This window comes from Dasypus novemcinctus, chromosome 2 (genome assembly GCF_030445035.2).
Source record: "Dasypus novemcinctus isolate mDasNov1 chromosome 2, mDasNov1.1.hap2, whole genome shotgun sequence".
Lineage (NCBI taxonomy): Eukaryota > Metazoa > Chordata > Mammalia > Cingulata > Dasypodidae > Dasypus > Dasypus novemcinctus.
The window spans coordinates 189,861,991-190,104,344 of NC_080674.1; the positions used below are offsets into that span (position 1 = coordinate 189,861,991).

General features: G+C 46.9%; 2 protein-coding genes and 1 long non-coding RNA gene across 9 annotated transcripts; 2 read left to right on the plus strand and 1 right to left on the minus strand.

Annotated features, from left to right (window-relative positions):
• Positions 1-80,225: 80,225 nt before the first annotated feature.
• LOC131274862 (uncharacterized) lies at positions 80,226-96,564 on the minus strand. The gene is made up of 2 exons (XR_009182186.2): positions 96,429-96,564; positions 80,226-80,486 (listed from the first exon to the last, which is right to left on the minus strand). It is a non-coding gene; the product is annotated as an uncharacterized lncRNA (long non-coding RNA).
• GFPT2 (glutamine-fructose-6-phosphate transaminase 2) lies at positions 95,705-148,069 on the plus strand. The gene is made up of 19 exons (XM_004456630.4): positions 95,705-95,862; positions 109,036-109,143; positions 110,593-110,691; positions 111,704-111,829; positions 115,511-115,569; positions 116,239-116,373; positions 119,151-119,212; positions 123,348-123,427; positions 123,946-124,063; positions 130,703-130,866; positions 132,837-132,932; positions 133,024-133,121; positions 133,804-133,924; positions 138,197-138,354; positions 138,487-138,601; positions 141,770-141,897; positions 143,792-143,959; positions 145,846-146,007; positions 147,169-148,069. The coding sequence occupies exons 1-19, from the start codon at positions 95,856-95,858 to the stop codon at positions 147,211-147,213; spliced, it is 2,049 nt and encodes a 682-aa protein (XP_004456687.2). The 5' UTR covers positions 95,705-95,855; the 3' UTR covers positions 147,214-148,069.
• Positions 148,070-164,090: 16,021 nt separating this feature from the next.
• On the plus strand, positions 164,091-225,968 carry MAPK9 (mitogen-activated protein kinase 9). Of its 7 annotated transcripts, XM_071211205.1 has the most exons (13): positions 164,204-164,283; positions 176,019-176,189; positions 176,594-176,816; positions 185,509-185,638; positions 188,438-188,496; positions 191,064-191,202; positions 206,162-206,327; positions 207,388-207,459; positions 212,043-212,225; positions 213,258-213,382; positions 219,917-219,980; positions 221,154-221,225; positions 222,567-225,968. In XM_071211205.1, the coding sequence occupies exons 6-13, from the start codon at positions 191,074-191,076 to the stop codon at positions 222,707-222,709; spliced, it is 954 nt and encodes a 317-aa protein (XP_071067306.1). In that variant the 5' UTR covers positions 164,204-164,283; positions 176,019-176,189; positions 176,594-176,816; positions 185,509-185,638; positions 188,438-188,496; positions 191,064-191,073; the 3' UTR covers positions 222,710-225,968. The 7 variants fall into 7 exon arrangements, with proteins under 7 accessions (XP_058139215.1, XP_058139220.1, XP_058139213.1 ...); XM_058283232.1 differs by lacking the exons at positions 176,594-176,816; positions 207,388-207,459 and adding an exon at positions 207,826-207,897 and having other exon boundaries at positions 164,091-164,283; XM_058283237.2 differs by lacking the exon at positions 176,594-176,816 and having other exon boundaries at positions 164,142-164,283; positions 222,562-225,968.
• Positions 225,969-242,354: the final 16,386 nt, after the last annotated feature.

The window sequence follows — 242,354 nt, forward strand, 5'->3', positions numbered from 1 at the left end:
AGTCTCACCTGTAATCTCGCTGAGGATTTGAGTTTTCCTTCGCAATTATCCTTCTGGACCTAGAACTGTCCCTGTGTCTGTGGGAGTCCTGTTTTGGGTCTTTTCTTGGTCTTTCCCTTTCATGAAGCTAGTTTTCCTTCACTTCTTCCATCCACGTTTATACAGAAGAAGCTTAAAAAAAAAAGTCAGCTTTTTGTGGGTGGGGCAGTTAGCACAACAAGGCTGTTTCTGCCAGAAGACCCTAGCTGCAGAACGTGGACACCGTTCCCCTAGCCCCGGCCAGCCTGGCCTTGTCCAGCTGGGAAGGGCAGCCTAACAGCATGCCAGCACTCCTCCTTGGCTGGTGGCCTTGAGAACCCCAGGAGGTGGGGCCTCAGCCTGATCCACCTGCTCCCACACCTCATTACTCCGTGGAAAGCTTTAATGGTGGAAATCCCCCTTTCTTTGTGTTAGGAGCTCTACACCTTTATTCCTTTATTCCATTTCGACAGGGTCTTGGGCAAACACCAAACATTCAGCCAAGGCACCCTGATTAAGTCGGTTGTCATCGAGCATCTGCTTTCTAGCTTCCAAAGGTTTATTGCTGTTGCCCCCAATTCTGTCTTCTCCATGCTTGTGTTTTGTCTTTCAAAAATTTAAATGGTGCCAGTTATTACACCACTGGAATAGTTCCCATCTGATTGGTAAATAGGGGTTGCCTGAACCCCCAGGTGTTTCCCACAGCCTAACTCCTTCCCGGGACCCCAAGACGCCTCACCACCCAGCAACTGGCGGGGGAAGGCTGGCTTCCCCGGGGGCTCCAGAGCCCACCCCACTCCAGGACCAGCCTCCGCTCTGGGTGGCCAGAGTCTTGCCACCAGTGACTACTGTGAAGGCCACCCGTGTTTGTGAGAACGACGAGCCGCACCCTTGTGGTGGCCCTGGAGGCCTCATTTTCAGTTTGAAAAGGCTCGCTGAGTGGTTTGATCACCAGGCGGATTTACAAAGCCTTGGTGCAGATGACAGGGCTGGGGTTCGGACACACCTGGCGTCTAAGCCTGGCTCCTCCGCTTCCAAGACGTGTGGTTTTAGAGACATTACTTCTTCTTCCCGAGCCTCGGCTTCCCCATTGGTGAAATGCGAAGGTTGTTGTGAGAAGAGCTGCTCCGTGTAGCCCCCCCCATCCTTTGCACAAGAAGAGAAGTTTGTAGGAACTTCCGCTTTAGGAAGGCGGTGCGATTCGCCCAATGGCCACCAGGTGGGGCTATTGACACGAGCGGGGAGGAGAAACCCTGCTTGAACTTGGGTGGGCGTCTCTGCAGGTCCTGTATCTTTGTTTGTTTGTTTGTTGATGGCTATCCCCGACCCCCTCCCCCGAATCAGAATCTCTGAGGTTGGACCTAAGGCATCTGTATTTTAAGAAGTGATTTCAGTCCACTCTATGAAAATCTGAGAACGCCTGATTTGCTAACCAAGCAAGAGGGGTACCCGCCTCCCTCTCTCCTCCTCTCCGCAGTGTTAGGGCCTCAGCCGGGGCTCTTCCTTGCTTGGGCCCAGAACCTCCAAGGCCCTTGCTGGACGAGCCCCCAGGAGGGACGGCTTGGCTCCTTTTACGCTCTACTTCCCGGCTTTGATCTTGGCAGCTCCAGTATCTTTCGGACGCTGCTTCTGCAGCAGCCTCCAGCCCCCTGTACAGCATCTGTGGGTGAGGAGACGCGTGGACCCTGCAACCTGCCTTTGGCCGTAGGGTGGAGACCTGAACCCACCTTCCCTTGTTGGGAAGGCGCCTGGACAAGTAACGCCCATCATGGAACCAAATCATTTGGTTTCTCCTGGGAACACTCCGCAGCACCACGAGCAAAGGAAGACTATCAGGAGGTTGGTGCCAAATCCAGGTCAGAGATGATGGGACCGGAACCCAGGTGTGGTAGGAGGAGGGGAGGCGGGACAGACGCAGGGAGCTTTCAGGAGCTGGAGGTTGACTGGAGGGGGTGGTGGGGAGGACGGAAGGGGAGGGAAGGGCCTGGAGGATCCTCACTCTTCCAACCGAGCACCCAGCACCAGCTAGGTCAGCTCCCTATGAGAGCTTGTCAGAAATGCAGAAACTTGAGCTTCCAGGCCACTGATGTTTATCCTAAAGAGATGCAAGCGTAGGCTGACCTGGTCTAGAGCGAAACCTGTGTTTCCGGCTGTTAAAAGTGGCTGGTGGCGGCGGACTTGGCCCAGTGGTTAGGGCGTCCGTCTACCACACGGGAGGTCTGTGGTTCAAACCCCGGGCCTCCTTGACCCGTGTGCAGCTGGCCCATGCGCAGTGCTGATATGCGCACAAGGAGTGCCCTGCCACGCAGGGGTGTCCCCCACGTAGGGGAGCCCCACACACAAGGAGTGAGCCCTGTAAGGAGAGCCGCCCAGCGCGAAAGAAAGTGCAGCCTGCCCAGGAATGGTGCCACATACACGGAGAGCTGACGCAGCAAGATGACGCAACAACAAGAAACACAGATTCCGGTGCCGCTGACAGCAACAGAAGCAGACAAAAAAGAAGACACAGCAAAATAGATACAGAGAACAGACAACGGGGTGGGGTGTGTGGAAATAAATAAATAAATAAATCTTAAAAAAAAAAAGTGGACAGTGGGAAGCGGATATGGCTCAATGGACAGAGCTTCCGCCTACCATATAGGAGGTCCAGGGTTTGACACCCAGGGCCTCCTTGCCCATGGGGTGAGCTGGCCCACGTGGAGTGCTGCCGCGTGCAAGGAGCGTCACCGGGCACAGGGGTGCCGCCCGCGCAAGGAGGGGCCCCCGGGCAATGGAGTGCAGCTCTGCGCAGGAAAGCTGACCACCCAGGAGTGGTGCCGCCCACACGGAGAGCTGACACAGCAAGATGATGCAACAGGAAGGAGACACAGAGAAGAGACGCAGCGAACTAGGGAGATGAGGTGACACAAGAGAATGATCACTTCTCTCCCAGTCCGGAAGGTCCCAGGATGGGTTCCCAGAGCCATGTAATGAGAATACAACAGACTCAGAAGAACACACAGTGAAACAGACACAGAGAGCAGACAACGGAGTGGGGGGAAGAAATAAGAAAAAAAGTGGATGGCAACGAAACCGCCCAGGGCAGAGGAGGGGGGAGGAGCAGGCAAGGGGAGGGAGAGAATACGGCGAGTGCTTAGGTGCACTCGAGGGCACCTGGGGCAAGCAGGTGCAGGGTCTGGAGGAGCGAGGAATGCGCTGCCGTTCTGAGCACAGGTGCAGCCCTGTGTGAGAAGGTGGCCGCGCGCGTCCCGCGGTTACCTGGCTGATGGGTGGAAGAGGAGCAGTGGGACAGCTCTTCTGATTCCAACAGACGAGCTCCCTCCGCGCCCCGGCGACTCTCAGGCTTGTGTCTCTGCCCTGGCCCCCCCTCCGACCCCTGTGACAACCTGTCCACCCTGCACCTCCACCTACAGGACCGTCTCTCATCTCCCGTCCCCCTGGAGCGCACGGCCTTTTCTCTCCTGCGCCGTGAGTCTGCCGCTGCCCCCCGCCCCCCAGGGAGCAGCACCGCGCCCCGCTTGGCGCTTTTCCCACAACCCTGGGGATCACTGGGGCGCCTTCCCCCGGTCTTGTTGGTTCAGCTTCCCAAATCCGTTCACTGCTCGTCGCCCCCACTGCTGCCGTCCTGGGCCGGGAACACCGCCTAGAGCCCAGGTGACCGCCACAGCCACTAACCCGTGTCCTGGGACCCAGGCTTTTTTTTTTTAAGATATATTTTTTATTTATTTCTCTCCCCCCCACCTTGTCTGCTCTCTGTGTCTATTCGCTGTGTGTTCTTCTGTGAGCGCTTCCATCTTTATCAGCGGCACCGGGAATCTGTGTCTCTTTCTGTTGCGTCATCTTGCTGTGTCAGCTCTCCATGTATGTGGCGCCATTCCTGGGCAGGCTGCACTTTTTTTGGCGCTGGGCGGCTCTCCTTACGGGGCGCACTCCTTGCGTGTGAGGGTCCCCTGCGTGGCAGGGCACTCCTCGCATGCATCAGCACTGTGCATGGGCCAGCTCCACACGGGGCAAGGAGGCCTGGGGTTTGAACCCTGGACCTCCCATGTACTAGGCGGACGCCCGAACCGTTGGACCAAGTCTGCTCCCCTCTGCCTGGCTCTTGAGTTGCTCTGTATCCACACCGAGCCCCAGTTCCCTTGACTGTAACGTGGAGCAGTGGAGCAGACGCATGCCCTCTCTGACGAGTGTGAAATGCTCTCCCCCACCTTCCCCTTTGCAGGTGCTCCAGCCAGAAAACAGGCCCCACTGGCCTTGACCCTTGCCCCCAGAAGCAGGCCTGGCTCCTCGCAGTGGCTGGCGGAGGGCAGCCCCTTCCTCACTCGCCCCTTACCCCTGGCGATTCTTACCAGAGCTCAGGCAGGGCTGCTTGGTCTCAGGACCCCTCGCCTCCCTCCCAGGGATCCTCCCAGCCTGTCTTATTTCTCCCGCCAGGGGCAAAGCGTACAGAGGCCTGGGAGTACCTGCCCCGGGTTTCCCAGCCCTGGCCAGTGCTGCAAGGACAAGCCAAGAGGTACACCCCACTGCACCCTGGCTCTCTGGCTCCTGGGAAAGCCCTGGGGAATTCCAAGGTCGCCCACAGGCCCTGTCTGCCCAGCACCTCCACCGCCTCACCCACGAACCCCCTCTGCTACTACCCCATCCTTTCAGCCCCAAGCCGAGCCTTCCTCCTCCACCAGGGAGCCTTCCTGGTGACCCCATCTCTGAGGACCCGGCCATCTGTGCCACTCGAAAGATGCAGAGAGCACTTGGAGTGGAAAACACTGGCCGCCGGGCAGGGCTCCTTACACGCATCCGGTGCTTTGTGGAGGTGTCGGGTCCCCCCTTGTGTATGGCCCAAGGCTTCACGCTTTGGGGCAGCTGATTGCGTGGGGCTGCTGGGAGAGGACGCCCCACCTCCACCCCACTGTGGCCTGGTGAACCCAGCTGTGCTCTGAGCAGCCTTCTGGGGGTATCCCCCCCTAGTCCGGATGTCAGTGGGCGCACGTGGGAGCCATCCCAAATGGCCTGAGAGTTGCCGAGGAAAGGGTTTAGGAACTCTCGACCCTCCAGCTGGCCTCCCCGGGGAGTGGATTACGACTGGAACTCAGGATGCAGACGCTTGAGCGGGGCGTTGGTCAACCACAGGCCAGACAAATGCCGGCCACCCCCAGCGAGAGAAAGCGTCACGGCGGAGAGGACGCTGCAGAAGAGGTCCTAGGCAAGTCCTCTGCCACAGGTTCTTTCCTTCCCTCCCTTCTTTTTTTTTACTTGCAGAGGTTATCTAATTTGACACAGCCCTGAATGAAGGGAATGCAACAAATTGAGTAACAAATTTCTCCATCTTGTGCAATGAAATAGACTCTTAATCTGGCTTTTCTCTCTCTCTCTTTTAATTTTTATTTTAAAATTTCCAAAATTACCAAACACTCTGTACCCACCAAGCAACAACTCTCCCTTTCTCCTCCTCCCTTCTGGTCTGCTGTCTCTGTGACTTTGCCTATTCTAGGTAGCTCATATCGGTGGAACCACACAACCTCTGTCCTTCGGTGTCTGCCCTGTTCACCCAGCATACTGTTCTCAGGTTCATCCATGTTGCAGCACGTATCAGAACGCCGTTCCTTTTTATGGCTGAATAATATTCCATTGTGCATATGTTCCTTATTTTGTTTATCCATTGATGGACACCCGGGCTGCTTCCATCTTTTGACTACTGTGCATCATGCTGCTATGAACATTGGTGTACGAATATCTGTTTGAATCCTTGTTTTGACCGTAGGGTTTTTAATAGGAAGCTATTTGCAAACCCATATGCAGGTTTCTGGGGAGAGGGTCTACAACTCCCTGCATTCTTTGAGGTGTGAATCGTTCGCAGAGGGAGGAGCTTGCTGGGGCGAGGTCACCTGGCCATGGGGCTGAGCAACTTCTTAGGACCACTCTCTCCTCTGCCCCAGCTCCAGGCTCCAGAGCTCCACTGGCGGCCTTCCATGGACCAGTGTATCTCACTGAAAACAAACAGGTCAGCCTCTGGTTTGCAGGAACAAATCAAGCATGGAGCTGGTAACCTGGAACCCACCCCTTGGTCCACGGCCTCTTCTCTAGGTTCAGAGCCACTTTGCGGGAAAGACCCAGAGACCATTGGCCAGCCCACGCTTGAACCATGTCTTTAAGCTTGCAAAATCTCCTCTTCTGGCGATGCTTGCCCTAGTCCTGGGAATTACCATACCTATTTTACAAATGAGGAAACTGAGGTAGAGCAGTTGCTCCTTCCTTCTGCAGGGTGTTAATTGGCAGGCAGGTCTCACTGGCCTGCTCCCCTCACTGCCTCTTCCAGCTGGGGAAGGTGACAAGGGCCCCATGGCAGGACTTGGTTGGTTCACTCTGGTGCCTAGAAAGGCTGGGGCCGAGGCAGGCCCTGGCCAAGAGGCCTCCCATTCCCAGTGGCCCTCAGTGGCCAGGTTTGGCAGTCTTACCCAAGACCAAGCACCTGTTGGCATTGGGGGCTTGGGCGCCTAAGAGTGCCAGCAGGAGGGCAGGGCAGAGCTGGGCATTATTGGGCGAAGCATCTGCTTCGTGTACCCACCCAGCACCCACTCTCTGGTTGTTCCTCAGTAGATGGGTTTCCCAATCACCCTCACCACCACCACACCCATTCTGGGTGTGGGGCCAAGACCCAAAGGATGATCCCAGGAATGCCATTCTCTGCTGTGGCAGTCTGAGGCTTTAGGGACCCTAGAGAAGCATATCCTTAGGGCTAATCCATTCCTGTGCGTGTCAACCTATCGCAGGCAGGATCTATGAATTAAGTTACTGCAGTTGAGGGTCCTTTGATTAGATCACTTCAGTAAGGCATGACCCAGGGTAGGTCTTAATCTTTTTACTGAAGTCCTTTATAAACAGGATGGATACAGGAGGAGCGAGAGACAGAGAAAGCCACAGAAGAGAGACAAACCCACAGAAGCTGAGAGAAAGCCATAGAGTCAGAAGCTGTAAGCTACGAAGTGCAGGGAAGAAGGGTGAGACCAGACACTGCCATGTGCCTTGCTAGGTGATACGGGAGTCCAGGATTGCCAGCAGCCAGTCTTCAGGGAGAAAAGCACTGTAAGATGAAGCCTTGATGTGGACATTTTCACAGCCTCAGAACTGTAAGCTTGTACGTCAGTACATCCCCATTGTAAAAGCCAACCTGTTTCTGGGGTATTGCATTTTGGCAGCCTAGCAGACCTAAACATCTGCCAACATTGTTTTTGCTTCTGAGATGGGCAGGAGTTCAGCCCAGGTTAGGAGGACACCATTTGGGGGCTTTTTGGGGGGCTATTTCTTGTGAGGTTGGAAGTGTGAAATGCCAGGTCCTGCCCGAGAGGGAAGCAGGATTGAGAGAAGACGGGTGGCCTGACGTGCACAGGCTCAGTGAGGGGGTGAACTCCTGACACAGCCCACCCGGTGTCTACCCACAGGGTCTTTAGCCAGTTGAACCAATGCATTTCCTCTGAGTTGAATCCAGTTTGCGTGGGGTTTCTCTCACCACAAAGAAGAGTCTAGAGAGTCTCAGAGCCCATTGGTGCGAGGCCAGAGCCTGGATATCCCAGCGGGAGCAGGGAGCATGGTTGTGGGGTTCCAGAGGGAAGGTGATCCGTGGAGGCCAAGTGGCAGAAGGGTGGCCTTGGATGTGTATGGGGGGGGGTGGGTGTGTAGGAGTGGGAGAAGGAATGGGAGTCAGGGTGTCCTGGTTTGAGTCTGTTGTGGACTCCAGAAAATTATGTTCTTAAGCTAACCCATTCCTGTACGTGTACGCCTAATGTACACAGGATCTTTTGGTTAGTTTCCGTTAAGGGAGCTTTTGATCACTTTTGATTAGATTGCTTCAGTTAAGGGTCCTTGATTAGATTGGAGAACCCAGGGTGGGTCCTAATCCTTTTATTGCAATCTTATAGAAACTGAGGATTGAAAGCAGAGACGCACAAAGAGAGCTGCCATTTTACCCTGCCATGTGAGAGAGGACTCCAGGATTTCTTTCAACCGCAGAAAGACAGAGAAACCCCCAGAAGCTAGAGAAAGGAGGCTGGAATCAGTGGAGCAGCATGAAGCTGAAGCAGTAAGGCCTAGTGGACCAGCAGAGAGATGAGCCATATGCCTGTTAGCCCACAACGGAGCTTGGAGAGAAAGTGAGTCTGGAGGAGAAAGCATAGACTGGCTGCCATTTTGCCTCTCCACATGGCAGGAGTCCAGGATTTGCAGGCAGCCAACCTTTGGTGAGACAGTATCTCTGAAAATGCCTTGATTTGACATTTTTCACAGCCTTGGAACCATAAGCTTTTACCCTAATAGATTCCCATTATAAAAGTCAACCCACTTCTGGTATTTGCTTTGGCAGCCTTTAGCACACTAAAATGGGTTCCAACCCACGGGGAGTGGGATGGGAGGCTTATGGGTGGCCGGCTTTGGGTTTGACCCCAGGTTCTTCCTCCCCATGCCGTACTGGACCCTTCCACCAGCTGACACAGCATCCAGGACAACAGGTCACAGCCTCTGCCCATTCATGGAAGAGACCTCTTCCCACCCATGGCTCCCCCAATTATATTAATTTCCTGTGGCTGCTTTAACAAATGAACACAAACCCAGTGACTTCAAACACCATATATTTATTCTCTTACTTCTGGAGGTCAGAAGTCCAAAATCAGTTTCCCAGGGCTAAAATCAAGGAGAGGGAAGGGCTGGTTCCTTCCAGAGGTATCAGGGGAGATTCTGTTCCTTCCCTCTCCCACTGTCTGGGGGCTGCTGGCATTCCTTGGCTTGCAGCCATGTGGCTCCAATCTTTGCCTCCTCCTCTTATAAGGACACTTGTCATTAGAGGTTGGACTCACCTGCATAATCTAGGATGACCTCCCCATTTCAAGATCTCAGTCCCCTTTTGCCAGGTTGGGTAACATTGACAGGTTCCAGGGATTGTGCCCTGGTTATTTCTGTGGGTTATTCAGACTTCCACACCCACCCTCCCCATGGAGACCCCTGGCCCTCAGGCTAGAGCATCCCACAGCACAGCGGGTCATTCATGATTGGACTGCTGGGGAGATGATAGCTTCCTGGGACCAGCCTGCCCTCCGGAGTGGGGTGGCCAGGGCCTCCACACTCTGAAGAGCCCAGGAGAGTGAGGAACAAGGCTGTGCATGTTCCGAGCCATGACTCCAGTTGATGCCCGGCCTCACAGAACAGAACCCTCGCTCTCCCTGTGTCATGGACTGGTTGCTAGGGATGCAGATCCCCAGGCCCAGGGATCCAGGTCTAAAGCTCCCTGGTGGACTCAGATGCTGAGGTCTAGGGACCACTGGGTGTCCGTTCACCTCTATGGACAAGCTGTGGGTCCCTCTAAGAATCACCTGTGTTCAGAAAGATGTTTGACTCACCTCTGCAGATCTGGTGCATGGGAGGCCACAGAGCTCCAGGGATGGGTAAAGCCAACAGCCTCTAACCAGTGCTGGGGGAGCACAGCAACCACCAGTTAAACAAGCAAGTCCTCAAGGATCTCCACCTCAGAGCCCTTAGCGCTCCTGTAGGACAAACCCACCCAGGTGGGAGGTTTCCACATCACCCCCCAGAGGTGGGGTCTCATGACCAGCAAGGCAGTTCTTCCCTCTCCCAGGTGGCCCTGCTGCTTCAAAAGGGTTTCCCATAAAGACGGCACGTGGTCCACCCCAATGAGACTCAGCCATCCCTGCAGGTTGGTCGTTTAGAGTGTGGTAGATTCTCTTCCAAACCCATAAATATTGATGAAGTGTCCACAACATGCCAGGCTCTGAGGGGGTACTTGGGACACCTATGTGAATGAAAGAGACAAATCCTGCCCTTGCAAAGGTAACCGTCTAGAGAATGGGTCTATTTGGGACTGAACCCCTCTGTTTCCTCATCAGTAAAGCAGGGATGACATTGCACCTCACTCTCAGGGCAAAGTAGGATGGAGAGTGGCTCCTAAGGATAGAGTGAGGTCATTCACTACTCTCACCTCCACCTGCCCTCTTGGGCCCTCAATGGGTGTGGTGATTTGAGGCTTTGATGGACCCTAGAAAATCATGTCCTTAGGGTTAATCAGTCCTTAGGTGTGAACCTGTTGTAGGTGGGACCTTCTTTTGATGAGGTGACTTCCGTAGGGCATGACCCAGGGTGGGTCTTAATCCTCTTACTAGAGTCCTTGATAAATGGGATGAATACAGAGACAGACAGACAGAAACCCACAGAAGCACAGAGAGAGAGCCACAGGAGCGGAGAGAAGGTCAGAGGAAGCCAAAAGCTGAAAGCAATGAAATCCAGAAGAAAAGGGAGAGACTAGCAGATGCTGCCATGTGCCTTGTGCCTTGCCATATGAGAGAGGAGACTGGGGTCATCAGCAACTGGTCTTCAGGGAGAGAGCATTGCCTGATAATGCCTTGATTTGGACATTTCTCTCAGCCTCAAAACTGTAAGGTAACAACCTAATATATCCCCATTGCAAAAGCCAACCCATTTCTGATACATTGCATTTTGGCATCCTAGTAAACTGAACCAGCACTATTCAACTCACTACACATAGAAAGGGACCAGTCTCTGCTACATGGATGAGAAAATGGAAGGGGCCCTCCCAAAGGAGCCCCTACCAGGTCAGAGACCTGGCTCTCCTGGGCCCCAGCCATGAGAGGCACCACTTGGTGTGTCTGCTCACATCCATGATGCAATCAGCACCATCTCTGTGTTATTTCTCCTTCTTTTGAGGAAATTCTCCACCACCCACTGTTTCAGGTACATGCAATGTGTTCTTTGACCACAGTGGAACTAAATTAGAAATCAAAAACAAAAGATCCTGGAAAATTCTTAAATATTTGAAATTAATGAGTACACTTCCAAATAATGAATGGGTCATAGAAAACCACACAAAGGAAATTAGAAGATATTTTGAACCGAATGATAATAAAACCCAGATGCACCAGTATTTGTGCAATGTAGCTAAAGCAGAGCTTAGAGGGAAGTTTATATAATAGATTAAAATGCTTATATTGAAAAGAATAAAGGTTAAAATCAATTTTATAAGTTTCTACAGGCAAAAGTTAGTAAAAAAGAATAAATTAAACTAGAAGAAGTATACAATAATATTAAAAGTAAAAACATGTAAAATAGCAAGAGTAGAGTTAAACTGTACAGGAATCAACAGTCAAAAGATGGTTCTTGGGAAGAAGATGTGGCTCTAGCATTTGAGCACCTGCCCACCACATGGAAGGACCTGAGATTGGTTCTTGGTGCTTCCTAGAGAAAACAAGCAAGACAGTGACCTGGCGTGATGGGCTGGTGCAGTGAGCTGACAACAAGGAGACACAAAGAGGAAAATGCAATGAGAGACACAACAAAGCAGGGAGTGGAGGTGGTTCAAGTGATTGAGCACTTCTTTCCTACATGGGAGGTCCCAGGTTTGGTTCCCAGTACCTCCTAAAGAGTAGAGAAGCAGATACAGAGAGTGCACAACAAATGGACACAGAGAGCAGACAGAGCAAACAATGGTGGGGGGTGGGGAGAAATAAATCTTTAAAAAAAAATTTTTTAAAAGATGGTTCTTTGACGTAAGAGCCAACCTAAAGGGGCTCCCAGTGGCCAAATGTGGGAAAATTCAAGTAACAAAGTAATGATAGTAATGAATTACAACCCATATGGTAAAATAAATGTCCATGAGTCCACACTAATTTAGATAAATATTTAAATATATAATTGAATGGGAGACAAAGGAAAGCTCTTCCTTACAGCAGAATTCTAATTCACAAGTGCAGATGGAATAATGGAAATAGAAAATCACTATTTGACAAGCACCACTGTAATAATTGTTGAAGGTAAAAAGTCATCAGGAGATGCTGAAAATTAGTAGTCGCTAACTATCCCCCTCACCTGATGTCTATTAATGACAGAGGAGAAAATAGTAATTTTATAGTGGAGAAACCTGACAGACACTACCTTAGCCAAGTGATGAAGGTTAGGATTAGCAGAGACACAGCAACATCGAGTATCTCTGGACAGTTTGCACAGGGAAGGACACAGCACATTCACCTTGTCAGGCGGCCCAGCGACCTCTCCTGCATGCAGATTCTTGCCCCCGCTCTACCCACATCAAAGTATATAAATACGGCTGCTGAAGATAAGATCAAGGTGACCTTTGTATCAGTATTTGGTCAGAGGAGCAGAACGACCAGGAAATTATAGTAATTCATAAGAGGGATTGGACCTTACACAATAGCGGAAGCTAATTAAACTATCTGTGATGCTGCTGCTTCTGTATCTGGTCCTGGAGATTGAAGTCAGCAGAGCAGGCATACAGAAGAAAAATATGAATTTGAAGTGGAGGAACAAGAATAAACTAGAAACCGTAAGATAAACTGGAACCCATGTTGATCTCTCAGTGCCTTCAGGTTTTTCCAACTTAGATGATGGAAGTGACCTGCTGGACCTGGCCCTGGAGCTGGAGGAGCTAAAGGAGGTTCTGGCAGGAGCTGGAAGAGCTGCGCACTCAGGGGTGGCTGCCCCGTACCAGTCAGGGGAGCCAGCAGATACACAGTATGTGTGAGCAGCCCTGATGCCTCCTGCTCGATCCTGACCTTCCAACCATCAAAGCAAAATGGCTGCTGCCTTATTCCATCTGCACGATCTCATGCAAAATGTCTCTATGTGGCCCATGCTAACCTGGAACAATGCAAAGGCAGTGTAGGGGGAGCTAAAGCCCAATAGTAAAACAGCCAAAACGTCCTGGCTACATAACTGCACTCAGCTTCCGGGGGGATGGGCTTGGTCCAGACTGGCACATATGCCAGCCAATCAGCATGTGTAACATGAAAAGCACACCACTGCAGGAACCAATCTTTATCCTGATAATAATGGAACATAAGCTGCTCCCATGTAAACAAAAGGTGGAGAGAGAACAATGGAAAGGGAAAAGAGAGTGGAATAAACTCAATATGCATAAACTTCCCATGGCTCTGTGGACATTTTTCTTTGCCAACAGCCCTGACACCCCACTCTGGCTGAAGAGCTCGGACCTGACGGGATTCCCGCAAGCAGTTCTAGCTTAGCTAACGGGATACAACACAAAGCCTGCATACTTCAACACAGAGAAGTCACTGCTTTGCTTTCCCTTCAGACCCATGGACCCCTGGGGGAGCCAACTCAGCTTTTCAATCCAAGCACAGTCACACAGAAGAGGAAATTTAAAGTCAACCCCGGTTCCTGGTGCACGGCATTCTGTTCCACGGGCATCTTGACCCACGTGTTTCCAAGGAAAGTGTGCTATGAGGAAAGCAAAAGGGAGGTCCTTTTCCCAGGTGTTTCTACTTCTCAAAAGAACAGGTTGAGGCTGTTAACTTTTCTCATAAAGTGTTCCCTCTATTGTCATCTCTGGAAGAGGTAGTCAGAGGCTTACACCTTCCTCCTTAAATGTTTGGTGCAGTTCATCAGTGAAGCCGTCAAGGTCCAGAGTGTTTCATAGGAGGTTTTTTGTTTGCTTGTTCGGTCTTGTTTTATTGTTTTGAGGTTCCGGGGCTGGGGATTGAACCCTGGGCCTCATGTGGGAAGCCGGCGCTCAGCCACTTGAGCCACATCTGCTCCCTGTAGAAGGTTTTTAAACCGTGAACTAAATCAGTTCAGATTTTCTACTTCTTCCTCTATTTTGCTAAATTGAGTCTTTCTAGGAATTTATCTATTTCATCCACATTTTCCAATTTATTGACATAAAGTCTGACATAACATCTTGTGGTAGGAGAGGATTTGAATAACACTGTAAACCAACCAGACCTCATAAAAATATATAGAGCACTCCACCCAGCAACAGCAGAAGCCAAGGGCACATGCAACATTCTCCAGAACAGACCACATATTAGACCACAAGCAAGTCTCAATAAATTTAAAAATATTGAAATCATATGAGGGGTCTTATTGACTGCAACCACATAAAACCAGAAATCAATAACAGAAGTAAAACTGGAAGGTTCACAAATATACGGAAATTAAACAACACACTCATATGTTGGGTCAAAGAAGAAATGACAGGGAAATTAGAAAATAGCTTAAGGTGAATGAAAATGAAAATACAACATACCAAAACTTATGGGATACAGCAAAGGTACTGCTTAGAGGGAAATTTATAGCTGTAAGCCCTAAACTACAAAATAAGATCTCAAATCAATAACATAGTGTTCCACCTTAAGGAATTAGAAAAACAAGTAAAGTCAAAGGTAACAGAAAGAAGAAAATAATAAAGATTAGAGCAGATATCAATGAAATAAATAATAGAATCAATGAAACAAAAACTTGGTTCTTTGAAAAACTAATAAAATTGACAAATCTTTAGCAAAGCTGACTAAGAAAAAATTTGACTAAGGGAAAATTTGAATCAAATTACTAAAATCAGAAATGAAAGTGGGGGTCATTATTACCAACCTTACAGAAATAAAAGGGATTACAGGAGAATACATGAACAATTTATGCCAACAAATTAAATAAATTAGGGGAAATGGACAAATTCATAGAAACACACAAAACTGAATCAAGAAGAAATAGAAATTCTGAACAGACCCACAACATGTAAAGAGATTAAATCGGTAAAAAGAGAAGAACAAAGAAGCAGGTGTCTTCACTGGTGAAGTCTACCAAACATTTAAAGAAGAATTAACACCAATACTTCCCAAACTGCAAAAAGTTAAAGAGGAGGTAACATTTCCTAACAAAGCCAGCAGTGCCCTAATACTAAAGCCAGACAAAGACATCCCAAGAAAACTGTAGACCAATATTCCTTATAAGTATAGATGCAGAAATCCTTGAAAACATACTACAAAACTTAACCCAGCAGCATATTGAGAGGCTCATACACTATGACCAAGAGCATTTATCCCAGAAATGCAAGAGTGATTCAATATACAAAAATCAATCAATGTAATACACTACTAGATAGAACAAAGAACAAAAAAGCAATCATTGTAGTTGGTGCAGAAATAGTATTTGCCAAAATCCAACACTCTTTCATGTCAAAATTCTTAACAATTATTTCTAGCAGACAGAAGGCAACTTACTAAAAATGACAAGACGCATATATGAAGAACTGACAACTAACACTATACTCAGTAGTGATAGACTTAAAGCATTCCCCTTATGATAAGGAGCGAGGAAAGGATGCCTGCTTTTGCTGCCTCTACTCAACATTACACTGGAAGTTCCAGCCAGAGAAATTAGCCAAGAAAAAGAAATAAAGGCTTCCAAATAGGAAAGGGAGTCATAAAACTATCTCATTAGCTTATAACATGTTCTTATATGTCGAAAACCCTAAAGAATCCATTTAAAAACCTGTTAGAACTAATAATTGAATCAAAGGAAGTTGCAGCATATAAGATCAACATGAAAAAATCAGTTGTATTTTTACACACTATCAATGAATAATTCAAAATGGAAGTTAAGAGAACAATTCTATTAACAATAGCATCAAAAAGATTAAAATACATAGGCATAAAATTTTTTAAAAAGATTTATTTATTTCTCTCCCCTTCCCTCACCCTGTTGTCTGCTCTCTGTGTCCATTCGCTGTGTGTTCTTCTGTGTCCACTTATATTCTTGTCAGCAGCACTGGGAAATTGTATCTCTTTTTTGTTGTGTCATCTTGCTGCATCAGCTCTCCTTGTGTGCTGGTGCCGCTCCTGGGCAGGCAGCACTTTTTTCACACAAGGTGGCTCTCCTTACAGGGCACACTCCTTGCGTGTGGGGCTCCCCTACGTGGGGGACACCCGCGCGTGGCAGGGTACTCCTTGCACGCATCAGCACTGAGCATGGGCCAGCTCCACACAGGTCAGAAGGTCCTGGGTTTGAACCCTGGACCTCCCATGTAGTAGACGGGCACTCTATCTGTTGAGCCAAATCTACTTCCTGTGTAAGCATAAATTTAACCAACGAAGTACAAGACTGAAAACTACAAAACATTGCCAAAAGAAATTAAAGACCTAAATAAATGGAAAGACATTCCATGTTCATAAATTGGAAGACAAAATTGTTAAGACAACACTACCAAAATCAATGTACAGATTCAATGCAATCCCTATCAAATTCCCAAAGGTCTTTTTTTTTTTGTAAAAATAAAAAAACTGATCATAAAATTCATATGGATTTGCAAGTGATCCTGATTAGTCAAAACAATCTTGAGAAAGAACAAAGTTGGAGGATTCACACTTGCTGGTTTCAAAATTTTTTATACAGTTAATCAAGATAGTGTGGTACTGGCATAAGTATAGACATTTATACCAATATAATAGAACTTACAATCCGGAAATAAACCCTTATATCTATGGTAAATTAGGTTTAAACAAGGAAGACAAGAATATTCAAATGGGGAGAGAACAGTCTCTTCAACAAATGGTGCTGGGACAGTTGTAGGTAGCAACATGCAAAAGTACGACATTAGAATAGACCCTTACTTCAAACCATGTACAAAAATTAACTCTAATTTTTTAATGTAACATTTTTTGTGACCTATGTATCTTTTAAAAAATACAATTTAAAAAAATTAACTCAAATTGGATCAAAAACCTAAATGTAGTAGTAAATCTATAAAACTCTTTGAAGAAAACATAAAGGCAAGTCTTCATGACCTTGGATATAGCAATGGTTCCTTAGCTATGACACTAAAGGTACAAGCAACAAAGAAGTAAAATAAATGAGACATCATCAAAACTAAAAAGATTTTGTGCACCTAAGGATACCATTAAGAGTGTGAAAAGAGAACCCACAGATTAGGAGAAAATATTTGTAAATCGTATATCTGATAAGGGTCTAGTATCCAGACTATACATGGATTTCTTACAACTCAACAACAGCAACAAAAAACAAATATCCAATTACTAAAGGGCAAAGGACTTGAATACAAATGATCAATAAGCACATGAAAAGATGCTCGACATCATTCATTATTAGGGAAATGCAAATCAAAACAGGAGACACCACTTCATACCTACTAGGATGGCTATAAAAACAACACCAACAACTCAGGTGTGATCTTTGTTCATAAGCCTCTCCTGTCACTCTTACCGGGCCTGTGGTTGGTGCTGGGGTTGGTGTATACTCAGGAGACCTGAATCTCTGGACTGTCCATGTGACAGCCAGGCCCCGAGCCTCAGCAGACTTGCAACTTCTACCCTCTGGTTTATTGGACTTACCCCAGCCACCTAACAGGGAGGTGAAGAAGGTCAACCACCACACCAGGGAGTCAAGAGTGCCTACAACTGCAAACAGGAGAATTGCATCCATTGTCCAAGTAGAGTCGAGGCACCCTCTCGATAGAGGGATGGAGTGGACATAGCCATCCCAGGGTCCACAGAATGGAGGAATAGAGTATGGATTAGAGTGGACTTACTGATACTCTATTCTGGAACTCATGTGATTAGTAGTGGAAGTAAATGTAACACTGAGATGGAGAAAGTGGACATGGTAGCTGCTGAGGGTGGGAATGGGAAGAAGAGATGTGATGTGGGGGCATTTTAAGGACTTGGAGGTGTCCTGGGTGGTACTGCAGGGATGGTTACTGGACATTGTATGTCCTCCCATGGCCCACTGGATGGACTGGGGGAGAGTGTAAACTGTAATGTGGACCATTGACCATGTGGTACAGCAGTGCTCAGAGATGTATTCACCAAGTGCAATGACTGTTTCATGATGATGGAGGAGGTTGTGGTTATGGAAGGAGTGGGGTGAGGGGGTGGGGGGTATATGGGGACCTCATATATTTTTTATGTAACATTAAAAATTAATTAATTAAAAAATAAACACAAAGTTAAAATACAAAAAATAAATTAAATTAAAAAACAGTAATAGCATGAGTTGGGGAAAAATACAGGAAATGTAAGATATGCACTATAGTTAGTAGTAAGACTTGGATGATATTCTTTCATAATTTGTAACAAATGTCTCACAACAATGCAAGTTGTTAGTGGTGGGTTGCTATAGAGCCCTCTGAATGATGTTATGCATGTCTGCTTTGTAAGTTCACAATTTTTTCTATTCACTTATAGTTTATGTATGTTCTTGAATGAATGATATAATAATAATAATAATAGGACAGTTTGGGAGAAAATATACTAAATGTAAGATACTTTGGTTAGTAGTGATATTTTGAAGATACTCTTTGATGATTAGTTAAAAAGATTTCACAACAATGCAAGGTGTTTGTGGGGTGAGGTGTGGGAGTCCTGTGTGCTGTTTTGTTTCTTTTGTAAGTTTGCAACTACTACAATACACTTATTGTTTATGTACGTTTATGTATGAGTGGTATACTTCAATAAATTCTTTTAAAAATGAAAAAAAAAACAGCACCACCAACAGAAAAAAACAAGTGTTGACAAGTATGTAGAGAAATTGGAGCCATCCTACACTGTTGGTGAGAATGTAAAAAAGGTACACCCACGGTGGGAAACAGTTTGGCTATTTGTCAATAATTTAAACATAGAATTATCATATGCTTAAATTATCAATAATTGAAACATAACCAGCAATTGCATTCCTAAGTATATATCCAAAAGAATTGAAAACAGGTGTTCAAGTGAAAACTTGTACATGAATGCTCATCGAAGCACTATTCGCCCTAGTGCAAAGTTGGAAACTATCCAAAAGCCCACCAATATATGAATGGATAAACAAAATGTGGTATCTCCATATATCCATACAATGAAGTATTGTCTAGTCATAAAAGGGAATGAAGAACTGATACATGCTACAACATGGATAATCTTGGAAAACATTATGGTAACTGAAAGAAGCCAGATACAAAGGCCACATGTTCTGTAATTCCATTTATATGAAATATCCGGAACAGGAACTCCACAGATACAGAAAGCAGATTACTGATTGCCAGGGGGAGTGGGGAGGAAGGAATGGCGAATGACTGCTTGAGGGGGACAGGATTTTTGTTTGGGGCGATGAAAAAGTTCTGGAACTGGATCCTGGTGATGATTGCACAAACTGTCAATTTGCTTAGTGCCTTTGAATTGTTTACTTTAAAACGGTTAATAGGGTACATTTTATGTTACATGTATTTTACCCTAAAAAAAAGAGAAGTAAGATATGTACCTACCCTATGCTGCAGCTCTTCACTCTTCATGGTCTGGGGTCCGAGCCTGGTTCCTCCACATCCTGGCAAGAGACCCTGGGCAAGCTCCGTGAGTCTCCAGTTCTTTACCTGCAGGGATCTGGTAGGATTGCGCAGGCCTGCTGGGGAAGGGAAAGCGCTGGCAGCTTCTCTCGGGCCACCCTTCCGTGGGGTGTGAGGACCCAGCCCTCTGAGGGCAGGGTTTGATGTCAGAACTGGAGTCAAGGAGGCTGGCAGGGTGGTCATCCTTCCACGTCCGTAAGGGGAGGTCCCAGCTTCCTTCCTGAGAAGCCACAAGGGGCCCTGCAGGGAGAGAGAACCCAGTGAAGGGTTGGCTCCTTGCATCTCCGTCTTCAGTGCCTGCTCCTGAGAGCCTGGACCCACTGACGCACCTTTGAGTTAGTCTCTCAGCTCGATGCCTAAAAGCCGAGTAACCCCGGTGAAATGGCCAATCCCTTGGAGCCTCAGTTTTCTCAGCTGTGAAATAGGGATAATAACATCTACCGTGGACTATTGTGGAGAAACAGTGAAGAGAGACCATATACCATGCCACATTCCAAAAAGGTTTTGAGGCAGCATGATACTATGTGCAAAGGATCTTGCACAAATAAGTCTCCTTTACTCCATTGCTACTCCCTCCCTACCAAGCAGCCCTCCTTCAGGATCTCACCTCACCCCTGCCCAAGATTTCAGGAAAGGGTCTGACAATTCCACTCTAGTGGAAGAAGCCTGTCTGTGTGGGTGCTCGAGTCCCAAGGCTCACAGGGAGGGTCTCTTGGCAGGAATGGAGTAAGGACAGGGTCTTCTGGGGGTCCAGAAGCCCAGCTTTACCCCCGTGTAAGGACATATGGGTTCTCACCAGGTGAGTATCCATTCCCACTGAAGCCAAACACGCAGTCAAGACAGCGCGGTACCAGCTTGGAAACACACGTCCCTTCCCCCAGATGCGAGAGCCAGCTGCTCTCAGTTCTCCAGGCTCTCTCCTGGCCTTGACGCCAGGCAGACATTCTTTTGCGTGGTTTTAAAATCAGTGCACTTCCCAGCTCGTTGCTCATCCTTCCCGGTTGCGACATAATCCTTACAGCTTTGCTTTCTAATGCCATCCAGCCAAAGCACATAACTCACAGAGCCGCTCCCTTGCTGTCAGAGGTTTCCCCCTTCTTCTGGATTATTTCATCAGACTAAATTCCCAACAAATTGATTCTTGGGCTGGAGAATCTGAACAATTTTATGGTTCTTGTCTTATTGCCAAATTACTTTACCATGTTGCTGGTACCCTCACACCAGAATAAATGAGTATGCTAGTGTCACTATGCCATGACTGGTATGGATTCCTACCATTAACTTTTCCAGATTTTTGCAAGTAGCTTTCTTCTCCAGTTTATAGAAATAATAGATATTTGTCAAAATACTCTTACACTGCAGACAAGTAGAGAGGTCATGGGTCATCACACATCTTACACAAAATGACTGTGAAGTTTTGGTCAACCAATATAACCGTTTTGTTTTGTTTATTTGCTTGTTTTGGAATCAAACCCCATTTTACCCCTACATACCTCATAGGATATTTTTCTGCCCAACCATAATACCATTATGATACTAACTCAATTATCAGGAAGTCTTTGTTGGCCATAGTGACACATTTCCCCATTGCCTCAAAAAAAGTTCTCTTTCTATTTATTCTATTTGTATAAGTAGGATTCAAGCAAAAGCCACACATGATATTGGGTTGCTATGTTTCTTAATTCTCTTTTACGCTAGAATGCCAACCCCCATCCTTCTTGTAATTGACTTGCTACATAAGCCAAATCGTTGTCCTGTAGAATGTCTCTCCTTCCCAATTACTCTGGGCTACCTCTTGGTGTCATTTAACTGGACTCTTCATCTCTCCTTTCTCCTGTAAACTGGAGGTCAGTTCTAAAGCCATTATTGTATGGAAACTCAACATTTTTGGCAGAGAGATTCCTATCGCATCTTACTTGGCACTTCATGACATTTGGTTGCTCTCTCTTAGTGATGCCAACATTGATTTCTGCACGTCAAACCCTCCCTCCCCTCATCAACCTTTTAGGCATTGATTTATGTCTATTGCTCCAGCGGTCAATGAGGATCTGTAATTCAACTTGGTGCCACTGGGGACAGTGATTCAATCATCCATTCATTCTTTGCGTTAGTAGATAAATTTGGAAAGAAAGGAAGCCACCATTCATTGAGCATCTACTGATATGCTTGTTTGGTGCTTGGTGCCTTACTGTGCTGTGTTGTATTTAATCTACACAACAGAATGGTGAGAAAAAAAGCAGATAAGATTCTCACCAAAATAACTGTTGTAACATTTGGGTTGCCTCATCTTACTTAATCCTACCCTTGGGGTTGACTGTTATTATGTCCAACTTACCAATGAGGAAATCATGGCTCAGAAATGGTCCTGGCTGGCTCCAGGACACTGGGCCAGGAAGAAGCAGGGCAGGCTGTGAAGCCCAGTCTCTGGGCATCTGCAATGCTCTTCCTTTCCAGGATGGGTTTTGGATCACAGTAATTCCAAGTGTTGGCTGCCCTTGGGACAATGTAACTTGGCCATGGCGATTGGGGAATACAGCCAGTGTCTTAGCGTGCTCACCTAAGGTTGCCTTAGAAGTTTCTCCCAGTAGGGCACAAGCAAGACCAACAGTGTCTTTGGCTCATGAAATGTTTATTAGGCACAATTCCTGTTTTAGTGAACTATAGAGGCCAGTGTTGGTAGCTGTGCCAATGGGCCATCCACTGGAAGTGGCCGGGGGAGTTTCACAGTGGAGATGTCTGTCTCAGTTTGCCAAGGCTTCTACGACAAATACCACAGAATGGACAGCTTAAACAAGATCTGGATGGGCCATGCTTTCCCCGGAGTCTGTAGCATTCTGCTACGGGCTGGGTATAGCCCTTGGGTTGACAAATGGGTTCACCCCCATAGGAGCAGGGGTTAGGACTTGAGCATGTCTTTTTGGAGGGCATGATTCACTCCCCAGCAATGGAGATCTGGGGGTTGCTGGCACAGAAGTGAGAGCTGAGGCAATGGCCAGGGAGCATGTGAAGGGTGAGGGGCTGGTGGGGCAATTACGGAGGAGAAACCTGACTCCAAGGAAGGGAGCTGCAAAACCCTCCCCAGAACCCGTGTCTATCAGGAGGAGGAAGACTCATCAGCCCATCTGGTCATGCTAGGAACACAGCAGCCATAAAGTCCCATAATAACATAGGTTTCACTCGACATGACAGAGTGAGGGTGAAAAAAACAAGGTCCAGCACAATATGTACAGATGATGCTATTTATACCCATAAATACAGAATGGCCTACAAGGAGAGACAGAAAATCCAGTCAGTGGTTACCTGGGGCCTGGGATTTGGGGAGAAGGTCTTTGGCTTTTCTGAAATCATTTCATTTATATAAAATGGTCTTCACATATTACTAAAATTAATTTAAAAATACAAATGCAAAGCTCCCCAGAGACTATGTGGTGGCCATTTTTTCCTCAACCAGGAGGCTTGACTTGGGATGCTCCAGGCACAGGAAGCCAGCAAGGTGGACAGCTCCTTGGGGTCCAGGCCTGGGGCTTCCACCCCAAGCACCGTGTGCAACAGTCCTCGTGCGCAGTGGTTGGGGTGGCTGCTGTGGGAGCTCTCACTGACCTTCCTTTTGGGCAGGGGTAGGAGTTGAGCTGGGAAGCTGGGGCGTTCAGACTCCAGTGCAGCTGTCTGGCTGGGTGTGTACTGAGAAGGCACCCACCAAAGTGATGTCTGAGCTGGCAGGGCTTGTGCATCCAGCACCCAACCTGGAGTTACTTTCCCAGGTCCAGACCCCTCTGAGATCCAAGCTTCTAAGCTGGTAGCAGCTTCCATGTGAGGGGTGAGGGATGGGAGAGGTGCTACCATTCGCTAACCCAGCACAGCCTCGGTCAGAACAGACCCAGTTCTGGACAAGGGGACATAAGGTGCATTACTAGTGGGGGGCAGGAGGCTGCAGAGACACTCTCCTCCCTCACAAGGAGGAGATGCTCCCGGAGAGCCCTCTTCCTCCTTCTTGGTGGACTCCAGCTTGTGGCAGGTGCTCCCAGGACTCTGGAAGTCATGGTAGGGTATACCCACTTGACGAAGCTGCAAAGTAAAAGAGTAGAGAGCACCTCCAGCCAGCCCCACATCTGGAACTCTGCCTCAGTTTGCTACTGTTGTTCAAGTCACTTGGGGTGGGCATCCTGCAACCCGCCATCAGAACGTGTTATTGACAAGTTGCCCTGCAGAGAGGAGGTGCCAATTTAGACCACATCAGGAATGCACTGTGCATGCTGCATACAAAAGGCCTCTTGAACAGAGATGGTGGGCAAGCAGAGGGTGAGAAGGCCATGCTATTGGAAAAAGGACATTGGCCCTGGCTTGGGTTTCCCACCTGCCCCTTTCTAGCTGTAGAATTGTATGTAGCAGACACTGCCAGTGTGCGTGTAGGTGGGGCTCCCCATGGCTGATACCTGCCCTAAGGTCAAAATGACACTCCTGCATCTCTCCATTCAAGGTCATTCATTCTATTATTCCAGGTGTATCTCCACCTCTGAGGAATTAACAGGGCAGGACAGAGTGAACGCATAAACACTCCAGCTTCTCATTCCTCGGTAGGACCCCTCTGTGGTGTGTGCCACTAAGTCTGCCAGGAGGTCCCTGGGAGATGGAGCCCCAGTGGCCCCCAGCAGTCACCTGCTCATTTATATTCTCTCAATGGGCCTTCCTCCCCTCCCCCTCCCTCCCAATGAATCCTGGGGTCTTATACCCAAAGAACTTACTTGCAGTACCCAGCAAATGCCTTGTACACAAATCCTTTACTCGCCATGTTTCTGGGGAACCCCACTGTGATAGGTTGAAATATGCACCCTAGAAAAAGAAAGAAAAAAAGAAAACCACAGGTACTTAATCCTTTGAGTGTAAGCCTGTTGTATATAGGACGTTTTGAAGATGTTATTTTTAGTTGGGTGGGGCCCAATTTAGTGAGGGTGGCTGTTAATCCCATTACTGGAGGCTTTATGCAGAGAAAGCCAAGGGGTGGAGTGAGAAGCTGGAAGTGAATGGAACCTGGAACAGAAAGGAGAGGATGTGGCCGTGTGAGAGGAAACCAAGGAACTCAAGGATTGCCAGCCACTGGCCCAGGGAGGAAGCCAACCTTCCAGCCTCCTAAACCTCAAGACAATAAATCTGCATTGTTTAAGCCAATCCACAGTGTGGTATTTGTCATAGCAGCTGGGAAACTAAGACACTACCTAAGACAGCAACTTTGGGCAAGTGACTGCCTCATTCCATGCCTCGATACCCCATGGGAAATAATCAGATATACTGGTGCCCCAGTGTTCTCCTGCTTGAAGTCTCAGCACCCACATTTCTTTGGGGGAGAACCATTCCCCTTTATGGTCCATCTTAGTGATGCCCTTGATCTTGGGGCCCAGACCTTCCCTGGCTGGGAGAAGCAAGGGCCAGGCAAGGCCAATCCGAGCAGCCCTCCTGGGGTGTGAATCCTGTGGGTGGGAGGTGAGGATAGACAGCTCCATGTCCTGATGAGTCTGTCCTTGGTGCCTCTCCCCTGCCCACCACCCAGCTCCTGCTCTTGTCCAGTCCCTGTTCTCCCACCATCCTGCCCAAGCAAGCCAGGCTGTCATGACCACTGGACCCTCCATATGAAAACTCCAGACCTGGCCCCCTATGTCTTGTTTCCCTACCCTCTGCATTTCTGCAAGTCTCCAGGAATATCTTACCTGTGTTTGAGCTGGATCTTCTGCCCCTTAGTGCTGCTCTCCCAAGCTCTGGCCTATCATCCCCCGTGGGTGCTATGGCTCCACTATCTTCTGCCAGAGGCGGAGGGCATTGCCATGTTGGTGACTGTGACCCCATTTCACATTCCTGTCTTGCCTCACTGGGCATCTGAAACCTGGAAAGCATGTACTGTTACTCCCTTTAGCCCTCATGAAATGCCCCTTGAAGACAGCTCTTTCCACAGGGGCATAGCATCAGCCTCAAGAGTGGCACTGTACAGTAATGAATGTGACTTTTGTGCTGACCTCTGGGGGCTACTTCTGGAATTTCCCACCTCTGGAATTTCCCAAAGAGTGTCTTTGTTTTTCATGGTGGATTCCCTGATAGTTCATGCTAAGGAGATAACTCAGGGTGGGGCTGGCCCCACCATACTTTTAGGGTGGGAGCTGACCACCCCAGAAAGACCAACCATGTGATTAGAGGGTTGGGGCTTTGAGTCACCTCTTTTTTTAAAAAATATTTCTCTCCCTTTCCCCCCATCTGTTGTCTGCTCTCTCTGTCCATTTGCTGTGTGTTCTTCTACATCCACTTGCATTATCAGGCGGCAATGGGAATCTGAATCTCTTTTTTGTTGCATCATCTTGCTGTGTCAGCTCTCTGTGTGTGCAGTGCCACTCCTGAGCAGGCTGCGCTTTTTTCATGTGGGGTGGCTCTCCTTGCGGGGTGCACACCTTGGGCGTGGGGTGCCCCTGCATGGCAGGGCACTCCTTGCACGTAGCAGCACTGTGCATGGGCCAGCTTACCACACGGGTCAGGAGGCCCTGGGGATCAAACCCTGGACCCTCCATATTGTAGGCGAACACTCTATCAGTTGAGCCACATCTGCTTCCCTGAGCCACCTCCTATCAGCTTGACTTCTATGGTGGAGAGGGAGCTGGAGATTGAATTCAACCATGTGGACATTGATTTCATCAATCCTGCCAATACAATAAATGCCCAATAAAAGCTCTAGATACTGAAGCCTGCGTGAGCTTTCTTGATTGGTAATACACATCCATGTGATGGGAGGTGACACATCTTGATTTCATGGGGAGAGGACACTGGAAGCTCAATATCTGAGACCCTCCCAGACCTCACCCTATATATCTCTTCTTTTGGCTCCCTCTTATTTGTATCATTTTTGTGATATTAAAACTGCAATTGTAAGTATGGCACTGTCCTGAGTTCTATGAATCATACTAGATAATTATGGAACCTGAGAAGGTTGTGTGAATCCCTGAATTTTTTGCCAGTTGGTCAGAAGTGCTGGTGACCTGGGAACCCCAGAATTCGTGGTTGCTGTCTAAAGTGAGTTCTGTTAACCTGTGGAATTGCATTACAGGCACCATGTATCACCCTGCATCCTCTACTCTCTTCCTTTCTAGTCCAAGTCTCTACCTCTGCAGGAACCAGGAAAAAAGGATGCACATAAACATAAATCCATGAAAGTAGGTGCACAAGGTCAAAGCCCAACAACCTCACTAACAACCATGTTCAGTCAGGTATTCTGATTTAGGTTCATCCTAGATGACTCAACAGACTTGCGACTGACCCAATATGGCACCCAGCACATGGAAATTACTGATAGATGGAAGATAACCTCCATCAACAGCCTTATCTCTATCACTCTATACTCTTTCCTCCACCGTCTTCCACCATCACCAGGGGGCCTATCCATCATCCACCAACTAATGCAGCATGAGCAGTGATGAAAAAGTGAACAAAAGAGATAGCTCCTTACTAGGGAAGAAACTTAAAAACAATCAAATGTGCTGGCATCAACAAAAGATCATAAGCCATTCAAAGAAACAGAAGAGATGGTCCACTCAAAGGGACAAATTAACGCATCAGAGTAAACACAGACATTGAAACAACTAATCACGGATGTTCTGTCAAACTTCTAAATCAGTTCAAGGAGTTAAAGGAAAATATACACAGAAATAAACTATGGATATAAAATGAAAGGATATAAAGAGATGTTGCAATGAAAAAAAGAAGAATTAGAAGCTTAAAAAGGAACATAAAAGACACTTTGGCAGATGAAAACCCTGATACTGGAGATTTAAAATGTACTAGAGGCATTTAATAGCAGATTCAAACTGATAGAAGAAAAAAATCAATGAACTAGAAGACAACACAATCGAAATCATACAATCAGAAGAGCAGGTAGAGAAAAGAATGGAAAAAGTGAGCAGAGCCTAAGGGACCTGCAAGACAATGTGAGGTGTATAAGCATATACATTATGAAACCACAAGAAGGAGAGGAGGAGGAAAAAGGGGCAGAAAGAATATTTGAGAAAATAATGGCCCAAAATTTCCCAAATATTATGAAAGACATAAGTAAACATGTCCAAGAGATACAATAAACTCCAAACAGGATAAACCCTGATAGACCTACTCCAAGACACACATTAACCAAAATGTCAAATGCCAAAGATAAAGAGAATTCTCAAAGAAGCAAGAGAAAAGTGATTTATTGCATACAAGGGATTGCATACAAGGGATCCTCAATCAGACTAAGTGCTGATTTCTCATCAGAAGCCATGGAAATGAGAAGGCAGGGATATGACATAGTTAAGGTAGTAAAAGAGAAAAACTGCCACTCAAAAATTACATATATGGCAAAACTGTCTCTGAAAAATGAGGGAATGTTTGAGAGATTCACAGATAAACAAAATCTGAGTGAGGCCATCACCAAAAGACCTGCCCTACAAAAATACCTAAAGGGAATTCTTCAGGTTGAAAGAAAAGAATAGTAGTTTGAAACAGTGTGAAGAAGTCAAAATCTCCGGTAAAGATAATTACATGGGTAAAAGAAAAACCCAATAGTACGATATTCTCAATATGTAATTCTACTCTTTATTTAGAATACAATTGAATAAGAAATAATCATATTTCCATGTTATAGACATGCAAAATATAAAGAGGTAGTATGTGACAAAAATAACATGAAGAGGAGAAACAGGAATATGAGAGCAGAGACTGTTGTGCCATTGAACTTAAGTTGTACCTTTTTGAACTAGTATATTATAGACTTAGATTGTTTAATAAAAACTCCAGGAGAATAAAAAAGAAAGTATTTAAAATACTTACAGAAATGGAAATGATAAAAGGATCAGCCAGTTACATCACAAAAGAGCGACTATACACAAAAGAAAACTGCAATAAAGGAAAAGATGCATAAAAAAGATATGAGGTATAAGAAAAAAGGAATGCTTTTCTGATAAAAAACACTGAGAACACTAGTAATAGAAGGAAACATCCATAACATGATAACATATATAGAAAAGCCCATAGCTAACACCATACTCAATGATGAAAGACTGAACGTTTTCCCCCTAAGATTAGAAGTAAGTCAAGGATGCTCACTATCACCACTGCTATTCAATATTATACTGGAAGTTCTAGGCCAGAAAAATAAATTTTTAAAAATCCATATAGGAAAGGAGGAGTTAAAATTCTCCCTCTTTGCAGATGACATGATCCTATACATAGAAAATACTCAAAAAGCCACAAGAAAACAGCTAAAGCTAATAAATATTCAGCAAAATGGTGGGGTACAAGAACAACACTCAAAAATCAGTTGTACTTCTCTACACTAGAGTGACAGTTTGAAGTTGAATGGAGCCCAGAAATCTGTGCTGAAAGCTAGTGCGTTCCTGGGCATGTAAACCTATTGTACCTTTTTGGGACCTTTCGATTAGATTCAGTTAAGGGACCTTCCTTTTGATTAGATCCCTTCAGTAGGATATGACACAGGGTGGGTCTTAATTCTCTTACTGGAGTCCTATATAAACAGAGGAATAAAAAGCCACACACAGAAAAAAAAAAAAAAAAAGTGGCAGACAGAGAGAAGCCCCCAGAAGTTGAAATCAACAAACCCAGGAGAGAGAAAAGCCACAGATGGAGCAGCCCAAAGCTGAAGCAATGAGGTCCAGGGGAGAGAGGAGAGACAAGTGGACACAGCTCTGTGCCTGCTAATCCACAGCTGAGCCGGGGGAGAAGGTGAGCCTGGGGGAGAAGGCAGAGACCAGCAGAGTCACCATTGTGCCTTGCCACGTGGCAGGAGTCCAGGATTGCTAGCAGGAGACCTTCAGGGAGAGGGCTTTGCTTGATGCCTTGATTTGTACATTTTTCCTAGCCTTGGTACTGTAAGCTTTTAACCTAATACATTCCCATTATAAAACTCAACACATTTCTGATATATTGCATTGGTAGCTTTTAGCAAACTAAAACAACTAGTAACTAAGTATTTGAAAAGGAAGTCAAGAAAAAATTCCATTTATAATTTCAACTAAAAGAATCAAATATCTAGGAATAAAGTTAACCAAGGAGATAAAGTACCTACATACAGAAAACTACAAAACATTGCTAAAAGAAATTAAAGAAGACCTAAATAAATGGAAGGACATTCCGTGTTCATAAATTGGAAGACAAAATATTAAGATGTCAATTCTACCCAAAGTGATATACAAATGCAATGTAACTCCAATCAAAATTCCAGAAGTGGAAAAGCCAATCATCAAATTCCTATAGAAGGATAAGGGGTTTTAATTAGGCAAAATCATTTTGTAAACAAAGAACAAAGTCAGAGGATATGCACTTCCTGATTTTAAAACATGTTATAAAACAACAACAAAAACATATTACAAAGGTACAGCAATCAAAACAGCATGGTATTGGCCCATAGACAAGTGGTAGGCCAATGGTATCAAGGTGAGGGTTCAGAAATAAACCTTCACACCATTGGCCAACTGGTCTTTGACAAGGGTGCTAAGTTGGCTCAGTGTGGAAAGAAGTCTCTTCAACAAATAATGCTGAAAGAACCAGATAGTCATACACCAAGAATGAAGGTGAACCTCTAGCTCTCACCATATACAAAAGTTAAAAATAGATCAAAGACCTAAACGTAAGCAGCAAAACTATGAACTCGAAGAATACATAGGGGAACATCATCAGGAAATAATAGATAAATAGGACTTCATCAAAATTGAAAACTTCATCTTTGCACATGTGTGTGTTAGTGGTGGTGCATCCTGCATGTCCACACACAAGCTCTCTGGTCAGTGTGTGTCCTTATGTGTGTGACTGTCTTTGTGTGATCCCCCAGGACCTCAGTTGGACCCAATACCCATGGGCCCCCAGGAAGGGCTGGAATGTATTTCCATGCGCTCACTGCTAGACGCTCCCCTACTGAGAGGGATGGGAAGAGAGGGCCAGGCAGAGGCAGGAGTGTGACTCAGGGCCATGGAGCTTGGCCAAGGAGGACAACACAGGCGTGCCCAGGTCCAGGGGCCTCCAACAATAATCCTAAAGTTTTGTGTGTCTGTCATTGGGGATACCGGACACTGAAGGATATGATCTCTGTGAGCTGCCCTGCCCACCAGGAACAGCACCTCCTCACAACCATTATCATCATTTGCAAATAACATCCTCAGCAATAACCACCACCACCATCACCACCACCATCACCACCACCACCACCACCACCACTGTCATCACCACTATCACTACCACTGCTGTCACCACCACCATCATCACCATCACTATTACCAACACTACCACCATCACCACCACCACCACCTCCACTACCATTATCACTGCTGTCACCACCACCATCATCACCATCACTATTACCAACACTACCACCATCACCACCACCCCGACCCCCACTACCATTATCACTGCTGTCACCACCACCATCATCACCATCACTATTACCAACACTACCACCATCACCACCACCCCCACCCCCACTACCATTATCACTGCTGTCACCACCACCACCATCACCACCAACACCACCACCAACACCAACACCAACAACAACACTGCCACTGTCATCACCACTACCACTACCGTCACCACCACCATCACCACCATCACTATTACCAACACTAACACCATCACCACCACCACCACCCCCACGTTATCACTGCTGTCACCACCACCATCATCACCACACCATCACCATCACCACTAACACCAACAACAACAACACTGCCACTGTCATCACCACTACCACTACCGTCACCACCACCATCACTATTACCAACACTAACACCATCACCACCACCACCACCCCCACATTATCACTGCTGTCACCACCACCATCATCACCATCACCACCACCAACACCATTACCACCAACACCACCAGCAACAACAACACTGCCACTGTCATCACCACTACCACTACCACTGCTGTCACCACCACATCACTACAACCATCGCCACCAACACCAACACCCTTACCACCACCACTATCACTACTGTCACCACCACCACCATCATCACCACCACCACCACCATTACCAACAACACCATCACCACTACCATCACCTTTACCACCACCAACACTACCACCATCACCACCACCACACTATCATCACCACCACCCTCACCACTACCACCACTACCATCAACAACACTATCCCTATCACCATCACCATAAGAAAAAAAAAGGAACACTTCTGTGCATCAAAAGGGCTTTCTCAAGAAAGTAAAAACGCAACCTATGCAATAGAAGAAAATGTTTGGAAACCACATATTTGATAAGGGTTTAATATCCAGAATATGTAAAGAACTCTACGTCTCAATGACAAAAAGACAAACAACCCAATGTAAGAACTGGCAAAAGACTTGAAATACATTTCTCCAAAGTAGATACACAAATGACCAATACATACATAAAAAGATGTTGAACATCATTAGCCATTGGAGAAATGCAAGCCAAAACCACAATGAAATACCTTCTCACACCCACTAGAATGGCTATTAAAAAACAGAAAATAGCAAGAGTTGGAGAGGATAAGGAGAAATAGGAACACTCATTTTTGATGGAACTATAAAATGGTGCAACTGCTGTGGAAAACATTTTGGTGATTCTTCAAAAGTTTAATATAGAATAACCTTACGACATGGAAATCCCACTTCTAAGTGTAAGCCCTGAAGAATTTAAGGCAGGGACTTGAACAGATATTTGAACACAGATGTTCATAGCAGCATTATTCACAATTGCCCAAAGCTAGAAGCAATTCAAGTTCAATCAACAGATGAAATGATAAATGAAATGTGGTATATGCAAACAACAGAATATTGTTTGGCCATAAAAGAGAATGTGGTTCCGATGCATGCTATAAAATGGATGAACCTAGAAGACATCATGTTGAGAAAAATAAGCCAGACACAAAAGGACTAATATTTTATTATTTTACTTACATGAAATAAGGAGAATGTGAAAATTCATAAAGTCAGAAACTAGAATACAATTTACTAGGTGCTGGGTAGAGAAGGGGAATGGGGACTTAATGTTTAATTGGTACAGAGCATCTGTTTAGAGTGATGGAAATATTTTGCCAATGGTGATGCAGGCACACCTGAGTTGTATATTTGAAAAAAAGATAAAAGGAGAAATTTTAAATTGTGTGTAAGTTACCACAGGAAAAAAAATAGAATAGTACAACACAAAGAGTGAAACCTAATATGAACAGTTGGCTACAGTTAATAGCCTAAATATGGTAATATTGTTTCATCAATTGTAATAGTTACACACTAACACAAAATGCTAATAATAGGGAAAAGTGTGTGTGAAAGGGGGAATATATAGCAATTCTGTACTTTCAACATGTTTTTTTCTGAAAACCTCAACTACTCTAATTTAAAACAAACAACCAAACTGACCCAGAACTGAACAGATGTTAGGATTAGCAGACAAGAACATTGGAACAGTTATTACATGGTTGAGCGTCTGCTTCCCATGTACAAGGTCATGGGTTCAATCACCAGTACCTCCAAACAAACAAACTAACACAGTTATTATGCCTGCACTGCAATATTCAGTGAGTTAATTAGGGACATGGAGGATATTTTCAAAAGACCCAAATAGAACTTCTAGAGATGAAAACTACAATGTCAGATGTATAAAAGCACATTGGATGGAATTAATGGTAGATAGGAATTTTAAAAGAAAAGAGTAGTGAACTTGACATACAGAAAGAAAAAAGATATAAAATATAAAAAGAACACGAAAGACTTGTGAGAAAACGTGCAACAACCTAACATGTGTAATTGGAATTCCCAAAGAAGAGGAGAGAGATGAGGAATGAATGAAAAAATTTGGTGAAAATTTCCAGGCTTAATAAAAACTATAAACCTTCATATCCAAGAAGTTCAATGAACCCCAAGCACAAGAAGCATGAAGAAAACCACCCAAAGTCACATCATAATCACTTTGCTCAAAATCAGTAGTAAAGAGAAACTCTTAAAAGCAGCCAGAGGAAAAAAGACACAATATGTACCAAATAACAAAAATGTTAAAGCCAACCTGACGTAACTGATAGTTACAGAACACTCCACCCAACAGCACATGCTTTTCAAGAATACAGGGAACATTTGCCAACATAGACCATATTCTGGGCCATAAAACAAGTCTCAATAAATTAGAAAGGATTCAAATCCTACAAAGTACGTTCGCTGACCACGATAGAATTAAATCAAAAGTCAAGAACTTAAGACTATCTGGAAAATCCCCCAATACTTGGAAACTCAATATACACTTCTAAATAACCCATGGGTAAAATGGAAAAATCAAAAAGAAAATTAGACTATATTTTGAAATTAATAAAGAGAAAACACAACCTATCAGAACTTGTGGGATGCAGGTAAAGCAGTTCTTAGGGGGAAATCTGTGGTATTAAATGTTTATATTAGAAAAGAAGAAAGATCTTAAGTCAATGACTTCATATTATACCTTAACAAACTAGAAAAAGGAGAGCAAATCAAATGAAAAATGTAATCGGGAGAAAGGAAATAATACAGATCAAAGAGGAAATTAATAAATGGAAAACCAAAAAAGAATAAAAGAAATTCAATGAATAATAATTGATTTATTGAGAAGATCGATAAGATTGAAAAACCTCTAACCAGATTGGAAAAAAAGATTCTCAATAACAGGACTCTATAGATTACAGAGATATTAAAATGATAAAGGAATATTATTATGAAAGACTTCAAGTTCATAAATTCAAAAATTTAGTTGAAATGCACAAATTTCTTGAAAACCACAAACTACCAAAACCAGTTCAACAAGAAATAGATAATCTAAGATACACTACATTCATTAAAGAAATAATTTCTTCTTACCAATATTCATAAAAAGAAAACTCCAGGCCCAAATGGTTTCAGTAATGAATATTACCAAATATTTAAGGAAGAAATAATAACAATCTGACACAAACCCTTCCATAAAATTGAAGTATTTCTCAAGTACTTCTATGAGGCCAGCATTATAATGATATCAAAACCAAAGACATTATAAGAAAAGAAAACTACAGACCAAAATCCCTAATGAATGTAGAAAAAATGTTAAACAAAAGTTTAACAGGTCAAATCCAACAATATTTAAAAATATCAATATATCATGACCAACAGGGGTTTATCCCAAGAATGTAAGGTTGGTTTAACATTCAACAATCAAACAATATAACCCACCTCATTAAGATACTAAAAAAGAATACTATATGATTAGCTCAATAAAAGCATTTGATGAAATCCAATACACATTTCTGATGAGAAATGCCTTCACAAACTATAATTAGAAGGGAAATTTCTCAACCCCTTAAAGAGGTAGATGAAAAGCCTGCATCTAACATCATATTAATAGTGAAAGATTGAATGCTCTCTCCTGATCATCAGTTACGTGACAAGGATGTCCACTCTCACCACTTACATTCAAGGTTGTAGTGGAGGTTCTAGCCAATGACATCAAGCACGAAAAGGAAATAATCATCTAGATTGGAAAAAGAAAAGCTAGATTTATTCATTGATGACATGACCTACTGTGTAGAGAATCTGATGAAATTTACAAAAAGAAGGCCTATAGAACTAATAAGTGAGCTTAGCAAGGGTACGTTCTAAGTCAGGACCCCATCCAACATGTGTTTCTCTCAGAGCCAGGACTCACAGGTCCAGGAATCAAGGGGGTGGAAATGGGAGTGGCACCACTCACTATTACCCCTAGTGATACACTTGAAAAAATGTTGCTTCCTCTCCTAAGCTCTGCTGCTCTACAGGTCTTAGTTCCAAAAGGAGTGCTTCTTCCAGGGAATCCAACAATGATCCCATTGAACTAGAAGTTAAGAAGTCCACCTGTTACAATCCAACTCCTGAAGGGCACGAGTTGGCGCAGTGGTGATACCAAAGAACACACCTGGGACTGTAGGCACAAGCTTTATTGGGACTTGCAAACAGGAGAGTGTCTCGGATGGTGACTGATCTGCATAAGAAGAGTGCTCTGCAAAAAGATGGGAAAATGAGGGGTGATGTAATGGGTTTCAGAATAAGGACATTCCATAGGGTATGAGAACAGAATTTCTGCTAGGGTCATGTGAAGCGTACATATAGGGTCTGGGGATGGTTTCGCTACGCTCCTAGGAAGGATGTTTACTAAGGATGTTTACTGCTTTGGGAAGATTATAGTTTATGATGCCATCTGTATATTCTCTCCCCTCGGGGCTACGTGCTGAGGACTGCATGGGGGGGCAGTGGCTGGGTTCCCACGCTACCTCATTTTTGGCTCCTCATGCCTCTGAATCACAGGCAAAGAAGGGAGTTTCTGTACTCACTGGGGTGATTGATCCAGATTATCAACGGGAAATAAAGGACTGCAGCTACACAATGGAGACAAAGAAGAGTTCGCCTGAAATACAGGAGATCCCCCAGGGTGTCTGTTGGTAATACCATGCCATGTGATGAAAGTCAATGGAAAACTGCAACTACCCAATCCAGGCAGGACTACCAGTGGCCGAGAAACTTCAGGAATGAAGGTGTGTGTCACCTACCAGGCAAAGAACTACGACCAGCTGAGGTGCTTGCTAAGGGTCAAGGGAATAGAGAATGGGTAGTGGAAGAAGGTGGTTATACATATAAGCTACCATCATGTCACCAGTTTTCCAGAAGTGAGGACTACAGTGGTTATGAGTATTTCTTCCTTGTCTTGTTATGAACATGGGCGCATTTATATATAAAACAAATATCTTTCCTTTCTTCCCTCTCTTATTTATCATATAAGCTGTATTACCTTTATGCCATAGAATTTAAGATATGGGATATCAAGGGTAAAGTGACTATTACCCAAGGACTTGCATCCTTTTTGGGGAAAAGGTGATTGCACTTCCAGCTGTATGCAGGACAGTTGAATTATGTTAGGCTAAAGTGTGACTATGCTATTGTCTTTATTTGGAGATAAGTGCAGTTGCCAAGTTGACAAGGGATGGCCCGTGATGGCTAATTTCTCCTGTCAACTTGGTTAGGTTCTCGTGTCCAGTTGTTTGGTCAGGCAAGCACGGGCCTGATTATTACCTTGAGGGTATTTCATAGATAGATTTAAATCACTAATCAGGTGATCTTATCTTTGGCTGATTACATCCACAATGAACAAAGGAAACTGCCTTCAGCAATGAAAAAAGTCTCCTCCCCCAAAAGAGAGAAGTGAGGATTTCAGCAGTCAGGGAAGATTTCTATCTCTACTTCAGGCAGTTTACATCTCCAGGGGAATTCAATGTCACTTTTGCGGGAGTTTCCAATTTACCACCAGTGCTTTAACAGAATTCAGATTTGCCAATCCGCACAGTTGCATGAGCCAATTCCTGTAATAAATCCCATAGATAATCTTCCCGGTTCTGTTTCTCAGGAGAAACTTGACTAATACAGCAAGGTTGCAGAATGCAAGATCAATGTATAAAAATTAATTATATTTCCATATAGTAAAATTGAAAAATCAGATTTTGAAATTTAAAATAAATTTTATTTTATTTTAATTTTTTATTTAAATATTAAATAAATATCTAAAATACCATAAAATATTACAAACCTGACAAAAGATATGAAAGATCTGTATGTTGATACTGCAAAACATCACTGAGAGAAACTAAAGGACACCTAAATAAATGAAGGCATATACTTTGGTCATGGGTCAAAAGATTCTATATTGTTAACAGTGTTAGTTCTAGGAAGCAGATGTAGCTCAAGCAGTTGGGTGCCTGCCTATCACACGGGAGGTCCCAGCTTCCGTTCCTGGTGTCTCCTAAAGAAGACAAGCAAGCCAGCGAGCCGACGCAACAAGATAATGCAATGAAGAGACACAATGAGGAAACACAATGAGAGACACAACAAGCAGGGAGCAGAGGTGGCTCAGGTGATTGGGCACCTCCCTCCCACATGGGAGGTCCCAGATTTGGTTCCTGGTACCTCCTAAAAGAAGATGAAGAGACAACGAATGGATACAGAGAGGACAGTGAGTGCAAACAACAAAGGGAGGCGAGGAGGAGGAGATAAATAAATAAATAAAATATATCTTTTTCAAAAATTCCATTTTCTCCAAGTTGGTCTACAGATTCACCACAATTCAGGTAATAATTCCAGGAGGCTTGTGTGTGTGTATATGTGTGTGTGTGTGTGTGTGTGTGTAAATCAACAAGCTGATTCTAAAATTCTTATGGAAATGCAAAGGACCAAGAACAGCCCAAACAATTTTGAAAGAGAACAAAGTTGAAGGGCTACCCGTACCTGATTTCAGAAGTTATTATAAAGGTACAATAGAGGGGAACCTATTTATAAAGGCAGCAGAGTATTAGCCTAAAGATGCCATCTATTGGAATATTTAAACCTTTTTTTCAGAATTCCATTATCTATGTTTTGACTATATTGCTGTATCGCTTAATGGTCACTCTAAAGAATATAATATAACTTTTTACAGTCTACCTGGAATCAATATTTTAACTTTAATTAGAATGTAGAAATCTTCACCATACTCTTCCCTATACACTGTATTTGTCTTATGTATTATATTATATGAAATCCCATCAGACAATGCTATAATTTGGATTTTTGACATCAAACATGTCTTAAAGAACCCAAGTGGAGACTAGCCTAATATATTTACCCAGATACTTATCATTTCTGTTGCTTTTCTTTTATTCCCAATGTCCCAAGTTTCCCTCACATAGCATTTCCCTTCTGTCTGAAAAACTTCTTTAGGAATTCTTTTAGAGCCGTTGTGCTGGCAATGAATTCTTGGTTTCCCTCCTGTGAGAATGCCTTTACTTCAACTTTATTCCTGAAGAATATTTTTGCAGCATATGGAATTTTGTGTTGCTAGTTCCTTTCTTTTGATGGTTTAAAAATATTGCTCTGTTGCCTTCTGGATTACATCACAGTTTTTTGTTTGTTTGTTTGTTTAGGAGATACCAGGGAGTAAACCCAGAACCTTGGACATGGAAAGCAGGCACTCAAACACTGAGCTACATCTGCTTCCCAATGAGAGTTTTTTTTTTTTTTTCATCTGTTTATTTGTTTTTAGGAGGTATTGGGGATCAACCCCAGTACCTCGTACATGAGAAGCAGGGGCTCAATCACTTGAGCTACATCCACTCCCCTAGATTGTATCTTTTCTTTTTTTTTAAGATTTATTTTATTTATTTCTCTCCTCCCCGCCCCCCCATTGTTTGCTCTCTATGTCCATTCGCTGTGTGTTTTTCTGCATCCACTTTGCGTTATCCAGCAGCACTGGGAAACTGCATTTCTTTTTTGTTGCCTCATCTTGCTACATCATCTTGCTGAGTCAGCTCTCCGTCTGTGCAGCGCCACTCCTGGGCAGGCTGCGCTTTTTTTATGCAGGGCAGCTCTTCTTGCAGGGTGCACTCCTTGCACGTGGGGCACCCCTACGTGGGGGCGCCCCTGCATGGCATAGCACTCCTTGCACATCACAGCACTGCACATGGGCCAGCTCACCACACAGGTGGGGAGGCCCTGGGGATCGAACCCTGGACCCTCCATGTGGTAAACGGGCACTCTATCAGTTAAGCCACGTCTGCTACCCTGTATCATTTTTTATGTGAAATTTGCAGTCATTTGGATTGCTTGTTCCCTACAGTAGTGTTTTTTTGTTTTTTTTCTGACTGCTTTTAAGGCATAGGTCTTTATCTTGAGTTTTCATCAGTTCAGTGATGATGCATCTGGGCATGGATTTATTTGAGTTTATTCTGTTTGAAGTTTTCTTAACTTATTGAATCTGTAAGTTGACATTTTTGCCAATTTGGGGGAGTTTTCAGCCATTACTTATTAAACGTAAATTTTTTTCCTGCATTCTTTCCCACTTTCTCCTCTCTTTTTGGGTCTCCAATGACATGTTAGACCCTCTGGGACTGCCCTGATATTCTGTTCATTTATTCCCCCATATTTTTTTCTCTTTGTTGCTCATTTGGGAAATTTCCTATTCATCTATCTTCATGTTCAGGGACTCCTTTCCCAGCTAGTGAATTTCTTTATTTTGGTTATTGTGTGTTTCAGTTCTAAAATTTCCATTTGGTTCTTTTTTATATCTTCTATTCCTCTGCTGAGACTTTCTATCTTTCCACTCATTTCAAGAGTCATTTGCCCTTACTTCCTGGAGCATGACTGCAAGAGTCACTTTAAAGTTATCTATGCCATCTCTGGGTTGACATCCATTGATTACCTTCACTCTTGCAAAACGTCAAGACTTTCCTAGTTCAGCCTATATTGAGTAATTTTATATTGTGTCCTGGATATTTTGTGTGTTTTGTTTGTTTGTTTGTTTGTTAAGATTTATTTATTTATTTATTTCTCTCCCCTTTCACCCCCATCCCGGTTGTCTGTTCTCTGTGTCTATTTGCTGCATCTTCTTTGTCCGCTTCTGTTGTTGTCAGCAGCATGGGAATCTGTGTTTCTTTTTGTTGCATCATCTTGCTGTGTCAGCTCTCCGTGTGTGCAGCGCCATTCCTGGGCAGGCTGCACTTTCTTTCGCACTGGGCGGCTCTCCTTACGGGGCACTCCTTGCGCGTGGGACTCCCCTACGCGGGGGACACCCCTGTGTGGCAGGGCACTCCTTGCGCGCATCAGCACTGCACACAGGCCAGCTCCACACGGGTCAAGGAGGCCCGGGGTTTGAACCGCAGACCTCCCATGTGGTAGGCGGATGCCCTAACCACTGGGCCAAGTCCACCGCCCTCCCGTCTATTTTGGATACTATGTTATGGCCCTCTAGGCGTTCTCCCTGGAGAACGTTGATATTTTTGTTTGTTCGTTCTGGCGGGCAAATTCCTCCCACCTTCCGTGGGCTGGGGTCCCAATGTCGGTTCGGGTTTCAAAGCCTTCTGCAATAGTATCTGTGTCTGTCCTGGGTGTGCACCCCCCAGTGGGCTTCTCCGGGACCTGCAGGGTGCTCTTGGCTGCAGGTGAGATCTCAAAGCCTTTCACTGGCTGTTCAAGGTCAGCTCCAAGCATGCACAGCTCCAAGATGAGCCCAGGAGTTCATACACAGTTTTATGGGATCAGGTGGATTTCTTGAGCTCCCTCCTCTATGTGATCTCACCCATCTTCCTTCTTAATTAGAAAACCAAGGATTTAGTTTTTCTGCTTTGTCATGCGTTTCTTTTCCTGCAACTGTGTCTGTCTCTGGGGCCAAGCGACGAGAGGATAGAGAACAAAAGCAATGGGGAACCCCTCTATTCTCTCGGTCCTTAGTTCCTCTGGTCAGAAAGAAGGGTTTTCCTCCTTCAGAGTTTTAGGGACCTTCCCAGCTGCCACTGCTGGCTGGACTCCTATAGGATTGCCTGGAAGGGGGTGGGAGAGAAAAAAATCGATTTGCCCAACTCTGTTTCATGTGCGGGGGCCTCTTTCTCACTCCTTGAACTGGAAATGGAGGATTTCTCTTAGAGCACTCCGTTCACACCGAATGCATGCTTCTAGGTTTCAGCTGCCTTTGGGGCTAAGCTGAGCAATACCTAAGGGAAAAAAGGGGAAACGCACTGCTGGGTCAGTGGAACTTAGAGGTCTGTTTTCCTTCCCAACCCTCCTCCTATCATTCATTCATTCATTCATTCATTCATTCATTCATTCATTCATTCATTTTTAGAGTCCACAGCTTCTCTGGACATTTTGTCCAGGATTTTTAGCTGCATTTAGTGCAAGAGAGAGGATGGGATATGCTTATTCCATCTTAACCAGAACCTACGTCCCCCATTTGTTTCCATTTTTATTTGGTTTTGTTTTGTTTTGAAACAAATGCAATAAGTACTTAAGAAAAACACTGAGTGGGTATTAACAAAATGTTGTCCATTATCTGTGGGTGGTTGTAGCTCAATGAGCATTATTTTGTTGTTGTTCTTTTTTTTTTTTATTTTCATTTTATTCAATGAGCATTATTATCTTTATAATTACAAAAATATGAATATCATTAAACACTGATAAAATAACCCAGGCACGGTAAGCTCATATTCAGTGCTCAGGACAATTTCTAAGCTCTGAATTGAAGATTATGTGGGCAGACGGAGGAGTTCCCCTAAAGTGCTACTGGGGGAGAAAGGCAGTACCTGAACGATGCCTGCTCAGGTAGAAGGAAGAGAACCAGCACAGCTGCTGGGCTGTGCTTGTCAGAACAACAGGATAGTGGGGCCTTGTTTATTTTGCTTTTCATTGTGTATTTTATATTTCCAAAACATTGAATTAAAATGAAAAATTATGGAAATCAAAAAGGGAGTCATTGCCATGAGCTCTGACAAGGAGTCCGGTAACCCCACCCTGCTCCTTGGGCCTGGAGACAACCACAGTAGCAGATTGGTAACCCCCCAAAAGATGTATCCACAGCCTAATCTCCAGAATCTGTGAATGAGACTTTATTTGGAAAAAAGAGCCCTTAGAAGAGACACACAGTGGAGGAAACAGACACAAAGAAGAAGGCAATGTGCAGACGGGGCGACTGGAGCAGTGCAGCCAAAAGCCACGGAAGCCAGAAATCACCAGTAGTTAGAAAGTCAGCTCCATTCGGATGTCGGGAGAGCAGAAGTGTGCAGGTAGGGGCGCTAGCAGGAGACAAGCCCGGGGGGCCTCTGAGCAGGGGTCTTGGGAGACTGTGGAGCTATCCTATGGAAGTACTGCCATTGTGAATGTTACTTAATTTAATTTATACCCTTGAGCAAACTTTTTTTTAATTAGCTTTTTTTAAAGGTAATAGATCACACAAAATGTTACATTAAAAAACATAAGAGGTTCCCATATATCCACTCCCCACCCCATCATTTTTAATTGTATTTTTTAAGATACATAGATTGCAAAAAATGTCACAATAAAAAATATAAGAGGTTCCCGTATACCCCACACACCCCCATACACCCCACTCCTCCCACATCAACAACCTCTTTCATCATTGTGGTTCATTCATTGCATTTGGTGAATACATTTTGGAGCACTGCTGCACCACATGGATTATAGTTTATATTGTAGTCCACACCCTCCCCCAGTATATTCAGTGGGTTATGGCAGGATATATAATGTCCAGCATCTGTCCCTTCAGTATCATTTAGGACAACTCTAAGTCCTGAAAATGCCCTCACATCACATCCTTTCTTCCCTCTCCCTGCCCTCAGCAACTACTGTGGCCACTTTCTCCACATCAATGCTACAATTTCTTCCATTACTAGTCACAATGGAGTAAACTTTATGCATCAGTCAGATAAGTGATGTCATGTCACAGTAACAAAGATCCCTAAAATTTTAGTGTATTGTAACAATAAAGATTTCTTTCTTGCTCCCGTTATATGTTTATCTCAGGGTTTTGCTCCATGTTTCCTTTCTGCAGGACTCAGGCTGAAGAAAAAGGCACCATTTCCAACACTAAGAGTAGAGGGAAAGAGAGATTTGCCAGATCATGCATAAGCAATTAAATGCTCCAACTCATCGATGCATCTCATTAGTCATTTGACCCCACCGAAACAAGGGGGGCCAGGAAGTACGATCTTATCATATGTCCAGAAGGAGGTGAGCTAAAAATATTTACTGAAAAGCGTTAATGACTAACACGTTCTGTGGCTCCCCACGTATCCTGTTCATCTCTCTGCAATCACAGAGTCTGAATGAGGGTATATTCAGTTACCGTTGAATGACTTAATGGATGGATGAATGAATGGATCACTCTTCCTGCCTGTAGAACGTGCTCCTGACAGCACTGAAAATGGAACACAGTAAAAGTGCTACAAATACGTGCTGAATGCCATTGGGTTGGCTTTCATTTTTGTCCCTTCTAGTTTTCACTGGACGCTTGTCAAATCCAAGCCCACAAATATGCACAGCTCAGGAGAGGGCAGCCCGCAAGGCCTGTGGTGGACAGTGAGGTGGGACCTTGTGGAGCTGTCTTAGACAGTCAGAACACAAGGCTGGCATTGTGGTCACAGATAAGTCTGGTTGTCAGCAAAAACCTTGATGCTAGATTTAGTGCCCGGGAATGCTCTTCCCTACCAACCTCCCTCACTTACGGCTAGAGCGCAGGTACCCTTGCGGCTGTGTTTCGATGGCTCAAGGCGCGCCTAGTCCTGCGCGCATACTCATTTGTGCCTACTTGCTTTGCTCTGAGCTGGCAGCTGCGCCCTGCTGCTCATTAGCCCAGCTGGATGACACCTCAGAACTCTGACTTTGTTTGCAGTTCAGTCTTAGCCTTGAATTAGTTACAATATGCTGGGTGCGAGAGTCAGAAACCCCACTCACAACGGTTTACCCAAAAAGTGTGCAATTGGCTTCAGGTCTGGTTGGACCCAGGGGTCTAACCAATACTCCACTTTTGAATTCAGCTTTCCTCTACGTCAGCTTCATTCTCAGACCAGCTTTTCCTCAGTTTACAGCCTTGGCATCCGAGCCTTAGGAGAGAAGGAACTTTGTTTCGTTCACTACTATAACCCCATGCCTACCTAGACCAGTGCCAGGAGAGCAGTCGGGGTTCAATAAAAACTGGCAGGATGAACGAAAGGCAGGCTTTCGCACTCCGGGTTTACATCGTATCAGCTTAGTAACACCAGAGAATGAAGGATATCTCCTCCCAAACCGAAGTCCTTGAGACTGACTCTAATTAGTCTGGCTTGGGTTTGGGTCATATATTTGTCAGCGTAGGCTAGACTTTGCCATGGGAACACATGGATCCTGAAATCTCAGTGGCTTAACATAATAAAAAGTTACTGCTGACTCACATCGCAGTCGGCGGTTTTGGGGGATGGAGGGCTTCGCTCCAAGTCGTCACTAGAGTACTTGGGCTCCTTCCATCTGAGACCCTGCTATCTTCAACAGGAAGCCTCGGGGTTATCACAGAAAGGAAAGAGAGAAAGACCACCCATGAGAGACCTTTTGCAGTGCAGGCCTGGAAGTGACTTCGATCAATCTTCCCCGTGTTTCCTTGGCCAGAGCTAGGCCATGAATCCCAGCTGGAAACACAGGAGGAAAATAAAATGGTTGGATAAACACATAGTTTTATGTCTTGTTGCAGGCCTTTTGACCCTCCCTGAGCCAATCCTTGAGATCAGCAGTTTTCTTTGGTCTAATTGGCCAGGTCTGGGCTACAGCTCACTTCTGAAATTGGGGGGTCAGTCCCACCAAACATCGTGGGCTGACTGTGGAGGAGGGTTGCTTCCCGTGGGAAAATCAGGGGTCCTTCCCAGAGGGGGGAATGGGTGCTGGGCAAGCAGAAAGAACACTGACCACTGATTCCCAGGTCTTGCTCCCTGGCTCCTCAGCTCCACTCAGAGCCAGCAGTTTCTTTCTGAGCATCTTAACCAGGGGCAGGCTGGCAAAAGGGCTTAGAACTGACCTCGGTTTTGTTTAAATTAGTCCCAGACAACTTTCAGACTCTTGGGGTCCATCAAAGTCTAATGTAGTGAGACTATGCAAGGCTTCTTCTCCTAACACAGACTCTGACAGATAAAACAATTTAGAGCAATGTATTAAATAAATACCTTTAGAGATATACGTATTTTAATAACTCTTTTTTGAAGCAGTTTTATTGAGATATATCCACATACCATACAATCTATCCAAAGTGTACAATCAATGGAGTTTAGTATAATCACAGTGTTGTGCATTCATCACCACAAAAAAATTTAGAACAATTTCATTACTCCAAGAAGAAAGAGTCCACACCCTTTAGCAGTCACCTCTCTCCTTCCCCAGCCCTACATAACCACTAATCTAATTCCATCTTTATAAATTGATTTATATTTACCTTTTATATAAATGGAATCATACAATATGTAGTATTTTGTGTCTGGTTTCTTAGCATAATGTGATGTTTGTTCTTTTTTGTTTGTTTGTTTTTTGGTGTGATGCTAATAATAACATATATAACATTTGCTCAGTTTCAAAGAAAAATAGTCATATATGCAATAGTACCCATATTCATATTATATTTTAATAACTCAAAAACTGATTAGGAAAAGTAATATGTATTTCTTGTAGAAAGTTTGGAAAATAAAGAAAAATATTATGTTAGGGAGCATTCACTAAGATATGATACAGTGACAAATGACCCTCCAAATCTCAGTGGTGTTCAGGAACAAGGGTTTAGTTCTTGCCAGAGTTTTATCTCGGTAGTGGGTCAGCCAGTCTGTTCTATGTCCCCAACCCCAGGTCCAGGCCTGAAGAATGAGCACCATCAGGGACATGCTGTTCTCCTAAGGAGGAAAACAGAATTGGCTGAACCACCCAGTGGCTTTTAAAGCTTCTACTCCCACATCATACTCGTCACTTCTGCTCTCAGTGCATTGGCTAAAGCAAGTCACACAGCCACGTTCAGCCTCAGTGGGGAGGGGTAGTGTTCTCCTCCTGGAGGCAACAGGTGAGGATGTGGACCTCTCACAGGGAGGAGGAGAGAAAAAAGAACAGGAATAAAAGTGGTATCTGCCACAAGGATAAAAAATAAAACACCAATGACCAGAATCCTATCGCCTGCAGAAAGCACTGCAACCCTTTTGGTGGATTTTTATTAGCATGTGTTTTTAAGGCACATTTAAACAAAAACACCTATTTATCACAATTTGCATGAATCAAACAAAATACTCAGAGGAGGAATGAAATCCAGGTGATCTAACAATTGGCATAATAAAATTCTGATCAGAATATCCAATCAGGGAAGTGGATTTGGTTCAACTGATAGTGTCCGCCTACCATATGGGAGGTCCAGGGTTCAAACCCAGGGCTCCTGACCCGTGCGGTGAACTGGCCCCCTCACAGTGCTGATGTGAGCAAGGAGTGCCCTGTCACTCAGGGGTGTCCCCCATATAGGGGAGCCCCATGAACAAGGAGTACGCCCCGTAAGGTGAGCCGCCCAAGAGCGGCTCCGCACACATGGAGAGCTGACACAACAAGATGATGCCACAAAAAGAGACACAGATTCCCAGTGCCGCTGACAAGAATGCGAGCAGACACAGAAGAACACACAGCAAACGGACACAGCAGACAATAGGGGGGAGGGAGAAAAATAAATCTTTAAAAAAAGAATATCCAATCAGCCATCCCCAGGCAAACCCAGCCCCTGCAACACAGATCCATTAATTGATTAGGCTGGAGAAACAGATCTTGACTAGAGAGGCATTTATTTAGTATCTACTGTACACCAGGCATTGATATTTATTGGCTTAATTGTGTTGATTATGTAAATTGAGTCTAACACCTGATTCTTATACAAATGTATATTTTTTCCCAAATAACATCTCATTTTTATTTTAAACTTATTTTACAAAGATGATTTTTCTGTGTCCGTATAAACTTTAGGAGTAGAATTTTAATGGCCACATGGGTTAGATCTACATCTATATCATAATTACTTAACCCAAGTCCCTAGTCTTGGACATTTTAAATGCTCCTAATTTGTGATTTTTATAAATAATAAATGCAATGATCCCTGTAGGTGTTTATAAAATAATTTCTCTCGTTACAAAAATAATGCATTTTCACCATAAAAAATACAGGTAAGGGGAAAAAAAGACAACAACATTTGCTTTTCATTTTACTTCCCAGAGATAATCATGACTATATTTAAATATACACATTTATATATGAACACAAATGGGATCATTTAATATATATATTGCAGTGTGATTCTCTGAATTTTCCTCTTGCTTGACAAAGGAATCAGAGATTTTTGAAGCTCTTACTACATTTTGCTAGCATGCCCACCCAAAAGGTTGCAATACTGTAAACTTTCTCCAGCAGTGGATGAGAGAGCCCTCCCTTCCTTCACTGCCTGCACTGTGTTGCAATTGTCACTTGTTTGCCAGCACAGGCCTTGGCTTAAATTCTGGTGACATCCCAGGTGAGCATTGTGTCTAGGCTGCATGCCAGCCCAGCCTCTACGTCACCTGTGCCATGAACTACCCCACTCTGAGATGCAAGTCTGATCCAGCCTCCCCTCCCTGGACGTGCAACAGTTGTTGGTTGCTGCCACCTTTCACTCTTGTCTCTGCGTGGTGGGTGTGGGTGTGAGTCCACCCTTGTAGCTCCCCTCATGTGTGGGCTGAAATAGCAACTCACTTTTGTGGAAGTCTGAGGCTTTTATAGACCCCAGAAAATTCTTTTCTTAAAGTTAATCCATTCCTATAGGTATGAACCTATTGTAGGTGGGATCTTCCTTTTGAGGAGGTTACTTGGGTAGGGCATGACCCAGGATAGGTCTTAATCCTCTTATGGAGTCCTTTATAAGCAGGATGAATATGGAGAGAGGGAGCTGTGGACACAAAGAGAAAAGCCACAGGAGCTCATAGAGGAACCCACAGAAGCTGAGAGAGAAATTCACAGATGGAGCAGAAAGCAATGGAGCCCAGAGAAGAAGGCAGAGACTGGCAGATGCTGTCGTGTGCCTCACCATGTGCCACCAACAGCTGGTCCTTGGGGAGGAAAGCATCACCTGATGAAGCCTTGATTCCGGCATTTTCATGACCTCAGAACTGTAAGCTTAGAAGTTAATAACCCCTATTGTAAAAGCAATAACCCCCCATTGCAAAAGCCAACCCATTTCTGGTATATTACTTCTGGCAGCTTTTAGCAAACTATTAATAAAACAGCTTCTAACAAACAGAATATAGCGAAAGCAATGGGCTCTGATTTCCGAGAGTAGGCTGTAAGGCTGTAAGGCTCTGGGTCTGTCTTGCTGCCTCTCTCTCTTCCCAGCACTTTCCCACCCGCTCACTTTGATGAGGCCAGCCGCCGTGTTGCAAGCTGCCCTGTGGAGAGACCCAGGTGATCAGGTGTCCTCCGGCCAGCAGCCAGCGAGGATGAAGCCGCCGTGCGAACCACCACGTGAGTAAGCGTGGAAGGGGATCCTTCCCCAGCTGAGCCTTCCCCTTCGCAGCTTTGAAAGAGACTGAGTCAGGCAGCCCCGCTCAGATTACTGACCCACAGTAACTGTGAGAAAATAAATGTGTGTCGTCTGAAGCCACTGTTGCAAGTTTCCCAGGTGCTGAAACGTACACCATGAAATGGATCGGCTTAAACAACAGGAGTTTAGTGGCTCATGGTTTTGAGACTAGGAGCAGTCCAAGCTCAAAGCAGCATCAGGGCGATGCTTCTCCCTGAAGACTGGCGTTCTGCAGCTCCCTGCCCAGGATCCTTGGTGCTCGGCTTGTCTATCACCCGGCAGTGCAGAAAGCAGCATCTTCTCCTTTCTCATCCAGGTCCCATTGACTTCCATCTTCTGGCTGCTCCCTGGGCTTTTTTCTCTCTGTATCAAATTTCTTTTGTTTATAAGAACTTCAGCCATATTGGCTTAAGACCCTCCCTCACTCAATTTGGGCACCCCTTCAAAAGACCAGGGCCTGGGATCTTAGCACGCCTTTTGTGGGGGATATGGTTCACTCTCCCACAGTCCCTAAATTTTGGGCATTTGCTGTGCAGCAATAGATTACTAAGTAACACTCCTACTACCCAGGGAGTATGAACTACTTGGATTTATTTTTCTATGTTGAGAGGCATCGCTCTGTGTGAGAGGTCACAAAATGATAAACCACAAGGCAGAATCAGCCTACAGATGGATTTGCCTGTTTTCCCTCCCATTTTGCAGGGGGTGTGGTCTACGCAGTGTTGGCAAAAAAAATTTTGAGTTAACCTTTTAAACTTAGAAGATTTCACATACACACTAAGTTTACTAGCCTCTCTTGAAAAACTGGAAGCTGTGCAGCTGTGATCTCCATTTTCGAGTGGGAAATGACAGCTAAGGCTGAGTAGTGGCCGTGCTTAATTCAAGCATGTGCTCTCTTATTTGCCATAAGGTGCTGTCTCAGTTTGCCATGGCTGCTATGACAAATACAACATGCTTGTTGGCTTAACAACAGGAATGTATTGGCTCACGGTTTTGGAGGCTAGAGGTTCAACACCAAGGTACTGGCAGGGCTGGCTTTCTCCTGGAGTTTCCCACACCTTCCTCAAAGAAATATAAAGGAAGACTGAGATGGTAATAAATTTAGACAGAAACAAGTGGGGGTGGCTCATCTCTGTTCCAGGTAATGTCTGTTGAGCCTGGGATAGCCAACATGACTTCTTCATGCATCCACGTGCTGTTTTAGCTAGAAGGAGGTTCAAACTGCCAAGGACTGCATGGAAGGGTTCAGCTATAGGCATACTTTTGCATCCTCAGTTCTTCCTGTTGGCTGAGTTCTTTGTTTCTTGACCTTATAGTCTCAGGGCCTCTCACTCTTCAGTGGCCTTTCCAAGTAGGCGTTCCAGCAGGGGAGCCATACGTCTTATCAGGCAACTTCCAAGAGATTGCCAGGTCTTCTTAAGGCTTTGGACTATAACTGGCCCAGCATCACTTCTGACTCTTTCTATTGATTAAAACAAGTCACAGGTGCAGCCCAAATTCAAGGAAGGAGACTACACGGGTATGACATCTGGGAGACACAATTTGTTGGAGTTCTCCAGTGTTATCAAGGTGTGCTCACATTTCCCAAGGACACTCCAGAATATGCCTACAGGGTCCCTCCTGGGTTATTTCATTTGGAAATTAAAGGAGGATGGAAAAGATGACCCCAGAGAACTGGAAAATTGAGAGCCACTTGGATTACACATGGAGAAAGTGAAAAATCGCCTTGGCAGCTGGAAGCTGCCAGAGGCTATCGTGTTCCCAACTGAATGTAAACAACTTTCGCAGAATATAAACAATAATCCACTGAGGCCACTCCATGAGCATGGTGGAACTCGATGAAGACAAGCAACAAACACATGAATAGCAAACAGCAGCCTCTCCCAGCTCCTCCGACTGACTACTGCTTCTTTACCAATGACACCTCTACCTCTCCTTCTTCCTCCCCTCTCGTAGGTAAAATCGATCAAGATCCTGAATCACCAAATTGCTCCCACTTTCTGATCACACCCAGGCCAGAATGACCATCTCTCCCTAAAACCCTCTTTAGAATCACCCAGCCCAAGACCACATTCTAAGACAAGGCCATGCCAATGCCAATGGTCCTTCTGATATCTGTAATGTCCCGTGCTACAGCAAGTGAAATACACCTGTTTGAGTCTTGGTGTGTCCCTGGTGGTCCTTGGCTGGTCGTCTTTGACAACATCCATTCATTCAATTATTCATTCATTCGACGGCCTTGACTGGGCCCACCACGAGGCTGTTCCTGCCTATGACCCCACCCTTTTTCCTTTCCTCCCAAGGCTTCAGGCTGCTTCACCCACCCAGGGTCCGGTCAGTTGCCAGCATTCTAGCTCCTTAGGACTAATCCCAGATACTCTGATTTCTTCTGGCTAAGGAGGCACCACAGTAGCATCAGGTCCAGGGGGCAGCTCCTGAAGACACGGCCACAGCGTGTGCTAAGGGAGGAGTGTCGAGTCAAACCTGGTAGGTCTGCTTCCCTGCTTGAGGGAGACCTCTCCTCGCAGAGGGCGCTGGTCTGTGGGATTGGCTGATCTAACCCTTCAGGCTATGGCTTGGCCTCTTTCAGGTCCCCATCCCGGCAGGAGGGCCCAGCCAGGGAGGTTCTGCTGAAAGAAGGGATGATCAGCATAGAGAAGCCAGGGGGGAATGAACGCTATGTACAGTTTGGGCAGCAGAGTACAGAACCGAGGGTCAAGGTCAGCCCCATCAACAGGGAAAGCCAGGAACAGGCTGAGCCCTCAGAGATGGTCCTCCTGGCTGCCGTTCCTAAGGCGCGTGCTGTGTGCCAGGCACGTGTGAGCAGTAGGAGGCTGGAGCCAGCAGCAGCCACCCGGCAGACGACAGCTCCCGCCCTGCTTGGCCACTGTCCCCATCAGCTACTTGTTCCTCTAGCTGCCGACCTGACCCTCCTCAGGCCAGGGTTCTGAGCTCCATCCTAGCTCCCCGTCGTCCCAATTGGGGCATTCCTCCCACCCCCCCCACCCCCAACCAGCTGGGCCATGAGCCAGGTAATCCCGGGGCAGGGAGAGGGTGCTGGCGAGAGTTAGAGCCTCAATGCTCAGTCCTCACCCTTCTCCTTCAGACCCACGTGCACCAAGGGATGTCGGGGTGTCAGGATGTGGGATGTTGGGATGTTGGGATGTGGGATGTGGGATGTTTGGATGTGGGAAGTGGGATGTGGGATGTCGGGATGTCGGGATGTGGGATGTGGGATGTGAGATGATGGGATGTCGGGATGGGGGATATGGGATGTTGGGATGTCGGGATGTGGGATGTCGGGATGTGGGATGTGGGATGATGGGATGTCGGGATGGGGGATGTGGGATGTTGGGATGTGGGATGTTGGGATGTCAGATGTGGGATGGGGGATGTCCGGATTTGGGATGTGGGACGTTGGGATGTTGGGATGTCGGGATGGGGGCTGTCGGGATGGGGGAATGTCGGGATATCAGGATGTCAGGCTGTCGGGAGATGGGATATGGGGATGTCGGGATGTGGGATGTCGGGATGTAGAATGCCTGCCTGGGGAAAGGGGGTGGAGGTAGGGGAGGGGAGTAGCCAGGGTGGGGAGCATTTGGACATGGCAGACGGGGGACGGTTGGCAGGGAGAGCGCCCCAGGTCTGTGGGGGTGTGGGTGGTCCTAGGACAGAGCTCACACGGAGGGTGGGGAGGGAGGGGAGGCTGCAGAGACGGGCTTTTTCAGAGCATCAGCCTCAAGGACCTGCTGGCCAGGGGGGACCGTCATGGGCAGCCTGCAGTGGGGCTGCACACGTGATCTCCTGGTTGCACCGGGGCGCTGGGCTGCACTGAATCTGCAGGATTCCCGGGGTTCCTCGGCGGTGTGTGGGGGTTTGCAAAACACAGGAAAGCAGAGGCAGATACGGGGGGCTGGGTCCCAGCGGCCGGAGTCCAGTCTCCGGCCCTGCTTGGCCTTCTCTCCTGGCAGCTCTTCCTGGACCCTCTGCCCGGAGTCCTTTTTCCTGATCTTTCCTTGGTGAGCTCCTCCAAGCGGCCCTTGAAATATTTCCTCCTGCAAACTTTGACCCAGAGGTCGGAAGAACTCCGCCTCCGTGCCCTCAGCGCCTGGGACACCCCCTCCCCTCATCACCCTGCAGGCCACTCCGTGCTGCGATGGAACAGGCGCACCGCCGCCCCATTCCAGCCAGGCCCCGAGACCCTGGGGGCAAGGAACGCGCCGATCCCCTTCCCACCTGGCACAGACCGGTGGCGGGGCGGAGGCGTCCTCCCCGAGCTGTCCCCGCGCCTGCCGGCCTTGCGCAAGCCCCCCGCCCACCCCCAGGAACGCGCAGCCCCGTGGCGTCAGCGGCTGTGCGCGGCGGGCTCCGGGGACGGGGAGGGGTCCCATGACTTCAGAGGGGTGTGTGCGGGGACCCGGCGTGAAGTCATGTTTGTTTACCAGGCTCTGACACAGCGCCCGTCATCCTCGCCCCGCCCCTGCCGGGCCACCCAGCTCCCTCCTCGCCGCTCAGCCCGCCTGTGACTGATCCCCTGGCATCCCCCGCCGTCCCTCCTGCAGCCCTTTCCAGCGGGGACGGCGGCGGTCAGGGCTGTTTGTCTGCAGTGTGGGCTGAGGCGCGTCAGGAAACGCTTTGGCCTTGGGCGGAGAGGTCCTCCCAGCAGCTGTCTGCCAGGAGGCCGGCTGCAGCTCGGCGTCTGGGCAGGGGGGTGCCAGAGCCCTGGGGAGCCCGCGGGGTGCACGGGACAGGAAGCACTGGAGCTGGCCAGCCCTGGGGGCGGGAGTGGGGGGCTTATCCTGCTTCACTGCTCAGGGGGCTCACAGAGAAGGGGCTTTAGGGCCAAGAAAAGGGGGGTCCTAAGTAAGGAGTATCAGGGAGCAGTCAGGGGGCCTCAGAGAGAGAGAGAGAGAAGGCCCATAAACCTCAATGCAAGCCAGCAGGTGGGGCGTGGGTGCTGGAGAGACGGCTCCATAGCTCAGCTGGGGGCAAGAGCTAGCTGTCACCGGCAGCACCAGGGAGCAGGTGGAGAAAGCCCTGCAAAGGACAGGAGGGAGCCCCAATCCTATGCCACTGCCCAGGTACTGGTGTTTCCTGGGCCACAGTGCCCTCAGGGGCTGGACAAGGAGAGCGCAAAAGAATTCACAGACTGGAGAGTGCCTATCCTGGCGAAGGCATGCCCAGGCATGCCCATTCAAAATGGTGAAAACACTTCGTTGGCCAAAGAGGAAACACCTGTGCACACCCAGGCCCTCCCTCATGCTCGCACAAGCTGCCCCGTTTGGCACAGGCTCAGCCCCTTTGCGGTCCTTGGCATGGAGCCCTGCAGATCTTCACACCTCGGGAACAAGTTGTTTTGTTTGCAAGGGCCAGATGCAAAGTGAGGCCATGCTAGAAATTAAAGAACTTATTGTGAGGAAAGCATAGGGTTCCAGCTATTCTCTGGGCTCTGGCTTTTGTTTCTTTCATTTTTCCCCCCTTAATTGAGGTATAATTTGCACACAGCATGCACAAATCTCAAGTACATATAGCGTGTAAGCATTCTTGTACAATATCTAGTTTTCTTTCCCGTAGGTAAAGGACTAGCGTGGGATTGTTTGGTCATGCAGTAGTCAGATGTTTAACTTTGTAAGCAACTGCCAAAACGTTTTCTAAAGGAATTGTACCCTTTTACTGTCCCACCAATAGTGCATGCACAATTCAGTGACTCCATAGTGTCATCAACACTTGGTATTGTCGGTCTTCTAAATTTAGCCATGCTGGTGGGTGTGTAGTGGCATCTCATTGTGGTTTTAATTTGTAGTTTCCTGATGGCTACTTACCCTTATTGAGCATTTGGACATCATTTTTTGTAAAGTGCCTGTTCAAATCTTCCTCCCCATCCTATATTTTATTGGGTTTTGTCTTCCTTTTTATTATTATTATTACTATCTTTTTAAAAAAGATAAATAATCACACAAAACATTATGTTAAAAAACATAAGAGGTTCCCATATACCCCACTCCTCCCCCCACGCTCCTCCCACATCAACATCCCCTTTCATCGGTAAGGCACATTCAGAGCATTTGGTGAATACCAGCTGGAACACTGCCACACCGCATGAACCATAGTTTACATTGTAGTTCACACTCTTCCCCAGTCCATCCAGTGGCAGGATATACAACGTCCTGCATCTGCCCCTGCAATATCATTCAGGGCAATTCCAAGTCCCAAAAATGCCCCATATCACACCTCTTCCTCCCTCTTCCACCCTCAGCAACTCCTGTGGCCACCATCTCCATATCAATGATACAATTTCTTCCATTGCTAGGGTCACAACAGTTCTATAGTAGAATACCAGCAAGTCCACTCCAATCCATATTATATTCCTCCATCCTGTGGACCCTGGGATTGTGATGTCCATTCCACCTCTAGATCAAGAGTGGGCTTAGATCCCACATGATTGATGGATGCGATTCTCCTGCTTGGAATTGTAAGCACTCTTGGTTTCCTGCTGTGGTGGTTGACCATCCTGACCTCCCTGTTAGCTGACCTGGGTAAGTCCAACGAACCAGAGAGTAGGTGTTGCAACTCTGCTGAGGCTCAGGGCTCAGCTGACATATGGACAGTCCAGAGATTCAGGTCTCCTGAGCATTCACAAACCTCAGTGCCAACCACAGTTTCAGTAAAAGTGACAGAAGAGGCATGTGTAGAGAGGTGACATCTGAGTCCAACTCCATCATATTCAGGAGCACAAATTCCAAAGTAGGGCCCACTGGCAAGGTACTGAACTCCAGAGCCATCTGCCATGACTATAGAACCTGCTTGTCTCCATAACCCTCAGGAGCACCAGTACCTGGGGTTGTGTCTAGTTTGGCTGTCTCTGGGTTGTCCTCTTCTTTTTTTTTTAAGATTTATTTATTTATTTCTCTCCCCTCCCCCCCCCAACCCCGGATGTCTGTTCTCTGTGTCTATTTGCTGCATCTTCTTTGTCCACTTCTGTTGCTGTCAGCGGCACGGGAATCTGTGTTTTCTCATTGTTGCGTCATCTTGTTGTGTCAGCTCTCCGTGTGTGCGGCACCATTCCTGGGCAGGTTGCACTTTCTTTTGCACTGGGCAGCTCTCCTTACAGGGCGCACTCCTTGCACATGGGGCTCCCCTACATGGGGCACACCCCTGTGTGGCACGGCACTCCTTGTGCACATCAGCACTGTGCATGGGCCAGCTCCACACGGGTCAAGGAGGCCCGGGGTTTGAACCACGGACCTCCCATGTGGTAGACGGACACCCTAACCATTGGGCCAAGTCTGCCGCCCCCTCTTCTTTTTGATGCAGAGAAGTTCTTTATATATTCTAGATACTGGTCCTTTGAAAGATATGTTTATGATGAATATTTTCTCCCAATCTATGGCTTGCTTTTTCACTTTGCTAGTGGTATTTTTGATGCACAAAAATTTTCAATTTTACTTGTCAGATTTATTAATTTTTCTCTTATGCTTAGTGCTTTTTGTATCCTGTTTAAGAAATCTTTGTCTACCAGGAGATCATGAAGATTGTTTCCTATGTTTTCTTCTAGAAGCTTTATTGTTTTACCTTTTATATTTAGTAGTCTATAATGCATTTCAATATAATTTTTCTGTATGGTATAAGGCAAGGGTCAGTGCTCACTTTTTATATGGATTTCTAGTTCCTCCAACCCTGTTTATTGAAAAGTTCTTCCTATTCTCATTGAGTTGCACTAGAGCCTTTGGAAAAAATCAAGTGGCCACACAAGCGCCACGGAGTGCCACCCAGCCCACGAGCACCACAGAGTGCTGTCGGCTCACAAGCGCTGCAGAGAGCTGACTCAGCAAGGTGATGCAACAAAAAAGGGCAACAAGTAAAAACACAGAACAGCATGCAGCGAATGGACACAGAAAGCAGACAACAAGCAAGCCACAAGGGGTGGAGGAATAAATAAAAATATATAGACACACAGAAGAGCACAGTGAATGGACACAGAGAGCAGACAGCAAGCAAGCCACAAAGGTGGGGGGGGATAAAAAAATCCAGTGGCCATATATGTGTGGCTCTATATTTTGACTCTGTATTTCTGTTAACTTGTGTGTCTTTACACCAATACCACAAAGTCTTGATTACTAAAACTTTATAGTAATCTTAATATCACGTAGTGTAAATCCTCCAACTTTGTCCTTCTTCAAGGTTTTCACAATTTCACATAAATTTTAAAATCATCTTGTTGATTTCTACAAAAAGACCTGTGACGGTTAAATTCATGTGTCAAAATAACTAAGTTATGGTGTCCAGTTGTTGGGTCAAGCAAGCACTCACCTGATTGTTACTATGAGGGTGTTTCACGGACTTAAATCATTAGTCAGTTGATCGCATCTATGGTTGGTTGCATCTACAATCCACAAAGAGGATTACCTTCAGCAATGAGAGAAATCTTATCCAATCAGTTGAAGGCTTTAAAGGGAGAACTGATGGTTTCAGCAGTCAGAAAGAAGAATCTCTATCTCTACTTTAGCCAGCCAACTTCTCTGGGGAATTCATCAAAACCTTCATCAGAGTTCCCAGCATGTGGCCTGCCTTACAGAATTCAGACTTTCCAATTTCCATGGGTATGTGAGCCAATTCCTATAATAAATCTCATAATATTTACATACATAATTTACATATATATCTAGATATATATAGATATCTTGTTGGTTCTGTTTCCCTGGAGAACACTGACTAGTACAAGAGCCTACTAGTATTTTTTTATTTTGATAGCATCAAACCTATAGACTGATATAGGGAAATGGATATCTTAACAATATTGCATCTTACAATCCATGAATATGGTATGTTGTCCCATTATTTAGATCTTTATTAAATTCCTTCAGCAATGGTTTGTAGTGTCCCACGTCGAAGTCTTGTACATCTTTCACTAAAATTTTTAATGCTGTTATACATAGTATCTTTAATACCTTTTTGGGCTCTAGCTGTATTAGCCAGGGTTCTCTAGGGAAACAGAATCAACAGAAGATATCTGTTAATAGTATGAGATTTTATGAAATTGTCTCACATGACTGTGGGGATGCACGAGTCCAAATTTTGTAGAGTAGGCTGCAAGGCAAGAACTCAGATGAAGGTCTACATTGAATTCCCCAGGAGACACTGGCTATCTGAAATAGAGATGGGGATTCTCTCTCTGAATGCTGAAATCACTTCTCTTAAGGGATTCAACTGATTGGATGAGACCTCACTCATTGCTGAAGGTAATCTCCTCAGTTGATTATGGATGTAACCAGCCATCTATGCAGTCAACTTACTGATGATTAAAGTCCATGAAATGCCCTTGTATTACAGTTTGCCCAGTACTTGCTTGACCAAACAACTGGCACTATTACCTGGCTGAGCTGACACTTTAGCCTAACCATCACACTTACTAATGACACTTCCCATCTGTTCTCCTCTCTCTCAACAATCGTGTACATATTCTCAATCCAAGTTTTGAAATAGCCAGTCTGATTAGCCCAGTTCAATACCACAACCATGTTTTAGTCTACTAGTTTGCCAAAAGCAAATTATTAATACCAGAAATGGTTTTACCATGGAGATTTATTAGTTTACAAGTTCACGATTTTGAGGCTGAGAAAATTGCCTGAATCAAGGCATCATCAGGCAATGCTTTCTCTTTAAAGACTGGCTGCCTGTGATTCTGGACTCCTCTTTCACCTGACAAGGCATGTGGCATCTGCTAGTCTCTCCCTTCTCTTCCAGGATCATCAAATCTCACCTTCTTTCTTATGTGGCTTTCTCTTCTCTCTATATATATTCATACCATTTATAAAGGACTCCAGTAAGAGGATTCAGACCCACCCTGGGCTATGCCAAAACTGAAGTCACCTATTCGAAAGGCCCTACTTCAATAGGCTTATACCTACAGGAATAGATTAGCTTTAAGAACATGATTTTCTGGGATACAGAAGAGCTTCAAGCCATCAAAAGAACCCTTAGCAGATTCCATTATCCTGGTCAGTCACTGGTCTCTGCCAGCCTTCTGATGACCAGTCTAATCCATCACTGAGCACAACACACACATACTTCCCTGAGCTGGAGACTCAGGTACAATATTTTTCCATAGAATGGAAAGATTGAGTGTGGCAGCCACTGTGACCTACAAGCCTGCTAACCTTCTGCAGTGGGTTGAATGGTGTCCCAAAAAAAGATCATGTCCACCTGGAACCTCAGAATGTGGAATTAGGACCTTTGCAGCTGTAATTAAGATAAGGATTTCAAGGTGAGATCATCCTGGATTAGGGTGGGTGTTTTAGTTTGCCAAAGGGCTGCCAATGCAAAGTCCCAGAAATTGGTCAACTTTTATAATCGGGATTTTATTTAGGGTAAAAGTTAACAGTTCAAGACTGTGAAATGTCCAAATCAAGGCATCAGAGGTGCTTTCCCACCAAAGTCAGCTACTGTTGATCCTGTTGTCCGGCCAGGTGGCAAAACAAAATGGCCACCAATTTCTGCCAAGTTCCCTACCTTTCCCTCCAGAATCTACCATCTCCCAGAGTTCAACTGTGGGCAACGAAATAGGACTCATCTCCTTATGGACCTCTTGTATTGTCTCAGCTGCTCTGCTTTCTTCTGGAGTTCAGCTGTGAGTTATACCCAAGCATATGTCTCATCTCTCTATGGGCTTGGGCTCCTTGAGCACTCCTCTCTCTCATGTGGTGAGAACTATATAATATGGCCAAATGCTTTTCCTGTATGCCTCCGTTTATATCAGACCCGGCAAGAGGGTAGAGGCTCAACCTGAGCCATGCCTCACTGACACACGCCAGTCAAAAGAGTCTCACACCCACAGGAATGGATTAGTTAAAAAACATAATATTTTTCATTGAAGATTCATAAAAGCATTTCAAACTAACACAGTGGGCCCTAAACCCAATAAAGGTATCCTTATAAGAAAAAGAAAAGAAGACACAGAGGGGAAGGCCATGTGAAGATGGAGGTTAGAGATTGAAGGAATGCTGAGGATTTCCCACAGCTGTCTGAAGCTGGGAGACAGCCAGGGAATGGATTCTCCCGCAGAACCTCCAGAAGGAACCAACCTGCTGAAACCTTAATTTTTTTATTTCTGACTTCCAGAAATTGAGAAGGAATAAATTTTAATTCCCCCCGACCCCAGATGGCTCCCTCGTCTGTCTGCTCAATGTGTCTGCTCGTTGTATCAGCTCATTACACCAGCTCACTGCATCTGCTCATTGCCACTGCTCATTTAATCTGCCTGTCTTTTTTAGGAGGCACCTGGAACCAAGCCTGGGACCTCCCATGTGGGGGGTGGGCACCCAAATCCTTGAGCCACATCTGCCCCCAAATTTTTATTATTTTAAGGCACCCCAATTATGGTCATTGGTTATAACAGCCCTAGGAAATGCAGATATACCTAAACTAATAATGAATGTGGGAAGCAGATTTGTCTCAACGGATAGAGCATCTGTCTACCACATAGGAGGTCCAGGGTTCAAACCCAGGGCCTCCTGACCCATGTGTTGAGCTGGCCAACGTGCAGTGCTGATGTGCTCAAGGAGTGCTGTGCCATGCACGGGTGTTCCCCGTGTAGGGGAGCCCCACATGCAAGGAGTGCACCCCGTAAGGAGAGCCGCCCAGCATGAAAAAAGTGCAGCCTGCCCAGAAGTGGTGTTGCACAAACAGCAAGATGACGCAGCAAAAAGAGACACAGATTCCCAATGCTGCTGACGAGAATACAAGCAGATACAGAAGAACACATAGCGAATGGACACAGAGAGCAGACAACTGGGGAGAGGCGCAGGAAAGGGGAGAGAAGTAAAACAAAATAAATCTTAAAAAAATAAAAATAACTGATGTATTATAGACACCCTGAACTGATGGATGATTGCATCCAGAACACCAATCGAGTGAAAGAGCCAGACCCCAGAAGGTCCAAGTAGAAAGCACCACCTCCTCTCACACCACTTCAAAAGTTTCCTCCATGCAATTGTGACTACCCCTTTGCTGCTTCAACAATAACTGGCTGCATCCCTAAACTTCAATTTCTCATTGAATTCAATGCCTCTCTCCTCCCCCATTAGGAGGGCCCAGCGGAAAATGAGGGAAGGAACCGGCCAGTACCTCACTGGTCCTTGCATTATACTTCTGGGGTCATCCAGGGTTGGAAGGCAAGGGAGGGTGGAAGAAGAGATATCACTTTTACTTGGTGTTGATGCCATCTGGATGTGGCACCTGGTTGGGTGCTTCTGGGATTCCCATGGTGACCCCCAGGGGAAACCTCTGACTGTAGTTTCCTGACACCAGAAATGCCCCCTTGGCTGGCTGTGAAACACCCCCCTACTGCTCCTGACTTGTGGAAATTCACCCTGCAGACACCCTCTTGGGGCCTGACAACTGAAAACCACCTACCTTCCAGTGCTCCTGTGGCCCATGGCAAGCTTACTCATCTTGCCAAGCCAATCTGTAAATATAGCCCATTCCCAACAGGCAGTTTTGATTAAAGCAACTTTAAAATAATATTTAGCATCTGGGAGGTTATCCCCCCCCCCAACTACTTTATTTTAATAATTTCCTTGCATACTAACTGTCATGAATTTTTAAATCATTTTGTCTAGCTCCTGTCTGCCTCCCCATGCCCCTCATCCTCCCAAAAGCCAAAGCACATTCAATTTACACTCTCATCTGGGGAAAATGGCATTTTGATGGTATTAAATTTTCCTGTCCAAGGACTTAATTTTTCTATTTGCTCAACATTTATTTTTGACCTTTCCATTTGGTAGCATAGTTTATCTCCTTTAGAGGAAAATATCTTTAGAATATTTTAGAATATCTTTAGAAAGATATCTTTCTTTTAAATTTTGTTTCTAAGTATTTTCCAGTTGTTATGAATGTTTTTTTCCTTCTATTTTCATTTCTCTTTTCGATAAAAAGACATTATTTTTATGAGCATTTATTTTCTTTATTGTATTTTTTGAAGCTACATAGATCACAAAAATATTATATTAAAAAATGTAAGAGTTTCCTATATACCCTATACCCCCCACTCCTCCCACATCAACAACCTCTTTCATCATTGTGGCACACTCATCGCACTCAGTGAACACATTTTGGAGCACTGCTGCACCCATGGATAATAGTTTACCTTGTAGTTCACACTCTCCCTCAGTACATTCAGTGGGTTATGGCACGATATATAAAGTCCAGCATCTGACCCTGCAGTATCATTTAGGACAACTCCAAAGTCCCAAAAATGCCCCCATAGCACATCTCTTCTTCCTTCTCTCTGCCCTCAGCAACTGCTGTGGCCACTTTCTCCACCTCTGCTACAATTTCTTCTATTACTAGTCACAATAGTTTTATAGTAGAATACCAGTAAGTCCACTCTGATCCATATTTTATTCCTCCATCCTGTGGACCCTGGGATGGTGATGTCCATTCCACCTCTATATCAAGAGGGGGCATAGATCCCACATGGTTGATGGATGGCATTCTCCTGCTTGGAGTTGTAGGCACTGAGCCCTTGATACTTATGACTATGCTTATGAGCCTGTATGCCTGAAATTTCAACTAGGCCTAGAACTACAGGGTGCTTAAGAGTTACCTCCTGAGAGCCTCCATGTTGCTCAAATGTGGCCATTCTATTAAGTCAAACTCAACATGTAGATGCATTACCTTCCCTCTGGCATGGGACATGACTCCCAGGGATGAACCTCCCTGGCACCAAGGGATTACTACCAATCACTAACTGGTGATTCAACTAGAAAAAGACCTTGAATAAAAGGGGGAAATGGTAAAGACAAATGAGTTTATATGGCTAAGAGTCTTCAAAAAAGAGTCAGAGGTCATCAGAGGAATCACGTTTATGTATGCCTCAGCAGAATCCCAGAGACAGCCAAAGTAGATGTAACTTCAGGTACTGGTGCTCCTGAGGGTTACAGAGACACACGGGTTCTATGGTCTTAGCAGTTGACTCTGGAGTTCAGTGCCTTGTCAGTGGGACCCACTTTGGAATTTGTGTTCCTGAGTGTGATGGAGTTGAACTCAGAGGTGACTTTTCTATATATGCCTCTTCTGTCACTTTCGCTGAACCTGCGGTTGGCACTGGGGTTGGTGTATACCCAGGAAACTTGAATCTTTGGACTAGCCATGTACCAGCTGGGCCCTGAGCCTCAGCAGAGTTGCAAATCCTACTCTCTGGTTTGTTGGACATTATTTTTAATGTATCTTATTTTCGGCCACCTTCAATTCTTTTATCAATCACAGTTGTTTACAAAAATGCCTTGACTATTCTGGATATACAAAACTTATTTTCAAATAAGAATAAGTTTCTCAGTTTTCCCCCTAATTTTAACCAGTGAAGCACTTATTTTCTTTTTGTGGCTGTTTTTTTAGCTAGCACCTCTAAAATAGTCTTGAATTTGATGGTGATAGCAGGTATCCACTTTTTGCTGCTAATTTTTTTTAAAGATTTATTTATTTCCTCCTCTTTCCCTCCCCCTCCCCCTGCCCTGCTGTTTTTGCTGTCTGTATTCATTTGCTGTGAGATCTTCTGTATCTATTTCTCTTTTTTGGTCTTCTTTTCTCATTTTTTTCTCCTCTAGGATTCACCAGGATTCAATCCTGGGAACCTCTCATGTGGAGAGAGGTTTCCAGTTAGCTGCGCCACCTCAGATCCTGGTTTCTGCTGCACTTCACCTTGACTCTCCCCTTCATCTCTCTTTTGTTGCATCATCATCTTGCCGTGTGACTCACTTGCATGGGCACTGGCTCACCATGTGGGCACTGTCTTGCCATGCAGGCACACTTTCTCTTCTTCTTTTTCACCAGGAGGCCTCAGGGATTGAACCCTGGTTCTCCCATATAGTAAGCAGAAGCCCTATCATTTGAGCCACATCCACTTCCCTTACTGCTAATTTTAACAATAATGATATCAGCATTTCAGTAAATAGTATGATATTTACTGTTGGCTTTAGCTACATTGTTTCCTTCGATCCCATTTTATTTTAAATTTTTATTAGGAATGACTGCTAATTACGTTTAATGTCTTTGTGCATGTCTTGATAAAAACACATGAATTTTCTCCTTTGTGTAAATGTTTTCTGGTCTTGAATGATTTTTTATTCTTGGACTAAGCCCTATTTGGCCATGATGTCTATATTTTTTGGTACACTGATGGTTTCGGTTTTATAACAACTTGCCACAAAACCCAATGTAATCATAAAAATAAAGTAAAAACAAAACAAATGTATTAAATTCTAAAATAGATCCTGTTGCCTTTGGAAGGCAGTGCAGTATAGTGGTTAGAGTACAGACTCAGGAGCCACGCTGGCTGGGTTTAAATCCCAGATCTGCCGCTTAATTTACCCAGCTGAACGGCTACATTTTCCAGCCTCCCTTGCAGATGGAGATTGCCTTGGAGATGTAAGTAGAAGTCTGTGTGGGCCTTTTGAGAAAGCCTTTTTGTATTTATGTTCCTTGCCTTTCCTCCCACTTCTTTCTATCTAGACATTATACATGAAGGCTGGAGGCTCAGCAGCCATCTTGTGACCTTGTGGATGGATGCTACAAGCTGGGAATGGTGGAGCAGAATCATGGAGGGAACCTAGGTCCTGGAGACACCATGGAAACTAAAAACCATGGATATGTTCAACTCTCCTGTGCCCAGATTCTAGCCAGCCAGCCCTCCAGGCAAGGCCAGTCCCTCCGCCTTTCCAGTGGCCCTTTCCCATCCCCCAACTCTGCCCTCATTTTGACGAGGCTGGCATCTCCATCCAGAAGACTGGTCACCCATGGTTGGAGGCCGTGCCCCGAGTCCCCAGGAGACCATGCTTGGCTGTCTGCAGCCAGAGCTGCTGGACTCAGGAAGCCCAGCACAAGTCAGAACAGGGGATGCCCTGTTTGAGTTAATGCATAATGGGTGTAGGGTGTGTGTTTGGGGTGATGGGCAAGTTTTGATAATGGATGGCCGTGAAGGTAGCACAACGCTGTCAAGGTGATTAATTCCACTGAACAGAATCCTTGGGAGGGGCTGAGAAGAGAAAATGTATGTTGTACATATGTTTCCACATTAAAAAAAAAAAAAAAAAGAGTAACTTAAAAACAATGACGATTTATTGCAATACACAGTCCTGGACTGGATCTAATAATGAAAGAGAAAAGACCAACAGGGCATTATTGGGACATATGGAAAACTGGAATATAGACTGTAAGCTTTATATCAATGTTAGTCTTCTTGGATTTGATAAGTGAACTTAAGGTTACATAAGTGAATATCCTTATGCTTAGGAAATGTACAAAGAAGTATTATGTGTTCAGGAGCATGATGTATATAATGATGTGTATGATGTGTACTCTCAAATAATGTTTAAAAAGTAGGTAGACAAATAAAGCAACAGATAGATGATAGATTAGAGAGACGGATAGATTGAAAGATAGATATGGATAGATAGATGATGATAGACAGAAAGATAGATGATTATAGAAAGAAGGTAGACACAGAGACGACAGACAGACAGATAGATAGATAGATAGATAGATAGATAGATAGATAGATAGATAGATAGATAGATTGATAGAGAATGATACAGCAAATGTGGCAAAATGTTGAAATCGTTGGTTCTGGGCCTCTCTGGGGGTATGTTGGAGAACTCCATATGGGTTTTTTATTATATTTGCTACCACCCTAAAAGCTTGAAATTCGTTCAAAATAAAAAGTTCCTATGGTGAGAAAAAATTACTGGGCATACACCTTTTCCCCAAAGCCCTCAGGCATCTTCTTCAGGCCCAAATGGTGGCCTCAGGTCCTCTAGGTTCTTCTCTAATGTTTGTTGTTTTTCAAAAAGATTTATTTTTATTTATTTCTCTTCCCTTCCCCCCCACCCCATTTGTCTGCTCTCTGTGACCATTTGCTGTGTGTTCTTCTGTGTCCACTTGTATTCTTGTCAGTGGCACCTGGAATCTGTGTTTCTTTTTGTTGCGTCATCTTGTTGTGTCAGCTCTCCATGTGTGCGGGCCACTCCTGGGCAGGCTGCACTTTTTTACGCTGGGCGGCTCTCCTTATGGGGCGCACTCCTTGTGTGTGAGGCTCCCCTACACGGGGACACCCCTGTGTGGCAGGGCACTCCTTGCACACATCAGCACTGTGCATGGGCCAGCTTATCACACGGGTCAGGAGGCCTGAGGGTTGAACCCTGGACATCCCATGTGGCAGGCGGACACCCTATTCATTGGGCCATATCTGCTTCCCATCTTCTCTAATGTTAACAAAAGAGCACCCATGGTTTTATACTCATATCCTGTCTCTACAAAGTTCTCTTTTAGAGTTCCCACAATAAAGAGAGGAATGTTTGCTCTCCAAGAAATCTCAGTAAAGGTCTTTTCATGTTTCACTGACTCTGTTGACTCAAAGAAATTGTCTGAACAGAACCCTCCTTGTGCTAAAATTCATCTTGGCTTTCCTTTGGAGAACACCCCTTTCTTGTCTTTTCAAAAGGAGCCAACCCACCCCTCCACTACATAGACCTCAGGGTTGGCCAGTCAGAATCTTCCATCCCCTGGGCGAGGGATCCTGGACAGGCCAATTAGACTCAATTCTGGGACTATCATGGGAACTTTTACAAAAGAGGATCCTTCGGCAGGCTTGAAGTCCGAGGACTGGAAGACCAGCATTGCTGGAAGCTAGCAGTTGAGGGAGGGTCTGCAGGAGAGTGACAGCAGCACTGGGAAAGCAGAGATGAGAAATGGGGAGAGAAAATGCCAGTTACATTGACTCCTGGATCCAGCCATGCCTGAGCTCCCTCAGGGCTTTTCTCCATAACATGAACAAATACATTTCCTTTTGGGTAAAAGTGGATGAAGTTAGACTTGTGGGCACTTGCAATCAGAAAGGTACTGACTGATATGCTTGGGAACCTGCTCAGGGGGTGTTGAGACTCCTCAACGCCCCCACAGTTGCTTCTGCCCTCTGGCTGAAGCCATAAGCACCGTGTGCATGCGGCTTGTGGGTCTACTGCTACCAGAAAGCGGGGCACATGGGCATTCCCCACACCTGGGGAGGTGCTGGGGTTCAGCGAGGGGGTCTCAAGCCCAGCAGACGCTTGGGGATGGACTGAGGGACCTTGACTTGACTCTGTAAGATCCAGGCGCACAGTGGGTCCTCCGAGGGGGCTTGCTGCCCGAGTGAACGGACGTGAAAGGAGAAAGCGGGGCCCTGGCGCCCGGCCCCTCGTCCCTTCGCATCCAGGTCCAGGGCTTAGGCGCTGCGTGTGCCAGGGCTTCTTCCAGGAGCCCCTCCAATCGAGGCTTGAGGTCCCAGCCAGAACCTGGAAACCACCAGGCACCCCACGCTTCCCGGCAGGGGACCGCTACGCTCCCAGGTGGGGGCCAGAAAACCTAGGCAGCCAGGCCCTTGGGGTGGACCCGGGAGCGCAGGCTTCCCAGCCGCCAGCCTGGCAAGCGGAGATGAGGCCAGTGATGGGAAGCACCGAGCGCTGCTCAGCCACGGCGCTGTCTTCTTGACTCCAGATTCCCGGGCCGCTCGCACCTGCTTCCTGGCCTCACCCGGGCCAGGAGTCTGAAAGTGGTAGAGGCAAGAAGGCCCGTGGGAGGCGGAGTCCCAAGGCAGGGGCTGGGGGAGCAGCCCTGGAGGGCTGAGGGTTGCACTCGCTAGTCCCCCGGCCTGGGCCAGGAGATGAGGCCGTGGGAGGCGCGGTGGGCATGGGGGACCCTGGGCCCAGGGGACCCAGGCCCCGGAAGGCTCAGAGTCGGCCTCAGAAGGAGGCGGGTTTCCTACAGGGGGCACAGCCTGAGCCAAGGCAGGGCGGGTGGGCACGCAAGGGGGGCCGCCAGGAGGGGCAGGGCGGGTCCACCCTGAGGCCTGCCTGGAAGAACCGCGGGCCGGCAGGGGAGCGGGCGAGCCACGGCCCCCCCGCGTCTCGATCCTTCTGGCCGGAGGCTAGGTCCGCACCACGTGGCCCGTGCCTCGGCTTCTTCCTCCCCGGCGGCCTCGTGTCCCTGCGTCCCCCCCCCCCCCCGCCCCCACGCCCCTGCCCGGTCCAGCTGCTCCGCCGCGCGCCAGGCCGCGTCTGGAAGTCATTAGCGGACAGCAGGGCCCTCCCGCTGCCTGCGCCCGGCCCGGGAAGCCAAGCGAGCCGGGGTGGGGGTGCAGGCAGGAAAAGGTCCCCGCCTGGGAAGGAGAAGGGGGGCTGGGGAACGGGGAGGACGTGCAGCCCCGGGGGCCTGGCGTTGCTTTGCAAAGGAGAAAGACACTTAGCGGGGACAAGCGGTCGCAGGCAGCGGGGACGAGACGTCCTGTCTGTGAAGGGGCACGGGCACCCCACCTGAAGGCGGGGGGGACCCCGGGGCTCAGGGGTGAAGACATCCCCAGGGGCCTTCCTGGGACCCTCCTCCTGCCCTGAACGATGACACAGGTGTTGGGGAAAGTGACCCACCAAGGGGCGGGGGTCGCTCGGCGGCCGCAGGGGTCGTGCCCAGAGGGTCAGGCCGAGGAGGGGTACCCCCACTGTACGGGGTGGGAACGCTGAGGCTTAGCTCACAGTGGGTGGGAGCAGAGGCCCCTCAGAGCTCTGAGAAATGGCACAGCTTGGATCCTCCCATTGCCCGAGAAACCCGGGGTCCCGGCGCGCTCACGTGTTAAGGGAATAAGGTGCAGGGGAGAGAGCGCAGCCTCCCTGGAGGGGCAGCCTGGGGCAGGTGCCTTGGTAGCCGTCCTCCTGCTCGACTGTCCCCACTGACCTGCCGCACCCTTAGCCCATTTTCCAGAAGGCTCCGAAAGGAGGTCGCCGGTGCCAGGTCACACGGCGAGAAGGGCCGAGCCGGGCACTCGGGCTGCACGGCCCCGGGGGGACTGGGCAGCGGTCCAGGTGTGTTCCCGCAAAGCCTCTTCTGGGAGCCAGGAGGGCACGGCCAGCCCGCTGGGTTGCCTGGCGTAGGGAACCCCCTGCTGCCCGCCTGCCCCTCCCCACCCCGTCGCCCGATCCAGGGTGCTTGCCGATGGCTCCAGCACGTTCTTGGCAGTATCTTGCCCCCATCGGCCCCTCAGCCCCCACCCCCAAAGTAGACCTTTACCCTGTGCCTCCCTGGCCAAGTTCACCGGCACAGGATGCAGGCTGGCCATTGAGAGACCCAGGTGGGCGAACTTGGCTGAACAAAGTTTCTTTTCTTCCTCCGTGAGGCCAGCCACGGCCAGACCTCAGGCTCCTCACCAGGGAGAGGAGGCGTTTGGCCCAGCCACAGCCTCGACTGCGGGGAGAAAAAGAGCACAGATTTCTCAGACTCGGAGACTTCTCCCTTTCAGGGACTCCAAGGTCCAAGTTTTAAACTGGTCTCTTGTGCTCATCTTCAAATTTCTGGCAAGAACCGATTTGCCAGGACGGGAGACCTCACACATGTTATCGCGATGGGCCCAGATTTCTCCCAAGCTGTCCCCTTTGCTCCCAAAAGCCACCCGAAGGCCAGAAATACAGGAAAGCAGAAACGCACTATCCCATTCCCTCTGAAATAAGATCTACTTAAAGCACTTGGTGAATCTCTTCTTTATTGTTTTCTGTACTGCCTTAATTGGTTGTAACAAAACAAGCTTTCATGAAAGGAAAAAATACGTTTTTAAAAAGTTCAGTCCCTGATTGGGTTATCTGGCTAAAATGGAACACAGAAAAACCACTCAGAAGTTTCTCAGTATATAAGTAGACAAAAGCTCCCCTTTCTTTCATTCTAAGAAAAATAAAAGGAGCAAGACTTAGTCCCCAACAGAAGATGGATGGAGACCCCTTACAGGCAGACATGGGTGTTAGGGTTAAGCTAATGTGTCAAATTGGCCAGGTAACAGTACCCAGTTGTTTGGTCAAGCCAGCACTGGCCTGATTGTCCTGCAAGGACATTGCATGGTCTCAAATCATCAGTGAGTTGACTGCATCTATGACTGATTGCATCTACAATCAACTGAAGAGATTGCCAGCAGAGATGAGTGACGTCTCATCCAATCCGGGGAAGGCCTTAAAAGGAGAAGTGATTTCAGCATTCAGAGAGAGAATGCCCACCTCTACTTCAGACAGTCAGCTTCTCCTGGGGAATTCATCGAGGAACCTCATCAGAGTTCCTGGATTGTAGCCTGCCCTACAATATTTAAACTCATGCATCCCCACAGTTGCATGAGACAATTTTATAAAATTTCATACTATTTACAGATGTCTCCTGTTGGTTCTGTTTCCCTAGAGAACCTTGACTAATGCGCGGGGACAGGCGTAATCAGACTTGACAGCCAGCCTGACCCGGTGGGCCCCGGGTTCGAGTCTCTGCCCCTTCTCACCAGGTGTGGTTGGGTCCTAAGATTCACTGCCTTGCCCTAACCTCCATCCCCAACCCAGGCACGATTCAGCCAGTGGATTTACTGAGCACCTGCTGCATGTCAGCCACTGTTATAGAAACTCAGGCTACTGTGGAGTTCAAATTAGACAAAAATCCCCACCCTTGTGGAGCTGACCTTCTAGTGAGGGAGAAAACATGCAAATACAGTGTGTTGCATCCTGATGAGAGCTTGGGAGAGAGCCTGAGCAGGGAAGAAGGGAGGAAGATATTGGGATGGAGGCTGAATTATTAACATGTTCTGGGGGAAGGGGTGAGGCTCATTGAGAAGATGATGCTGAAGCAAAGACCTGGAGAGATGAAGGAGGGAGCCTGTAGGATTCTGGGGAGAAGAGCACCAGGCCGAGGGAAAGTGTATGCAGAAACAAGCCCGGAATGTTCCAGAAACATCCAGGGTCCGGCCATTCTGTGTGGCTGCAGTGAAGTGGCTGAGTGGGAGAGTGGCAAGAGTGGGTGGGTGGGAGGTTCCTAGGGCAAATTAAGGTCTTGGCCGAGATCTGTGGGAGGACGCTGGGCAGAGGATGGGCAGTGCCTGATATAGGCTGAATGTGGAGACACAAGAAGATGTGTCCAAGATCGGGAATCTGTGAATGTGATTTTATTTGGAGAAAGGGTCTTTAGAGATGTAATTAATTTAAGGATCTTGACATGAGGTCATCTTGGTTTGTCCACGTAGGTCCCAAATACAATGTCCTTGCAGGAAAGATGAACAGAGAGAAGAGATGATCATGTGAAGAGAGAGGCAGAGATTGGAGTGAGGCTGTCACAACCCAAGGAAGGCCTGGAGCCTCCAATATTTGCAAGAGGCAAAGAAGTCTCCCCTAGAGCCTTTGGAGGGAGTGTGGCCCTGCTGACACCTTGACTTCAGATTTCTGGCCTCCAGAACAGTGAGAATAAATTCTGTGGTTGCAAGCCACCCAGTTTGTGGTGATTTATATAGAGAGACATAATGGGGATTTATTGGGGGGTAAAAGCTTACAGTTCCAAGGCCAAATCAAGGCACCTGCAGAGATGCTTTCTCACCAAAGTCAGCCAATGTTGATCCCGGTGTGTTGCCACGTGGTGAAGCAAGATGGCCGCCGATCTCTGGGAGGTTTCAGCCTTCCCCTCTGGACTTCTTCTCTCAGGCTCAGTTGCCCTGCTTTCTTTCCTATTTCAGCTGCAAGCTGGCATAGAGCTTGTCTCTTAGGGCTTCCTCTCTCTCCTGGCATAGGGCTTGTTTCATTCTGGGCCTTCTATATCAGTCTTGGCCATTCTGCTCTCTTCCCAAGTCCAGCTGTAAGCTAACAGGCAAGGTGGCTCGTCTCTCCCAGGGGCCTCCACTGTTTGAGCCTTCTCCTTTCTGTTACATGGAAGGATCAAAATTGACAGAGCTCTCTCTTCTTATGTCTGTCTGTCCCTATCCGTTTATATCAGACCCACCAAGGGGGCGGGGACTCAACCCAAGTCACACCTTACTGATGCAGTCGAATCAAAAGGCCCTAAAAGCAATCGTAACAGGTAATGTCATCAAAGTTCCCTCAACTGAATTTAAAGATTTATTTTATTTATTTATTCCCCCCCTCCCACTTTCTTTGTGCTCACTGTCTGCTCTCTGTGTCCATTCACTATATACTCTCTGTATCTGCTCGTCTTCTCTTTAGGAGGCATCAGGAACCGAACCTGGGACTTCCCATGTGGGAGGGAGGCACCCAATCACTTGAGCCACCTCAGCTCTCTGCTTTGGTGTATCTCTCGTCTTTCGTCTTTGTGTCTTCTTGTTGCATCATCTTGTTGCATCAGCTTACCACACCTGCCTGTTGTGCCAGCTCTGTCTTGTTCATTTTTTCGAGGAGACACCAGGAACTGAACCCAGGACTTCCCATGTGGTAGGCGGGAGCTCAATTGTTTGAGCCACATTGCTTCCCTCTCAACTGAATTTATTATTTTAAAAAAAAATCTCTCCCCTTCCCTGCCCTCCCACCGCCCCCCCCCCCAGTTGTCTGCTCTCTGTGTCCATTTGCTGTGTGTTCTCAACTGAATTTAATACAGTCAAAGGGTATCACATCCATAGGAATAGATTAGTTTACAAACATAATCTTTCTCTTTTCAGGATTCATAATATAATCTCAAACTACCCACAGTGCCCAAGTGCTGGTTTCTGTGGAGAAAAAGATGGACTTTTCTAGAAGCTCTGTGGCCCTGGTGCAACAAGGATTGGGATGATGGTGGGGTCTGGGGCAGTTTTCCTGGGTTGCAGGAGCTGGCATTAGGGTGTTGTATCACAGGTGGGGGATCGCAGCAGCTGGGGACCTGGCCCCTTGGAGTATCCAGGCACTGGTGCCCTGGGGGAGGTGGGCAGTGGGAGTGGCCAGCCTGTCTGTCTTCATCTGCCAGGAGCTCATCTGGTTCTGCGCAGGTGGGTGGGGCTAGTGGGCCTCCAGGGGCGGGGCTTCTGCTGGTGGGTGTGGCCTGGGGGCCTTCAGCCATGGGCCCCTCCCCACCAAACCAGGAGGCAGGGCTCCCCCACCCCACGCTGGTGGTGATTTGTTAAGGCAGCCCTTGGGAAACTAAAGCAACCCTCAAGGGGCCAGGGTTAAAGTGGGGAGACCACTTGGGGTGTCACTCCAAGAAACACAGCCACCCAGGGCGGTGACTCCCAGGTCCACCGGGCCCACATCGTATGCAGCATTTGCCATATTTACTCTCCACCTGGATTTTTTAAAAAGGCCTCCCCTCTTTAATTTAAGTAGACTTCTTTCAGAATGAAATCTCACATCACTAGCTTAAATATAAAACTCGATTCATTTTCTGTAAATAGAAAGTAACCGTGCAAATAAATTCAGTGGAAACAGAACTGTTATTATGTTCTGATGGCGCTCCCCATTGCCTGCCAAGACCCCTGAGTCTGTGGCCTCTTCTTTTTTGCTAAATAAATAATAAATAGCGCTACTGTCTGAGAGGTGGCCAAATGAATTAGCTTCAGAGAGAGCTTCACTCCCTGTGTGCCTTCAAGTTCCCACACCTTCCAAGGTCAGCATTGCTCCACTTTGCACGGCCCATACCTTGGCAACCTGTGCCTGCATGGCTCGTATGCCCAAGCCCTGGGTAGCTCAGCCAGAGTAACCCCTCAAGCACCAGCTTAGGTTGGTGTTGGTACTCTAAAGCCAACAGAGAGTTCAGGTCCCATTTTGATACTCCTAGCATGATAGTGTAGTTTAGAACTGCATGTACCATGGAAAACATGTCTTAGAGTTAATCCATTCTGTAGATATGAACCCATTGTAAGTAGGACCTTTTTGATGAGGCTACTTCAGTTAAGATGTATCCCAGCCCAATCAGGATGGGTCTTAATCCTATTACTGGAGCTCTTTATAAGCAGAATGAAATTCAGACACACGGAGAGAAAATCACAGGAAGAAAGAAACTGAATGTCAATGGAACCCGGAAAAGAAAGTGAGAGGCCAGGAGAGGCCACCATGCGCAATGCCATGGAACAGAGGAGCCGAGGACCAAGGATCCTTGGCAGCCAGCACCAGAATGCCAGTCTTCAGGAAGAAAGCATTGCCTTGATGATGCCTCGATTTGGACTTTCTCCTAGCCTCAAAACTGTGAGCTAATAAATTCCCACTGTGGAAACCATCCCATTGTATGATATTTGCTTGAGCAGTTCAGGAAACTAAAACAGTGAGGAATAGGATTTCCATCAAGGGATGGGGAGGGGGCAGAGACTTGCTGCCCTAAAGAGGTTAGAAGAAGGGAAACGGACTTGGCCCAGTGGTTAGGGCGTCCGTCTACCACATGGGAGGTCCGCGGTTCAAACCCCAGGCCTCTTTGACCCGTGTGGAGCTGGCCTATGCGCAGTGCTGATGCGCGCAAGGAGTGCCCTGCCATGCAGCAGTGTCCCCCGCATAGGGGAGCCCCACGTGCAAGGAGTGCGCCCGTAAGGAGAGTCGCCCAGCGCGAAAGAAAGTGCAGCCTGCCCAGGAGTGGTGCCGCCCACACTTCCCGTGCTGCTGATGACAACAGAAGTGGACAAAGAAACAAGACGCAGCAGAGACACAGAGAACAGACAACCGGGGGAGGGGGAAGAATTAAATAAAAATAAATAAATCTTTAAAAAAAAAGAGGTTAAAAGAAGACCATCTTGTAGAACAGAACAGATGTGGGGGGCGGGCACAGAGACCCCTTGTGAATGGGTGGCTTAAATGTGGTATGAATTTCTCCCTTGGGTGTTGAAAATAATCCGGTGATGAACTCCATTTAATTGTTATTTTTAAAAACTGAGTTATAAGGTGCACAGATATTTAGTACACAGATCAATGAACTTTATCTATGTCTAAAAATATTTGCACTTCACCCATCAAGATCTAAAACATTCCCAGCCCCCTTGTGCACCTTCGTAATCGATACCCAACAGGAAGTGGCCACCATTCTGACCTTCTGCACCGTCCATTCATTTCTGTTTATTTTTGGAATTCATGTCAATGGAATGGCTTTTTTGTGTCTTTTATATCTGGCTTTTTTCACATGCCAGGCCATAAGCAAGATTCACCCATGTTGTTACTTGTATCCATGGTTCCTTCTTTTATATTGCCCAGTAGGAGACCGTTGTACAAACAAGCCCACCTGTTAGTAAGGTCTCTGGGGTGCTGGGAACATTCTGTTTCTTAATATAGTACTAGACACACAGGTATGTTCACTTCATGAAATTTCATTAAGATGTACACGTAGGAGTTTCTCTCATCCATATGCATGTCAATGGAATGGCTTTTTCATGTATCTTTTATATCTGGCTTCCTTCACACGCTATATGGTTTGAAGCTATATGGATACCAGATAGGTATGTTTTTAAAGCCAATCCATTCCTGTGGGTGTGGACCTATTGTAGATAGAACGTTTTGATGAGGTTACTCAGTTAGGGCGTGGTCCAGGGTGGGTCTTAATCCTTTTACTGGAGTACTTTGTAAATGGGATGGATAGAAAGAAAGAAAGAGAAAGAAAGCCACGGAAGCAAGAAGCTGAAAGCAACAAAACCCATAAGAGAAGGGAGAGCCCAGCAGATGCCGCCATGTGCCTTGCCATGTGACCATGTGGTCCAGGATCCCATGGGCAGCTAGTCTTTGGGAAAAAAGCATTACCTTGAGGATGCCTTGATTTGAACATTTTTCTCATCCTTGGAACTATAAGCTTATAAGCAAATAAATTCCCACCGTTAAAAGCAACCCCATTTTATAGTATCTGCATTTTTAGCAGCCTAGCAAACCAGAACGCTGGGTAAGGCAACCACAGGCATCTTTGGAAAGCTCTGTGATGGCTTGTTTCCATAGTGGGGTGGGGGGGGGGTGCTGCAAGGGGAAACGTGTCCTAATCTCAATGGGAGATGCAGAAGCCAGACGGCAACATGCAAACAGCAGAAACAAGGTGGGCACGGTTAGAACAGCCACAGAGGGTCACAGAACGTTTTGACCATAGAGACCTAAGGTGGTGGCCATGTGATCACAGAATCCCAGAAATTAAATAAACAGGCACCCTTCTGATGTGCAGCTGGAGATGATAGATGATAGATAGATAGATAGATAGATAGATAGATAGATAGATAGATAGATAGATAGATAGATAGGAAAATTACAGATTTGATGGACAGAAGCCATGCAAATTGGCCGGGTGGGAATTCCCAGCCTTTTACCCAGTTCCCAGACCAGGAGCACCTGGTTGTTGTGGAGGCCAGATCTCCTTGATGAAGTACCCTGAAACACCAACTTATATTGTAAATCTTCCCTTGAGTATGTGCCAACAGGACTTGCTGCCATTTACCAGAGTGAGTGTGCACTTAGAACTTAGGATACAGCACAGATCCTGGGGCTTTGGAGGAAATCCCTCTTTTGCCTTCAACTATTGTCCATGTAAAAGGAAGTTCATGACTTCTTACTGGGCCCTGGTAAAGAATGAACGCCCGACTTTGGGATAGGAAACTTAGTAGGTATATTAGTCAGGGTTCTCTAGGGAAACAGAATCAACAAGAGAGATCTTCGACGGTATGCAGTTTTATCAGAATGTCTCATGTGACCGGGGGGATGCACAAGTCCAGGTTCCGCAGGCACACTGCAACCAGGGGCTCCAATGAAAGTCCAGTGAAGGTTCTTGACGAGTTCTGGGAGACAATGACTGTCCAAAGACAAGCTGGGAAATTCTCACTCAATGCTGGAATCACTTCCCCTTTTAAGGCATTCAACTGAGTGGATAAAGCATCACTCATTGCTGATGGTAATCTCCCTGACTGATGTAAGTGTAATCGGCGATCTATGACTTACCACTGCAGTAAACTCAATGATGACTAAAGGCCATAAATGCCCTTGTATTACAGTTAGCCCAATGCTTGCTTGACCAAACAACTGGGCACAGTTACCTGGACAAGTTGACACAATAGCCTAACCATCACAATAGGTAACCCCAATATCCATCAGAAATTAGGGGTCATCTGAGTAAAAGAATCACAAAATGGCATGTGCAAAACTCCTTCCATTTCAAGATGGAAAGAGTAAACCCAAGCAGGGCTAGAAGGCAGAAGGCCGGGATTCCCATTCCACCCACTCCCCCTGTTGGCTGCCTCTCCCCGACTCTGTGCTCCACGAAAGCTCCCTATGGCTAGGTAAGAGCCTGGATCGTGGATAGGGTTTCCTGGTAAGCCAGTCCCAGAATGCAATGAGGGGTCGCTCCACCACAGCAGAGGAACAAGGCTGTCTGGGCAGGGCTGTGGGGGGGTCCTCTCAGAAAGAAGCCCCTTGATCATCTCTGTCCAGGTTCTGACGCTGGCTCTCCCACCAGCGCCACAGGAATCCCACTTAAAACCATGGTCATTCAGCTCTGGTCCCCCCAGAGGCAGCCAGGAAAGGAGGCAGAGCTTGGCTCAGGCCTGGTGACCAAAGCAAGGGTCTGGCCGACGAGGGCGGGTGGCGGTGGGTGCCAGGTAAGCACAGGGTGATGATTGGGGCGGGTCTGGCCGACGCTTTCTGGCTCGAGGGACAGCAAAGGCACAGATCTTGAAGAGGCAACAAGTTACTGCGTGTGCTGTCCCCTCCCCTTGTCACCGAGAGAATGGGGCTCACGCTTTTGAGCACACCCTTCTCCCCAGCCTCCAACTCACCCTGGGTTCCCACTCCCCCGCACACACACACACAACTGCCCCAAACAGGCGACGCCTTGGATGCGCACTCAAACGGTATCCTGAACCAAGGTGGCCTGTGGGTAAGTTTGGGAAGCAATGGGGAGTTTGCAAATGCGCAGTACCCAACCCCACCTGTGGGGGGCAGTGTCTCTGCACCAGCCCAAGGTTCCCTGGAGGGACCCCAGGCCTGGGTGTGAGCCTCCTAGCTAGGCCCGTGACCCACCAGATGGCTCAGGGTGATGCACCAAGCTTCTTGGGCAGCTCTCCCCGTCCACCCAATGGGCGGATTGGCCCCGAAGGCCTCAGAGGTCCCTGTAGCCCTGCCACGGCCTGACTCACTCGTGCTCTGCCAGCCTATCACAGTTATTATTCTGTCTGTGGATGACACAACCGTCTCCAAAATCCTTTAGAGCTAGGAGGGGTGACAGAAAGGCTATTTGGCCAACACCCTCCTCACGGCTGGGGATCATCTCTTACACAGCTGTGTTTTTAAAAGAAAATAATTAAGGCTCTGGCGGGCTCTGAGGTCGTCCTGGGCCCCATCCACTTCCCCGGTCTCCATTGACCACCTACCCTGTGCCGTGTGGTTTCCAGAGTCTGTCCTCAGTTGTCCCCAGGATTGCCTGGGAGCCACGCTTCCTCAGCCCCATTGGGCAGACGAGGAAAACTGAGGCTTGGGGAGATGGAGGCTCCGGACTCCTGAGTGGTTCTGAGGAGTTGTCAGGCCCCTGAGTCCTGAGCAGTTATGCCCTTGGCCTCTCCCGCTCCCCCACGCCCACCCCAGCAGCGCAGGTCTCCTGCCTCCACGCTCTCCCTTCTGCGTGGTGCTCTCTCAGAGCTGCACACCGAGCTCCAGCGGCCTCCAGACCCTTCTTCTGGGGGGCGGGTGTCCTCAGTCATCTCAGATTCAACAGGCCCCCGCTCTGAGCCTGCTCCCTTCCTGTATCCCGAAGGCCATCGAAGGGCTCTTCTGTCGCCCCCAGCCCCGGCACAGGGGCCATGTAGGTTTCTCTCCAGTCACTCCCCAGCCCTGTTGTGCCCACCACCAAGGCTCCCCCCCGCCCCTTGCCTCTCCTCCCAGCCCCAGCCTGCTTGCCCTAAAGCCCCAGCTGCCTGTCTGCCAAGCCTCCTCACTGCCCCAGAGAGATCTTTCTGAAATGCAGACCTGGCCAGGTCACCTCCGCTAAAGGACTTCCCTAGAACCTCCCTCCGTGGAGCAGATGGCGAGGCCCTGCCCCCCATTCTCCACCTATGGACGGGCTGGGTCCCCACAAGCCTCTCTTGTGCCCGCCCTGCCTGTCCAGATGTCTTTCTCCCCCATTGGCAGACTCCCAACCATTTGTGGTGGACAAAAGGTATTTATGACCCACTAGCCTTGCTCTTGGACTGTGGGAACAGAACTTCAGAGTGTACTTGAGGATAGAGAGCCCCGTGGTGGGCTGTAACCCAGACGGAGGATGAGACTGACAGCGATCAGTTCAGGGATCCCACGCGATCCCCCATGGACAATCTGAAGATGTCCCAGCACTTGTGCTGGGAACTTTGAGGAAGGATACTCCCTGCCCACTGAGGTTGCTAAATTAGTAGGACATAAGCCTGGAGCAACCAGGGGCCACCAGGTAATGGGAACTAACACGAGGCCAGCATAGAGAAAGGCAGAGCTGAAAGACTGGAAGAGATGGGTGCATTACCCAAGCCCTTGGATTCAGCTATATACCTGCACCTACCCCCTGAATCTTTCAGTGAGTGAAGCCAATAAAACCCCTTTCCATCTACACCAGTTGGAGTGTGGTCTTTCCCCAGCAGCACACCATCAAGATGAGCTCCACTGACCCTTGACTTCAGGCGGAGTCAGACACGCCCTCCTCTTGCTCCCTCTTATCTATTGTGCTGTGCGGCGCAATGAGGATTTCCACCCGCCTCCCACTTGACCACGGGCTGTCAAGGCAAAGGTGGAGCCCAGGTGGGGGCACACGGTCAGCCCTGGGGGTGCTTGGGAATGAAGATATTCTCTCCCTGGGTGGGTGAGGACGCCACAAAAGGAGGTTCCGGAGCAGACCCCCATCCCTGCCTTCTGTGTTGCTGCACCATCTCCCACACCCACCAACACAAGTGCCATTCCGTCAGGGGAAGAGGCAAGGCCATCCCTCTCCTGCTCAAGAAGAGAGACGCAAGAAGAACTGTTGTGCTTCCCCTGCAGCCTTTCCCAGTGTGGCCCCCCCAGACCCTCAGACGCTCCGCGAAGGTGGCGGACGGCTTGGGTGCTGGACAGCTCGGCAACGTGCCCCTTTCCCTTCTCCAGACCCTCCCCTTCACCTCTTTTTCCAGGTGGCATCCCTGGACTCCCAGGAGAGGCCGTGCCTGGGGGACCTGCCCTCACTCTTCACCTCTCACAGGGGTGGCTCCTTTTATCCGTGCCCCCCGCCACCAGGAGGGGGCGCCCCGCGCCCACCCGGGAGAGGCCGAGTGGGGAGACAGCGGGAACACCCCGCTGGAGCCCCGGGATCCACTTTTGGGACCAGGACATTTCTTTTCTGTCTGCGGAAGCCAGTTTGGGTGCGTTTCTGCGCCGTGAACGGAGAAGTGACACACGGCCGGCACTGCCCGGGGCTCCAGGCGGGCCTCGGGGTGGGGGTGAGGGTGGGGCAGGGAGCAGGCGGCCCAGAGAGCTCGGTGCTTCCACCCCCTCGGGCACGGGATTTCCCTTAGGCAATGAGAGATCACCGTGCCGCGCACACACACGCCCGGGTTACATTCAGCCCGCCAGGTGCAGAAGGCACCCGAGGTCAGAGCCCGCACCCCGGGAAGGCGCGGGGCTTGGCGCTGGCGGGAGACGCTGAGGCTGGGTGAGCCTGTCCGCTCAGGGAAAGGATGCTGGGGTCGCCTTGCAGCACCTCCGCTCTGACTGCATCCCTGCGAAAATCGCCTTGAGCACAAACACAAAGAAACATCGACGTGAGCCTCGGGGTGGGGTAGGAGCCTGAAGGTCAGCCTTTTTTCCCCCCCACCCAGTTATTATTGCTCACCAATGTGTGCAGGTTCAGAGCGTTTCATCTCACAGCCTGAGGTCGGTCTGCTGGTGAGACGGGGCGATGTGCATCTCTAGAGGACCCTGAGACTGGTTCTCCCTGCGTGGCTTCTCCAGGGAGCAGCCGGCCAGCGAGTGGGGCAGGTGCCCAGAGGCCAGCCCACCCTCTCAGCAGGAGGGAGTGGAGGGCAGGTGGGGAGCACACCCAGACCCCTGAGGGAAGCTGGTTGGTGGGAGGGAGAGCTGGCCCCATCCCACCTCCCATGGCCACTGTCCCTCCAACGAGCCTTTGAGTGGCTGGGACTCCGGGACCTGCCTCCACGCCCCGCTGCCTCCCCACAGCACCCCCTAGTGCCTGATTCATTCCTGCCCCATCCCTCGGACCCCCCACCACTTTGCAGGCAGGTCAGAAAGGTGGGCTGCCTCCTCCCGGCCCCGGGTGGGCCTCTCTCCTGTCCAAGAATCTCACGCCCTTTGGAGAAGGCGCCTTCCCCCTTCTAGTCTTGGAGGTTGAATTTCTTGAATCTTGCATTGCTATGCCCACGAAAATAGGAGATCAGTTTTCCAAACAAATCAGCCTTTAATACTTAAGAGTTTTTAAAGGTTCACTGAGGCCCCTGCCCTGCCACTAGAGAACAAGGACTGTTCCCCGCTCTGTGAGCAGCGGAGAAGTAGGTGAACAGGTTTTCAAAAGAGTAACTCATCGGCTGGTGTCGGAGGCTCTCGATGGGCGCTCGCCCGTGGTCACTCACTGCCAACCCCGCTCTCCGTTTTCCTTGAGTTCACAGTGTTGCCAGATTTTCTCTAGGTTCTTGGTTAAGCTACAAAAAAATGAGTTTTAAATGCAAGACAGTTTAGTTAGGTCAGTAATTTATTAAGGAATGGAGATAAGAGAAATGGGAGAAAATAACAGATTATGGGTTCCAGGTAGAGAGGAAGGGGCTGAAGAGAGATTAAAAGGGCTGATTTACAGACTACAGTTTCCCATTACAGATTACAAATCCCAAGGTTTACTTACATGCTGATCCAGGCAGGGGGGAAAAGGCAAAACAGGGCTAGAACAGGACAGGGAGAAAAGGGGCATTTTAACTTCCAGGCTTGCTTTTTGAACCATTCTTATTCTGCCCCTTTGCTAATGAAAGGGAGGAGTCCCACAGTTTACTGTTTCGATTGATTACCTACCCTTGATACACTGGGAAGGAGATGATAAGGCCCCATGAGAATAACCCGGGGCTCTCCTGGATTCTGGAGGAAACCCTGTTCCCGGATGGGGGTTTTCTCAAGGTTCCCCCAGCAGCCTTCTTGTGGGGTATCCATGCCCCGTGTTTAAGGGCGGTGGTTTTTCTGCCAGGTTGCAGATTCTTCTCTTTATCCCCTGACTAGCCTGCTTTAACTGGGAGTGGAACTCTGCTTGGCTCAGCTAATCTTCCTTTCTTTGGGCCGAGTTTTTGACATGACACCACTTCGAGGAGGACCCGCTCTGCGAAAGGGTCTTCCCACGGCCGGGTCACCAAAGGCAGCAGGTGGGATTTTAGCAAAATAGCATAATTCACTCAGACTCAATTTTCCAAATAAGTGTAGCATAAGATAAAAATGTGGGAGAGCCCAGGCTTCAATCTATTCTAAAAACTATTTATCCAGTGTCTTCCATATCCAAGGCACTGGTTTCATTGCCATAGAGCAAAAAAAGGAGAGAGATGAGAATCTTTGTGCCACTGCAGTATGGTTTAACACTTTGTGGGGCAGAGAGAACTCGGGGGAATTTACTGTTGTGATAAAAAGAAGACGGGCTTCCGGTTCAAATCCTAGCTCCGCTTACGGATGGCCATTGAGTTTTAGGCAGAGTGTATCCCTCTCAAAGTTTCTGTTTCTTCATGTGAAAAACAGGGCAATGATGCCAAACACAATGAAGCCCAGACATCACAAGAAAAGAAAACCCCAGATCATTATATCTTAGGAATACAGATGCAAAAATCTTCAGTGCAGAACTAGCAAACCAAATCCAGCAATGTATAGAAAGGATTACACATCCTGACCAAGGGAGACTGATTCCAAGAATGTGAGGTTAGTTTAAGTCTGAAAACCAATCAATATAATATATACTCTGACAAAAGAAAGGATAAAAATCACATGGTTACTTCAATGGCTACAGAAAAATCATTTGACAAAATCCAACACCCCCTCATGATGCAAATACCAGCAAAGTAGGAGTAAAAGGGAAAATCCTCATCCTGGTAAAGCTGAAAAGCCCACAGCTAATATCTTCCTTAATGGCGAGAGACTGAATAATTGCCCCTAAAATCAGGAACACAGCAAGGAACCCTCTCTTGCCACTTTCACTCAACATTGTACTCAAGGTTCTATCCAGGGAAATTAGGCAAGGAAATGAAATAGAAGTCGTCCATATTGGAAAGGAAGAAGGAAAACATTCTCTCTTTGCAGACGACATGATCTTGTATTAGAAAATCCTAAGAAAGCCACTTAAAAATCTGTTAGAACTAACAAGCGAGTTCAGCTAGGTTGCAGGGTACAAACCTACATACAAAAATCTATTGTATTTCTATACACTAGCAGTGAACAGTGAAGCAATGAAATCAAGAGAAAGTTTCATTTGCAAAGTATCGAAAAGAAGAAAATACGTAGGAATAGATTCAACAAGAGAAGCATATACTCAGAAAACTACAAAACATTGTTGAACAAAATTAAGATCTAAATAAATGGAAAGACAAACCTCATCTTCATTGATTAGAAGACTTAATATTGTTAAAATGCCATTATTCCACAAATTTATCTATGATTCAGCACCATCCTTATCAAAATCCCTGGAGGTTTCTTTGCAGAAATTCATGAGCTGATTCTAAAATTCATATGGAAATTCAAGGGAACCAGAAGAGCACCAACAAAGTTGGGAAGATTTACACTTTCCAATTTTAAAACTTACTACAAAGTTACCATAATCAAGACAGTGTGGTTCTGGCATAAGGATAGACATATAGATCAAAGGAAGAGAACTGAGAGTCTGAAAATAAGCCCATGTCTCTGTGGTGAACTGATTTTTGACAAGGCTGCCAAGTCCACTTGATGAGGGAAAGAACAATCTCTTCAACAAATGGTGCCGGGAAACCTGGCTATCCAGCAAAAGAATGGAAGTGGACCCCTACCTCACGCCATATACAAAAATTAACTCAAAATGGATCAATGAACATTAGCGCAAAATGTATCAATGACCTAAATATAAGAGCTAAAACTATAAAAATCTTAGAAGAAAACATAGCGCTAAATCCTTGTCACCTTGGGTTTAACAAAGCCTTCTTTAGATTTGATACCAGAAGCATAAACAACATAGGATAAAATAAATTGGAGTCTATCAAGACGGAAAATTTTGTGCTTTAAAGTATCCATCAAGAAAGTGAAAAGAGCCCACTGAATGGGAGAGAATATTTGAAAAGCATATATCTACTAAGGAACTCATATCAATAATATATAATAAATACTTTCCTATAAAAAGTGGGCAAAGAATCTGAATGGACATTTCACCAAAGAAGATGTGCAAATAGCCAATAAGCACATGACAAGATGTGCCCCGCATCATCAGCCATCAGAGAAGTGCAAATGAAAACCACAATGAGATACCACTTGTCAGGCACTAAGATGGCTCTAATCAAAAGAATGGTGGGAAGCAGATTTGGCTCAACTGATAGAGTGTCTGCCTATGGGACAGTCTCTCATGGGAGGTCCAGGGTTCAAACCCAGGGCCTCCTGACCTGTGTGGTGAGCTGGCCCTTATGTACAGTGCTGATGCGCGCAGGGAGTGCCGTGCCACGTAGGGGTGTCCTCCACACAGGGGAGCCCACACACAAGGAGCGCACCTTGTAAGGAGAGCTGCCCCACGTGAAAAAAGTGCAGCCTGCCCAGGAGTGGCACCGCACACAGACAAAAATGCAAGTGGACACAGAAGAACACATGGCGAATGGACACAGAGAGCAGACAACGGGGGGAGGGGATGATGGGAGAGAAATAAATAATAAGTCTTTTAAAAAAGAGGAACAGTAACAAATGTTGGCAAGTACGTGGAGAAATTGGAACCCTCATACACTGCTGATGGGAATGTGAAATGGTGCAGCTACTTTAGAAAACGGTCTATCAATTACTCAAAAAGTTAAATGAAGAGTTACCATATGGCCCGGCAATTCCACTCCAAGGTGTATACCCCAAAGAAAGGAAAACATATGCCTGCACAAACATATGAATGCTTAGAGCAGCATTATTCCTAATAGTCAAAATTGGTAACAGTCCAAATATACATCAATGAATGAATGAATAAGTGAAATGTGGTATATCCATGTAGGATATTATTTGGCAATAAAAAGGAACAAACACCTGGTACATGCTAAGATGTGGTGTCAACCTCTAAACGAATGAACCTTGAAAACATTATGCTATGTGAAAGAAACTGGTCAGTAAAATCCACATATCATATGATTCCATTGATATGAGATGTCCAGACAGAACAGTCAAACGTGCTGAGACAGAAAGTAGATTCGCGGTTGTCTAGGGCTGGGGCTAATGGAGGAGGGGCGGGGTTGGGGTGATAGCTAAAGGGTACATAGTTTCTTATAGGGATGATGAAAAAGTTCCAGAATTAGTGGTGATATATGCACAACTCCGCGAAACTACTAAAAACCATTGAATTGTACTCTTCAAATGGGTGAATTGTATGCCACGTGAATTATATCTCAATAAAGCTATTAGAAGTAAAATGAAAAACACAGTGAGAATCCTACAATAACATAACATCAAAAGCCCTCTTTTCCTCTTCACACTATAGTTTGTATATCCAGGCATCTGATCGTAAAGGGCTGCCTGGCATTTCATTGTTAAGTTCTAGTCTTTATTTAACCGGTTCTCTGTTGATGGACAATAGTTATTCCATTGTTGGCTAAGTATAAACAGCACTAGGGGATCATCATCTTGAATACTTGTGTGTGTGTGTGGTACTGGGGACGAGGGATTGAGCCTGGGACCCCCATGTAGAAAGAGGTGCTCAACCACTGAGCCACATTGGTTCTCCTTGATACTTCTTTTTTTTTTCATTATCTCGTTAGAAAAAGGCTGAGTCAAAAAACACACACTTTAAGACCTTTGATACGTATTGTCAAATTTCCCCCAAGAACGTTGCACCCATTTACATGTTCATGGGCATTGCAGAAGAGTGCCTCTCACTTCCGCCTATGGAAGAGGATGCCTCACTCACAGCCAAACCTGAAGCCAGAGAGAGCTGGGGCTTAAGCCCCGGCCAGGGCAGCTCCGCGGCCAGCGTGCTCTGCGCCCTGGCGGCTGCCTCTGGCTTGCACTTGACATCTCCACCCTCTCTCCCCTGCCCGGCCCCCACGCGCAGCCGGCGTCTCCGCATCTCATGCCCGCTGCTCTTCCAGCAGCATGTGGCCCGTGCACAGTCTCAGTGCCCTCTTCGTGAGTCACGCGAGACACGGATATCCATGAAGCACAGTTCTGTAGAGCCTTGCAGGGTATAAAACCCCTTGGGGGCCTGGAGGACACCATGCACGATTTTTATGGACTATATGAAGTCTTAACAGCCAAATGCGATGTGTGGTCCCTATTGGTAGTTACTCTGAACCAAGAAACCAAAAAGATGGACTTGGCCCAGTGGTTAGGGCGTCCGCCTACCACATGGGAGGTCCGTGGTTCAAACTCCGGGCCTCCTTGACCCGTGTGGAGCTGGCCCATGCGCAGTGCTGATGCGCGCAAGGAGTGCCCTGCCACACAGGGGTGTCCCCCGCATAGGGGAGCCCCACGCGCAAGGAGTGCACCCATAAGGAGAGCTGCCCAGCGCGAAAGAAAGTACAGCCTGCCCAGGAATGGCACCGCACACACGGAGAGCTGGCACAGCAAGATGACGCAACAAAAAGAAACACAGACCCCGTGCCACTGACAACAACAGAAGTGGACAAAGACACAGCAAGTAGACGCAGAGAACAGACAACTGAGGTGGGGGGGGGGAGGGGAGAGAAATAAATAAATAAAATAAATCTTAAAAAAAAAAAGATGGTTTTTAGATGATCGGGGAAAAGTGCATAGGGATTCGATCCTATTGAGGCATAACAGTGCCTTTTATTGAGCGTTATAATAGTCTTTACTTGTGACTGCACATTATGAAATACCAAAAAATCGAATTATGTCAGAATTTGTTCCAGCAAACCCAACAGAAGTGGGAGGGATAGATGAACCCCGATTGGTTAAACTTTGGTAATTGTTCACTCTGTGTCATGAGTACGTGGGAGCTGATTAGACTATTTTTGTGTGTGTTTGAAATTTTCCAAAGCAATATGCATATAAGTGTTCATGTATCTGCTAAGATGAAAAAGATTTTCTAAAGATAATATGGTGAGGAAAGGACATTAAAAACTGCACAGTCTAGTTTCTATTTACAAGAAAAAGAAGATAATTTTTTAGTTATTTTAGAACATGAGCAAAACAGGGCCATGTCAGCAGAATGTGGAAAGCTCTATTTTAATGTCCAACATGTCTTGTCCACAAAGGAGGTGTTTCCCATTCCCAGAGGCACCAAACCACACACATACCCGTCACGGCAGCTCTCAGGCTGGGTAGCAGGAGAGAAAAATCTCCACGCCTGGTAATTGTCTATTCAGTGATGCGGGGGGGGGCGGGGGGCGGGGGGCGGGGGGAGGGCCCAGCCTGGGCAGGGCGGACACCCAGACAAATGCTCAGGCATCGTTCAGTTTCTGGGAGCACCGTGAGATGTAACCCAAGCTCTCGGTGCTCTGCAGAATGTGGAAATGATGGTAACCAATCATCCCACACATTGTGCAGATAGTGGTGCCACCAGTATCCCGTGAGAAACCTCGAGGACCTTCCCAAAGATCCTTGGAGGATCACGTTGCAGCAAGGATCCCCCCTGCCAGGCAGAGCCCACGAGGAACGGGGCCAGAGAAGAGGGCAGATGGTCTTGAAGCCCCTGGGGTCGATGATCGACCTCGCACGCAAGTCAAGGCTCTTCAGGTAGCAGGCATCAGAGCCTCAGCCCCGCAAGTCCACATGGGTGCCTGCAGGCAAGGCTGGACCAGGCGCTCCAGGAATGACCTCCACGCTCTGCCTTGCTCCAGTTCTCACATCTGTTTTCCTCTGCTTTAGCCTCACTCTCAGATTCTTTCCAGTTGGGGTCAACTTGGCGGCAAGTGAAACCCCAGCCTTACATGCGTACAGCTTTGTAACTTCTCTGGAAAGACGGCCCCTGTTTTCTGGGAGGTGCAGCCAAGCTACTGTGGTTCTCATTGGCCTGATGGAGATCCCCTGAACTAATCCTGGCCAACCTCTGGGGGCCCCCTTGTCCAGGCCCGGGTCACATGCCCATCCCAGCAGCCAGGGGGCCAAGCCAAGCTCTGTGTGATCCAACAAGCCGAGAGTAGAGAAGGAGCGACTGCACAGAGGAACACCAGGAAGCTGTGTCCAGAGGAGAGGACCAGAGGCACAGGTGTCCCCCCTGCCGGTCCATCACTCCAGAAGTCACCTTTGCTGTACGAACAGAGAACACCCAGGAACGTCCCCCCCAAAGCCTCCGTCCTGCACCAGAGGAGCCTGGGAGGCTCTCACGTCCCAACAGGCTCAGCGAACACGGAAAGGAGGCAATGCCTGAGCACAGGTGGCTCCAGCCATGCTCAGGGGGGTGGTCTAGGTGGACCTTGGCTTGCAGGGATGCTGTCCTGTCTGCGTCCCTGGGTCACCACCCCAGCCTCCAAGCCCCAGGCCGAGCTCCTCAGCCAAGCCCAGCCGACAGCCTCGTCCTCCGGATTCCACGAAGGAAATGCCCCCAACAGGGGATGGGGATCCAATGCGGGGCAGAAGGACCAACGTGGGCTGCACCTTCCCTCCAGTTCCTCGGAGCTTACGAGATGCCCTGCCGTCAGTGGGGACATCCCGAGCCCTGCTTCTGGGAACACCTTGCTTCGGCCTTTCAGAGAAGCCCTGCTTCTAGAATGGACCAATAAATGAAACTTGAACCACTCGTCCTGGATTATTAAAAAAAAGGCTCTTACAAGCCTTCCACTCCCATCTCAGTCCAGTGGCCAGCCTTTTTTTTTTTTGTACCAGGAATATCCTTAAATGGGGCACGTGATTCCCAGTCCCCACTACCCCCTTTTGTCCCCTCCCCCCATACACACACTCACCTTCCTTATTTACATGGCCTGGACCTGTGGACATTTGGTCCTAAACCATGGGTGGAGGATTGACAACTATGTAATATGTACTCCCTATGCTGGGCAAGCTTGTTCCCACCTGCTGGGTGTTTGCATATGCTGTTCCTTCTGCCCTTCCCTATCTTGTCTGCCCTTTGAATGCCTTTGGAACTTTCAAAATTCAGTATCTTCCTCCCCTCCACCCATCTGAACCCCACCCCTTCTTTTCTCTGCGTATGCCCAACTAGAGCACAGCCTCCTCCAGGATGGAAAACCCGATAGGTTTGCTCTTGCACTTCTGGGCCTCGCGCAGGGCAGGCCCACAGAAGAGTGGAGAACGTCTGCAGGATTAGGATTAAAGAAACACCCCAGCTGTCCTTAAGCTACGATCTGGAAATGCAAGACCGGCCCCGGCTTCCGACAGGGGTCCCAACGACACGGCCCCTTTGTCCTGTGCCGGGTTAGCTGCCAGGTGTTAGGAAAGCTGAGGCAGCGCAGTGCAGCAGTGGGGAGACAGTTATCGCCGTCACTCCCCTCGCTCTTGGCCAAAGAGCCGTCAGGGATTCCTCGCGGTGGTGTGGACCCGGCCGTCTCCACGAACTTCTGTTTCACAGCCATTGCTGGACGTGCTATCAGATTCTGCTCGTCCCCCCACCTGGACCCTGACACTCGCCCCAGCCACACAGAGCAGGGGGGAGACCCAGGTTTTCCTGGGTGCAGGGGCATCAGGCACAGCCATTGGCCTTCCTGGGCCATGTCCAGGCTTTGCAGCACGATTTGACATTCTTTCTAACCAGAGGTCAAACTCCAGCAGCAAAGCGGTGCTTGCAGGAGGACCATGTGGCTGTTCAAACAACGCCTCTGCAAAAAGTTGACAGTGGCCAACCCTTAAAACTTAAGAAAAATAAAATCTGTATTTCTTAAAATGAACGTGTATTTCTTCCATAAGATAAGAAGTTAGGGAGCAGAGGTGGTTCAAGTCTTTGGGTGCCTCCCTCCCACATGGCAAGTCCTGGGTTCAGTTTCCAGTGCCTCCTAAAAAGAAGAAAAGTACACAATGCAAAGAAAGGGGTGGGGGGGAAATAAATAAATAACATAAATCTTTTAAAGATTAGAAGTAGAATACATAATACTTTAGAAAAACTAAAATGAAGTAAAAAATAAATTGGGGTATTAAAAAATGAAAAATATCATAAAAATTTGTTTTTGACGTTTTGCCCTTTCATCACAGTAATAGGTGTGCCCTGCATGTACAGTGGCAAGGCAATCTCCTTATTCCTTCCTCAGTGTCTACATCCTTTTTTTTTTTTTATTTTGTCTTCTAAAAAGTTTTATATCACAGTAAAGTCACATAAACAAAATAGGGGACTCCCATATACCCAACATCAAACCCTTTTGACACTTCCCTGGCAATCATCTTTTTATATGTGGATGTTGCATTTGCTATAGTTGATGTACAGATATTGAAACATAGCTACCAACCATGGTTCCATTATGGCTTACATTATGGTTTATATTTTAGACTGTACACTTTTCTAAATTTTTGGTGAAATTTAACATGGTTTATATCCAGCATTGCATAATCTTGTGGAACACTTCCATTGCCCCCCAGTTACTCCCTCTTCCATCTATTCTATTCCTCTCTCCCCCTCCCCTCAGGGCCCACAGTGGCAACAAAGCTTCACTGCTCGAAGGACAAGATTCATAGATACTTAACAACAATGCTGAGGGCTTAACACTCTAGTCTGTCCACTCCCATTGGGAGCCACCCGTGCTCTTGATAGACACCCTCTCCCTTCTTTGAGAACATCAGTTGGCCCCAGGATGGGGCTACAGCACTTTCCCACTCATTGTATATGTCTCCACCCACTGACATAACACAGTGTGACATGATGAGCACTCACACACTCCCTAGAAGCCTGCCCCAGGGGGGGACCCTGTGCCAGATGCCTCCTGTCAAACACCCTAAACAAGTAACCCTCCCTTATTATATGTTCTGAAGAGTTTTCTCAACACTATAGTTTCAACCACGTACCGCACAATCTCCCATGTTCACCTGCTCACCCCAAACCCTCCCCCCTATTCCATGGACCGTCTGACCCATCCTCCCAACCCCTGTCAATACTCTTGCATTTTCCTACCTAATTGAATTTGGCAATATTATTAGGCTTCACTTTTTAGGAAGTTTTGGATCAGAGAGGGGTTTAACTATGGCAGGGGGGGAGCACCAGTGTGGAGTGTCATTGATGGGGGATGCATGGGTGGGAGGGAGTTCTCCAGGGCATGCATATAGGGTATCTGATATGTTCGGATGTTCATTGGGTATTGTCATTGTGGATAGAGTTACACATGACAACTGAGGGAGTGCTGAGTTCCCATCCAGGGGAGCTCTGTCACATTCCCCAATGGAACAGCAACAGTCCCCCAAGTATAAAGACAAAGACTAGTGAAGAAGGATGGTCCAATGATGGGCCCTTGATACTGATGACTATGTTTATGAGCCTGTGTGCTTGTAATTTCAACTAGGCCTAGAGCTGCAGGGTGCCTAAGAGTTACCTCCTGAGAGGTTCCATATTGTTCAAATGTGGCCACTCTCTAAGCCAAACTCAGCATGTAAATGCATTACCTTCCCCCCAGCATGGGACATGGCTCCTTTGGATAAGCCTCCCTGGCACCAAGGGATTACTAGCATCACCAGCTGATGATGCAACTAGAAAAAGACCTTGAATAAAAGGGGGAAATGGTAAACACAAATGAGTTTACATGGCTAAGAGACTTCAAAATGAGTCGGGAGGTCATCAGAGGGGTCACATTTATATGCACATCTCAGCAGGACCCCAGAGACAGTCAAGTTAGATACAACCCCAGGTACTGGCACTCCTGAGGGCTACAGAGACACACAGGTTCTACGGTCATGACAGATGGCTCTGGAGTTCATTGCCTTGCCAGTGCACCCTACTTTGGAATTTGTGCTCCTGAATGTGATGGAGTTGGACTCAGATGTGACCTCTCTACACATGTCTCTTCTGTCACTTTTACTGAAACTGTGAATGGCACTGGGGTTGATGAATGTTCAGGAGACTTGAATCTCTGAACTACACATATGCTGGCTGGGCCCTGAGCCTCAGCAGAGTTGCAACACCTACTCTCTGGTTCGTTGGACTTACCCAGATCAGCTGATGGGGAAGTGAGAATGGTCAACCACCACACCAGGGAACCCAGAATGTCTACAACTGCAAGCAGGAGAATTGCATCCATCAGCCATGTGAGATTTAAGTCCCCTCTTGATTTAGAGGTAGAGTGGACATCGCCATTCCAGGATCCACAGGATAGAGGAATATAATATGGATTGGAGTGGACATGCTGGTATTTTACTATGGAACTATTGTGACTCTAGCAATGGAAGTAATTGTATCATTGATGTGGAGATGGTGGCCACGGGAGTTGCTGAGGGTAAGGAGAGGGAGGAAGAGGTGTGATATGTGGCATTGCGGGGACTTGGAGTTGTCCTGAATGATACTGGAGGGACAGATGCAGGACACTGTATATCCTGCCATAGCCCACTGGATGGACTGGGGGAGAGTGTGAACTACAATGTAAAGTATGTTTCATGCAGTGTGGCAGTGCTCCAGGGTATTCACCAAATGCAATGAAAATGCCTTACTGATGAAAGGGGATGCTGATGTGGGAGGAGCGGGGTTGGGAGGGTAGGGAGTGGGGTATATGGGAAACTCTTATGTTTTTTAATGTAACGTTTTGTGTGATCTATTTATCTTTTTTAAAAAAAGACAATAATTTAAACAATTTTAGAAAATAATAAAGCAACTTCAGAGAGATTCCGTCACCCATGATCGATGCTGGGTGAGTAGAAAAAAAAGGGTAGAGGGAAACGGACTTTGGCCCAGTGGTTAGGGCATCCGTCTACCACATGGGAGGTCCGCGGTTCAAACCCCGGGCCTCCTTGATCCGTGTGGAGCTGGCCCATGCGCAGTGTTGATGCGCGCAAGGAGTGCCCTGCCACGCAGGGGTGTCCCCCGCGTGGGGGAGCCCCACGCGCAAGGAGTGTGCCCGTGAGGAAAGCCGCCCAGCCTACCCAGGAATGGCGCCGCCCACACTTCCCGTGCCGCTGACGACAACAGAAGCGGACAAAGAAACAAGACGCAGCAAATAGACACCAAGAACAGACAACCAGGGGAGGGGGGGAAATTAAATAAATAAATAAATCTTTTTTAAAAAAAAAAGAAAAAAAAAGGTAGGTTGCTTTCATCCTCTGCCTATCAGATCTTTGAAGGGAAAGTGGGCTTTTAATTCTTTAAATATAGCCTGATCAATTGTTCATAAAGGTTTTTGAAAGAAATCTTATCCTACAATGCTTTTCTGGTATTTTATGTATGTGCATATGAAAGTGCACATATCAGCTACTTGTTTCTTTAAGTATTTGTGTTAATTTTCTCTCCTGAAATAAATGCTCATAATTTAAAAATAAATAAATCTTTTTTAAAAAGTTATAAAAATTACAGTTAGCCCTCTATTTAAAAATCCACCTAAAATGATAAAAGACATGTATGAATTCAGCTTTGTGGCAGACCCCGTCTAAGTCCTGGGGGATGGGAAGGGGGGGGATAGAACATAAAAGTAAAAGCCAGTGTCTCCAGGAATCTCTATTTCTGTCTGGAAGAGAAGGTTTGCACACGGGAGACTCACCACTGCTTGGCTCTGGCTATGCTGAAGAATGAGCGGGGGTCCTCTCTCTCCTCAGTGCCAGGGTGGGGGTGGGGTCAGGGGTGGACCCACCTAGCGGCAAAGCCCCTGCGAAGCTTCCAGGGCCCCCCACCCCTAGGCCCTGGCTCTGTGGAAGATACCTGCCTCAGTTTCCCACCCAGTTTTCCATTTCTGGCTAGACCCAAGCCAGTCCCTAGCCTTGGGGACTTTGTGTCCCGCCCTCTCCCCACCCCCACGCAAGGGTGGTGGAGGGGGGCTTTCGGCCCCTAGGTCCGGGGGGTGAACTCCTGCTGCGCTCCCTCCTCCCACCTCCAAGTCTGTGCTGAGGACGGGCCACCTGGAGGCGGAGCACTCCGCACGGGGTCCCGGCATGCCCCATGGTATGCCCCTGAACCCACCTCAAGGGCGCCACCCCCGGCTTCCTGCATCCTCAGAAAGCCAGTGCCCCGTGGCTCTGGGCAGGACCAGATCTTTGGCCTCACATGGGGCAGGCCACCAGGGCCACCTGTCATTTCAGGTCCCAGGCAGGTAAAGGGAGAGCCGGCTGCCCAGAGGCCATGGCCCCGTCGGATTCTAGCAGAGCAGGAACACTTGGAGACTCGGGGTCCCTGATGACAACCTGGGAGCTGCAGGAGTTAGAGGGCAGCCCCCTCCTGCTCTGTGGGCCTTGTACCTCTCCCCAGAGCCCAGCAGAAACGTCACAGAGAGAGCAGCTGAACAGGCCTGTGGCCAGGGAGTGGCAGCACATTCCAGGTCTACGGGACAGATTCGGGGGTGGGGGGGGGGGGTGGCCCGTGGACCTCTGGGTGGTTTGGGAAGAGCCAGAACACTGAGTGAATGTCCCAGCAATAAAGATTGGCTCCGGTGGGAAGATACTGTTCGAAGATACGTCTGTGGCTGCTATTTACAACCTCCAGGGTAAGGTCCCACCCTGCTGGCCAGTGAGGTCAAGGTCACTCCCAGAAAGTGGGGCCAGAGCCAGCCCAGGCCTGGACACCCCCGGACCCAGTGGAAAGGGTCTCTGGCCCTCTCCAGCCAGGCTCTGGGGTCCTAGCTCCAGCCACTCAGCCTTGCCTTCTTGGGGGTAGAAGCATGAGCAGAGGTGGGTGGGCCAGGCTGGGAGAGACATCCGTTCATGGCCCGTCCCCCTCCCTCCTCTAAGAGCGGCTGGAGCTGGGCTGCTGGATCCAGACCTGGTACCCCCACTCTCTTCCTGGCTGTGTGACATTGGACAGATGGCTTCATCTCAGGGGCCCCCGAGTTGGCAGTGGGACAGGCTCCTGCCAAGGCCGAGGGCGGCAAGAGGGGAGCTGCCTCCAGCCAGCAGGACTGGTGGGGTGGGTGGGCCACCATGCTGCCTCCCTAACAGCTCCCCTGGGCCGCAGACCCCACGGCTCCAGCCAGCAGGCTGAGGAGTCAGGGTGCTACTTGGCGGCAAATGGCAGAAGTCACTTCGGCCTGCCTCAAGCAACGAGGGGAATTTAAGAGGCCCTGGAACTGAGAAGTCTGGAGATCCAGCTCCAGACCCAGTTGGATCCAGGGCCTTCAAAACCGTGTTATCTTTTTCCTCCCTTTGGCTTTGATTTGTTCTGGGTTGCGTTCTGCCCACGGCCTCCCCCTTCCCAATGGAAGGTGTCTCTGTGCTAGCAGAAGGGCCTGGCGACGGCCCCCTGGTCCCCACCTCGGTTACAGAGAATGGAGGCCAGTCTGGGACAGAACGCCCTCATCTCCAGTTTCGAGTTCTAGGCTCCTGCCGCAGGACCTTTGCACATGTGCATTCCTCAGTCTGTTTTCCTTCCCCTCTCTCCTGTGTTCCTTTCCTCTGGCTCTAGGCTAACCAGCCCAAGTCCCCACCCCTCCCTGCCTCCTCTCCCTCCTTCCCTCTATCCCATCTGGAATGATCTGGCACTCTGTAGGAACTTTGGGCTTATGTCTGCTTCCCCCAGGGCCATAAGGGGCACTGACAGCATCTACTCTAATTTATCAAGTGCTCAGGCCCAGGTCGGGGCATTCATTCATGAGGAACGAGTGAATGGGTGAATGAAGGAGAGCCTGCCTAGGCCATGGTGAGAAGCAAAGGCTCCTGACCCAGCTCGCCACTTCCCAGCAGCCCGCCTTGGCCAAACTCCCAACTATCTCCCCGTTCCTTCGGGTCGCTGAGCCTCAGTTTCCTCAATGGGCTAATGGGTACAAGAAACACCTCCTCTTCCTGGGGCCACAGAGCCGTGGTAGAATATGTTTTAGACAAGACGTCAGAAACCTTCGTTTTGCTCTCTAACACGACTGGGGAAGATCTGTTTAGGATTTGGGGGATTTTTCTTTTTTTTTTTTTCAAAGGAAAATTTAAAAACACCAGATGGCTTCAAAGTACGCAAATGTGGGGCCAGTTCCCGTGACCTTCCTCGGGAGACTCGGGGCTCCGAGCACAGCGGGGAGGGGAGGGGGCCGCCGGGAACCCGGGCGGGGGAAGGCCGGCCTCGGGTGACTCACGGCGGCGCCCAATTAGGGCTCCAGGCAGGCCGGGGGCGGAGGAACCCGCCGCGCCGCGCAGAGGCTGCGCCCCCACCCCCGCGCGCCCTCTCGCCCGCAGGCTGCTCTGCCACCCGGTCAACCCGCGCCGCTCGGGGAACGCGTGTCCCCGCCAGCGTGAGCCCGCCTGGGAATTCCGGCTCTTGCATGAAGTGCGGGGTTCGAATCCTGCCCCCGTCGCGGCTGTTCAGTTTGGGCAAAGTCCCTTTCCAAAGGCAAGTATTAAAATTATGCCTGACATTGTGACCTGAGCCTTCCCCAGACGGCCTTGATCCTGACCACGACCCGCGGGTTAGGCCTCGTGGTGACTCCCATCTTAGAGATGGGGAAAGTGAGGCACAGGGCGAGTCAGTGCCCCGTCGGAGGCGGAATGCGGGTCTGAATTCGAGCGGTCCACTGTCCACGCCACCCCTGGGATCTCCCCCAGCCGACGCCCTCGGGTGACTGCCTCGACCTGCTCTTGGGAGCCGCCCCGCGCCCCCTTCGCGGACAGCTGGGGGCTCCCTCCCGGCCGTTGCCACGACAACCGGGGCCCAATGGGGAGCAGGCAGGAGGGAGGAGGCCCCGCCCCGCCCGCCCCTCGCCCAGGGCTCGGGCTATAAGGGCGGGAGGCGGACCGGCGGGAGCCGTGGAGAGCCCGCGGAGCGCCAGGCGCGCCGTACCTGCGGTGTCCGGAGCGCTCAGAGCCCCTGGAGCTGCCGAGGATCCCGAGCGGCCGTCGCCATGTGCGGTGAGTGCGGCGCCCGCCCGCGCCCCGCGCGCCGGCCCCCTCCTCCCGGCGGCTGCGGGATCCCGAGAGCAGAGCCGGGCGGCACCGGGATGCCGATCCGCCCCCGTCCCCAGCCTAGGGACACTCATCGGCCTGGACTGCCTCCTCGCCGGCCCTCGAGTGTGTGTCTCAGGGAAACGGGGGTGGAGGGTGCCCATCCGGGGTCCCCCTCGGGCCCACCCCTCCCCCCAGCATACACATAGAGGGGAGGGAATGGGTCCTGTCCCAGGCCTTGACCCCTGGCAACCCAGAGGTGTCACCCACCCCATGTCCAGGGAGGGCACTTCTCTCGCCTCGGTCCGAATCGCCCACAAAGGCGGCCACGCGCGATCTCGCGCTCCCGGGCTGGGGGTGCCCCACCCGGGGCTCTCAGTCTCCCGGGTGCCGGGACGCCCACCCCAGAGGGTCGACCCCCCACACCTGTCCCCTCCGGTCAGCGGCCGCCGGGCTCTCTCCGGCGGCGTGGCGCACAGCCCCCGGTGCGCCCAGGAAGGGCCTGCGCGTCCCGCTCTCGACCCACAACGTACCTCTTGTTCCCAGCAGGGTTGATTTAGTCTTGCCCGCCCCTTGGGTGAAAAGGGCCGTAGACGAGGCTAGGGGAAGAAGCGTCAGTGACCGCCGAGGCTCAGGACCGCGGGCTGGGAGCGGGAGCGCTGGGCCGGTGGCGCGCTGGGGAGGGCGGCCGCGGGCCCGGCGCGCACATCTGCAATTCCTTACTCCCCTGGCTGGGGCGCCTCCGCCGGCCCGAGAGAGCGCCGGCAACTTCAGCTGGGACAAAAGGTCACTGTGCCTTTTTTTTTTTTCTCGAGTAGGATTCAGTTACCCGTTCCAGCCTCCTGTGGCTGGAGGACCTGGTGGAACTTTTGAAGCCATGAAAGGGCTCTCTCTGCCTTCGCGGAGGGCTGCGGGTGGGGTGCGCCCGCGGGGGAGCCGGGCCACGGTCTGTGCAGGCCTTGTTTCCCAGGCCACTCCATCCCCCAAAGCAGGAAGGAGTTCCGGGAGGAACAGGAGTGACCTCGGGGGTGCAGCTTTACCCTCAGCACGCGCATCGGTTTAAATTCCCGAAACCGGCCCCCAAAATCTCAGGTCTCCCCACACTCTGGGCAAGGTATAGGATCTGCCTCCCCACATTTCTGGGGACAGAGATGAGGCAAAGGGGGCCGTTCTGTGGGATCGCCAAGCTCTTTCTGGGTTCCGGTCTTTCGGTGTGATATTCAGGGCCTTTGGCCAACGGGCGGCCTAGAGCCAGGCTGTGCCGGGGACCCCCCTATGGGAATGTCCCTCTGCTGCCAGCCCCAGCCTTCCCTCTTCTCCTTGTATCTTGCTTTCTCCTGGTGCCTTTCTGAGTCAGGTGGCTCTGCCTCCTCCAACGTTCAAAATCACAAGTTTTCTGCTTTCTTCGAAGGGCTGCATGTGTTTTGTCTCCAGTGGAAAGGTTGAGTTTGGGGTTGTAGCCAGCCTGTAACCTCACATCATCTGTCACATGTGAGAAGGGTTCTGAGGTCGCCAGAGGACAGTCCAAGGCTCAGAAACAGCCTTGGCCCCTGGGGGTGCCCTCCCCAAAGCACTCAGAGCTGGGATCCAAGAGCCTATGTTTGGGGACACCAAACAGACGGGATTTCCCTAAGGGTACGCTTTGCTGATGATGGGATATGGCCAGGCAGGCACTCAGGTTGAATCCCTGCATGGGAAAGTTGCTTCCTTTTCAAAATATGCCAGGAGAAAGTCTCAGCTGGGTGCAAATGTGTCTTTAACATCTCTCCGGCACTTCCCAAGCTCCCCTTTTCACAGCGGAAGCCGCCCAGGGCTCAGAGCAGGCAGTAGCAATTTAAACATTGGTGCTGTTTGTTTGTTTTTTTAATGGGAGAGATTATGGTTGGTGGATGTACAGCAAGTGAAACTGGGTTTCATTTTATGGTTGTTTTCTTTGGTAATGAACTCGTGTACGTTTTTGAAAATCCAGTCAATCTGACAGAAAAAAATGTTAAGGAAATCATTGTGCCACGGGTACAGGGATGTTGGCAAACGAAGATGCTCCTGGAATGAACCGCCTGCCGCCTTCATTTTCCGTTTGGGGAAACGGAGCCCAGCCAGGTCTGTGTACGCTGTGTCTGAGCAGGAACGTTTTTAGGTCTTCTCTAAGGGCCCAGCCTGTGGCTGCTGGTTGTGGCCCCTCTGCAGATCTGCCACCTCCCAAGCAGCCTCGGATCTCAGATCTCCCTGGGCTCCTCCTGCCAGAGCAGAGCCCCAAAGCCTTTCCCATACAGCTTGCCGATGACCGGCTGTATTTGGTTGTCCCGTGTCTTTGCTGTTTCTCCCACAGAAAGCCAGGACACATGCAGCCGGTTTGCTCATACTGCGGCCTAAAGGGTCCTTGCCGTTTATCTTATCGGTGGGAGTAGATGGGGGAAACAGCAATTCAGGAAGATTAAGTGACTCGCCCAATGGCTCAATCTTTTTTCCCCCAAACTTTTTCCAGCTCTCAGAAACCCATCCTACTTGACACTCCTTTCCTCCTGGAAAAATGTCAGGGCGTAGACGGTTTCCCACCAGGAAGCATCTTCTCTTGTGTGGACTAGAGTGGATGAGGGCTCAGGCTCTGGGGCTAAATTTCTTGGGCTTGTTTCCCTCTCTAAGTCCCAGTGCCCTCACTGGTAAAAGTGAGTGAAATAGAGACCCCTACTCAGGGATGTGCTGGCAAATGTTTAACAGCAAACTCTGATTTGCCCAGTTTCTTTGGTGTAAATATTCTCCAGTCATTTGCCTTGAGGTTGGGAAGAGATGCACACAGTTGGCTCTTGGGAGCCAGTACTCCGGGCTTTAGCAAACTACTTCTTCAACATTCAGGATTGTTATCAGCACTCTTGGGTGGAGGGCTTAGAAGAGGCCCCATGAAGCAGGGGCTCTCTTGGTGCTGACTTCTTCTGAACATTATGTGATCCCTCTGTTGGTCAGTCTTATCCTTTAGGAGTTTCCCACATTCAGAGAAACCTTCCAGAAAATCCGTGGTATTGCTCTCGTAAGCAATGTTTCTCACTGAGGGCTTCTTTGTATATTTAGCCAAATGAGCTTATCAAGGGAGATTCACTCGAGGCCACAGAAAATTTTGAGAGAAGAGTCTGAAGGCTAATTCAGTGCACAAAGAATGAAGCAATCTGCCTTTTAATTTTCAAAGGAAATGTTTCTCTCGATGAACAAAATTTTTTTTTTGCCATAGCCAAATTTGGACAACTAGGACTTTCTATTTTTTTTTCTTAAAATTTCATCTAATAAAATTTAGAGTATATGCTGCACTTCCTTTTTCTGCCCTTAGCAAAATTGCAGCTTGACCAGGACACTAGGAACTTTCCTCTTAAAAATAGAAACGCCTTGTCCCTGTTTACTGCAGGAAGCAGGGTCTCCTGTTATCTCCGGGACTCCCACGGGGGCAGGAACTTTAACCCTCGGAGGCCCAGGGAGGCGGGAGAAGCCAGGCACTCCCCCCCGCCGGGTGGGAGCCCCTCTGCCTCCGGGAGAGCTGGGGTGGGGCCTTCCAGGGCCCCTGCGCCTATGTTCTCGCTGAGGAGGCTGCAGGAGCTGTCTCCAGCCCCATGCCTTGGCTACGAGGGCACCCCATGTGGTACTCGAAGTGGGGTTCCCCGGGAGCGAGGGGAGCCGGGGAGGAGCGAGGGGAGCCGGGGAGGAGCGAGGGGAGCCGGGGAGGAGCGAGGGGAGCCGGGGAGGAGCGAGGGGAGCCGGGGAGGAGCGAGGGGAGCCGGGGAGGAGCGAGGCCTGGCCAGCCCCTGCTCTGCTTCTGCTCTGCTCTGCCACCCTCCCTCTCCGACCTGCCCCGCCCCCGCCACGCACCATCCTCAAGAATTTTACGAGCATTCCTGCAGGCCCGGGTCCAACCGTGTGCGCCCCTCTGTTTGCAATATGGGATTTACAACTACCCGAATCTAATCTCCATAAAACAAACGGTGAGAGAGTGGCCTCCACCTGCGGAGGGTCCCAGCTGTAGCTTCTGCGTAGCAAGCTCCTACTGTGTGTGGAGGCCCGTTCCTCTGCCCACGGGACTGTCCGCCCTATTCAGCGCTCTGCCACTTGGATCAAGGATGCTGGCACGGAGGGATGGACAGAATCGGCGTGTGTCGGCCGGCCTGCCCCACCGGGAACTCAGCCTTCTTGCCCCCTTCTCCTGGAAGTACATCCTCCAGGCCCCAAACTGCCCCTGCCTTCAGCCGCCACCCCGAGCTAGCCCTCCAGGAGTCGTAGAGAAGGTTCTAGAAGTTTAGTGACCCAGGCGGCTCCTCCTGGCCTTCCCGCTGCGGGTCAGGAGTCCCAGGGACCCAGTGCCGCCCGCTGCCGATCTGCCTGGTGTCACCCTCTGTCCCCTGGGCGTCGGAGCCCATCACGTGGACCTGTGTGATGACGGCTCTGTGTCCCCGAGTCCCAGGAGGAGCCTCAGGCCGTGAGGGGGGGGTGGCCGCCGGCAGCCTTGGCCCCCGGGCTGGGTGTTTCTCCTGCACACAGGAGGGGTGCCGGGCCAGGCAGCTCTGTGCATGGAGGTTGGAAAGGGCCTCCTGTGTTTAAAAAGACTTCGAGGATTCTCTGTCCGCCTCTCTTTAAATCCCCCACTTTCCAGCCCTCCTGCCTTGGGCCTTTCCTGGCCTCTCCAATGTGGCCCACCATTCCCGGATCCCGAGGAGCCCACAGGCATCCCCCTTGCCCAGCCCTTTGCTTCATCTCCTCCTACCCCACCTCTTTTCTCTCTTCGGGGATTTTGCTGAAATGCCTTCTCTGCAGCTGGCCTGCCCTGCTGACCGTGCCTCTCCCAGGCTCTGGATGCTGCGCTGCTTGTATCCTTTCACTAGCATTCCAGGGAGGCCCCAAGGGAAATAAAGGCCTGCTCCGTGGGCCTTCCTCTCTCTCCCCTGCTCCGTTACACCTCTCCTTTAGTTGGTTAATACCAAGTAGATTCCGGAGCCGGGGCCATCTCCGAGTGGCCCCCTGACACCCTGCCCGGCCCCTTGGCCATGCAGGTCAGCAGGGGCACCTGGGCCTGCCGGGGCCCTCACGGAGCCCACAGTAACCCCAGCAGCCCTGCCTGGCCTGCCCAGGTCCTGGGCCCCTCTCTCCGGGAGGGAACAAGGTGCCAAGGCTGCAGCTGTACTTGCACAAGGCACGGACAGAGAGTGTGGGTGGCGGTCGCGGCCATCCAGGCAGCCCCGGGTGCACCACGCCCCACCTCTCCACATCTGCTGGCTCCTGGGTACCCACATTGTCCTCATGCGTTCTGCAAACCTGGCAGAGTAAGAATCCGTGCAGACCCTCGAAGGCAGCTGAGATGGGGCTGCCGCTCTCTCACTAATGTCCTTTGCATACTGCCTTCATAACCTTTACCCTTCCACCTTATCTCTGTGCGTATCAGTTAGGGTTCTCTAGGGAAACAGAACCATCGGAAGATATCTGTACCTGTAATGAGATTTTATGAAATTGTCTCCCACGACTGTGGGGATGCAGGAGTCCAAATGCCATAGGGCAGGTTGCAAGCTGGGAACTCCAATGGAGGTCCTCGATGAGTCCCCACCGGGGAGCTGGCTGGTTGAAGTAGAGATGGGAATTCTCTCTCTCAATGCTGAAATCCTTTCTCCTTTTAATGCCTTCAGCTGATTGGATGAGACCGTTAGCTCATTGCTGGAGGCAATCTTCTCAGATTGGTTGTAGATGCAATCAGCAATAGATGAAATCAGCTCACAGATGATTTGAGTTCACCAAACGTCCTTGTGAGAACAATCAGGCCAGTGCTTGCCTCACCAAACGACTGGGCGCCATCACCTTGCCGAGTTGACACATGAACCTAACCTTCACACCATCTTAGCTTAATGTTTTTCAAACTGACTCAAATTTTCACCTTGGCCCTGGGAATGTAGAATTACTCTTTGCCCTGCATAGAAGGTAATTGAATATCACACTCTCTGGTGAAAGCAAAACATTATTTCATTTTTGATAGAGAAGGTTGCTCACAAAATTCTCTAGGTCTGATGCCCACACCCCCTTGGTTCTGAAGGGGATCTCCAAGTGTAAAGGAGGGGTTAAAGAAAGAGTTGCACCCCATGGAAACTTTCTTTTTGACTTAATCGGAAGGACTAAGAGTATCAGAAAGGAAAGAACTTCTACCCCACCTTACTTCTCCATTCTTGGCTCACTTAAAATCCTGACGTGTGCCAGGGACTCCTCTCCTACTTATTGGGCAACTCTGGGAGTAGACGACAGTACCCGGCAGCAAATCAAGGTAGAAAGTGGCAGGTGTCTTGAAAAATGGTTGGAAAGAATGGGGAAGAGTTCAGAGGTGGGAGAGATTATTTTCAGTGGTGTTAGGAGGATGGAGGAAGCTTCCTGGGAGAATCATCATGAGGGACTGTGTCAGGCTGAGGTCACGCCCCAGAAGTGGAACCCCAAGTTGATCTCTGTGGGGTACGTGGGGAGCAAGGGTGGGTCTGATGGGACAGAAAGAGGCAGACGCCACTCTGAGGACTGCGCTAAGGGGCGCTGGCTCCAGTTGCCGGTTGGACATCTCGCCGGCCAGGTCTGCTCTTTCTCGGCCCATGGGGTAGGATGCTAAGGCAGGTCTCATGCCAGGCTGCGGGACAGGGGATAAGCTCCAGCCTGGAATCCCATACACTTGGGTGTCGAGTATTAACGTCTTCCACCTAGGAGCCTCAGAAGCCCCATCTATACAGAGAAAGAGGCGAGGATGAGATGAGATGAGGTTTGGCACACGGGACGCCTCTGTAAATGGGGATGGTGGTTTACGCTGCAGAGTTCTGGGCCCCTTCCCTGGGACCTCGTTCATTCATCTAGAAGGTTCTCCTCCATGGAGGTCCTGGGATCATCACCATGCCCAAGGCTGTGGGGTTGGGGGGCGGTCCGTGCCAGGGGACGTGGACTTGGTGCTTGGGTGCTGTGGGGTTAATTCTGAGCATTGGCAAAGCCATGCTGCCTTGGGAAAGGGGCTGGCAATCAGGGGACCCCAGACTCAGTGTGAGCCCCCTCCCTGCCCTTCTTCTACCACGCTGCGGGGTTCCGGCAAACAGTTCTGTTGGGACAGGCTTGCCCCAGACTCTGCTCAAAAGCTACCTTCTCTGACCATCACCCGCCCCAGCATTCAGCAAATATTCACTGAGCACTAATAGGTGCCAGGCCTGGGGCAAAGTCCTGGGGAGACTGCAGTAAATAAGATGGGTGAACATGACAGCCATGCTCTCCATTCTCTTGAAAAGTACAATCTAATTGGGAGTCAGACAGAAGACAAAGAAGCAAGTGCCATAGAGGAAGTAAACAGGGCTGCTGGTGGCTAAAAGGCCCGCGTCAGACCACGTGGGTGACCTGAGACTGCAGCATGGGCTGGGGCCCTCTGCAAAGAGCCAACAGGGTGCCCTGTGTCCCCACCCCAGCAGGAGCCCTTTCCCCACCTCTCAGCTCCCAGCCCCTCTTCCAGCACATCCCAAGGAGCCGGGGGGTCCCTGTGCTCCCGGTGCCCTCTCGACCCACGCTGTGAAGGCCCCTAATGAATGAGCACTGGCTCATCAGTCCCAGCACCTCACAGCACCCAGCCCAGGCACACAGCCCTCACAGGCCCAAGAGATGCTTGCCAGATGAATGAAATTATTTTTTTTTTAATTAAAAAAAAATGGTGATAGCATGAATATGTCTAACATGAAGTCCGCCATCGTAGCCTTCCTGGAAGGAAGGCAGCCCCTCGCTTCATTCTGTTTTAACAAACCCTTGCTATGGGCTGGGCGCTGATGTATGTGATTTGCAAAGAAACCCATACAATTCTGATAACCACCCTGGGAAGGTGGCACTGTCCTCACCCTTGTTTGACCGACAGGGAAACCAAGGCACAGAGGAGTCAAGCCACCTTCTCGAGGCTGCACAGAAGGGGAAAGGCAGAGCTGGCATCTGAAAGCAGGCATCGGGTGTGGTCTCCAGGCTTTCGCCGTCACGCTCGGTGCTTGTTAAGCCACACAGCTAGCGGGTGACAGTGGCCAGGCGGTGGGGCTCTGATCCTGTCTTTTTTTCCCTGCTTGTGGCTGTAGCTCCTCCAGGTGAGCTGGGGTGGAGCCACAGTGACGTCGGATGGGCCGCCTCAGCTCAGGGGGTGAAGGGGCGGAAGGGATTGGCCAGGGCAGGGGCTGACATCCATGCCCCTTGCCAGGGGAAGGGCCGGCACGCTCGGTGGAGGTGGGAGAGGTCGGGAACCCCCAGGGGGCGCTGTTCCCTGGAAGAGCAGAGCCGGGCAGCGGTCTGGCCAGAGGTCCCAGGCTTGTGCAAACTTGGCATTCTTTCCCCAACCCTGGACTGCTTCATCCTTCTCCCCAAGGGCACCGGCCATGGCCCAAAAAGGCAGTGCACAAGAATCCTGCGCTCACAAGGAATCAGGGTGAACAAGGGCCGCACCGAATCCACCACGGTCCAAACAGTTCATCCACGGCAACCCTTGTCCTGTGGCCAGACCGTCCGTCCCCACCTCCGGTATTTTCTTACTGAGATTTTTATAGCTAGCAATCTAGCTAACTCTCATGAACCTGCCCCTCTCTAATTCATCCAGCCGCACATGGTCAAATATCCTAACTGTACAAAGAGCTCACAGGAAGTGGAAAGGCACATCTTCCTTACCCGCTGTTTTAGTCTGCTGGCTGCCAAAATGCAATATACCAGAAAGAGGCTGGCTTTTACAATGGGAGCATGCTCGGTTGTAAGCTTACGATGTCGAGGCTGAGAAGAGTGTCCAAATCAAGGCATCATCAGGCGATGCTTCCTCCCTAACGGCCCCCGGCGGCCAGGAATCCTGAACCCCTCTGTCACATGGCTAGGCACATGGTGGTATCTGTGGGTCTCTCCCTTCTCTTCCAGGTTTTGCTGCTCTCAGCTGCTGGCTTCCTCTGCCTTTCGCTCTACTCCTGGGGCTCTCTCTCTCTCCCGTGGGTTTCTCTCTGGCTCCACCCCTCTTATAAAGGACTCCAGTAAGAGGATCAAGACCCACCCTGGCTCACACGCTACTGAAGTAACCTAACCAAAAGAAGGTGTACCTACAGTAGGTTCACACCCACAGGAATGGATTAGCCTTAAGGTCATGATTTTCTGGAAGCTATAAAAGCCTCAAGCTACCACACACACAGTGGCTTCCTCGGAGGCATAATCTTTCTGGAGGGGGCCCCCTCCAGAAAATTTATACACCTCTTTGCTTCCATCCTGCATGATTTACCCGCTGTTCTATAAGCTGGGGTTTTTTTTCACTTGGAGATTTAGATTGTTTTCCAAGAGACCCTCACTCAGCTTCATTTCCTTCTCAGCAGAGGGCTGCTTGCCAGAGGTCCCACCGTGTAGCTACGCTGCCATTTGCCTGGTACACTGCTGCACAGCTATCCTTGCACATGTGCATAATGTATCTCTGGATAGATAGCTGTTGGATAAATTCCTAGAAGTACTGCAGCTCTGGTTTGCAGATTGTGTACCTTTTGAGTTCTGAGAGATTGCCAAATTGCCTTCCATGGAGGGCGCCTGGATTTAAACTCTCACTTATTGTCGAGTTGTTTGATCTTGACCTATCTCAGATGAAAACTGGATTCTCATCGTAGCTTTGATTTGTGGAAGGACCAAAGGGGATGCTGATGTGAATAGTGAGAGAAATTCCTGGGAAGGCAGGGCTTTATTATTATTATTATTATTATTATTATTATAAGTTCTCACAGCACGTATAAATGCTCATTTGCTCGCTTCATTTCGGCAACGTGTAGGGAGAATCCAGCCAAGAGAGTAAGCTGTGAAAGGAAGGGGACAGTTCTTAGCTAAAAGAAAGAAATCATTGAAGAGATGTTGATATGCAAGGGATTCTATGTTGAAAACTGGATGTATGCCTTCTTGCGCAAAATCCTTGAAAATCACTTCTTGGCAGGCCCCCTCATCACAGTAATCTCCCAGCTATGGCCCCCAAGGGGCCGCCAAGCCTTCTGGCTGGGTGTGCCCAAAGGACGTTGTCCTGAGGACAAGGAGCCTTTAGCCTTTCCTGTCCTCTGGTGGCATCCTCCCTCCCCGCCGCCCCTCCCCCTGCAGTTCTGGATCTTTGGAGTCAGAGACGCCACGTGGCAGAACATACGTGCTTGCCATGTGTTCAGATGTGCAGTCTGGCCCAGGGGAAGTGGGATTTGCAAAGCTGGGGAGTGCAGAACCACAGAGCACTGCAGTAAACACGTTACAGGTCGTAAAATTCTGGGCCTCTGTGTCAGCTGCGGTGGCTGTCAGCTCCCCTTTCTGAGGTGCAAGTGTAATTGTAGAACAATCCCCAGGATGTGGAGAAAGTGCAGCTGTTTAAAATATACTACAAGTGTCACACAGTCTTCCCATAGCTATCGGTTCTTCAAATTTACTGGTATTTGACCATTCCCCATCCCCTGGAAACTTTCTGATTTTTGAAGAGAAATGAACATTATGAATTTTTTTTTTACGTATGCACAGAGGGTGGCCATGGTTGCCCATCTTGGTGAATAATCTAAAAACCATAGAACTGTATGCTTTGGGTGAATTTTATGGCATGTGAATTGTAAAGCTGTTTTATTATATTTTAATGTTAACATTTAAAAGTTAACTACCTTTTTTTAAATGTTATAAGTAAGGTGTCAAAAATACACATACACACACCCAGATTTTTTTGGTTTGAAGGCTAGGGTGAAACGTGGACTTCTCAATGGCATAAACATTCAGCAGTGGCAGGCGCCTTTAGCTGGGAAAGCATAAATCCCACATTGCCAGGGAAGGGCCTTGGATGCACACACATTCAGCATCTCTCACCTGACCTAGAGTCAGCAAGAAAGGTGAAGGTAGCTTACCATCAAAATTTCCCTGGGTCACTGCTAAAAGAAAATGTCTTGGCTCAGAAAGTTAAGCTGCACCATAATATGTGGGCACAGATCTGTAATGTGACATGCAAATGGTAAGAATGCAAAATATCATTTATAACACTATTTAAATTATTTGCATCTCCTATTTTTTTTTTAGTTTTGTTTTTTATCTCCTATTTTTGACTGAGTGTGTACAGGTCAATTTTAGTAAACATTCCTATGACAGCATCCTACTAAGTGTTTGGGAAAATAACATTCATTTAAAGTTTAATCACTCATTCAGATAGCTTATTTTGAACTCAGATCTACTCTACTTAATCACCAGAGTTATTACAAGTGGTTGTGGCGAGAACTTGTGGTCAGCTCCCTTCTCTGCGGAGTGGCTTATCTCCATGAGGTTTATCTCTGGCAAAGTATCAGGAGAAAGGGCAGGTCTTTCATCCCAGCACAATGCATTTAGGAAAGTAAGCCTCGTCACAATTACCGTATTCACCCGGAAGGCAGCGCCACCCAGTGGTTGGGAGAGTAAGTTCTGCGGTCAGCTCTGGATGTGCCCCAGCCTCTCCAGGCTTCTGTTTCCCGTAGGGGGAGAGTTAGGGAAGGCCGGATGGAACCCGACTCTAAGGTGGGTGAGGGCTTTGAGTGGCATCTGGCTGGAAACTCTTGGCCCAGTGCTTGGCGCCCAGTTAGTTCTCCATAAGATTCATTACTGTAACTATACCTGGAGCCCAATAACTTTTCCATACTCTCTACTGTTCCGTTGCTCCGTGAAGACAGATTTATGCATGCTCTATCCCACAGACGTTTTTTGAACAAGGACTGGGTGTGAGGTAGTATGAGGCCAGACGCGCCTGCCCGTGATCTTGCCCGTAGAATTATGTCCCAAGTTTGCAAGAGCCACGCAGGTGCAGGGCAGGGCACTGGACAAGTTTTCTCTAGCAGCTGGAGTTGGATTTGCGCTTTGAGGCAGGGTGGGATTTCCCAAGTGGAGGCAGAGGGGAAGAAAGGGCAGAGGCCACCCTACGGCGGGCTCCTGGGTGACGAGGGTGGTGGTGACGAGGCCCTGACGGTGGGTGGAGGCAGGGGGGGATAAGAGGACATAGGAGAGTGCGCGGTCAGCCTCCAGTGGGACTGGAGGAGTTGGATACAGCAGCAGCAACGCGGCAACCCCGATGTCCTATCTGGGAAAACATTGTTTCGAAACACAAACAGGAAATAAAGCCAAACTAATTCTTCTTGGCTCGTGGGGCCTGCCCGGAAGCTGAGGATTCTCCGGGGTTCGTGGAAGCAGGAGGTGGTTGTATCGTGGCTGTTGGAAAAGTTAGTGTTTGTTCCTGGGAAAACCCCAAGAGGGACGGAAGAGAGTGGGAAGGGGGAGAAGGCAAAATCCCCTGTACCTGTCCCCACCTGCCCCAGGAGGCTGCGATGGGCTTCCTTGGGACCTTTTCCAGGTGCACTGGGTGTAAATCAGGGGTACGTACTGGCCAGGACTCTAGAGGTTTCTGGGTTGTTGGATTGTTCTGTTGTTCCTTGCTGGTATAAATGTTGACCCAGGGAAAGCTTCTTCCCCTTTTGTGTGATTCTTCACGTAGATCCATGGGACAAATTCTCAAATTCGCGAGGTCCAAGGGTCTGTGCTCACCACGCTCCCCCCACCCCCCGGTACCAATGCATGGTGCAGGAGTCTTCTTGTCAAGAGGGATAAGGGCTGAATAAATGAGGAAGACGTGCTTCCGGAAGCAAAGAGGAGGGGTGTGTAGCTTTTCAGTTATGTCCAGGGAGGCTGCCCCTTCCTCGGTAGGCAGGCCAGCCTTGGAAGCTGCCCCCCGTGACATCCCATTTGCCTGCACCCCCGGAGGTGTTTCTTCTAAATAGAAACCAAATGTTTTAGAAACGTATGATTGGGAAGCGGCTGTGGTTCAAGTGACTGAGCTCCCGCGTACTACGTGGGAGCTTTGGGTTTGGTTCCTGGTACCTCCTAAAGAAGACAAGCAAGACAGGGAGATGATGCAATGGGCTGGCACAACGAGCTGACGCAACAAGAGACCAATGGAGGAAAAACTTAATGAGAGACACAACAAAGCAAGGAGTGGAGGTGGCTCCAGCAATTAGGCACCTGGGAGTTCCCATGTTCAGTTCTCAGTGCCTCCTAAAAAGACCAGCACACAACAGACACAGCAAATGCAAACAGTGAGGGGGTGGGAGAAATAAATAAATAAACTAAATCTGATTATCCCCCCTCTTTTAACAGGGATTTTTGCCTACATGAACTACAGAGTCCCCCGGACAAGGAAGGAGATTTTCGAAACTCTCATCAAGGGTCTACAGAGGCTAGAGTACAGAGGCTATGACTCGGCAGGTGGGGTTCCCCCGACAGCCCCATGTTCTCAGGGGACCACTGGGCTCCCCTCCTCACATCCTCCTTTTACCACTGGGCATTCTTCTAACACTGTGTCTAGTCCTTCTTTTCAATATGAAAGAATATATCATCTTCCAGTATTAAAGAAATGAATTCGGAAATAATAGAAAAGTAGAGAGAAGAAACAAGGATAAAAAAAAAAAATCCCCACCATAAAGTATGCCCCACGATACCTTTGTGTGTCTCTTTCGGTCACTGTCGTGTGTCTGTGATTGTCTGGGGGGGGGGAGCGGGACATAGGTGGAGCTGTCGCTGCATAGATTTTTCTTTTTCACCTAGGTGTAAACTCAACTTACCCGGTTTTGTCGTTGTGTGCTCTTCTTTTTTCACTCCCTTACGCATTTTTCCGTGATTCTAAACTCTTCCTAATTCTCGTTCTAAATGGCTGCACAGGGCCGCCCTGGGTGGATATCCTAACAGGTGGATATGTAAGTCTGCTTCCCATTTTTAGTTAAGCGACATTTAGGGGAGAGAGAAAGACATGTCTATGGCCAGATAATTTTATCTCACTATTCATTTTTTCCTAACTTTATTTTGAGGTCATTTCAAACATACAAGACAGTTGCAAAAATAATACAAAACCCACACAGAGAACTCCAACATGCTCTCTTCACCCCCCTCTCTCCCACACATCCACTGCATCCCTTCCTGCCCCCCACACACACATCCAGATCCCCAGATGGATCAGTTTTAACATTTGGCCAAATTTGCCCTTTCATTCTCCCTATCTCTATTAATTCTTAAGAGAGAGAAAGTCAGATTAAAAAAAAAACACTGCAGGAACATGAGTGCCAAATCCCTTCAGTTAAATATCAAAATCGCAAAGAGCATTCTAAGATAAAGGGCCCTTACATAAGCCCATTGCCATCACCGATGGCCGAGGAGCATCTTTGCCCGGCCAGCTTCCCGCATCAGGGCAGCCGCCACCAGGGTTTCCAGGCCTCCTCTTTCTCTCCCTGCTGTTCTGGATCTGCACAGTCACGAGCTCCAAGATTCCTGAAAAACGTAAAGTTCTCTTCCAGTCGGCAAGCCGGGGGCCCGAGATCAGCTCACAGGCAGCAGCCAGTAAACCCTGCCGAACCCTGGGGATGGAAGGTGTGAGTCAAAACTCTAAAATGCCTATTGAAAACGTAATGATAGGGAGCAGATGTGGCTCAAGTGTTCAAGCACCTCCTTCCCACACGGGAGGTCCTGGGTTCGATCCCCAGTGCCACCTAACAAAACAAAACACAAAAACAACAAGCAAACAAAGGAACAAACCAGCTCAGGGGAGCCGATGTGGCTCAGTGGTTGAGCGCCGGCTTCCCACGTACAAGGTCCCGGGTTCAATCCTCAGCCCCAGGACTTAAAATAATAATAACGATAACAATAATACTGTTTCAATTACAGGCGTGGCAATCGACGGAAACAATAATGATGTCAAAGAAAGACATATCCAGCTCGTCAAGAAAAGGGGGAAAGTCAAAGCTCTCGATGAAGAACTTTATAGTAAGTAGAGGGAAACGGGCACAGCTAGAGTCATATATGCAGAAGAGCTTTTCTTGTGTTGGCCTACTAGTCTACAAGAATTTAACTGATCCAAGCTTGGATAAATGGAAGGATGGTTAAGCCCTGTGTTGTGAAACAGTGTTTCCCACTGAGATGATTTTTTTTCAAATGCTTTAACCATTTTTATTCATTTCTAAAGATTTACAAACAAGTATTTTAACAATTCTGCACAGATTAACCCTCAGCTTTCCATTCTCTACCCTCCTTCTATTTTCTGGTGACCTACATTCTAATTATTAACTCCATAAGTTTACACAGTATATTTCGTTCATAACAGCGCAATCACATAGTATTTGTCCTTTCGTGTCTGACTTGCTTCACTCAACATAAGACCGCATCTTTATTGTGCAGACATGCATTAAAAATATGCAAAAAAAAAAAAAACCCAAACCAAAACAAAACCCCAACCACAGTCAGAGAAAGATGTTTTTCTGCTTTGGAGACTTTCAAAACAGCATTTAATTCAATCTGGCATGCATGGCTAAACCTGAGATGATTTTCAGTGGTGGTACGTGGAGCCCTTTTTTTTTTTAATTTTAGTAATTAGGTATTTATTTTAATTTTAACGGTACATGAGGCAGCTTTTCCATTTATAATAGTGACATAAAATTTTCTCTTTAAAATAGATGTGTTTCTTTTTTTCTTTTTTCTTTTTTAGGAGGTACTGGGGATTGAACCCAGGATCTCATACTTGGGTGCTCAACCACTTGAACCACATCCCTAAAATAAGTGTATTTCAGTTTGTTTGTTTTAAAGTGAGTTGTTACTGATAAATATTAAATAACCATCTGGCTGGCCCGTGGGGTCTGGCAGAAACCCCCAGGCTGGGAGTGCAGGGCTGAGGGCTGGGGAGTGCCTTGGTGGTAGATCTGCTGCGCGACGCCTCCTCGCCTTCACAGAGCTGTCAATGCTTGCGTTTAAGGTGCGGCAACCCGGTTTTCCCTCCCTTTAGGACAGGACAGCATGGACCTCAAGGTGGAGTTCGAGACCCACTTTGGCATAGCCCACACGCGCTGGGCCACCCACGGAGTGCCCAATGCCGTCAACAGCCACCCCCAGCGCTCAGACAAAGGCAACGGTAGGTGGGCTGGCCGGCTCCCCCGCCCCCGGGCATCCTGCCGCGCCCTCCCTGATGCACCCCGTGCAGAGCGGGCCCCACGCCCACCGCTACCCCGCTTCTCAGCAGGCCCCGTCTTCCCAAGGGTGACCCCTCTCCCAGAGCCCTGCCTGGTGGCGCTGGCCCCTGGGCGGTGCTGGCTTCCTGGGCGTCCCTTTCCTGCCTGCAAGTGGGGCTCCTTGGACCCCAACCCACAATGGAGATGCGGCAGGAGGAGGGATGAGACCAAAGCTCCTCGAAACTTTAGGTTCCCTCCTCTCCCAGCCACCCCTCCCCAGACACCGCCCCAAAGTCGGGGGTCCTGAGTGAGGACGGATGACCCTGCCCGTCGTGGCTACCCTGTGAGGTGCCCGCTCCCACCCAGCACCCCAGCAAGGAGGTCTGAGCAGCCAAGGGCTCGGGATTTGGACAAGCAAGGGCTGCAGCTGGCAGCCTAACAGCTCACCCAGGCCAGCCGGGCCCGTGGCTTGGCTTCCTCCATGCTTTTAGATATTGAAGATCATCGGACCTAAAAGTCCAGGCTTCTGGCATCTCTTGGAAAAACTGGCCGATAGCTAAACGCCGGGCTTGCAGCATCTTGGGAGGACCACGGGTCCCGGTGGGCCGAGGCTGCAGAGCAGGGAGGTGCTGCCCCGGTTCCCGGGTCCCCCTCACCTGCCGGGGCCCCAGGACGGGTATCCGAGCCCTGGTTCTGAACGACAGCCCTTGGCCCCCTCTCATGGGGAAGAACGGGTGGGTCTGGAGCCCCCCGAGGACGGCTCTGTGTTCAGCCGTGCGGCTGGGGGTGAGCCTCCTGCAGTAGGACCCAAGCGGGCCTCCACGATGGGAGAGGCTAGAAACCCTAGCGCCTCCAGGGCTCCAGGCAGGACGGGCGGGGTTTAGCCGTGAGGCGTTTCTTCCAGGACGCCCTGCTCTGGGTGCTGCCTGCTCAGGAGGCTCCGAGGTTCACATCTAGACACGGGAGGGTGTCCCGCAGAGAGGATGATTTCTGGAGTCATTCAGCCGGGATCCCCCACTCCCAGAAATCCCCTTGGTAGAGAGCAAGTTCTTGCTAAGCCCCGCAGTCGAGCAGGGATCAAGTAAGTCAGGGTGCCCGATGGGTGCTTACTGCCAGCCAAACACTTGGCAAGCATCATTGCCATTAAAGCTCGTGGAAGTCAGGCCCCAGGGGAGAACCACCCTGCTTTGTCCCTTACCCACTGCGGACCGGCGGTACCCCGAAGCCGTGCGTGTGCAGCACTGGGCAGGAAGTCCGAGCACCCCATCCCCAGCAGGAAGTGTGGCGGTGGGGGGTGCAGCCTCTCTCCAGTGCGCTGTTCAGGTGTGCTCCAGGGAACCGAAAGGGAAGTCCTCACCTGGGGAGTGGAAGGCAAGCTCTGTCCCCACGCTCGGCAGAGCAGCTGGAGGTTGCACAGGGCCCACGTGGGCAGTCTTTGGGTAGTGAGGTTCACCAGAGACTGCTCCAGGGATCTGATCCCTGCCCTGTTGAACACGCTGACCCATAGGGAGTCCCCATTGCGCCCAGGAGGACAGCAGATCCCATGCTTCTGAGGACCTGGGACATTGCCCCAGGCAGAGCCCAAGACAGATGCAGATGCTGGCTGAGGAACCTCGGTCCTGAGACCATGTGTCCTGAGGCGTGGCCACCTGGTTCAGCGTAGATGATGATTCCCACCGAGCTCCCAAAGCGGGGAGACTCCGAGGAGAATCCACCCACACTCAAACTTGGAAACTCTTGCCCTGACTCAAGGATGAGTAATTGAAAAGAAAACAACAGAAAAAGGATTCTGTCATTCTTCTTTAACAACTCATCAGTGATAGCTGAGGAACGTAAGAAAATTTATACCTAGCAACTACTCTGCACAAGGAAAGGACACAAGGAAGTTTTCTCAAATAAAACATGGATTCTAGGAAACAAATGAGTGATGAGAAAATAAGGCAATAGACTGAGGTGAAAAAAAGGGATAGTTAAGAAAATAATGTAAAGGAACAATGTCACAATAGTTAGGAAAAAATATTTGGAGAAAGGGATGGATATGGAGACAGTTAATAAAGATGCAACAAATGAATAACTGGTGTTCCTAAGAAGCAATCAAAACAAACGGAACAGAAAAAAAATATATATGTAAAGCTTTAACAGAGTTTGGCTGTGGCTACCACACCTGCTAAAAGTGGGCTTGTCTTGTTCAGACCCTCCCAATTTTGGTGTGACTTCGCAAAAATAAACAATAGGCTTTAAAAAGTAGAGAGGAAATTATGGTAACATTACAGAAAGAGCATAAAGGATTTAAAAACACAAGGAGAAAGTGTTCCTGCACTGAAGAAACTGAGTTGGCAGATCCAAAGTTTCACGGAGTAATAATATTGATGAAGAGCACCCAACATCTGGACACATCCTTGTGTTGTTGAATAAAGAGTCTGTCATCTTGGCTGAGGGGTATGTGGAAAGGTGGTTACCAGCCCAGAAAAAAAAACAAACCCCAGGATGGCCTGAGATGTTTCTCTCAAGTTACTCATTCGTCAACCATTTGTTGAGAAAATGCAGTGGCGACGAGGCAGACATGTCCCTCGCTCTCCCAGGGTAGCCTTGGGTTCACACTCGTGCAGAGAGGACCCCGATGTGAGTGAGATGTGCCGCTGGTGTGTGGTTTGATGAGAGAACCTGCAGGGGGCAGGTCCTGCTAACAAGAAGTACTTGTGATTACCTGGAAATACCGGGAGCCCAGAGGTGCCAAAACTTCTTTTTTTAAATCCTTCGAGAGAAAACAAGAAATTTTAAGTGAAAACTCAAAATTTTTTTAACGCAATTAAAAAATACAATGTGGGTCAAAGAGAGCACATCTGTGGACCGCTGGTTTGGGACTTCTATGAGTCTGGAGTCTGTTAGGGGAGCTTGGAATCATTCTGGATAATTAAGGGTTAATCCTTCCCCCATTTGGCATAAATACCAAAGCCCACTGGATAACATTGTGAACCACAAATAAGAGGTCTGTGCACAGTCAGGTTGGTGGTTGCTTCCTTTTAAAAGCAATTTTATTGAGATATATTCACATACCATACAATCCATCCAAAGTGTACACTCACAGCCTTTAGTATAATCACAGTGTTGTGCACTCATCCCCACAAAAAATTTTAGGACAATTTCGTTACTAGAAAAACTCCACACCTCTCAATCCCACTCTCCTTCCACAACCCAATATAGCTACTGATTTCATTCCATCCTCATAAATTGATTTATATTTACATTTTATATAAATGGAACCATACAATATGTAGTACTTTGTGTCTGATTTCTTTCACTTAGCATAATGGGTTTTTTGTGTTGTGTTTTTTTGCCTGATATTGGCATATTGTAGTATTAGCATACATAGCATTTGTTCAGTTTCAAATAAAAACAGTCTTATCTATGCAGTATTACCCATGTGGGATGCTTTTTATTGGAAGGGAAATGTGTTTTTGCTCGGGTTAGAGCTGTAGTCATAGTCACATCGGTTTGAATCACGTGGAGAGGAAGTGTATTTAACAGAAGGTTTTTTTCTGCATGGTTTTAGGATGTTCAAGTTGTCAAATCATTTTCCATAGAATCTGGCTTGAACCTCCTTTCTTGATAGCATTTCTCTATTGACTCAGCTTTTCTTTCAGAATTCGTTGTCATCCATAATGGAATCATCACAAATTACAAAGATCTGAGGAAGTTTCTGGTAAGAGCCTTCCCCTCGAGTGTCATTTAAATGGAGTGGTTCTGTCTTCCCCAGAAACTTTACAACCAGCTCATTTCCCTCTGGCAACAGAGTCGGGAAATGAGGGAGAACTGGCTCTGGGCCCTATCCAACCTTGAACGTCAACTTCAGCCCCGCTGAGCCAGCCCTCCCCAAGCTTGATAGAGGATTGTGATAAAGGGCATTAGCCTTTATCGCAAGGGCTGGAGCAGATTCGCAGAATCAAAACAACGTGGGCTTTCTTTTCTTGAAGTATCTGCACGATATAACATTCGACTCACTCACCCGATGACATGCAGGGTGGGAAGTCAGACGATGAGTGTCGAAAATATGAAAAAGTTGTGGTGTTGGTTGAGATGTGGGTGGATTTGACTCAACCTATTTTATCATTTTGACTGCTGTTATTTTGCAACGTCCCGATTAAAAGCAAGGACAAGCCTCTGAGACGGGATGATCTCAGGCGATCCTGGCATGACTCAGCGGTGTTTGGCTGTGTAATTCTGGCAAATTCGTTCTCGTCCCTTCCCAGTTTTCCTGGTTATCACCTTAAGTCACTCCACAGGCAAATCCTCTGGGAGGAGAGGGAGCCAGCCGGGCTGGCATTGCGCAATGACCGTTATCTGTCACTCTGTGTCCAACCAAATATTCCAGGAAAGCAAAGGCTACGAGTTTGAGTCAGAAACGGATACGGAGACCATCGCGAAGCTGATTAAATATGTGTTCGACAACAGGGAAACCGAGGACATTAGATTTTCCACTCTGGTCGAAAGAGTCATTCAGCAGTTGGTAAGTCACAAGCCCCATCTGTCTGAATCAATCCTTCATGTGCACACTTTTCATAAAAAGCAAATGTGTGCAAAGTACTGAGGACGGACGATGGCTCGGCTACAGGGTCTGACCTTAAGACGTTATGTTCTGGAAGAACTGGGAGAAGTTCTGTGATTTTTGTAGGAAACAATGAAAAGGCAAGTGTCGTGTTCCTTCTCTGTGAGTGCACAGTATTTCTCACTTTTAAAAAACTTTTAATTTTGAAATACTTTCAAACCGACAGGACAGTTATAAAAATAACATAAATGCCCTGCAGAAAACCCCAACGTACTCCTGTCCCTCCACCCAGATACCCATATCCATCAGCAAAATATTTTGCTACATTTGCCTTTTCTTTCTTTCCTTCCTCCCTCCCTCCCTTCCTTCCTCTTTCTCTTCCTTTCTTTCATCTATGTCTGTCTGTCTGTCTATCTGTCTATCTATCTATCCATCCACATCAATCCACTGTCTGAACACTTGAGGATAGGTTGTATACATAATGCTCCTTGAACACTTACAACTTCCATATAGATTTCCTAAGAACAAGAATATTCACTCATCTGACCACCCAAAGCACAGTTACCAAGTTCAAGACCTTTAACACTGATACCAAGCTCACAAGCCTATCTTCCAGTTTTTTCATATGTCCCCAATAATGTCCTCTTGAACCTTTCTCCACTTATTCAATCCCATCCAGGATCATGTATTTCATTTAACTGCCATTGTCTCTTTAGTTGTGCTTTCTTTTTATTTTATTTTAAATGGTGGGAACATTATGCAGCATAAACGTTCCCATCTCGACCCCTCCAAGCAGGCCATTCAGTGGGATTGATCACATTCACGACGATGAGGAATTTTTCACATTTTAACACCTCTGCAGTTGTCACTGGCCTTCCAAACCATGACTTCTTACAATAATACGTGCGTGCGGCATGTGAGCTCGTTGTGGTGCTTTGTGTTGTTGATACCGCTTCAGCTGAGTTGTGTACACTGCATGAGATGAATTTGACTGCTGTTGGAAAGTTAGAATTGTAGTCTTTCATCCGATGGTAGAAGTAATGTGGCTCTTTGTCCCGGGGAAGACATACCCACGATTCCTTAGAGACAGCAGGTGTAGACTTCTGGGAAGTTTAATTGTAGAGGGGTGCAAAGCAGTGGCCTGGTGACCGAGAGGGGAGAGGTTCCAAAGGACCATCGCGTTTTTGTGAGGGCAGTGACCCGGGGCAGGGGGAGGCAGGTTGGTGATGGCCCAGAGGGCTGGACCCAAGGAGCAAAGCCCTGCAAAGAAGAGCACACTCCTGGAGGAACCGGCTGGGGCAGGAGGGCAGGGCTTGCTTGGAGGAGAAGGTGGAGCAGATCATTTGGAAGACAGGTTTATAAACAAGAGCCTGACCTTGTTTACAAAATTATGTGCACATAATTGTATTATTGTGTACACAAAATGTGCAGCCGACCAGTCTGATATTGGAGACCAGTATTTCTTCTTTTCTATTGATAATTCTAAATTGCTAAAATATCTCCCCAAGGCAGTTGAGTGCCTTTTCTTCCCTGAAGCCACATGGGACTTTTTCTGGTAGGAAACGGGAAGTGGTTTTCTGTTCAATTCTACTTCTCTGTCAGCAAAACCAGCACAGTGAATGTCACGTCCCTGGGGGTCTCCCTGAGCCCCCTGTCCTGGGCAGTTTGAATGGCCCCTTGAAGCCTGGGGGTGCTGGCTATGTGGCTGAGTTGGCAAACTGGTGGCAGCACACAGGCTGCGTGGAGCCTTGGCTCTGCTGAGGGTTCCAAAACGTGGGTGATTCCCAGGTGATTGCGTGTAACGGAGGTCTGCTGGGGGTCGTGGTAAATTATAGAGCATGGTCAGAATGGAGATCTTTGCGTCAAGAATTTAAATGGAAAGAGCCTTTGGAGTCCTGAGTTAGGACAACCAGATTCTAGCCCTGGCTTCACAGAAAACCAGCGAGTTGAGGGGGAGAGGACAAATAGTCACAGCTAGAGAAATAATGATCATAACTAAATCTGTTATTTTTCCTATGGCTACAACTGTCATTTGCCCTCTGTCCCTCAAGTAATAATAATAGACTACTATATCTGAGACCTAATGCACAACATACAATAATATATAATAAATAATATCTATTTTAATTATCAGTATTATACCACTTCCTGCTTCTCTTGGATTCTTTGTTGCCAGGCCCTGTTGTTAGCTCAGAAATGCATTCGATTGTAATATCTTATGTCCTCATAAGTAACTGCGCAAGGCAGGACTATTCTCATCTCAGTTCACAGTTGAGAAACACGAGGCACATGGATAGCTAAAAGTGACTTGTCCCCTAAGAGGTGAAGCAGGATTTGAACCCAGGCTCTGATGTGTGTTGGGCTGAGTGCGGTTCGTGGATTAGCCTCTTTAATCCGTGCGGTTTTTCCCCGAGGAAGGTGCTGCCCCTGAGGTCCAGTGCAAGACCTCCCTCTTCCCCCCTCCCCACGTTCTCATTGGCTGGGGCTCTAACTGCCCGTCCATCCAGGATATCGTAACACTGGGAATTCCTGACAGGGGCTCTGGGGGTCCCGGGGAGGGTGTGGTCACGTTGCTCACAATTCCATTCCCCAGTAGTCGCCATCCGTGCGGTACCACCACTTCCCACGGGACCCCAGGGATCCCCCGCAGCTCAGAGAGGTCCCCGGAGAGTGTCCTGGGCAGCCGGCTGGTTCAGCCGGACGTGAGTTATCCTCCCTCCTCTTCCGTGTGTTTCCAGGAAGGTGCATTCGCGTTGGTCTTCAAAAGCATCCACTACCCGGGAGAAGCCGTCGCCACGAGGTGAGGCCAAACACGCGACGTCGACGGTGAAACATCGATCGATCAAGTAAAATACTTCCGAGTGCCTGGCGGCTTGCCGTTCTGGGCCTCAGGTTGCAAACTGAGAATGTGTGGTACATTCTGCACGACCCTCTTATCCCTGCAGAGGGAGAGGGAGGTGGATGCACCCCTAAGCCCTGGGCAGCGAGGGTGTGCGTTTAAAGTAAATGGACGCCCACGGCGAGGGCTGGGCGTGTTTAAATTTAAAGTAGCGTCAGCCTTGAAGTCTAACCTCCACCCAGTCATCAGGAAGCCAGAGATTCCTGCACTAGGAAGAGGGCCATTTTACTTTCTTGTCCCTCTCGTCACCCCCACGCAGCTTCGAATGGCCTAACCCACCCATCCGAGACCAGTGGGCAGGTGTGGAAAGAAAACCATTTCTTCCCTGCCCCAAATAAGCAGCCCCAATGAGAAGAGCTGTCTGTCTGTCCAGGGCAGGGGCCACCAACTAAAAAATAAAATGAATAAACCTTGATGATCCCTCATTGATGCTTTCCACATACCTGGATGGAGACTTTATGTTGCATCCTCACCAACCCAATGAGGTAGAGGTCATTATTAAGTCCATTTTGCAGATGAGCAAACTGAGTTAGGTAAAGAAACGCGCTCAGGGTCTCAGAGGCTCTGAGTTGTGGAGCCAGGACTTGGTCCCCAGGAAGGCTGGCTTCGGAGCTCAGGGCCCTTGCCTCTTTATGGCCCTGCTTGCTCAGAAGCCTCTGGAGGCCGGGCTGGGCAAATAAACAAAACAACACAGCTAGCCATAAGAAACCCATGGCTCTCTTGGTCTGCTTTCATTTTCACATTTAGATGCAGATTCAAGTATAAAACATTTCACTTTTCCCTCTACAGCATAGAACGCGATAATGAATGAAAAATGTCAGGAGGCACTAGGGAGGGGTAGGTCCTGCGGCAAACTGAAGATACTCGCTCCACCTGAAGGGCAACTGTGGCTTAGCTGCAGAGACTCTGAGGCTGGCGGTGCTGGGGCTTCTGATTTTTATTTTTTAAAGAGAAGCCAGAGAGTTGGGTTTTTATTTGCAATCTCCTGATTTTTAAACATTGAAAACAAATTCAAATTCTTTTAAAAAATGTTGTAGAAGAGCAAGATCCAGGTTGGAAAGGGCCCGAAACATATGCAATTTGGGAGCCCCCCTTTAAGAAAAATCATGCCAAATTATGGACATGAATCTAGGGACAAAAGTCAACACGGATTTAGATCAGCAAAGTCAAGGCCTTGGGAAGCACAGAGCTGGAGCTTCGGTGGCTTTGCGGGGACACTGCCTCCGTCTGGGGCCAGAGCTGGGCCGACAGCCTTTATAAAGGGTGGAGCGGGTGCAGGGGCACCCCAGGGGAGTCAGTTGAGAGCACCTGGGCAGCCCACACTTCCTACGTCACAGCCCCTCGTCACAGCCCCTCGCGGCCCCCACGAGGCTTTGATTCGCACAACGGTGTCGGGTTGCATCATCCCGTTGTTTTTTCCCTTTGGGTGGGTTGATTATGCGCTTCATCCGTCCATCCATTTAGGTTGTACTGGCTAAGCACTTAGAGTGCACCGGGGCCCAGGGCCCAGCGCAAGTCCAGCCTGGTCCTGGCTGCGCAGGAGGAGCGAGGAGGTCACCTGAGGGGCAGGGGGCAGCCCCGGGCAGGGCAGGCAGCGGGGAGGGCGTTCCAGGCAGAGGGAATGGTACGAACACGGGCGAGAGCGCGCGAGGCCAGGGGGATCCACAGCGAGGCCAGGGTGGTGGGGGGCATGGGTGAGGTTGTCCCGTCACTCAGCGGGTGCTGATTGACACCTGCCGAATGCAGGACGTGGGCCCAGCAGGGAGCAAGTGTGTGTGGCCACCGCCCAGCAAACCTCACGGGCTGGAGTGCGTGGAGGAGCGGGCGGAGGGCCTGGGGCACCCTCTGGGCTGCGAGCCTCATTCTGCAGGCACGGGGAGCCATCGAGGTCCCCTGTCCGTGGCCCCGGGAAGGCGGGCCAGCGAGGCGGAGACGGTTCCCCCGCAGGCTGTCGCGGTATCTGGGCAGCAGATGAGTATGAATTGAGCAGAATTATGTTTTTAGTTTATTTTTATAATTTAGTTCCTGCCAATCAGAGAGCTGTAAAAGACCAGTCGGTTCCCATCAAATTTAGAAACGTCTTTTAAAATCTGATAGGATCATGGTATTAGTATTTAAAATGAAGGCAGCATGGGAGCAGATGTGGCTCAAGCGGCTGGGCACCTGCTTCCTGCATGGGAGGGCCTGGGTTTGCTTCCTGGTGCCTCCTAAAAACAAAAACAAACAAACAAACAAACAAGAAAACCAGCCAGCAAACAGATGGAAAAAAAACAACTCAGGGGAGCCAATGAGGCTCAGTGGTGGAGCTCCAGCTTCCCATGTAAGAGGTCCTGGTTTCAGCCCCTGGCCCTGGTAGCTCAAATAAATAAAATAAAATAAAATGCAGGCAGTATGAAGAAGCAGTTCAAGCTTTTATCATTATTCTTTTATAAATATTATTTTGTGTAACTAATGGCTCTATAATCTTTGGGATGCCTTAGAGAACTATATGTCGTGAAATCTAGAGACACCATGGAGCTCGATCCACAACAATAAAATTTGGGGGACACGTTTACCAAGAAAATTTGATAACCATAATACTTTCTCACGGTCCTTATTCTAAAGCCTTTTGTTAAGCTAGTTCTTCTCTGGACCCAGAACTATGTTTCTGGTTTGTTTTGGACCCACTAAGAGAGTGCCCAAATGTCGAAGCTGCTCACAGCCCCTCCTTCAACCTGCAGGCTTTGCCCCTCACTTTGGGAAGTCAAAAGTGGGGCCCCGACTGGTCCAGCCACGCAAGGTCTGTGCAAAGCCTGCTGTTTTTCTGATCTTAAATAACATCGCTATTACGTCACAGAAATATTTATGGCCTCTCCTGAGTCAGGTTAACAGACCAAACAGAGGTAGTTGGGTAATATTCCAGCTGATTATTAAGTAGTCCATTGGTATAAGGTGTTAGCAAGAAACTGATGGAGGCAAAATTTTACCCCATTGTATTCAAATTAGTGTACCAGAGACAGCTCTCTTAAATCTCCACTGGTTTCTCCTAAGTAATAAGTTAGCCTAGAGGGGCAAAAAGGCAGGCATCCGTTAGTAACTACTGGAATTCTACCTGTCAGAGTTCTGGCCAAGAATCTCAGGTGTACCGGTGAGTTGCAGGAGTGAACTCTGCTTGCCCCATCGTGGATTTGATTCGCGTGCTAATGGGCAAAGAATTAGATTTCAGAGGCAAGACACCATTAACATCATGAGTCCATACTTTAAGTGCATTCGCCGCTGGAGGTTGTGAACCGGACAGAAGTAACCATAAGCCCCATCACTGAAGAGGGGGCAACCCCCTGGGTAGCTCTGAGAGGGTCCTGGGAGAGGGTCCTGGGAGAGAAAGGTGAAGCGGGACTCTCTCCCAGGTCGGCCACGGGGCCCCCTCGAGGCTTCCCTTGTGAAAACTGCTGTCGCCTTGATGATGGGGTTGCACCTCGTGCCAGTCGTAGGTTCTCAACTTAGCCCACGAGGTGCCCAGCAGGCCGAGACAAGCCCACCCTTGAAAGTGCCCTGAGTAGCCCACCAAGGAGAGTACCCACAACTGCCAGTTAGTGCAATCGGAGGGCAGCAAAAGGTAGACCCAAAGGAGATTTGGGGGAGGCTGGTCTTGGACTTGGAAAGGATCCCGCTTTAAAGACGACACATGAGGCTGGGTGCTCCCTTTGCCCTCGTGATTTATGCTGCGTTTAGAGATGAAGGCTCTGTACTCCGTGTGAGTGCGTAGCATGTGACCATTCCATGAACCCAAGAAGTGGTAGGTGCCCTGAGGGTGGGGGGTGGTAGATCAGTTTATCGGGCTCACCAGGCAGGTGTGGCCCCATGAAAACAAGGTAGCCCATTGGTGACACTCTTTTTGTCCCCTGCTTTAAGCCTTGGAAGCACGGGACCCTCCTCCAAAACAGCGCCCTGTCCTGGAGAAAGGGCTGGATTTGGAGCTCCCATCTCAGAGGCCAGGGGACATCCCACCCCGGCTGACCAAGGCAATGGGTAACGCGATTCCCTCTTCTCCCTGCAGGAGAGGCAGCCCACTGCTGATTGGAGTGCGGAGTAAATACAAACTCTCCACCGAACAGATCCCGATCTTATACAGGACATGTAAGTTTCTGGCAAACGCCTTGAACAATGCCAGTCTCTGGACGTACCAGCTGCTCAGTGTACGTCAGCTCCCCTAGGAGGCAAGTATGCCTTCGACGAAGAGGCGGGGCTCAGCGGGGCCGTAACTCTGAGCCCTAAAGGTTCTCTTGAATCTGAGGCTTGAGTCCCCGGTTCCCCCCCCCCCCCCACCTTTTTATTTTAAAGCTTTATGTTATGGATATTTTCAAGCCTATAAACAAGTCAAAGGAACCGCAGGTGGCTCTGTTATCTAACGACAACTGCGCCCTGATTCAGGGCTTTTATTGGGGTTTGTTTTTCTTTCTGTGACTCTCAAAGCTGTAGCAGTTTAAAGGCTCTGGCAGTGGCCCTGTGCTATTTGGGGCTCTTTTACAGGATTTGGCTGATGCAGCCAAAGCTAAAAATTGCAGATTCCTCCCACACATATTCAAAGGGGAAAATGGGCTCCTGGCTGAGTGTGATTCAAACAGAATAGTTTAATGGGCTCTGCAATTTACTAGGCAACATCGAGAATGTGAAGAACATCTGTAAAACGAGGATGAAAAGGCTGGACAGCTCCACCTGCCTTCACGCCGTGGGCGACAAAGCAGTGGAATTCTTCTTTGCTTCTGACGCCAGGTAACTAAGCCTTTTTTTTATCCCCCCTTTCTTTTCTGGGATTACCGAAGAATGGCTAAATGTCACCATTTCTCACGTACCCCCCATACGGGCTGTTTTCTCGTGGCTCAGGCCTCCCTGCCCCTCCTCCAAGGACTCCCTGTGCCTGAGCATTTTGTGGGACTGTCCTTGACAGCCCACGAGCGGTGTAAGTCACCACCTGGAGGCCAGAGGCCAGAACTACCCATGGCCGGACCAGAACATTTTCTGCCTGCACAAAAGAATTGAATCAGGGGCACGGATGTAGCTCACGTGGTTCAATCCCCAGTACCTCGGAAAAAAAAAAAAACAACCAACTCTCATTGGGGAGCAGATGTAGCTCAGTGGTGGAGCACCTGTTTCCCATGTACAAGGTCCTGGGTTCCATCCCTGGTAAGGCCGAAAAAAGAAATTTTGTCAGTTGCCAACATTTTAGAATGAGGAGATTTCACATAAATACCTCAATTTCTAGCTTTTCCAGTGTCTCCGTTTCCTAGGGCTGCCACAACACAGTACAGCAAACTGCGTGGCTTAAGCCAGCCGAAATGTGTTGTCCGACCATTCTGGGGCTAGAAATCTGAAAGCAAGGTGTCGGCAGGGTCTTGCTCCTCCTGAAACTTGTAGGGGACAAATCCTTTCTGGCTTCTGATGTTTGCCAGCCTTCCTTGGCGTTCCTTGGTGTGTAGCTGCTTCACTCCACTTTTTGAAGCCTCCATCTTCTTTCTGGTGTGTGTCTCTTTGTCCAAATTTTCTCCTCTTATCAGTCTTGGGTTAGGGCCCACCTTAGTCCAGTTTGGCCTCATCTCAACTAATCACGTTTTCAAAGACTGTTTCCAAGTAAAGTCATGTTTTCAGGACCAGGGATTATGATTGAATGTGTATTTTTTTGGTGGGGGGGGGAATGCACTTCACTCCATAATATCTGGAAAAGCCAGTCGATCTGAGCACACTGGGCTGTCTCTCCTGGGGTCCCCAATTGTCAGGGGCTGCACAGTGACGTCCCCTGTAGACTGTCAAGTACTCTCCAGATCTCCAGAGTCTTTCCCCACCCCACCTGTCTTTGTCTGAGTTCGTACCATTCCTAAACAATAATGCCAAGATTTCTTTTTTATTTTTTGCAACTTGATTCTAAAGCTTGTGTCTCATCAGTGCCTAAAAGAATTAATAAAGAAACTTGAAAATTCTGCTTCATACCCATTTTAGCACACAAAAAAAATTATATACACACACGATCACTTAGAAAAGACTGAAATACTTTCCTAGAAGAGCACTGTAACCTACCTCCTTTGTCTTTCCTTTCCAGATGAGTTTTCTCTTTCCCTTCCAGCCTCAGTCAGGGCTTGCTAAGTCTCTTAGAGCCCAGACTTCAAGACCTTTTTCAGCCCACAGTGCTTCAGCATCATACTTAACATTGATAGGTGTATTAGTCAGCCAAAGGGGTGGTGAGGTAAAATACCAGCAATCGGTTGGTTTTTATAAAGGGTATTTATTTGGGTTAGGAGCTTACAGATATCAGGCCAGAAGCATAAGTTACTGCCCCATCCCACCTCCCCCAAAGTCTATTCAACGTGCTGGAGCAAGATGGCTGCGAGGGTTCAGGCTCCCTGAGTTCCTCTGGGCTCAGCTCCTCTGTTTTCTCCACAAGGTCAGCTGTAGACTATGAGGCTCTCTAGACTCTGCCTCTCTCTACAAGGTCAGCTGTAGACTATCAGGTGAACGGCTCTGTCTCTCTCCCTGGGGTTTCTGCCATGTCTAAGGAGCTGTCTCTACTCCTCTGTGTTCTTCTCCTGGCTCAGGTCCCCTCTTCCTGGGGTTTGCTTCTCTTTCATCTGCATGCTTCCTTCCTGGGCTCCAGCTTAAGACTTGAGCATCAAACTCCAACATCAAAACTCCAACATCAGAAAACCCTCAACTCTGTCCTTTGCCATGCCCTAATGATGTGGCCCAATCAAAGCCCTAATCATAACTTAATCACGTCCAGGCACAGACTAGATTACAAACATAATCAATATCTATTTTTGGAATTCATAACCGTATCAAACTGCTATCATAGGTAAGGGCAGCGTTTCCCAAACTGTGTTCCCTAGAGCACCATTTCAACAAGATGCTAATATTATTTCAGTGACGCTAGGACACACAAAGCTTTGTAGATTTTAGCATCCCTAAGTGGCATCTTGCAATTATAATCTTCAGCAGTTTTTATTTCTCACAGGTATAAAAATAATTGTGATCTTACAATCAAGGACACTTAAAATTCAATGAAACATGGGAGATATTTCACAAAAGAGAAAAGGTTCTGTGGTCAAATGATGAGAGCTCTTGGGGTTTTAACAGTGAAAATTTTAAACATTGCATGCTGTTCATTCCTCACCCACAGGTTTCAAGTCAAATTGAGAAGTAGATGAAGATCAAAATATTAACTTTTCAATAGAAAGACTGGACTGAAGGATGTGCTTTGGATCTGTGGCCACAGTTGGGCTCTTATTACTTCTTCAGAGCTCTGGGCCATTCTACCCCAGGGAGAATTTGGGTTTGAACAGCCGACCAGCTTACCCAGAATCTGGGTCTCTCACCATTTGTGTTAGGTAACTTTGCATTAGATAAGGGCAAACTGATCCAAAAAACATAAAAGGGGCCAAATTCTCCTCGAAACTCAATTTGGGAAACACTGAACTAAAGGCACTTCCATTATAGTGGTGGTGGAGGGGGAGAAGGGTACCTGCTGCCTCCCCAACCATTTAGCAGTGTTTTCTAAAAGTGGTAGCCATTGCAATAGAAGAAGATAAAGAAATGATAGGTAGGAATGCCTGGAAGGAGGTGAAATAATTATAAGCAATATGATTCTATACTTTAAAATCCAACTGAATCAACTGAAGGCTATTAGTACTAATACTAGTAACTGATCAGAGATTTAAAATGTGTACCAAAGTTGTACACTGAGCCCCAGCAATAGCCTAACCACTAAACTGTCAGCTGAACAGGAGTCGGAGCCCATGCCAACCTTGTTTCCTTTTGTTTGTCCTCCCATGGCTGAGACACAGCAGGCTCTTAGCAAACATTTGTTGAACAAAAACAGTGATCCTATTCACCACAGTTGAAAAAAGAATTTTTAATTAAATTCCTTAGAATAAATTTGACAAAAATAGTCCAGACTCTGCTGAAACAAAAGGAGATTTGAATAAAAGGAGAGCTTAACACATTCCTCAGTAAGAAGGCTTGTTTTTTGTTGTTGTTGTTGTTGTTTTTTAAGATATTGATTCTCCTAAAATCAATCTGTTAATTTTTTACTCTACTAATTAAAATCCTCAAGATTCTTTTGTGCTTTTTCTGGTTTGGGGGACTTAAAAAAAGTGATTCTACAATGTTATGGCACATAAACAGGAAAGCCAGTATATCCTGAAAAAGAATGATGATGAGGGATGATCCTCCCCAAATAGGAAACACTCTGCTGAGCTCTCCTGGCATAGCCGCGTGGGCTGTGCTTCTTTGGATGGGCGTTGTGCTAGGGCTTTACCAGGACTGTCCCGGTTAACATTCTCGGGGAACTTCTGGTGAAGCTGCAGTGATCATCTCCCAGTTTCACAGATGTGGAACCCGAGACCTAGGGCTGAGAGGGGTCATGTGCATTACTTAAGGCCACAGGGCTGGTGAGGGACAGGCTAGGATTCCACTTTGGGCTTCTCTTATGACCATATTCTACTGCCGTCCATTTTGTAAATAAACGTAAAAATTAGATTTAAACACACACATGAATGTGCACATGCTAAGATTTAAACACACACATGAATGTGCACATGCTAATATATGTATCCAGCTTTGTCTGGAGGGCAACACACTACAATATAAGCAATATTTATCCTCTTGGTGATGGGCTCAGGTCATTTTTACTTCTTCCTCTATGTTTTCTACTTTTTGTACGATTGGATATACGCTGTTTAAGATCTTTTTTCCAGTGCAATGACTTTCCAGCCTTCCTTGTCTTTTCCCCTAGGTTTTGGCCAGAAATACCTCTCTCAGAGCCAGAGACCTTGATAGGTTTCTGTCTTTAACTTTGCATCAGGAGTTTTAAATGTTCATTTCTCTGTGAAGGGCACGTGTGGGGGTGGCATGTGGTAGAACAAGGTTTTTTTCCTTCATTGATCCATCATGTACCACTTTCCCACCTTCATGTTTTTTTTTCTATATCTATGCACCATTTGTGCTATTGATTACCTAACTTCTTTTGAATTGACCAACTTTATTAACTTAAACTTCTTCTTATAAGAAAGTTTATCTCAATCCCAAGGGAAAAGCCATTATCATTTTCCATACATAAGAAGAAACACATATTATATATATTATATATATATAATATATTCCATATTATAAGAAACACAACTCCTTATTTCATAGGATAGACTTATTATATAAGTAATTTCTTTAAAAAAAATTTATTTTCTTTCTCTCCCCTCCCCACCCCCAGTTGTCTGCTCTCTGTGTCGACTCACTGTGTGCTCTTCTGTGTCCACTTGCATTCTTGTCAGTGGCACTGGGAAACTGCATCTCTTTTTTGTTGCGTCATCTTGCTGCATCAGCTCTCTGTGTGTGTAGCACCACTCCTAGGCAGCTTGCACTTTTTTCGTGCGGGGTGGCTCTCCTTACAGGGCACACTCCTTGCACATGGCGCTCGCCTACGCAGGGGACACCCCTGTGTGGCAGGGCACTCCTTGCGTGCATCAGCACTGCACGTGGGCCAGCTCCACACGGGTCAGGAGGTCCTGGGTTTGAACCCTGGACCTCCCATGTGGTAGGCGGATGCTCTATCAGGTGAGCCAAATCTGCTTCCTTAGGTAATTTCTAATCTCTAGCTCACTCCCATTTTTTCCTTGCAATGCATTTTTGTTGCCATTTCTGTTTTTTCAGAAACTGGGTCATTTATCCTGATCAGTTTCCCACCGTCTGGATTTTGCTGCTGGCATCATGTAACATGTTCCTCTGTCCATTATATTTTCTGTACACTGGAGTTTACAGGCAGCTAGAGGCCTGATCTTATTCAGGTTTGATTTCTTTGGCAAGACTATTTCATAGGTAGTGATAGGTACTTTCATCTGGAGGCACGTAATGTCTGATTGTATCTTTGTGCTCACTGTTGATTGGGGGGTCAAGTGTCACTGGCCTTATCCATCCATTATAAAATGCTCTCAACTCTTCAGCTCTTAGCTTCAGCAGCCGTTGTTGGTCACTATGACCCATTAACGAGTAGGCGTTTGTAAACTGATTATTCTAATTATGCCATCCCTTCTTTATTACCTGTATTACTTCCATAAAGAGAAACTTGCCCCCATAAATTATATGGCTCCTCTGAGAGATGATTGTGTGGAAAAGCAAGACAAATGCTTGATCCTTCATTTATTTACGATTCACAGTGATGTATTGGTTCCCTTGCCTTCTCCAAAGACGACCTTGTTTGGATCCAGATTTGAAAAATCCAGTTGTGAAAGGACATCTCTGGAATTATGGGGCAAAATGTGACATACTGGATGTATGATGATTTTAAGGAATAATTATTCATTTAGATGCGATCTTAGTGTTATAGTATGTTAAAAAAAAAAGAATCCTTATCTTTTAGAGATATATGTTAAAATATGTTAAAATATTTACAGAAAAATGATATGTGTGGGACCGGTTTCAAAATAATTCTGGAAGGAAGGGAAGAAGGTATGGGGGATATGGATAAAAGGAGCTTTCCCTTGAGTTGGTCATTTTTGAAGCTGGGTGATAGGTACATGGGAATTCATTACACCTTTGTCACACTTTTGAAATTTTCCATAGTGAAACATTTAAAACCTAAATATAATGGAATCAAGTTCTGCCATTAAATTCTAAGTACATTCTGTGGCCTATCAAAGACAGTGTAGGCACCATCCTCTTCTGTTGGAAACGGGGTTAGCAAGTATGTGAAGAGGTTTTCAAAACATATCAGCACCCAACATCAACTTTGTACTTGGACATAATTAATCAGAAGGATTTTAAGAGAATTGGAAAGTGAACTCTTTCTCATGTGCACATCTATGGTTTTTTAAAAAAGATTTATTTATGTATTTATTTCTCCCCGCCCCCCCCCCAGTTGTCTGTTCTCTGTGTCTATTTGCTGCGTCTTCTTTGTCCGCTTCTGTTGTTGTCAGCGGCATGGGAATCTGTATCTCTCTTTGTTGCGTCATCTTGTTGTGTCAGCTCTCGGTGTGTGTGGGGCCATTCCTGGGCAGGCTGCACTTTCTTTTGCGCTCAGCGGCTCTCCTTACAGGGCGCACTCCTTGTGCGTGGGGCTCCCCTACGCGGGGGACACCCCTGCATGGCAGGGCACTCCTTGCGCACATCAGCACTGCACATGGGCCAGCTCCACACGGGTCAAGGAGGCCCAGGGTTTGAACCGCAGACCTCCCATGTGGCAGACAGACACCCTAACCACTGGGCCAAGTCCGCTTTCCTACATCTATGTTTTTACTGTGGTGTCTCTGGCCCTCCTAAAAAGCCATCCAGTGCTGCTAATACGGGCCCAACACCTTAGGACAGAGTGCATGATGGCTACCTTGTAACTGCTGGGGAGACCTCATCTAGACACCTGTGCTTTCCTTGCTCCAGTGCCATCATAGAACACACCAACCGGGTCATCTTCCTTGAGGACGATGACATCGCAGCAGTGGCGGACGGGAAGCTCTCCATTCACCGGGTCAAGCGTGCGGCTAGCGATGACCCCTCTCGAGCCATCCAGACCTTGCAGATGGAACTGCAGCAGATCATGAAAGGCAGGTATCCTGAGATTCTGTGTGTAGCAGCCTCGGGGACAGGTGCTCGGTGGCGGAGCTCCTGGGGACACTTTCTGCCCTGCCCTGTATCAGCCGCACCCCTCCAGCCCACCACGGCACCCACGCTGGCCGTGCAGGTAGTCTGTGGTCCACACAGCTACGGGGACATCGGCATGCTGACCTGGCACCTTTAAGGGGGACATATATCTCTACCCAGTGCCAGGCGCCCCCTTCCTTGACCTGACGCCAGCCCATCAACTGCCTCCCTTTACCGACTCTCAGAAACACATTCCTATGCCTCTGGGTGTCATTTCTTCTCTGGGAGGGAGGTCTTCGGGAATCATGGGGGTCAGCGAGAAAGTCTATCTGAACCCACCACTCTTGAGCCCCGGCAACCTCTTCTCTGCAGCGCAGGATGAGTCAACTGTTCAGGGCACGAATCCACCCCGTTCTCCCTCTGCACTGAACCTGCCAATGGCTCCTGCTGTTCTTATAATAAAGCCCTGACTCCCGACCCTGGCTTGCCAATGCCTGGGAGCCTGGCCGCCACCTCGCTCCATGCTTTGCCCACCCAGCGCCGCCCCTCCCTGGCCACCGCACCGTCACGCAGGGTGGCCACTTGCTGCTCTTCTCTCAGGAACTGGCTGCCTTTGGTCATTGAGTCTCCCCTAGGACGTTACCCTCTCGGAGAACCCTTCTCTCATCCTGCATCTGCAGTGGCCCCACCCTAGCCCCCCACCCACAGCAGCCACCTCATCTCTTGTCTTATTTGCTTCAGGGTCCTCTCTGCGTAGGCAGCAGACAGCAAATGCCAGCAATGTTTGACACCACAAGTGCTTGTATATCCTAGCGCATGTTCCCCTCCATGTCCACGGAGACCACTGGAACAGCAGGGACAAAACCGCTGCTGGGAGAGGCTGTTTAATTTTTTTTAGGAGGCACTGAGGGTTGAACCTGGGACCTCATATATGGGAAGCAGGTGTTCAACCATTCGAGCTACATCTGCTCCCCCTGGGGGATCCTTTAACATCTCACAGGGCTGACTGTCCCTTTGACATCATCTGATGCCATTAAAATCAGAGCACTGGAGATGCACCTGTGGCTGGAAAGCTTTGTCGTTAGAAGCTAGGAGAGTATTTATGAAAAAGAAATTAGCCTTATTTCTTCGGGGTTGCTTAATGTATACTTCCCCTAAGTGGGTGGATTATTAGAAAGGAAAGTGTCTTACTTCCTTCCGACCTTGCTAAGGTGAGTGCAGGGCAGAATAAGTTTTATGACATACCTGGCCTCAGGCAAATCCCTCCCTTCCTCAGCCTGCAGGGACTAACACAGAAATTGGGAAAGTCAGGGCAGCTGCCCTGCTTTGCCTCTGACTTGTGCTCCTGAGCCAGGAGGTGGACACAATATCTGAAATGCAGTGGGGCTTCCATGGATCCTTTTTTTTTAAAGATTTATTTTTATTTATTTCTCTCCCCATCCCCCCCCCCCCCAGTTGTTTGTTTTCTGTATCCATTGTGCTGCGTGTTCTTCTTTATCCGCTTCTGTTGTTGTCAGCGGCACGGGAATCTGTGTCTCTTTTTGTTGTGTCATCTCGCTGTGTCAGCTCTCCATGTGTGCGGCGCCATTCCTGGGCAGGCTGCACTTTCTTTTGCGCTGGGCGGCTCTCCTTATGGGTGCACACTCCTTGCGTGTGGGCTCCCCTACGTGGGGGACACCCCTGCGTGGCAGGGCACTCCATGCGCACATCAGCACTGCACATGGGCCAGCTCCACACGGGTCAAGGAGGCCCGGGGTTTGAACCGCGGACCTCCCATGTGGTAGGCGGACGCCCTAACCACTGGGCCAAGTCCGCTTCCCTCTATGGGTCCTTAATATTAGGACCTAACAAGTCTTCGTCTTGACTCGAACGTGGGCAGTGGAAATGGAACCAGGTTAAAGCTGACCCGCCTTACTGATGTTCACGTGACCAGGTAACTTCAGCGCCTTTATGCAAAAGGAGATCTTCGAGCAGCCGGAGTCTGTTTTCAACACCATGAGGGGCCGGGTGAATTTTGAGACCAACACAGGTGAGTCCGACAGACCCCGGTGACCCCTGTTAAGATGAACGCGTGTCCCCTGTGTAAAACCAGCGTTAACGTCGCGCCCTGTGCCCCGCAGTGCTCCTGGGGGGCTTGAAGGACCACCTGAAGGAGATCCGACGGTGCCGGCGCCTCATCGTGATTGGCTGTGGGACCAGCTACCACGCGGCCGTGGCGGTCAGTGCCCGATCCCGGGCCCTGCCCAGCGCTGGGGAAAGGAGAGGCCTGGGGCGAGAGACTGCTCTTAAATTTTATCATGGGCTTGGTCCTCCAGCCTCGGCACGGCCCTTGCCCCCATGCCCGTGACCCAGCGTGAGAACTGGCCTCCAGCCCTTCCTTCCGCGGTGGAGTCCCTGGGTGCCCGAGGCCCCCCGGCCGCCCTGCAGAGGCACCCCGGGAAGCCCAGCTGCCCCCCCTCCTTAGCATCCACGGCTCCCCTTAGTCCGCGGTGGGGTCCCTGGGTGCCCGAGGCCCCCCAGCCGCCCTGCAGAGGCACCCCAGGAAGCCCAGCTGCCCCCTCCCTAGCATCCACGACTCCCCTTAGTCCGCGGTGGGGTCCCTGGGTGCCCGAGGACCCCCAGCCGCCCTGCAGAGGCACCCCAGGAAGCTGCCCCCCCTCCTTAGCATCCACGACTCCCCTTAGTCCGCGGTGGGGTCCCTGGGTGCCCGAGGCCCCCCGGCTGCCCTGCAGAGGCACCCCGGGAAGCTGCCCCCCTCCTTAGCATCCACGGCCCCCTTAGTCCGCGGTGGGGTCCCTGGGTGCCCGAGGCCCCCCGGCCGCCCTGCAGAGGCACCCCGGGAAGCTGCCCCCTCCCTAGCATCCATGGCCCCCCTTAGTCCTGATCCTTGCCGGCTTCAGACGCGGCAGGTGCTGGAGGAACTGACGGAGCTCCCGGTGATGGTGGAGCTTGCCAGCGACTTTCTGGACAGGAACACGCCCGTGTTCAGGGACGACGTGTGCTTCTTCATAAGCCAGTCAGGTGAGGGCTCTGCACGCGGAGCTGCCGCGCAGCCGGGCTGGGTGGCGCTGTCGTGGCTCTGCCCCGGCCCCACGGCCCCTCCCGCCTCCTGCCCTTACAAGGCAGAGTGTCAGCGCCGACGCCGAGGCGCGCGGGAAGGTGTGCTGGATTTTAACATGGCAGAGGAGAAACAAACCTCCCTCAAGGTTCTCCCAGATTGAGAGCCAAGCGTGGTGCAAGCGGACGTCCGGGTTGCCTTGGGAGACTGGGTGCTGTTGGCTGGGTGCTGGGTGCAGTGCCCACACTGCCCAGGAGGGGGGCAGAATAGGGACGTGCTGCTTGAGCGTGGGGCTCATGGCATGCTCCAGGGCTAAGCTGGACAGCCCGGTCGCTTCTCAGCCCTGGGCGTGGGCAGAATGGACAGGCTGGGAAGGGCAGCGGACCCCGGAGGTGATCCACGGCCAAATGTACGGAGTCCTCAACAGCTCTAGGAGGCTCCTGGAAATGTCTGAATTATGAAGAATTCCAAACCTTGAAAAAGATAGAGTCACACCAAGTACCCTCACCTACCTGTCACCTAGTATCAGCAGTTATCACCTGTGTCATCCAAAACCCCACCAGCCCCTCCTCTCCACTGGGTGTGTTTTTAAAATATAATAATAATAAACTTTATTTTTTTTTGGAAAAGTTATATCAAAAGTTTAGGGGATTCCCATACACCCCAACCCTTGCTCTCCTACGTTTTCCCCTATTAATAATATCTTACGTTAGTGTGGTACACTTGGTACAGTTGAGCTGATATGGACGCATTGCTATTACGCGTTTGCAGTATGGTTTACACTTTGCGCTGTAAAGTTTTATAGGCTTTGACAAAATGTACAATGGCCTGTATATGTCATTGCAATATGCAGAGCCCTTCCAATGTCCCCAAAATGCCCCATGGTACACCTATTCTTCCCTCCCCCTCTCCTCAAAACCTCTGCTGACCACTATCTTTATATCAATGTTACAAGTCCTTCTATTAGTACAGTAAGTCTACTTTGGTCTGTGTGGTTGCATCCCCCTTATGTGTTGTTCATTCCTTAATCTCGAGGAATTTGGGATGATGATGTCCACCTCTGCTTAAATCGAGAGGGGGCTTAGATCTTATGGGGAAGGTGGAAGGAACTGTTTTGCTTACACTTGTAGATAGTCTTTGTTTTTTGAGATGGGACTTGTCATTTGGTTAGTTGTCCTGGGCGAGTTTGAAGAACTGGAGAATAGGTGTTGGCTTCAACTCTGCTGAGATTCAGGGCTCAACCAGCACATGAACAGACATATATTACAAAATAAGGTCTGCTGATGGGGTGGTGTGCCTTGCCTATAGTGTCGGGATGGCTCCAGGATCTCAGCAGCACTCCTGTTTGAGGCTTTGTTTACAGTGGCAGTTAGTGAGATCTGCCTGAGACTTGCATAAGTGTGACCTCTGAAATGACCTGACTCACTTTGAAATCTCTTAGCTGTAAAAACCCTTTTGTACTTAATGTTTTCCCCCCTTTGCTCAAGGTCTTTTTCCAAATGTGCTTGGTAGTAATCCCTCGGTGCCAGGGAGGCTCATCCCCAGGAATCTCGTCCCACATTGGGGGGAAGGTTCCACTGGGTTATTTTAAAACCAATCCTAGATATCATGTAATCATACATACTTCAGATTGTATCTCTAACTGATTAGGCTCTTAAACAGGAAAAAACAGTGCTAGTGAGCACTAAAAAAAATGTAATGCCCTACTATCTACAGGGATTTTTAATCCTGCTTCCACTTTGAATTTTTAAAACCATTTCCATTTTGATGACAAACTAAAAACAAAACAGACAAGCCCAGCATCTGACCAACCCCCAGGCAGCCAGAGGCTGCCCCGTCACTCCAGTGGCCACGCTGGCATCTGTGCCTACCGCCCCTCAGAGCCTGAAGATAATTTGTGAATTGTGGGAAGCCACTAACAGGACAGAGGTGGATTTAAGGTGAAAACGATGCCTGGCAGCTCCTGAGTGTCTACAGAGAAGGAGTTTAAGATTTCATTTTGTTTAGCCCTTTACGTAAGGTTGAAAAAAATAAACACATTGGGGGCAGGTAGGGAATGAGCAGCCTCCAGCTGTCCTCCTCCCTGCCTCCCTGCCCACCCCACCGATGGGGCTGAGGGAATGCCCAGTGACACCCAGTGTGCTGGGCCCGGAAGCCCGAAGAGAAAAAGAAAATGGGGAAAAGGGCTAGGTCTGGCACAGCCAGGGGCCATGGACAGAACAGCCTCGCAAGCTGGGCGTGTTCACTCGAAAGATTTTTATTTCCCAGTTTGGCTTGTATTTAATTTGTTTGCTTATTTTAGCTTGAGTTCTTTAGTCTGCGTGAGTCGATGCGTCAATCTACTGAATCAGCTCTGTTAGAAAAAAGAAGGAGTCTACCCTGGGAAGCTGCCAGAAGTGTTTTTATTTAAAACAAGATCCACTTGAGGAAAAAGGAGTTGGGAGCACTCGTGCTTTTGAAATGTTAAGTCTTGACAGGTCTGAATAAGGCCGCTGGGTCGTGGAAAGCCGATTTGGAGCCAGGCACACCTGGGTTCACACTGATCTAAGCCCCCTCACGACTGTCCCCCGCCAGCTACGTGGTCTTGAGTGACGCAATGATTTCCCATCTCAGAGCTCCTCAGGGGAAATTATCGTAGGTGCACCTCCAGTATATTTACGAGACTTAAGTGAAACAGTGGGTGAGAAAGTGCTTACATAACCCATAACTAAATCTTGAATCAAAGAGAAAAAAAAATTGTTAAGGAGGTACTGAGGATTGAACCCGGGGCCTTGTAGATGCAAAGCAGGTGCTCAACCACTGAGCTACACCTACTCCCCAAGAAAAAAAATTTTAAGCATACATTTTCCTTTCTGAGTAAATTAGTAGAAGGGGAGTGTATTCATTTCCTATAACCTCCATTCCAAAATACCCCAAATTGCGTGGCTTAAAACAACAGACACGTATTCTCTCGCAGTTATGAAGGCTAGAGGTCTGAAATCGGGGTGTCGGCAGGGCTGTGTTCTCGCTGAACGCTCGGGGAAGACTCTGTTGCGTGCTCTTTGCTGGCTTCTGGTGGCCGCAGGCATTCCTTGGCTTGGGGCTCCATCCCTCTGGTCTCTCTCCATCTTCACCTTGGCTGTCTTCTGTCTGCCTGGCTCCAATTCACGTCTTCTTATCAGGACTGGGTCCTACTGGATTAGGGCCCACCCTCACCCAGTTTGGCCTTAGTTTAACTAATCCCATCTTCAGAGATGCTATTTGCAGGCACAAATAAGCTAGACATAAGAGGATGAGGACTGCATGGTCTCACTGGTATAAACTTAACACGTGAGTAGGCTTATGGGCGTGTTGTGTGAAGTGTAGGTTGGCGGGAGATGGGCTGTGGGATGAGAAGGGGTAGATGATGCTGGGTGGACGGAGGATGTGGAAGAAGGTCAACTGTAAATATGTGGTAACAGCTGGACTTGAGGGTAACACACGATAGTGACTGTAGCAAACACTGTTGATTTATGGACGTGATTGTGGCTGAACGAATAATCTAGGGAGGTTAATGTTAGTTGAAGGACAGCTGGAGGATAATATAGGGAATGTATTCAATGTTTTTGGCAGTAGATGAGGATTCTGGTTAATGGTATAAATATAGGAATATTCTACTGCAAGGGGTGTGGTGATACATGGGAAAAATATAACTAATTTGTAGAGTATAGTGAGCAACAACATTGTAATGTTTTTGTAGCAAGAACCAATGGTACTATATTAATGCTAAAGGCATAAAATTTTTTAAAAAAGAATATGGGGTTTGGTTTTTGTGAGATACCAAAGCATTTTTTGGTTTTGTGAGATACCAAAGATACTAAGCATTTTTTCTCTTCATTTTTTTCAATAATAAGGAGACCTCGACTATGTCCCTTAACTAATCTGGGTTCATCTGCGTATCTTCCTGAGTCTTAGGGGAACAACGGAGCTAGTAGTTGGAATTAGATGAGGCAAAGGTGCCTGGACAGAACTTGTTAGGAGTAATGCTTTCATAGCTGGTTGAGCTGCCTTCTTCTGTTTTGTCGTTGTTGTTTTAATTTGAAATAAACTTGCAGTTTTTTTTTAAAGATACTATTTCCAAACAGGGTCACTCTCAGCACTCGGGTTAGGCGTGGAACGTCTCTCTCTGGGGCGGGGCACAGCCCGTCCCCTGGCACGGGGCGGGGTGGCCGCCGCGGCGTCGGCGAGCAGGCCGCTGAAGGGTCCCTCTGTGGCAGGCGAGACCGCCGACACCCTCCTGGCGCTGCGCTACTGTAAGGACCGCCGGGCGCTGACTGTGGGTGTCACCAACACCGTGGGCAGCTCCATCTCCCGGGAGACCGACTGCGGCGTCCACATCAACGCCGGCCCGGAGATCGGCGTGGCCAGCACCAAGGTAGGGCCTGCCCAGCGCCCCCTTCCTGGGCGGAGGAGGGTCTCCGCGGAGCCAATGGCCAGGCAGGGGGTGAGGGCGCCCCGGAGCCCGCCCTCCGCAGGGGGCGCATTCCCTGCTCCTTTCTGTCCACAGGCTTACACCAGCCAGTTCATCTCCCTGGTAATGTTTGGTTTGATGATGTCCGAGGACAGAATTTCGTTACAAAACAGGAGGCAAGAGATCATCCGCGGCCTGCGGTCGCTGCCCGGTACGTTGGAGAGCCGTGCTTTCCTTCTTTCCAAATCCAGCAGACCGCTCTCGTTGTATCTGGCGGGAGGTGGTGCCGGTTGCAGGGCCTGGGTCTCCAAGCGTTCATCCATTAGCTCACGCATCCATTCACCGTGCCTGTGCCCAGGACCAGTCACTTGCCCCACTCTGCAGTATCCTGGGACTGCCAAGATTAGCAGCAGCTCCAGCCCTTCAGGCACTGGCATGCCAGGGAGGGAGAGAGACCGCATAGGTTTTCTTTGTGCAGCCCTGAGAGTCTGAAGTCAATCGGATCTTACCCCACAGCTGATATGGAGTGAGTCCTTGGGGCGGGATGGTCAAGGGGTGGCTCCTGCCAGAGATGGGGTGGACACTGGGTCCTCCCCAAGAGTAGCTCAAACCCCAAAGAAGATGGGGGGCAGGAAGGAGTTGATTAAAGATGGCCAATGCAAGGCCGAGGGGTCTGGGTCTGGCAAGACGTGCTGAAAAGCTGTTGAAGTAATAAGTGAACCTTACATTAAGCCAAGTAATAACCATGCAAAACCAGGACTCTCTTCTAATGTGTGAGTCAGCGTTCTCAAGAGGTAGTCTCTGGATCCTGGGGGTCATTCACTGAATGACTAATGATGGCATATCCAGATAGAATACAAGGCCCCTTTGGTCAAAATCGTCTTCATCGTTGTTTTAGTATCTGTTGGCTGCTCAGTGTGAAATGGGTTGGGTTAAGCAATGGAAATTTAATGGCTCATGGTTTTGAGGTCAGGAAAAAAGCCCAAATGGAAGCATCATCAAGGTGATGCTTTCTTCCTAAAGGCTGATCTTCTGGGGCTGGCTGCTGGCGATCCTTGGTCCTCAGTTTGTCACATGGCAAGGCCCATGGCAGTATCTCCTGGTCTCTACTTTCTCTTCTAGGTTCCATTGACGTTCAGTTTCTGGCTGCTCCTTCCGTGACTTTCTCTGCCTCTGTCTGAATTTCTTTCTCTTATAAAGGACTCCAGTAACAGGATTAAGACCCATCCTGGTTGAGGTGGGCCACTCCTTAAATGAAGTAGCCTCATCAAAAGGCCCTGCGTACAATGGGTTCACACCCGCAGGAACGGATTAGGTTTGAGAACATGTTTTTTCTGGTGTACAGACAGTGCCAAACCACCACAATCACAATATGTTATTTATCATAAATAAGATGTGGGCTCTTTTTGCCTTTTTCATTACGCTGACATTTGCAAAAGCAATGGTGGATGAAACTGGCTCCTGAGCCTAACTCAGAATCCTAGCCCCTGCTTCTCCGTAGCCGTTGTGCTCTTTCCCACCACACATTCAGTTTCACGTAGGAATATCCTGGATGACGTGGTAACAATTATTCATCTTATTAAATTGCAACACTTTCAATGCATAAAGCTTTGCTGCTGCATAAAAGGATAGTCATTTCAATGAAATGCTTGCTAGCGGATTGCTGGAGTACCAAGCTAATTTGGGTATTTGACCAGCATTCTTTCAAAAATGAACAAAGTTAGCACATCAATTTGAAAAAAACTGCCAGTACATGGTGACAATGATGACATTTGACCTTTCAAGCAAATTTTATTATTCTCAAAAACTTTCATCTGTCACCATGAGCTTGACTGCTTCCCAGCAATTAAAAACCTCCCTGAGGAGACTGTTGTGATTTCGACAAATTCCATTTTTTACAAAAACATATTTTTTATGAAATATGTGCATTTTCAGAAGATTTACAAAACCCAGTAAACTAATATTTTCCAAATGACCATTGCATAATGTTACAAAATCATGCGTGTGTAAAACATCCCTTTATAGTGCAAGATAGACTAATAAATTTTAATGGAACAAAGGAGGAAAAGTTCAGTGATGTGGTTTCAGATTCCACATTTGCAACTGCCCTTTAAGAAACTACCACTTCTTGAATTTGATGTAGTATCCAAGAAGAACTTTCACAATTATTTGAAAAGGTTATTTAAATATTCCTCACTTTTCCAACTACAAAGCTCTGTAAGGCCAGATTTTATTCATATACTTCAACCGAAGGAACCTATCACAACAGATGGAATGCAGAAACAATGTGAAAATCCAACTGTCTTTTATTAAGTCAGACATTTAAAAGATTTGCAGAAATGTAAAATAAAGCTACTCTTCTTATACTTTTTTGGAAAATATAGTAATGTAATAAGCTTATTGGTGTTATTTGAAAATGAATTAGTAGGTAAGTATTTTTAAATTTCTCATTATTTTCTAATATGGTAAATTATGTGAGATAACTCACGTAAACAAAGCTCCTGGAGATATCAATAATTTTTAAGACTGGAAAGAGGGAAACAGATGTGGCTCAATTGACTGGGCTCCTGTCTACCATATAGGAGGTCCAGGGTTCATTTCCCAGGGCCTCCTGGTGAAGGCAAGCTGGTCTGTGCAGCGAGCTGGCCTGAGCAGAGAGCTGGCCCACACAGAGTGCTGGGGCAGCAAGATGACACAACAAAAACAGACACAGAGGAGAGACAATAAGAGACACAGCAGACCAGGGAACTGAGGTGGTACAAGAGACTGAGTGACTTTCTCCCACATCGGAAGGTCCCAGGATCGGTTCCAGGTTCCACCTAAAGAGAAGAAAAACAGACACAGAAGAACACACAGAAAGCAGACAGCAAGCACAAAAACAAGAAGGGGTGGGCAGGAGAAATAAGTAAATAAAAATAAAATGATTTAAAAAAAAGACTGGAAAGGGGTTCTGAGGCCAAAATTTTGAGAACCACTGGTCCAAGTTACAATGGCTTTGTCTTGAGATGCAGCATATGGCAGGAAAGAAGGCATTTAGTTTGAAATGTCAGCTCCCTGGCTTGCCAACTGATGGTTTAGCCTTTCTGAGTTGCTTTCCTATGAAAAGAAGCTAGAAACAATAATTCCCCCTCCCCCACCTTATAGGAGCTCAGGAAATACCTAACACTGGTATGACCCCGCATCCCAAAAAATCCTGTCCAGTAACCCATTATTTTTCTATAATCTAATTTTAAAACCCTCCAACTCATGCAAGGAGGCAAGGTTGACTAAATGATGGGTTTCCAAAATCTTATTTTGTGCACCATAATTTGTCCTTAGGAAGATTTTTTTTTTTAATCAGAATCATTGGCTCATTCCTTCTCCTATGTTCTTAATTTAGAGCTGATCAAGGAAGTGCTATCGCTGGACGAGAAGATCCACGACCTGGCCCTGGAGCTCTACACGCAGAGGTCTCTCCTGGTCATGGGGCGTGGCTATAACTACGCCACGTGCCTGGAAGGAGCCCTGGTGAGTCAGCTCTGCTCAGTGCCCCACCTCCACCTGCCCGACACCCACCTCCACCCGCCCGACACCCACCTCCACCCGCCCGACACCACCTCCACCCGCCCGACACCACCTCCACCCGCCCGACACTCCGCCTCCACCCGCCCGACACTCCACCTCCACCTGCCCGACACCCCACCTGACACCCACCTCCACCTGCCCGATACCCACCTCCACCTGCCCGACACTCCACCTCCACCTGCCCGACACCCCACCTGACACCCACCTCCACCTGCCCGATACCCACCTCCACCTGCCCGACACCCACCTCCACCCGCCCGACACTCCACCTCCACCCGCCCGACACTCCACCTCCACCCGCCCGACACTCCATCTCCACCTGCCCGACACCCCACCTGACACCCACCTCCACCTGCCCGACACCCACCTCCACCTGCCCGACACCCACCTCCACCCGCCCGACACCACCTCCACCCGCCCGACACCACCTCCACCCGCCCGACACTCCGCCTCCACCCGCCCGACACTCCACCTCCACCTGCCCGACACCCCACCTGACACCCACCTCCACCTGCCCGATACCCACCTCCACCTGCCCGATATCCCACCTCCACCTGCCCGACACCCCACCTCCGCCCGCCTGACACCCACCTCCACCTGCCCGACACCCCACCTCCGCCCGCCTGACACCCACCTCCGCCCTGCCCGACACCCCACCTCCGCAATGCCCCTATTGCCAGATAAGGTCCCATTCCGAGGTACTGGGGGTTAGGACCTTAACATGTCTTTAGGGGAGCCCAGTTCAGTCCATAACAGCTTTCTCCGCCTCCCCATGGGGGAAAATGGTCATTCCTTTTCCACTCCCATTCCAAAGAGAATACTCTGCCTACGGGCCGCCAAGAACAGTCTGAGACTATTTCATGGGGTTGGGGGTGCAAACCAAGAGCTGCGCAAACCTCACGAGCTTCAACTTCTGCGCCCGTAGAATGGAGATTTGGTTTCTGACAGATGAAGTGAGGAGCGGGCCCGAGCTGCTTCGCAGGGGTCGCAGGAGGATGGCTGGGGGCCCTTCGGCAGCTCTGGTGGTGTGGGGGCTGGGCTGCAGCTGGCTGAGCCTGCCGGTGAAAGATGCGTATTTAGCTATGCCTCCATTTTTTTTCTGGGGAAAGAAAGGTGTTTACACAGCCACGTGTACAGATCAGTGGCCCTCCGTGGTCTCTTTGGCGCCATCACTCCAGCTGTCTTCACTGTCCAGTTGGAGCTTACTCCTTACAGCATTTCCCTGGCCCCAGTAAAGAGTTGTAGAGTTGTTGAGAAATGTTGCCTCCGACCTCCAGTTAAATGGGCTCAATCTAACGGTAACTGAACATCGATGGATCTATTTGAACATAATTTCAAATAATAGCCCTGTGTGTGTGCATGATAATTGCTTGCTAAGTAAGTCAAGCCATCCTTTTAGATGTTAACTGTCTAAAATTGGAGGGACGCTCAGTCAAATGATTGCATGGTGCCACATCTAGATAGAATGCAATGCATTTACAGATGATCACTGTGGCAGGCTACAGAGGGGACAGAGGGCAAGCCAGATCAATGCCAACTTGTCCCTCCAAACGAGTCGGCCGTGCGTGGCGTGGGGGAGGCTGCCACGCCCCTGGATAGCCCGGGATACAGAGGCTGCATGCTAAGCTTTTGTGCGTGCTCTGGACAGCAGCCAGCCCCCTCCCTGGGTCCTGACCTGGCCAGGTGCCCGTGGGGCATTCAGTGCCTGCCTGGTAGCCCTCTGCTCCCTGACTTCCAGAGGGATTTCTCCCCAGGGGGCCCTCCTTGCCATCCCGCTGACCTGCTCCAGCCCGTCCTTGGCTTCACAGGGCTATACTCCCACCTCGTTTCCCCCCAGAAAATCAAAGAAATAACGTACATGCACTCAGAAGGCATCCTGGCAGGGGAGCTGAAGCACGGGCCCCTGGCGCTAATCGACAAGCAGATGCCAGTCATCATGGTCATCATGAAGGACCCTTGCTTTGCCAAATGCCAGAACGCCCTGCAGCAGGTCACGGCCCGCCAGGTGAGTGCTCCCAGCTGAGCCGGGGCGGGGCGTCGGTCGGGGGAGAGCACCTCTCCCCTGCCTCCTGCCTCCAGCACTCTCGGCCAGCACCCGTCATGGGCTGTCGTGCCAGTGAGCTGGTATGATGGCCGCACGCCATCACCCGGCCCCCTGACGAGTCACGGCACCAAGTCGAGAGACTAGCCAGCCCACAGGCGCGCCTGCGGTGGATCCTCACGGAGGTCCCGTGACTCGAGCTGCCCTTGAGCCGCACTTGATCCTTGACTTGTCCCTGGCAAAGGGCCCTGTGGGCAGGGATTCCCACACGTGACCATCCATCTCCCGGGAGGGCTCAAGAAATTCCAGGAAGGTGGAATTCCAACCAAGCCTGCCTCACCCTGATGACCAGAAAGAGGTTATAAAACACAATCATGGGAGGTAGACATGGCTCAACTGATAGAGCGTCCGCCTACCATGTGGGAGGTCCAGGGTTTAAATCCAGGGCCTCCTGGCTCATGTGGTGAGCTGGCCTGCGCATGGCACTGCCGCGCGCAAGGAGTGCTGTGCCACGCAGGGGTGTCCCCCGCATAGGGGACCTCCACGCACAAGGAGTGCGCCCCGCATTGAGTCACCTGGCGTGAGAAAAGTGCAGCCTGCCCAGGAGTGGCACTGCACACGCAGAGAGCTGACGCAGCAAGGTGATACAGCAAAAAGAGACACAGATTCCTGGTGCCACTGAGAATACAAGTGAACACAGAAGAACACAAAGCAACAGTGGGGGGAGGGGAGGAGAGAGAAATAAATAAAATCTTAAAAAAAAACAACCACAATCGTGCCACTCCCTGCTTAAAGCCCTCTGGTGGCTTCCCACAGCAACCCAAGGCGACCCCCAAGCTTGCATTACCATCTGGCCCCGTCCCCCCACCTGCCCAGCCCTGCCTCAGAGCCTTTGTGCCGGCTGTTCCCGCAGCCCGGTATGTTCTTCCCACAAATCAGAGAGCCGGCTCCATGTCCTTCAGATTCCACTCAATCATTGTCTCTTTAGAGAAATCTTCCCAGAGCTCACCACCTTCTCCCCATCACACGACCCTGTTTCATTGCTTCTGTGGCACTGACCCGAAATTCTTCTTTATTGGTTGGTTTGTTCGTTTTATGTGGTTTTTTTATTTTATTTTATTTTATTTTATATATCTGCCCCCCCCCACCCCACCGCCTGAGCTTGCTGTCCACTCTCTGTGTCCATTCGCTGCATGTTCTTCTGTGTCTGCTTGTCTTCTTTTCTTGTCTTCTCTTTAGGAGGAACCGGGAACTGATCCTGGGACCTCCGAGGTGGGAGAGAGGCCACCTCAGCCCCCTGGTGTGCTGTCTCTCGTTGTCTTTCCTCTGTCTCTTTTTTGTTGCATCATCTTGTTGCGTCAGTTGGCAGGGCAGGCCAGCCCTCCACGGCACGGACCAGCTTCGCCTTCACCGGGAGGCCCCGGGAACCGAGCCCGGGACCCCCCATATGGGAGACGGGCGCCCAGTTGCTTGAGCCACATCTCTCTCCCTGATCTTTTTGTTTTCCACCCCTGGACTAGGAGCCCCATTAGAGTGAGGAGTGGGTCCGCTGTGCCCTTTGCAAGGCACATGGAAACTCTCGACAAAGGCAGCAGGTTGGGGATCCTCTTACCTGCTGGGAAAGACACCAAGAGACAGCAGGAAGGGAAGGGGAGGAACGACACCAGGAAACAGCAAACAGTGATAAAGGGACACCTGAGTCACAGGCATCGCCTCCCCCATAATTCCAGCAAAACCAGAGCGTTGCTGTGAACCTTGTAACAGTGTTGATGTCGGAAATGCTGCTGCTCATGAATGAATGCTTTTTTCAGAGACGACAGTCATCTTGTGATCATATCTCTCTGCTTTAGGGTCGCCCGATTATCCTTTGCTCCAAGGACGACACTGAAAGCTCCAAGTTCGCATATAAAACAATTGAGCTGCCCCCCACTGTGGACTGTCTCCAGGGGATCCTGAGTGTGATTCCACTGCAGCTCCTTTCCTTCCACCTGGCCGTTCTCCGAGGATATGACGTACGTCCACAAACCTCACCTATCTCAGTGTAGAGGGAAAAGTGGAATCCTCCAATTTTTTTTGGTGTTTTTAAAATACTTTTTGGTGGAAATATTCAAGGAGAAATAATCTCATTTAAAACAACTTTCTTTTTAAAGTAACATAGACCCCCCCAAAAAAAAGTTGGAAACTACAAAATGCATAGAGAAGACTATCATTAAACCTTGACCTCATCACCCGGAGGCAGCGTTATTAGCAAATTTAATAGAGTCCAGTCACTTTCCTGTGCATGTGGATTTTGTTTAACATCTGCAAGATGATACTGAGATTTTGTAGCCTCCTTTTATTATTATAGTACAAGTATTTCCCCACATCTCTAAAAATGTGCTGTGACAATCATTACAGAATATTCTATCACATTGATAAAATAGGGATTTTCTCAATACTTAGCCAAACTATTATTTAAGCTGTTTCTAATTTTTTATCTTCATAAATAGCACTGCAGTAAACGTCTGTGTACATACATCCTTATACCACATTTAAGATATGTCCTTGGTCTAGGAAATGATTCAACATTTCAAAACTCTTAACATATATTGCCAAATTATGTTCCAGAAAGGAACCAATTTATGATCTCATCTGGAAGTAAGAACACACAATTAATTGTGCAAAGCAATGGTAGTTTCATTACAATTTTATTTCGAGAAGCCTTTTAAAATATGAAACAATGGGAAAAATAGTATAACAAACACTTGACAGTGTTCCCATCACCCAAGATTGACATTTGCTAATATTTTGTCCTATTTGTTTCATGTTTTAAAACATCTAAATGAAAATAAGACACTGCAAATAAAGGGGAAAGCCACTTTATCAGCCATTCCCATTACTGCCCAACCCCCACCCTAAAGGAGCAAGACTCGTGGGTTTAGTGTGTATCCTTCCGAGAAAAAAATTTTAACAGCACAAATTGAGCTAGCTGTTTTTAAAAAGCACAAACCACAGTCTTTTAATGGTATTTCCCACAGCATGGCACATACCCGGTGCACAATAAATGTTGCTCGAGTAAACTAAACCTCGGTGAAGATTCCTGAGCCAGGAACCTACTTCCAAGATGCACATCTAAGATGTAGCACATTTCCAAGACCGGCAGGATTCTGAGCGGCTACTTTCTTTCATTTCAGGTTGACTTCCCCAGAAATCTGGCCAAGTCTGTGACCGTGGAATGAGAATGCGCGCGAAGGGACGGTCCAGTCTTGTCTGATCGCAGGACCTGTGCTGCCGGTGATGACGCTGAGCGGGAAGCAAAGCGGGCCTCCTGCGTGTTCTTGAGTTTGACATTCCAGTAGAGCTTGACAGCTTTGACGTGCCTTGTATACCCAAGTGCTTTTGCTTACAGCGAATACTGTTTCTCTGTGTCCTGAAGTTGCCAGAGGAGAAGGGAATCATTGTTTACACAGAGGGATCAAAGCGGACTTTTCCACTACTGTGCAATAGAGATACAGCTCTCTTCAGAGTAACTGTGAACCTTTTTGTAACCAACACTAGTTAGTTTTAACAGACAAAATATTTATAATGACGATTGTATAGCTTTTAAGTTATTTTTTTAGTGCGTGGCTTTCTGTAGCCGTGGTTAGCACCCAGATTGCGCGTCCTGGCTACGCAGGATGCCTCCTCTGGGCTGTTCCTGGAGGGTGGCACTCACCCAGACTTGAGCATAAGGCTTTGGCCTTCTGGACTCCTTCCTCCTTTCCCTTCCTCTGCAGGCTGTTCTTGAGTCCTGTCCCCTGACATCACCGAATCTCTCCGGCCATCTTTCTTTGCCTCCTCCTAAGTCCTGCCAAAACCTCAACTTCCTTCAACGTTTTCTCCTCCTCTCTGGCCAAAGTCCCTCCCACTCTCCAACTGCTTAATCCGATCCTGGTTCTTTTTGAAGCATTTTGGTCCCTGCTCCTGCCCATTGTAAAAGAGCTTGAAATATTCCCTGCGAGAGAATCGTTTCAAATGGACTGCCTTGCTCTCTGTTTAAAAGTGTCCGCCATCCAAGTACTATGCAATTTAAAGACAATAAAGAACAGAACCTTTTTTTGGTCTTGTGTGTTTGGATTTTGCTAGCCTCGTTCTGTGTACCTATTTGGATTTCAAGGGCTCCGTGGAAACTCAGAAGTGTTGGGTGGAAGCAGCCCCATTTGTAACCACTGGCCCTTGTCCACACCCTGTGACCTGCATGCTTTTAGTATAATAACTAGGACTATTTTGAAAGATACAGTAAAATGCAGGTGATTCAGGACGCCCAGCCGAGGGTCTATTGGAGGGAGTCTGCTTGAGATGGTTTCCCAAAGCCTTTTGCAAGTATAGAGGGGTGAAAGTCTCAAATTTATAATTAAAAAAATAAAAACCTGTTATAGTCTCTTAGTTTGCCAAAGGGCTGCCAATGCAAAATAGCAGAAATGGGGTGGTTTTTATAATGGGGGTTTTACTTAGGGTAAAAGCTTACAGTTCTGATGCTGTGAAGTGTCCAAATCAAGGCACCATCAGAGATTATTTCTTACCAACGTCACCTGCTGGTGAACCTGGCATCTTGCCACATGGCTGTCAGGCATATGGCAGGGCTCAGCTCCTCAGCCTTGAGCCGCTCTGTGGGCTGCTTTCCACGTCTCTAGGCTCTACTGCTTCCAGACTCCAGGACCTCTCAGCTTCTTGGGGCTTCTCTGCCTTTCTGCAGCTGCAGACAAACCTGGGGTCCTCTCTACATTTTCTTTCTCTCACTTTTTCTTTCCTGTGTATCTCTTCCTGTGTCTCTGTTTACATAAAACCCAGCAAGACCGCAGAGACTCAGCCTGCGCCACGCCTTACTGACAGTCCAATCAAAAGGACCCCACACCCATGGGAAAGGATTAGCTCAAAACATAAACTTTTTCTTTTGGGAATTCATCTTTAAACTGTCACATATAGTCCCTGATTTTATTCCAGACTGGAAAGGTGAACACCCCGGACAAAGCTCTGAAGGTTTGTGCAGTGGGAATTTAGTCTCCTTATGTAAGTGCTATCACAGACAGTCAGCTCAACTGATGTCTTCATGACAACTGATTGGTTTGTGTAGTTCTAATAGCTCATGAAACCTTTGTGCTGGATGGCTGGGCTACTCAGCAACTTTCCCATCCTCTCCTCCCTTCTCCTCTGTATCATCAGGGCTTGGAAACCTGGGAACTACACTTTCAGATTAAATTTCACAAGTAAGAAACACTCAAAGAAGATTTTGAAAGAGAGTCAAGAGGCAGAAATTATATTATTTAATGCTCCTCCTGCAGAGGTAGAGGGAAGCATGGCTTAAGCAGAAATGAGATTTGCTCCCCAAAACCCTGCCACCACAGTACTCCAGGCAATGGTGGCCACCAGCAGAGATTTCCCACAGCTCCTCCAGAATCCCAACTCTGGAAAACTGGCAGGAACCCAAGAGCTGTGGCAGCTTTCCCTGAGTTCCACTTCTCCAGCCCTTCAAGCAAATGTACAAGGGTATCAGTCCTGCTTGGAACACCTAGACTGGTTTCTGTCTTTCTGACCAAATTAGCACCAATAAAACTTTGGACATTAGGAGACTAGCCAGAACATTTTTATTTTGACAAGAATGAGAAAAAGTGTGTTGTATCCCTACACTCAAGAGGTGACGAAAGCCAACCCAGCTTTTTGTGTCCATCGTTTCCATGCTTTTCTTTATGGTTCCACCACCCTTGTGTTATCTATCTAGATAGTACGTTTATCTAAACAACATACTGCCTAGTTCTGGGGCCAGCACCCACTAGCTGTGTAAGGAGAGGGCAACACCACCTCCACTGGGTGGAGGCTCCAGTAACAGGAGCTGAAGAATCTCCAGATTGTAGTCTGTCTTCCACTTCCCAGAGAATTGACAAGGCCCCTTCTGGGAAGGTCATCAGCGGGGTCAAGGGTGAGTCTTGGCAAATACGGGGCTCAGCACGGTTTGGCACCCTGCCAGCCTGAGGCTGAGGGTCTGGACATGCTGTATTGTATGGTCCAAGGGAGTGGGCCTGGGACAGTTTAAGCTGGGTGGACCCCAGGAGATCATGCTCTTAGGACTTAGTCCACTCCCATGGCTGTGGACCTAGTATAGGTGGGACTATTGATTAGATTACTTCAGTGAGGTGTGACCCATGGTGGGTGCAGCAGTTTGAGATTATTTTATGAATCCCAAAGAGAGAAAAATTATGTTCTTGAACTAATCCATGCCTGTGGGTGTGAGACCCTTTTGATTAGACTATGTCAGTGAGTCCTGACTCAGGTTGCGCCTACGCCCTTTTGCTGGGTCTGATAAAAACAGAGACACAGACAGTCACAGGAAGCTGCCATTTTTTATCCTGCTATGTGAGAAAAGATCGGAGGATTGCTTAAGCACGAAGCCCTTAAGAGCCTGGGCTCTTGGAGCAAATCAAGAAGAGATGAGCCCTGCCACATGCCTGAGAGCAGACAGCAGAACTCAGGAGGAAAGTGGAGCGGCTTAGACTGGTAGAGGAGGTCTGGAAAGAGACAAGCCCTATGCCTGGTTCTCACAGCTGTGCTCCAGGAGCTGGGCTCTGAGAGAGACAGAGATCCTGGAGGGGGAGGCCGAGACCTCAGCAGAGATCGCCAGCTATCCTGCTTTGCCAAGTGTCTGGACAAGAGAATTAATAGTAGCGGACTTTGGTGAGAAAGCACCTCTTATGGTGCCTCGATTTGGGCTTTACAGAGCCTCAGAGTGGTAAGCTTTTACCCCAAATAAAAGTCCTTTATAAAAGCTAACCCATTTCTAATACTTAGCATTGGTAGCCCTTTGGTAAACTAACACAGTGGGCCTTAATCCTCTTGCCGGATTCCTTTATAAGAGAATGAAATTCAGGTGAAGACAAAAAGAGAAAGCCACAGAAGCTGAGAGAGAAAGCCCTAGAAGCCAGAAGCTGAAAGCAACAAAATCCAGAAGAGAAGGGCAAGACCAGCAGATGCCGCCATGTGCCTCACCATATGGCAGAGGAGCCCAGGGCCACCAGAGGCCAGGCTTCATGGAGAAAGCATCGCCTGATGAAGCCTTGATGTGGATATCTTTTTCTCAGCCTCAAAACTGTATGCTTATAAGAAAATAAGTCCCCATTGTAAAAGCCAACCCATTTCTGGTGTATTGCATTTTGGCAGCCTAGCAAACTGAAAACAGGGCCACTCCGTATTTTCAGCTTCCAGGCTCATCAGGGCCTGCCTTCAGCTGTCATTGGGAAAGCTGGAAACTTCTGTGAGTGACAGGTGTGTCCTCAGCAGAACACGCCAGGGAGACCTCATCAGCACATGGTCAAGACAAGCCAAGTCCTGATGAAAACCTGGGCCTAACTCTCCTGGGCATCCTGCCCTTGGCTTAAAAAGAAGGACCTATGAAAGTGGGGATCTTGGTGTGGACAGCCTGTCTCTTGAGTCACACTAACGCAATTTGGCTCATTTACCCTCTACAGTGGGTGCAGAGCTGTCAGCCTGGTGCCAACTCCTCACCATCCTCTGAGGGACTCTTTCCTCACTTTTCCTGTGTGCTGGGTTTCCTCTTTCCAGTATCTCGCATCTTCCTTCTGGTTTATTCTTTTGTTTTGGTGGAGCACATCCTTCTTGAGAAAAATGTGCTTGGTGGGGGGTGGGGGTGGGGTTGAGAATGTGCATGTCTGGAAATATTCCTCACACTTGATTAAGGGATAGCCAAATAATAGAATTCTAGGTTAGAAAAACATTTTTTCTTTCGAATTTTAAAGGGAAAGCTCCACTATCTTGCTCCCAGTATTGCTGTGTAGAAGTCCTAAGTCACTGTGAAATACCTTTCTAGGAGATGTACCTCCCTCTCCCTCTCCCTCCCCCTCTCCCTCTCTCTCTCTCTGTTCCCTGTATGCTAAATATCACAATGAAGTATCTTGGATCTCTTTTCATCCAGCATGCTGGGCACTCTATTGTCCCTTTCAGTATGGTAAGTCATGTATTTCAGTCCTGGGAGATTTTCTTGAATTACTTCATTGTGGATTTCTTCCTCTGTTTCTCTAGTCTCTCTGGAATGCTTACTATTCAGAAGTTAAAGCTGCTAGACTGGCCTCTAATTTCTTATATTTTCTGTTATTGATCTCACTGTCTTTTTGCTCTGCTGATTAAGTTTCACCTGAAAGATGTGAAACTATTTTGCCTAGTTTAGGACATTTCTTCAGCTTTGTCTCTCAACCTACTACTAAAATTTTCATTTTTACCAACTTGTTAATTTCTAAGAGCTCTTTTTTTTCCTTTTTCTTTTCTTTCTTTTGTGTGCGTGTGTGCACTCTGATTCGGATTTCACAGTACCTGAGTTCCTACGCCTTGCTTATTCAAGTACTGTCTTTCCATTATTCTCTCCAGACTCTCCTCTTAGAATTCCTAAAATATATATTAGAATTTCTCATATTACCCTTCATGTCCTTTAACTACTTTTTCAAGTTTCCTATCTTTTGCCTTTCTGGGCCACAATGTGGGTAGTTTCCCAGGACCTCCCTCAGGGTGGTCTCTAGCTGGCTACCTTGAAACACAGGACAATCTCCCCATCTCAAGATCCTTAACTTAATCACATCATCCAAGTCCCGTTTTCCATGTTAGGTAATACATTCCCAGGTCTTGAGGACTAGGATGTGGGCATCTTTGGGAGGAGGCACGATTCAGCCCACTATACCTCCCTCTTCTGCCTCACTTACCGTACTTCCTGGGATCACTTCCAAAGTAGACTCTGTTCCAAAATCCTTGTTGCAGGATCTGTTTCTGCAGAAACCCAGAATGAGACCCTGAACTGCCAGCACTTCCTTGGATACACCTGGTATTTCCTAACCTCTGGGCTCTAAGTGGCTACTGCTAGTTCTGTCACCTTGGTAAGAACACCCAGTTTTCCACTGAGGTTCAGTCTTGTTCTGTTGGTTTGGCTGAGGCCAATCTCAGCTCTTGGCTCCAGGGTAGACAGGTGGCCTTGGCATGACCAAAGAGAACAGCCCAAGATGCTGGCAGCCAGATAGACCCCCAATTTAGTGATCAATCCTGACAAAATTTGACACCAGCACTGAAGAAAGCAGCACCAAGAGATGGTGAGAGAGGCTGATTTCATTGTCTGAGCCCTTGGATCCAGCAGTTAAAGCCCAATGCAACCTGGACTTTCCAGTGCATGAGCCATTAAAATCCCTTTCAGCTAAAGTCATTTTGGGTTGGATTTCTGACCCTGACACCAATATAGAAAATGAAACCTGGAAAGAGACTATTATAAGCAGTAGTCCCTGATCCACTGGGAAGTTGGCAGTTCCTATAGTAAAGCACATGCCTGAAGTTTCCAAGACCCAGGCCACATGCCTACCCAGGCCAAAGCTTCCAGCAACTCAGTATAAAAATGTCTGGTCTTTGGTGGTGAGAACTGCCTCTTTCTCTATGCTTCTGGTAAGGTAGTATGAGCAGAGCAAGTTTCTGCCAGCAGCCAAGACTGAAAGCTGAAAAGAAAGAACTCCAGCTTTGCCCAGAAAGGCCCTTCCCTATGCCCAAAAATCCAAGACAGCTAAGATCTAGTTAATCTGCAGCTTCATGGAGTTGGAAAAGCCAATTTTTCTGCCCTAAGCTAAAACTGGTGCAAGCACCCAGGACAACTAACAAGGAGATGATGATGGACAAAGACTATCTCAAAGAAGAGAGAGAGTATACAAGCAAGAAAGTCCCATCCATCTGCACCATAGGATCGAAGCCCCTCTCAATTAGAGGTGGAGTGGGCATCACCATCCCAGAATTCTCAGGATTGGGGAATGAACAATGGACTAGAATAGATTTACTGTTATTCTACTATAGATGTCTTGTGATTCTAGCAATGGAAGAACTGTTATCATTGATGTAGAGGTAGTGGCCACTGGAAGTTCTGAGGGAAGGTAGAGGGAAAAATAGGTGTAATTTGGGGGCATTTTCGGGACTTGGGAATTGTCCTGAATGACACTGCAATGGCAGACACAGGCCATTATATATCTTGTAATAACTTACAAAAATGTGCAAGAGAGAGTATAAACTACAATGTAAACTATAATTCACATTTAGTGGCAATGCTCCAAAATGTGTTCATCAAATGTAACAAAAATATCACACTAATGAAGAATGTTGTTAATGTGGGAAAATGTGGAGGGGTAGGGAGTGGGGTATATGGGAATCCCCTATATTTTAATGTAACATTTACCTAAGTATCTTTAAAACAAATTTTTTAATAGTGCAAGCAAAAGTGAGGAGGCTAGAAATAGGAGGTCCATGTGATAAAGACCAGGGAGAAACCCAAGCTCCACCCAGCCCTAGTACCTGCTGCAGGATCCCCAATATAAGGATGCAACCCAGCAGTAAGGAACAGATTAACTGGGCCATGGTAGTAATCTATGGCCTGGCAGTAATCAAGACAGAGACCAAGCTGGAACCATTAAGCTAAGGGCTAGGGGATAAAGAGATCCAGTCCTGCTGTTCAGAGACAATTCTCCTCCTACACCCCCTCCCCTGGCTTCCCCTCTCCCCCTTCATACAAGTTGAGGACCAGGACTCAATGGTATTTCTTTCTTTGGGTTCTAGGCCATGGGGATGAGCAAATAAAGTGATCCAAAATTCTGCCAAGCTCCAAAGGCCTTGCAGAAACGGCAGCCTTGAAAAAAAAGGCTCAAGGGAACAGGTGAGCACCTGCTTCCCATGTACGAGGTCCTGGGTTCAATTCCTGATACCTTCTAAGAAAAAAAAAAAGAAGGAAAAGGCTCAAGATTACATCAGCAACCCCCCACACCTCTGAAGCCTCACCAACAGGAAAAGTCCCCACCCCCACTCCAACCCCATGTCCCTGTCAAATACGGCCCTGGAGAATAGCAAGTGGTGAATGGCGCTCACCCCAGTGGCAGCTCTTTGCCTTGGGCAATTCCAGGCCATTTACAAACACTCTCGAACCACCCAAGCAGCAATTCCCTGCTCCTCCCTTCTCCCATCCCCTGGTAATCTCTAATCTACTTTCTGGATCCATGAATTTGCTATTTCTAGATATTCCATTTAAGTGAAATCATATAGTCTGTGTCCTTACGTGCTGTTTAGTGTCCTGTCTGCTAAAACAAATACCATATAACGGGTTGGCTTAACAACAGGAAATTATTGGCTCACAATTTCAGAGGCTAGAATGGCTTCCTCCTGGCGTTGGTATCCTCTGGCCAACTTTGAGGTTCCTTGACTTTTCTGTTATATGGCAATGCACATGGTGGCATCTTCTCTCCAGGTTCCATGGATTTCTGGCTTCTGACAGCTGCTTCTGGCTGCTCCATGCATCTCTCCCTTTCCGAATTTCATTCTTCTTATAAAGGACTCCAGTAACCTGAATTAAAGCCAACTGAATCAGCTGGGCCACACCTTAACTGAAGTAACATCTTGAAGACATCTTATCTACAACGGAATTTGGACCAAGACCAAGAACAAGTCCGACTGGGGGACACAATTCAATCTATCCCAATCTGTCCTCTAGATCCCTGTGGCATATATGACTTTGCATTTTTCTCCCCCAGCCCTTCCAGCTCTTTTCCCCACTCCAGATAGTAGCAGCATTACTAAGTAGCTAAAACAGTAAGGCTCTGTAACCCACAACTAATCCACAGATCTTGCACTAGAATATTTAAACTGTTTTTCCGGGACCCTGCTATGGTACCTGTTTTCCCCAAACTGCCTGATCACCCCTATATCAATAAACCTTTCCATCTATGTATAACTTCTGCCTTGCTAAAAATATCTGTTCCTTTAGGAACATATCACGTGCATCCCCCGCATCCTTTGATAATTATTGTCAAGCCATGTACCTTTGGTTCATTCTTTAGAAGGCAACTCCCCCTCAGCTGCATGTAGATATGCCCCATAAAAGACCCCTCTAGCAATAAGACAGATGGTCGAGCTTGGAAAATGCTGTCTCTGCTCCCGCCGCTGTGAATGAGGACCCCATGTTAGCGCCCCTAAATAAATGCTTGTAACTCGCCAAGCTGGACTTGTCTGAGTTTCCTTTTTTTTTGGTCTGACCTACCCCCTCTCAGTTTGGTGGGAAGCTGCTGCTTTACACAGCTCCTTGCCATACTCTGGACAACCCCCCATAGTATATGCTCTTCCCACATGCAAAATATATTCATCCCATCACAACATTCCAAAAGTCTGACGTCATTTCAGTAACAACACTAAGTGTATTACAAAGACTCATCAAAATGGGTCATGGGCAAGGTCCATCCTGGGGCACAATTCCTTTTTGTCTGTGGACTTGTGAAATCTAGAAGAAAAGTTATCTGTCTCCATTATGCAATGCAGGGACAGGCATAGGATAAACATTCCCATTCTAGAAGGGAGAAATTGGAAGGAAAGCAGGGGTCACAGGTCCCAAACTAGTCCAAAACCCAACAGGGCAAACTCCATTAGATTTCAAGGTCTGGGGGATCGTAGCTATTTTCTCCTATTCACAGATGATTTTTTCCACTTCCTTTACCAGGTCCTTTGATGGGCATGCTCTTTATTGGTTGAAACTGTTCACACGCCCATCCCTGTGAAGCCAACAGGGAAACAATAGATGATCTGGAACCTGGCAGAGAGTCCATGTGAACATCAATAGCCCCAAGATGGCTACTAGAAGACCCTCCCCAAGATTCTGCCACTCAGAAGAAGACTTCCTCTGGAAGCCAGGAGAAGCCCCTGGATATTCCCCAAGGACTTTATCACTGGGCCCTCCTGGGCGATTGATGGGTGGGGTAATCAATCAAAACAGCAAACAGCTGGAACCCCTCCCATGCCATTAGCAAAGGGGTGGAATCATTAACAGTTCAAAAAGCAAACGGGGAGGTCTGAATGCGCTCTTGCTCTCACTCACTCTTGCTCTCGTGCACTCTCTCACCTCTAGACCGTTCTTGCCCTCTGCACACTGCTCTCACCGTTTTTCCTCTGCCCTGTGGCCCCACAAGTAAAACTTGGGCATTTATAACCTATAATGGAGAATTGTAGCCTGCAAATCAGCCCTCTTTATCACTTTCTAACCCCTTCCTCTTCACCTGGGACCCATGGTCTGTTATTTTCTCCCATTTCTCGTTTTTCTCTACCTGAATAAATTACTGGCCTAACTCACCCAATGTGCTCTTGAAATTCATTTCTGCAGAATAGTCAGAAACCTAAATAAAATCTGGTAATACCTGGATCAATCACTGAGGAAATGGGGTACACTGACGGTCTTAGAACTGGGCCATGGACCCATCCCTGGAGTTAGAATGCGGGTGGCCAGTAATTCCATAACCACAAGGACTGAGAATTGGGGGGTTCTTCAAAGTCCTGCCAAAGTACTGGTGCTGATACTCGGTTGGCTAACACAGCCACACCCACGGCAGCACTGATTGCGTTGAGGAAATGGTTATCCATGATTCTGACTGCCCAACATCCCCACCTTTCCTAAGTGCTTCTCCTTTTTCTCCTGCCGTATCCTCATATGACCCTGACTGCTTCCCAGCTCAGCTGTCCAGCATGAAAATGGAAGCCCTATCCAATGGGGCTTTCAAGAGGGTTTGCAACTGGATTTGGGAAAGAGGCCAGTCCCTTTGGGTGGTGGAAGACCATGACATGGGGAGGAAGGCAATCCAATGTGAGAGAAAAGAAGGCTGACACAAGCAGAGAAGAAGGGATGTCATGGAGAGTTTGCCAGTCCGAGGCCACAGTCCCTGCTCTGGATCCCGGAATTCCTTAAGCCAGGTCCACCCCTGCCCTCCTCCTGGTGTGATGTGATCCCAGGAACCTCCCAATAAATATCATCCCCAGTTTAAGTGCAAATAGGCTCTCTATAATACACCAGTGAAACTTACCTGACAACCTGCTCTAGTTTGCTAGGCTGCAGAAAGCAATATACCAGAAATGAGTTGGCTTTTACAATGGGGATTTATTAGCTTACAAGCTTACAGTTCTGGGCCATGAAAATGACCAAATCAAGGCATCAACAAGACTATACCTTCTTCCTGAAGACTGCCTACAGGCGATCCTGGACTCTTCTATCACATGGCAAGGCACATGGCAGCATCTGCTGGTCTCTCCTTTCTCTTCTGAGTTTTGTTGCTTCCAGCTTCTTGCTGTTGAGTTTCTCTCTGTCTGAATTTCATTCTTTATAAAGGACTCGAGTAAGAGGATTACAACCCACCCTGAGTCAGGTGGGTCACATCTTAAGATCCTACTCACCATAAGATCCTACTTACAATAGGTCCAAACCTACAGGAATGGATTAACTTTAATAAGATACTTTTCTGGGGTCCATACAGCTTCAAACCATCACATACACCATGGCACATCTCTAGTCCTAGTAAGGGTTTGGGGAGAAGGAGGGAGGTGGAGTTGGGGGAACAGGCAATGCGAAGGTGGGATACAGAAAGCCAGCACAGGGAGACTCACCTTCCTGCATGCAGTCCGCACCTGGCGCCTTACATACCTTCTCCCCTTGAGTCCTCATGGCATCCCCATCAGGGTGGAGTCTTCTTCCATGCCTGCTTCCTAAAAAACTGAGGCTCAGAGAAGGGAACCCCTTGTCTAGAAGAGCATAGCTGAGAAGCAGGGAGTGAGACTGGAGCCCAGGCCAGCCCCAGTGAATGAGATGGCAGCCGTGGGAACCTGTCAGCACTGTGGCAAGCCCCCGGGCACCCACTGCCTCCCACCCTAGCCCAGGAAATCAAGGCCCCTGTGCTCTCTTCCATCTCCCATAACACCAAGCCCTCTTCTTGGTGGAGAAGACAAATGAGGGGCAGAAGGTGAGCAGTGTCTGTCCCCTGTTGCATCGAGGAGTGGCTGCAGGTCAAGACTGGGGAAGGGAATGGCAGTGGGGAGGCCAGAGAAGGGAGGCTGAACTTCTCAGGAGGAATGGACTGTGGCCTTCATCGCAGAGGACACAGCCAGGGGCTGCAGAGCTGAAGGTGATGGGGAGAAGGGGGAGGCAGGTAGATAGCCAGATTCAGACTAGAAAGGGGTAAGGAACAAGCAGGTGAAGCACAGGACATTTTTAGGGCAGTGAAACTGTTCTGTATGATGCCATAATGGTGGACTCACATTTGCGTTATAACACCGAGAGTGAACCCCAATATATTAATAGTAATATATCAATATTGCTTCATCATAACAAATACTCCACACTGATGCAAGATGTTGATAACTGGAGAAACTGTGGGAGAGGAGTAGAGCTAGGGGAGGGAGTATATGGGAACTCCCTGTACTATCTGCTCAATTTTCTGTAAACTTAAAACCACTTTAAAAATTAAGGTGCCCTAATTTAAAAAGAAAAAAGAAAAAAATCTTTTCAGGCACATAGTTCCATGAGTTTCGACAAATATATAGTCACATAAACACCACCATAATAAAAATATAGACTATATCCACCATACCAGAAAGTTCTCTTTTCCCTTAGCAGTGAATCCCCTCCTCTCACTCTTGACCTCTGGCAACCATGGATCTGACTTCACTTTCTCCAGAATATCATATAAATGGAAGCACAAAGAAGATCATCTTTTGTGATTTGTTTCCTTCCCTTGGCATAATACTTTTTTTTTTTTTAAGATTTTTTATTTATTTCTCTTCTCTAGCCCCCTCCCCCCAGTTGTCTGTTCTCTGTGTCCATTCACTGTGTGTTCTTCTGTGACCGCTTCTATCCTTATCAGCAGCACCAGGAATCTGTGTCTCTTTTGGTTGTGTCATCTTGTTGTGTCAGCTCTCTGTGTGTGCGGCACCATTCCTGGGCAGGCTGCACCTTCTTTTGCGCTGGGTGGCTCTCCTTACAGGATGCACTCCTTGTGCATGGGGCTCCCCTACACAGGGGACACCCCTACGTGGCACAGCACTCCCTGTGCACATCAGCACTGTGCAGGAGCCAGCTCCACATGGGTCAAGGAGGCCCGGGGTTTGAACCGCGGACCTCCCATGTGGTAGGCCCCATCCATTGGGCCAAGTCCGCTTCCCTGGCATAAGACTTTTGAGAGTCATCCATGTCGTGCACTTGGCAAGTGATTGTTCCTTTTCATTGGCAAGTAGTAGTCCACTGCTTGGCTATACCAGTTTAGCCATTCACTGGATGATGGATGTGGCTGTTTGAATTTGGTGAATCCCGAAAAGAGAAGGAATATGTTTTTAAACTAATCTATTCCTGTGGGTGTGATATCTTTTGATTGCATTAAATTCAGTTGAGAGGGAAGTGGACGTGGCTCAACTGATAGAGCGTCCACCTACCACATGGAGGGTCCAGGGTTCAATACCCAGGGCCTCCTGGCCCAGGTGGTGAGCTGGCCCACATGCAGTCTTGCTGCATGCAGGGAGTGCCGTGCCACATGGGGCACCCCCACATAGGGATGCCCCACATGCAAGGTCTGCACACTGCAAGGAAAGCTGCCCTGTGTGAAAAAGCACAGCCTACCCAGGAGTGGCACCGCACATACGGAGAGCTGACGCAGCAAGATAATGCAACAACAACAAAAAAAGGAGACACAGTTTCCCCCTGGCCCCTAACAATGCAAGTGGACGCAGAACACACAGTGAATGGACACAGAGAGCAGACAATGGGAGGGAAGGGGAAATAAATCTTTAAGAAAAAAAAATTGGTTGAAGGTCCTTTGATTAGATTAGTTGATAAGATCGCTGAGGCACCAGCCAGCTTTGGTCTCCACCCTCTGGCTGAGTCTGCTCTAAATGGAGACAGAGACAGACAGACACAGATAAAGGGAGCCGCCATATTTGATCCTGCCATGATGAAAGGATTCCAGTTTCGCCCACAGTTGAGCTGCGAGGAGAGAAGCCCCCGAGAGGCGCAAAGAGCTGAGGCCCAGAGAGAAGGCGCAGTAAGAGACAATGCCAGGTTTGCCAACAGCTGCAGAAAGGTGGACGCCTCGGCAGAGCTCGGCAGTCATCTTCCTTTGCCACACGGCAGCTGACTTTGGTGAAAAAACATCTCTTACAGTGCCTTGAGTTGGGCTTTTCATGACCTTGGAACTGTAAGCTTTTATTCCTAATAAAAGCCAACCCATTTCTAGTACCTTGCTTCAGCAGGCCTTCGGCAGAGTAAACCAATGGAGATAGAGGTTGTTCCCAGCTTTTTTAACTATTATGAATAAAGGTGCTTTAAACGTTCATGTACAGCTCTTTGGTATGGACACACTTGTATTTCTCTTGGATAAATAACTAGGAATGGGATTGATAGATTGGAGGGTGGATGTATGCTTAACTTTACAAGAAACTGCCAAAATGTTTTCCAAAGTGGCCATACAATTTTGCATTCCCAGCAATTGTTTCACATCCACCAAACAAGCAGCTGGCATTGTCAGTTTTTTTTTTTTTTTAACTGTGTTAAGAGGTGTGTAGTGGCACCTCAAGGTGGTTTTAATTTGCATTCCCTAAAGACTTGAGCTAGTTTTAAAATCAACTCCTATGGCCCCAGGGCAGGCTTCATCCTTTCTCACAGTGGCCTTTGCAATAGCCCACTAACTGGTCTGATAGCCCTAAGTTCCTCACCATCACCCCCAAACCTCCAGTGCTCCAGTGATTTCCCCAAAACAAACATCCAACCACATTGCTCACTTCCTTGTTTAGTACCTCTTAACAGCTGCCCTTTGTCTCCATAGTTGGGGTCCCATCTTGTGACACCCCAGGGACACAAGGTAAAGAACAAGGAAAGGCACAGCCAGGTGTAGGTAATAGGGAATGGTGGTGACTGTGGTGAACTGTGATCTTACCTAAAGGGGTTGCTACCGCTCGTGGCAATGTGGGCTCCATGATGCCAGATCTTTTAACTACTCAAGAGATGCCAACACTAGAAATTTTCCCAAGCAAAATCCACCAACGTTTAAATGTTAGCCACTAAATCTATTGGAAAACAGAAAATAAAATAAAACACCTCTCTGGGCCCAACAAGATATTATCAGTGGGTTGCAGCCAGCCCAGGGACCACCCGTCAGCGGGGCTGGTCTGACTCTAGGGGCCCTCTAATTTTCCAACCCCTCCACTCCCATGCTGCGTCTCCAAAAAGACAGGGTGACTCGCTGTTCCCTGAATACAGCCCTCGGGCCCTCCCTTCTGAACCATGGGCCCGAGTACCCACGTACAGTAACAACCCTGCTTGCTTTCCAGCCTCTGGTGCCAGTTCCTCCTCATCCAGGAGGCCTTCTCCACCTGGCAGGCTCAATCAGGTGTTTACCAGTTCCACCCCCAGTTCTTGCCACACTCGTCTGCCGTGTCCAGGATTCTGTGCACTCCTCCAAGAGGATTTTGTGCACTTCCCAGCCTGTCACCCAAGCTCTTTGTCCACAAATGCTCACTGCATGTCATAACCCAGGGGGAAAAAAAAGGCAGTATCACTGGATTAGATTTCTTATAGAAAACTTAGGGTGAAATATTTATGGATATGTGTGTGTATGCCACACATGCTGATTTTTGGCTACTCCCTTGGCACAGAGGATAGAGTGTGTTTCTGGCAACGAGTGTCCCCTTCCTTTTCTGAGGGGCAGGGCTGGCACAGCTCTGAAGGTCAGGTTTTTTACTAGTTTGCCAAAATCCTTGATGGGAGCAATTTTTGGTTCCTTGTTTTCTGTCATGCAAATGTGCCTGAGACAAGTGGCAGGGGAGGCTGCGGTGTGGGCGGGAAGCTGCCAGGTGCGCCCTTCCTTGTAGGTCACTCTAAAGCAGGGATGAGCCCGTCAGTTTTAGAAAACTCCCTCTGGTGGCCAAGGTGGGGAGTGGCCTAAGGGAGACACCTTAGCTGGAGCCCTTCCTCTATCCCACCCCTCCTCTGAGACCCCAAGACCCTGGTGCCACCAGCCTTGTCCCACCCTTGGGTGCTCTGGGTCACAGCCTTGCTGCCTTCTCCAAGTTCTGCCAGCACCCTCCATATCCCTCCCCCCACCCCTCGACCTCCCCATCTGCGGGGCCCTGCTCCTCCTGCCACCCACTTGGGCCCCACCCCTGGACAATGCGTGGACCCAGGCTTCTTGTGACAGCTGCTCCTCCTCCAGTCACCACTTACCAACCACCCTGTCCCCCAAGTCCACTCTCCCCACCACACCCCCCAATTCATTGAGCTCTGATCTTTCTCTAAATGTGTCCCCCCTCCTTCCCTCACTTGCAGCTTTGCTAATCCCAGGCGCCGATGGAGCAACACCCAATACCGAGATTGTCCCCTCCTGCCAGGGACCTCGGGCCTGCAGGAACCAAGGTGGCCCGTGGGCTGCAGAAGCCTCAAAAGCAGCTCAGGACAAACGGACCCCAGCCCCTAGCAGGCCCTCAGCACTGCAACCCCCCTCCCGCATTTATCACCCTGCCCCTTTACTCCTCCGTGACAGAGGCGACTGTCGCCTCTGATCTCCCAGGACCTCCCGCCACCCAGCGCCCCGGCTCGTCCTGTCCTTCCCGGCCCCCCCGGGGGAGTTGCCTACTGCTACTTCTCCATCTCCTCGCCCTCCTCTCCCACCCTCCTCCCGTGGGGTTTCTGGCCGCGCCCGCCGCAAACCCGATGGCTGAGGCGCGCGTAGCGGACGCGCCAGACCCCGCGCCTCTCCCGGTTCCTCCCTCGCCATCTCCGCCTCCTCCTCCCCGGGGCCGTTATCCGCCGGACCCCGCCAGCCCTCGCCCCGGGCTCTCCCCGACAGGGGTCGGCGCCGCGTTCGCCTCCAGGCCGCCGAGGCGCGGCGAGCTGCACCTGCCGCGCCCAGGCCGGGATCCCCCCGCGAACACCACAGCGGTGAGGCGCCCCCGCCCGGCTCCTCGACCCGTGTGTCTGTCAGCCCACCCTCTCCGCACCCTCCCGGAACCAAGTGCGGTCGCCGGGCCCCCCGCGACCCCCGCAGCCCCCAGCGCGGCGGCCAGCCGGCGGCTCGGCGCGTCTGCTGGGCCCCGGGAGCGCGGCGGCGCGCCGAAACCCGCACCGCCACCTCAGGCGCCCGGCCGCGCGGCTGGCCCCGCCCCCCGGCGGCCCGCCCCCCGGCGCGATTGGCTGCGCCGGCCAGGCTCTCCGAGCGCTGATTGGCCGGCCCGCGGGTCGGTCAGGCGCGGCGCCGCGGCGGCGGCGGCGGAGGGGGAGGAGGGAGCGGGACCGGAAGGGTCGAAGCGCCCCGGCGCCCCTCACACCCACTGCGGCGGCGGCGCGGGGCGGCGCGGGGCGCGGTGGCGGCCGAGCCCGGGGGCAGCGGAGCCGCGAGCAGCCGGCGCGCAGAGCCGCAGAGCCGCCCGCCCGCCCTCTCCGCCTGGCGCGGCGGCGGGGAGGCGAGGTGAGCCCGGCGGGCGGCGGGCGGGCTAGGCCTGGCGGGGGCTGCTCGGGCCGGGCCCGCGGGGAGGGGCGGCGGGCGGGCGCGAGGCCGCGGGCCGGGGGCTGCGGGGCGCCGGCGGCCGCGGGGCGCCGGCCGTGCCCTCGAGGCGGCCGCGGTCGCCCCCTCCCGCCCGCCCGGCCGTCTGCGGCCCCGGGCTGCGGGCTGGCCCTTTGGCCCGGCCCCGGCCGACCTGCCTGGGGGTCGGGTGGGGGTGTCCGCAGGGGCCCTCCTTCCCCACCGTGGGGCACGCAGCTGCACGGCCGCACCGAGAGGCTCGGGAGCCCGGGGTCTGGTTCCCGCGACCTTGGCCAAGGCTGGGGTCCCCGCTGTGCCTAGATTCCCCCCCCCCCCCCCCCCCCCCGGGAAAGTGAGGGAAATGTCTGTTCTTTTGCACAGGGTTGTCGTCAGGCTGTAGGATAGTGTGAAAGCCCCTTTAGCAGGAGCCCAGGGCACCTTTGTGGGCATTTGGGCGGGATAGTGCCTCTTGCTGGTATGTGTCTGTAGCAGGACCCTCACTCCCCCTTCTCCCCTTAGTCCCCTCCTCTTGTCCAGTGCCTTGTCATTGCACACTCAAAGCCTTACGATTCCTGAGTGGGCCCTGCCCATCTCTCCTACCACTTCCCCTGTCCATGGCACTGAGCCCCTGTCCCACTCACCTCACCCACCTTGACCATGCCAAGCCCCGTGTACCCCAGGACATTTGCACTCGCTGTGTCTTCTGCTTGGAGTTGTCTTCTGGATCTTTGCACAGCTGGGTCCTGGTCAGCATTCATGTCTCTGGCCAGCATGGCCTTTGTACACTGTCTTTCTACCCTTAGTCATTCTATCTCCTTGCTTCAATTTTCTTCCTAGTTGCTTAGTCTGGCTTGAAACTATTCTATTTATTTCCCTGTTTATTTTCTCTTTGCCCTATGAGAATGTAAGCACTATGAAAACAGGTAGTTGTCACATTCATTCACTGCTGTATTCTCAATACTTAGGACGCACACAATAAGTACTCAGTAATATCAGTTGAATGAATGAATGAATGATCTAAAGAATTAACCTTGCCTGGTTGTTGCCTCTGGTTTATCCATTCAGTTAGTAACTTCTAAGTTGTAACTTGTGAGCAGGTGGAAGCTTGTTCTCATTTTTGAAACATTTTAATGCCCTTGACCTCTTTATTTGGTAACTGTTGTAACAAGCTGTCGATTTAAAAGCTAACATATTTATATCTTAGCTTTAGCGTCCTTTGATACATTCAGGAGACATTTACGGAGTTCTGCATTATCTAGGTCAGGCTTTCTGCTAGGCACTGGGGACACAAAGGAGATGGTGACAGGGTCCCTTGCCCCAGAGAGCCTGAGAAACCCTGAAGGAAGGCAGACATGCAGGACGTCTGCAGTAGCAGAGGGCCTGTGCCGTGGAACATGGAGGAGGTGACAGGTGGTGATGGAGTCGGGCCTTGAGGGGTGATGAGAAGTTTGCCAGGCAGGGAGAGACCCAGAAGTATGAAAGGGGAGGACAAGGGAAGGACATCAGCTCAGTGTGAAGTTTGCAACCAGCTGGCAGGGCCAGGTGCAAGAAAGCTAGGAGTGATGGAGAACTCGGAGAACCAGAGAGACCTATCCATAGAAAAACCGGAACGCCAGGTTTTTTGGTACAGTCTCCTTAATTTTAAATATTGGCAATAACTAATTAAAAAAAATTTTTTTTAAACTGTCACAAAACATAAACCTCATTCAGCTTGGTTGCAAGATTTTCAGCTTCCGGGACCTGCTGTGTAGGAGGGAAAAGCGGTGATGAGTAGAAAGGTGGCCTAAGGCCAGGGAACCAAGGCCCTGCTTACCTTTGCAAGGCCCAGGTACTCTCCTTTAACCGTCACAGGAACCCTGTGAGTAGCAGCAATGGAATTCCTTTTTACAGAGGAGGAAATTGAGGCCTACTGAGTTTAAGCAGTCTGTTTCATACCAAGTGGCTGGTAAGTGAAATTTGAACCCAGGTCTCCTGCCAGACCCAGCGTTCTTTCCATGGTCCCTTAGTGCTGAGCTTTTAAAATTGAATTAAAATTAATTTTAAAATTAAGTGCTTTGCCTTTTCATTTGTTGTATTGCAAAAACAACATCCAATTGAAATGATGCTTTCCTCCATTTAACCTTTTTTTTCTTTCTTGCAAAAGGATCCTGAGGGGTTAAAAAGAATCCTATTTACATGCAATCTTCTCTGGAGAGCTTTGATATCACTGAGACTTGAGTTTTCAGAGTGCCATGCCTTTAAATATAAAGTGTTGGCAGATTAAAATGCATTTATTTGATTCCCTAAATGTTAGCTGGTACACTTGAATTTCATGTTTGTCTGTCTAAAATAAAATCATCTTAAATTTCTAGATAAAGAAAAGTTCCAAACAAAGCTGTTAATAGTGAGTAAATACATTCCCATTTTCATGATGCATAGGGTAAAAAAAGGAACTCCATTTTTTTCTTTAACACTGTTGATCTGGTAGTAGGGAAGCTATCTTTGGTAATAACCAGTCAGTCTTCAAATTTCCAGTTGTCCCAGGAACTTTAAAGTTGAACAGTTTCTTTATTTGAATCAGGAGCCAGCTATGGTCCATCCACACATTGTGATTGTTTGATGTCTTTAAGTCTCATAATCTGTAGGTTTTCTCTCTATTTCTTTTTTTTTTTTTTTCTTATTACTTATTTGTTGTCCTATATTTCTTGGGGAATTTTGTTGTTCTATAGCATTTATAGAGTTGGGATTGTGCTGATTGCATCTCTGTAGTGTGATCTAATCTGTTTTTCTGTATTCCCTGAGAAGTAGTGTTTAGACGAGGCTTGTCAGGTTCAGCGTGGATTCTTCGGGTGAGACCCCTTCCTAGGTGGTGGTGTGCTCTTCCAGCTAGAAGACACCCGGTTGTCTCATGCCATGAGATTAGCACATTTGGATGCTCAGTGCCAAATCCATTGATTCATTAGGAGGGCGGATTTGTTGGGAGTCAAGTTTGCATAGCTTTGGCCAAACAAGCTGGTTCTTTGAAGAAATCAATAAAATCGACAAACCCATAGCAAGACTAACAAAGAAGAAAAAAAAAAAGAAAGAAGATACAAGTAAATAAAATCAGGAATTAAAGGAGCACATTACGACTGACCCCATAGAAACAACTCATTTTTTTTTTAACTGTAGATTTTCTGAATTTCATAACTGGCCTTTGAATTGCCAGTTAAAACATTTTTAATGGCTTCCTCACGTCCTCTTTGGAAGAGGTTGGAATATAAATGAATAGATTTAAAAATAATGAGTGAGAGTAGCACATTTTAACGTATTAATTCCTTACAGCTAAGAAAGTTTATTGAACAGTTGAACGTAAGATTCAGCAATTGATTTTAATTTCATTAGTTTTTTCCCTCTCTAACATATTCCCCTCCTTTTCCCCCTGCCACTTAATTTACTCTAGTGTATTTCTTAAGCAAAGATTACATATTCTGATATCTCAGGATATATGGATTCTAAGGACATATGGATTACAAATGAGATATTGGTTTTTTTTTTTTCTTGAAATTAGGCATTAATAATATGTCCCTTTATGTTAAATAGGCTCTTGCCTGTTAGGAAATTAAAATTTGAAGTATTTCTATAACTGAATCTTTGGCTGTTGGAGCACAAACTGTGGAAACCACCTTTCAGTGGCATGCCAGAAGCGGTACACCAGTAGGTCAACTTTCCATAGGCCAGTTTAGGAGAACTGAGAATTTGGTTTAAAAGTATATTTTTTTATCCTCGCCCACCCGTCATGGTGCTAATTTTGAGAAAGAATAATTGCTTTTAAAATAACATGTTCGTTAGGAAAACATCTATCTCTACAGAACCATAAGTGATTTAAGTAAGTTTTTCAGACAGTTTAAACATTGTTTATCTATCTGATGCTGCTGCCAGTTGGGTTTTTGCAGGTCTAGCCATGAGAGTGCAGCCCAGGAAATAAATCCACCAGCTCTGTCAGTGTGTGCAGTCCCAGCACTGGCTGGTAACTCTGTGTTCAAAATCTGCCTTACCAGCTCTTTAACTGTACTCTCAGAAACGTATCTACACTTAACATGGTATGAAGCAGGTGGTTTCAAAACTGTCTTTAGAATTTTCTTCAGTTTTCCTGAAACATCATCTGCCTGCTCCAGCCTAGGATGAAAAGTCAGTTCAGTGAAGAATTGCCTCCCATCCAGTGTGACTTTCACTGAAGTCACCCAATATTAGTCATGTTATCAAGGTTTGCACTTACTAGATTTTAGTTTCCATTTTCAGATCCAGACAATGGCTTGTGGAAGCAGTTTAAGTCAAATGGGCCTGACAGTATTTGTCCTGATAGCAGCTAACATTGAGAACTTACCCTGCCCTGGGTCCCGTGCTAACTGTCTGCTGAGGCCAATCTGTGCTTATTCGCATCTCTCTTTCACAGATCAATCTAGTCACTTGCCCATGGTCACCCACCTAAGTGGCAGGCCACCTGCGAACCTGACTCCAGAGCCTTGATCTCCACCACTGCCCCACCACATTTACTCTCTCACTTAGTTTCACCTTTAACCAACATCCACCCACTGAGGAATTAGGGAATTGAGAAATGAATCAGACACATTTTCCGCCCTGAGGGAGCTCACCGAGTGAAGTGATCATAGACTTGCAATGCCATAAAACAGAGGGCATGTCCTGCACAGTTTGAAGGAAAAGAGTATAGAGGAAGACTTCCAAGAGGAGCAGGTGCTTGAACTCCATTTTGAAAGAGGGCAAAGTTTGACCAGGAGAACAAATGGGGGAGAGATATTGCAAGTAGATGGAACTCAGGTGAAGGCCCAAAAGAGTGCAGTAGCCAGTGCGTCTGTGCATTGCAGGTGGTTTGATATTGCCAGCCGGTGAGTGAGCTGGAGGTGCCCAGGGTTTCCTGTGCTTCAAATTTTATTCTCCATGCAGGTTGGTCACCATTGAAAGAACCTAAACATGATCACAGCTTATTTTCAATAGATGACTCTTTTTTCCTTTTAACTTTTTATTTTGAAATAATTATAAAGCCACAAGAAATTGCAAAACTAGTGTATACCCTCACCCAGTTTCCCCAATAGTTGTATTATTATATTACTATAGTCTAATATTAAAACCAGGAAATTGGCATAAGTACAGTGTATGCAGAGTTCCATGCCATTTCATCACATATGGAAATTCATGTCACCATCGCAATCACCCTCAGTATTTCCCTCATGCTCCCCCGTTATAGTCACACCACCCCGTCCTCCCCCATCCCTAACCCCCAATAATCACAATCCGCTCTGCACCGCTATTATTTTGTCATTAAAGGAATGTTGTATAAATTAAATCATACAGTATGTGACCTATTGAGATTGACGTTTTTTTCGCTGTGCATAATGTCCATAAAGAGCCAGCTGAGTTGTGTACATCAGTAGATTGTTCTTTTTTAAGGCTGAGTAGCATTCCACAGGATGGATGTAGCGCAGTTTACTTCACCATTTCCCCATTGAAGGGCATTTGGGTTGTTTTTAATTTGGAGCAATTACAAATAAAGCAGCTTTGAAAAAATTCATACACCCGTGTTTTGGTTTTGTTTTTTATACACACAGGTTTTTGTGTGGACAGAGGTTTCTCTTTTTTTTTTAACTTTATTTTTAAAGAAGTTCTAGACCACAGAAAAGTTACATCAAAAATATAGGTGAAGGAACCTCGGTAGGCTGAGGCCAAGAGGATAAAAAACCGCAAAGGCCTGCCTGTGCTTTTCTGGCCTGGTCAACGACCAGCCCTTGGACACATCCCTGTACTTTCTAAATAAAATCAGAGCTATCAGAGCAGCACATGGGGCAAGAACGTGAATGTTGAGATCAAGCACACCCAGACGCAAATCTGGGCCAGGCCACTTCCCAGCTGGGGATTTGGGCAGCTCCCTCACTGTCTCCAGGCCTCGGTTTCCTCATTTGCAGGGGTGGAGATAGCAATGCAAACCTCAAACTGTGCCAAGATAGTTTGTAAATGTGTGGCTCAGAGGCTGGCCCCCTCTCCTGGCTCAGCTGCCCCTAACCACATCCTCCCTACAGGCATCAGAATGAGATTCTCCAGGTTTTCATTTCAAATATTTTGTTAAGTTTTTAAGTGTGAAATATGTGCATTGTTCAAAAAATAAATCAACAGAAAAGTTATAATGGGAAAAATGTTAGTTTTATCCCACTTTCTTTGCAATTGCTGGGATGTTGTGTGTACATTTTTATATAGATTGGAACTTAACCATGTGCACTCTTTTTCAGCTTTCTTTTATGTATCTTGGACATCTTTCCATACTGATACAATCCCTGTATTCTTTTTAAGGACTCTATTTTGGGTTTTGGGGGTTTGTTCGTTTTGGTTTTGTTTTTGTTTTTGAGGTACCAGGACTGGGGATTGAACCCAAGACCTCGTATGCCAGAGATTGGCACCCAATCACTGAGCACCGCCAGCTCCCCTGAGTTGATTCCCTCGTCTGTTTGTTCATTGTTTTGCTCATAATTTGTTTTCTTTAGGCAGCACTGGGAACCAAACCCTAGACCTCCCATGTAGGAGGCCGGCGCTCAAGTGCTTGAGCCACATCCACTCCTGCCCTCTATTGTGGTTTTTATGCCATATTTTATATAGTCAGTCCACAGCCTACCTTTTAGGTTATTTCTAGTTTTTTGCCTGCTGTAGAAAAGAAGTCACAACCATCCTTGCACAAAGATTTTGAATACTTATGCACCTGTATTGGTTAGATACATTTATAGAAATGTAGTTGCTAGTTGTCTTTAAAATGTTAATGAGCTACCACCTCTTTTCCTTCCCAAAGCATGTTTGAGCAATTTGCAGTTCTTACCAACATGTGTGAAAGTACCTGCTTCCTCACACCTTGACCAGCACGCTGAAGCAACTATAGCTTAGGTTTTGCCTCCTCCAGTACTTTTTTTTTTTTTTTTTTCATTTTAAAAATTTTTTGTCATTAGTGTTGCACTCCGGTACTTTCTGAAGGCAGCAAAAGCAGGTGTCAGTTTCTCAGGAATCTGGTTATATGAAGAATTCTTATACTGCCCTATGTGTAAACCCGTTTTCTTAGCCCTGGATGATGTTCCATTTTGTTGAAATGGAGTCTCAATGGAATTTACTTATTAATAGCTAAATTACCTGTTTCCTGACTTGCCTGGAGGTTCTTTCCCTTGCTCTCAAGAAGCCCAAGCTTGGCAGAGAATGTGACTTTAACAGGTTCTCTCTCTTATTAATGAGTTGCCTGATGGATTTCAGTTTCATCATTTACCTAAAATATCACACACAAGTGATTTTTTTTTGCCTAAGAAGGGCAATTTATTTTAATTTTAAAATCAACTTAAGTCTTGAGATGAAATTATACGAACCATTCTAGAACCTAGTACGATCGAATGGACTCCCCAAATTCAAAGAACCCAACCCGATGTTCTTGTACTAGTCAGGGTATAAATAGGTTACAAGCGGCTGCAGCAGAGAGGGTTACAGAGCCGCTCAGCAAGGATGAGAGTCGTTTGTGCAGCGCCAAGGGAGACAGGTGGTCCAGGGCTGGGCGTCTCTGCATACCCCCAGCTTGCCCAGGAATCCAGCTGGTGGGTATACAGGCTTTAGCTATGACTTCCATCTCTGGATCTAAAACAGCTCTTCTCCCAGCCAAGGAGAAAAATGGATGGGAGGATGTTTTAGTTTCCTAGCTGCTAAAACAGACCACACAGAACAATTGGCCAGAAAGCTTGCTTCCTCCTGGGGTCAGCATCTTCTGGCTGGCCAGCAATCTTTGGGGTTCTTTGGCTTTTCCGTCACATGGCAGTGCACATTCTCTTCTCGTTTCTCCTCCAGTTCCATTGCCTTCTGGCAGCTCCCCTGGGCTTCTGTCTCTGCAGCCTTCTCTTTAAGGCCTCCAGTAATAGGATTAAGACCCATCTTGCACAGAGCAGGTATAAGTCAGTGGTTGAGCACCCAGTTTGCATGTACATCCCTGGTACCACCTTAAAAAAAAAAGATACATCCTGATTCATTTGGGCCACACCTTTACTGAAGTAACCTCATCAAAAGGTCCTATTTTCAATGGGTTCGCACCTATAGGAGCACATTAAGATTAAAAACATGTTTTTCTGGGGTGCATAATGCCAAGCCACTTTCTGTAAAAAGGTGATGCAAAGTATCACACAACACTTCCGCTGATATTTCACTGGTTGCCAAGAAAGCTACCAGTCTCTAGTCCAGCCAAGGTGGAGAGGCTTCTGCATATGAGGTGGAAGAGGGGGAGAAGTGGACCCTGGAGCACAGTAGCAGCCTGTGCCACAGTCCTCTTGCCTGTCCTTTGTCAAGGCTTAACCTGTCCAAAGCTGAACTCACCAGCCCTTGGCAAAGATCTCCTGCTTACCTCCAGCTCCTCCACTTTCATTTCTCCCCATCTCCTCCAGGTCAGCAAGTCACAGACCCCCTTCCTCCAAGCCATGCCTTTCCTTCTGTTCTCCAGCTGCCGCTGCTTTGCCAGGATCTCGCTGTCTTTAGGCCTCCCCACTCTAAGCCCTCCCTCTCTGGCTCCCTGAAGAACCCTTCCCTGAACACACATGCTCGCATGCCTCCTGCTTTGGTGGCTCCCGCAGCCCTCCAGACCGATCCCAGGCACTTTGGAGTGGCTCAGGATCTGGGGCCTTCTGGCCTCGTTTTCTCTCTCCAGCATTCTTCCCCCACTACCCAGAGAAATGAAACCTTCAAATGACCTGTGCTCAGATTGCACCTCCGCATATCCCCAGGCTGCTTCTGTTCCCCTTCTCCACCCTTCTGCCTTTCAGGCTCCCCCCACATTGGGTCCCCTCCTGCGTGTGCCCGTAGCGCCTGTCTGTGAGCCGCCTATTGGTAGGCACCCTGGAGCCATTCTGGCCCAGGGCCTGGCCCATGTGGGTGCTCAGTAAATGTTTTATTGGTGTATGAGACTTAATGGTGTATTTATTTTATAGTATAAGCAAGGAAACAGTTGCTCCCAGTATAGCTGGTTGTAGCAGGGACCTGCCTGCCTTTGGCAGAATCTGCCTCTTATCCTTTGCACTTGCCCTCTGCCAGCCAGCCAGCAATTCACCGTGTCTGAACACAGGTCAGGCAGAGCTCTGTGCCCCTGTTGTCTATCTCTGGCCCAAGTTTAAGTTTAGGCAGATGCTGCCTCCTACGTGAAGCTTTCCTGGTCTGCTGTACCCCTGCTGGTACATAGGCTCTCATTTGCCTCTTGCCTTAGAGCACTTTGTTTACATTTTGCTTATGACCCCTTATACCTCGTTGTAACATATTATGATAAAGAGAGTGGGCTTATACTTCACATTTCTCCCCCAGATAGTGAATCATATGCTGTTTCAAGACCAGTCCCTAGCCGAGCTTGCTGTATTCCCTGACACACTTAGCCCTTTTCTTGTACAAAAGCATATATGTTGAGCCTCAGCCTCTCAACCATGATAACTCTGTTTATCTTTGGAATAAGCAGTTCCTTTAGACGTCAGTAAAAACGGAGCAGCGTCGTTAGGGAATCCTTAAATGTTCTCTGATGAGTCAGGTCACCAAAGGTTTATTGACGATCCACACTGTCCCAAGGGGCTGCGTCCTCCCTGGCCTGTGAGTGTGGGATGCCACCGTGAGCAAGACAGAGCATAGAGGACAGCTGGGACCAGCTCCTCAGCCGCTCTCCGACCAGCAGCGTGCCTCAGGCAGGCTGGTTACCCTCACCAAGCCTTGGGCAGCCCAGGCGTAAAATGGACCGACAGTCCGTACCGTGCACGGTCTTGTGGTCATTTGTGTTTGTTCAAGCATCTAGGGCAGTGCTGGTGTCCCCTGAGGCTCCGCATGGGACAGGGGTCCCAAACAGCTCTCAGGAGGCAGGGCTGTTCACCAACACCTTCTGCTTCAGCCCCTTTCCCCGAGAACGGTGAGAAGAAAACGAAGCATCGGTCAGTCGGAGAAACTATTAATTTGATTCAAGTTCTTTGATTGGGTTTGTTATTAATTGATTTATCTCCTTGTTTAATGACAGTCCCCAGCACCATTATAGTAACAGAAATCATCCCTCTAAAAAACTGATGGGGCTGACATAAGCATTAGATACACAACAGAAATGGCAAGAATTTGCTGGAGCTCTGGAATACGGTTTAGATTCTTAAATTCTTTGTGTTTTTGAACAGTACAGAATGTCTACTTATGTATGATTTTATTCTTGATTTTTTAATTTAAAAGACCAAAATAAATAGTTGACTGACTTCTTTTTTCATATGTATTTTTAATTATTTTTATTAGAGAAGTTATGGGTTTATAGAACAATCATGCATAGAATGCAGGATTCCCATATACCACCCTGTTATTAACACCTTGCATTGTGTGGTGCACTTGTTACAGTGGATAAAAGCACGTTTTTATAATTGTACTATGAACTATAGTCCATGGTTTAACTTTAGGTTTGCTGTTCGTGTAGTGCAGTTTCATGGATTTTTTTTAAAATCATATATACAACCTAACATTTCCCCTTTTAACCACATTCAGATATATATTTCAGAACTTTTAATTACATTGACAATGTTGTGCTGCCATCAAACTTTATCACACAAGAGCCTGGGAACCAAGTAAATGTAGCTGCCTGCCACTTGCTATTTGTTTTCTGTATAAAGTCGTTCAGGTTCCTGCAGAGCAGGAATCTGCAACCTGCTACTTAGACCAAGGCAAGGTAGCTGCCAATTTATACACATACATATGTGGGTAACCTTCGTAACATCAAGAGCATTGGCTGAAGAGCAGCTATAGCCGTGTACAGCAAGGGAAACAGATTCCTTGTTTACTTGTTTGTTTTTTGTTTATTATTATTGAAATAATAATGCTGTAATAATGATTGAAATAATGAATGCACAACTATGTGATTATACCAAATGCTATTGATTATACAGTTTGGATGAATTGTATGCTTTATTAGTATGTACTGATAAAATTGATTTACTTAAAAACCAATCAGTAAATAACAAAAACAAAAAAAAAGGTCATTGTCTGTAAGTTACTGCAGAATGTCCTGCCTCGCAGGCTCATCTGGAAGCCCCAGTGCCTGGGGTTCAGGGCACGCAGGCCTGGCTCCCAGGCACGCACGGAGCAGGAGCGTCCATGGGTTTGCACAGCTCACGGCGCCACCACCGTCCTCCCACAGCCTGCTTCTCTTGAATTCCCCCTTTTTACAGTGGCTTTGAAAGACGAATCCTGCTTTATTGTTCATGACTTTAACCTCAGTTTGTGGACTTAGCAGAAGACTGGTCCATTTGTTTGGCTGCAGGAATTCTATAAGTGATCATTTTGAAACAATGCCTCCATCTCCACTTGAGACAGCTAGGCATAAACCAGCCCTACAAAGAAGCATGTAGTGATGTCGTTTCAGAATGGCTAGTAAGAACGTGCACATTCTTTTCTCCAAAGGTTGTGATTTTCTTCTCCAGTCCCTTAAAATGTGGTCACGCCAGGGCCTCAAAATTCCTTCCTTTCATAATGGTCTTGTACCACTGCATTTTTTATGTATTTAAGTTCACAATTTGGTCAGATTGAGATGATCAACTCACAGCCACATTCCCTCCTATACCAATAAAATTAGAAACACTCTTTGTGAACTATATCTAGATCATTTCAGTAAGAGTGCCTCTTGGTTCTCCTTTTCTTTTAAGGAATCTGACAACTGTACCCACTCCTCGGAATATCCTATGACACTACATCATGAGTGACAGTAAATGTGATAGTCAGTTTTACAGCGTGCAAGTGGCAGACTCAACTTTCACTGTCCTAAAACGTTACCAGCAGTTAAAACCAATTGGCTCTGGAGCGCAAGGGATTGTTTGGTAAGTCTGGTCTGTTTTAATACCGTGCGTTGAGTTTTTGCAATAACGAAAAGTAAAACTAAACCATCAGAATTTAAAAACACTGATGATAAAGCCACCCTTTTCTTTGCTATAGGTTTATGAGCTAAGTTGAATCATCCTCTTGCTCTAGTTACAGGTAGTCAGATTGTAGGGCGCAAACCCAAATTCTTAGAATGCGGTATAAACTTAAATAGGTAGCCATTTTTCTTTTCCTTCTTTCTTTTTTTCTTTTACTTTTTTTCATTCCCCCTATTGTGATGATATCAGAATACTAGGCATGACAGTGAGTTTTAAGAGGAATTTGGAGTTTTATTCATTTCTTCATCATGGCCACCTTTTCCCTCCTTCCCCTTTTATTCCCAATCACTCCTATTCATTTCTAGGCGCCATTCATTGGCAGGATGAGGCCAGGCAGTCTCATTTTCACTCCATGGATTAAAGCAGGAAGGGATGCTGTGTGAGGGGTTGGGCTGGCCGTGCCTTCCTTGGTGGCTCACTTCAACTCTGTGTCCAGCCCGAGACGCCAGAATCCTTAGTCTGACCCTGAACCTTAGTCTCTTGCATGGTAAGACAGTCAGCTGCCGCGACGTCACTGGCGAGCTAAAGGTAAAGTCTTTCACATGTTTTCTAGACTACGCTTATCAGCACTGCCCAAACTTTTTAGCCCTTACTTCTCTGGGCAAACTTTTTTTTTTTTTTTTTTGGTCTATAATAGCAAGATTGTCTAAAAGGAACTGTGATGAAGCTTCTATACTCCAGCTAATGTTTGCATCTAGCAGGCAGAGGGGATTCAAGATCAAAGAGAACTCTTGTGGATATGTGGGAGGGGAATTTATGCTTTTATCTTAGGGAGCATGAGTTTTGAGAACCTTCAGCAGTGGTTTTTAACTGATCCTCTGTGGCAAGTAAATGTGATCAGGGAATCAGTTGTTTTCCTTGGCTGAGGTGGTTGGTGGTTGTGGTTGCTAAGAGGAGATTGTAGTCCAGAGCTTCCTAGTAGAATAAGTGAAGAAGGGAGAAGGAACTTTTTGGAAGGAATGCCTAGCTTGTGTATAAAAGTGGTTATATTAACTTCTGAACAATAATGTGCTATGTTGGTACTGAAATCCAGTGTTCCAAGAGAAGTTCTAAAGTCAGTAGATGGTCCAAATTAGGAAACATGGATGTTAATAAAGAGTTTTTGAAAATAAAACATTCTTTGGATTTATAGTCCATCTCTTATCTGGAAGTAGAACATAATCTGACACAGATAATTTGGCAAGACTGATGTCAAGGACGTTTAATGTGATAATCTCATTAACAGATGAATAATAAAATGGAAAGCTTTAGAAAGGATGAGCAGTTAAAATGAATGACTTCATTACAGCATTGTAAATAACAATAAAATCACCTACTTTTTCAAAGATTGGTTTCGATTTCTACTTTGCCTGTGCTGCTTTTTATCTTTCTGTTTAAGATGAATGTTAAATTCGTCATGGTGGATGTGTAATTTTCATTTAAAAATTCTAGTTTTGAAATAAAAATTCCTAATATACCATGATACTCTAAATCTCTTCTGTAGTAGTAATGGTAAAAAGTATAGAGTGGAAAGTTCTGAATTCTTTAATAATTGAGAAAACTGGAAGATGCCTTAAACTTAGAATATTTGTTATTTTTCAATGAGTCCTGATCCTGTATTATTTTGTGTAGTTTCATATTATCTTGCATATAAAGTATGTTGTAATCTTCTTGTAGTAGCTTAAGTTACAAAGACAATCTTAACAGTAATTACATGTAATAATATTTTTGTCATATAAGTGCATTTACAACAATTTATTGAATAGCTTTCCTTTTATACACAGAAAAGAAGGATAGCAACAAGTATGTTGAGGCTAAAATTTTAACAGCAGCCTAAATTTTATCTCCTGCAAATCCCCATCTGTAGCCTGAGTTTTGATTCTAACAAAAGGTACAAAAACTGGGTTTTGCTCTTTTCTGCCCAAGAACAAAGTCATTAGTTTGAAGTGGTAGAGGAAGAGATCTTAAGAATCCCACGCATGCGCTGCTAACACTTTATTTCATGATCTTTGAAGCACTTAATTCATCTAATTGTGTAACCCAAGTCAGTTTTCATTAGCAAATAAAAACTTCTTTGTTGGGATAACATACTGAAATGGATGAAAGGGATTAGTTGACTTGATTCAAATCATTGTCATGTTCCTTTAGAAATGTTTATACAGTTATAAAAAGTATCCTTAGATTTCTGGGGTGTTTCATATTTTGATCTTTGGACAAAGTATTATCATAATAATGTCCACAATAAAATTTCTGCAATAAAGGAGATATATGGTACAATGCATAAAGGGTTATGATTCAGGAGACTGGAAATCCAAGTCCAGCTCTGATCTTCAGAGCATAGTGCTTTGTGACCTTCACCAAATCATTGTGTCTTTATGGGTCTTAATGTTTTCATCTCTCATATGAGTGAATTGGAACTTCTGATTTAAGGTGGTAGACTGAGCAACCAAACAAAGAGAATTAGAGTACAATAATCAGTAGATGAGGGCTTTTAGCAAATTTCTGAAATATAGAAAGTGGTAGGAAGCTTGTTGCATATAAAATAGAGCAGAGGAAGGGAGAATACATGGGTAAAACATTTGCAACAAGGAAGAAAACTTGTCTAGTAGTCCTCCAAAGAGACTGTGGGTATAGAGATGACAGATACAGAAAATGAGGGTAAAATGGGTGGCTAAAAAATAGGGGTAGGAAGGTAATTTAAAGTGTCCCTATAAAACATCTATGCCAGTTGCCCCACAAAATTCTCACCCTCAGCACTGTGCACAATGGTCAGGTAGCTCAGCATTTACTCCTAGACAGCTAGTAAGTTAGTGAAGAATTATTAGATCAGGATCCAGGGAAGGACAGAAGACTGGTGAATTGTTAAATGAATATGTTTAGCTGTTGCAGGATTCAAGATCAAGACACAAAAAAAATCAATTGCATTTATACACTCCAAAAGCATACAGAAAATAATTTTTTTAAAAAAGATAACATTTAAAATGGAATAAGAATTATTTCATATCTAAGAAAAAGTCTAATAAAATATGAAAGACTTCTGTGCAGACAGCTAAAAATATTAGAAAAAAATTGAAGAAAACAAATAATGGTGAGATATACCATGTTCATGAATTCAAATACTTAATACTGTAAAGGTATCAATTTTCTAATGTCCAAGATTGATTACAATCTAAATTTCAACAGTCTTTTTTATGGAAATTGACAAGCTGATTAAAAATTTATGTGGAAAAATAAAGTTCCAAAAATATTCAAGCCATTCTTGAAGAGAAAGGAGCTTAGTCTGCCAGATTTCAAAATGTACTTTAAAGCTGCAGTAATAAAGTTAGTGCTGTGTTTGTGCAAAGAGAGAATATAGAACAATGGAATAAAGAACCTAGAAAGGAAAAAAAGAACTGAGAAATGGAACACACATTTATGGGACCTTGCCATATGACGCAGGTGCCCTTAGCAGTGGGGAAAGGATAGTCTTCTTAATAAACGAACATACGCATATTCATATGGAAAAAGGTGAAATTTGACTCCAACCTCATATTATACATGAAAATCAACATCAATTAAGTTGGTCTAAGTGCAAAGGGCAAAAGGATAAGTTTATTTGCAGGTAATACAGGAAAGTTTCTTCATGATATGGGGGTAGGAAATGCTTATTTAAGCAAGACATAAAAAGCACTCACAATAAAGGAAAAGACTGATAAATTTGTATTAAAATTAAGAATTTCTGTTGATTAAAAAAAATAACACCACCAAGAGAGTGAAAGTTAGCATAGAGTATGAGAAGACATTTGCAAAATATGTGACTGACAAAGGACTTTTATTCAGAATACATAAAGAATTTCCATCAGTGAGATAAAGGTAGTCAATCAAATAAAACATAGTTTGTCATGCATGAGGGGATCAAGATGACCAATGAACAATAATTTTTTCATCTGGGAAGTGCAAATTAAAACCCCAGTGAGATACCATTATACATTAAACTGTCAACAATACTAGGTATTGGAGAGGAAGGGGAGCAGCTCTGATACACCTCTCGTGCTGCCGATGGGACTAGACATTGCTAGGACTGCTTTGGAAAGCAGTTTGGCATTATCTACTAACACAGAATATATGCAGTCCCACTCTTAGCTATGTACCCATCACAGATGCATACATATTGGACCCAGAGACATGTACAAGAATGTTTATGACAGTATTTTTTTTTAATTGCTTGAGAACTGAAAACAGCCCAAATATTTAGCAACAGTCAGGTAGGCACTTGGGATAGAGTCATGCAGTGGGATTGTTTTAGCTTGCTAAAAGCTGCCAAGGCAATATACCAGAAATGGGTTGAATTCTATAGTGGGATGTTTTGTTTGTTTGTTTAGTTAGGCCAGTAATTTATTAAGGAAAAGAGAAAAGATAAATGGGAGAAAGTAACAGATCATGGGTCCCAGGTAGAGAGGAAGGGGCTAAAAATTGCTGAAGAGGGCCGATTTACAGACTACAATTACCCATTACAGATTATAAATGTCCAGGTGTTATTTGCATGTTGATCCAGGTAGGGGGAAGAAGGCAAGAGCAGGGGGCAAAGGCAAGAGCAGGGCAGGTTTGACCTTTGTGCTTGCTCTTTTTTTTTTTTTTTTTGTGGTCTTTATTTATTTGTGCTTGCTTTTTAAACCATTAATTACTCTGCCCCTTTGCTAATGTTGAAGGAGGAATCCCAGCTGTTTGCTCTTTTGACTGATTACCCCACCCATCAGTCCCCTGGGAGGGCCCAATGATAAGGCCCCTGGAGAATATCCCGGGCTTCTCCTGGCTACCAGAGGGAATCTTGTTCTGAATAGGATTTCTCGCAAGGGTCTTCCAGCAGTCATCTTGTGGGGTACCAGGTGGCCACAAGTTTAATAATAGTGGTTGTTCTGCCAGGTTCCAAATTGGTCTACTGATTCCCTATCTGGCCTGACTCAATAGGACACATTACTCCAACACAGTAGGGGGTAGTGGAGGAGGCTGAGGGCAAGCATGGGGTCAGCTGCCCATGAACCACACCAGGGCTGGTAGGGAACAGAAGGACCTGGGATCTGGAGATATTTGTGGGGCCGTCTAGGGAAGGAATGGGGTCCTGGCAGGGTGGGAGATTCCGGGAGCCCACGGGAAGGCCCCAGGTCCCTTCCTGGGCTGAGAGGTGTGTCCTCTCCAGGATGTGGGAGCCCACACAGAGAGCTCTGGGTGTAGGAGCTTGGGGCAGCCCTTTCCTGGAGGGTTGACAGTGAGGAAGAAGCTGTGCTGGAGTCGGACCTGGTTCCAGCCCATTCTGCCGGCTGCATGGAACCTCCCTGTATCTCAGAGTGAGCCCCTGCATGAGCCCCCTGGCACCTGGCCGCAGCTCCCTGGGCAGCCCTCAGAGGAGCAGTGGGGGCGGCTGGGTGGGTGATGGGAAGGGGGAGGTAGGAGCGTGAGAGGAGGAGGGGGACAGGCTACGTTCCGGGAAGCTGGGGCCTTGTGGACCCCCACCCAGCCCTCCCAGAGGAGAAGGGGTGTTGCCAGAACCGGGGGCCTCCTCCCACTGAGAGGCTAGGGGCGGGGAGCTCTGCAGCAGGGGCAGTGCTCCAGCCTCTGGGGGAGGCTGGCCATCTGTGGGTTTTCCAGAGGCCCCTACCCCAGGAGCGGTGCCCAGTGCGTTATCCATGCACTGCATCCCAGTCTTTCTAGAACTTACTCCCCAGCCAGCCGTGCTCTAGAAACATTGAGGCTTCTGGCTCCTACTGAAGGAGCCCAGCTCCGTCCAAGTGCCCCCCAGCCTCCCCAGAACCCTACAGTCCCTCCAGCGCCCCCTAGAGCCCCCCAGCACTGCCCATCACCACCCCCCCCCCAGCTCCCCACCCTCAATGCTTTGTTGACACTGCGGAAAGAGGCCTGCTGGGGTCAGTTGTGCCAAGAAACAAGACACTGCCTATATCCCAAAAGAAACCACAGAGAGGCAATGGGGATTTATTAACTTATTAACTTACAGTTCTGAGGCTGAGGAAAAAATGTCCAAATCAAGGAATCAGGTGAAGCTCCCTCACTGAAGAACTGGCTGTAGGCAATTGTGGATGTTTGTCACATGGCGGCATCTGCCTGTCTCTGGCTTCTCCTCTGGGCCCCGTTGCTTTCAGCTACTGGTAGCTCCATCTGTGGCTTTCTCACTTAGCATCTGTGGATTCCTCTCTGAGCTCCTGGGGGCTTTTTTTTCTTTGTCTCTCCAAACCCATCCATTTATAACGGATTCCAGCAAGAGGGCAAAACCCCACCTAAGCAGTCCAATCAAAGGCCCTTAACTGAAGCAATCCAGTCAAAAGGTCCTCCCCACAACAGACTCACACCCACAGGAATGGATCAACTCCAAAACATAATTTTTGGGGATCCACCAAAGCCTCAAACTACCATAGGGATGCTATAGCAATGACCCAGAATGAATTCTAGCTACATGCAACACTCTGGATCTTGCCTCACAAATATAATATTGAGCAAAAGAAGGCAGACAGAGGATTTCAAAAGCCAAGCAAAATTAAACCACGGGTGGGTCTTGAGGATGCATGTTAAGCTGATGCGACCAAGGAAGCAATTATTACAAAAGTCAGAAGTGGTTATTATCTTCAGGGAGCAGGAGGGATCGTGATTTGTAGGGAGCATAAGGGAAATTTTGGGGATGCTGACAGAACATGGTTCTTTGGTCTGTGAGATATTAAAAAAAAGAAACAAATGAATAAATATCAGGCATAATAAGCCTTCTCATCAACACCAAGTGCTAGAAATTAGGGGAATAATGCCTTCACTATTCTGAGAGAAAATTGATTTTGATGACAAAAATTGGATGACAAACTATCAATCATGGGTCAGAGCAGAGTAAGATAATTTATCTTCCACATACTGTTTCTGAGGAAATTCCTTGAGGATGTACTCTAATAAGAAAGAAAAAAAAAAAAAAACTGTAAGACAAGAAACACTTGAAGCCAGTGAAAAGAAATCCCATGGTGACAGCTGTGGAGCAGTCTTTGGCAGAAGCTCCAAAAAACAAACAAAAAAAAAGTCTCCCAGAAGAATGAACTAGATCCCCAACAATAGATAACATGATAACACAATTAAGAAGCTATAATATATTGGTGGTAGGCTGAAAAAAGGTGGCATATATTTTCTTCTCTTAATAAGGAAAATAAAAGCTTATTAGAAACGAGTGGGTGGAAAGCTAGAAAAAGTCATAGTCTATAAAATAAATTGAGAGATGATTTTTGAGAAGTTGATGGAATGTAAGAGAAGAGAATCCATTTGACCTTGATGCCAGAAACAATCTCGGTTTTACAAGTGGCACCAAGAGTCATGTGATCTTTAGAAAATGAAATGTAATCCCAACTTTATCATTAATATTTACTTATGTTCACACATATGTTCTCTCTGTGTACTGAATTTCAGCTTTTGGACATATCCCAAAGTAGAAACACAGAAGACTTAGTAGTGAGTATAGAATAGAATATTTTGTGTTTTCAAGCTTGACCATTTTAGACAGAAGTTTGGAGGTAAAAGGAGGAGGAGCGAGATAGAGGAGAAAAGGGATGGAACGTAATATTCTCATTTTACACGGTAAGGAGTCAAGAGATTCCTTTGACAGTTGGTGGACTAAGAAGTTTCCACATGTTATTTAATGTTAAAAGGTAACCAAGGGAAAAATGAAAAATCACCAAAGAACAGAAAGCTGAGAGGAGTTGTTAGGTTCAAATAAGTGACTAAATCCTCAGTTTTCACAATGTGGAGTAAATAATTTCTAAATTGATAAAGAAAGAAATCATGATAAAAGTATATGTTTTTTGGCACTCAGAAGTGACCACAGGAACTAAAAACAGAAATAATTGAAGGTAGTTGCTCCTCGAGAGGGAACTAAAAGTGGGGAAGAATGAGTCAGATACTCAATTGGTCCATTTCCCTAATTTTGTACAAAAACCTTGAAAAAAAAGTCTACTTTCAAACTTTTGAAACTAAGAAATATATGTAGTAGGTACAAACACATATGTGTACAGATACATTAATGATTTGTTTCACAAAGATTTATCTTTAACATTTTATAATTCATATGAATGGTACATTTTCAAAAGGGCTTGTGAATTTACATTTGGGTTTTTGCATACACAGAGTGTGAATTAAGTCAACAAAAAGCAATTCCAAAGTTAGATTTCAAGATTCTAGTAATTTTTAAACAAATGCTATAGCAGACAGACTTCAAGTTAAAAACAAATAGAATTCAGTGAGGGGTGCTTGGCAAAAAAAAAACAACAACAACCAAAAAACATTATTATTAATAGAAGAGAATAAAGTAAGTGTAAACAGTGTTATAAACTGAATAGAATTAGTGAATAACGTAATTTTTTAAATGGTGCTTAGGTTCTTAGGTGGTATTAGCAACCTTTAACCCCTCATGGGAAGATAGCCAAAGAATGTTAGCACCAGTTGTAATATCAGTACTAGCTTAAAACCCAAAAATTTGTAATCAGGCTACTCAATTTTTCATGTTTATTATTATCTGGAGGAAAATGAACGTTATATTTCACCTGAGAGCTTGAGATCCTGACAACACAGCCTCTGGTAGATTTTATTCTTACTGCATTAGTATAAGAAGGTATTTCTAGTGGAATTTTATATATAACTGTTGCTTGAATTAGAGATTATGTGCCTTGGGGATTTACTATGAGCTGAGAATTTGGGGTTTCTGTTTTCTTTTAGATTCTTTTGTCTGGGAATAACACAAACAATCAAAACTTAGATTTGTTATATTCATCTGATGAGCTCAGCCATTTCATCCACTGTGATATACCCCAAAATATACTTACATTTTAATCTCTTATCACCATCGACTTTTTTTTTTTTTTCCAATTATTGACATATTTAAAGTAAACCGAAGATTTTATTTCTTGACTGGTCTGACGGGGCTGTATATTAAATTACCTGGCTCTCAACATCATAATCTCAGCTAATGTAATGAGAATTCAATGTGCAAAGCCTTGCTGAACCCCTTCCTGACTGCACCTGAAATGCCTGCGCATCTGCAGAAGAGTTAGTCTATCCTGCAAACTCCCTTGCTCTTCATGTGTCTAAATAATTTGGGTGGAAATGAGCAGAGAGATTTTTCCTGATTTGTTACTCTTAAAAAGATAACACATTGAATGCAAATTCTGCATAACTCCCTTTTCCGAAGCCATTCTAATGGACTGTTTCTTATATTTCCTAATTTTAGTGCTGCTTTTGATACAGTTCTTGGGATAAATGTGGCAGTCAAGAAACTAAGTCGTCCTTTTCAGAATCAAACTCATGCAAAGAGAGCTTATCGTGAACTTGTCCTCTTAAAATGTGTCAATCATAAAAATGTAAGTTCTGTCTATATATTTCCTCTGTCAAATTGAATGTTGTTAGTGATATACCTGTCTTCAGGGCCTTTGGAGATATGTTGAATTGAAACCTATGATAAACTAATGGCAAAAGTGACAATTAAAATGATTACATTGTAGGGGCTGATGCGTCTCAGTGGTTGAGTGCTGGCTTCCCACTTAGGAGATCCTGGGTTTAATGCCCGGGCCCGGTACCTCAAAAAAAAACAAAAACAAAAACAAAACACTCTATTGGTAAAACTCTTAAACATTGGGGAAATTGAAGTTAATAAGAGGCATCATGTTCATAGAAATTTAGGCCACTCAACGAAGGTAGGAATGTAAATTAATCCTGTAACCATTTGCTTTTCACTATGTCAATTTCTATAAAAGGGGAACAATATTGACCTAATGAGAGCAACTAAATGTGTTTTGGCAAAACATTTGTCCCATAAGTAGCTTTTTACCTTGTAATACAGACATCTCAGTTTTAAATATTACTAGATGTTGTTAGATTCATGATAGCTCTTCTTGGCATCTGTATAGAAATCAAAGCACTGTGAATTTTAAGAACTAGTATGTCTTTAGAAAGGGAGGTTGTACCCAGGCAGATGATGTCTCCTACCAGAAGGTCTGTGGGCATTATTTTGATCAGCTTGCCATGTTATGAAAAGATGCTTGGGAGGGGACGTGGCTCAAGCTGTTGAGCGCCTGCTTCCCACATGATAGGTCCTGGGTTTAATCCCTGGTGCCTCCTAAAAACAAACAAACAACAAATAAACAAATGAAAAACCAACCCAAGGGAGCTGGTGTGGCTCAGTGGTTGAGCACCAGCTTCCCTTATACAAGATCCCAGGTTCAATCCCCAGCCCTGGTACCTCAAAAAAAAAAAACAAAAAAACCCGCCATGTTAAATCTGGGGAGATCACCTTATATGACCTATTACACTAAAATATCTGTGGCTCCCTATGTTTCAACACTTACGCTGGGTCTTTCTAGTGGCGAGACATTAAATATGAAACTAAGATGGATTGATTCAAAGAGGCTATAGCTTGGGTTTGTTTTTGTTTTAATTTCCCCAAAGCATGCTTTATTTTACTTATTTATTTAAAAATAATGTCTTAGGTTACAGAAAGAGAAAATATACTCATTATTTTAGAAAATTCGAACAGTATAAATAAAAAAGCAAAAATCCCTGAATCCCACTGCCCACATCTGCATATATGCTTTAACATTTTGGTACACATTCTTATGAAATTATGTATATATCTATGTAATAGGATTGTATCAGTCATGCTATTCTGCATCCTGCTTTTTTCTCACAAGGAATGTTCCTATAACTCATATATATTATTGCACACAGATAGCCACCATCTTTTTAAGGACTGCATAATACAGATGCATGATAATTTATTTAACCAATCACCTGTTGTTGGGTATTTAGATTCCTTCCAATTCTTTGCTATTATAAGCAGTGCTGCAGTGAACATCTTTATACATACATATTTACACCCTTGTCCGGGTGAATTTCTTGGCCAGGAATTGCTGAGTCAAAGAGTATACGTATTTCTGATTTTAATATATGCTGAGAAACTGACCTCAAGGAAGACTGTCAATTTTATACTTTAAGAGTATCTGAGAATGTTTTTTTCCTCAAAACCCCCAGCATTATATATATTGTTGATTTTTGTTTGTTTTACTTTTGCCAGTTGGATAGATGACAAGTGATATCTTATTTTTATTTATGAAGTTGAATTTCTTTCCATATGTTCATTAGCCATTTATTTTTATTTAGTTGAGAATTTGCTTTTCATGGCATTTAACCATCTTTCTCTTTGACTGTTGGTCCCTTTCTTAGGCATTTATAGAAGGCCTTTGTATATTAAGGTTATTAACCTCCCCTTTTTTCCCATTTGATGTTTTTTATGGTGTATTTGCCATAATACTTTTTTTATTGTTGTTTGGTTTGGTTTTTGTTTTAATGTAATCAACTCTGCTAGGTTTTCTGTCAGAGCTAGAAAGGCATTTTCTATACCAGGATTATATAAATGTTTATCCAAATTCCAATATGTTTATTGTTTCAAGTTTTAGATTTAGATCTTTGTTCCATTTGAATTTATCTCAATGTAAAAATTGAGGTGTGGATCCAGTTTTTGTTTTCTCCTTGGCTAGCCAGACACCCCAGCCTTATTTACTGAATAATGGTCCTTCTCCCAGTCATTTGAAATGATTGAGGATGTGTGTTTGATACTTAAGCAGCAAGACTCATTATTCACAGTCCTCATGTAGAGATGCCAGTATGGAGTCCAGCAGTGGGTCAGATGCTTACCCCTCTGGAACAGCAATGCTTAAGGACATATATAATGCTATGAGGTGTTTTCATCTTTATCACACTAAAGATATGAGGTTAGCCTTCATGTTTCAAATTTTTTTAGAAATCTGTACATGGTTTCCAGAGTTAAGATGCTGCTTTCTTGTGGTTTTTCCACCCATAATTTCTACTTCTTTTTTTATCTTTGGAGCTATAAGACATTATATGTTAGGATTCTGTAACAATCATTTAAGTTAGTGAGAATATTTAAAAGTGATTTGATTAAACGTACATCTTATCCCCAAGGTGAGAATCCTGTTTATCTTTTTTAAAAATGTCACATAATAGGATATTTTGTTAAAAGCAGTAATAAAAACACTGAGCTCTGCTGTGATTTTTTCGTTTTTATACATTTTAATGTTAAACTTAATTTTTATAATCAAGTAGTCATCTGATATGCTGAGGCATAATTAATTTTCTCTTTTCAGATAATTAGTTTGTTAAATGTGTTTACACCACAAAAAACTCTAGAAGAATTTCAAGATGTGTAAGTATACATTTAATTCAATATTGTACTATGCATCGAAAACTGAAAATTTAGGAAAGAAAGGAACTGCTTTATTTACTTAGGAAATGTAGGTAGGTGGCAATACATTTTTCATGGTATTATCACTTTTTCTCTATAGAAGGGAAATATTGAGAAAATTGGAGAGGAATAGTCAAGTATTTGTGATTGCCAAGACTAGAAAGTTATAATCTCTGTAGCAGACAAAGGATGGCTAAAAAGAATTCTTCAGGGGAGCAGATGTGGCACAAGCAGTTGAGTGACAGCTTCCCACTTGGGAAGGTCCCAGGTTGGGTTCCTGGTGCCTCCTAAAAACAAAAAACTAACAAGCAAACAAACGAAAAAACCAATTCAGGGGAGCCGGTGTAGCTCAGTGGTTGAGTGCTGGTTTCCCACATATGAGGTCCTGGGTTCAATTTCCAGCCCCAGGACCTCAAAAAAAAAAATTCTTTAGTGCTGTCAATGACCGTTAATGCTGCTGGATTTGCTTTCCTTAAAATGATTTTCTCTCGTCCCCTGACAGCCAGGATTGTTTACAATTATTATTTGAAATGATTAAGTCATAAAAATTGTGTTTCCCAATACAGAATTATCAACCAGCAATAAAAGAAAATATGAATTTTTCTGTTGAGGCATAATGCTGAACTTCATCCTAAATTTGTTGGCGTTTTCATTCATTCAATAAATATTTATTGTCAGCCACTTGCTGGGCACTCTCCTAGTCCTTGGCAAAAAGTAGTGACCAAGACAGGTAGCAATCCCTATTACCTAAGATATGTAAGTGTTAACACTCCCTCCTGGAGCTGATCATTTCAGCCAGGGAAGATAGACCATAAACATGAAAAGGAAGGAAGTTATCTAGTTCTTTAGAATGTGAGAAGTGATTATGGAAAAGAGGTACAGCTGGGTGAGAGGGATCAGAAGTGCTGGGGCTTAGGGGTCAGGTTGCAGTTTTAAATGGGGTCTATCCAGAAAGGCCTTACTGAGTTGTTGATATCTGAGGAAAGCCTAGAGGAAGCGAGGGGTCAGCCAGACAGATATTTGGGGAAGATCAAATCAAGAGGCTAAATGGTGCGTTCCAGGAACAGCAAGGAGGCTGGTGTGGCTGGACTGGACAAACAAGTGGAGGAGAAGAAGATGGGGTCAAAGAGGTGACAGGACCAGACTTGGCAGGGCCCCAGAGCCCACAGTAAGGATTTTGGCTTTTGCTCAAAGGGAAGTCAGAGTAAGATTTTAAACAAAGGTGTAAGTTGACCTGACCTAGTTTTATAAGAATAACTTTGGCTTGTACTTTTAGAATCCATAGTAAGGAGCAAGGGCCAAAGAAGACCATTTAGGGGCTATTGGCAGCAGTTCAGGTGAGAGATTATGGTGACTCAGCTCAGACTGAGAAATCATGATGGTGAAGAGAAGGGGCTGGATGCTGAAACCCTTTTAAATGGTTTCCTGATAGATAGTGTGTGTGGTATGAGAGAAAGAGAGGAATTGAGTACAGGGACAAGATATTTGGCCTGGGGATGTGAAGGATGAAAGTATCATCAACTGAGATGAGGAAGGCTACAGAAAGAACAGGGGCAGGGTGTGGAGAGGGCGTGGATCAGGAGTTCAATTTTGGACATACACTTGGAGATGGCTATTGGATATCAAGCAGAAATAGGAAGGAGACAGTTGGATGTGCTATCTGGAATTTAGGAGAAAGATCTGGATTGAAGATACGAATTTGGGAAGTTATAGTCGACAGATGGTGTTTAAAGCCATCAGACTGGAGGAGATCACCAAGGAAGTGAGTGTAGTTAGAGAAGGGAAAATGTTCAAGGACCGAGGGCTGGGACATTCCAGCAGGTAGACATTGGGGAGAGGAAGAGCAAGCAGGGAGGGAGGGAAAAAGCTAGAAGTGTGATGTATTGGAGGCCAAGTGAAGAAAGAGAATCCAAGAGCAGGGTGTGATCAGCTGTGGGGGCAAGTGAGGATTGGCCATTGGGTTAAGCAACATGGAAATCTTTGATGACTTTGAGGATGACAGCTTTGGCCAAATGGTGGGGGGCAAGAGCCTAATCAAAATAGGATTAAGAAAGAACAGGGGAAGAATTGGAGATGGCAAATATAGATACCTCTTTGGGGTGTTTTGCTGCAAAGAGAGAAAAAAAAAATAGGGCAGTAACTAGTTGGGGAAGTGAGATCAAAAGTTTACTTAAGATGAGAGAAATAATATCATTTGTAGGCTGGTAAGAATGATCCAATAGTAAATTTTGACATTGGAGAATTTGGATGTATGAGATTCTACTTAGAATATGATATAAAAAATTATTTTATTGTAAACTTGAAAGATATTCTCTAAGTTAATTATTTTACATTTTTTGGAAAATGATACATTTACTTCTTTTCAAGTTACCTTTCAAATGTTTTAGAGAAAATGAGTTATCTTTTTACATTAGTTAGCATAATGATTGGATGCATTAGCTATTACTGTTTCATAAAAATTCAGTTTAATACCCATAAAGGAATTTGGGGTAATTTTCACATGTACATGACTAATTTTTTTTCTTTAGGTATTTGGTTATGGAATTAATGGATGCTAACTTATGTCAGGTTATCCATATGGAGTTGGACCACGAAAGAATGTCCTACCTTCTTTACCAGATGCTTTGTGGTATTAAACATCTGCATTCTGCTGGTATAATTCATAGAGTAAGTAGTGACACTACATTAATTTTCGTCTTAAAATCACAATCATTCTTTGGTCAGTCTCTCCAAAGAGAATATGATAGTTTAAAATTTTTTTTTCAGACTTGAAACTCCAAATAGATTATGGAATTATGTTATGTTTCAGAATGTTGTTCAGTTTAGAAAACGTTTGTGAACCTCCTGGTTTACGAGGCTCTGTACTAGCCACTGGGGGTGGGAATGGGGGGCTCGCAGAAAGAATGAGGTACCAGGTACCATATTGGCTTCAGCGTTCATTTGGCTGCTCAGGCCAATTGCAGAAGAATGCTTTTTTTTTTTTTTTCCATTTTGAAGTGATTTAAAACTTAGAGAAAAATTGCAAGAATAGTACATAGAACTCCCAAATACATTTCACACAGATTCATGTATCATTAATATTTTTTGTCATATTTGAAGCCCCATTTTTAATAAGCAAGCTATGGAATTTATATTCGGGGGAGGGAAAGTTAGAGGTCAAGAGTAAATTAGAGTGAGATATGTATGTTTTTATTCAACTGTGTTTTCTTTTTCATTTTTAATTATTTATATTTTCAATTATGAAATGTACAAAATAAAATTTTAAAAATAAAAAATAAATTAGAGGGGAGTAGATGTGGCTCAAGTGGTTAAGTGCCTGCTTCCCACATGGGAGGTCCTGGGTTTGGTTCCCAGTTCCTCCTAAAGAAAACAGAAACAAACAACAAACAAAACAAATGTGAAAACCAACTCAGGGGAGCCAATGTGGCCCAGTGGTTAAGCACCAGCTTCCCACATACAAGGTCCCAGGTTCAATCCCCAGTCCCCAGTACCTTAAAAAAAAAAAGAAAAGAACAGAAAATAGTTACTTGATAAATTTTAGTTAAATTATGTCACACATGTCTAGTTCTCATATTGTGAAATTCTGCCACGGTGGCATCCCAGTCCTGCTGATGGAGTACCCTTGCTTTGCAACCTGAGCTCTTGGAAAGGTCCAAGGTGGGTCTCTTGATGGGCAGAGGGACTTGAATGAGAATGTTGCCTGTGATTTCAGGGAGTGTCTTAGTTTACCAATGGCTGCTTATGCAAAAATACCAGAAATGGGTTGGCTTTTATAAAGGGGATTTATTTGGGGCAGATGCTTACAGTTCTTAGACTGCAGAAATGTCCAAATCAAGCCATCACCAGAGGTGCTTTCTCACCAAAGGTTCGTTGCTAGCAGGTCCTGGAGTCCTGCCATGTGGTTTCTCCTGGAACTCAGTTGTGGGCCACCAGGCATATCTCCCTGGACCTCATCTCTGGGAGCTTCTCGGGGATTCTCTTTCTGCAGCTGTGAGCGAACCTGGAGTCCTCTCACATGGCCCAGTCAAAACGGCAGAGCCCCCTTTCCTGTGTGCTTCTCTGCGTCTGCGTGCATATAAGGCTCCAGTAAAAGGGCAGAGACCCAACCTGCCTCATGCCTCTCTCCAAACAAAAGCAATCTAATGAATCCATCTAATAAAATGTCCTTTAGCTGAACTTCATGCACATACCCATAGGAATGGATTAGTTCAAAATCATAATTTTTTTTGGGATTCACCAAATTCAAACTGTCACAGGGAGTAGTATTTAAATACCGGGGAGATATGATGTAATTCTCTAAGCTGGTTTTATAACTTTTTTCTTATTTTCAACTTGTCCTACTATACAAGCAGAATGTCACAATAGAATGTCTTTTGGACAACTAAAATTTTGAGGCAAGAGGCTGAGATAATATAATTTTCTTGCAAATAGATGTTTTAAAAATTCCCTAAATTGCACTAATTTTCTTGACAATCTGTCTTAGGTATTATTAAGATACTATTTTCCAACAGCAAACTGAAGATTTGCATGGATAGGGGGAAACAGAGACAAGAATGATGGAGCCTATAAATTCAGAAAAGAATAGATTGTTTTATGATGACATAGTATTATTAATTCTTTCTGATTGTTAGAAGGAAAGGTTGGTCCTCAGTCACTGAACAGAGGCCTCCAGCTCCAGATAAGGCACTGACCTTGCCCCTCTCCTTGGGAGCATCTGGTCTGTGGCATAAGGTCAGGATCAGGGAACAGAGGTCTCTTGCCCTCCCAGTGCCTGCCACAGGCCTGGCACTCCAAGAAGCACTGTTTCTCCAAAGTATGCCATTATTTAAAATATTGCTTTTTGCTGCCACCAAGTGTTCTGTTAAAGTAATGTTATGTTGATGGATTAGCTTTAAAAACTACTAACGCTGGTCTTTTCAATTAAAAATAAAAATTTTCACAGACCTTTACATATAGGAAGTCACTCTTAATTATCTCTTAAATACCTTTCCATTCAATTCATGATTTAGAGTAATTTCCCAGATGTTAGACCTTATTAATTTGGTAAGAGGAAACAGTTTGCCTTACTTGCTGCTTCCCTCTTGGGCCCAGAGACAAGTGAGCAAACAGTACCCCCCTGTTATCAGAGACCTGGTGAGACATTCAAATGTCTTATTTGATGGTGTATTCAGGCCCCTACATCCTGGGGTCCACTCCTCTTTACCAGCAGGTCAGATAGGGTCCAAAGGAGTGTTTGGCTTGCCCAGCGCTTGGAAACCTTAGGACACCTGATTCCACTGCACCCCTCTCCCTCCTGTCCACGGCTCTTCTCACCAATTTCTTGTCTTCGTCTTATACCTTCCTGCTTCACACTTTTGTGGGCCTGCTGGTGGAAAAGTTTCCAACCATACACAGGCATATGACACAGAAAGCAAAAGGCCTCTCCCTATTTACCCACCTCCACCCTAGCCCTGCCCATGTCCCATGACGTGGTTAACCATTTAGTATATTAACCATGTAGTGCAAGTCCTGTACACATAGATCCACACTTAGAATTTTGCTTATTAAAGTGGTTTCATACCAAACATACAATTTAATCATTTAAAAAACAAGCCACCCATAATCCCGCCACTTTTTACTTTATATCATTCAAAATCTTACAAGAACTGAAAGACTCCCAGCCCTCCAGCGCCCCCTGGAGGCAGCCAGTGATAACACTTAGCTGAGTTTCCTCCTTAACTACACTGATACATCTGTTGATACTCTTGCTGGTACCAGCCTGTTTATATACCTGTCCTTTTTGAATTTACATTTTTCAAAAATGAGATCATATTTACCTAATTGTTCTGCAAATTGTTTTTTAATTTGTTTTTTTTTTTTATTTTCACCAGAGGGTCAAATAGTTGTACAAATATTTATTTTTAAAAAAACAGGGCTTTCCACCTCGCCACCTCTTTTTATTTTTCACTCCCCAGAAGCAAACTGTGCCATTTTTCTTGGCTGACCCTTTTGATGGTTATCCTTACACCTCCAAATAACATGAATAGATCATGACTCACTCTTTTTTAAATTTTTTTTTGGCTTCAGGCATCAAGTGCTCATTCAATCCCCTTTCCCCCACCCCACCCTCATTTCCCTGCCTTCCCCAGTCTCCTAGCCTTCCAGGATGGTTATAAAGGAATTTTGTTTGGATCGATAGTCAGTGTTTTATGTTATTATGACCACATAAATGCTTTTTACAGCTGAACCCTGTATTTGGACCATGATTATATTTCCTTTATTTTCCACTTTTTTGTCCCTGGAGTTAATTAGTTTTGGTTTTGGAGATGGGTTTTTTTTTGTTGGGGAAAGGGAGGATTTGTTTCTATGTTCTAATTACTAGTTTTACCCTAAACTTTCTACCAGGTGTCTAAATCTCTCTGTGCACCAAATGTCTTAGGTATTTCATCAGTTTCATTTTCTTAAGAAAATGACTCCTAGAGCCTCAATTCTGCTCCCATCTGGACTGGCTTTCCCTATACCTGGGATCTCCCACGACTTTTTCCTGGGAATTTCCTTTACCTCTCTCTGTTGTTGGATTCCCTGCTTCCCGACCCCTTGTGTCTCTCCTTCTTAGACTGCTTTGGTGGAAGTCATCCTCCAATTACTTCCTTAAATATGGTGCATGGGAGATAAGTTTTTGAGACCTTGAATGTCTGAAGCTCTGTCTTCTGCCTTCTTACATGATTAACAGTTTGGTTGTGTTACCGAGCAAGGGCTTGTTTCCCAACGCACACAGAGGCCAGTGCCACGAGTTCAGGATTTTGAGAGGTCGACCAGCAAGGAGACAGGAGGCAGATCTGTCTCTCCGATCTGATAGATCTGATAGCTATGGGAGATTTTTATGGAAATGGAGAGGTGGGGACAGAAGTGAGAGGTTTGACGTGACTTCATCCAGTTGATTACTTACAGAGTTGTCCATGTGTGGTAGAGTGGATTTTAAGCCAGATCTTCTTTGTTGAAGGACCTCTTGCATTTGATCTGCTTCTGATGTCTCCTTGTCCTCGTAAGGGAGGTGACCTTTGTTCCTAGTGTCTCAGAGGTCGTCTTAAGGACAAGTCTGTTTCCTGCACATGCTCAGGTTATATGGCCTGTTATTAAACAAGCGCAGAAGAAAAGGTCACAGGAACAGAGGACATTGTCCCAAACCAGCTTTGGCCTGCCCCTGGTTTCAGTTGGACATGTCACACATGTCTAGTTCATAGAACTATGAAGGCATGAACCCATTGTCTTGTAGCATCTAGTGTGGCTTTTGAGCTTTCTGATGCCACTCTGATTCCTGATCCTTTGTCAAGTGCCCTAAGTCTCTGGGTACTTTTGAGGTTGTTTCCTTATTCTTCCTATTCTAAAACGTAATAACGACCATGCCTCTCAATATGGAAGTTTTTCCATTAATCTTGCCAGGCACTGAGTGGGCCCTTCAGCCTGGAAATGTGTCAAAGAGTTCTGAAAAATTTGTCTGTATTCTATATTTCAGAATGCCTTCTTTACTCTGTTCTTCCTCTCTTTTTCATAGCTCCTTGCTCTTGTTGCATGGATGCACCATATTATCCCTGTGAGAGAAAAAAATTTTTTGAAGATTTTTTTTAGTGTTTGTGGGCTCTATTGCTTGAGAGGCTTTTCCCAAGTGTCACTGACCCTTTGCCATCGGTTCATATTTAAGAATGAGTGAAAAGCAGCCACCTGGAAGGCATTAAATGCATGTGGGTGGGATGGTTGCATGATGGGTTTCTCTCTGGACAGCAGGTGGCTACAGGCGTCACTATCTCTAGATCTTTCCTTTGGGGCCACCCAGTTTCTCTAGAGGGAGGGAGATAAACCTGGCGGCTGGTGCTGTGGAGCCGCGAGGGGACGGGCTGCGGTTCTGAGGTCGCGGGAGGCAGGCTTCCCTTAAATAGCGCTGTTTCCAGGCTGGCCCCTCACCCATGCCCTTCCCCGGCCTAGTATCAGTGCTAATCCCAACATATTTACTGGCGTTGTGCCTCATGCCCCTGAGTCTGGAATCTTTGTTTCAGCTTCTCAAGAGCATAGGCCAGTGGGGTCAAGAAAGACAAGAGGCCTCACACCTAGGGAGGCGGTGAGGCTCTAGCAGGCCCAGCTGCTCCTTAAATTTAAAAAATTTTTAAAAATTTCATCAGTTCCTTCCTCCCCGTGTCCCCTGCCTTCCACAATACCTACAATTCGGTTCAGTTCCTGAGCCCTTCCTGGGTTTTGTGAGCCAGAATGTCTTCCTGCATCTTACTGAGGTTGGAACTCTCTCCACTCGGCCAAATCATTTGCCACTATTTTGCTGCTTTCTGTCCCCAAAGAATATGGGGTTCAAATGATAAATGTCTCGCCATTTTTCATGGAGGGGAGGCATCAACTCTTGCTGTTGGCATGCCAGGATGGGCTCAGATATGCAGAGATTTAGCAAGAGAATGCCTCTGAGGAAAAAGGGAGGGAGTGAGTGGAGGCCAGTGCTCACAAGCCCTTGGAGGAGCAAGGGCCGGAAGGAGGGCTGGCCCGGCAGAGCCACAGGCCGCCGCACAGCGCCACAAGGGCTGTGGCCAGGCCAGGCCTCACCCAGGGTCTCCCGCCAGCGGAGCCCCGTGGGCCTGCTTAGTGTTCCTGCCCCGCCCAGCTCCTGGCGGAGAGCAGCCTGACGGAAACATGGTGGATTCCCCACGTGGCCCCGGGGCCGCCGGTCAGTCCCACTCCCGGTGGCCAGAGGTCTAAGCGGAACGTTTCTGTGACCACCATAGTCCACCCCTTCCCCTCTAGACCTCTTTCTCCACACAGGTTTGGGAAGCACCACCTCCAAGCTTGCCATGGGCCCCTCTTCATGAGGGAAATTCAGAAAAAGAGGCGAGCAGGATGAACTGCAGCCCCCAACACTGCGGTTGATCTCAGGGACACAACAGGTCCTGGCCCACCCTTCTCCATTCTTCCTTCTAAAGCCCTCTGACCCTCAGCCGTCGCCTCGGCAGGCCTTTGTGGGGGGTGGCCCACACCTGCGTTCCTGCACAGTCTGAGTTCCTGGCTCGGGCTACGGTTGCTGCCTGTGCTGGTTCACAATCCCCGGGGGGCACGGGGGTACAGGCAGTGCCCGAGGAGAGCCCCTGGGTTCACAGGCTGCCCTCCCAGCCCTGCTTGGTAAACTGAGCCCCACCGCCACCTGCTCACATTGCCAGTTTGTTGATTATTCTCACCTGCTTGTCCCTGGCCCGAGGAGTCCCACGGGCTCAGCAGCAGCCCAGCTGCAGCGTGTAGTTCATTTGCATCCTTTCTGGGCCCCTGGCAAGAGTTCCCTCTGGAGACCAGGACCTCCAGTCCTTCAACACTCAGAGTTTTCAGGAAGGAAAGCCCCAGATCTCCCAGCAGGTCTTTGGGAGGGATAGTAGGTGGGACCACTCCTGCCTCCACCCCTGATTCCTGAACCAACAGATTTTTCCCTGAGGGGACAGAGCACCGTGTGGAGGTCTCTGGTTGAAGGCAGTTCTGTGTCCTTTCAGAGTGCCTCTGAGCTGGCACTTGAGCTGTGCCAGGAGAAGGTTGTTCCAGCATTCTACACATCAGCTGCCTCTGCGTGGTGGGGCGTGTGATGTGACCGTTGGCCGCCGCGCTCGTGGGCCCTCTCCACACCTCCAGCAGTGTGAAGTGGGCCCCCTATTTGGCTGCTCTGCTGCGGAGGATTCCATGCATTCTGAAGGCTCCAAGAAGGTGGTGCTGGCTGAGGCTCTGCAGGCAAAGAAGTCAAAGTCATACCCAGAACAGGTGTCTGTCCCTGGAAGGACCAACTGCTTCTCCTCCAGGAAGGAAGAGCCCTGCTTTAGTTGCCTAGCTGCCGAAACAAATACCAGGCATTGGACTGGCTTACACAATGGGAATTTATTGGTTCACAATTTTGAGCCTAAGAGAAGTCCAAAATCAAGGTGTCAGCAAGGCGATGCTTTCTCTCAGAAGACTGTACCATTCTGAGGCCAGTTGCCGGCTCTTCTGTCCCCTGGCAGTACATGTGGGGACCGCTCCTGGCTTCTCTTCTCTTCTGGGTTCTTCTGGCTTCACCTGCTGACTTTCCCTGTGACCTTCCCCATAAGGCCTTTAGCTGGACTGCTTCTTAACTGAAGTAACTTCATCAAAAGCTACTCACAGGAATGGATTAAATTTAAGAACCTGTTTTTCTGGGGTACACAGCTCCAAGCTACCACAGGCCCCTTGTGTCTCTTTGGCAGCCTTGAGGCATAGGCTGTATCCGGGCCTAGTGCTGGTCTCTGTGCCTGACAGGCAGAGCACTGAGAGACGCAGTCACTGAGCAGGCCTTGGTGAGGCCATGCATTTGCAGCCTAGGTAGCCTCTGACTCTGCCGCCATGGCCTGTTGTGCCGATTCTGATTGACCATTGACAAAATCCGGGTGATGTCCACTGACCAGACCACATGGTCTGCTTGGTTATCCAGTGCCTATTCCATGGTGGGTGCTTCCTGGCAGGTGTTGACATGCACTGCAAAAACCTTCCCACTCCCAGCCCACTCCCATGCATCTGGCAGCACATCTCTACCCCAGACCTTCTGTGTCAGAAGTTGAAATTTCCCTTCCTTCCCCTGAACAGCCAGCCAGGCCCTTGGCCCCTGTCTGGAAAGCCATATAGCGTCTCACCTCAGGCATTTCTACCCAAAGGAACACTGCCTCCGGCAGCTCCCACTGGCAAGATTGTTCCTTCCCACTCTCTTTCAAGGTACTCCTTTCTGTGGCTCTAATGCAGCTACTGAGGCATTCTCAGCCTGTACCCACAAACCCCGCCAGTCCATCTGTAAACCAAAGTTGGCATTTTCCTCCTCCAGCAGTTCTTATGGGATCTTCTTTATGGCCATAGGTGCAAGCTGGGGGCACAGGTGCAGGTGTGGGGGATTACACAGCTTGGATCCACGTACCCTGCTCATGCAGCTTTACTCCTGCCCTCTGATTGTGCTCAGGCTGGACCCATCTGTGTGCCATTTCCATCCTCAGATGGACTTCCACTGGGCCCCTCTGTCTTTATGACTTGGCAGGTCCAGCTGAACCTAAGTCATGCTGGGCAGGTTCAGCTGCATGACCATTGGTGCTCTGTGATCAAGCATTCTGTCTCTACTAGGGCCCAGGAACACAGCAGGCGCTGTTTCCCCAAGGCTGATACTTCTCTCCCTGTGGACGGCTCAGCCTCACTCCAGAATCCCAGGGACCTGTCTTATGATCCTCCCTTCAAAGCTTGCCATAAGCTCCAGATGGCATCTTTTCCCACCCCTGACATCTCCGGCACCATAGGATCTCCAGATCACCAGGCCCAAGTAGCAGGAGTGCTTGGACCTGCTGTAGAGCCCTGTCCTGCTCCAAGCCCCGCTCAGCGCTGGCAGCCTTCCATGACACGTGCATCCTTGCTCCACGCGGAGCGTTGCTCCAGAACCTGCAGAGGCCTGCCCCACACTGTGCGAGACAGTGAGGGTTGCAAGATGCAGCAGTTTGTCTTTGCCTTGGGAGGAGCTGTCCTAGCATGCCTTTGGCCTCTTGACCCCAAAAGCATCCCTTGAAGTAGCAGGTCCCTCACCCTTTGTTTATTCCTCACCTGCGGGAGCACAAGTCTGTTATTGTGACCTCCAGCCTGGTGGCCACCTCTAGCTCATCCTTTGTGACCAGCACGAGGGCACTGGTGGAATGGATCAGGGAGGTGTCCCATGGGGTATTCAGTGAGTCTGGCCTAGATCTCTTTGACCTGTATTATGACCAGGGGTGGGAGAGTTGACGTAGGCCTCAGTGAATATGACTACCCATCCCATCTGAGTGTGAGCTGTTTCTCATCCCCCCCTTTTTTTTTAAAAGACTTATTTATTTATTTTTTATTTATCCCCCTCCTTGCCACTTGCTTGCTGTCTGCTCTCTGTATCCATTCGCTGCTCATTCTTCTGTGTCTGCTTGTCTCCCTTTGTTGCTTCATCTTGCTGCGCCAGCTCTCTGCAGGCATGGACTGTCAGCTCTGCGCGGGCACGGGTGAACCTGCCTTCACAAGGAGGCTCTAGGATGCGAACCCAGGGCCTCCCATATGGTAGATGGGAGCCTAGTTGGTTGAGCCACAGCTGCTTCCATCTCATCCTCTTTTTTAACCAGAATGAAAAAGAGGGCGTTCGCCCAGTCAGCATCTACATTCCACGCCGGAGCCCTTAACCATTCAGCTCTAGCAACTATCCTGAGTCGGGCACAACCGGTGAAATCAGGGCTATTAGTTGGTCACGCTGCCGTTGTCTCTAGTCAGTCTTCAGAATCCACCTAGTTTCTGTAAGGGCTGGACTAGTGGATTACACCAAGATAGAGGGACCACCATCCCTGCATCCTTAGGTTTTCATGACGGTTCTCATTTCCTCCAACCTCCTTGGCCCACCCCAGGATATAATAATATTTTTGATTTGTCATCTTGAGGGGGACAGTTTCAGGTCTCCGCTTGGCCTTCTCCACTGTGATAACACTCTAGGGAACCACTGTGGGAAACGCCTACTGCCAGCTACATCGGTTTCAATCATACCCTCAGGGCCAGGGGCAATGGCCACCGGTTGGGTCTGTGGACCCAGTGGGTTCTACTTCTGGACGTGGGCTCTGATCTAGTAATTGAGCAGGGATGGGGTAATGTTTTCTTGGGGTGACCCCTCTTCGCCCCCCTGCTCCCCCATTCTTCCCTCTTTGTGGACGCAGCTGGATGCCTGGCTGCCCTAGGAATGCCATGCCCACAGCTCCCCGTGGCCCTCGCTTCCTTGACTGCTTCTCAGCCCTGCCCGCCGTTGTGGCCCTTGGGGCCTCCTGGCTTCTGGAAGTTAAGGGCTGCCAGCTGGTCTCAAGTCCTTGCAAGAGGGGAAGGCCATCGTCACCTGTCCTCCCTACAGAGGACAGTCAGCACCGAGCCCCTGCGTGAGGCTGGCGCCCTCTCCCAGCGTGTTCCTGCCAGCTTTGCTGCAGGGCATGTCCCCCGGCCCTCCCAGGGAACATCGTCTAGCAGGTCTCAGGCCTTACATGGAATCGCCATCCCTACCTTCCTGCTTCCCGGAACCCCTCCCCCCCTTTTCTTCCTTCCTCTGACCATCTGCCAAGGACACTCTGGCCCTTCCACTTCAGTAAGCCCTCGACACTCCACATTCCAAACATCTAAGAGCCATCTGAGCAGCCGCGCTTGGCCCGTGCCCTAGAGGCCCAGCCAGTGTGTTACATGAAATACGTCCCAAGAAGGTGCCTCCACGTCAATGATTGTTGCTTGTCCAGCCTTCCGTCCTGGTACCCTGCACAAGGCACCCTCAGATCCTCGCCTGGAGTACAGGCCAGGGCATTCCAGCAGCCCCTGCTATCGCTCAGTCTCTTCCCTTATCAGGTCCAGCCAGCTTATACTGTAACTAATCCCCACATGTGGCAGCTGGGGGGGGGAGGGGAAGGCGCCTGTTCCTTGTTGGGGAGCAGCCTCGGCGGCATTTTCCAGCCCAGCAGAAGTCCCAGCTCATGCCAGGGAAGAGTGAGCCCCCTCTACCTCCATCCTGTTGCCCTCACCCTGTTTCTCAGGTTGCCAGGTGTTTCCCTTCTCGGCGCTGGACCGCAGCCTGACAGACCTGCCTTGGCTGAGCGTTCAGATGTGTCTGCTCCTCCACCAGGTGAGAAGGGCCTCTTCATAGTGCACCAGAGTCCTAAGCCGGCCACTGTCGGCTGCGAGCCCACGGTCTCTCCTCCCTCTGCAAGACGTCGGTGCACCTGAGCAGCCACGGTCAACTCTGCTGCCCTCCCAGGTCCTTCACACGCCTGAATGGTGGCCCCTGCGGCTGCATCCCTCCGCATAGATAGCCCAGATGGCAGCCGTGACGTCTTGAGCTCTGGGCCACCACTTGTGCCAGGGAGTATTCTCTTCCCACCTACCACTCAGGATGCGTCCTCTCCTGCCAGGTGGTGGCGTGCGACCCAGTCCCAAATCTCCGTCTTTCCTTTTTCCAATCCATCCCTGGTACCACTTGTCTCGGTTCAGGTCTTCAGAGAAGCAGATGCTGAGACGGGACTAAGTGTGCAATGGGTTTAAAGAGAGAAACACCTGTGAGGGAGAAAGGGGAGGCGGAGGGGCGGCCCCTTGGAGAGGAAAGGGCATGAAGGAGATGGGGGCAGGCAGAGCCTCACAGCTCTAAGAAAGCTTGGGCCAGGCCACGGAGTCCTTGGGCCAGAGGGGTCCCATGTCTCAGGATGGCTCCTCACTGGTCATTGGCTGAGAGCTGCCCGTGGTGGACAGTGCCTTTGCGCAGACACAGGGCTTGACTCAGCGCCACCGCTGGAGCCTTTTGGGAGGCAGGAAATGGACAGGGCACATTTCGTGGCCACTCGAAGGTGCCATTTTTATTTTAATCTGCGTTTCTTGCTTTAGACTGACTTTCAAGAGCGAGTGTGACTCAAGCAGTTGAGTGCCCACCTCCCACATGGGAGGTCCCAGATTCAGTTCCCAGGGCCTCCTAAAGAAGACAGACAACAAGCAGACAATGAGTAGACAAAGAGCAAAAACTATGAACAGAGAATGAGCAAAAAACCCAAGTGAGCAGGGAGCAGGTGTGCTCGAGCAGTTGAGCACCTGCCTCCCACACGTGGGGGTCCCAGGTTCTGTTTGGTGCCTCCTAAAGAAAAAAACAGACAGACAGACAACAAGTACAAAAAAGGAGCACAGACAATGAGGGTGAGCAAGAACAACGAACAAACAGACGAGGGAGCCCTCTGGGCAGGGAAGAGTTGATGGGGCACAACTCTTTACCCCGCCACCCTGAAACTGAAAGTCCTGTTAGGTGTGGGGAAGGTGACTCTGAGTGGCGTAGGCCGATTGGAGGGTGTCCACGGTGTGGGAGGGCTGTGGGGAGCCTCTGTGACCCCTTCACGCCTCGCCCCTGGGTGAAGCGGCGGGGCTGCCCCGCAGCCTCGGGCAGGTGGCACCTTGGCGCCAGGCGCCCTGTGCAAGGGCGGCCGTTCACACTGTAGACCTCCCACATTTGTATTTTTTTTTCTTTTTAGCAATTTTTTTGTTGTCTTTTTTTTTAAGATACATAAATCACACAAAATGTTACATTAAAAAATATAAGAGATTCCCATATACCTCACTCCCCAGATTTGTATTTGATTACCAGAGCTTTCCAGCAGGTGGCAGTAAAGTGTTGTTCCGACAAAATCAGTGTGTGACATTTTCTGACGTGGAAGTGTCTGAGAGGGGCCCTGATCTAATTCACTCTGAGCTCCCTCCGAGCCAGCGGGCGGCCTGTTGACAGGGCTTCCCCGCTGCTCCGCTTGGTGGCGGTCAGAAACAGCGCTGCCCTACCCATCCTTGCCCGCAGGGCCGAGCTGTGATTTCTAGGCAAGGTTGGCTTTCAGGGACTGCGGGATGGGAAAGTATAGACACCTCAATCATTTTTTAAAAATCACCCACCTGGAAAGAAAGCGCCTCTTGTCATCGCCACGGACAGTTTACGAGCGAGCCTGATTCTCTCACCCCCAGCCGTGCTGGGTGTCGTGCTCCTTTCGTCGCCGCCACAGAAGGGGCTGGCAATGGTGTCTCGTGGTGCTGGTGTGCATGTGTGGAGTTGAGCATCGGTCTATCTGTTAGTAATTTGTATTTCGTTCGGAAATGCCCATTTTTGCCATCATCTTTGGTTTAAAAAAAGTGAACTGGGAACAAACAGTCTCTTTGTGTGTTATCTACATCACCGATTGCTGGGAGAGAGGAGGGCTGAGTCTTTCCTGGCTTTACCTTTTGCAGAAGAGCTGATTCGGGTAAGGAGGGACACTCATAGACAGTGAGGTTGTTTGTACAGTACACTGGGGTGAACGAGAGGGGCTGTGGGGAGGATCTGGTGGAAATTTTCATTGCACTTGTTTCTTTTTAATGGTACTAGGACGGGGGATTGAGCCCGGGACCTCATGTGGGAAGCCAGTGCTGAACCACTGAGCCCCATCAGCTCCCTGAGTTGTGTTTTGGTTTGTTTGTGTGCTTGCTGTTTGCTTTTGTTTTCAGGAGGCACCGGGGGCTGAACCCGGAACTCCCATGTGAGAAGCAGGTGTTCAACTCCTTGAGCCACATCTGCTCCCTCATTGCACTTTTTAAATGCTGTATATTTACAAGTTAAATTTTCCTGAATTTCAGAAGTTTAGAAAGAGAGTATTTCAGATTTCAAACATCATTTTAGCGGTTGTAAATTCTTAATGGTTTTCTGTTTATCACAATAAACACTTCGTAGCCTTCACTGTGAGGCCCACCCACAACCAAGTTGCAGTCCACCAATCTGGAAGTTTTAACGATGGAAGCTAGATAGTTGGATAGAACCTGAAAGTTCGCAGTTAAAAACTTCATTGGCGCTACTGTACAGGCGGGACTGTGCAGTTTGGCTTTGCAGTTACACATTTGAATACTCTCATGAGAAGGTAGAAGGATAGGATAACTGCAGGCTGGAGCTTTCCCAATCCCTCCCCCCCCCAAAAAAGAGTCAAATTCCTGTGACCTAAGTTCCTTAGGGTTCTTGGAGAAAACAGCTGCAAAGCTTGCATTAAAATGCAGCGTGTGGTGGAGTGTGCCAGATGCATCCATTCCGCAAATGCTTTTGGAGAGACTGCCATGCCAGGCCTCGCTGTGAGCTCTGGAAACACTAGCAGGACCTTGCTCCCTGGAGCCAGCACGGCAGAGGAGGAGCAAGGAGGAAACCACCAGTGAACCAGGAGGTTTCATGTGGAAACAGTAAGCAGAGGTGGTGTGGTAGGGAGTGGTAGGTCTTCCGGGGTGGGGGGACACTTGACATTGGTGATCATGGAATTCCTCTTCCGCGGAAGAAGAGCCACGGGAAGATTCCAGGTTCCAGTACGGGTAGCCACAGGAAGCTGCCGAGCCCTGGGAGCATGGCTGTTCCCGTCAAACACATGCTAGACTTGAAAGACCCAGTACTGAACAGAATGCAAAATATCTCAGCCAGAACTTTTTGTCTGTTGATTGCATTTTGAAACGATAAGGTTATGGATTTACTGGGGTGAGTAAAATGTCTTGTTACAGTTAAATTTTACCTGTTTCCGTTCATGCTTTGCCAAGTAGCGCCTGGAAAATTTTAAATTATATACATGGGTGATGTCATATTTCTACTGGACAGCGTTGCCCTAGGCTGCGGGCCAGGGAGAAGATGTTGAAGGGATGGGGAGCCCCGGGATCAGAGGAGCTCCAGGAAGACCAGGAGTGAAGGCGGGGTGAGGAGACAGGCAGGACCTGATGAGGAGGGGTGTGCAGGGGCAGCCCGCAGGGCAGGGCCGGGTGGGCCACTCAGAGGTCGTGGCCGTGCTCAGAAGGTTTGAACAAAGGAGGATCATGAAGGCTTCCACAGAGGGGTCCGTGCAGGGGGAGACAATCCAACCACCTCAAGCTGATTTGTATTGGTTTCAGTCAGGGGGTGAAATTTTCCCCACTTGTCCCAAAACGCTCGGGTTCGATTCTAACTTTCTGCCTCCTCCCAGACGGCTCCCACCCTCAGGTCCTTCACCTGACCTCACAAATCCTCAGCAGCATGGAGCTGTCTGTTCAGCAGGTGTGGGGCTTCCTTCACGCATTTAAACCATTTCTTTCCTAGGATCTGAAGCCTAGCAACATCGTGGTCAAGTCAGACTGCACCCTTAAGATCCTCGACTTTGGCCTGGCCCGGACAGCCTGCACCAACTTCATGATGACGCCCTACGTGGTGACACGGTATTACCGAGCCCCCGAAGTCATCCTGGGGATGGGGTACAAAGAGAACGGTGAGTGCAGGCTGTGTGTGTGCGGGGGTGACGTGGTGCTTTCAGAAATGGCTCTGCCGGTTATTGCTGGTTTTTCTCTTTCCTTTGACCTACATGCAGGGACTGTACCATACACAGTTTATCATAGTCCCCAGAGAAGAAATGGTTCACTATATGTTCTCTTGGTTAGAATAGTTTGCTCTTTAACGTCCACTTTTGGAATGATCACGTTTGAACTTTTTACCAAAGGGCAGCATGCACGTAGGAAATTACATATTTCCTAAATTTGTGGCTTCATGAATTAGCAAAACTGAGCACATCATGCCCCCAGCATCCCCTGCCCTTCGCACCCCCAAGGGCAGCCATTGTCCCCATTTCTAGCCTCCTTGATTATTATTGCTTTTTTCTTTTTGAGCTTGATATAAATAGAATAAAGCAGCGTGTTATTTTTTGTGTGCAACTGGTATTTTTTTAACATCAAAATATAACTTATTCCGATGATATCAAAGCTCTTTTAAACTTACCTTGACAAATTTGTCAAGAGGAACAAATTACCAAAACAAAAAACAGACAAAGTTCGCCCGTTTCATCTGAAATTAGGTTTTGCTTCAAGGGCACTTAGCTGCTCTGTACCCTCCCTCCTACCCTGAGACGCAGAGCTGCGTGGGCTTCCTGTCGGGTGGCCTCGGAGGTGCAAGAAAATCAGCTCTCCCGCTGCCTTTCCCTCACCCTGCCCTCACCCAAGCAGGGCCCTTAAGAGAGGTCCGCCTGTGCTGCCTTAGACCTGAGGGGCAGCTGGGCCCAGGAGAAGAGGGTGAGCCCCCCGGGAGTCGGGGCCCCAGCAGCCTGGACGTGCCCGCTCCTCTGAGGCCCCCCTTGGCCGGCAGCCCTCCCCCCGAGTGCCTCCCGCCTTGCTGACAGTTTAGAAAACGATCACGGGGAAGAGAGTCGGTAGTCCACAAACACTTGCATCGACGAGCCGGTGAAGTTCGGTGGGTTTGGCTTCATGATGGGAAGGGGTTTGGAGAAAAGGCACGGGGGTGGTCTCTGGCTCCTTTTGTAATCACCTGATGTTTGGTAGTGGACATCTGGTCCGTCGGGTGCATCATGGCAGAAATGGTCCTCCATAAAGTCCTGTTCCCAGGAAGAGACTGTATCCTTCTCAGGGGGTGACCCAGTGCTCGGCCACGGCGCGGGCTGGGGGCAGGCGGGGAGCGGGCACGGGGCCTCGGAAAGGCTGTGTGTTTACAGGCACATCTTACTTCCATTTTGCTTTTTTTTCTTTCTTTAAAGCTGTAAAGTATCGGAGTCTTTGGCACTAAAACCCCAGATTGCTACAAACTGAAGGTTAAAAATAGAGGTCAGCAGTCCTTCATGTTGTGTAAAAAAATAAGTTCACCCTTAGCCAGCAGTTTATTTTTCCATATTTGCGTGTTTAGCACACTGATAGACTTCCTTTTCCTCACCTTTGTGTTGTCCATGGCACTTCATAATTTTTCTCATTTCATTTTATTTTCAGTTGATATCTGGTCAGTGGGTTGCATCATGGGAGAACTGGTGAAAGGTTGTGTGATATTCCAAGGCACTGACCGTATCCTTCCCCAGCACCTTGAACCCGCCCTGCTTTCCACGAGGCCACGGGCGGGACGGCCTTGCTGCCTGCGGGAAGGCCGTCCTCCTAGACCACGTTCAGATGGGTCTTCACTCGCTGTTAACTCACCTGCCAACCAAGTGGCTCAGTTTTACATGTTCTTTCTAACTCGACTACATGTGGTGATTTTGTTATTTAAATTTAGCTCTAAATTAACTCTTAATTTTATCAAAGATGTAAGAACTTGTTTACTCTTTGACAAATATATTCTGCCATTTAAATAAAAATACTATTTGTTTAGTTCACTAAATTAATGTAACTAAGAAAGGTGCTATCTAAATTTAATAAGCCAGTGTGCTTGTGTGGTTAATAGACTCTTTTGTTAGTTATTAGTATGTATTAATATATTTGCCCCCAAATAAGAACTGAGGCACACTATGTGAGACCTAAGTGAAAAAAGTTAAATTGAAAAATTGGGGAGGAACGATGTATGTTAAATTTTCATTTGTTACTCTGCTGAAATTTAGTAGAAAATTTTTTTAAAGATTGTTCTAGAGAGTTACTTTGTGACACCCCAGGAAAGTCTAAATAAATATAAAATGCAAATGATTACATTTATACTATAGTCAGCAAGTCATATTAATGATGTAGCATGAAGGAAAATAGATAACATAATAATTACAATAGCTTTCTCTCATCATATGATCATTCTTCCATCTTTAGTAATTTTTACACTAACATATTTCTTCTCATTTACCTTTTTTCATTTGTGTTCTAACCACTTACTATTTTCATGAGTCTTTAATTTTGTTCTTTGTTATGAAAGCTTAAGTGATCTCTGTCCTCTGGCAGATTCATGGTTGTTTTTAAAGGAAATTAAACTCTCTAGTAGTATTTTGTATGCATTTTATTAAAGTACTCCTGGATGTTTTTTTAAAAATAATTTTATGAGGGTGGTTTTCTTGTAATATAAATTCTTTACATTTTGTACATCCTGGATTTTACAGTAGGTGAAGTTAAAACAGCATTTTATTTTGTTTTAATAAATATTCTAGCAGTTTTCTAGAGCCTTTAGAGCCTTATCTCAGATTCACCTGTTTTAGACTGTGAATAAATAGGTCTTTATTTTACAAGCATACTCAATTAGAAAAGGAGAAACTGAATGTATTCTAAAGGCAAAAAATTGAGTAGTCTCTAATACCGGTTTGTTTCAGTGTTTATGTGTTTTGTGTCTTTCCTTGCTTTATTAATTAAGAAATGTTTTCTTCCAAAAGTACAGAAATGAAAGTACTTTTTTGGTGCATTATTAAGCAATTAAAAATTCCTACTTTATAAGCATTTTTCAATGCCAATAATTAATGGTTTTGAATGTCAGGTCACCTAATGTTAGTCTTAAAAATCACACAGAAAATTTTGCCAATGTTTCCAGACATTATAAAACAAATTCTTGGGGGGAAGAGAAAGATTTTGGAAACCAGACCAGGATTCTCAGAGATTTGCGACCTGAGGTTAAAAAAGGAACTCCTGTCCCCACTGTGGCCAATGAGAAAGAAAAAGCTATAGCCAGACCACCTTGGGCCCAGGTTTTGACTCTTCCGTGTAGTAGCTGTGCATCCTTGAGAAATTCTGGACTTCTTTAAGCCTTGGATTCCCCTGTTGTAAAATGAGAGGCATCAGGATTATGACAGACACTCAGAAAGTCAGACAGGCATGTCAGGGTTATTTCTCCCTTTCTCATCTCTCTTTAGTCTATAAAAATGATCCTTTATTCATTAATTCAGTAGATAATTTATTGAGCACCTGCCTTTTTGTAGACTCCATGTCTGCCTGGCATTTTGAAAGGGTCACTCCAGCTGCTTGTGGAGAGCAAGGGTAGAGGCAAGGAGACTAGTTGGGAGGCCAGTTGGTCCTGGAAGAAGGTGGAGGCTCCCAGCGGGACGGCAGCAGTGGAGGTGGTGAGCAGGGGGGGAACGCTGCTTCTCTTTGGAAGGTAGACCCTTCAAAGAGCCTTGCTTGTGAGGACTTTGAGATGTCCGACATCCAATGGAACTATCGACTGGCGTTCAGGAGAGTGGGCTGGGAGAGAGAAATAAAATGTGGACATTGTCGATGGTAACTTTGAAACCTTGAGACTGGTAGTGAATGTTCGTGGAGAGAGAAGAGGAAAGGACCAAGGACTAGGCCGTCTGGGAAAAGGAAGATGAGAAGGCACTGCCATGAGGCAGGAGTGCAAGGGGCCCCAGGACCACGCGGGGACAGCGAGGGGCGTTAACACTGTCATATTTGCCAACAAGTCAAAAAGATAAGGACTGGGAATTGACCACTGGATTCAGTGATGTGGCATCCTTGACAATGCAGTTTTCATGGACTTGAGATGGGTATGTGTAAGAGAATGGGAGGCAAGGAATTAGAGACATGTGTAGGACAACGCTTAAAGAGGAGATTTTGTTATAAATGGGAGAAAAGCAGGGCAATATCTAGCTCTCTTTTTGGGGGTGGGGGGCTTTGGCAAAAGGAAGTGACTGTTGTGTCAACAGGGCAGAAAAACACATTCTGCTTGAATGGCGATAGGAATGCTCCAGCAGAGAGGAGAATGTGCATGATGTAGGAATGAGAAGAAAGAATTGTGGGGCAACGGTCCTTGAGTAAGCAAGGGGGGCGGGGTCTGGAGGAGCAGGATGTGGCCTTGGTGGGGAGCCCAGGTGGCTGCTCTGCTCTGAAGGGCATGAAATGAGTTTGGGATATCAGAAGAAACTCCGTGGGACTTCTCTGGTGACTGAGTTTTCACAGAGAGGAGTGCAGGTGGTGGAGGGGATGGAGTAGGAAGTGTAAGGAGAAAGAAAGGTGTGAAATAGCTTTCACCTTTTTGGCTGAAACTAAGGCATCATTCTGACTCAGCGAGGTGTGAAACAGAGGTGTTCAGAAGGCCAGGGTGCCCATGATTTGAGGGTGTGACCGTTTCCCAAGCAGGCCTGCAGAAACTCAGCATCTGGGAAGCACTGAGTGTGTGTCTCTTCCCTAGGTTATTTCACAGCAGTGTCATTTCCTTTATCTAGGACATAATCTCAGGTCATCACCGTTTAAAATGGCCATTTACTTGATTTTTTTTTCCTTCCAATATAGTTGTTTCCAGCTTCAAAATCACTTTTCACACACATTATCCCAAGCCTGTCAGCCCCCTTGTGAAATAGGCAGAGCTGGGATTGTCTGCAAGTTAAAAATCAGGAAGTTAAGACCCAAGAGAGATGGACCTCTCTACCCCTTATTTATGCCATCTTGTTTAGTGGCACAGTTGAGACTGAAAGCAGCGCATGTGCTTTGAAATAAAAGACAATGTCTTACCTAGGTATTGCAGTGATGGTTGGGATTAAAGACAAATAAAACTGAACAGATGTTCAGAGAAGTTGCTCGGTCTAAGCCAGGAAGGAATGTGAATTTGTGGGAAAGAACGAGACTGAGGGATCAGAAGAACCCAGGGCCCGGCTGCCTTCTCCTTCACTAACCACTCTGTCTCCACACCCAGCTGGTAGCAGCTCACAAGGCTCTGCTTCCCACGTGTGAACTGAGAGCTCTCAATAGGTCCTTCAGGGTCCTTTGTTGAGAGAGCTTTAGCTATAGCTAAAGGTAGCTTAATCATCAAAAGTACTTTTACAAATGCTAATGTAATGTTTACCCGATTTCAGGCTGATCTAACCATTTCGGGACAGAGGTATTCTTTTTGTGTTTTGTTTTGTTTTTTGCTTTTTTTTAGGAGGTATGGGGTATTGAGCCCAGGACCTCATACATACGAAGTAGGCACTCAACTACTGAGTACACCCCCTCGACCAGAGGTATTCTTAGTCACAAGATAGCTTTATTTCAATCTAGAATGGGAAGGCATAGAGACTTCATTATGGTGATTTAATAAACTGCGATCATAGTTTTTAAAGATACAGAGTATAGGTGTTTTAAAAAAGAGTCCAAACTTGGAAATCCAAACTTTATTTAATATTATATCAAAATGCTTCTGCTGACCCAGTGGGGTGGCCCAGTTTATGGCTTGTCGATAGGTATAAATGTAATTTAAGTTTTCCTTTGAATGATCCCACTTCATATAATTTGGATATAAGGCCTTTCAGTTGTATTTTCCTCAAGAGACTCCTTAGATATTGATCAATGGAATAAAGTTATCGAGCAGCTGGGAACACCGTCAGCAGATTTCATGAAGAAACTTCAGCCAACTGTGAGGAATTATGTAGAAAACAGACCTAAGTATCCAGGAATCAAATTTGAAGAACTCTTTCCAGATTGGATATTCCCATCAGAGTCTGAGCGAGATAAAGTAAAAAGTAAGATATCCTTTATTCTTGTATTTGTTTTTGTAATTTAGGTGAGGCTTTTACTTTTCCATGTTCACGAAAACAGATAAAACAGTTGAAACCCTCAAATAAAGACATTTACTAGCTAGAATTCTAATATATGAAGGCACTGGGGAAAGAAAGTGAAAGACCTGGAAGTTTTGCCCTTAATAAAATAAAATTGGAAATCAAAAAGTTTTCAGATGTAAAAGACCCTCGAATAAAAGCTCTCGCCCAGTTGGAGAGTCAGAAACCATATTATAGCAGTTTGGCAAAACCCTTCTCCTAAGTGGATTGCTTAGGGAAACAAAATAGATTGTGCTTTAGTAAGACAGAGTCCCCGTCTGTCCTTTGCCTAGACACTTTAGTTGCTGAAATCTAGATAAGCCTTGTGTGCCTGAGCATGTTATGTTTTTTCTTTGAACTACTGCTCTCTAGGTTAATAAAAAAGAAGTGTGTATTGCCATAATCATATATAGACAGACTGAGCAGAAGCATCTGTGAAGTATTTTATACTGTGGGAATGTGGGATTATTGTGGGGTTTAAAAGGCCTGCTTTGATTTCACTTTGATGTAGGGGGAAAAAAGAAGTCCTCGCCCAAGCTTCTTGCCGGCGCTCTTGGCAGTGTCCCCCTCACTCAGCTCTCGCCACCTCTCCTGGCTGTGGCTTCCCAGCCTGGGCCTGGGCAGGCCCTGGTCTGAGGCCACCTGGGGCCCTCCCTGCCACTCAGACCCTTCCTCCTCCCCTCAACAGATCAGGGGCGCAAAACCTGTACCTTCAAAAGCCTGTTTTCTGGCGGAAGAGGCTGCTTGATTTTTTTTTTTTTTTCTGAAAGGAAAAGCCTCCGTTGATCTCGAGCCTATCAAAAACTTCTCAAAGTTCATCTACTATTTCACAATTTGGAATTTAATATGCCTTTGTTATACCTGCGCTATCACATGTAGTTTTAGATTGTATGATATTCTTTGTTTCCAGACTTAACGGCATCGGATTATTAATCTAAGATTTGTTTTTCACCCTAGCAAGTCAAGCCAGAGATTTATTATCGAAAATGCTAGTGATCGATCCTGACAAGCGGATCTCTGTCGATGAAGCTTTGCGCCACCCGTATATAACCGTTTGGTATGACCCTGCTGAAGCAGAAGCAGTAAGTGTCTTTTTTGAAAAGATGTGTATATAGAGGCAGGGCTATAATCCTGCCTTGAATCCTCTGTCGGTCCAGAATGGCAGCATAAGGATAGCAAGTCCTAAGTTTACGAGAACTCCTAACGATAAAGAGGCCCCCGGGTTGTCTGAGCCCTGGATCACAACCCCCTCTGGGGGCACTTGACTTAGCGGCTCTGTCCCAGAGCACCTCAGCAGTGAATGGGCTGGGTTTTAATTTGCTAAGGATGCAAATGCAAAATACCAGAAACGGGCTGGCTTTTATCCTGGGCATCTGTTAGGCTCATCAGAGAAGCTGGCAGATCTGGACTCCCGCCACGTGGCAACAAGATGGTGGCCAGTCTCTGCCAGGGCCCCTGCTTTACCCTCAGCTCACCGTCTCCTAGCTGGGCCTGCCCCACTGATTCCAGCTTCCAGCCTTTCTCCCATCCTCTCCGGGTTTCTCTGTCTTTCTGCCATCCTGTCTCTCACATGGCAGGGTCGAAGTGGCAGCTGTCTCTCTGTGTGTTTCAGTTTCCAGTTCTCAGTTGATGTAAGACCCCAGCAAGAGGACAGAGACCCGCCCTGGGTCATGCCTCACTGATGTCGTCCGATCACAGGCCCTAGAGCCATCTAACCCAGTACTCTAGTCAGAAGGTCCCTGAATGCAGTCAAGGGCCCCATACCCACAGGACTGGATGAGTTTAGGCACATGGTCTTCTCTGGGATCACAGAACAACTTCAGACTGCCACAGTCTGACACTGTGGGGATGTGATGGGCTTCGCCATGCAGATATGGAAACGTGATGACAGCATCAGCCCTCTTTGTACCCGAGTGCGCGGCAGGTTCCCGTCACATCATTTTATTTAAACCCCCAGCCAGAGGGAAAGAAACTTTCTGAAAATCCCAAGTTTGTTGATCCTTCCCCAAAGGTGGTGTGCCTTCCCCACCCGCCATCCTAGAGGAGTTCCACTTCTGAGTTCAGTGCTCATGTGCATTTTGCCACAGAAACACTACTTGATGGATCTTCAGCTGGAAGTGGCATTACAACACAATGGCCATTGGTGGGGCACCTGTGTATGTCACGGCCTATGGATTTATAACCACCGTTTTCAATGTCATTTTACATGAACGGAATCCAATGAACAAACATCTCATTTTTGGAACAGTCCTTTTTTTTTTTATTTATCAAAGAATATCACTTATATATAAACAAAAGTGTATAGTAATAGTTGTGAACTTACAAAACAAATATATATAACACCACACAAGACTCTCATACCTCACCCTACTACCAATACCTTGCATTGTTGTTAAACATTTCTAATGGTTAAAGAGCACTGTCAAAATATTACTACTAACCAAAGTATTTTCCCCCAACCCTCCCTATTATTATTATCTTTATATCATTTATATATGAGCATACAAAAACAATAAATGTATAATAGAAGTTGTGAACTTACAAAGCAAACATGCATAACATCATACTGGGGTCCCATACATCACCCTCCACCAGCACCTTGCATGGTTGTAAGATGTTACAAATTATGAAAGAATATTGTCAAAATCTTACTAATTATAGTCCTTATATTTGGTATATTTTTCCCCCAACCCACCCTATTAATATCTTTTAAATGTATATTTTATGACAGAAGTTGTAACTTATAAAACAATCATGCACCTGTGCAGAATTCCCAAACAACACGCCTCTATCAACACACCACACTGTGGTGGAACATTTGTTACAAATAATGTAATACCATCTAATTGTTACCATGTCCATCCTGTACATTTGGCACACATTTTCCATACTCCCCCATTGTCGACAGAGTACGTCTTTGGCATAGATGCAAGAATATTATATAATTACTGCTAACCACAGTCCATAGGTCACTGCAGTTGTATCTTTCCCATGCTTCTCCACATTCCCACCACCCTGCAATAGTGATGTAAGATTGCTGCAGCTCACAAAGGACACTCTTGCATCTGTGCCATCAGCCACAGTTCTCACCCACCTCTTGGTTTACTGTGCTATTCAGTTCCTAGATTATTCTTCAGCATTCTGTAAATTGGCATTTACATACCTAGACTACCATTTTCAATCACATTCCCATTTATAAACTAGTTGTTACTATGTGTTACCATCCACTCTATACATTTCCACACTTTTACTGTAAAGTCAATTAAAACTTCTACATACATTAAACATCAGTGGTCCATTTCAGTCCTCCTCTTATCTCCTTTAAGAATCCACCACCTACCACCAGGTCTTGAAGTTATTTTCCTAGAAGCTTTATGGTTCTTGCATTTATTTTTAGGTTTTTGATCCACTTTGAGTTAATTTTTGGATAAGGGTGAGGTAGGGGTCTTCTTTCCTTCTCTTGGCTATGGATATCCAGTTCTTTCAGCACCATTTTTTTTACACTTTGTTTTATTAAAGTTAATAGACCACAAAGAACGTTACATTAAAAAACATAAGAGATTCCCCTATAACCCATTCCCCACCCCGCCACCTGCATCAATTTTGTAAATTTATTTCTTTGAAGATATATACATCTCAAAAAATATTACGTTAAAAAACATAAGAGGTTCCCATATAACCTCCACCTCCCCACCCCACTCCTCCCACACCAACAATCTCCCCCATCACTGTGGCACACTCATCTCACTCAGTGAACACATTTTGGAGCACTGCTGCACCGCATGCATAATAGTTTACCCTGTAGTTCACACTCTCCCTCAGTACATTCAGTGGGTTATGGGAGGATATATAAAGTCCAGCATCTGACCCTGCAATATCATTTAGGACAACTCCAAAGTCCCCAAATGCCCCCACATCTCATCTCTTCTTCCTTCTCCCTGCCCTCAGCAACTACTGTGGCCACTTTCTCCACCTCTGCTATAATTTCTTCTATTACTAGTCACAATAGTTTTATAGTAGAATGTCAGTAAGTCCTCTCTAATCCATATTTTATTCCTCCATTCTGTGGACCCTGGGATGGTGATGTCCTCTCCACCTCTAGATCAAGAGGGGGCTTAGATTCCACACGGATGATGGATGCAATTCCTCTGCTTGCAGTTGTAGGCACTCTTGATTCCCTGGTGTGGTGATTGACCATCTTCACCTCCCTGTTAGCTGACCTGGGTAAGTCCAATGAATCAGAGAGTAGGAATCACAACTCTGCTGAGGCTCAGGGCCCAGCTGGCACATGGGCAGTCCAGAGATTCAAGTCCCCTGAGTATACACCATCCCTCTAACCAACCATAGGTTTAATAAAAGCGACAGAAGAGGCATGTATAGAAAGGTCACATCCGAGTCCAGCTCTATCATACTCAGGAGCACAAATTCCATAGTAGGGCCCTCTGACATGGCACAGAGCTCCAAATCCATCTGCCATGACCATATACCCTGTGGGTGTCCATAGCCTTCAGGAGAACCAGCATCTAGGGTTGTATCTACTTTGGCTTTTTCTGGGGTCCTGCTGAGGCATGAGTAAGCACAACCCCTCTGATGACCTCCCGACTCTTTTTTGAAGACTCTTAGCCATATAAACTCATTTGTCTTTCAGCACCATTTTTTTAATGTACTGTTCTGCCTGAACTGTGTAGGTTTGACAGGCTAGTCAATAATCGCTTGACCATACATGTGAGGGTCTGTTTCTGAACCATCAATTTGGTTCCATTGGTCTATATGTCTGTTTTTATGGCAGTACCATGCTGTTTTTACCACTTACCTAGGTTATAGTTTAAAATCCAGAAATGAGAGTTTGCTTTTCCTTTTTAAGATGTTTCTTGCTCTTCAGGACCCTTTGCCCTTCCAAAGAAATTTGATAATCCTGTTTTCAATTTTTTTAAAAAAATGCTGATGGAGTTTTTATCAGGATTGCATTGAATCTGTATATCAATTTGAGTAGAATTGACATCTAAATGATATTTAGTTTTCCAATCTATGAGCATGGAATGTTCTTCCAGTTACTTAAGACTTTTTAAAATTTCTTTTAACATTGAGTTGCAGTTTTCTGAATATAGGTGCTTTACATCATTGGTTAAGTTTATTCCTGACTATTTGAGTTTTATCTGTCATATTTTATTTTCACCACTCTTTTGACAATTTTAGTTACTTTTATTGATGTAATCTTCATTTCAAGACTCTCTCCTAGGCCTCTCTCTTCTGTCTTTTCTTTTCAGGCTCTAGCATACCTTTTAGAATTTCCTGAAAATCTGGTCTCTTGGTTAGAAATTCTGTCAGTTTCTGTATATCTGTGAATATTCTAAACTAGCCCTCATTTTTGAGAGACAGTCTTGCTGTATATAAGATTCTTGGCTGGAAGTTTTTCTCCTGTAGTATCTTAAATATATCATACCACTGTCTTCTTGCATTCATGGTTTCTGGTGAGAAATTGGCACTTAATCTTATTGGGTATCCCTTATATGATATGCATTCCTTTTCTCTTGGTGTTCTCAGAATTCTCTTTGTCTTTGGCATTTGACATTCTGATTAGTGTGTGTCTTGGAGTTGGTCCATTTGGATTTTTTCGGATGGTAGTATGTTCTACTTCTTGGACTCAGATATCTATGTCCTTCAGTAGGGTTGGGAAATTTTCTACCATTATTTATTCAAATATTCCTTCTGCCCCTTTTCCCTTCTCTTCTCTTTCTGGAACACCCATGACGTGTGTTTGCAAATCTTTTGCTGTGATTTAGTTCCCTGAGACCTTGTTCAATTTTTTCCATTCTTTTCTTCGTCTGTTCTTTTGTATGTTCACTTTCAGAGGCCATTTCTTCAGGCTCACCAATCCTTTCTTCTGCCTCCTCATATCTGCTATCATATGATTCCAGTGTTTATAAATTTCATTTATTATACCTTTCATTCCCATAAGATCTGCTATTTTTCTATGTATGCTTTCAAATTCTTCTTTGTGTTCATCCAGTGTCTTAATATCCTTAATCTCTTAGCCATCTCATTGAATTTATTAAAGAGATTTGTTTGAACATCTATGATTAGTTGTCTCAACTCCTTTATTTGATCTGGAGGTGTATCTTGTTCCTTTAACTGGGCCATATCTTCCTGTTTCTTGGTGTGGATTTTAATTTTTTGTTGGTGTCTTGGCATCTGGCTTACTAGAGTATTTATTCTGGGTGCAGTTTTTCTCTTTAGTTTAGGGCTTCCTGCCATTTCTCCCTTGCTGCTTGTGTAGTAGGAACCAAGGATTGGCTATAGTTGGTGCTGTAAGCTATGGAGGCTCAAGCTGCCCTTATTGCCCCAGGGAGCAGTGAAGCATCTCCCAACTTTCTCCTTTGCCAGGGGTAGGGACAGAGTCACAACTGTGTGGAATAATCTAAGCCATGCACGCCGAGACTGTAGTCGCCCAAAGAGACTGATGAAGCTTCATGCCCCTTTTTCCCCTGCCTGGGGGTGGGGATGGAGCTGCAGGTGTGGGCAGCAATCTATGTAGTGCGGGTCCAAGATGACCACAGTCGCCCTGGTAGACTTCTGGGGAAAATGTACCTGCAGTTACCTAGATAGGCTGGTGCAGGGCCCACCATCCTCCTCCCTGCCAGAGGTGGGACTGGGGCTTAGGCTAGGGCTGCAGTGTGATCTGGATGGAAAGAACCAGCACTGTGGTTTTCCGTCCACCCCACTTTCCATTGTGCCAGGCGCAGAATTAAGATGGCAGCTACCAGCCTCTTTCTGACTTGGACAGGTTCAGACTTTAGCTGTTCGCAGGACTATACTTTAGCCCACCAAATATACTTATCAGTAGCTGAAGTTGGTGCTCAACCATCTCTTCCTCCCCCTTTTTTGGGAAGTGGAGCTTTCAATTCCAGCTGCAGAACAGCTCCCAAGGCAGCTTGTGCCTCCAGTGGAGGATGGGCACCAGCCTTTGTGGCATGGAGCGCTCTACTTACAAATCTTCTCTGCAGGTGGGCAGTCTCCACCTTCCATTCCTTCAAGGATGTTGCAGGATGCTCTTCTGGTCTCCTGGAGCCCTCAAACAGGTGCTTCAGCTAGCTCAAGAGAGCTCTGGGTATTTACTAACTGCCCTACAGCAAGAGCTGACTCTAGGAGCTCCTTATTCCACTGCCACCTTGCTGGTTTTCCCTGGTATAGTCCATTTTTCAGTTCAGGATTGGGTTTGGAAGTTCTGATGTGAATCAGATGCAAACCCAAAATGTGTCCTAGGACTGAGACAGGCCTTCTACTGGTCCTAGCCAAGTGCCTAGTTCGTGGAACCCCTAGGACACTGTCTGTGGCTAGTCATTTTTCAATTGCGTTTGGGGAGATATCTTTCCAAGGGCTTTGAGGTCACATAATAATGAAAAAGAGGACCATAATAGCTCTCTTTGGGGGGCTAATTTTTCCTCAATTATTTTGGTTCTGAAACTGATGTCCTATCACATGATGAAAAAGTCCTTAATTTACCAGGCACTGAATGAGCTAAATCTACTTAGAAATATCCAAAGTGATTTTACCTTTGGTTTTGAATGCCTTGCTGTTTTTTGAACTGTTGACTTCATTTCTCTCTTAATTTTTAGCCACCACCTCAGATTTACGATGCCCAGTTGGAAGAAAGAGAACATGCAATTGAAGAATGGAAAGGTAAAGACAGAGATTATTTTGAGCCTTATTTATGACATTTCTCACAGAGGCTTTTAAATTTGTTACCGGAGCCCTTTTAGGGGAAGGGCAGAAGACCTCACAGCCCACTTATCCTTTATCTCCCCACTTTTCAGTAGAACAAAAACTTGAAGATCACGGAATTACAGAGGAATGTGTATAAATTGTGTATTATTTGCTTTAAGAGAGACAAATAGGGACTCTTACACATGATTTTACATTATCAAATAATTTGGAAACCGAACTCAGTAAATGGCACATACTTACCTGGATAACACATTGAAAATTATCCAAGTAGCCTTATTTCCCACACCAGCTCCAGCCGGGGCTAGAAATCATGAGAACTTCCACTTGTATTTTTAAGACCCATCACTGTATATATGCTTTAAAATCAAGGTTTGGGGAAATGGCCAGTCAAAAATATGGAAATAGGTGTTGTCCCCCACTCTTAAGAGTAACCAAACAAATCTACAACAAAGTCAGCCGTTAGTAAAGAGGCCAGACTAACCATGTATCATTAAAAAGCCGGACTAAGAGTCGAGAACTCAGTCGGTACAGTCACAGCGGATGGGGGACTCCTGCCCAAGGCCCTCCACAGGCTGCAGAGGGTGCCAGTTTCCTGCTGCTGGCTCAGTCCTCAGTGAATGCTTGCAGCATGCTAGTTCCAGTTCACAAATACCAAAATTTCAGGAACCCCCGAGAACTTACTCAGTAGGTAATTGGTTTTTTGGAAAAATGAAAGTTGAGGAGACCTGAAGTCAAAGCCAGGAAAAGACTTCAGTATTCAGTTTAATTTCTGGCCAGTCAAGAGGGATTTATATCTGGAAAACCATGAATAACGATGGAGAGAAACATGAGAATAGGTGTGAGTACATCAGATATTTTAAGAGCCTCTCTGGTGTGCGCACTCTCTCTCTTCATAAAAACCCCCTAGTGAATTCAGAACCACCCTGCATTTTTTGGCTGCCTTAAAGGGTGTGTTGAAAGGATATAGTGGTGCAAATCACCAATATTTTTGGCCCAGGTAGACCATATTACTGAATCGATTTAAAACACACCTCCTAGTGCCCTTAGTGGTCACAGTTGAGTTAGAAGCAGGTTTCAGAGATGCAAAAGCAACCGATGAAGCATTTTAACTTTTATTTCTATTTGAAGAGCTAATTTACAAAGAAGTAATGGATTGGGAGGAAAGAAGCAAGAATGGCGTTGTCAAAGACCAGCCTTCAGGTTAGTGATTGCTTCACTGTGCAGTATTTCTTTCCTTCCTCGGTTCTGATAGTCGGCAGATGTGTGTTCAATGCCCGTTTGGCCAGCACTGGTATTGAAACCCCCTTGGAGACCTTCCTCTTTTGGGAGGTGGTGGTGGTGGCGGTGGCAGCAGCAGAAGCTACCAGCTTTCTGCTCTGCCGGGCATCAAACTAACTGCATTCTAAGCACTCTTGTTTCATCCTCATAGCAACTACCGGTAGCTCCATTTTACAGATGAGGAAATTGTCTTTAAAGCCTTTTCAGTGTGCACACCCATCTTTGTACTGGCCCCACCCACTTAAAAAATGCATTAATGCCAATCTAGGTAAAATAAACATAGGTTTTCTTTTGAGAAAACTGTTCATATAACTCTCCCATTTTTCTACCTAGTGGTAGAAGCCTGGCTGAAAAACTATGTAATTCTGTAATTATTAGAATCTATAATATAAATGATGTTAACTTATATCAATAGGATTCTGTTTATTGAATCCAAAACTATGTTTATTTCCTCACTTTGCCTCTCACTGGAAAACACACATGAAGTATGGATTACACTGTTTACTTAGTCTTGTTTTTATATTCAACATGACATGTTAAAGGTCTAGAGATTTTGTAATTTGAGCCAGAATTTAGGTGTTTTTGTTAACTGAGCTCAAACTTAAGACTGCAAACACTGACCTCTGAGAAACTGGATATTTTCTTTTTGCTCAGACTAGACTAGAATACGGTTTTTCTTTCCCTGAAAAACTTAAAATGTCAGTTTTCTGGACTCATAAAAAAAAAATGAATGAGAAGCCACTAAATGTTTTTTTTTTTCCTTTTCCTTGGTGTATCGGCCTTATTTCAGAGGTGTTTTTATTGCCAATGAGTTCCTTGAAAGTTGATGCTTTTTCCCTTGGACTTGGTATTTATGGTTATAATTAAAACGTTGATGCCATGTGAATCCTCTCTGGGCTTCAGCCTTTCACGATACTGATAGTTTTGGAATTAATTCAGCAATTTCCTTTTAATGTCTTTCTGAAACCAGTAGGTACTTTTTAAGTAGTTAACGTGATTCTACATTAACTACCTATGTGATGTTGAGCCACTGAGAAGAGGACGTTACAGGGAGAGACATGGAAAAATTTAGGATTCTGGGCCTAAAGAGAGACTCAAGGAAGAGTTTAAAACATACAGTTAACGAACTTCTTTTTTATACTAATAATTCAGACTGGGAAACTGCAAAAGAGCAGAGTCAAGAAATGGCCTTAAGTCTCATTGCCTGGGATTTGCAGCAATGTCATGCCTCAGATTTTATTATATTTGGTTTTCTTAGCACAGATGCAGCAGTAAGTAGCAACGCCACTCCTTCTCAGTCGTCGTCTATCAATGACATTTCATCCATGTCCACCGAGCAGACACTGGCCTCAGATACAGACAGCAGTCTCGACGCCTCAACGGGACCCCTCGAAGGTTGTCGATGATAAGTTAGACATAGCAAGGAATGCTCCCTTCCCCGGGCCTGAAGTGCTTGGGGGTTGACGGAACCAAATAGAGAAACTCCGTGTTCTGCATGTAAGAAACACGATGCCTTGCCCTTACTCAGTTCTGATAGGATTGCCTGCTTAGATGATAAAACGAAGCAGATTATGTCTGAAGAAAACAAGTGCAAGTCACACTTTTAGAGATTTTGTTCAAGGTCATTTCAGGTGAGCAATTAGAATAGATGAATTTTTTTTTAAGTGATCCAGTAATAGTAGTGGCAATTTCTCACCATCAGTAACTGCTGGGACTTGTATGCATGTCACCCCAAATGCTTGCTTGGTCTTACCCATCCAGCACTTTGGAAATCAGTATTTAAATGCCAAATAATCTTCCAGGTAGAGCTGCTTCTAGAATTATCTCTTAATCCTCGTAAGTAATTTGGTGTCTGTCCAGAAAAAAATAGATTTATGTGTATTAATTGGCCACCATCATATTATCCTATTTTACCATCTTTGATGGTATCATTTACTCTATCTTTTGTACCTCAGAAGAAAAGGAATATAATTATTTAATAAATAAAAAATTTACTTTCTTTTACTTGTGATTATACATATTATCACTGCTAAAACCAAGGCATATATGTCCTTGGGAGGACATTTTGTTTTCTCTAAATTGCCTTAATCTGGAATGATTTGTAAATTCGGCTTAAACCACATGTTAAGATTTTAAGTTTTGTTTCATGCCACTTAAGACATGTATACTTTTAAAATTCTGTCTACCTTATCTCTTTATTTCTTGGTCTTCTAGACTTCTTATTAACTTAAAATACTGCTTAGAACTTGACCTACCTTATTAGGCACATAACACTCCATCTCAATAGTGAATTCTTGAATCCATTACTTACTGTTAATTTTGCAAAATAATCACAACTGTCGCAGCCTTTACTACATGATTATTTTGAGCCGAGCCAGAGGCTATATTGGGTCCTTTACTTACCTTACATCATTTAAGAGAAAATAAACAGTTTGACAAGGCAGTGGTTCTCTTTTCCAACCCAACATCCTTACTTGATTTTCTTTCTTTTCCGAAAGAAACTAGGTTAGGTATGCATTCCCCCTTCAGTCCGTTTTAGGAAGAAGGGCTGATTCAGAATGCCTGTTTTCCATTTTGGGGGGCATGTCCTTTTCCTAAGGAAAATCTTACGAGTGTTCTGGGAAAACCTATCAGAGGGATATGGAAGAAATATCCTAAAGAGAGGTGCTTAACTATCTGATATTTTATGATTTAAACTGCTCACCTGAAATTGATACTTTCAGACCTGTTGATATGTAAATTATTCAAAATTCTTTAAGACACTGAGTATTTCAATGTTTTGGCAGAAATGGAGTTAGAACGGTCAGATTTCAGCTTCCTGTGCTCATGATGTTTTTTTCCACTGAGCTTACTTTGTTACAAAGTCATATCTTATGTTGAATTATTTTGGAAGCTATTTGGTCAGCATTCTATAGAATGTGTTCTGAGGAGGAATTTTGATAAGAAAGTATATTATAAATATTATCTACAATATATGATTCTCTTCTGCACCAGTTGTATCTTCTTGGTTGGTCTTACCACTGGAAACTGGAACCTTGATGAACAAAATTAATATTGAAATAAATAGTTTTATATTGTGTCATTTAGACACAGCCTGGTTTAAAAAGAAAATGGAAATACTAACTTGGATTGAGGCAGAAACACTTATTACACTTATTACATGACATGGCTTAGGATGATTTTGGCCTCGTGGCCAGATCATATAATTAAGAAAGGTACCACTATGCACATCTAAACATCCTAAAACGGCCTTTCTCTCTAGTATGTGTTCTTTAAAATGACTTTACAAAGCCTGTCTTTGAAAAAGAAAACAAAGAAAGGGGAGAGTGTAAGCAATTCCTTACCTGCCCTGAAAGCTTACGGAAACGCAGCCCCCTGGATACAAGGGCACATCGAGGTCCTGCTCACCCGAGGACCTTCTTGGGTGGCTCTCGGTGCCCACAGATGGGCCTTCTGCTCATCCCTCCCTCCGTGCAGTCCAGAGAGCCTGTGGTCACCCATGAGGGTCCCAGCAGGGTTTCCTGCCAAGACCACCTTCCACCAGGCAGAGAGGAGAGTGCACCCAGGACAGGCCCAGGGCTGGAGATAACGTATCTTCATAGAAATACCTCACCCCAGTTTCAGGGTCCTCCCTCCTGAGCCTAGACTTGCCGAGGTCCTGGTGCAGTGCAAGTGATTTCAAGCTGATCTCTATGGAGAGGTGCCAGCGTCAGAGAAAGAATCGGGGGGAAAAAATGTGCTCAACTTTTTCATCTTTTCTATTTTATTTTTGTAATTTATACTATACACAACCCCGGAAGTAACTATTTTGGACATGTATTTTTATAAACCAGGTAATTTAGTATTACCCTGGAATTTGGACTAGGTTTATTTAGTTTATTGCCTTAATTTTCAGTCCAAAAGGAAATGACTGCCTCCCCTCTGTCAGGTCTAGATTTCAAGCGCAAGTTGCAGAGAGCAGACAGAGTTCTGACAGAATATTAGTGTGGTTTAGAAACACTGGCTGCTCATAAGGTGAATCAGCCTTGGTCATGGAAATGGGGAACAGGGCTCTGCTCTCATCTTTGGAATCCATGTGAAATTCAGAGCCCTCATGTTAAAAGGAGAAAATCCTATATAGGACCCCTTGCTGATACACAAGCTTGGTATTTGAAACACTGAACGGGATACTGGTTCAATCAGGATTTAACACTATATAAGTTGTGATAATGATATGAGTTCATGTATTTGATTTCTAAAGTAACTTACTCCAGTATTTCGGACTGGTAGCAAATACAGGTGTGACCTTTCCGATTGCATATCTCAAAAGTAACATTGCCTATGTTTTTGTAATAAAATATATTATGTGTGTTTTGATTGGTGAAAATAATACAGACTACATTTTAAAAGAGAAATGTAGAGCATGTCCAATTTTTGTTGTTTTTAAGTGACACTTGACTGTGTATTTCTACATCACTGTCTCTGATTACAGATTTAACATGAACACCAGTAGACGTTGGAAGTGTCATGATTTCAATCAATACTAGCACGTGTTTTCAAATCAAGAGGAAAAAGCAATTCTGTATCAGTTCTCTTACTGAAAATATTCTGTAAATTCCTGAATCTAATATTTCAAAAACATGGCAGTAAATTTTGACTTCAAAAACATGCAGGTACCAACTCACATATTCAGAGTATCAGTGTATTTGTTCCCTCAGGAGGTGCGGCCAGGAGAATCTATCAATTAACCTTCAACTTGGATTATTTACAGTTAACAGTGTTTGTGAGCTTGCGGTGTGTTGTACATGGGGTGAGTCACTTTCATTTCATTTCTGGTTTTGAGTTACTTTAGGATGTCTGATATTTAAACCACAGGAGTAGAAGTTCCCTGGGTGGTTTACTGGCTCAAAAGAGTGATAAGAATCGTTTAGATAAAAATCTATCTTATTTCTAATGGTCTCTAGAAAAGGAAAAGATTTCTCTTCATATCGGTCTGGTTCCATTTCTCTATCTGTCCTCTTCTCCACTTTTAATGTAGACAGTACTAAAATACCTATTTTACTGAATTGATACTTGTGAATTGTTGGGGGGTGTATGTGTGTTGTGCAGGGGTTGGGGGTGTTAATATTTCATAGTAACTCCATAATCAGTTACTTACTATGGCTCCCAAGATTCTGTGGCTATTCACATAAATTCAAGCATAAGGTTACCATTGACAGTAAGGTAATTACTTGACATTTTTGGTTTTTAACCAGAAAAATGGGATGGAAGATTTGTAATCATGGAGGGGTCAGTCACATCTCCTTGAGGCAACAGCTGCTGGGGACACTTTCCTGCTGTGTCCTCAGCTCTGGAACCTCCTGCTCCCTCACGGTGGGAAAGGCTAAAGCTTTGGGCACTTTCTTAGTTTCCCAAGGGCTGCCAATGCAAAAATACCAGAAATGGGTTGGCTATTGTAATGGGAATTTCATTAAGGTAAAAGCTTACAGTTCCAAGGTTGTGAAAACAACCAAAGAAAGGCATCATCAGAGTACTTTTTCACCAAAGACAGCTACTGGTGATCCTGGCATCCTGCCACGAGGCAAGGCAAGATGACTTTCCCCTCCAGGCTCACCATCTCAAGCTCAGCTGTGGGCAGGCAGGCATACAGCTCATCTCTTCAGCCTTGAACTGTTCTGTGGGCCCAGCCCTTTGGGGACCTCTTTCCGTGCCTCTCTGCTCTGCTGATTCCAGCCTCAGGGACCTCTCTCAGCGTCTCTTGGCCTCTTTCTCACATGGCAGGGTCAAAATGGCAGTGCTCCCTTTCTCTGTGACTCCTTTCTCTTTCTATGTTCTCAATATATATAATACCCAGCAAGAGGGCAGAGACCTAACCTGGGACATGCCTCACTGACATAATTCAATCAAAAGCCCTAACGCAAGCTAATCAAGTGACCTAATCAAGGGTCCTGTCTCTGAATTTATTGCAATCAAAGGGCCCCTCACCCACAGGAATGAATAAGTTCAAGAGCATAATATTTTCTGGGATTCACAAAATTCAAACACTCACAGGCACAGAGTAATCATTGAAAACAAGGGTCTTTCCTACCACCATTTCTCAGGCATGGTATTTTAAGAGTTGGAAGGGAAATTACAAGTCATGTAGTCTAATCCCCCCGCATACACACACACGCAGCCCTGAGGAGACTGTGGCCATGGAGAAGAGGAGCTTGCCTGGCAACTGGAAGGCTCCAGAGATTCGCTCCCGCCCATCTGTTCCTGCAGATCTCACTCTCCACCCTCACGTGGGCCTAACCACCTCTGAGAATCTGATGAAAAACATGACCCTCTCCCCAGAAAATTGCCATGAGCCCAGACTTTAAACTTTCAGAGGAACCATAGACACCCGTGGCTATATCACATTAAAAGCTCCCTTCCAGACCCAGCCTCCAGATGCTGCATGTTCTCCACAGGCAGCAGAACCTGCAGGAGGGTTCTGCTCTCCTTCGGTCCTCTCAGTAGCTCTAACATTTTTGCACACAGATCTTGGGTTTCAGTAGGGAACTCTCAAAAATCTTCACTCTGAGCCTGAGCACTAATAGATTATCTTTTTGATCCAAATAAGAAAACCAAAGTGGGAGTGGATATAGTTCAAGTAATTAAGCACTTGCTTTCCATATATGAGGTCCTGGGTTTGATCCCTGGTACCTCAGGAAAAAAAAAAAAAGATAATCTAAGGACCTGGTTCCAATAAAATGGACCATTTCCATCATTCCTTCCTCATGGAACTTAGGTGTGAAATGAAAAGGCATGAGCTTTGGACTTTTGGTACAGACTTCATGGTAGATACCATTAAAAACATCTCTTAATTTCAAAGAAGTAGTGCAGTGCTGAGGTTTAGTTTACTGAAATACTTTCACTTAAGTACTATTTTAAATGGTTGATTCTCCAATGTCTTCTCCTCTTCTTCCCAAAACTTCCCTGTGACTTTTTTTTTTTTTTTTTTTTTGTACTGGATACCTATAAATTTTTTCTCACTCATACAATATGTTACACAACATATTTGGTTCATAATAATGCAACCATACAGTATTTGTCCTTTTGTTTCTGGCTTGCTTTGCTCAACATAATGTCCTCCAGGTTCATCCATGTTACCGTATGTTTTACGACTTCATTTCATTTTATAGCTGCATAATACTCCATCATATGAATAGACCACATTTTGTTTATCCATTCATCTTTGATGGGCATGTGGGTTGTTTCCATCTTTTGGCAATCGAGAATAATGTCAGTATGAACATGGGTATGCAGAGGTTGCTAGTTCTTCTGGGTATATGCCCAGTAGTGGTATTGCAGGGTCATGTGGCAAGTCTATATTCAACTTCTTTAGAAACTGCCAAACAGTCCTCCACAGTGTCTGCCCCGTTGTGCATTTCCACCAACAGTGAATAAGTGTTCCTATCTCTCCACATCCTCTCCAACACTTGTAGTTCTGTCTTTTTAGTAGTGGCCATTCTGATAGGTGTGAGGAGATATCTCATCAGTAGTTTTGATTTGCATTTCCCTAATCATTAGTGATGTTGAGCATTTCTTTATGTGTTCTTTTGCCATTTGTATTTCTTCTTTGGACAAATGTCTATTCAAATCTTTTGCCCATTTTTTAATTGGGTCATTTGTCTTTTTATTTTTGAGTTGTAACATCTCTTTATATATCCTGGATATTAAGCCCTTACTGGATATGTGATTTTAAATATTTTCTCCCATTTAGTTGGCTACCTTTTTGTCCTTTTGACAAAGTCCCGTGAGGTGCAAAAGTGTTTAATTTTTAGGAGGTCCCATTTATCTATTTTTTTTTCTTTTGTTGCACATGTTTTGGGTATAAGGTCCAAGAAACCACCACCTACTACAAGCTCTTGAAGATGTTTCCCTACATTTTCCTCTAGTAGTTTTATGGTCCTGGCTTTTATATTTAGGTCTTTGATCCATTTTGAGTTGATTCTTGTATAGGGAGTGAGATAGGGGTCCTCTTTCCTTCTTTTGGTTATAGATATCCAGTTGTCCCAGCATCATTTGTTGAAGAGACTGTTTTGCCCCGTTAACATTAACTTTATGGGTTTGTCAAAAACCAGTTGATTGTATAGGTGAGGGTTTATTTCTGGGCTCTCAGTTCTATTCCGCTGATGGATGTGTCTATCTTTATGCCAGTTCCATTGCTGTTTTGACCACTGTAGCTTTGTAATATGTTTCAGGGTCAGGCAATGAAATTCCTCTGTTGCTCTTCTTTTTCAGAATGCTTTTGGCTACTAGGGTGCACTTTCCCTTCCAAATGAATTTGGTAATTGCCTTTTCTAATTCTGTAAAGCAAGCTGTTGGGATTTTGATTGGTATTATATTGTATCTGTAAATCAGTTTGGATAAGATTGGCATCGTTATGATATTTATTCTTCCAGTCCATGAACAAGGAATGTCTTTCCATTTGTTTAGGTCTTTTTAAATTTCTTTTAGCAAGCATTGTTTTGTAGTTTTCTGGATACAGGTCCTGTATATGGTTAAATTGATTCCTAGGTATATGAGGTTTTTATTGCTACTGAAAATGCAGTCTTCCCCCTGATTTCCTCCTCAGATTGTTCAGTACTAGTGTACAAAAACATTACAGATTTTTGCGTGTTAATCTTATAGACTGCCACTTTGCTGAACTCATTTATTAGCTTAAGTAGCTTTGTCATGGATACTTCAGGATTTTCTAAGTACAGGATCATGTCATCTACAAACAGTGAGAGTTTTACTTCCTCTTTTCCTATTTGGATGCCTTTAACTTTTTTTCTTGTTTAATTGCCCTAGCTAGAACTTCTAGTACAATATTGAATAACAGTGGCGACAGTGGGCATCCTTGTCTTATTCCTAATCTTAGAGGGAAAGCTTTCAACCTGTCCCCATTGAGTATGATGTTGGCTGTTGGTTTTTCATATATGCCTTTCATCATATTGAGGAATTTTCCTTCCATTCCTATCTTTTGAAGTTTTTTTTTGAAAAAGGATGCTGGGGATTTTGTCAAATGCCTTTTCTGCATTGATTAAGATGATCATGTGGTTTTATTTTCCCTCAATTTGTTAATGTGGTTGTATTAGTCAGCCAAAGGGGTGCTGATGCAAAATACCAGAAATTGGTTGGTTTTTATAAAGGGTATTTATTTGGGGTAGGAGCTTACAGATACCAGGCCATAAAGCATAAGTTACTTCCTTCACTAAAGTCTATTTGGAGCAAGATGGCTGCCGACGTCTGTGAGGGTTCAGGCTTCCTGGGTTCCTACGTTCCTGGGGCTTGCTTTTCTCTGGGTTCAAGGTTCCTTTCTTCCTGGGTCTGACTCCTCTTTCCTCTGTGAGCTTATTTCCCAGGGCTCCAGCTTAAGGCTTCAGCATCAAACTCCAACATCAAAAACCCAACATCAGAAAACCCAACTCTGTTCTTTGCCATGCCTTTTATCACCCTAATCATAACTCAATCATGCCCAGGTACAGATCAGATTACAAACAAAATCCAGTATCTGTTTTTGGAATTCATAACCATATCAAACTGCTGCAGTGGTATATTATGTTATTTGGTTTTCTTATGTTGAACCAGCCTTGCACATCAGGAATAAATCCCATTTGGTCATGATATATAAGTCTTTTGATATGCTGTTGGATTCGATCTGCAAGTATTTTGTTGAGAATTTTTTTTTTTTTTTTTTTAAGATTTATTTTATTTATTTAATTTCCCCCCCTCCCCTGGTTGTCTGTTCTTGGTGTCTATTTGCTGTGTCTTGTTTCTTTGTCCGCTTCTGTTGTCGTCAGCGGCACGGGAAGTGTGGGCGGCGCCATTCCTGGGCAGGCTGCTCTTTCTTTTCACGCTGGGCGGCTTTCCTCACGGGCGCACTCCTTGCGCGTGGGGCTCCCCCGCGCGGGGGACACCCTTGCGTGGCGCGGCACTCCTTGCGCGCATCAGCGCTGCGCATGGCCAGCTCCACGTGGGTCAAGGAGGCCCGGGGTTTGAACCGCGGACCTCCCATATGGTAGACGGACGCCCTAACCACTGGGCCAAAGTCCGTTTCCCATTGTTGAGAATTTTTACATCTATGTTCATTAGAGAGATTGGTCTGTAATTTTCTTACAGTATCTTTATCTGGCTTTGGTATTAGGGTGATGTTGGCTTCATAAAATGTGTTGGGAAATTTTCCTTCCCCTTCAATTTTTTGGAAGAGTTTAAACAGGATTGGCACTAATTCTTTTCAAAATGCTTGATAGAATTCATCTGTGAAGCCATCTGGTCCTGGACTTTTCTTAGCTGGGAGATTTTTTATGATGGATTCAGTCCCCTGAAAAGTGATTGGTTTGTTAAGTCTTGTGTTTCTTGTAGCGTCAGTGTAGGTTGATTATGTATTTCTAGGAATTTGTCCATTTCATCTAGGTTGTCTATTTTATTGGCCTACAGTTTCTCATAATATCCTCTTATGATCCTTTTAATTTCTGTGGGGTCAGTTGTAATTTCCCCCCTTTCATTTCTGATTGTATTTATTTGTATCTTCTCTCTTTTTCTGTTAGTCTAGCTAGGGGTTTGTCAATTTTATTGATCTTCTCAAAGAACCAGCTTTTGGTTTGTTGATTTTTTCTATTTTTTTTTTGTTGTTGTTGTTGTTGTTCGCAATTTCATTTATTTCTGCTCTAATCTTTATTATTTCTTTCTTTCTGCTTGCTTTGGGATTGGTTTGCTGTTCTTTTTCTAGTTTCTCTAGTTGTTCAGTTAAATCTTTGAGTTAGCTCTTTCTCCTTTTTAAATACAGACATTTAGGGCTATAAATTTCCTTCTCAAGACTGCCTTCACTATATCCCATAAGTTTTGATATGTTGTGTTCTTGTTTTCAGTCATCTGAATATATTTATTGATTCACTTGCAGTTTCTTCTTTGACCCACTGATTATTTAGGAGTATGCTGTTCAGCCTCCACACATTTGCAAATTTACTTTTTTACTGTCTATTATTGATTTCCAGTTTCATTCCATTATGATCTGAGGAGGTGCTTTGTATAATTTCAGTCTTTTTATATTTATGGAGAGCTGCCTTGTGCTCTAACGTGTGGTCTATCCTGGAGAAAGATCCATGGGCACCTGAGAAGAATGTATGACCCGCTAAATTTGGATGCAGTGTTCTGTATATGTCTGTTAGGTGTAACTCATCATATTTTAAAGTTCTCTGTTTCCCTGTTGATCTTCTGTCTAGTTGTTCTATCTAACAATGTGAGTCGGGTGTTGAAGTCTCCAACGATTATTGTAGAGATGTCTATTTCTCCCTTTGGTTTTTCCAGAGTTTGACTCATGTATTTTGGGGCACCCTGATTAGGTGCATAGATATTTATTACTGTTATATCTTTCTGGTGGATTGTCCCCTTTTTAATATAAAATGACCTTCTGTATCTCTTATACCTTTTTTGCATTTAAGGTCTGTTTTGTCCGATATTAGTATAGCCACCCCTGCTTTTTTCTGTTACTATTCGTGTGGAATCTTTTTCCAACCTTTGGTTTTCAACCAGTTTGTATCCCTGGATCTAAGGTGAGTTTTGTTTTGTTTTGTTTTGTTTTTAAAGATTTATTTATTTATTTTATTATTATTTTTTTTAAAGATTTATTTTTATTTATTTAATTCCCCTCCCCTCCCCCGGTTGTCTGTTTTCTGTGTCTTTTTGCTGCGTCTTGTTTCTTTGTCCGCTTCTGTTGTCGTCAGTGGCACGGGAAGTGTGGGCGGCGCCATTCCTCGGCAGGCTGCTCCCTCCTTCGCGCTGGGGGGCTCTCCTTATGGGTACACTCCTTGGGTGTGGGGCTCCCCTATGCGGGGGACACCCCTGCGTGGCAGGACACTCCTTGCGCGCATCAGCACTGCGCACGGGCCAGCTCCACACAGGTCAAGGAGGCCCGGGGCTTGACACGACCTCCCCTGTGGTAGACGGACGCCCTAACCACTGGGTCAAAGTCCGTTTCCCTTTTTTTTATTTATTTCTCTCCCCTTTCCCCCCTCCCCCCAGTTGTCTGCTCTCTGTGTCCATTTGCTGTGTGTTCTTCTGTGACTGCTTCTGTCCTTATCAGTGGCACCGGGAATCTGTGTTTCTTTTTTCGTTGCGTCATCTTGCTGCATCAGCTCTCCGTGTGTGCGGCACCATTCCTGGGCAGGCTGCACTTTCTTTGGCACTGGGCAGCTCTGCTTATGGGGCACACTCCTTGCACGTGGGGCTCCCCTACGCGGGGACACCCCTGCATGGCAGGGCACTCCTTGCGCGCATCAGCACTTCACATGGGCCAGCTCCACACGGGTCAAGGAGACCCAGGGTTTGAACCTTGGACCTCCCATATGGTACGCAGTTGACCTATCCACTGGGCTATGTCTACTTCCCTAAGGTGAGTTTTTTGTAAGCAGTATATGGCTAGCTCATGTTTTTTATCCATTCTCTCAGCCTATATCTTTTGTTTGGGGAGTTTAATCCATTAGCATTCAATGATATTACTGTAAATGGACTATTTATTTTGTCCATTTTATTCTTTGGTTTTCATATACTGTATCTTATTTTTGTCTGTCTTTTTACTCTTTTTTGGTTATTCTTTCTGCTATTCTTTCCTCTATACTCTCCTCCAAGCCTGTCTCTCCTGTCTTTTTCTGTCAGGTTCTAAAGCTCCCTTTAATATTTCCTGCAAAGGTGGATTCTTTTTTGCAAACTCTCTTAGTTTCTGTTTGTTTGTGGATATTTTATACTCATTTTCATATCAGAAGGCCAATTTTGCTGGATAAAGAATTCTCGGCTGGCAGTTTTTCTCTTTCAGTGTCTTAATTGTATCATACCACTGTCTTCTCGCCTCCATGGTTGCTGAAGAAAAATCTGCATTGTCCTACTGGACATCCCTTGTACACGATGGTTTGCTTCTCCCTTGCTGCTCTGAGAATTTTCTCTTTATCTTTGACATTTGACATTGTGAGTAGTATGTGTCTTGGAGCAGGTCTGTTCAGATTTATTTTGATTGGGGTACAGTGTGCTTCTTAGACATGTAAGTTCATTTCTTTCATAAGAGTTGGAGCATTTTCAGCTATGATTTCCTCAAATACTCTTTCTGCCTTTACCCCTTCTCTTCTTCTTCTGGAACTCCCATTACATGTATGTTGTTGCATTTTCTGTTGTCATTCAACTCTCTGAGCTCCTGCTCAATTTTCTCCATTCTTTTCTCCCTCTGTTCTGTTCTCTCTTCAATTTTAGCTGTTGTGTCTTCAGCATCACTTATCCTTTCTGCTATCATTTTGATTTTCCTGTTGTATGCCTCAAATGTGTTTTTGATCTCACCTATTGTGTCTTTCATTCCCATGCGCTCCTTTACTTTTCTGTTCAGGATTTCAAATTTGTGCTCGTTCAATGTCTTCTTGATGTCATTTATCTCTTTTGACCATATTGTCTTTTAAATGATTAATTTGATTTTTGTAAATTTGTGAGCATCTTGCTGATTAGTTTTCTCAAATTCTGTATCTCTTCTGGGACTTCGATATATTCCTTTCCTTGGGCCATGCCTTCTATTTTCTTACTATGGCTCATAATTTTTCCTGATATCTAGGCATCTGAATAGGATGTAGTTTACTCATATGCTCAGTTTCTTTCGTTTTTGTAGGGATTTAGTGGCAGGAGGCTGTGTATTACCACTGCTCTTTGATTCTTGGCCTAACCTGGATTGTGAGGATTGTACTGCTGGTTTCTCAAAACTGGGCACTGGACCCAGTAATTAGTTGTAGAGTCTCACTTCCTAGGACCTTGGGGAGGCAGGATATAGAGGCCAGAAAAAGCCTCTCTCATTTTTAATTTTCTTTCATCACTTCCTTGGTCTGCCAGCAGATGGCACTCTGACAGCTCTCAGTCAGTGCCTGATAGGAGTGTAATTGTTACAACACAGACCAGATCCGTGTGCTCGAGCTACCTGCCTGGAGGCCCTGAGCCTTGTAATTCCAGCTTTCTCTGAGACAGTTCTCCAGCCTTCTCGGGCAGCCCCCTCCCTTTTCCCAGGTTGGAAATATTTCCACTCCCCTCTGAGTCCTCAACAGTCAGTCCCTGTTAGCAGAGGAGGAGATCGGGAGGGCCGTATGTCTTTAGCCCTTTGCTGGCTCAAAGGCAAACAACGTGCATCCCCACCTGGCCTGGCCGGGCTCCTGGGACACGGCAGACCAAACCTGTGGGTCAGAGGATGAGCCAGCCTCAGGCTGTGTCGCTCTCGCTCCCCTTCCCCAGGGCAGTGGATCCCTGGGGCCCCCTTCTTCTGTAGCGGCAGGGCAGAGGCCCAACAATCCTGAAGTGTCTACAGGGTGGGGGCGATGACAGCAGCGGCGGCCGCTGGGTTCAGCTCACAGCTCCGTCGCTGCAATTCCCCTTCTTTGTGCTTCTCTCCCGTGGGCAGTGTCCAGCCTTCGCCTGGTGCCCTAAACCCTAGAAGATCTTTCTCTAGGCTGTTTCAGCCTGTCCTCTATTTTTCTGGAGAAGGAGTCCCGTGTCTTTCTAATCCACCATCTTCCTGGAAGTTCCCCCCACTATGACTGTCTTATAATTTTTGTAAGTGTGCATTAAGATTAACTTCATTTGTGCATTCGGATTTCGCAGAATGTAGGAATGGACAGAGGGTTCCGTTCCCTAGCTCAAACCCCCTCAGGATAAGAATCAACCTGAAAAGGTCCTTAAAAATATCACTCAGCCTCTGCTCAGACTGTTTTAATGAAGGGAATTCCCTTCCCATTGAATTTTTTTGGTGTAGTTTTTGACTGTTAGAAAGCTCTTTCTTAAAATGAACTGAAACCTAGCTCCCCCACGTCCCACCGTCAGGCCCAGGCCTTCCCTCCGGGTGAAGCCGAGCGTGGGAGAGCCGTCTTTACGAGGCAGCCTGTTATACGTTAGGTGGAAGGCAGGTGCCAAGCCGTCCCTCCTCTAGGTTAAACTCAAGAGTTCTTCCAAGCCTCTCTCAGAAGAAGAAGCCTCCAGAGCCTCATCAGAGCCCCTTTGTCCGCCGTACCTTTAAAATAGGGGGCCTGGAGCTAGACGTAGTGTTCCAGATACAAGCTGAGCAGGGGCCTTCCTTCCTTGACACCCCATTAATTAACGCCGTCCCGTGTGGCCTTGGAAGAGCCGTGTCACACTCTGAGCTTGAAGTTGATCAAAATTACTGGTCTTGGTGATGTTGCGGTTAATCCCGAGTCTGTCACCCTTCATCAGAACTCCCTCTGCCAGCCGGCAACGTCTGTCAGTTTCATAAAGAGGCGCACCCGGAAGTTCACCCGAGTGGGGACTAACAGCATTGAGAAGGCAGGACAGAGCTTCAGGGCAGACCCCCAATCACCATGGCAAGGTCCCCTTAACCCATGCCCTGTCACCTTGTCGTAGAGTCATTCAGTCCATGTGAATTTTTTTTTAGGAGATACCAGGGATTGAACCCAGGACCTTGCACATGCAAAGCGGGTACTCAACCATTGAGCTATACCCTCTCTGCCACATGGAATTTTATCTTGCCCCAAGGTCATGAAAAAGGAACTTGACAGATGCCCCCGGTCCTTAGCATTCTTTCACTGATTTCCTAATCATGTTTCATAAAGAAATGAGTCTGGAAAGCAGATTTGGCTCGACTGATAGCGCATCCGCCTACCACATGGGAGGTCCAGGGTTCAAACCCAGGGTCTCCTACCCATGTGTGGAGCTGGCCCATGTGCAGTGCTGATGCGCGCAAGGAGTGCCGTGCCACGCAGGGGTGTCCCCCTTGTAGGGGAACCCCACACGCAAGGAGTGCGCCCCGTAAGGAGAGCCGCCCAGCGCGAAAGAAAGTGCAGCCTGCCCAGGAATGGCGCTGCACATGTGGAGAGCTGACACAGCAAGATGACGCAACAAAAAGAAACACAAATTCCCAGTGCCGCTGACAAGAATATAAGCAGACACAGAAGAACTCACAGGGAATGGACACAGAGAGCAGACAACTGGGGGGGGGGGGGAGAGATAAATAAATAATAAATCTTTGAAAAAAAAAAGCCCGAGTCTGGCAGCAGGCACTCGCAGTGGCCTCCCTTGAGGCCAGTCTTTGACTCTGACTGGGGAGGAGTGGGTGGCAAGCCCCAGCTTCACCTTGCACGTCCACATCTGTGCCATCCTGTGGCCTGTTTACAAAGCATGGCTGGCCATTGTCCCCGTGCCCCTTGTCTGCATGAAAGGGACAGAGTAAACAGGCAGGGCCCCACCATGCTTTGCTCTTGTTTTCATTTGAATAAAGAAGCCATGCGGGGTCTTTTTGTGTGTGTGGTTGGTTTTGTTTTTTGGAGTTTTTTTGGTCTTTTGGGTTTTTTTGAGGTACTGGGGCCAGAGACTGAGCCTGGGACCTTGTATGTGGGAAGCCAGCGCTCAACCAATCCACATCGGCTCCCCTGAGTTGGTGTTTTCATTTGTTTGCTTGTTGTTTTTTTGTTTGTTTGTTTTTTAGGAGGCACCAGAAACCAAATCCGGAACCTCCCATGTGAGAAGCAGGGGCTCGGCCACTTAAGTCACATGTGCTCCCTGCCATGTGTTTCTTTTTTAAATTATTATTATTTTTTTCCTTATTTCTCCCCCTCACGCCCTCCCCCTCCCCTTGTCTGCTCTCTGGGTCCATTCCCTGTGTGTTCTTCTGTGTCTGTTGTATTCTCATTAGGCAGCTCTGGGAACCCATCCTGGGACCTTCCAAAGTGGGAGAGAGGTGATCATTCTCTTGCTCCATCTCAGCTCCCTAGTTCGCTGCGTCTCATATTGTCTCTTCTCTGTGTCTCTTTTTTGTTGCGTCATCTTGCTGCATCAGTTCTCCGTGTGGGCAGCTCCACTCCTGGGCAGTCTGCTCTCCTGTGCAGGGCTGCACTCCTTGCACGGGGGGCACCCCTCTGCAGGGTGACACTCCTTGTGCACAGCAGCACTCCACGTGGGCCAGCTCACCACATGGGCCAGGAGGCCCTGGGTTTGAACCCTGGACCTCCTATATGGTAGGCGGAATCTCTCTCCGTTGAGCCATATCCGCTTCCCCCACCATGTGTTGTGAAGTCTTTCTGATGGTAGTCCCACAGAGTGCCAAACCACCTACCAGCAAGCAGCCCAAAATGTCTCAAGGGGCCAGAGCCTGGCTCGTGCTGAGAATAATTTCAAAAAGTTTATCACCTTGGGCACACCTTCCCTTTTTTGTTTGTTTTCTTTTTTTTTTTAACTGTTAGCAATTTTACATTATATTTTCTTTTAGACTGTGCTGGAGTTCCATACAGAATTTCATTCGTAGTTAAGTTTGCAGCTCTCAATTTCAAACAGTGGTTATCTTAGGTATTTTAAGCAGTAAATTATCATACTCAAAATGCTATAAAAAAATATTTGACACTCAGCCACTCAAGTTTATTCTCAGGTACTCTCAAAGATAGTTACTCTTAGTTTGGTGGGCTGCCAAAAACAGTATACCAGAAATGGGTTGGCTTTTCAACAGTGGGAATGTATTACCTTACAAGCTTACGGTTCTAGGCCATGAAAATGTCCAAATCAAGGCATCCTCAAGAAGATTCCTCCTTCTTGAAGACTGCTGGCGATCCTGGGCTCCTCCGGCACACGGCAAGGCACATGGCGGTGTCTGCAGGCCTCTCTTCTCTTCCATGTTTTGTTACTTCCAGCTTCTGGCTTCTGTGGCCACCTCTCTCTCTGTCAGAATGTCATTCTCTTAGAAAGGACTCCAGTAAGAGGATTAAGGCCCGCCGCGAATGAGGTGGGCACGTCGTAAGACTCTTCTCACCACAAGGTGCTGCCATGGGCCCACGCCCACAGGAACAGATCAGCTTCCAGAACCCCTTTTCTGGGGCCCATGTACATCAAACCACCCCAGTTATCCAGCTGGTCTTCATAAAGGAAACAGTGCAGCTGGTTCTGCCTCCTTCCTTCACCACATCTGGCAGGCCACCCTCCTGTGCTCAGGCTCCACCACCTTGTGGTGAGGAGAGGGGGTCCCCGTGTGCACCTCAGGCAGCCCTTCCACTGGCTCGGCAGCCCTTTCCCCTCGCCCTCTCAGGAGCTTCATTCACTCTTGCAACAATATCTTTACCTTGTGTCTTCCCTTTCTCCCTCTCTGTTTTATCGTTTGGTGCCATGATACCACCGCTATTAAAGAGAAGAGGCTGCTTCGACCACCATCACCCTGCAGTATAAATCAAGAGCAGTCTACAGTCACTTTCTCCCATCTGACCTCTTTTTTGTTGAAAAGAAAGCCATATATGTGTGTCTTAGCTTGCCACACAACTGCTGACGCCAAGTACCAGAAACGGGTTGGCTTTTATAATGGAAATTTTATTTGGGGTAAGAGCTTACAGTTCTGAGGTCATGAAATGTCCAAATCAAGGCACTGCCAGAGAGGCTTTTTCACCAAAGTCAGCTACTGGTGATCCTGGCGTCCTCCCACATGGTGGAGCAAGATGGCGGCCCATCTCGTCCAAGGCCCCTGCCTTCCCCTCCAGGCTCGCCATCCCCCGGGGCCCAGCTGTGGGTGGCCAGTCACAGGGCCTGTCTCTTTCCTGGCCTCTTCTCTCAGTCTCAGCTGCTCCACTTTCTTCCTAAGTTCAGCTGTGGACCATCAGGCCTACAACAGGGCTCGTCTCCTCAGCCTCGAGCTGTGCTGTGGGCCCAGCCCCTCAGGGGCCTCCTTTCCAGCTTCTGTGCTCTGTTCATTCCAGCCCCCAGCCTCCAGGGCCTCTCCCAGCCTTTCGGGGCTTCTCTTGGCCTCTCTCACATGGCAGGGTCAAATGTGGCAGTTTCCTTTCTCTGTGTATCTCCTTCTCCATTTATATACCCTGCAAGAGGGTGGAGAGTCAACCTGAGTCATGTCTCACTGACGTCCATTCAGAAGCATCTAATCAAGTGATCTAACGTGAGTCCAGTGCAACCAAAGGGTACCACACCCACAGGAATGGATTAGTTGGAGAACATAAAATTTTGAAATTCAAAAAATACCTTCACACAATCACAATTCATGTTGAAGAGAGTTAGAGAATATAGTCAAGAATGAGGACTTTCTATATTCCTCCATCCAGACATGACCACTGTTTAATCCATTCATTATGTCTCTCAGAGATTTTTCTCTGGACATACACACACTTTTGTTTGCTTGTTTGTTGGGTTTTCTTTTGTTTTGCTAAAAATCAGTCCTACCATGCAAGCGTTTTATAACCTGCTGGCTTCAGCTATGCTCTCTAACTTTCCATACCCATCAATTTTCATCTGATGTGACACATAGGCTGAGAGATTTCCCTGGCGTCCACAAGGTCCTTTCCAGCGGGTGGTGTGTCCAGGCTGGGAACCAGGCAGGGCCATGCATTCACAGCATTTGGTTTCTGATCATGTCCTTAAGTCTCTTCTGATCCCCTGTGACACCGGCTCATGGACTCTACCAGGTGGGATGTCCTGTGGAATGTGACGCCCTCAGCTTTGTGCGGCTGCTTCCACTTGTGGCATCATCCCTGCTCCCCATCTCCAGTGTTTCCTGGAATCTGAAATCTACAGGTGTAACAGAGTCACCCACACATGTTGGTTGTAATATATTTAAGTGATATTGCATCCTTCATATCCAGTGATACCAGAAGATATTTACTATCCTTTAGACCCACTCTCAGAGGTACTAAAATTGACTCCTGGGTTGGGGTTGTAACAGTCTGGTGCCCCGTCATGCACTTACATTTTTCTCCGTGCAGAGGAAGTGGTCCGTGTGGCTTAATGTCGGGGGTCCCCCATCCGCCACGTGCATTGTTGAGCTCAGCTGGCACTTCTTGCCAGGACCAAGAACTTCACTGACGTCACTTGCTGGCACCTTAGGCAGAGCTTCCTCCCGTCAGCCGAGCCTAGCGGTGGCCCTGGGTGCCCCTCCTGTGGAAAGGCAGGGCCAGTGCCTCTGTCCTTTTGCCAACCAGGGTTCAAAGAAGCTGCTTCAGATGATATCACAGGAGGGTTAATCTTTCCAGCTGCGGGTCACCTGCTCGGGGACGGTAGGTGCTGAACTGGCCCAACATCCTTAGAAGGCAGAGTGACTCCTGTAGGACCACCGTGCGGGAGACAAGGCCACCTCGGGGACGAGACCCGAAAACCAAAAAGGCAACAAGGAAAGCGACAGAAGGGGGCAGTGAATTGACTTGGAGGGCCAGGGGCCACTTTTCACCCAGGGAACTTCTCAGTTCGGAGCACAGCCAAGAGGCTGAACATGCAAGTAGGGTCCTGGCAGGAAGCTGCCCGCCAAGGGGACAGAAAACCCCGGAGGTTGTGTTGTCCCTACAGGACTAGGCAGGAAGCCAGACCAGAATCCCCCAACCCAGGTCCCGATGGTGGGTCTCGGGGTGCCGCCTTTCGCCCAGGTGTTCTGTTGGACAAAAGGAGATCCGAGGGTGGCAGGCGCCCAGGGGGCACTCAGAAGGGGAGAGAACATTGGCGTTAGCCATCCCCCTCCTTGGAACCTGAGCGGACTGGCCACTTCCCCACTTAGGCCCGGCAAAAAGAACCTTCAGCTGCTGCCTCTCATCCCTGCCATTTTAGGCTCTGCTGGACGCTTTCCCCTGGGACCCAGGAACGCCTCCATTGAACCCAGAGCCAAGCTCCTGAGCCACTTGGGGCCCCTCATGCCAATGAAGCAGCAGGCAAAGAAAGGAGTCGCTGTGCTGGCAGGGGCACCTGATCCTCGCAAGAGGCAGGGCTGCCGCCACGCGACGGCGCAGGGACGCACGTGTCCAGAAAGCTCTGCACGTCCGCGGGCCCCTCTTGTGCTCCTGTGTCCAGGTATAGCCATCAGGGGGCGAGTGCACTGGCCGCAGCCTCACGCGCACGTGGTGGCTGGGTGTCCCCAGCCTGCGGTCAGGCCCAGGAGCACCAGCTAGACTGGCACAAGTGCTGGCTGCGTGCAGGGGACACCAGGAGGGGCGGGGGAGGCAGGCAGTGGCTGAGCAGGCGTCATGTGGGAACTGAGGGGCCCGGGGGGGGGGCAGGCACAGGCCAGTTTTGCTCCCTGCACCCCAATTTTCCACCCACCTGAGT

Coding starts and splice junctions, on each gene's coding strand:
- MAPK9 (XM_058283232.1), top strand. CDS start 176,068: ATGAGTGACAGTAAATGTGATAGTCAGTTTTACAGCGTGCAAGTGGCA. Junction 191,203..206,161: donor CTGCTGGTATAATTCATAGA/GTAAGTAGTGAC, acceptor TTTCTTTCCTAG/GATCTGAAGCCTAGCAACAT. Junction 221,226..222,566: donor TGTCAAAGACCAGCCTTCAG/GTTAGTGATTGC, acceptor TTCTTAGCACAG/ATGCAGCAGTAAGTAGCAAC.
- GFPT2 (XM_004456630.4), top strand. Junction 109,144..110,592: donor CAGAGGCTATGACTCGGCAG/GTGGGGTTCCCC, acceptor TTTCAATTACAG/GCGTGGCAATCGACGGAAAC. Junction 124,064..130,702: donor TTCTTTGCTTCTGACGCCAG/GTAACTAAGCCT, acceptor TCCTTGCTCCAG/TGCCATCATAGAACACACCA.